This window comes from Athene noctua, chromosome 10, assembly GCF_965140245.1.
Source record: "Athene noctua chromosome 10, bAthNoc1.hap1.1, whole genome shotgun sequence".
NCBI classification, from domain to species: domain Eukaryota; kingdom Metazoa; phylum Chordata; class Aves; order Strigiformes; family Strigidae; genus Athene; species Athene noctua.
This window is the reverse complement of record NC_134046.1, coordinates 5761072-5983989: the sequence shown is the minus strand read 5'-3', so window position 1 is coordinate 5983989 and position 222918 is coordinate 5761072. Positions and strand designations below refer to the sequence as shown.

The 222918-nt window shown below is 45.2% G+C and overlaps 2 protein-coding genes across 3 annotated transcripts; both read right to left on the bottom strand.

Annotated features, from left to right (window-relative positions):
- Nucleotides 1-37028: 37028 nt before the first annotated feature.
- SNTN (sentan, cilia apical structure protein) lies at nucleotides 37029-40517 on the bottom strand. Its single transcript, XM_074914569.1, has 4 exons — nucleotides 40408-40517; nucleotides 39742-39776; nucleotides 38831-38970; nucleotides 37029-37324 (listed from the first exon to the last, which is right to left on the bottom strand). Exons 1-4 carry the CDS (start codon nucleotides 40515-40517, stop codon nucleotides 37166-37168), a joined length of 444 nt encoding a protein of 147 aa, XP_074770670.1. The 3' UTR covers nucleotides 37029-37165.
- A 6480-nt stretch (nucleotides 40518-46997) lies between these two features.
- On the bottom strand, nucleotides 46998-157829 carry SYNPR (synaptoporin). 2 transcript variants are annotated; one of them, XM_074913881.1, is made up of 6 exons: nucleotides 157696-157829; nucleotides 157533-157598; nucleotides 77368-77492; nucleotides 59511-59709; nucleotides 49622-49813; nucleotides 46998-48855 (listed from the first exon to the last, which is right to left on the bottom strand). In XM_074913881.1, the coding sequence occupies exons 1-6, from the start codon at nucleotides 157711-157713 to the stop codon at nucleotides 48589-48591; spliced, it is 867 nt and encodes a 288-aa protein (XP_074769982.1). In that variant the 5' UTR covers nucleotides 157714-157829; the 3' UTR covers nucleotides 46998-48588. The 2 variants fall into 2 exon arrangements, with proteins under 2 accessions (XP_074769982.1, XP_074769983.1); XM_074913882.1 differs by lacking the exons at nucleotides 157533-157598; nucleotides 157696-157829 and adding an exon at nucleotides 92588-92867.
- Between the last annotated feature and the right edge of the window lie 65089 nt (nucleotides 157830-222918).

The window sequence follows — 222918 nt, the reverse complement described above, 5'->3', positions numbered from 1 at the left end:
TCTGTGAGCTACCTGAACTGTATTTTGGTGCAGAGGTGGATGACATAGCTAAAAATGGTCCCTATAACAGCATTGTCATGAAAACCTCAATTTTTTCCATTCATTGTTTTACACAGTTCTTTGGAAATTACTTAAATCACTCAAGTATTTTATCTTGGAACTTGCACTGCTCCATGTAGAACCTGACCAGAAATGTGCCAGCACATGAGTCTGCCCCACTGATAAGGAATACATATGCAGAAACAAAAGTTGTACGGAAGAGAAGCAGTACAAATACACAGCAAAGTAAGGTGTGTATTGTAGTTTCAATTACAGTGATGCAATCTTGAAACTACTGCCCTAGAAAATCAAGTCACCCTAGCACAATGTGGCAGCAAGAGGGTGATGTCACCATACCGCCTTGGAGAGCAACCAAAACCACTGACATCAATTTATTGCAAATGCAGCCTCAGTGGGGCATCTGAAATCTCTGCTCCTAATTTTTTCTCAGTATTTATACCTGTAGCCTCTTGAACATAAGCTTTGTACCAAAAGAGAAACAAAACCGAACGAAACTAACGCTAGGCAACATTTAACCTGCTCTGTTACTAAGTTCCAGGTTCGAATCTGCTCTGCATGTGTTGAAAATGTGTCCCATTATTCTTCCATTGAAGTTTTCTTTGTGTCATATTTCCAAGGCACAGATGATAAAGTCACTGTTTCATCCCTGTCTGGAAAGCTGTCCTCTGTGATGCTACTTCCCTGCATTAATTCTAAATGGACACAGAGAAAAATCTATACATACATACACTCAGGATCTCAACCACATTAAATAAGAAATCTTTCCTGTTTTTAGTATTTGCCTTGTCCTTATGTGAGCTGAAAGATTATTACATGGCTAAATGCTCCCTCTTAATGCCATTGCCACGCAGATGCAAAAATACAAGCAGAAAGAGATGCCGAAGTGATAAGCTGATATTTTCTATGCCAGGACTTGTTTTTCTGTCCTCCAAATGAGAGCAGAAGAGTGGAACATTGGACAGAATTGGTAACTTGGGCAGAATTTTTTAAGAGAGATTTAGCGAGCTCCATGGAGGGATGGAAGAAGTAAGAGAAAGAAGGTCACGGTGACACATTGCCAAGTGATGGGATATCTCTGAAACCATGGTAATTTGAAGACAGCTGCTGCCAGCAAAGAAAATTGAAAAAAAAAAATCTATCCAAAGATTTCAGAGATAGAAATTATTAATTAAGTTAGATATTTGTCATGTACGTTTTCCAGCTGTCACAGCTGACTTGTACCATCCTTTCCCCCACTCCTTTACTCAATTCTCAGGTGGTTCTTTTTTTGTGAGTTAAAAAAGAAATAGAAATACGGGCAAGTACTGTTAGTTTTGCTCTGGGAACCTGTGTGATTTTCCAGAATACATTCATTAGGGAAATACTATACTACTGTACAAACCACTTAAAATATATATATATATATATATACACACACACCAGACCCCAGGGAAAGCAAGTTAGCATGAGAGAAGTGCTCTACCTTTCATGCTTCATCCTGATTGTCAAATGTGTTCTTGGGTTACCTCAGCCTTTATTTCCCAAGTCTATTTTAATAAACGTTATTATCTGTGCTGCAGAAGTCCCTAGAAGCACCACTCATAGCCCAGGGCCGCTGTGTTGCTAAGCACTGTGCAAAGGCAGAACAAAAAGGCTGCTCCTGCCCCCACATACCGGGCAGGGAAGCAAAGCCAGGCTTGGAGCAGAGCATCCCGAGCTGAGTACACACTGCAGCCCACCTGCAAACACCCTGATGTTCCCCCCGGCCTGGTGTGATTCACCTTCTCGCTGGCAGTGGGCGAGGAGCCAGCAGGAACTGTCAGGGCATCACGGTGTGAAGCTCCTCACTCACCTGCTGAAGGCACAGAGGGGAATGGGACACCAGGGCTGGGACACTGCCCATCCCCGCCAACAGGACTCGGCATCCTCATGTCAAGGAGCTTCCCAAGTATTCAAGAGCCACCCCAAAGGCAGGGACGCAGTACGCCGTGCTCTTTGTCCAGATTAGCGGAGCCCTGACGGGAAGGATGAGCGGCCCCTGTGCGGGGTGAAATGGCGGAGGGCTCACTCTGTCCTCACGAGGAGCAGAGCTGGTTGTGCAGGGCAGCTGCTGGGGGGTTGCTGGCCGAATGGCAGGAGCCGGTATTCATCAAGGAACCCATGAGGAGGTAACTCAGAACCAAACTCCCTTTTCTCCACTGTGTTTCCCGTGGCCTTTGCGTGGGGCCACACGTTTGGATTACATAAACTACCCCAGCTCCTGGGAGCCGGGCGAGCCGGAGCTGCGGGCAAGGCGATGCGCTGGCTCCCGCCACCCAAGGCTTAGGCCCCGTGGGTTTACCGACAGCTCCGAACCTCGCACCCGGCGGGACTCACCGCTGCGCCCACAAGCGCCCACAAGTGCCCACAAGCGCCCACAAGTGCGCTCCAGCAGCGCCGGGCTGAGGCGAGCACTACTCAGTTTCCACCCCACCGCCACGAATTCCGTATTCCCTCCTTTCCCTCAGCTCACAAGTAGGTGCCGGCACTCCACGCTCCCGCCCGTTTCCCCCCCGCCCCGTCCCGGGGCCCGCGCAGGCCGCGCTGAGCGGGCGCGGAGCCCCGCGGGGCCGGGCGCGGCCGGCAGGGGGCAGCAGAGGCCGGCCTGGGCGGCCGCGGCCCCGCGGTGCAGGCCCGGGCCTCCGGGGCGGGGGGCGTCGGGTCGGAGCCGCCTCACAGCCCTCGGTGTTCGGGTTTTCATCACCGCCCGGCTCTGAAAGCCCTTTTTTAAACTTTTTTTTTTTTTAATTATTATTATTATTATTATTATTTTTTAAGGTTTCGATTTTCCACGCGCGGACAGCCCCGCCGGTCTCTGGAGGGCAGAAAACCCCCAGAGGTGTTTCCCCGCTCGCCCCCTCCACACTTCGTTTTCAGCGTCTCACCTGAACCGCCCTGGTTCTCAAAGCCTCTCCCAAACGGCCCCAAAATACAGAAAAGCAGCAAAAGGGGCAATCCTGAAACCTTTGCTCTTTGTAACGCCCTGTGACGGGACAGACGATAACCAATACTTAAATTTTCCTGTGGATGTTACAGCAGTCAAGTACCAAACCCTCCCAGCCGCCTCTCCCACACACAGGTGAGAAGAACAGAGCCCGACAGCGCTGGCAGCAGGGGTGAAGCACCCTCCTGTCTCCTGCATACCAACCCCTGGCAGCCCAAGGCCAAGGTGAGTGACATTTTGGGATCATTCAATAGCGGGATGCTCAGAATTTGCAGCATCACGGTGAGAAACTTGGCAAAAGTTTGCTCAAGAAGTCTCTCTACTGCGTGAGAATTCCTAAACTAGTCAAAATCCCAGACACACACTTAAATTGCTCTCACATGAAGGAAAAATAAAAAGCAAACCAACTAAGCAACTTTTTTTATGCTTTGCCAGTTTGCTTGCAATGGGAAAGTCACCACTGAGAGAGTTCAAAATGATGGTTTATCTCCAAGGAGGAAAGCATCGTGCTCTTCTCAACAAAAAACGGTTTCATCATAAGTACATGCTGGAAATAACAGTGTGTACTGCATGTAACAAATAGGCCCCACTAGTAGCCCTTTTGGAACAAAAAAACAACATGTAATTTATGAGTTGGCAGGACAAGTTTTCCGCAACCACCTTTGCAATGACTCTTACATAAAATATTACTACACTTAAATCTCCTTGTATGAACCTAAGTGAAATTCATCTTTACATTGATCTCTGCACCAAAATCCCCATGCTTTAGCTCCTATTTCAAACAAAATATTTTCCCTGAAGCTTTGTATTGTTGCTGAAAAGACTCCCAAAGGACACTCAGCTTCAAAGCTGAAACCAAAAGCCTCTGGTTGCTTACCAAGCACAAGAGACAAGTTTAGACACAACACGTGGAAACAACCACCACTGTCCAGAGCAGCTTCTCCCAGTTACATTCAGGAAACTTTTACAACGCCGTGGAAATTTGAAGGGGTAGCTATTTAAATTAATTGACAGGAAACCTGGAAAAAAATAATATCTGGATTTCTTTCTTTCTCTTACTGCCTGTTAACATCGGTATCTTTTGATTTATTCTGCATGGATTCACAGACAGCTTTTGGATCAACTCTGCTTTGCTTTGTTATTGTGACTGCTGGAAGCAGAAGGCTGTGCAGCACTGGGGCCACCACCCCTGCCATCTGTGTCATTAGTGTCCCCAGTACCCAGCAAGGGCAAAATACAGCAGGAGCATCTCCCATGGTGGGAGCATCCACTACCTGCCTACAGGTACATGAATGTCCTGGTGTCAGGAGACAGGTTATACCAGAGATTTTCACTGGGCTGACTGATAAGTGCTCGTAATTTTTCAAAGCTTGTAGAGCTGTGTGAGATCTCTGCCCTTCTGACATACCAGTCTGACATTTTATTGAGGTGGATTGAGAAGTGATTGAAGGCAAACTGATGGTGCTGATGACAGAAACCTTCCCCGAGAGACCTGTGCCTCAGTCAAATAAAATGTGTGCATCAGAACTTTGTTGGTGTGTAACAGCAGTGTGATTCACTGACAGAATGAGACAACTGCTGCATCTCAGGACTCATCCTGTCAGGGGCACATAGTCACTCCGTTTCTCATATATAAAAGCAGGTTCTTCCGAGCACTCTTTGGCACGTTGATGGAGAGAGAAAAATCCCCAGGACCAACCTTTCCTGGCCCCCTAAACCCCACCAAATCTGAGGGAAGATCTGTTCCTGTACGTTGCACGGGCTCTGGGAATGCCTGTGGGTCCCTTTACTCGTGTATGCAGGGCAGAAGGTGGCAGCGAGGCAGGACAGGGAGCTGGGCTGGCCACACAGGCAGCACTCTCCAGGACCTGCCTGGGAGTAAAGACTGTACCAAGGAGCTGGGGCAGCCGAGCGGTGTATTTGGGGTGTGTTTGGGTTTGACTTTTCAGTACTGCTCATTCAGATGGATGCTGTAAGAGACAGCAAATCCCTCTTTGAATAGACAGATTATATTTGTATTTAACTTAAGTTCTCTCCCTTTCTCCTCCTTACTGCCTAACCCATCAAACCTGCCAGCTGCTTCGCTAAGTACACCAAGTGATGACAAAAGATCTCAAGGCACATGAGGAAAACCCCTCATGTAATCTCCTTGCTCCAACACAGTAAATAGCCGACATATTTACTGAATATAAAGAGATGTAAAAAGGGGATTTGTGTCCCACCGCAGCATCTCTCAAGATACAGACAGAGATGTTCTCTAAGCTTGATAGGACTAAACCCAGACCCCAATCCTACAGGTGCATCAGCTAACGCTGGTATGCCTACACCATCCTACACCAAATAATGAAATATGCAATAAAACAAAACAGTTCACCTGCGTATTACAGGCCTCTCACATGGTGCTGATTCACTAGACATCATGCAAAGGCTGCGTTTAGCATCCAGCAAGCACTTCACAGAGTGGTGGCAAGTCTTAAGAAGAAAACATCACTGCTGGCTAAGGGGCTGTGCTGAAAACGATGCAGGGAGGTTGCAAAACCACACAGATAAAAGAAAAAAATCAAGTAAGAACGAAAACATCATAGCACGGTTTGAGGGCAGAATCGTAAGGCAAGCAAAAGGGTTGTTTGGTAGCACAGCATTTCCATGGAGTTTCGACTGCAGGACCAGCAGAAAGGCTGCGCTGTGAAAGCCCAGCCTTGGCAACGCAGCCAGGGGCTGTGGGCTCTGCCTGGAGCTGCCGGCCCCCCGCTCCCCCAGGCCTGAGCTTCGCCAGTGTTTACTTGGCCTGTGGATGCTTTTTAATCCAATGTCATGGGTTTTTCAAGTGTGCCAATTCCCGCTGTAGCCTGCTGCCAACTGATAGATGGTTTATGCCATTAAGAGTGCCTGAGGACGAGAATTGCTAAAGAGCGGTGGGAATATTTACTTTCTCCTGCTAATGCAAGTAGCAAGCAGAGGACTTCAAAAACCTGGTAACCTGCATGCAACCAGCTGCAGACCAAGCCTGGCTGGGGGCGAAAAGAAACTGCAGGACACAGCTCCACAGGGAGAAACAGCTAAAACATAACAAATCCTCAGGGCGGAGTGCTCAAAGACAGGCTGTAGCATTAAACCACCGCATTGCCTGCTGGGGATGACCACATAAAAGATGCGAGCCAGTGGGCTTATTTTCTTGGAAGAGTAAAAAGAAGAAAAAAGGAGCAAAAAAGAAATGAAAAGCAAAGAAAATTAACTGTGAGCTGATCGCTCCTGCCTTATTCCCATTCTCCAGGACTAGACCTATAGCCTCTCTACGTGCACGTATACACACACACGCATGTGCACACACACCCCCACCCCTCCAACTGGAAACCTTGCAGACTGCCAGGTATGCTGTACAAAAACACTTCTGAAGCTAAGACTGATTAAATCAACACACACATCTCAGTGGATCCCGTTTTTCCCGACCATGGCTCAAAACCTCACACCCACTGCTACCATGCCTTCTGGATCAAGCCAGCCCAGAGCCCCCACCACTGCTTCCACCCCCTCGCCTCCACCAGCAGTACAAACACAGAACCACACTGGAGGAGTAAATACTCGTTATTTGCCTTGACACTTGGGGAAGTACTGGAAAGTTCGGCTACCTTGCTATTTCACATTGTCCTGTTATCACCCATTGTCAAACTTCCTCCGCTCGTTTGCTTTACAATTGCTCATCTCTTGGGGGAGCGGCGGGGGAAGAGACCGGGCACGAGCAGCAGAGAGCAGCAATTTCACTGAGAAATAATAGTAGCCGATCAAAATGAACTGATTATATGGATACATCAGTATAAATGGGACAAGAAAGATTCCCGGTTGTGTTATCTCCAAATTGCTACCTGCCTGTTGCTGTGCCTGCTATTAAGCCACATCAGCTGCAGCAGCCTGGGTTCAGCACCCGGTCCTTCTCCTGCTCATTAATTTCAGCAGCAATTCCCAGCGAGTACAATGGGAGCAGGTTGTGTCTGCTAAAATTCTGTAAATCTCCATGGACAGTGTGCTCAAGCCAGAGAGACACTGAATCGCTCTGAGGTGTCTGTTCCCGGGGCTCCATAGCAGAATAGTTCCTGGTGTGCGTGCGAGGGACCTGGCATGCCCCAGCACACTGCGTGGATGCTGCACGTCCCTCCTGTCCCCTCCTGCACACCAGGTGACCTGCTCATCTACGCCTTTTCTTAACTCGCAGGTAAAAGTAAGGTACCTGAACTGGCTATACAGGATCATTCAGTGATTTAGGCTACAAAGGATCTTTGGAGGTCTCTAGTCCAACCTCCTGCTCAGAATAGTGCCAGCTTCAGATTTAGGTGAGGTTGCTCAGAGCCTGGACCTGAGTATTTGAGTGTCCCCAGGGATGGAGTTCCCACAGCCTCTCTGGGTCCCAGTTCCAATGTTTGACCATTGGGAAATTTTTACCTCTTGCTGTCCAGCTGACATTCCCTTACTGGCCGTTGTGCCCTTGCCCCAGGTCCTTGTAGCCACAGGATGAGCTGGTCTCTGTCACACAGCCAAGCAGCTTTGCCTGGATGCGACCTCCTCTCAGCAGCCCCTCCCCAGCCCGGCCACGCTCTCCAGGTCTTCGTGCCCCCAAATCTGGCCACCAAAGTTAGCATGCAGTTCTGCTACGGCTCATTTAGACAAAGCATCAAAAAGGTTAAAAAAGCTCCTCTATTGATGGTGCTCCAATTTTTTTTCAGCAAAACAGGAGATGAAGAGGTAGGGTTTCACGTAAGATGGGAACCAAGCTCTCAGACAGTGTTATTACCTCCCTGCCATCAGCACTGCCACCCTGGCTTTCCAGCAGCCAAAGGGAGAGAGCAACCCCAGCATTTATCATGTCAGATCCTGCTCTGCCGTCAGCCTAGATGGCTGAAAACCTTCCCCCAAAACTTTTCTATCTCGAGGAGTTTTGCCTGCAGAGTCACCTGCTGAACACTCACGCTGGGCATGGCACCAGCACAGTACGTTCCTCCCACCGGCAGTCTGACGTGATGACCGTAGCCTTCCCAACAATATTTTATTTGAAGGTCCTGAAGAAAAATAATTACTCATGCTCCCCATCAGAAAGCCAAACAATTACAGTGGTGAATGATATTGTAGCAGTTCCTATAATTAAGGAACTGCCAGCATTTTAATTATAAACTAATATCTTCAGTGGCTGACAATCCAGCTGTACAGCAGGACCCATTAAAAGTGAGATTGCCAGTTCCAGAGTTATAGACCAGCAATTAAAGTTTTAGGGAGGTTTTTTGTGCTTCTTGCTTATTAAGATGTGTTTCTTGCCTATTAAAAGCTTTGGGGAAATTTCAGTGAAGTCCTTGTGTTAATGAGTACTGGGCCTTCCTTTAATTTTCAATGACTCCTCCATCATGGCATGGGGTGGGCATATCCCGAGTGTCTCACTAGGCTTTCTCCCATCACCCTGAAGCTGACATAGAGCTGCTTTAACATTTTCCACTGTCCACTGGGCCAATTATTGCTCAGTACCACCAAGGAGCTTTGCTGAACTCTGTTTAGAAGGTGCCCTAAGTACCAGTGGGGTTTTATTTAGTTATTACCTAAAATTTAAAAATACGTTTTAAACAATAAAACTTCATTAGGCATAAAGAGACTAAGAACTCACCAGTTTGCAATATTAAAAATATTAAAACCAAGATGAAGCTTGTCCCTTCTCCAGCTTCTGCGCCACTGTAGAACCAAACTGTGGTTCACTTTAGTTTTCCTTCATTCAGGAATTCAGACAAAGCCTGCAAACACTGGCCCCCTGCAGACTGCCTGTCCCTGCAAGGGCTCACACACGCCAAGGCAGTGCTCGACCCAGCAGCTGAGCAAGTCGAGGGGAGCAGAGCAGAGCAGCCAGCAGCACACAGCCAAGAGGCAACGAGTGATGGGCTCTGAGCGTACAGGTAACACACACCCCAGCAACACCTACTCGGTGAGTTTTTTACTGAAAACTTTCCTACCCTACAGCAGCCACTGCACATCCCAGAACTGCGATGGAAATACCCCCCAGTAAGTGGTGCTGTTAAGTCAAGCTCCTTCAAGCCGAGCCCAGGCTATAAAAAAGGATTAAAAAAGTGACAAACTCTGATCCAGGGAAGTCTGCACAGACCATGGCCGTTTGGCTGGCAGAGCTGTGATCATCCAGACATGGCTTTGCTGACTTGGATTTTACTGGTCCATCCTGGGACGGGTGGGCTGCAGCAGAAAATGCTCAGGGCAGCTGCTGTTACCTGCCTGCAAGGTAGAAGTGTGCAGCTACCTCTGATCTCCCAAGATCCAGGAGTTATAAACTGTGCTGCCTGGCTTACACAGCCAGCCTTGCCCCCTCCTCATCTCCCTGCCTTTTCCTCCAGTGAGGACCGGTGTACAGGCTTCTCCCTTCTCCCCTGCCAGGGGACACACAGGGATGCTCAGGCTTTGCACAGAGACATTCACTGCCTGGGAAATCGTCCGCACTGGCACGCATTTCTGAGAACATATTTCCACCCCTCAGGACTGGCTCAAGGGAAAGGTCCCCACAGAGCTCATCAGAAGCAACACGGGAATAAAAATCTGCTGAATGAGACATGCCGTGTCTTAATTACACAGAGCTGGTATTCCCAGCATCACTGACACTTGTGCTGGAAGATGAGATGTGAAGCCTGTCGGGTAGGGAGCTTACCCCAGTGCTGCCTGGTACAGGGGTCCCTCTGCCTGGTGAGCTCTGGACCCCCACTGTCACCCACAGCCTGCTGCCCTGGGAGCATCACACACACCACAACATCGGGCTGGGTGGCTAGAGAAGAGCCGTGATTTAGCAGGCAAGGGCAAGGCATCAATCCCAGCCATGAGAGCTGCCAGGGCAGCAAGTTCACTTGGCGAACTTGTTCCCACTCCTCCAGCCCCTCCATCTCAGCTTCCTCCACCTGCCGCTGCCTCCCTGACTGGGTTTCTCCTTCCCGCCCTGGGTACTGTGCCCCTTCCCCTCCAGGAGCACACTCATAAAACAGCACAAAGAAAACCTGTGCTGTTTGCAGCAGCCTCTCAGGCTCCAGGACAGGTGTTCAAAGCTTTCAGATGCTTACATGTAGAGGGAGCAGCACCTACCGGGACTTTTAGAAAAGTCTTGAGATAACTGTGATACCTTCCTCCCTCCTTGACCATGCTGAAGATCCCAGACAGGGACCTGCCTCTGCACTTAGGCACTAAAGGGCCTTTCAAAAATTTTTGCCTGTGAGCTGTCACAGGATGGAGGCAACATCCTTACACCAACATCCCCTGTGGCAGTACGGGAGGAGTGTACCTCCAGGAGGGGGATGACCCTTTGCAGCAGCAGATATTGCTGCCTGGCCTCATGTGATTTTAAGTGCCACAAATATACTTGTTTCCATTACTTACATGTTGCAAATATATTTTTCTAAACCTCAGATTATTAAGCACGATCCTCTATGCTGGAGACCTCAAGTACCTGAACATGTATGCCATAGCACTCATTACCACACAAATACCCCAGTTTAATCCAGACACAACCGAGTAACTGCTGTTAGTGTTGTGCCCTGCACAGGGACGACACATGCAGTTACCTGCTGTCTGCCAACAAAGCTGACCCCAGGGCTCAGAGCTGGGCTCCTCCAGGAGAGATGAGAGTCCATCTCCTTCCCACAGGAGGATGCAGGCACTAAATGCACTCGAATATGAGCTTCTAGCAGGCACTAGTGACATTTAAGCTATGACAAAATACTTTTATTTCCTGCTTAAACCTTATGAATCACGATTCAACACCTTTTCCATAAGCTTTTGAGGAGCTGTGCTGAAGAAAGGAGCATTAGCCTTGGGGCAGGGCCTGAGGAAGGACAGAAACAGGCTTGTTCATCACTCAGATGATCACTTCTCATTCCAGGGCTAGTTATGCGAGATGTTAATTTGAACTGGCAGCAGATTTTGCATAAAAAATTTCAGAACACCGATCAGCCCTAACATTTGCCATGGAATTTATTTTTCATATTATTATAAAACCTTATAATGAAGTTTTCCAGAGCAGATCTTACTTCAAGCTTTGCTGCAGTGACATTCAATGCTAACGGAGTATACACTCACTCCAAAGGGTAGAGGGTGGGATTTTATTACTGTTAAGTGTCCTATGCTTGGCCTTAACTTCACAGTATAGGACGCTAAGAAACATTGGGGTTATGTCCATAGGATTTGCAGCATTCTTCCTTTCTGTGTATGTGCAGGACTGCCTAAAGCTTTTATTTAGGAGCAAAGCATTTACTATTGATGATACTGGAACCATTTCTATGATGTCTTCTTTCAGTCTAGAATGTATTTATTTTATCCTCTCTTTATAAAGATAGTTCCACCAAAGTGGTTACCACTTCTTCCCTGGACAGGTTGTGTTTCCCTTCTGAAATCATAGGAAACTGTGGAAAACAGCTTCTTCCCATTTTTAACTAACTGGAAAAAACCCTCTTGAACCCTGAAGTTGAATCTTTAGAAGACTGATGACAAACCCTGAATTCTTTTTCTGCACAGGTGTCAGATGGTTCTTATCTACTTACTTTCAGCTCTTTGTTCAAGTCTCCTATTTCCTATTTAAAAAATAATCCAGAAAAAAACCTGTGAAAGGGCTTATTTTCCCCTCTGCTTGTGTCTCTGCTGTTTGCACAGGGATGCCTTGCAAACCTGTCCTTGGCCACTTTCCACTTAGATCTCAGCATTGTTTGGAGCAGAGTTCCTCTAGCATCCTTTCCCAGCCAGGAGAGGGGGATCCTCAGCTGACTCACCTGCTTCAGTCTAGCAAGTTCCTGTGCTTGCTGGGAAGTGACCCACAGCCCTCGGTGTAAAAGAGGAGGAAAAAACAGGAGAATGATTGCTGTTCTTTGCTCGCACTGTCTAATTATAGGCAGTACTTTTACACACAGGCACAAAATGTTAATGTCAGGGAAGCACATTTCTGTCCTGTATCTTCCCTTACTTATTCTGCATTCTTCTTAGGATACAGGAGACGGCAACTCCTACATATGATTTTTATATATATATATATATATATATATCTGTGGATATGTGTGAGAGATTTTTAATAAAAAGAGGATGACAGTTGCCACAGGAAATTATGAATATGTGCATATATACACACACTCAAACATGCACCCTGAGCCTTTGAGGCTTTTCAATTTCTTGAAGGAAATACTTTTAAAGAAGGGTGATGCCCCTCTGTTAGCTTTTGCTTGAATCTAAGAGTTCAGCAGCGAAGAAGGGGGTGAATATGCACCTGAGCCCTCCTCATGAGCTCTGACCTAAGAGAACGTGTCATTTTGTGATGTGGGCATGTGAATAAGTTGTCTTCGAGTAAGCCATGGCACAGCTACTCTAGCAAGTATACTTTTACCCTCCAGTTACTTCAAGATAGGACATACAGAGGGGTCACTACTTCAGGTGGTAATTGTGAGCATCAGCTTTCCTCTACAGGGGGGAAGAGTGGGGTTTCATTTTTGCTCCACCCTAAATGTATCTACCAAAGAAATGAGGCAGCTTCATGATATCCAGTCACTGATAAAATACATCAGGACCCTCGAGCTTTTTTTGTTTTCCTCTAAAACTCCTATAATGGCTACATAAATAATCAATTTAGTGTAGGATGGTTCAATCAATCTGGCCCTGGGAAAACGTTAAGTAATAACAGTTTTGTGCAAGCTGCGGACCAGTGTCTTTATTAAAAACCTACATCAAAGCCCATGGCTAGTCTGGTCTATTCATGCTACCATTCTCATTTTAAATGTGCTCATACACCAAAGAATCCTGACGGATTGGAGCCATAGGAGGTAAACCAGCAGATTGAAGAGGTTAAACGTATTTCTTTACTAATGGGACTGATGCCGTTCAAAGCTCCCATAAAAATTCAGCATGAAGAGCTTCCTAAACTCAGGGGTTTTATAGCCTTCATGATCATTCAACCTTTAAGCAGATACAAAGAAGATTTTTCTCTGCCTCTCTGAATATATCCATCTCCTCAGGAGGAAGTGAAAGACTTTTGTGGAGAACTTGATAAAATTGCTGAGACAACTCATTAATTCTAGTCACTTCAGCAGTGACTTACCCAACCACTTGTGGCACTCAAAGAGGTTATAGATTGCCTTGGTAAGAACGAATCTTATTCATTAGCCATTTCCCTGTACTTGCATATTAATATTGTCTGCCCTTGTTAAATATAGAAACCTATTCTCTTTTAATCCGTTTTTAACAGGCATTTTTTTCTTAAGACTAGCCATGAAATTATTGATAATGAGTTATCCCACCTACAAAAAGTTTGTGAAATTCCCCCAAAGTCCTCCTGTTGCTGATGGGGAGCTGGGGCAGGCCAGTCAGCTTTGTGGCTATTGTGCTTGTACCCTTGTTTTGATGGGAAATTTAGAAACTTTTGCACTGCACACCCTCTTCTCCAGTTTGTGGAGACATAATTTAATCAGCAGAACTTTTATCTCTGTTACGCATATGCTTAAAAACAGAATCCAGTGGTGAGAATAAGGAATAATAATCAAAACAATGCAAGTGATGGGTGTGAGGTACCTTGCAGCAACCCCTTATCCTCTCTACAGCTCAGCTTCATGCAGCACAACCCAACCAAACACCACTGATGCTCTCAAGTAACTCAAAACCAGAAAGACTTGACAGCAGCAGCAGGTAATTTGCTACAAAATAAATCTTTATTCTTCAGGGTAAAGAGAATTCTGTTAATTTATTTGACTAAAATGAGAGATGGTTGGAATCTCTCATCTGTGTTTTATTGAATAAGGTTTTTCATGTAAAGAGAATTTTTGAAGGACATCAGGAAGAGGAGTTGTACTGAAGAAAATGTTGCTTTCTTGGCAACAGAAAACTTAAAACTTTGGAGGTTTCTGTGAAAATGAGGCTTTTTGTGAGGTTAACTACATAAGGAACAGCATTATACCCTGAAATAGGAAATGGGATTTTCTATCTTTTTTATCAGCTTCCAAGATTAGTAGCTTCACAAGAATCTAATCCTTTCTGAAATCCAGCACAAATATTTCCCCCTTGCATCTTGCAATAGCAAACTATTCAGCCAAAGTGGATACATAAAAACCTAGCAACTAATTTAAGCTAATTTGGTCATTCTGACAAGGCTGTAGGAAAAGAATTGGAGACAGAAGATTTACAGGGGAAGCCTCAGCTACTAAGAGATAGCCAAAACCTCCCCCTGGTCCTGCCAACATAAACCAAAAGCAGTTCAAACCCATGGCTGCTCTAAGCTGCTGGTTGTTGGCGTGACAGTGTTTTCAATATTCATTATAAAGAGGATTTTCTGATGAGCTCTTGATGCTGTTTATAGCTCAAGCCCAGGTATAGCTCCTTCTCTGATAATAACCGACAAAAAAAATCAGTATCCGTTGCAGCTTTTTGACAACTTATAATTACGGTTGGAACTGCAGTCAAGCTATTTCAGACAGAAGAGCAAATAATTTCCCAGAGTTATCCATCGGGGCAGCACCTTCCCCATCTAAATACCCACGGAGAAGAGAGTGTTCCCACTGTTCAAGATCCCGCAGAGTATGCACGTGAGGGGAAAATGCACTTTTTATTTTCCTGTACGAAAAAAACCCTTCCATTTTTCTATCCTTTATAATCTCTAGTGATTTTCTGTACATTAAAAATACACCAAAAATCTCGACTCTCAAATAGTGTTCGTGCACAGCACTATTCTAACTGCGAAACCCGGGGTCCCCATATGCCCACTGCTGTGTGCTGGAGCCCTGATGGTGAGCATTGTGCTTCGGCATTTAATTCTGCACTGGGAGCAACTGCCACCTTTTTTATACTGACTCAACACACAATGCAACTATAACAAAAGTCCTTTTCCTGCTCTTTTAGGGAGTGACTTGCTTCCCATCCCCAGTACCTGTGCTGGATGCTTGATTCGCTCCAGAGGCAGTTGAAAAGCTATCAACAGTGTTCTCTGTGTTTTCAGGAGCTGGCCCTTGTGGGACTGCACAGGCAGCTCTGGGACAGCAGAGCTAGATTCAACATCCTTTACATCAACGCTGGTACAGCTGAACCTATCCCCTCAACAAATCTCACTGCTACGTTGATGCAAGGCTGACATAGATGAGATCAGAAATGTGATTCATCACTTTTAGAAGCCCCTTTGCTGTGTTTTTCAGGAATCATGACACTCTCTCATCTGAATTTTACCAAGAAATCAATTATCTACTAGCTATTTAATTTATCAAAACAGCTTTCCACTGGTGGAAAACATCATCACCTTGCTGAATCTGGTAGCCCCAAGCCCATCTGCACAAGCCAGGCAAGTAGCCTATCTCCTATTAGGATGGATGGTAATATATAAACCTTGTACAGCTGACAGACATTTATGTGGGATAATTATGGAGACTGCAAGAATGTTAGTTACTTTGACAGATTAATGGTTTCTTTTTAATTAGATATACAGGCACAGAAGTGACTGCAAATAATTCAGTTGTTGTTGAGCTAGCGTGTCGTTACCAGGGCAGTCCCCAGATGTACTTCATTCTGTACCAAAGAGCAGTCCATCAACCATGGGGAAGCTCTTCAGGCAAGACCAAAGCTGGGGACAACATCTGTGAAGTAAAACCGAGCCCAAGTGCCTCGTTTGCTACAAACTGCCCCATTTATGGTGGTGTCTAGCCTGATCCAGGCCCACCCTGAGCTGGAAGCAAGGGGGTTTTGGCACAAAGCAGCTGGTGCTACAGGGCTTGGATGTACCCAGGCTGCAGCAGGGAAGGGAGAGATACTGGGGAGGGGGGAGCCCCTGGCAGGTCATGCTGAGCCGATTAACCCCACACCCGCGGGAGGTACATTTGAGCACGTTGTGCTGCGGGTCTGGGAGTGGCAGTTGCGCCTTTAATTATTTAAACCAGAGAAAAACAGCAAAATGCTTTGATTTTGTGAAGCTGGAGAATACCTGTCAGCGTTCGGCGGGGTTGGAGCAGGCTGCCAGGCACAGCTGTTGGCGCAGAGCCTGCGGGCACAGCCTCGCCTCCTCCCAGGAGATGGGGTGGTGGGTCCCTGACCGGGGAGGGCACCCATGGGCCCCCTCGCCTCTGCGGAGGCAGCACTTGCCATGCCGTGGTGCCCGCGGGCCAGGTGGGCCTCCTGCCCTTGGACCTGCTGCTCCTGCCTTGGGACCGCCGAGGAGCAAGAGATTATTGCCTCTTCCCTACTGTTCTCTGAATGCAATTAGAAAAATGAATAGATAAATGCTCTTTGGCTTCTGAGGTCAGATATTAATATCTTGAAGATACCTTGTAATTAAAGGGAATATATGATTCCAGCCATGTATATTTTAATAACCACTTAACATTAGCAGTACAGCTTACTTTGTCAAACTTTCAGGGCTACTGAGGAATTATTTTATGAGGATCCAACTGAAGTTGCAAGTGTCGAAGTACATGAAAAAACAGTATCTGTATTTGGTGACACAAAGCCATTCCATACAGGAGTATTTTTCATGTTAATTCCTTATTTAAAGTCCTTTCTGCAGACCAACTTATTTTCATATCCTGTAAGTCATATTTCACAGAAAGTTCAACCCATTTCCTAGAAAATCAGCCAGTGAAGCAGCTTCCACTTCTCTCTCCAGACACTACAGCCATGATACTGTAAGTGACCGTCTCCCCATACTCCATTTCCCCAGGAATATCTTGTGGTCCGCAGTGACTGCCACTGTGTAAAAGAGAGCAGCGAGCTGTGAATTAGTATTTAATCCCTTGTTTCTAGGAGTAGGATGCGATGTTGTCCGGATTTCCAGAATTAACGCTGGCTCAATTAGTTTTTCCAGTGTCCTATAGCAATCCTGTTGGCATACACCATCCTCTACACAGACAGCATGAGTGTGCATGTATGTGTGAGTGCAAAACCTATACGTGTTTCAGCTCCTCTGTTTTAACCTGAATGAGGATAATGGAGCATGGCATGGAAGAGGCCAACTTCGCTGGGATTTAAGGAAAGACAAAACTGCCCTCATGCCCCTGCCTGCCTCTAACAGTCTCCACAAGAAGAGGAGCCACTTTGTTTAGCATCAAGCCATCCTTGCTTAGAAAGAAAATTTCCTTTTGTCAAGACATGCAATTACTACACGTGGCATTCATAAAAACAATGCCATGTTTAGCAATCTGTGGCATTAAACATTGAAATTAATTTTCTCTGATGGAGTTTGACAACTTTGTCCAAAAAAAAAAAAAAAATTAAATTTCTTTAAGCTGCAAATCATCTTTAATAGAAGCAGATTTAAATACAAACTAAAGTTTCCTCACACTGTGCTGTAAATCACAAGGGAAACATAATTCATTTGCAGCAGTTTTCAACAAGAAAACTTGGCAGTCTTTCAACAAGTTTCATAATTGCTCTATTTTAAACTTCAGCTTGAAAATGCTCAAGATAGCTTTTAGTTTTATTGAAAGGTTAATTTCACACCTACAGAAAAATATCAGCTTTCCATTAGATCCAACAGAGTGTTAAATGTGAAAATTACAGTCCCTTCATATAAATGTGCAAAAAAAATTGCATTTTTAACCCATTTTGGTTCCTATTCCTTCCCGGCAGAGCTGATGCAGAATAGGCAGGTGTGCTGCCTCCGCGAGCACGGCGCTGGCCTGCAGCCGACACCGATTGCACATACTTCTGTATTATTCCTGTGTGAGAGCTGCAAGACAACGCCAGCCGCAGTAGTTTGGGTGCTAGCTATGCGAGGTGGTGGGCCTTAGCAGCCTACGCTTGAAAAACATCGAGCGGGGAGGGTAAATGGGGACATATCCCTGGGATAAGTGTTGAACAAAAATAGTAATTCTTCACAGACTTATGCCAAGGTGTCTCAAAAATCACCGTTGCATCTCTGGGCTCATCTTATTGTTAAAACAGTGCAAACAAGGGATAGGCAAACAAAAAATTTGCTTGTCTCCCTTCCTGTCCCGTAAATTGAATTTTCTGTTGGGGCAAGATGTGCCACTGGGGGCCAGTCTGCTCCTGCGGCCCCTCCTCTCCCATGACCAGGCAAGCACAGCTCCTCTCCCACTGGAGGGGTCAAATTAAGGTGCAGAAATAGGAAAAAAAACCCAAGAAAATACTTCTGGTGACCTGTGCACTTAGTGCAATGTCCCGTCCCACCAAAGTGTACAGAGTGCATCAGTTATTCAGGGCAGAGGGATGTCCAACTGGAGCCACTCCTGAGGAGCCCCAGGAGGACACTTGTAAGCATCTAGGGCTAAGTATCTTGCTGTAATTATTTTGTGACAAAACCTGAACTTCAGCCTCCCATGCTCTAGACCAGGATTTGAGAAAGTCCCTGCAAACACGATACTTTCATGGGCTGTGTTTTGCAATTTCCACTTTCCCAAAACCAGCGCTTTCCCCCCCGCTTCTCAGCTCAGCGCTTCCCAGCAACTAAACACAGATAACACTTGTAGCAGTAGTTTTGGTTACCCCTGACCGATACAGACACTTCATGGCTCCTGAAACCATCATTCCTCCAAGGAACAAGTGCATGTGTGAGCGTACATGCTGCTGGAGGGGGTGGAGGAGAGGCAGATACAGAGGAGCAGCTTCGTGCAGCCATACGCACAGGGAATGCCACTAGGAAAAAACATCGCTTTTGCCTTTGAGAAAACTATGATTCAGTCCCTACTTTATGGGAAAAATAAATTAAAAAAAAAAAATCACACTGAATTTCATTTATGTATTTTAAGTTCAGTCTCACCAGGAACTATTTGTTGAGGAAAGAGAGAAAGGGAGGGGGTTAATTTATACCAATGAATCCCGACACCATGGCTCTGTGCAAGATGTATTTACTGTTGCTAGTGCTCCCTAAAAATGCAGCCCTGTCATTGCCAGGGGCTCCTGCATGAGGAAGGTGCTGCTGGGGGCAGAGGGATTGGCTCAGGGGATGTGCAGAGCTGCCATCTCCCCCCTCCCCGTCCAACCAAGCAAGACGTGGTGCACAGCCACTGGCACGCCGGGGTGCCAAACCGGAGCTCAGCTGGGATTACAGCACACGCTTGGGCTGACGCGTCCCAGGTTCCCCGGGAACAATTTAATCACTACTTGCAGACAAAGGATTAATGCAACAGAAGAAACAGGTTTATTGATTGCGAGTTACATCCCCTGCCATGCGCTTCTCTATGCCACAGCCCCGATGCGAGCCTAAAGCACCTTCTCCTCCAAAGCACAGAGTTTCCATCTCCTTCAGGAAGAGCTATCAGATTTGTGGCGGTTTTGGGAGTCAATTTGTGGCAATTTTTGTTACGAGCTTTAGATCCACAGCCCCCAAGAAATAACCGGGAGCATCTTATACTCCAGAGCACTGGCCTCAAAGGTAGTCAAATGCTCCTCCCTGCAACAGCAAAGCAGACGTTATCCAGGCCTGCAAATAACTTGATCTGGACTTCTTACCAGGCAGAGAGATTTGGAAATCAGCTTAGAGAAGCAGTCTTCAACTGGGTGTCAAGGCTGGGAGCAGCCAGTGCTGGAGCAGGGTTTCCTAAGCTGTGCTCCTGGCCAAGTGTCACCAATGCTTATTTAAGGTTGGCCTGTCTGAGAAGTGAGGCACAACCCTGATAAGGAACTGCCAGAGAAGATATCAGTAAAATAACTGGGTTTTCTTTAGCTGCTTGCTTTCTTTTAAAAATAGGTTTCTAGTTTTTCCCCACAATTATTAAAAAAAAAAAACAAACCAAAAAACAACCCAAACTTGGATGTCTCAGATTCTCTTGTCTAGAAACAGCAGGAAAAAATGTAGCTTATGAAAGAAGCTGCTGTCTTTTTAACAAATAAGCTTCCTTTTAACATTTGCAAGTTATCAGCATTGCAAGGATCCTGGCAGCGGGTGAGCCATCCTGCAGGAGATGGATGGGCAATTGCTGAACAAAGGCTTGTGAGATTTGGCTGAGTTAGTGGGAAGTTGAAAAAAAAAAGTTCAGTCATCAGTGAGAGCACCTCCAGGCATCCCTTTGAATGTCCCAGGTGAGCACCATCCCTCATCGGAAAGGCAGATAACCTTTATACTGTTCTCTGGCATTCAGTCTCTGGCCTTTAGAATCGCTGCTCTTCCGATCTTCCCCATGTAAATCATCACACTTCCCCTTTTTATGATATTCTAATTAAGAAAACTGTGATAACAGTAACTAATTATGTCCATAACACATTTTGAAGTGCTCTCTCCGCCTGTCAACACTCAGAACGGGAGTCTAAACTTTGGCAAGGGTCCCAGAGCCAAAAAAGGGTCTGGAGCAAGATGCCACTAACCTCCTGTCATTAATCTTAGATAAAGAAGTTCCTATGAACAACCAGCAATTCGTTTGCCATCAGTCTCTGGGATCCTTGTTCAGCTTTTCTGATACAGCTCAGTTACACTCTTCCAATCACTCACTCTCGAGCATACAGTCACTGTCATTTTACCATCCCATTTTCCTGAATAAATGATACCTGTTTGGAGGGATGGGGTATTAGGATGGACTACAAGCAGTATTTTCTCTTTCAGGAGACACTGAACTACACGTGTCCTTTAAAAGACTACTAGCAAATCAGTGCAATTGAAAAGTTTCCTCAAATACACACAAAACTGTCAAGTTTTGTCACTTTGATATTTCGGCTGCACTGTGTTTCTCCCAGCTCGTGGAGCGGCTCAGAGCAGCACACGTGCACCAGAGAAAGCACGCTCTGGGGGAGCCCTTCTTGTCTAGGTCTGAAGGGAGAGCTTCCCAGAGCTCCTGGAGGAGTCAACACATGGGCATTTCCAAGGTTGGGGAAATACAACTGCATTTTAGCATCATGAGACAGCAAAGCTCTGGCAGCCCTTTTCACAGGTTAGAGAAAACAAACACACACACATATCTAAGTTTCAGAAGTTCCAGAAATTAGCAGAGACTCTCACATCTACTTTGTTGGGACATAACCAGTAAGGTGGTGGCCAATACACCTGATGGGAGGTGCCTCAAACTACTGTCATTACCAAAAAGCCTCCTCCATCTCCAATTCCTCCATCTCATCCTCCAACAGCAACACACCCAGCCTGGAGCTGTAACTTCGGTCTCCCCCATCCCTAGTCCTAACTGGGATATCTGCCCCTGCTTCCCACTGCCTCACCTTCCCCACCATAAAGCCCTGCTGTCAGCTGGAGCCCTGCAGGCATCTCTCAATGCCTCCACAGGGGATCTTTGTATTTAAAATGATGGCAAACAGTCTCCTGACTGTCAATCAGTAGCAAATAAGGAGGTTCGAGTACCCCTATAGCATCTTTGGCCAGTGTGTTTATACCATTTCCCCCCCCCCGATTTAATTCCTGAGAAAATCGTCTAACACACTGGATTTCATATTGAAAAAAAGAGATGTAAAGCGTTTGAATGCCACAGCCCTGGGCTGTACCTGCAACGTCAAAGGAAACCCATCATCTTGATGAATAATGGGTGAAATCTGCAGGTATCTGGCTGTCTAGATGGTTGGGAGTGCCTCTCTAGGGAGTTTTAATATTTTAGCCATGTCAGACCTGCAAGTTACAGCTTTTTGCAGTGAGTAAATTGATTATGTAGATTCACGTGATCTACAGAATACGTGATATGCACAAAAGGTGACATAAGTATATCTTGCAGTGCCAACAGCTTGTTTTATTTCAATGCCTGACAGGTTACAACTGACACTGAAGAGAATAGTGATGAGCAGTCACTTTGCAAGCCCTCTCTGTAAAAAGCAATTGCATCTGACAGTGGTACTGGTGGGACAAAACTCCGCAGTTTTCAGCTAAACTGTTTTGATAGGGACTTGAGCTGCTCTGCAATGCGGTTTCAGATAGTATCTGGTAATGTGCTTTGTACTCTCCTGAGCTCGCTGCAATTAGAGATGAGTTATTGGTCATTTCTTCTGGATGAACTTGTACCACGTCTGTGTAACACGGTAGAGTCCTACTTGCCATTTAGAAAGCAAAATGTATGAAAAGGACTAGATAATAAGCCTATTACCAGTGCTAATTTCACTTATTGGGGTTAAAAAACCACACAGCTATTGCCAAGCCCACGGGTGCAATTCAGCATCTGAGAAACAGCGGGTGTGAAGCAGATCAAAGAGTAGCGGCTGATCAGAGCACCCCAGCCAGGTGAGGCAGGCGCTTCCCACATCTCTCATAACGCCTTCAGAAGAAATAAAACCCCGTCCTCCTTGACATACGATGAGCCACGAAGAGCTGCAAACTCAGACCCCAACCAGCCTGGTCGGATTTCAAGGGTGTCATAGCCAAACCATCAGCACGGTGCCTGGACCAGGCTAATCCAGGCATCTCAAGCAGCGTGTTGTGCTAAACACTGTTCTGCCCACTGCAGTCTCTGTTCATGGGTTGTAGTGTTTGCATGTAAAGTGGAGACAACACTGGGATGCAGACTGACCAACACAAGTTTGCAAAGCAGCAGTAAAAAAATATTAGCCAGCGCAAAAATGAGTAATTACTTCCTTTTGATGCTGCTTTGCACACACCATCATCTGTCATGGGAGCGTTTTTATTTTGTTTATGCCATTGCAAAATGAAAATAAAGTGTTGCCATGCTAGAACAGCAGCTGCTTGCTCCCACTATGACTGCAAACAAAGGAGGTTACACCTCTGCTCAGGATTTTACAACAGCAGCGGTGGTGTTGGACTTCCCTGGGGAAGAGGGCAGGTTTGAAGGTTAAACCATGACCTGGCTCACAGAGAACAGTTTGACATGGCCAGCAGGCTACAAAGATTGATCTGTTACTACATAACACACTTGGAGGTGTTTTGCCTTCTGATCCCAGGCAACAAGAACAGGAATGACCAGGTGGAGTCTCTCGCAGGGCAATTTTGCACTAAAATGCAGGTATCTCCTACAGTAATGTTGGTGGGGGGTTAGTGGCCTGGGTGGAATGGAAAAAGTGGAGGAAAAAAAAATAAAATACTTAAATTTCAACTGAAATGTATTTAATGATTAAAGGAAGCTAAAGAGAAAAATTGCTTTCCCCTGTAAAAAAAGATGTAAGAACATTTTAATTTTACAGCCAGAAAGTAGAATCTTACTTCTAATACTCTCTTCTTTTTCTGAGGAGCTAGAAACTTGCAGAATGAAAAAACTCTGGGAAGTATCATTTAGTGGAAAAGAAAAATTTTTACCGAGAAGCCATTTCTGGGAGTTTAACCATACAATGGGATGCAACACAGCATCTGCTCCTTTGGCAAACTATTGCCTCACATTTGTTTTGGGACATCAACAGCTTTATTCATTATTAAGGATTATTCATATGCCAAGGAAAGATTGGCATTTCTGAGAGATGCTCACAAAATTTGTATGAGTTTTAGCACATGCCTCCTTATTCAAAGTTTACACCAGAAATATGGCATCCACCATCCTCTTGTCCTTAAAAATATTTCTCTTATTCATTAGCGCATGTTTTAGATCAAAACCAGAAGGCAGGAACAATTCCAGTCTGATGGATACACATCCAGAAGTGATGAGTTGTTGATCACTTAGGGGGGAAAAAAAAAAAAAAAAAGAAAAAAAAAAAGAAAATGCTTTGTAAATGAACTGCTTATTGAGAAGGAGATCTAATTTGCAGCTCTTCACCTGACTGTGTCAGCTCCACATCGATTGCTGCTACCACCTTACTGATGGATGGTGCTTCTTGTGACCATGGTGCTGCTGTAATGATCCCAACTCCTTGCCAGAGGCCAAGGCATGCACACACTGGAGGTGCTCCCCCCAGCTTTGTGCATGCTAACAGATAGAAAGATTGTCAAATCATAGATAAAACCAGCCTGGCCCTGGTCTGTGATGAACTGCACACAAAGTTTGGGTGTTTCTTAGCACAGATGCCATTGAACTCTTCCATCACACCCAAAGGAAAGTCCAGCTCCTCTGTACAGGAGCGCCTGACTGACCACGGGGTTTCACCCACAGCAAAGCTGGGCAGGCATGGAGAGGTTTTGCCCAACCACCATCCCTGTGTGTGGCACAACTGGCAAGACAGCACCACTCTCCACAGGGAAACATGAAAAAAACCCCAGTGGAGTGGAAGATGTAACTCTTCCCAAGATGATAAGCAGCTGAGCTCCATAAAAAGCCAGAAACGATTCAGAAAAGGCAATGAGAGACCCTCCATGGCAAAGCACAGGGCTGACCCCTTCCACACAGGGTCCCAGAAGGTCCCATCTGCCATTAACCCCATCCCAGGAAACCCTTTTAAGTTGCAATTTCATGGATCTTTTAAAACCACATATTTGAATATTTTCATGCATATAAAGGTCTGCTTCACTATCCTGTCAGACTAAGCCAGCAAACTGATAACCTCCACCTATAAAATCTATCTTATCTTCTGGCTGCAGCAAGCACGAACAGAATCAAGGCAGCACGAGGGGATGTCTACAGCTTGAGCCAGAATCCTGTGTTTGTAACTCTAAACGCTTGTACACACACACCTAGCTCTGATTTACCCATGGAAACAGATTATTTGTGAACAAATACAGTGACCGTGGCTTGCTCCCCACACTCACGACTGCTGCAGTACATCTCAGGCATCAGTCAAGTAGCCACAGCTCCCAGCTCAGCAAATCGAGCCAACTTGCATTGGCTGGGCTTTAATGTGCTCATCTGCCCGCTGCAGCGGCTCAGCTGCTGCTTTACAGCTGATTGAGATGTCTCTGCCTCTGGCAGAGGGAAAAAGAAACCCTACAAAGCTACCGTTTTTGTGAGTTAGAGCCCAAGCACACACTTACGTCAGGCTCTAAGTTAATTCACTTCATCCACTCTGTAGGCAAGGGCAGTCTTCTCCCCCTGCACACATGTGGCCATGTTAAGTGTCTCCCTCTACTTACAAGGATGCTCCATTTGCATCCCTCACCCCCAGGATGTACCTTTTGCCGGGCGACACCATTTATCAAGCTTGGCACCCTCCCTCTTTCGCTGGGTCAGGCACAGGAGCTAGTATTTATAGGCTTTCAAGGGCCTTGAATACCTTAAATATCTTTCTGTTACTATATACAGAAGCAAAGTAATTTCCAGTTTGGAACAGAGCCAGCTGTAGCATAGCTTCTTCATCAGACAGGCTTAAAGCCTGTGTCCAACCCTGCAGACAGCACGGCCCAAAGCTGAGACCCAGCAGCAGTGCAGGAAAGATATATGTGTTATTAAGTCTTTAGAGGTGCTCTCTCTGGGTGATGACCCATCTAACGACTTTGCTTGCCAATTATTAAAGGTGTGTTTATCCAGGGAGTGCTCCTTTATGGAGCAGTGCTATGATATTTGCTTTATTTAGACAGTTACACCAGTAATGCAATACAGACAGAAGCTGCAAGATGCACCAGGGGTGTCATGTGTTTGAGGCTCCCAAGTAAAGATGTCCTATTGCAAATCCTGTCCCAGAGTAACTCCAATTTTAGCTTAGGGAGCCTGAGACCTTATAAACCAAGACATGTGTCTCCCATTACAGGGTGCTTTCTGCATTTTCTAGTAGATGCCTTAAAATGAGTTGTTTGAAGATACAAGGTTATTCATGTTTGTACTAGGAATATTTTACCCTTCAGAAGATGCTGTATTACAGAGACAGGGGAAAAAAACCCCTCATATGTAAAGTGTGAGTAGAATCAGTTGTGCACAAGACACAGATTTCTGCAATGATTTGTCTGGGTAAAGGTTATTTAATTTAGTGAGATATGTTATACTCAAGTGTTTAAATTAGAAACCTGCTCTGAGCTGAGGATCTTTGATTAGACAAAGAGGAGAACAGTAATCACTTGGAGCACTGCACACAAGGGGCGAGCAGCCACTCAGAATCCCTAATTTCGAACTTATTTATGCACTGCAAAGCCCACACACCTTAATGGTTTAGATATTCTGCTTTATGCCAAATGACTAAATGCTCCTTGTATGGGCAGACAGCCACTCGCAGTCAGGTCATTTATCTTTCAAAATAGCAAGAGAGCAATCTTGTCCTCTCTGGTTGGAGGTCTCTCTCTAGGCACAGGCATCTCAAGGTGGCTTCATTTCAATATGCATCATTTGAGAGCCTGCTGTGGGCAAGTTCAAGCAGACAGCAAAGTTGTAAAGTTGCTTCTCAATATGCAAACTGCGGTTGTTATAGTATGCTGTGAAAGTACCAACACATCACTGTGCAATGACCACAGGAGAGCTGCTTCTAGAAACACAGTAAGAGTTTCCTCTATCCCAGCAACAGACTATTTATGTAGGTTATACGTGGAAAGCCTGAGCCAATGAGCTACCCAGTCAAATACATCAGGACCAAGGTAGCATCTCCCCACCAGGCATTTTAACCTGTCCTCTTCCAAGCCCAGTAACAGGAGCATGGGGCTTCCTGACTCATCTTCAAATCTAGCTCTTTCCCTGGGGTTGAATTGCAGATGTAGGAGCTGGGAGCTTCTTTCCTCCAGCTCCAGCACTCACCGGGCAGTCACAGCTCCTTGGTGCAGGGCCAGAGCCCTCGCAGGAGGGAGGGTGCGCTTCTTGGGCAACCAGTGCAGGAGGATGATGCATGCAGCAGGCTCCAGGATGGGGTTCACCCTCCACATCTTTTAAAAATAACCCTCTGAAGGTGAATAGTCTCACCACTCAACGACTGATAATGGACTGGTAAAAAACAAACAGACTAGGAAAAGAAAATATAGTTGGAGCAAAATAGCTCTATGCCCGTCACCTCTGGCCTGACATCAGCTCTATGGTGGAGCCATAGATGGTCTGAGCCTTTTTCTTTTGCCACACTTTCAATAAAATGCACTGCAAAGCCTGTATTGCACTGAACTAGAGACACACAAAAGAATCCCCCATCCCTGTTCTCTTCAGGAATGAAAGACCCCCGCAAGGGGCCCACGCTGGAGCCGCGAGGTGTACGGGTTGGTAGGACACACCTCTGTCCTGTGTACTCGGGATCAGATTCCCACCAGCCTGTTCCCGTCCCACAAAGACAACTGCTCAAAATCCCATCACAGAGGGAGAAGAGAAATGAAAAGCCACAAGCATCTTCCTCTGAGGCAAGCACAGATACTGCTGTTATCTTTATGGCAATTTTTAGTGGCATCAGCACCACAGTTGAAATCTGTTGTGTCTGGGATCAGCAGACAGATCTTTGCCTGCTGTCTTTGCTGGTACATTAGCATGTCTTACAGTAATTCATCAAATTAAGAGCCCTGCAGTAAAAGGGAGAAAACTCGTTGGACAAAAAGCTTGTTAAATATTCCACACAATTTTGTTTTGAATACTTAGTCTGACAGCATCCCTTACCCTGTGCTGTAGCAGTCACACAACAGAGTGCCTGGGACAAAGTCTGGGCAGGGGCAGGCAGGAAGGCACAACAGTCACAAACAGGCAGGAGCTGAGCTTGTATGTCCTGAAGCGTATGGGAGGAGAGGGCTCACTGCAGCGGCTTCACGAGACACGATGATAATGTAGGATATTTGTCCCAAATGGCAGGTGTCAGGGCAGCTTTGTGCCACACTGTTAACACAGACAAGCACCTACAAGCAGGGCGCTGGGAGCTGGCTGGGCTAACACACATCTAAGGAGAGTGTGTGGCATTGTGCTATACATCTCAGTGTGTGAGTAACTCCAGTTACCCCAGTACAGGCACCATTCATCACCAGTCTGTCTCCTAGAGCTCCACCAGCAGCTCGGCAGCCCCAGGAAGGTCGCTTCCCAGGGACTCCCTGTTCACCCCTCCTCGCCCCATACCACAGGTTTGGGGGTTCAGCTGGCTGAGTTTTTTTGCTCCTTGAGTCAGTCCACTCACCACAGGGGAGGACTTAGGGTTGTGCCCCTTCTCAAAACCAGGTTCACACTGAGCATCTCCAGGACTTCTGTTACTGCAAATAATATAAACCCTTTGTGGTTTTGGTCTTGTCTTTCTAGACAGGCTCCCAATTCCCAGCCTTCCTTACATCCCCAAGGTACCATTAACTAATGAATAATTGAGACACCTGATTTTGGAGCAGTGTCTCAGAGCTCTCTTAAGCACACATCACATGGGACCCGGCATTTGGCTCCCACTGCATGCACCTGTGAAAGGGGGTCTCTCGAGAAAGAGCTGATGACTTTTCTGTGGTAATTACCTTCAGCGAGATGCAGTTAGAACCAGCAGTGTGTTACAGACAAAATGGAAAACCAGCAAGTCTCTGCTATCAACATGGCCCCCCCCTTCCTCTGTCATCTCCCTATAAACTAATGGGCTATATTAAAGTAGAGGAGTTTCTGAACAATCGGATTTAAAAGAAAAAAAAAAAAGTGGCCCCTCTCCAAGGCACTTAAAGCTGCTAGAATGTCACAGGGTAAGACAGAGGATCCTTTAATGCATTAATAACTAAAGGGATAAAAAAATCAAAACCCAGGAGGATAGGAATAAGCCTCAGTTTTTCCACAAAGGACGGATGTACCCAGGGATCTGACTGCTCACTTAGTTGTAAATGGCCTAGAAAGTCATTTGCAAGCAAGACAAAGCTTGTAGGTGAGACATGTCAGGACAGTAAAAACAAGAGATTTTTATATACGTATATGCATACAGAGATACATATTAATAGCTATATATTATAGTATAGCTTGTGTATATGTAAGCCAGAACATATACTATTTTTAATGTATATATTTTATATATGCATACACAAGTATACACAAGCTAATGGCCCCCCCTTTGCTACAGTCTTTCCCTGGGTACCAGGCTCCAGCCGCTCTCCCAGGGCAGATGTGTAGGGAGGCAGTTAGCAATACCAAATATAACACAGCAGCACGCAGGGCTCCGTGGAGCAATGACAGCAGAATCATTATAGCAGCAAGTTAAACGCATTCCTTCAGAGCAAACAAAGTGCCAAACCCTCAGCCTGGGCTCCACTACAGTCCCAGAAGCTGAACCCTCCTGGGCAGCACACACAGCCAGGCTGCATCAGCCACACTCCATCCCAGCCAGGACAGCCAGTCTCTGCCGAGAGCCACGCAACAGTTTCCAGAAGACCCCGAAAGGGCAGCTTGTAGGTTTGGTTTGGGTTTTTTTTTTTTTGTTTGTTTGTTTTTTTTTGAGTCCTACAGCTACCTGAGATGTTGCGGCAGTTGATACCATGGAGGTTAAAACCACAACAGTTTCAATTCAATTGTTTATTAGCTCATAAATCTGGCTCCAGTTTGTTATTTTAACAAACCGATTGGGTACTTCTATGGATCTCAAGTACCTATTGGCCCCTGTTAGCTCATAGGGTACATACATCTTGCCAGGAATATTGTTATGAAATAAATCAATAACAAACCACTCTCAGTTGCAGGAGCGCACGCAGATGGCTCACGTGGCTTCCAGCTCAAGGGGACAATGATGCCTTTTCTTGGTGCTTACAAAAGGAAGAAGCAAGGCCAGACTGGACCTTCCTAAAGCTTCTGGGCTACGAGCTTTGTGCTCAAGACAGCTTCACAACTGAGTTAAGTCAAGGAAACCAACAACCCTCCATTCTGATTAATACCAGCATTTGTTTTCTTGTATGTTAATAAATCTCTGACGCAAAGAGACACTTTACATACCTGTAAAGCAGTACAAGGCAGGTCTCCCGTCTGCTCACCCTGACCTTTCTCCCAAGAGCCTTACAAAAGGAATGTTTTCCCTTTATCAGAATTTCTGAGCTGATTTGAAACTCTCAACAGCTGAGAGCTCCCAGTTAAATGCCTAAGGAAGAGCTGCTAAATACTTTTCTGGTCTAGGAAAGAAAAAAAAAAAAAAAAAAAAAAAAAAGAGAGAGCCAGAGCATCCTTTTTTTTTAAGCTTTGGCTATAACAGCTCCGGGGGGCAGCAGGCATGTCCAGAGTGTAGCTGCTACCCAGTGAAGTTAAAAGCCAGTTTCCTTCGGAGACCTTTTTCACCGTGTTAGATGTATGCACCCAACATCACAACAAAACCAGACACTTCAGATTTCAAAAGTCCCCAGACTCAACCTTGAGCTTCCTTCAAGTCCAAAGCCCACTCTCCTGTTACATCAGCAATCTCTGTTTTCCCACTGAGGAGGTAAATCTCCCCCATCAGGCAGCAGAGATCCACCTCCTCCACCACATCTCGGAGGTGCTGCCAGTCTTTCCTGGGGCATCAGCATGTCACCCTCATCCCAGACTGACTCAAACACCCACCCCAGCTCCACCCCAGGCTGCGGGGCTGGGACAGCCTCTCCCTCCTCAGAGGGGGCAGTTCTATTGCTCCTCAACCAGAGCCCAGGCCCCCAAGCTCAACATAGCCTGAGATTTGCTCAATGAATTCAGGTGTATGTGGAAGAGCTTTCCTTTTAACCCACTTGTGCTACAGGGGCAGCTCTCACCATCCTCTAACAGGGGTAAAAAGTCTGCAGTTCTCAAATGGTCTCAAGGGCTAAAATTAATATTGGAGAAGAATTAAGCATTGCTCTTTTATTTGATATGCTCACCCACTCTTTCCCTCACAGATACTTGAGTACTCCCAGCATTACTTTGCCTCAGGATGCATTCAGCAGAAGGCTTTAGGTGCTCATTAATTAATGCCTAATTTGTGTGGGCCTCTGCTTACAATTCTTATGCAAATTGCTCTTCAGATTATGTTCTGTTTTCAGCTGAGCTGAATCCGCGCACTAAAAAGCCAGAAGAGGAAAGACAAATTGAGGGGTATATGTGCAGGTAATAAAGCTATTTTTTCCCTCAGAGGCTTTGCAGTAACCTTGGGTCATGTGTACTACAAGCATAAATTTAGAGAAGAGATGGAGTGCTGTAACGGCTGAGTCTTGCAGAACATGCAAGTTAAGCGCTGCCGTTGGAAAGAAACTACTGATAAACACTCACTGATGCGTTGGTTATTAATGTGATGTTTTTGTATAAACTCTTCTTCCTCTAGGAATATGATAGATTTTTACCAGAAGAGAAAAAAAGAGCATTTTTGGTATAATTTAATCATTGTGTATGTTGCCCAGTATTAACACAGCATTTGACAAAGCCACGTCTAGTATGTTCTGGTTTTAATTTGTGCTCTTTATTACAGTTTGTTGTAGCTGCCTAATTAAAGTTTGTCAGGGAAGTAATCAGCCTTATTTCCACAGTGAGATCAGTTTAATAAGAAGGTAATTTTGCAATTTGTTTTCATTAATTAATTAGGCAAAACCCTACAAAATCCACATAGTGGTGTATAAACCCAGGGAAGCTGTGACATCAGATACAGTGTCCAAGGAAAGAGGAATACTTACCTGTTGACATCCTCTCCCCAATATGGTTTTTGTCCCTGGCAGCTTTAGAGAAGAAAACTCCGTCATACAGGGCTTAACCTGGATGTCTCTATTGGTGCATGTTGCCTCCACACAGACCCCAGAAGAGCATCATGTGGGGATGGAGGCCAAACAACTAGATCAAGAGATGTGGGTTCTAGATCCCACAGCAGATGTGGGAAATGGGTCAACATCTGTAGACAGGTTTCCTCCAACAGCCCCAGGTGTCCAGATAAACCAATCTCATGCTCCTGGGAAAAGGAATCAAAGAGATAGCAGGAGGGCTCTCTGGGCCACTGCTGAAGGAGAAGAAAAGGTCTCAGGGTTGGGTTGTAGATCTTTCTGATTGTCCCACTGTAAGAATACTTCGACCATTTCCAGTACTAGCCAGATTTGGTTTTCAAACTCAAGCAGACACCTAACACACATCAATTTATCGAAAGAGTTGTCCTAGATGTAGCTGCCTTTCCAGAGAGCTTGTATTTAGTTTTTTAACACTGACTAATACTTGACAATCCATGCAATAATTGCATGCAGCTCGGCCAGACCTTCACCAAACATCATTTACCATGATGCTTGTTCTCCTTTGCTCTGGTGCTGCTAAGGTGCCAACTAGCTGCTGCGTGCGGGAGGTTGCAAGGGTGGAAGAGCTCCTGGTATCCTGTGTATCATTTATTGATCATTTCAGGAGAAACAGGGGCTTAATTTTGCCCAGTGATGAACTTCTGCATCTGTTTGGGCTGCCGGTTTTACTGGAGGGTTAGAAACATGCCCACTTGAGGAGCTGCTTCCCTCCACCCAAGAGGTCCATGCCTCTCAATAATTTCTGCAGCAGCTTCACAAGAACATGTGCTGTGGTTTGTGTTTCTCTAGACATCAAGGTCCAGCAGATAGTAACTGAGAAAGCTGGATCACGGCAAAGGGAGTAAAACAACAAAGAGGAAATCACAAATAGAAATTGGTCCCTTGGCTCCAGGGGTTGCACTGTGGGCGTCAGAAGTGTGAAGGTGCCACCCATGCCTACAAGGGCCTGCAGCTCATGCATGAGGAGTCATCACCTGGGGGACAGCTCGGGCTGCAGTGGCTGTCCTGGACTGCCCAGAGGCTCTTGACACTCCAGGTCCTGTTTGAGACTTACTGGCACTTTGGCAAGCCACTACACACTCATTTGCTGTAAAACCCAATTTTCATTTTGGTCCAGAGGAACCAAGAACCACCTATGATTCTCTGCACGGGAGATCCTTTCCAGGTCGGCCTTTTTGGGACCTTTGAATAAGAGGAAGGATGATCGAGGCACTCACCAGATATGCACAACCAGCCTCTACTGCAGACACACCGGGCTGGACTTGGGAAAATGCCATGAATTTCTTTATGTTCGGTTTGGGGGATTATGGTTTCAGCTCCTCTGTATGTGCTGGATGCTGGGACTGACTCTCGTTATGGTGATACATAGCATACACTCACTCCTACTATAGCAATGAATAAAAAGATAAGTCCCATGGCTCTGAATCCAAGTCTAATGGCTGTTTTGTGCACTTGGGGATTAGAGAGACAGCAAGGTATATCTGGCTGCTGAACATTACTTGGTGTTTACCTTTGCTGGAGGAGGACTCAGAACAAGGGCTATGAACACTAGCAGGGTGAGGGAACAGCGGATGAACAAAGTGAGGAGAGAAGACACAGCTTCACTGAAAACCTTGTAAACCACTGGCTACAGTAAAAGCCAATGCAGGAATTAAAAGCTGTCAGTTCAGAGAGCTATAAAAACACCACCCCTTCTTTATCCAGCTTCCCTGCCTGAGCTTGAAACAGCGAGATTTTCTTTTTTTCCAGGAGGTGTTTCAGAGTGCTTCGTTGTGGCTCACAGACTATCACACTCTGGAGAGAACGTAATTCTGGGACAAAGCTTTTCATCTGCTCTGTAGGGAACTCCTAAGGGGATAGCATCTTTCTGCATCATTCCAACGCTCCCGAAGGTTTTCCTACCCTGTAGCCAGAGTTTAACTGCTACCTTGGTGGGTTATGATGCAAACCTCTACCCCTCTCTGCAGAGTGACCTGCTGCAATAACCACTTGAGTGGACGCAGCTGCTGAGAAACTTTCATGGGCTATGACACGTGGAAGTACCGAGGTGGGAGTGTGCGCACACATACTTGCAAAGTGTGTGCAAGTTCTATTTTATGCGAAAAAGTAACAAAACACTTACTTTGAGGGAGGAGGAGACAGGCAAAATGTCTCTTAGACAGCAAGGTTTCCTCAGCATCCAGGCTTCCGTGCCCCAGACTGGAGGCCTTTACTGAAGGTGCAGTAACAGCGAGACAGCTGGGCAGCGTGTTTCTCTTTCCTGGAAGATTTATGCAAAATTGCACTCACAGTCCCTGTGGCCCTAGGCTCTCGGCAGAAAGCTCAACATGCAAAATTCTGCTGTGACTCACCCACTGAAAGTCGGTGGACTGGATTCAAGAGCTCCCCTGTGATCTGGGAGAGAACCTTAGAGATTAGACTAAAGCCAGATTTTCAAAATCTTCCAAGTCCAGCAGGCCATAGAGTTAAGGCCAGATATGAAGCAAGAAGTCATGGAGAGAAGCTATAGCTGTGCTAATTAAAGTATGAGAATGAAACTGCCTTCCGTAGCTGATATTTGGAAATGGAAGCTAAAGATCTGAGGCTGAAGCTCTCCCTGCCACCCATTTTTCCTCTGTCAGTCATTTGAAAGCTCATGTAACTGCAGAGATGACTCAGGCTTTTCAGAACAGAACTTCAAACTTAGCTCCAGAGTCTGCAGAGCCACCCAGGTGGCTACTCACACCTGGACAATGTAGCTGCACAAATCCCAACCTAACCCCAAGACCACAGAGGTCAGGTTTTGACTAGCTGGTCTTGATGCTGCCTTCACTTCTAGAGGCTATCAGATATTGATATGATGTTCACACTTGCTGAGGCAGAGGAACCTGCAGATTTGATCAATTTAGCTGCCTGCTCAAGTCCTTAACACTTGCGTGGGCTCCGTGATGAGAAATCGATGATGAACTCCCATTGCTTCCAATAGGAACGAGCTAGGAACAAAATAAAGCACAACAGTAGTTCTCTTAAGCAAGCTTTTAGCCAGGTCCCCAAGGACACGGCCAGACACGCTGTCTACACCAGATCAGCTTCAAAGCCGTTAGCTGAGAGTGCTCAGGGCAGCCACAAATAGTTTGAGCTAATAAAAGAGCATCTTCCACAGCCGAGCTGCAAACTTCTGCCTACTCCCAACTGTAAGAGGATGCTGGGGCTCTTCCAAGTGCGCCCTTCTGCTTTTGAGCATCAGGTGGGACTTTCAAGGACTGATGCAGATCAGGACTTGCACATCCCATTCGCTTTGTTCAGAAATTCTTGCAGAAAGCATCACAGTGCCTCTTGGAAAGCCATGCTCTTCTGTGCAAGAAGCCCAGTGCAGACTGGCATCCAGTTCCAGCTCTGCTACATGCACTGAGCAAGGCGCTTGGTTTTCCTGTGCCTCTGATTCCTTCCCTACCATTTGAATATTTTTGCTGCTCAGGAATTGCTTCTTACTTTGGACTTTCACTTTTGCTTAGCACAAGGGGCTTTTGATTGAAGCCAGGGACTGGGATGTTAGCTCACAACACGTTAGAATAAAAAGGGTTTTCATACAATGAGATGACAGAGTGAGTTGACCTGATAAAAGGCTCTTAAATCATTAATTCAAGTCATACAAGATTAAGAAACGTATCAGCAGTAACAGCAACTGTGTTAGGCCCTTAGCAATTTCAAATAACTCTTTAATTGGCTTCCCAATATTGTTCCTTTCAGCTTGTTGTTAGAGAGGGATATTAGGAAATTTATGCTTTTCAGGGCTGTGCCATGTTTTCTTTACTTTGGTAATGGAAAAGCCTTCTAAGGACTCTCACATTCAACCCATCTTTCTACCTCAGAAAAGGAGCATCAGCTGATTTTTTAAACTTTTGCAGATGTTCTACCTTGCCAAAAAACAAGGGGTTGGGGGAAGAGACTGAGCAACACCAGGGACACATTGTCAATAGGAAGCTGTGATACCCACATGGACGAGGCTACCAGATTAAGTCCTAGTTTTGATCCAGCATGCTTGGTCAAAGTCCGCTTCCTTGGAAGACACAAGCCCAGAAGGGATGGTCTCCAAGAGAATTTTGCCCTCCTCATCTATGGACTCCCATACCCCACCTTTGGGAGATTCGATGTGCACCCCATGGAGGCAGTCATCCTCGCAGCACGGGGCCACCAGTTCCTCAGTGGGAGGTGTACAGGAGGGACAGCTCATTCGATACTGTCCATTCTTGCAATCCACCATCAGAGCAAGGGACTTGGCTAATATGAGTTTTAACTTGTAGGAAGACCATTTGTGAATGTTTAGCCTCCAGGCCAGGCCATGTCCTCGCTGAGTTTCAAACCCCATGGAGCAGCACCTTACCAGCTGAGCTTCATTTCAAAACCCCCCTCATCCATTTGCGTTTCTTCTTTCCGCTCCATCCCGTACCTCACGAAGACACAGACCTTCCCTCTCAAAACAACTGTCTGCTGGCCATGTGTCTTTCCTTTGCACCTAAATCTGTTACAGAACATCCTCTTAGCTTCTGGAAACACTAAGAGCCTTTTTATGCCAAGGAGTTAAGTCTTGTTACTCAGCTGGCATTAATTTCCCTCTTTTAACACTAAAGGTTTTGATCCCTTTCTGTTTAAAAAGAATGATGTACCAAAGCTAAATAATTCCATTCCAGAAAAGGAAGATGAGAAAACAAAAAGTGTTGCAATGTTTGGCTGGCTTGCTCATCTTAACTGCCTTGGTAGATGCTTGTTAAATTCTCACAGAGGATATTCTGTTCCTGGGGTGCGTGGATGCTTTTTGTGACCCAAAGAGATGTCTCAGTGGGCTAAATTTTGGCTCTGAGTCAGGACCTTATAGGTAGGAATTGAAACAAAGATTAGGATGATGAGCATTTAATACTGAGGCTCTGGCTCTAACCAAGCCCGTGGTTGGGTAGCCAATAGCACTCAGCTCCAATACAAACACTTTAGTGGCCACACTCTTTCCCCACCATCCATAGTTTGTGCCTCCTCTTAGCTTATCTGGTTTCTCCTTTTCACAGTTTCATGAAACAACAGAGTCACCTGGTTGTCATGTTTAACTAAGTCATCCCTTTGGTCACACACGAGAACAGCACGGCCAAAGATGCATTGCAAATACTGGACTTGAAATTTCTTCCCATCGTGATCACTCCATTAAGAGATCAGCTGGAGGAGGAAATAAAAATAAATATATGCTCCTTTCAGAAGGATTAATTGTGGGTTGGAAACCACACAGACTAAAGTCAATGTTTACTGAAGGCTGCAACAGATTTTGCAGTCGCTGCCAATTGTGAAATCCATCACTGGTGTCACTGCTCGGGGCTGAAGCACACTGGGGTAACTGGGAGAGCCCTGGGGAGCTGACCAGCCCTGCCACGCATGCTGCTGCCCTGAAGAGATGGGGCCGCACATTTTTGCGGTGGTGTCCCCATCACACCCCTGCAGTGGTGAGGGAGATGATGGAGAAATCTGTGAGAGCCTGAGCTGCCTTCCCTGGGCATTAAGCTGCGCTGGGGGCTGCACCCATCCACTAACTGGTGTTGGGGCCTGGGGACGCACCCAGAGCCAGCCAGCACACCCTCCCAAAGCATGTATGTAGTGGACACGAAGCCCTGAGCATCAATATTTCACTCTACATACAGTTTCTACAGAGGAGTGAGTTCAGCCAGGTTTGCAGAAGTATTTATTCCATTTAAAAAGGACCAGCACAGGGTATCCAGGCACTTGGTGTTATCTCTGTGTGTGGTTCACTCCTGCTTTCCTTAGAAAGTGCCGAGCCATTTCTTCTTTAAAAGCACTGATCATTTTGTGGTTGTCACATTTTTGATCTCCTGCAGCAGGTCAGACATTAGAGTGAGACTGACTAACAAGATCATGAAATCTTCAAAATCAATTTTGTTCTCTGACTCCTCATCCAGGGCAGAAATTATTTCCTGGTATTTTGGTTTGTTTTCTTGGCCCTATGGAGAATTTTAAATGAAAAAAAAAAAAAAAAAAAGATTAAGCATGAAATTCCTTTTTTATTGCATCATATAAAAAAATATAAAGAAACATCTGTTTCTTTAAGAAACATCTAAAACATCTTAAAGAAACATCTAAAAATTCACGTATATTTCTATATTCCCATTCAGGTTTTTATGTCCACATTCATATTAGGTTTTCTAAAGGTATCCCAAGAAACTCAAACAGAAATGTTATTGCAATCATATTATTACTATCAGACAGGAGAACAACCAGTCCCCAAAGTTTCCACCTGAATCCAGAACACATCTTTTAAAAGAAGACACCTAATCATAACTGAAAATCTGACAGTGATGATAACTAGTAGCTGGTAACTGCTGGAAAATAATGCAGTCCTGTGTCTTGATAAAACCGAGAGAGCAACAAACCAACCAATCCACCCTTTTAACTTTAATATTCAAGACAGATCTTCACATACATATTGTGAAGGTCCCAGAAACTGTTGATTTTACAGACATAACTTCAGTAGCTACCATTCTCTGTACTCTTGGAATGGAAAGGATTATTAAAATTATGTATCATGTCTGTTATTCATATATCTTTATGAAAAAAAAAAAAAAAAAGACAGACTTCCAGGATATTTTTTTAGCTTATCAATCTTCGAAACATCTCATGATTCCAAATTTGATTGGCTATTGATATTTTCAAGTCCTTTTCCATAAGGTGCCTAGTTTCTAATTTGGTATAAATTCCCCCTCCCCAACCAGTCATGTGATTTTGTTATTCTTGGAAGCAGAGGTCTCATTAAAATGTCTTTACTCCTAAACATCTCTCTCATTTATTTAGTTGAACTCTGTTTACCAGTCCTACATAGCTTTTAGTACCACTTGATAAAACTCTTTTGTGGGGGTTTTGTTGGTTTGTTTGTTTTTAGGGAGGGGAAAAAAAAAACCCCAACCCTGTAAGAGGTTTATAGCCACAAGTGCCAATATATACTCACCATACCCAGCTGCCACTGACAGCCTGAGTGGGCGACCAGTGGAGAGGTGCTTTCTGACCCCTTTCTCCCAGTGGCCCCCCCAGTCTCTGCAGCACAGGGCTGGCTCTCCTGGCACTGGGTCGGTGCTGTGGCAAACTACCAAACGCCTCGTTAAATGCAGTGGGTTTCTCCTCTCCATAAATACAGTCTCTTGTCATTGTCTGAGGGGTTTTGTTTGTTTATTTGGTTCCCCCTCCTCCCTATTTTCTTTTAAAAAGTGCAAGCAGGCACATCAGCCATGGTGTATTGCTGTCGCTGCTCCTCCAGTCCTGCGTTACACACAGGCTCAACATAAAGCAACTAATTCACTGAAGATGTTTGTACCAAATCACTGAAGTCTCACTTGGGATTACCCCATGGACTGATGCCTGCCCAGATGCAGGACAGAGCCCAAAGTGTCACTCGTGCGCCCAAAGCGCCCCACCAGTGCCAGCCCAGTGCCACCCACTCACCCAAGCCCCCTCACCTGTATGAAACCCCAAAACTGGGTTTGCAGCAAGCTTTTGGTTTCAGCTTTGCTAAGCTTGCCCTCAGGATCAGCAGAGTTGTTATACACCAAAGCTGCTGTAGCAAAAGCTTTTTCAAGTTCTGAGCCTTTTCCTAGAGCTGAGGGGGGGGGGGGGGGGAAAGTTATCAGTCTATCAGAAAAAAAAAGTGGCATTTGAGATATAATTGAAAGGAGTCCGTCAGAACCACCCTGAGTGGGTGGAAATCTGTGTAGTTTCATTAAAGTTAATGAGACTGAAACTGTTTATACCCACAGAGGACCTGGCCCAGATTTTATTTGGAGTGGGCCAGCAACGTGCCTCACCTCCCATGGAAACACCCCCAAAGGAAGCTTCTGATCAGAGCTGTGGCAGTAATACAGGGTGATGTGTGAGGACCATCTGGTCTATCCCCACCCTGGGCATCCAGCCAGGACCTGCTACACCATGAGGCCAGGCCATGCTGGCCACCTCCTGGGTGCATTTGGACTCCCAGGATCCCATATCAGGGAAAACAGGGCCCATTTGGGAAGCCTGACAGAACAGAAATGCTTGTGTCTGAGCATCAGCATTGCACTTCAGCATTACTCTCTACTGGCTGGATTCATTCCCCCCACTCCTAAGCCACATCCCTAAGACTGTGCACTCAGTTGGCATCAGGTACCACAGATGATTTTGGGTTGTGATTTTTAACAGAAAAGCAAGCAGAAGAGAAGACATGGATCAACACAGGAGCACGTTGTACCTGTTGACCTATGGGACCCTCTCATCTTACACCAGCCAAGAGTCTGCATGCTCTCCACAGCTCTGCTAAATCACCAGGGTTTGCTGCACTTGGGCTATAGCCTTGGAAGACCAGAACCCCCAAGGGGCAAGAAATGGGTCTCCTTACCTTTTATTGATGCCAGCTGCTTGGCTATAGGTATGCTGGTAGTGAGAGAGAAGAGAGGCACAGTTATCACCTGGTGAATTGTGTGGGTATATATAGTTTCTCCACAAGAAAGTTTGCTCATTTCTGTTTCATTTAATCCCCCAGGAACTCAGGGCTTCCCAAGGGAGACTAACTTTCCTTCAGTGGGAAGGAAAATGACCTTTACAAGCAGCACACAACATCACACAGATCCGAATTCTTCACCGAAGCAAGTAGCCTGGAATTGTTATTAAAGGTGCTTGTTAAATAGTTTTAAGAAAGGGGCATTGCAACATCCTTCAGGTAATTTCTTCAGAACATGAAAAGAGCTCCAGAGGTTTCTCAGTTTTGAGCCCATCCCGAGGGAAGTGCAGAGGGGTCTGTCAACCCCCACTCACCAGTGCTCCCAGTTTGGAGCAGACACAGAGCTTTTATTTCCAGCAGGACTCACATCTGTGAGAAGCACCTCCCTATTTTCTATTAAAACTTAAAGCCTGCTTACTTTTGCTAAAGTGCTGCAAACTAATTACAGAGCAGCCAACACACAGCAGAAGAGTTTGCTTGTGATAGAGACAAATACATCCAGATAATGAATTTCAAGACAAATGGCAGATCACCAGAGATGCAAAGAACAAAGTGATGACTTACGGCTTGGGCATGCCTCCTGTAGCCAAAGGGCTTTTTTTGGTGGAAGCAGGAGCTGGTTGACTGATCGAGTATTGCTTCGTGCCGGGCACGCTTGCTCTGCAGCCACACATCTTGAGGCTGGGGTGTTTGTGATTTCTAAGCAACTCGAGTAATAGCAAACAGGTGAATTCAGGCTCTGCCCTCTGAAAGCAGCCTGCTCGCAGCCATGCCCTATCAATAATGTAAATGCTACCTGGTGATCGCGGAGCCAGCTAAATACACCCGTCTGAAGCAGCCCTTGTGAGGCAGCGCTGCCGGGTTGGCAAGTAGCGTGGCTTTTATTTTATGTGAAAATTTGACAGAAACAAACTAAACTAGTGGAGCCTGAATCCTCTTAGATTTGTAGGGACGTAACTTTGCATCAGGAATAACTAAGACACCGAATCCGTTCAGCTATACACATAATCATTTTAATGGGAAACCTTTCTAGCGTGGACTAACGTAACTTGCCCCAAGCTATAAAGTGAGTTGTTCTATAGACAGAGTCAGAAACCAAGTGTTTCCTAAATCCTGACCCAGCATTTATCCTAGGTGAGCAAGCTGCTGCTCTAATATTTATTCCCCCGGTGCAGTGCAAAGAGATCTGTTCTTCCTCCAAACTGCTTGCAAAGCAGCATCCAGCACGGAGCCTCCGCTTCGGATCCTACCCGAACGGATACTGCCTGCTTCAGAAGCAGCACGGAGCCATATGGCAGAGCAGTCGCACGTTAGAGGCACTGGAAGGGCTCCGATGAACTTTGTTATTTATTGGCATGGATATCGCTATTAGAAAACACACAGCTTGTCATGCTGCCTATCTCTGTGCACGGTCTCCTTTCTGCGGATCGTTTGCCTAGAGGTGTCTAGACAGGATAACTTCAGTTTAAAAGACCGAGTGGCCATTTCAATCCCAGGGTGGTCTGTTAATAGGTAGTGACTTCAACTACCTCGTGCAGCTCATCATTCCTGGTGAAAGGATACAATACTGATGTTAAAACTACCCAGGATGAGACTTTATGTAACAGGACACGCAAAGGAGACTGCAACAGATGGCCTAGAGAATTAAAATGTTTTCCTCATTTAGTAGAAGCTAAATTACTGAAGGCTAATGAATAAGGATGTTCACCACCTTACTGTTCCTGGATTTTAATTATCTTAAAAAGCATGGGAAAAGAGAACCTTTAATTTTCCATCTAAGAGTGTCATTACTCAAACAATTCAGAGCCTTTTTCTGAGAGGTTTAAGCTGTCTTAGATCTCTACTGCGTTCTTTAGGACTGGCTCATGAATAAAACAGAGCCTGTAATTGCAATGACGCAGCCAAAACACATATAATCAATGCTCATTATCCCATCAATTAACACACTAAAATTAAACAAGAATTCAGGCTTAGTAATCTGCCATCAGCTAAAAAAAAAAAAAAAAGAGTCTTGATATCATGTTGAAGTGATAATTCCCTTTCACATCTGTTGAACCATACAACCAGGCATGAAAAGCCTTACATCCCGGTTAATCCGCAAAATGGTGATGTTTGGTCTTAGTGTCCAAGGTAAAAATGAGAGTGAGAAACAGACTCTGTTGCATGTTTATCAGCTACAGGCAGTGCTGTGAGCTGGCTGGCAAACCCAGCCCTCTGTGTTTTGGGCTCTTTCCACCGTAGATCAGATTTCAGCTCGCAGTTTTTTTAATCTAACTGACTTTTGAGAGCCTGAGCTCTAGAACAGGTGATTTACTTTGCTGGGGTAGTAACAAGTTCGAGCAAGTCTGTAGTACATTATCCCTCTAGTAAATACATACTAGTTAGCATGTGCAGGAGCGTTAGTGCCTAACAGATAAAGGGTAGCATGAGGATAACCCTTGCCTTTGCAGGTGATCAGCTTTCAAGGCAGCAAGATTTTGGCTGTACGTGTTGCTTGAGTATTCTGGTCAGCAAGGTGTGCAGGGAGCCAGGCCATCTGCTCTGTATCTATTTTGATACACACTATTTATGTTTGAAATATCCAGGTGCTTTTATTGGTCAATTTTTAGCATGTTTCACACGTTAACAATATTGCCTGCATAAAATACACAAGCCAACACTTAAAACTGCAAAATCTTTACAGGCAGTTCACTTAAAATAATTGCTGCTGCAAAAAGCCAGAGTCTCCGCTTCACTTTGGGTATTTTCCCAGAGTTTTCCCATCCTTTTTAAAGTACTTTCTGCAATTCAAGAAGACCTATGTTGTGAAACGTTTGTGTGTGATGGAGCCGTGGCTCCCCTGGAGATGACCCTGTGACACTCAGCAGGGGCAGGTGTGGGCATGCCCGCACTGGGCAGGGACAAGGGAACACCTAAAACCAAAGGTGCCTTCACACCATTAGACACTCAGGTTTCATTTCTTCAGCGAACACTTCAGCAGCTGCAGACATGCTGCTAACCCAGGGATGCAATTGTTTGATTTCTTTGCATATGGTCATTTTGATCTTACATGACAGATGTGGTTTTTTCCAAAGAGCCAAGACCAAGAAGCCCCCCACTCCATCTTAACCCAAAGCAAGACTGGCTGCCATAGCCTAATATTCTATTTCTTCTTGCTCTATCCCTTTGAAATCAATTACTTACTGTGTGAAAAGCTAACAGAAGCAGCAGGTCTAACGTGCTCGCTGCAGTTGGTCTCTCAACACCAGTCACAACCTGTGGTGTGCCATGGGCAAGTGGGCCCAGCCCCACTGGAGAAGGACCTTCTCCTCCTCTTCTGCACGGTGGCATGCAAAGAGGAGACACAATCCAGCACAGGTTAATGGCGATTTAACCAGCTCAAGGGATTGGTAGCCCCGCTGCTGCAACAAGCAGTCTACTTCGCCTAAATGTCAGGTAATGGCCACTGTACCCCTCTGGTCACAGAGCCTAACTGGCTCCTGCTCACCAGTAGCTGGTTTACCCTTGCTAACATATGGCTAAACATCCTGAAACCTGAACCTCTGCATTTATTCCAAGAGGTAGGGAATGGAGAGGATAAATAAAATCACAGAGCGAGTGTTTCATTTGTTTCTCCATCACTGTGCTTTTTTGGGTGCATATTGCTGCTGCTTCAATCTGTGCCGGGATGGCCTAAGTGATGCTCTGTGTGTCCCAGGAACATTTGCCTCTTGGCCATCACCGTTTTTTGAAAACATCTCTTTATAGTCAATTTGATTTTACTCAAGTGTGAAATTTGCACCATTATTTATCAGCATCAGGTGGGCTGCGCACAGTTTGATGACCGGTGCCTGATAATTAAGCTGTGACTAGCACTTGGCCTGGGGGATGCAAAACTGCCCCACAGGGCATGCTTAGTGGGTTGGGGTGAGGGGGGACCCTGGCTGGGAGTCAGCCCATCTACCCTACTACTGCACACATGGGGGATAACTCAGCTCAGCCTGGAATTTAGCTCTGGGGTCACGCATGATTAAAATATTTATGAATTCCATTGCTGAGATGGAGCAGGTAAAATGTCATTTAAGAGAAGCTATTGGAACTGGTCTGTCTGCAGGGAAACATCATTTGTCGTCTCATGTCTAGGTATTTTTCAGATGAGGTACAGCACTTTGGCCAAAATGTGCCTCATCTGGGGCCTGTCAGGGAGCAGAGTGGCTGCAGGTATCCCCTGCATGCAGGCCCCCATCTCCCCCCATTTCTGTGACAATCTAATGGATGAGGAATGAGGCCAACGCTTTTGGTACGGTATTCATTTTCAGAGGGAAGCCTGAAAATACTATTACCAAATAATTTTTCCTCTGAGAAATGTTGTATTATAGGACATTTAGACTTTAAAAATGCAGCTATATTCATAAAAACCTAAAATCTTATTAAGGACACAACGATAAAGATGTAAGAAAAGAAACTGGTAGCTAAATGCAACAAATGGGATGCCTCCCCACTGAACTATTAAAATTTCATATCGAAATGCTAAGATCTTCATACTAAGGATGTATGGCATTGACAAATGATGGGATAATCAGCACCAGCTATTAATACTAAAATACAGATTATTGCTGCTCTTAGAAAATTCCAGGAGGAAAAGCTCTTAGGTTTAGTAGAAGGAGGGAAGAAAAAGAAATCCTGAAAAAGAATAGTTAAGGCAGGGGGAGCATAAGCTAAGTAGCCCATCCATTCACATATATAAAGATTTTGACCCAAACCTGGTTAAAACTAGTAGACAGAGGACTAAATGCTTATGACGTGATATGACATAATAGGAGAACAACTTTTTCAGAAAAGGATGAAACAATACGTGGCAGTTTTTAATCAGTAGTTCTTTATCTGTCTGTAATATTAACTGTGAAACTCTGGAGATACTGCCAAGATCAGACTATAGACAGGTGCAATGCATGTTGCATGAGGCTGCCTTTTTCATCAGTACATCAGAGTTTCAGCCAAGATTAATTCAGGGCTAGAGCCTGAATTGCTCATTCAAATGGAGAGCATATACAAATTGGAAATAATTAACCTAATCAGGTCATATTGCAATATGAATTCATGCGACAGGAGCACAAACTTTCTCCAAGTCCTGGCCATCCTCAGGGCTCTGTTACAGGCATCTCGACAGCCACGGTGAAGGAGATTTGCTCAGTCATTGGGAAAGTATTGCACAATAAAAAATACCCTGTCAGGTGAGGTCACAGCCCTGTGGGCTGGATTTGCACCTGAACTCATCCTTGTCTCCTTAATGCACTGGACAGGGAGCAAAGCAGGCTGCAGAGCCACTGGGTACCCAGAGCCGTGCTCCCTGCTCTCACCAGCACCTCCCCACGGAGGGTATGTTGCTGCAGCTTTGCAAAGTGCATCTCCCTCCCCAGTCAAGAGCAATGGGGAAACCCTAAAGAAGCACGTGAGCATGGCTCTTCCTTGGCCTCTGAGGCACCTGGAGAGAAAACCCTGTGCTCCCACCATCCTCATCACACTCGCCGAGGTACCTGGCTCTCCTTCACAGCTCTACACCTGATAATGCAAATATGTTTCTGTCTTGGGTAGCTGAGAAATGGGCTATAAAGAGAAAACACATGGGAAAACCGGAGGGACAGCACAGAAGATCAAGGAACCAGGCTGACCTAGTTATTTAACTGGCAGAGATACTCACTAATGATGAAGTAGGAAAGCGATCAGTCTGCCAGCAGCAGTTTCACAGAGGATGCTTGAGTTTACTTAAGTATTTGTCTTAAACCTAGGGAACATCAAATACTGTCTTTTCCATCTTGCTGCTCAATACTTCGCTATACAGTCGCTACTCCCAGATCAAATAAACTTCCAATTTCTCAACAATTGCCAGAGGATACGACTCGAATCCAGAGGAACACTGAGGAAAGAGTCAGATACATCTTCTTCTATAACGCAGACAAGTGCATGCATCATTTTTGTTTTCACTTTTGCTGCTGCCATACTATATTATTCTGAGAAGCTATAGATGAAGAGATTTTTCATCCCTCCTAATTCACAGTGAAGACTATAGTCCCCAAAGGATAACAACCAGCTCAACAGCTCTGCATGGCGGCAAGCAGCTAACGTACCCGTGAAGATCTGGCCAACTGGGTAAAGCAAAGGGCAAATCTTCCATGAAAACGTGTGCCTGCTTTTGTCAACTCTTCCACCAGCTCTGCCCTTCATGAGAATATCTTAGATTTGGAGTTATGCAAATAATACCCAAAATAAGTCATCATCTTAATTCTGTTCCCAATCTTGTATTAGAAACTGCCCTTTCTCCAGGGGTGTCAACTCCTGAGGGTTTGAAAGCTGCAGTTCCTGCTCTCACATGGCTACACAAGAATTTCAGCTTGTTTGAAATGCAGGAATAAACCTCAGCAGAACAAGTTTCTAACCCTTAGCATTGAATAGAAAAGCTTGGAAATGGGACCCTGCTGATCCGGGTGGAAAAGTTCATGAACAGAAAGCTAGCTGACACAAAACACTCTATTGTCAACTCTATAGTTGACACTCTATTTCTAGTGGAGAGGCTTAGATGAACCAACCTGGGTTATACCTGATCAACTAATACAAAGTGGATTTAAAAACAAAAAAAAAACAAAAAAAAAAAAAAAAAAGGGAGAAGTAGGACTCTGTGAGAGGGGGCATGAAGAGCATACATCCATCCCCATCCCTTGTCACACAGAGATTTCACTTTCTCCTGGCTTGCCTATATCTTTTTCCAAACTTAAAAAAACCCAAACCAACCCACAAACAACCAAAAACAAGGAAGAAAAGAACTGAGAGCCAAAATAAAATTTTTCATTGACCCAGAAGATTGTGTTTTTCTCTCATGTGGAATACCAGGACATTTAGATATTCTGTTTTGTCCTCTCCACAGCCCAAACTTGGCTTTTCAGCAATTCACAGAACTGGGCTAGTTAGCACAGTACTGGGCTAGTCCTACTGACAGGTGGAAAGAGAGGTAAAGAGGCAGGCATGTATTAAATTACACAGTTTTAATTTTTTTTTTTTTTTTAAACTGGTGATACTGACCTTTAATGACAAACGCCCCTAGAAGTGCCGAACTCCACAGTACATTAAAAACATCCTCAAAAAAGTGTTGGAAAACAGTAAAAATATGACCAGTAAGGTCAAGCACAAGAATATTTATCTTTAATAGTTATCTTAGTTATTCTGCAGTGACATTTTAATATTAACATACTCTGAAAACATGCATTGTATGCAATAACTTTATTAGGGTCAAATAGATATCACAATATAGATTCATCCACCGAGTAGCCATAAATTGGTTACAACAATCATAGAAGAGACTAAGCTGTTTTAAGCTAAGATGCTTTCAACATTACAGCTCATACAATAAGATTATATACTGATACACTTTGATTTAGAAATGCAGATGATCAGTTTTGATTAGTATATTGTGCTTCGGGCTTTTGTTTGTGTCAATGCATCCCATATGCTGTAGTGAGGAAGGGCTGAATTTCCCAGGGAGAAATCTGAACAGGCTACAAGTTTGGCTGTTTTAGGGTGAGTTCCTCTGAGCCTGGGTTATTTGGTCAATCCAGTTACATTCTCCAGTAGCACCAAGCTAGCGCTCAGAGCAGCGACAGAAAAGAGGGGTATCTAACAATCTTGAAACAACACGGATAGAAAGGTTTTCTTATAAGAAGGTATAAAGGAGTATTTATGCTTTGTAAGGTCACAACAATACATGCGGCTTTCATGTTTTGCTATATTAAGCTACAGGGCATTTTCACGTGGTTTTATATACTGATATCTGCACCTCTGTTATCTTAGTTAAATAAATACCTCTGTAAACATATAACACAGTTACTTGGTCCTTATTTTCCACAGCTCACGTTAAAAGATTCACAAAACATCCATAGAAATAGTGATTTATAGAATGAATACTTAGCTGAGTTAAATGGAATAAACATTAGTCAGGTACTATATATACTACTGAATGCCATTTCAAGGAAAAACATTTTAGTTACAAAGCATTCAGAACTTGGGTAAGCCATATATTCAACTCTGCAAAATATATAAAAGATGCATACTTCTTTTAAACATACATTTAACAAAACGTAGTGGCAGAAGTTGAGAAGTTCCATTTACACAGTCCAGACATTTGGTAGTATGAAACTGCTTATCCATGCACTAAGTTACGGATGACTCGGTTAACTGAAATAATAGTAAAATCTTCTGAAACAAAAAGGTATAACCAAAACAAATGTTTTGAAGAGTCACAGACAGGCAGTTTGGAAAATTTAGGTGCAATGTTACATGCATGGATATACAGATTAATCTGTAGAAATAATAGTAAAACACTTTTGTTTTTCACCAAAATGCAGAGGGAAATTCAATTATATTATGCATATTAAATACTACAGACTTGAGGCTACAAAATGCTTCTACCATCTTAACACATACAAAACTACCATAAAGTTATCTCTACAGTACGTACTACAACACTGACTCCAGGTCATCACCTGCGATGAACATATCCCCTGCATCTGGCTATTCAGGGAAAAAAAGGCCAACTCCAGCCCACCGGCCACCTCACATCTGCCTCAGGAAGTAGGCTTAGACCTTCAATCGACATTGAACACCATGTTGTAGTATTAATTTATGTAAAACCCTTAAAAATCTGACGCCACTGAAACTTGAGACCTGTTAAACTCTCTACATGGGAGGGATACAAGAGCTTGTGCTGTGTGAACCCTAAATTTGATTAGTGAAGGAGGTTGGCCCACTCTGGCCATAGCTCTGGGACTGGCCATATTCACCCACCTGGCCATAGGAGCCTGGCTGGTTGTAGCCACCAGCTGGCCCGTAGCTGTCTTGGTTGTAGCCACCTTGGTTGTAGCTGCTGGACTGCTTCTCCATGGTGTCTGGAGGATGCCGCTGGCCCGAGGAATGCCAGCCCGTCTCCTTAAACACAAACCAAATGTTGCCTGCCCAGAGGATAAAGTTCAAGAAGCCAAAGACCTGGTGGGGAGAAGAGGAGCTTGTCACCCGGCAGTCGCGGTCTCACAGCCCAGCCTAATGTTACAGACCCTGCACAGTCCTGGGAGGAGTCAAAGCTGCTCCCAGTCCATCCTTCTCCCAAAATCTCACGGAAAATTTTCTCAGCTTGGGAGCAAATTCCCAAATTCATCTCCCTTAGCCATAGCTCACAAGGTATCTGTTTTCCTTTTTGTTTCCAAAAACAAAGTTGAGTTTTTAGGTCAAAACAATTTTTTTGTTTGTTTGTTTGCAAACATAATCTAGTTTAAAGAGCTGTGGAAAGATAAAACTGAAAGAAAATAATTAAGAAGAGATATTAATGGGTCATCTGGCATAGAGGGTTTGCTTTAGGGTTTTTTTAAACACTCTGAAGACTAATTTTATGTTGTTTTCTTGAGGATTTTTAAAGGAATCTATAAGGCACAAAACCTTTTCTTCCTAAAGGGGCCTACAGACCCCTTTTCAAAAGCATTGCAGCAAACAATTTAAAAGCAGACAGGCCAACCAATGCACTTGGACAGACACTGCTTCCTCCCCATCCCAACCCTGCGTGCTCATCCCGCTGCTGCTCCCCGGCAAATAGCTGTCGTGAGTCACGCTCTGCCTTTCCCCGCAGCAAGACTCTACTTCCAATTAAATCATTTCAGCTAACTGGTTTGCACCAGCCAATTTAGGTCAATACACGGGTAAAAGAGACAAAAATACGTTTGCAAGGTAAGGGTGAAAAGTAGTAATCAAAGTCACTTACAACCGAAGTGTTGAGGCTTGACATAACAGGGCTGCGAACAGGCAAGCATTTGTTGGACTGCTGTTTGCAGGCAGACATCAGTAACAGCACTTCGTCTGGGTCAGTCGCAATCTTTACATCTGACAGTCCTTTAGCCCAAGCAGATGAGCCCACTAGCCACAAGAATGAGAAGACCACTGTCACAATGAAATCCTAAAAGACAAATTAGTTAGAAGCATTATACTGGTGTGTCCATTGGGAAGAAAAAATATTAAATATCACCAGAAAACTAAAAGCGTGCGTCAGAGGAGAGAAAAAACAAGAGCTTGTTATTTTATGGAAGGTTGCGATTGCTGACATCACCTCCAGAGCTAATTTTCAGAAGTGCTTGATGTGCCTAACAGGGCAGAGCCCTTCGGCTGCCATTTGCGTCTCCGACCTCAAGGCCAGCTTCCCACAAGCACGTGGCCAGTACCCAGGATGCTGAGCTGCCTTGGAAATGTGGCCGTTCACAGCACCCGGCTGATGAATTGGGATCATTTTAAAAATATAGATGCTTGGAAAGGAGCTGGGCCCTCCTGAGAGCTGGCTCTAGCCCCCTGTGCTCCTACAGACAGCCGGGGTGGGTTTCTGATAGGAAGTGTTTCCATCTGCGGCAGCATCTCAGGGAGAACCTGAAACTGGCTAATCCTCGGCTACCAGATGAGGAGTTTTCTCACCAGCTACAGGTAAGGCCAAATGTCCCTGCTGCACGAGCCGTGCAGCCACTAATTATCACAAGTGAACAAATAAACAGCAAGACTTGCCAAGCACAGAGACTCCTCAGCATTTCTGTCCCAGTAAAGAATTTGTTCCTAATTCCCATTCACGTGAAAAGAGGGGACAAGGGGTGGCAGTCCTTCCAGGATCCAGCACCTCTGAGCAGCTCTGCTCTGAACCACTCTGCTCACTTTTCCCTCGAAAGACTCTCAGGAGCACGCACAGGCATAAACTTCTCCTTGTCTTAGCCAGAACAAGTGGCCAAGTGACACTGTTGTTGTGTGGGTTTGGGGGGAAAGGAGGGAGGAGGTGTGATTTTTCAAGCTTTCTTGTGTCTTGCTAAAACAGAAGAGCCTTTCTGCTGTCATATTTCATCCCATCTGTCAGCCCACAACAGATGGTAGAGGTGCCAAAGTCTAACATACCACTAACTGCATTGCTGCGTCTTGATATCCCACCTCCCATGGGGGCTGCTTCCCCTTCCCCCTTAGAAAGTAAAGGTGTACATGGAAGGAAGAGAAAACGTTCATTAAGAACACAGCATTTTGGGTTGCTATCCAAAGAAATAAGTGATCCCCAGGAAACACCATTCTTGTCTTCTACAAGCACACCTGGCATTTGGGGAAGGAGCTCTCCATGGCACCGCAGGGACAGAGGACACGAGCCTCTGTCACGATGGAAAAGGCACCAGTCAATAAACCAGCCACACAAGTGAGCCATGAACAAAGGATTTCTCTGCTCACGCAGATGGGATTAAATTAACTGTGCTTGGATGCTTTCCCAAAGGATACATCCTTCTCTTTTAACAGTGCCACAATTTGTTTTCTGCAGGCCTGTGTCTGCCACTGAGCTTTGAGTCCCTCTGACCTCCCTTCATGCTGCCCAAATGGGCTCTCTTGAAGAGTGTGAAGCCCAGGAGCTGACAACTATCTTAACACCCAAAGAGACTCCGGGTAGGCAGAGGCATATAGCCCAGAGTAAAATTTCTTCTGAGGGAGGCTTCCAGCAAAAGAAATTATTGTATCTTATATGTCCTAGCAGTAACTGAATGAGAAATGGCCTCCTAGAGGCAACAAGTTCAACTGCAAACATTTCCTAAGAATTCCAACTAGTAGAAACAGCAGATATTCACTGATCTGTGGACTGTGATAGGATACGCTCTTTATTTGCTGTGAGGCTTGACATGTTATCTACCTGGACGCCAAGCACCTATATAGGCTCCGATTGATGCTATAGATGGGGACACACGGAAGTTTGAGGGAATACATTTTTTATATAACAAGAATTCTCTCTCAGTGACACCATAGCTTTAGACTTTGCAAGCTGGATCAGGCTCTGCAATCAGTGCATTGGCAATAACAATAAGTGTATAACAGCAGGTAAAAATTTGAAGCAAACTGACCAAAACTAACACAATGTAGGAGCTTGAACTTGCTAAGAGGGAATTTTGGAAAGTGAGAAAAGTTCTTCAAGCAGGTGACAGCAGCAGGAGTTCAGACCTGCTATCAAGCTTGCAGATCCTGACCCCATGTTGCTGAGGCATTTGCACAACTCGTGGCACAAATGTCTGCAGTCTGCAAGAGTCCCTTACTCTGACTGTTTTGTAGCTACAAAGTACCGCTAAGAACATCCGATAGCACTGTGCAGTTGAGAAGATGGTCCTAAAGGGACTACTAAGTATTTTATGTTATTTCTCAGGTCGGGTCTTCTCCATCTCACCCCATCCTCCAGCCTCCTGCTGACTTCCTCTTCTCCCCCGTACCAGGGCATCCACACAAGCCTAACCCTGCCCAATCCTGCCCTCTCTGCCACAAATTCCCCTACCTGAGAGCAGATCAGAGCCTTGTGGAAAGGCTCCCTACTCCTGGGATCAGCCCTTTTATACACGAACTCCCCAAAACCTGTCAAGTGTGTCTGGGTGCCAGAAACACACCAAGTCAAAAGGGAAAGATCACACGGTGGGACTCAGAGAAGAAACCACGCAGCCTGTCCACCAGCCAGCCAACAGCTTGTCAAGAAGATAGGACAGAAAGACTAATGAAATAGCAGGATTTTTTCAGCAGGTGCTCTCACCAAGGGTACACATCTTGGAAGATTTGTTCCATCTCCTCTGTGCTGCGCAAGGAGAAAAATATACGATTAGAGCAAACTTGTGTCTCCCTATTTATTTTGAATCTTTGCTAACCTTCAGCTTTGGCTGGAACTTGAACCTCTCTCGTTTTCAAGTGGGTTTGGATTTCTGGCTGAACATTTTCACAGCTCTGTGTGGAACAGAGTTACAAGATAATGACATGCTGAAAATAAAAGTGAATTTCAAGCTAAGCTGTTCTGTGGCTTAATGTCTATCTGGGGAATTTCTCCTTGGTAATTAAAGCCGGAGTGTCTGCATACTAAAACAAAGCTTGCATTTGAATGTTTAATATCCTCATAGCATGGGTGGTTGTTTTTTGGTTTGTTGTTTTTTTTTTTTTCCTTTGGAACAAAGTAATTTTTGTAGTTGCTCTCTTGAAATGGTGTCTACAGATCTCTTCTATGTGTATTGTTGTACGGTTACACTATACTCCTAATTGCAAAGTTTCTTTCTCAGATCTCAACTGAGATACTTTGGTCTGCCTACAGGTGCCTTTGGGAAGGAGGCAAAATAGGAACGTGTAGGAGAAAGCAGAAAACAAGATTTAAAATATGCTGAATATCCAAGGAGGGAGTTTTTAAGAGCCTGAAGTATGTGTAACAAAAAAAAAAAAAAAAATTCTTGCTGTCTTTTTCAAGTTGAAACTTGCTATTACTGAGTTTGCCAAAAATGCCTACTTGGAACAATTTTATATATTTTATGGTTTAGAATAGAACTGTGAATGCCTTTTCTTTTCATGGTAACTGAAACGTTTCTCACTGCTATCAAGCTACTGGCTTTTGCAAAATGCCCATCTTTGGAGGGGCAGTCACTTACAGTCACTTAAGTCTCCTGAGCACAGTTTTGGATCCCCCAGTGTTCAGCGCAATCTCTCACAGCTGAAAGCATCTGCAGAAGCTGCTTGTTTGCTCGGGAAAGGGGACATGTTTCATCTGCTCTGAGGTGGTCGGTGGCTTCAGCAACCCCCAGAACTCTGTAACACGTGTCACTGCGTGCACTCGGTCCCCTGTTCTCCCTCCCAGCCACTGTGGTCCAAGTTTGGCACAACAGTCTGTCATGGTTTAGGCCCAGCCAGCAACTAAGCACCATGCAGCCACTTGCTCACTTCCCCCCACAGTGGGATGGGGAGGACGATCAAAAAAAAAAAAAAAAGTAAAACTCATGGGTTGAGATAAGAAGTTTAATAACTAAAGTAACTATAATAATGATAATAAAAACCACAATAATAATTGTAATGAAAACAGATACAAAAAAATGAAGAAAAAAAAAGAACAAAAACAAGTGATGCACAACACAATTGCTCACCACCTGCTGACTGATGCTCTGACAGTCCCCAGGCAGCGATCCACGCCCCAGCCAACTCTCTCCAGTTTATATACTGGTCATGACATTCTATGGTATGGAATAGCCCTTTGTCTAGCTTGGGTCAGCTGTCCTAGCCACACTCCTTCCCAGTTTATTGTGAACCTGCTCACTGGCAGAGCACGGGAAACTGAAAAATCTTTAATTTAGGATAAGCACTACTTAACAACTAAAACATCAGCGTATATTCAGTGTTGTTCCCACACTAAATCCAAAATACACTGTTCTAGCTTCTAAATGAGAATTAACTCTATCCCAGAAGAAACCAGGACATGGCCCTGGGCTGTTAAGTTTGAAGCCATGCAAAACCTCAGCTCTGGCCGGAGGGTGCCTGGCATCCCTTCGATGCTTGCGCTCCCCTCCCTCCTCCCTCGCTGAACCACAGCTGCTGGCCCCATATCTGGCTTCCACACCAGGCTTTCAGTGCCTCTCTGTAAGCGTTTCCATCCTCAGACGCTCATGCTATGAAACCTTTTCATTTGGCAACACCCTCTCATACACTTGCAGCATACAAGAGAGCAGCTCCTCAGACACGGAAGGCTATAAACCCTCCCAGCCAGAGCCTCTCTAGCCCAGTAACACTGACGACAGGTTCCACAGACAACCATGCAGGAGCAGAGGGAGATTTCTTTACCCAAGAAGGGGCAAATTGCTCTGAGGATTTGCTTTCACCATCACAACTGACCTAAAAATTTAAGAGCCACCCCAACAAAAGCCATAGTCCCGGCCCTAGCCCAGGAAGGTAGCCAACAGCAGGCTGCTGCAGGCAGCAAACACCTTCCTACAGTGGCATTTTAGCTCTTTTTTGGTTTGAACAAGGTCCCAGTCCAGATTTTCTGCTGAATGAAGCTTTGAAAGAATTACACGCTTCTTGCAATGGTGTATGGCCTTGCAAGCCTGCTTCTGGCCGGGACGTGCAGAGCCCTTTGGGAGGCACCAGCGTGTACAGCAAGATCACCTTGGCTTGTGTTTCAAAAAGGAAATGACCACAGCAGGCTGAAACAGCTCTTTGAAATGCAAAGAATTATTCAGGTTATTCATAATTTCATTTTTTAACTGCAAAGGATTCAGTCTTTGTTTTTATATGTGGCTCTTTATTCTTTTCCTATCTATTTTCTAGAAAGCTCAACAAAGGGGAGGAAATAAAACATGTTTAATCAAAGACATGACCAAAGAGCAGATCGGGAGTGCACTTAACTCACTTGGTCCACAACATATGTAAAGAACCAAATGCCTTTCTGCTTAGCGTGATTATTCGCGGGACCCCAGATGTGAAGGTATGATCTCATCTTACACGTAAGCATCTTTATACACTGTAAGAACAAGATTATAAAATTATTATAAAAATGAAATATCTCTTTTCAGGGCTATGTCAGTCACTTGGCTAAATAATTTTATACTTTTATATTAATTGATTGGAATACTGTGATTTATATTTATACATGAATGCATGTGTTTTTTCATGGCCAATCCATAACCTCCCAAAGACAAACCTGAAGGCACAGAGAGTTGTCAGAGTGTGGGTTTTAAATGGAGTACATACGGGATGCAGAAACTATGGAAAAAGTAAGAAGTCTGAGTGTTGGATACTGACACACATTGACCATGACTATTTTTTCATTTATTTTTCTACGCCAGAGATATATGGAAGCATCTACCCCTGATCCTCTAAAACTTCACGTCAGGACTGTTACTCTCTGCTTGCAAGCAGCTGCAAACGTACAGATCTGAAGCAGGGCACTGAGACAGAGGTGCTAGGCAGTCCCAGGGTGCAGCTCATCTCTGCTCTCACTGCAATCAGCAATGCCTCCCCAGGGTGTGTGTGGTGTTACGTGAGTGGAAACCAGCTTAGGTTGGTCTGAGAGAGGCAGATATGCTGAAAATTGGTGAGATTTTGTATGTTGCATTCATTAAAATCTAAGTCACCAGCTCCAATTATTTTCTTTAAAATATTTCAGGCTCTTAAGCACTAATCAGTCATCTGAGAAACCTGCTTGCACTTGTAACCACCAAGGCGAGCCCCCAGCTCCTCGCTGTATGTGTGCATGGGGCAGGAGTCTGCAACGAAATTAAAATCACAGCTGCGGTTTGCAGAGCTCAGAAACACACAGCACATATCTATTAGGTATATAATCCCAGGTAAATTGCTCCTTGTTCCTTTAGGAATTGGGAACCCAAGGTCATCTCTGAGGTTAATCTATTTAGTATGAAACACACCCCCCCCAACAATCTCTCCGTGGAGCCAGTGAGACGAGCAGAGGGCACACATGGCAAGGGCTCAGGGCTGCCAGGCCTGTGGGAAGGGGAGACTCCCACCTCCACCACAGACGAGTAACACAGCCGGGGCCCTGTGTGACCAAAAGGAAGATTTTTATCCTCAAAACCTGACAGGCGACGTTAGCAACAGACATGGCTCACTGCACAGTGAATAAAACATGCCGGTGCCGTTCAAACAGCTGTGGAAGGAGTTAAAGAAGCTTCTCCTACTGGAAATATTTCCTTTCCATGATGTCTCACTTCACACTGAACGTTAAAATATTTTTCCACAGCTAAAGTGATGGTTCGCTGAGTTCTCAGCACATGCAGTCGGGTTTCCCTATATCTGTATAAACAAGGTAAACGTGAAATATCTGCGACCGAAATTTTCTCCGCAAGTTTCACCTGACTTAGCAGTCATTAAATTCTTTATAATCGTATATTCTGCATCCAGTCAGGCTGCTGCAAGTTGGTAATGCATTCGTAGTGCTCTGACTGTCTGTGCAAGGGTTTTTTGAAAAAAAAATATTTTAAAATTTCAAGTGAAAGGTTTTTTTTTCCTCCTCTCTCCACTTCTCCTGTCACACTCATTTTTCAAATCCTGAAAATTTGTCAGGAGGAAAGGCAGCCAGCTCTGAGAGCGTGCCACTTAAAGGCAGATGTCACCCCAGACTGAGCAAGTATCAAGCCAAGAGGAAGTACAAGGCTTAAGATGGGAAGGGTTTTAAATATGAAATTGTGATCAGGCACTGCAGCAGAAGAGAGGACAGATGAAACTATCATCTTCTAACTCTTCGCTAAGAGGTAAAAAACTGGTAGTCTGGAAACGGTGCCCGACACATGGATCCCGCCTGGTGACAAAGGAGCAGCGAGGGCTGCCCTGTCTCCTGCACCGACACGTGCTGGGGCTGCTGGCTGGACTCAGGCCTGCACAAAGCACCTCAAGATTTCTGCAGCACTTTTCTTCGGGATGAACAATCTCAGGGATGACACATACTCACACATCTGATCTGATCTATGTGTGATCTTGCTGGGTACGTCAGTTCAGTGCAGCATCTGCCTGGAGCTGGAGGATGCATCGCCCGCCTCCTTTGCACAAGGTGTTATATCCCTTAGGTGAGCCCTGCAGCTGTGGGAAGCTGCTTTTCACTCTGAATTTCCCTTGACCCTTGAATTCCTCCTGGCTACAGCTGCTTGCTTTTCCTCTGCCTGGGGCTCTGCCTTTTCTCTACATCTCCATGGCACAGTAGGACTTGCCCTGACCCAGTCAGGCTGTGGTGCTGCAATCATTGCACTGGGCAGCCTCAGGGGAGACCAGTAAGGATGTGGGCCAGGTGAAAAAGGGTCTTTTTTCTAAAAATACTCAATACAACAGAGCTGGCAGTGAAGAGGAGATGCTGAAGCATGTGGCTGGGGCAGATGGGGACCCCCCTTCCTGACAGGCATAAGCTGAGCATAACCCTCAGCCACATTCAACACCACTCACCAGCAGGAGCTGCTTCTGCTGTAGGACAAACTCAGAAGCATCTTTATATTCTGAACAAATAAGGTCATTTAGGCTTGGTTTAAAGACTGGGAAATTACAGAGGCTTTGGTAACAGACACCGGTTAAATTTAACATGTAGATTCAATTACAACCCATTACATAGAACAAATTAAATCAGTGGCACATTAATGCTGTAGCGGATTGTGCCGTGCATCCTGTGACAAACAGGACTGCAGCAGCTTTATGGGGAAAGTCCTGGACAATGGCAAACAGCTACATCATAATCTGACAGATTAGTATTTTTTCCTCTTTCCTTTTTCTACTGCTACACAGGATAATGTGGATGGTCAGAAGAAATAATTATTTTCCACAAGAAAGTTAAAATGGCAGATCTCTGCAACTAATTCTTTGATGAGACAGTTTGAAATGAGATATTACTTGATATCAACTGAATCAAGCAGAAGCAAGGCACTTTATTTATTTACTGTTTCTGTAGGGACCCCTTTATCTTGCCTGTTCTACCTCCCCTCTGTGAAGATTTCCCCTCCTTTCCTCACCATTTTCTAGGGAGAGAGGAAAGGTCTCAACAACCCCCAAAGGAAGAGGATTCATTTCCTTTGATGTGGAATGAGAATTTTTCCTTCTGTAACAATTCATCAGTTTTGAATGATGCAAACTTAAATAAAACAACTCACATCTGCTTGCAGCAGGAAAATCTTTCCCTCAAAACCCTGTGATGCTAAGACTACCTTCCTACAGTTTAATCTTTTGGTGACTGCTACTGTAGTTATTTCCTTTAACAGGTACTACCTTTCTGTGCCTGTGATTTATTTTCCTTTCTGTTATATTTTTCTGATGCTATTTATTGGTGGTTTTCAGTCACTTAAGGCACAAGTCTCAGCCAAATATCTGGTTTCTGTCAGCCGTAAACTTCAGATTTTTCTGAAATCCAGAATTAACTCTTTCCTTACATCTGTCTTCACTAAACTCCCCCCACTTTCCCTTTGAATTGCTCTCTTCAGGATTTCAGAGAAATATTTCCTCTACCTTAGTGCAACCTTACCCTTTCAGAGGAGAGGGTTGCCCATGGGAGGAAGAGTGTGAGACAACCTTACAGCCTGCAAATGCAGAGACCTGACCCAACTTCAGCACAGGTGAGGATGACACACAGCTGCCTAGCAAGACCAAGGGGTGTATCACTAACAGGTAATGGATACCTAGAACAAAATAGCTCTCCCTGGCTTTACAGTCTTGATTTATAAGAAAAGAAATGCACAGCAACACTTGATTTTTATCACAAACCTGTGGGAATCAGTAAAAACAAAAATCAAGGCACGAATGGCCACAGCTTGATGGGTGCATTGAATGATACCTGGAAGGTGAGGAGCCTTATAGAGACACAAATGTGCTGGGAGCTGAGGGGAATACCAGAAAACCAGCCACATAATTCTCCAAAGCAAAATAATTTGGCTGAACCATGCAATAATTAGCAATAAGAAATCTTCCTGGCTAGTCTTTGGTCAGGAACATGGTTCCATTTATCTGTTAGGATGATGCCTAAGATCTCCTCTTCCCTTTTTTCCACCACCAATGAAGCTTTGCTGCCACAGATGTATGACTTGGACCCCAATCCTGCAACATGTTCATTGTTGTGTGAACATCATCACTGCAGGCAGCGGGAGAGAAGTGGGGAATCCCACAAGTACATACAAGATTAGGACTAAGCTCTACTTACATATAGTATCTGTTACCCTTGATGTTAAATCTTTAAGACCAAAAAAACCCAGGTGAATGCAGAGATGCTTTGGGTATTGGGCCACTTAGATCTCCCAGACCAGATCACACCACAGCCTCAGCCACCAAAAAAAGTAAGAGGTTAAGACCTATGTCTGAAAATGCTGCAAATATACACTTACAATTAGAGGCCCTCTGTTGTTTTCACGGTACTTGTTCTGGAAGAAGATATAAACCACGGTGGCAGCCAGTGAGTAGAGGAAGGCGAAGACTGCAATGGTGACGAAGAACTCTGCTGAAGAGGAGAAGTCTCCTATCAAGGAGAGCTTTTCTCGGCGCTTGCCTTCACAAGTGGGAGCATCGAAATTCACTTGATGCAACCTGGAAAACATCCCAAAGAACAGCAGGTGAAGCATAGAAAAAGGAAACTGTTACCTGAATAAAGATATAAATACGTTTGTTCTGTCTCCCTATCTCATTCCTGTTGCGCTTGATCTCCTGATTGAATAACTGACCCTATAAGTAGTCTTGCAGCCTGTGCTCTTCAGAGCTGCTCGTACATGTGAGGTTACTTCCACGTGCGTGTCTAGGTGAGACTGAAGACCTGAACGCATCTTTTAATCAATCAGAGAAAAGTTGATGTTCCAATGGTTTGGTACAAACCCCCTTCCTCTCTAGGGCTTTGCCATGGCAACAACTGAAAGATGATATGAGATACAATTTGATTCTCGAATTCTTACAATCAAGGTGGCAGAAAACAGATCTTACGCCCTATACTAAGACCACAAGATGCCTGTGCTTGGTTCACGACTTTGTTGTGTAAAATTTCCTAGCGCATAGCTACCTGGGGCTGTTAGCCACATAGCGCTTCTACATCGAAAGCTTTTAAAACCAAGCTGCAGCAGAAATACACAACCTGGGTCAAAGAAAGGGTCTGCATGCCCTGATTTAAGCAATCAAAGCCCTAACCTTGTACTCATGCACTGTTTGCATCCAGTGACTGAGCTAATGGATTTGTGATTCTGTCTGGCAGCTCCTGTCAGACCCTTTTTTTCTACAATAACTTTAATTTCTGATTCAGAAAGGGGATCCTTGGCAGGGGTGTTTTGGCAGGTCCTGTTGCATGGTCCAATTAGCATCAGTGGGGACGTGGGGCCCAACGAGGGATCACGCTGTTCTGCTCTGCACGGGGCGAGTGGAGGGGACAAAGCCAGCAGCAAGTTAACAGCAGCAATTAAAGAAGTTATGATCTGGTGCGGAGAAAAGATGAGGCCTTCTGGGAGACATTCCTCAGCTGAAGGGCAATTAATGTGTGCAACAGCAAGCCAACGGCAGCAGCAGCCATGAATATATGACTAAATAAAAAGTTAGGTCCCCAGAGGAAAACAAAGTGCCCACAGTAGAAATCACAGAAGATGGATTAATGGACATCGGAGGATTGCATGACTTCTTGCTTTTTCTGGTCCAGACTAAATGTACCCAAACGTGTAGGCAGAACCTTTTCATCAGCAGTTGATGAATAACACCGGTTATTTGCCTCAGGCATTTTCTTTTCAGGCTATAGTAGTGGTGGGATGAAAACAAGGAAGGCATCTGCCTAGATTGCAGAGATGAGCTGCGGATGACTCGCCTCCCCTACGCGAACCCAGCAAAGTCTGACGAAAACTGAACACATGAGACTGTAACGCTCATGATCAGACAGTTTCCTGACTTGGTTTCAAAGCTTCCTGGCATCAGTGCACACACACTTTTCGTCAGGGCTTATTGTCCTTTCTTAAAGGGAGGGGAAAAAGGGGGAAGGAAGATTTTCTAGTGCCTCACGCCAATTTTGCAGCCTGGAGAGAAAGCGGTTTTGTTTTAACCCACCACCAGGATTATGGAAAGATTTGAAATGTATGATTTGCATGGTCTGAAAAGAAAGCTCTCTCTGCTTTCCTCATGCTCAGCTGCTTGGGTGCTATATTGACACAGAATGAAACTGGGAACCTGGCTCAAAACCCCTTGGAAAGAGCAGCAGCACCTGTGGGGCTTTGGATCAGTAGGAAGCTTGGCCCTGTCCCTCCTTCCCCAGGGGAACGCAATGCTGTGCAGCCAGAGCTGGTCCTCTTCAGGTCTCCTCTCCAGAACCCGAGGCTGGGTTCAAGCCAGGTTTCACCTTCCACCCGGCCCACGGGACACATGTGACAGTGCACAGAGCCAGGGCTGGGGACCACCCTGGGCTCCCGCCCACCCGGAGACCCAGGGTCTCCCTATCAGCCCACACTTTGCAGCTCAACACAAAGGCGTTCAAGGTGTGGGGGGGTATTGCTTATTTCTTTTTTCCCCCCTCTCAAGCCACCAAATGCTTAAGTAGCATTTTCTGGTTCTTACATATTTAACCACATTTGCTGCATCTGAATGGCCATGCTCAGGTACCACGCTGACTTTGACGGCCCCGCTGCGGGGTGAGGTATTTGCTTTTCCAGCTGAGCACAGCACGAAGGCTCCAGCCCCTCTCACGGCAAAGCCAGGCTTTGCTGCGATGACGGGAGCTCCATGGTTTTGTGTTACCACCTCACACTGCAAACAGGCTTTAGAGAATTGCTCTGACCCTCACATTGCTTTCACAAGCACTGTGGAACTGAGCTGAGCTACATTAAATACAATCCAATTGTGCTGGGGAAAAAAAAAAAAAAAAAGAACAAGGCAACTCTACATGCATTTTATTGTGTAAAACACACCTTTAGGGTGGTTAGGTTTTTCTCCCCTCGAGTCCTGAAATAGCACACCAGGCAACGCATGGTGTTGCAGGTAGCAGTTCAAACTCCTGCACATACCAAAGATGAAATAACTTAACGAATGTTTTTATCAAGATTTAGACCAGGAGATGCTGCCCACCCCCTGCATCACTGTCTGGCCTCAGACCCCACAGCCCCATCCAGTCTAATCACCAACCGCCCTCCAGCCTTTCAGAAACATGGCAAAGTAACTGACACCACTTTCTTTTTATTCCCTGTTTTCCTGACTGTACTTTAGTTCCGAATCGTGATAAGCCAGAGAAAATGTTCATATATTATATTAACATCTAGTATCTTCCCAGCAGGGCTTTTGTGGCCAAGCATCTGTCAGGGATTCCAGATCGCAGAAGCCTTCTTCCATCAAGTTATTTTTATTCACTTGCTTTTCTTTTTAGATTTCCCTAGCCTCTAAGAGGATGTGCAGTAATTAGTGCCTCTTGTGGCCATTTCACCTCTGCCCAAACAACGGAGATCTCAGTTGTGCAAAGGGCCCCAAAATAGACCATGAGTCAGACCTGGGAAGAGGAGACAGACAGGGAAGCGAGGTGAGTGAGCCAAGCCCTGCGGTGGTTAGGGTGGATGCTGATTTCACAAGAGGCATTTGAAAGGTTTCTTTAAAGCAGGGGAAGATCAGTGACAGAAAATCCAGTTTTACTAATCAAAACCTCTTTGATCTGGAATGGCATCTCAGAGGGAAAGCTCTGATTTTTCCACAGGTGTTGCTGAGTCAGCCTTTCTGGGGGCAGGATGGCTTGGTGATGACTCACAAAAAATTGCTTCTACCTCTGCCTCCCACTTTTGATGCAATTCTACCTGTTCCACCTTCTACTTCCTTGTGACTTATTCTTTCATTTTCTCTTATCTCTTTTTCTTTACACCTCACCTTTTCTTTCAAGTCATCCTTGGCCAGTGTCTTCCTTCTGCTGCTTTGCTTATCTCCAGCACCACCCCTGCCTTTCACCTTTGCCTCTCCATTTCCTAAACAAAATCAGGAGCCCCAAGAGTGGCTCTTTGCAACCACAGCCTATGTGCTTTGTTAACATCTGAGTAATACTGTTGGGCTGCATTAGCAGAAGTGATTTTCACTGATTGACGGACAGTGCAAATAAGGAATAGTTTGGTAATAAGTTTACCTAATTAGGGAAAAAAGTAATGAAAAATCTCTTCTCCCTAATTTCCTCCAAAAATGAGCTGGACAGTGCTTTTTGCCTTGTATTGCAGAGTATTGTTATTAATTCAGAAATAAAGCTGATGACTCAGGAATGTGACCTTGCACCCCACACTCAGCAGAGCAGCACTAAGGTCAGCCTCGCTGCTCATCGCTATGACACCATCCCCTTCGCCTGCTGGGTCTGTTTGCTAACAACAGCCATGGTTGTTGAGCCATCCAGGGTCTGAATTCCCTCAAACTCACCAGAATCTGAAGCAAGTCCACCAAAGGCAGTCAAGTTTCACTGATGAAGTCACAGTAATTAATTACTCAGAAGCTTCTGAGGTTTCTTCTACCATTTGGCAAACTTTCTGTTGCCGTGGGAAATATGATGACAAGACAGCTATATTGTCTAACTTGACAAGATCTGAAGAGGGCAAGAATGTTTTACAGTGGAAAAAAAGGATTTTTACATTGTTCCACAATAGCGAAGAGCAGTTACATTTTCAGACACTAATTACCCCTGCTCTGAAAACAATACATGAAGCCAGACACGCTGAACAAAGCTACAGCTGTTACATGTGCGTGGGGGAGCAGAAGCTGTGCTCTCTCCATGTAAATGTGAAGTTGCCTTTTCTTCCTGAACTTCCTTAGTACAGTATTCAAGCCATGGTTTGCTTTTAATTACAGCCCCTCTTTTCTTTCAAGGAGCCTAATCCACCTGATGATCCTTGAGCCAACTACCTCCAAGACCCATCCTGTCCCATGTCCCACTCTACCAGCAGACACAGCAGAGCCCAAGCAGGAGAGTCTGCGCCAAGTGATCTAATCTTGTCTGACTCAAAAAACCTCCCCCTTTAGCAGGGCTTAGATTTGAAACCAACAGAACATGCAATTAAAGGCAAGTATGTGCTCAAGTATTATTGATGAACCGGCACAGATTTCCTCTCCTGCGCTTTGATCAGTGCCTGGATTAATAAATAACAGATAAAGTTCCGCCTCCAAAAATTCTCAATGGGGTTTTACTGTTTCTTCATTCCGCTACTAGGACATGGGAGAAAACAGGCAAAAAAAAAAGCTGTTTTGGCAGATTGTCCTATTTTCTGAAAATAGCATCTTGTAATCCACCCCCCCACCTGTCTACATGCTTGAGCAAAATCTGCAACACCCACACACGTGCTTGCAAGAATCCAAAGATCCATTATCCTTTCATTGGGCTTTATTTCCCCCTCACTTGTTTCTGGTAGTCAAACTGTCAACTGTATTTACTGTCTGCAAAGCAGTGACAGAAATACACCACAGGAAATTAGTTACCGCAGGTAGTGCTCACGGAGGAATCTGTTGTGAAATGTTTATCTTCGCTGATAATCTCCAAAATGAGGGAAAAATGACATTTCAAACCACAGCAGTGAAATGCTGAAATGCACAGGGCCCCTTAGCAAGTCAAACTGCTCTGGTGAGGCACAAGAAGGTGACAAGGAGTTCATCTTCCTTTCTCTGGGATGTGAAGTAAAGGCATTTCTTTTAGCTAGCCCTGGAAACTGCATCTTACTCCTTTCAGAGGTCTGTGCTGATGTGCTTTCACACTGGTGCCTCCAGTCAGTCAGTCCCTGTGCAAGTGCCCCTTCTCAAGGTGCTGAATATGGATTTTTTCATAGGTTTAGTGGAAGAACACTAATAAATGGGAGCCTTCCCTCCCACAGCAGAACTCATCATTCCCATAAGACTTCCCTAGAGATATTACCTGCACAAAAAAAGATAACTTTAAAAGTAACCTTTAATACTCAGGTGAAAGTAGAAATCTGCCTGAGAAAGGTCTTTTCTTTAATGAAACTGAGGTCCACTGACTCTTCCAAGCCTGTTCTCAAGAAGAAAGCAATACACCTCACTGCAAAGAGTATTTCCCTCAGTGCTGGGCATCCCTGTGTGCTTGGTGCTAAATCCTGGCTATCCGAAAGGCTGCCCACACAGCAAGGAACAGGCTCCCTTCCAGCCTTTGTGAGGGTGGACAGAGCTGAGCTCTGCAGCTTGCTTCCCTCCTTCACCCCAGATGTGCTCTCCAAGGACAGACCCCTAAGGGGGGAGACCCTGCAGCAATGAAGCCACTCTACAAGCTCTCATGAACTCTTGCAGAGGGAGTCATTGCTAAGCAGTTGCCCTCAGCCCATATTTTTTGCTAATTATAACCATTATCCAGGAGTTCCCATAGGATCTGGATCTTTGCACCCAGGCATCCTTGAGCTGTTGAAGTCAGGCTCTTTTTGAGGCAGCCAGCCTGTTAATACCACATTTGATCTGCTTGAAGTCATTAATGCTGAAGTTCTCTCCAGCCCTTCAAAGTCCAACAGCTAAAATGCTAACAGAGCCCTGGACAGCTGTGGGGATGTGATGGGCTTAGCCCAGCAGGTACCACAGAGACAACTGCTTTCTGGCTCTTTTACACCTCTGATGTTCTGGCAAAACCGGAGTTTTCTACCCTTTTGCTCACAGCAACAACTCTTTCCCACCCCAAGCCTGCTCCCTAACAGCTCTTTTTCCAGGATGAAGAAATTACCATTTACTTGAGCATTCCCATTCTCCACCTGTCCCATGATGCACATCCCAGCTGCCTGCCTATGCCACAGCCATTCGAAACTGTGAGGTGCCTATTGATATCTCTCATCCCAGCAATTTCCCATACCTCACGCTACCAGCCCCCCAAAAGAAACACCCTGTCCCCATACCTACCACATACCCATTCCCCACAAAATCTGTTAATTTTTCTCTGGAGATAAGAAACAAAAATAAAATTCTCCATCTGACTCATCAAATCAAGCTTGGTCTTTTGTTTCTTTGTTTTCTAGAGGAAGAAAGGACACAGTTTGCTGATCAAAGAGTATTTGAAAGTATTTCACTTTGAACTTCTGTCCTCTCAGTTTCTTCCAAAATATACCCCAAAGCCCATATATCTCTAGAATTATTCAACACCCCCAGTAGTTTTACACAATTACACACTTCAACTTGCAAACACTTATTTCTAACTCCTGTCCTGGACATTTGAACACCCCAAAGATCTCCTCTTTGTCACAACTGCCTTCAGTGGTTTATAACCATGCAAACACATGTCCAGGGCAGCATCACCAAAAAAACCCAAGAAGATGCTGCTGGGAAGCTCACCAGGAAAACTGTAGCAACCTATATTCTCTTCTGGTTCATGTCCAGTCAAATTAATGGAAAATATTACCCCCCATTTTCAATTTCTTAACTTGTCAGGTTCCCAGCCCTCATTGCATGTAACTGTTGTGCCAACATTTGGCCAGTACTATTTTCCTACAGTACCGTTTGTAACGGCACAAGCTGCCAGCCACAGTTCCGTCTCAACACACCACACTGCATGTGCCACGCTGGGAGAGGTGGTAATTTCCCCCGTGCAAGCAGCTCGGAGCAGGCACATCGCAATGCTTCCCAGAGCATCACAACATGCGTGCCCTCTGCTCCACCCTTCTCCACCTCACATCTCTTCTCCTGTTAACACAGCAAGTCAGAGACCCTCCAAACTGCTCAGGTTTCCAGGACGGGAAGCTACAAAACCCTCTGAGGACGGAGTCTAAAGACACTAGAATAAGGACAACCCCAGCGGTGGTGGGGAGAGGGCACCAGTGCCGTGTCCGCAGTTGGGATCCCTCTTGCAGGACCCAGTCCCATTGATTGCCTTCACAAAGCTCTTGGAAAACAGCCCATGCAACAGCTTCATCACACTGAGGAAGAAATGTCCCGGATGCGTGCCAGCCATAGCAGTGAACCTCCCCAGACTGTGCACGTAGCAGTAATGCAAACCCTAGTACTCCATCGTAGCACCAAAAAAGAAATAAAACGGCTCATTATAGAACACACACTGCCAGGAGCGCTCAGAAAGCTGAGTGGGTGATCCCAACCCCACTTCCAAGCCTACATCCAGACCCAGATTTATCTCCTGAGATATTTTCACAGCTCTTCTCAGAAACACATGCTTTTCCTTGCTGCGTAAGCAGAGCACAGCACTCAAAGACATGCTCCACCGGTCTCTACAAACCCAAATACCTTCTCGGATTGGGCACGTACATTCCTTGTGGCACAGACTGGCAGCATTGCTCTCCAGTTCCCCTTCACTGAGCTATTTTCTTGGGGTGAGCTGCTTCTCGGGCACTGGAAAGCTTAGCTACTATCTCTGAAGGAAGGTAACTCTTTATTATCTTAAAAAAGTCATAGTGTCCATGGAACAACACAAATTAGGAGGCCTGGAAATGCCACAGGCATGTATTTGCATTGTCACACAGACAACTGTCCAATGCTACCTGGTCCCACCATGAGATCCTGACTGATCCATGGCTCTGGTGTCCCTCCTGCTGCCCTCTCCTCTGGAGAGACACGGGAATCAGCTTCCAAGCTATCAAACCTCTGTCAGAGCAGGACAAAAGCATCTATTTGAAGAACAATCTACAAAGATCTAAACATCTAGAGATACATCATAAGCAATAAAAAGCATAGGCCCAAAACCCAGTCACTGAATCTAATAAGACCATTTTTGGAAAGTGAGTATCACAAATCCTCGTTTGCATGGAGCAATATGGGACCGCTGAGCCCCCCTTCCTGCACCCCAACACATTCTGCTGCTGCTCACACTCCTTCATGGCATTCAGACACCTCCAACTCACCTTGCTTTCTGCAATCAAACAAATAGGCCACGAACTCCACGTAAAATCAATTCAAATTCTTGGGTGTCACCTGATGTTCACATGGAACTACCTGAAAGCATAAACCCTTTGCCCTGTTAGAAGCAGCGTCCACATACAGTTTAATCTAGGTTTATAAACCCTGAAATCAGCAGTTTCATCTCCAGGACCAGCTGAGATAAATGAAACACCAATTACAGAAGATGCAGCAACTTCCATTCTTTTGTATTGTATTTACATTAACTTCGTATTTTAACTATAATGGCCCCAAGTATATTGTCCTAAGGCACTTAATCAAATTAAGTCCTCTGTAGAGTTTTACGGCATGACTCCAATAAAGCTTCCAGTTAAAATATTTTCATTTGAAGTACACATCAAATCCTTTTCTCAGGGAGCCTGTGGGCTCGATCGCAGACTGAGCAGCACACGGGGCAGGAGCCAAGGCAGACTTGCTGACAGACCTGTGGACAAACTGCCAGCACCTTCACACCAAATAACCCATGAAGTGTTGTTTCTGGGAATCCAGGCAGGACAGCGAGAGGCACCTCACTGAGTGGGGCTCTGCTGGGTGGGGTTGGACACCCACCCTCTCCGGAGTCTATTAAATAAGAAATATTGCATTAAACTCTTTGGTAAATCAATTCCTGTAGAAGCCAGGTGCGGGAGGAGACTGAAGACATCCCAGTTATCCAGGAAAGGGAAGGGGAAACCTTCAGGGCTGCAGCACAGAGAATGCACATTTGGGAGCAGAGGAAAGGGGAAGGATGTGTGTTTGATTGTCCCTTAGCTGGGTCGCCACACTTCATCTGGGGTGTGGGATCAAGTGCTAAACAAAGCAAAGCCAAAGGTTTCTGCTTTGGTTGCTTTGGTACTGGCAGCATGAAAATGTGCAGAAAGAAATTTGTAAGGGAAGTTGTAAAAAGCCTGACTTTTAGAAAAAGCCTTTGTGGCAGGCACAGATAAAACACCATCGCTGCACAATACCGCAGAGGCTATTCATGAATATATATTAAAAGTTCAAATTGTGAAAAAGCTGCCTATATTAACAAATCCAAAAGTGACTTCCACCTTAACAACAAATTCTAGCTAAAGTATTAATGAAAAATTTTTCTGGCAGCAAAATAGCGTTAAGCATAAAATACAGCCTTTATGAAGCGAAATAAGCCAGTCTGGATCAATACCATCTAAAGTCATCAAGAATCCAATTACTCTGAGTGCCAAAAGAATAGTTTCTAGAAACGAACAAAGATTTAAGCAGCAGTGTTCTCCCTCCTCCGTAGGAGACACCATCTTCAGAAAGTTGCTACCACTTTCCTTCCTCACTTACTTCCCAGCCAGCTGTGTGCCCATGAACTCTGTCATGCAATGTTTGTGCATGGATTATTTGTAAGAGAAGACAACAGCTGACCAGTCTGAAGAGTTGCAAAGCAACACAAGCCTCCTCTGTGGTCCTTGTTCAGTCCTCAAGGATGTGTTTGCTTCAAGTTTTATGGGATTAAAAACTACAAAGTAGAAGCTGGAGGATAACGGCAACTAAGACAACCTCAACATCTGGAAAAATCTTGTCTGCAGAACTGCTGCCCTGTGACAAACTCACTGGCTGGAGTAGTCAGCCTCTCCCTGGTTGTGCAACGGACCAGGGACTTTAGTTTTACACATACTGGTAGCCAGACCTCCTTCTCTGACCTACTCAAGCAGCATATTGTGCAGAGCCCAACACAGCAACAGCACGAATGAGCAAAGACTTTGCCACTTATGCAGCCACCCTTAGGCCGTGGCTTCTTGGCTGTGTACAAAATAGTTTGGCACAGAAGCTAAGCCACTCAGATCAGCTAGCAAATTGTGTGGGCAGGGGATGACCTCTGCCTTCATACAGTGCATCGGTTCTGCTAAGGACCACGTGCAGAGGGTCAACCTCAAAGAGAAGGTAAAGATGTGGCTGTATCATATTTCTAGTGGTTTTCTATAGATCTCATGCAGGAGCAAAGTGTCAAGGGACTGGAAGCATCTTCCAGCCCCTGACTGCACTTATCCACAGTTCAAACAAAAGTGCGAACTGGCAGTAAAAACCATTCTTTAGCCAAGTTGTCAGCCTTGAAGGTGTCTACAAAGTGGGTTTTGAAGGTTGTAACTGGGGGCAGGAAGAGGCACTCAAAACTAGAAAAGTCAAAGTCATCCTTATTGTTGTCTGTTTTAATCAGACCAGCAATGATTTCAAACTCCCTGACAACAGGAATTAAACTGTACGTTGTGCTCACTGACGGCCACTTCTGCAGACCAGGGCTGTCCAAGTACAAAAGCACAGACATTTCCTCCCATTCTACTATCCTCTTGGTCTGAAGACAGTATTCCCAGAGACAGTGTGGTCATTGAAGACTCATGGACACTGGAAAACACTGATTTGCTGATTTTTAATTACTTCAGTAGTCTGTAGTCATGCACAATATAAATCAAATCATGTTTCCAATAATAACTGGAGCTGATTACAAAAATGTGAAATATTCTTTCCTATTAAAAACTATGTTCATGCAAAGCTGGAAAGAAATCTATTTTTTCTGCAGACCCTGCTCACCTTTTCCCTAGCCCAGGAGAGAATGTAAGAGCTAATGGCTCTAAACCAATAGCTCATTGATTAGAGTTCTCAGCTTGGCTACGAGAGCTCCACGTTCAGGTTGCTTACAGACTTGCTTCAGTACAGAGACTTGACCGAGGTCTCTGATGACTTCACCTCCAGGGAAGACATGTGCTGGGGCCATGTTTTTAAATAGTTCAGAAAGTGCTTGTGTCCATGTCATTATGGAATAAAATCTTTTTACTGGATTTCCATTGACAAAAATACTTTGAAAAAAATGGAGCTGCAATTTTCTGGACAGCCCTATAAATTACCAGAATGTACAAATCAACTAAAAAAACCTCCAAAATGTCTGTATTTCCTAGTTAAAAATACATCTTACTGCTTCAGCCTGCTTTGCATCATTAGGTCACATTGATTATGACAAGACTTTTGTGAAGGTGTCATAATTTGAGATGTCTGTATCTTGAAGGATTTTATTTGCTGAATTTTTCTCTGCAGGATGCAACATTATGCTCCTCACTTGCATCATTTCCAGTTTCCACTAACAGTAGTTAAAACCTAGAACTCCTTGTTAGGCAAATCTATTCAGCAAGAGGCCAAAATTAGGTATAAAAAAGCACTGATGAGATCAGGGTTTAAAACTGTTGTGGAAGAAGATAATTAATGCCACGACCAAACCCTTAGTGCCCATCCTAAAGAGCCAGTTTATAGAACTGGGGGTACTGATGAAAGTCTCCAGCTTCGCTGATGCATTATTGAACACCTTTCCTTGTCAGTTCGGATGTTAACCCCAGATCTGCAGTGCTTGAGCACTGGGGTGGTCACGGTTTACCAAGGAAAAGGACTAGATTAATGCAGGTTTCATGGACCAACCCATTGCAGAGCCAGAAGGGACCACTGTGACCAGGCAGCTCGTGCTCTTCGCCACTGACCTTCACCCGACCATCCCTGCAACTCCTGTTTGTGCAGACACACAGCTATTCAAAAGGCACCAAGTTTTGATCTAAGAAGTGCCAGGATGGAGATTGCTCTCTTCATTAAGCTGGAACGGGTCATGCAGAGTTTAACCAGCGCCTCTCACCTTCCCGGGAGCTCTGCCAAATCCGCCTGGGAACTAGGGCATCTACATTCTGGCACAGAGCACACCTGAAGCTCCTGCAACTTCTGCTGGCTGCCTTCTGCTTCCGTCTACCCACAGAACTGTTACGAGGCCACGATTTGCTTTTGCAGAAGGGGGAAATCTTCTGTGCAACGAACACAGGGATTTTAACCGTCTAGATGACTTTATTCCTTCCTATCTCCCATCCTCAAGTGGTATGGCAGACCAAGACAGCTGGCAGGGGAGCCTGCCATAGTTGCTGAAAGTCAGCATAGCAGCCAATTACTTCGTTTAAAGACTTCCTATTTATCAGCAGCTCCTGGACTCCCAGACATAATAGACATTTATAATCTTTTGGCCAAAATGTTTTCTACTGAATTCTGTCACAAGATTTACTACAAATGGATAATAAAAAAGAAGGCTAGCACGCTCTGGCACGGAAATGTGCTAATATTAACGGAGGCTTTTTCCAAAGAAAGATAGTTGCAAAGCATAAAGAGTTAGCTACTTTCTCCTTAATTATCATCTGTAGCTTCTAAGTAGGCAATTTAGATCTGGTTGTCATATTTCAAATGAAAGACTAGCCTACCCATCGCATGCAGACGAAGCGTACGCTTTAAAGGGGGCTCAATCGAAATGTCTTTATTCAAATGAGGTGCTTAGAGCGAATTAAAAGCTCCCATAAAATACAATTTCCTTCCCCTTCAGAAGCAAGGATTAGTTCAAGAGACAGTTTTACTATCACACTGGAAAGATACTAATAGTTGATTTAAAATAAAATGGAAAACAACATTTGTTTTGCTCACTGCTCTGATCCAAAGATGTGCACAGCCATATTCTTCCATCAGGAGCTCACATCACCAGGAACTTTCTATTCTGTTCCACTAGTAACTATGGCTCATCCTCCTAACACCTATGCACATACTTACCTTAACCATTGGCTTAGGTGAGACTGTTTTTAAAATTTAATCATAGAATCCTCTGGGCCAATATTTTCCAAGTAGCTTGTGGGATGAATGCCGTAGGAAAAGGCAAGATACACTCCAAATGAATTCCCATGCAGCATTTAACTTGGGAATACCCTCCATAGGTAGGCTGGGCTACAGCACCTCCAAAAGCTAAAGGCAAGAAGATTTTAGTTTGGGATCTGTCTCAAGACTTAACGGATTCGTATTGGAACGCTGCCCCCTCGCCATCGCACTGCAGCCCAACCTCTCCGCTCCGGTTCTCACCCTGCCACAGGTCCTGTGCAGCATCACAGGAGGCATTCCTCCCTCTGTCCAGAGAGGATTTGCCAGTGAGATAACCACAAAGCAGCAGGTGATATTATCATCTCTGGCTGGCAGCGTGCTGCCCGCCTGCACAGCACCGCGTCATGAGAGCGCTTCTGCTATGCAAAGTTTCATTTAAATCAGTAGCTGAAGAAGCCCAAACATTTCAGTGCAACTCTGCCAATTACAAGAAAAACATTAAGTTTCTGACATGAACAATTAAGTAGCAAAAATCTTCAGCACAGACTTGATAAGTCTGAAAACTGAACTGGCAACCAAACCAATTTGCTTTTACAAGGATTGTTAAAAAGCACCTTAAAACAATAAATACCAGCAACAAAAACGTGCACAGTAGGTATACTAGTCAACCACTTGCTATCAAAGTTAAAAACAATGAATAGCAAAGTACATGATAAAAATGTTGCTGGGATCAGAAGAAAATAATAAAAATAAACAAATAGGACCTTCACCAGGACCCTTACTGCAGAAAAAAATGTTGCCTCGGGCACTTGGATGAGTGACAAATCCAATCTGAAAGGGTGATGGACTGCGAAAGTAACAAATAATTCCAAGATGCTGATTTTCCCCCCCCCCCACTTGAATCATTACTGGGGTGAGGGTCAAGCTGATGAACAACCTAATGCGTGCCAAATTTGCAATAGATACTGTACCAAGCACATATCCTAATGCTGAGAAAAACTGCTAGTGCGGGGCCAGAGAGATTTTTCCATATTTGAACTTGTAAAACTTTTGAAATGCATACACAGGTATCCAGAAGAAAGACTGATTTGTGTTTTAAAGCATGAAGAGGTAAAGAAATCCTTTGTGATAAAACTAGAATCAGACAGAAGAAATGAAAGGAAACTTCGGGTGACTATTTGAAATGGCCTTACGAATATCAGCTTGGACATGGAGGAGTCTGTCAGGATACCCAGAAAAGTGTGGCAGAGCTCCAGGAGGCACTGCTGGGGGGTATTAGGGTTTGGACTACAGGTTTCTTTGCGTATTACAGCGTGACTACAGGGTCATGGATGTGGGTTGCAGGAAGCTTAAATGAATTGTAGTTGCAGATAGAAAAGCATCCACCTCCCCTTGTATTCCAGGAGAGATGGAGCCAGATTCAGGTTTAAGTACTCAGCAGTGATGCTGGAGAGACTTCTCTGTGGTTAGTGCACCACAGTAGCATGAACCCTGGCACAGGGTACCCCTAAAACAGGGAATGACTCTGCCTCTGCACGCTCCTGCCACACAACAGCCCCGCAGAGGTACCCACCACACGGGCTTTTCTCTGAAGGGATTGCTTCTCCCAGCTATGCATAAGCATCACTTCAGATCACTAGAGGAGACCATTAGAGTAACTAATGTACTTATCTGTACTTCCTCACGTCTCCACTTTCAAAGGGCAAATGAAGCCAGGTCCAGAATTAAACTGGAAAGAGAATGTGATTCTGGCAGAAATAAGCAGCAATCACCTTATGCCGGGGGTTTCCTTGGTGCTCCACAAGTCCCTGCTCCCAGTTACAATGGCAATAAGATAATGCAGGAGCCAAGCACAACTATCATCTTAGCGTAATTTTAAACTAATATTAATTATTTCTTGATCTTTTTTAACTCTACCCTTCAAAACTCCCTGTTTGCTGGAACTAACCATTTCTCTTGAATTTATTTACATTGTTTGCCGGAGACTCTTGCAACTTCTAGGTTGAAGTTGAGAAAAAGAGGGTCTGGAGACAGCCCTTGGTTTGCAGAAGCATCTGGAGCTACCTGCTGGGGCATGCAATGCTTCAGTACATTCAGGACTGGCCTGGGGCTACATGAATCACTGGTTTGAAGTCAGCTTGGCAATTAGTATGTTGTAATCACACATCCCCCAACCCCATCAGCACTGGTTTTGCCCTCCTGCATCCTCCCTTTCTTTTTCTAAGGTGATGGACCTCAGAAGCACATGGTTACAAGTGAAATGCCTCCCCTTTCAGTCTGGAAAACTCCCTTCCCCTGTCTGATCTTGCTTTAATGGGAACACTTTTAGGCTCCTTCAATTTCGTTTCCAAAGCATCCAAGTCTCCTTGCTTTGCCAAGATGTCCTGTTGAGGCTTAGAATTTTGTTTACTTGCTTAAAGCTCTTGACACTTAGTCATCTACTAGCCAAGGTCTAGCAGTTCGACTTCTAGAAATGAAAAGCTCAAGCTCACAGTAACAGGAATGAAAGCAGGCAGTACCACAGCTTTCTTCATTTCAAGTCATGCTGGAAGGCACAGCTCAAAAAGCAGCGCACAGGTATTCGGCTGCTTCAGTGTCACTGCTGACAGCCACAACAGCACCACGGTGTCAGCAGCATCTCTCCTTCCACCTACACCTCCCCCAGCTGTCAGCCAATAATCAGAACACTGAAGGCATTCGAAAGGAAACTGCCATGTGAATATGGACTTGTTCGGTCCTGGATGCTAGAGAGCTGGTGGCAAATTCATCCTACCTACACAAAGCCTACATGCCCATGCAGGCAGAGGAGCTTCAGGATCACAGTCTTGGTGAGGGAGCTTGAATTTAAAATGTGTCTGCTTTGTCCAAGGGTATCAACTGCTCTAATATGAGATGTTACCCTTCCTAATTAACCTCACTCTTTTTAGAGCATCCCCTCTCCACTCTGTGGGAGAAGCACAGGAGAAATGCAGAAAGAGCAAATTCCAGAGGAAGTCAAAAGAATATTTAGATAAAACAGTAAAGTGACACCAAGTTCCACAGGTAGCACCAGGCCAGATTTTCCAGTCACACATCTGCTACCCCACATAGTCTGTGCATCTTTGCACACTTTTTGCATGTGCCTCAGGTTTGCATGGAAAGTTCCAAATGGCACAAAACCTGAGTATATTCACTCTGCTCCCCAAAATACCAGCTGGTTACGTGTCATTTCCCTTCTCACCTGAGAATTACAGGTACATTCACACCATGTGGTCATCCACCCCACTGTACACGCCACACACCCCACCTGAGCACACCCAGCCACAGCTGGGAGCCACACAGACAGTTCACAGGCCAGCCACAGCCTCAGCTGGATCCCTTCTGCAAATAAACTCAGTTTCGCATCATCTTTCCAACATGATGGAATGCTACAATTATCCAGCAATTATTTCCAGTTTTCTAATAAGCAAGACTGTTGGAAACTGCAGATCCAGCCACTTCCTTCTTAGAAGCAATGGTCGACCAGGAGATACTTGCTGGCGACTTCATTTTATTAACTTTTTACATAAAGTACTATTTTATAATCACGCAAACTAAAAGCACTTTACTGTAGGGTGTATTCTGTAATGAATGCTGGAGAAATGACCTATTTGGAAGTGAATCACATTACAAATTCACATAACTCAATTTTCAGGATCTCTCATGCATACTAAGCAGAAATGAAAGAAAAAGCAGACAAATTCAAGACAAAAAAATAAACATTTGTAATACCAGGAAATGTGCCTCTTTAGACTAATAAATGTGTGTCAAGGAAGAACAACAGTTCAAGGAATCAAATTCAGTTTCCAATATTTGGAAGTTGCCGTATTTGAGAACATGTTAAGAAGTAGATGCTATTACATCTGGTCTGTGCATAGCAATCATAAGCAAACCAGTGTGATTTCCCAAGGAAGCAAAATAATTTTAGAGTCACAGTGTACTAGACTTGAGATTGGATTATGCTTTCTTTTCTTAATCATCTCAATTCCTTAAAGAAATCACTTATACAGAAGTGAAAGGTTTTTAGAGTGGACTTGACATCTTTAAAAACAGAAGACTCTAGCTATTCTTTTGAAGCAGGATCCTAAATGATGTGAACATTTTATATATATATATATATATATTTAACCTCACTACAGCTTTCAGACATACTTAAAACATGAAATCTGTTTTCCTAAGTCACTAGGTTCCAAGCTTTAAAGTATGCAGGCACCAAGAGATGCACGACAGGCAATTAGTAGAATTTCCAAAAGCATTTCAAAATTATGGTTCAAACTTTTATCTTTTGCTTTCCCTTCCTCATGGAGTAGCTCTTCCAGACTCTTGCTACTCCAGTGGCTGGAAATCCTCCATCGTTCCCTGCCTAGTTAACAGCTACACAACAGTTAATGGATACTTCATCCCCATTTTCTTCTTGGGCCAATGGGTTTTTGCTCTTTCTTCTTGACTGCTTTTTTCCACTCCCTGAGCTGTCCTGGCCTTTATGGGGCTCTGTATGCTCACAACTGCTCTCTTCTTCACTGAGCTCCCATTTCCCAGCAGTTCCCCCAGCCCCAGCCACACCAGGTCTAGATAAAGCCATTCCACCTGCACACCCGGAGCCTAAACAACACTGTGAGGAGAATTCAGGAGCCCCAGACTGGTGCTTAATCAAAAGCTGCTGTAAGTGATGGGAAGCCCCATTGGAAATGGGCTTTGCACCAGCCCCCAAATGCCTGCCTCCCTGCAAACGAACCGCCACGAACCAAACCGGGTTACCTGAAGGGGTAGGCAAAGGCTATGTCAATGTTGAGGTCACTCTCTGACTTGTTTGCACAGTCCACACTGAGGCGCAGTCCTCCAGAGTACCCACCGCATGTTGCAAATGCAAAGATTGCAAAAAGCTGTCAAAAACAAACAACATTATTTTATTTCCTTTCAACAACCACCGCAAGCAGATCCATGCAGCAGCTCTCGCTGCAGCACCGGCCCCCTCGGGTCAGGTTATCCATCACTCCGTGCATTCAAAGCATTGCCATACGTTACTCCTGAACCCTTCCCAAAAGCAAATGCAGAGAACCACAAAACGTGAAGCTCTAGTGCCACTCGTAGACAGAAACATCACCATTTGTCTGTGACGGGCATTTCAGCCATCCCCTCCTGTCCTGAACCCCATTTGGGATTCACAACCCAAACAGCTATTTAAACCATCCCACTGATGGGCAAGCTCGGACAAGAGAGAAGGATGAACATTGACTGAGCATAACGAGTCAGTCTTAACCCAGATAAAACACTGGCAGAAGTATTTATATTATAAGAAGCAACCAGGAGTAGTAACAGTAGACCAAGACAGTTCATGTGGCCACCATCCCATTACATGGCAAAACACAGAATCATGCTGCCCCTCTTCCATTTCATGTATGTCTTGGAAAAAACACCATTTTTTATTATTTTTCCTAAATTGCTATCATACCCCCAGATGGATATAGAGGTGCAGTGAACTGACACCCAGCAAAACAGAAAAAATAAATCAAGACTTAGGATAAGCTCAGGCAAACTAGACAGGAACAATGAGCTTGGGTGGTTCTGAGGCAAACCTGTATCACATCTTAATGCTTCAGGAGAAGGTGAACAAGGGAGTGCACAGGCCAGAAACACATCAGCATTTATATTCCTATCAAGGGTTCAAACAGAGGAATTGGAAGCAGGCAGATGTCTAAAAGCATCACTGTTTTCCTTGGAAGACACTGAGCAGAAGTGGGGACAGTTTATTTATGCAGTTGTAATTTAATTTAAAGGACAGAACAATTTAATTTGTTAATTGTAGCACTATAGCTCTGAAGTAACTCCATCAGCTTTAATAGAGTTAAACTGAGATCTGCAGTAGGGCAGGTATGGGAAACAAGCAAACACCTGATCCCAGTTACAGTTAAGCAAGCTAAAAGTCAGCAACCCAGAGGAAACAAACAGTGTGCACATCTGGAGAAGAAAACACATCCTTGGACACTGAAAAATTATACAGCAAGCAGATGTAATGGCAAAATAAAGGACTGAATGATTCAGTAAAAGCAATATGGAAATGTAATAAACAGAAAAAATATACCTATCTATCCTTGCCGTGCAAGGCTCTGCAAAACACACCATTAATCTTAGCTCTCCCAATCCACAGTACAAGCAAAGCCAGGCGCTGCAGCAGCCTCCTTGGACTTCAGCTTTGCATGTGCATCTTTTCCCCAGACACTGCCAGGTTACAGGGGTGACTCCTGGCCCCGGGGTAGGGAGACTCTCCTCGGCTGCAAGGTGATGTGCCAAGCACAATGGAGCACAGAGTAACAGGAGAATAATGGAAGTTCCCACCTGGTTACTTAATTCCAGTGTGACCAGGGCAGATCACCAAGGACAGATTTGCAAAGGTGCCCAATGATAAGGAAAGTTGATAAAAAACTTTGGTTGAATCAACTCTTCTGTTGAGCTCACTAGAAAAAGAAAAGCTGAACTTTACTGTGAATTGATGTTTTAAATATGTGCCATGGAATAAGTGTTTCTACTATAACATTGTACACTGTTCCTTCATCCTAAATGAGACGCTTCCTCTGTAAATACAAGAAGTTTGACCTTACACGTAGTGCAGCACTGAAAATCAGTATTAATCATCTCAGTTTAATTTGTGAGGCGACATCAGAAAACAATAGATTAAGGAGAACAGGAGAGATTAGTACTGACCTGCTTTCTGCCCTAATTAATGGAGTTGCAAATGCAAGTGTTTTGCAGATACATAGGGAGGCACAAAGATTAATGCAGCCATATATAAAGAAGGAACTGAAGGGCTGCAGTGTGAGATAGACCTGCCACAAGGGAAGAGCCATCACCTCTCAGCATGGGCACAAGCAGAGGAAAGATAGACAATGGAAATGCATCTCCCTTAATCAAGTATTGGAAATCAGTATAAACGTGTGCCACCATGATTATTCACCAAGGCCATGGAGCCATGCCCCAAAACACAGCTCAGGCTATTCCTTCGCAGAAAGGATCTCCTCCAGAGTTCCCAGCTGCTCCTCTCCCCTACTGAGAGCATCTTTGACAGCAGACTCAAGCACCCAAAGTCTCAGTCCTTCAGATAACCCACACCCAGCCTTTACTCACCCTTCAGCCCCACATTCAGCTCTTCAGATGCTTCCACTCATTCAGCAAACCCTTCAGCCTCCTTCCTCTCCAGCCACAACCCACCAAGGCTGCCCACCCACTTCCATCCTTGCTCAGCACACACTCTACACCCAGGCAGAATCCAGAAGGCAGGTGGAAGAAGAAAAAGGACCCAGCTGGTGATTTTTATACCAAACTTCAGCAAGGTCTCAGCCAACCCGAGCTTGGCTCTCTGCCGAGGCTGGATCAGGTGCTGCTAACGGCTGGGACAGCCCAGCTGCCATAAATGCCCAGCCAGTCCCCACAGCTGTGTGCTGGGGCCATGCAGCACCTTTTGGAAGCATATTTATGTTTTGCATTGAAGGAGAGCAGGGTGAGGGCTGTAAATCAATGTAAATCCCTTGGGGTATCTCAGCCAAGCAGCAGGCATAATTCTCCCCTGACACAAGCAACCTTCTCCTTCTTACCTCTGCATTTTTCCTTTTTTTCCCCCCAAATTTTGCTGCTTTATGTTGTCAGTGGAGTGCCTGGTGCAATAAGCCAAGATTTACTTGTCAGGTTTTGTGCACACTGTAATTCCATGGCAGTTGCAGGAATGCTGTAAACACCACTGTATTTTATTATATCAGGATTTGTGTAAATGGCAGTTGTAAACCCCATAATGGGAGCTTTATGGGCCAGATTCAATAAAACCTCCATCTGCGAGATAATTTTATTGTATCTGGCCTCTCTGAAATTGAAAAGTTTATGGAGAAAGGGAAAGCATTTCCCTATGTTCCTATTTACTCTTTGCCTATAAATCCACACTCAGTACTAGTCCCATCTGCAGTGTGCATGCATATTGCTCTTCCCCTTTACATTAGATAAATCTCCCCAGCACACGGTTACCTCTGCTTAGCACATGGCTCCTGCCTCTCAAGGCTCAGCCTCGATGGCCAGTGCTGCGCTCGCCTTCCCCGGGAAAGTGCCAGCCAGCAGAAACAGTCCCCTCAAGGCAACAAATCTTCGCTGCGGTGTCTGTGCCAGGCTGCTCCTGCCCACTGGCATGGGAGCTGGGCAAAACCCAGCCACCCCCTGGCACCCCGTCCCTCCTGTGGCAGCGATGCAATGGGAAGGTCGGTGCCTTTGCTCCCGCCTGGGCCCTCGGGGGAAATGGAAAATGTCTGTCCCCAGCCTGGATCAATGCTCCCCCCTCGATGTGGGATAACACCCCAGGCAAGCATCCTGCTGGCTCAGTGTGCACTCTGGAAGCAGTTACCAACCCACCCAACGAGGCCCCAGGCCAAAGGGAGGGGGAGGAAGGGATGTTATTTGGGATGTTATCCCTGGCACAGACTGGAGCAATGTGCATCTCCCGTGTCCAGTCCAACCTGGCCGAAAGATCGTCCTTCTTCCACACGGTTTCAAACATGCCTCTAAAAAGGCAGCACACCTCTGAAGCTTGCAATGCGTTTCTGTATGGTGGTTAGCACCCCGTCCCCTGCTCCTGTTATGGGATATTCCCTCCATGACCCTGCAGCCTTGGCCTGTGCTATTGGTATATTTTTGTAAGGAAGTCAAGTAAATCCTATAGTCTAACTTATCCAACAGAAATTATATTTATTACGGTACTGTGCAATAATAAACGGCCTTCCCTGTCAAATCAGATTAGCATGTTTTAAAGATCAGTTGGCTTCTTAGCACTTTGAGAAAAAACAGCCATATAACTGCCAGCACAGAGAGCACATGCTTCTTACACCAGCTCAGGGCAGGCAAAGGTTCATCAGCTTGATCTACAGGATCAGCTGGAAACTTGCCTTCTTCTGATGCCAGGATTCAACACCACGGCAATGGATCCTCTAATTCAGTATTCAGGAGCTGTTGTTTATCCAGACTCCAGATTCCAGGCTGGTCCCCTCGTTTCCCAGCCCAGCCGTCCTCGGTGGCCGGGGGCTCAGGGCGTGCGATGCCCTGGGGGAGCTGAAGTCCCAGCTGTGCGTTAGACAGTTGGCAATGCCTCAGCACGCGACCCCAGACATCACTCATCCCATCATGGAAGGGAAAAACGGGATGGTTTCCCATCACTTCTCTGCGTTTGGCTCTCCGACAATTCCCCTCAATGCCTGCTGAGCGACAGGCTTGCTGTGCGCACCAGAAGAAGGCAGAATGGTTCCTGACAAGGCGAGTTAAAAGGCTTATGTAGAGCATGTTACACCTAAAACATCCTGTTAAGAAGATAACACTGTCATTTAAAATTGATGAAACTTTTATATAAGCCACTTGCTTTTCCCAGGAGCACGTCTTCCCCTTGCAGCCGCCTTTGGCAGCTTGCTGGCAGATGAGATGGAGCCACTTTGGGCATGCACCTCTAATCCCCCTCATGCAAAGGAGAGATCCCCCCTCTGCCAGAGGGCTCTTTGGCGACTCCTCCAAGATAGTGAGACCTTAAAAAGAAACCACGTCAGGCTTGCGTGGAGCTGTGGTGGCCAAAGACAGGCTGCGAAGGACACATAACTCACTCTGTGGGTTCATCTTCAACATTTTCACTTGGGGTTGAGGGAGGAAAATGGGAACGAGCCTGCTGGACACTTTCCCAGAGAGGTCCCCTCCAGCCCCCCACTCCTGCCCTAGCACTGAAAAGCTGAGGGGAACTCCTGACACTGCTAAAGAGCAACCTGAAATATTTGAAAACGCCTCCTCTTTTATTAGTCAATTTTACACATTCAAAGTGTTTTACAAAGACATATTTTTTCTGGCATCATTTCTGGATATAAGACTTCCCTTTCCCCAGATCGCCATAATAAAGAGACTGCAAAGCATTTGCCAAATGCTATATTGCTTTACACTTTCTGCCACTCACCACGGCCAACGGCTCACGTGAGACCAGGGAGGGAGTGGGCAGCTCCAAGGGCCCTGGAGACGTCCCCCCGCAGCCAGCATCACTCACCCAGCAGAGTGACTCGTTAAACTGGGATTATTTATTTATAGAGCAGAACCAGTAATTGAACATTATTATTAAGACCATAAAGGGAAGGTTCAAAGGCACTAAATGACTGTACGGGAAAACATTTACTGCAGAGATGATGGCCCAAAATATGTCACCAGTGAAAGATTAGGAAGCACTCTCTCCTCCAGGTCTCTGCCTGTTTCTTTTTTAAAATCTGGCATTTTTCCTGCACAGATCTAAACTGCAGACTTCCTGGAATCACTTCTCCTACATACAAGGCTTTGTGCACTGGAGATTATCAGATTATTGACTTTGGGATTCCTAATTATATCAACTTGACTGGTTGATGAATTGGAGGTGGATAGCATCGCAGCCAACGCAGTGCTGGGGGGTAGGCGATGACTAGCAGGAGTCATTTTCCTCCAACAGCTATACAGGGAGAAAGCTGAAATATATTCTGCTCCCGCTGAGAAATAAACCCTAAAGCAATAGTTCACTAATTGCTAGGATTTAGCGTGCCCCCTTACAAGTAAACAGCAGCATTGCAAAGAACGATCCCGTGTCTGCCCAGACCTTGTCTGCACGGAGGGGAAAGCCCAGGGATGAGGGAACGTCTTGGAGTTTGGGGCTTGAAGAACCACATATGCCCCATCTGGGGAACGTTGTATGTCTACCCAAACATCGACCCCAGCGGTGCCTCAGGTTTAGCACACTGCTTGAAGGACCACTCAAGCAGCTGTCCCGCATCAGGAGGCACTTGCAGACCACAGGCACCTCCTGGGTGTGGTGGCATCTGGGAAAGGGCTTTTGGTGTCACCGTGCTGGAGTTGGGGATACACAACCTGTCCAGATCTCACACAAAGCACCTCATAGCTTTCACTCGGCTATCAGACTTAACGTTTCCAGCATCTTCTGAAAGGGGAGTGGAAATGCAACTACAGTTGTGTTGGAGAAAAATTCTTGCATTAACAATTTTGTATGGCTTTACACTGAGCTAAATGAATGAGGCCCTTTCTTATGCATCCATGTGGCAAGGACAGATATTGCTGGAAAACACGAGGTCGGTGGGATCCACACGGTGTGAGCTGCCATGTCCCCAGCCACTGACACCCATCTGGAGGAGACCAACCTGCTGCAAGACCTCCGCGCTGGGCTGGGGTCTTCACCGGGGCATATGCAGCAACAAACCTCTGTTTGGCATTTTAGGGCACCCCGCAGAGAGCAGCCCTGGATGCTGGTGGCTGGACGGAAACACCTGACCCCATGGTGGGCAGGAACCCTGCAGCATCCTCTGTGTAAAGCTCAGCATTTCATTTAAAGCTTTGCATTTTTAAAATTAAAAAAAAAAAATTAATTTGATTCTTAATGGAAAGATTTATGGAAATGAAATTGGGGTATTTTTAGTGAGTAAAGATCATGTTATAATAATTTGGTTCTACAATACTTTAATCCCAAGGAGACAATTTTCTCTCTTTTTCTTTGAAGGAAACCTTTATCTTTTTTATTCATCTTCCATTGATTATTCTAAAAATCCCATTTAGTGCCACCACCTAATGGTATGGTAGTCTTTTCTCATTATATTTTAATAGAATAAAACCCAGCTGTATATGAGAGGATTAGATAGCCATTCGTTGAGGTAAAGAACATTGTTCCTCCAGATGGCCAGACGGAATCTGTGTAATGCTTTTCCTATTTATTAAGATCAAAATGTAATACAAGTTGATGAGTTGTGTTTCATCCAGTATTTAATGGGTCAGCCATAAAGTTGAAAGTTAATGCTAAGGTTGGCATCATGCATGGAAGAGTTAACAGGCAGAAAATAAAGATATCTCTTAGGGCAAAGCTACTTACACAAGTGGGGCAGAAATGGTAAGCTCTTCCAGGCCCTCTTAACCATTTGACAAAGGTTTGAGATAATCGAAGACATTTACAAAGACCTGAGGGTTGGGTTGTTTTTTTTTTTTTTTTCATTGTATAAATTATTTTCTGCACGTGGACATTGACAGATTGGCAACGAGTCTTCCATGAAATAAAACCCATCGATACTTGCTGCAGACAGATTTAGGAGTACCTGGGGTAATTACTGGGTGTACACCGCTTCGTTTGGGATGTATCACAGAGCCGTAGTTTCGTTGCATTTACAGCCTGCAGCTCTTTTCCTGCCCCAGCTGGAGAGCAGTCTGGAAGCTACAGCTCTTCCTCTGCAGTCTCTACAACTCCACATTTGTACCCTCTTCTTTTAAGGAGGTGGGAGCACAAGTTGGACAGATTTGTTTAGTTTGGTACATATGATCCCTGAATAACTCATGTTGTGACATATATCACTTCATCAGAGACATGTGATCCTTTTTTGGGCCTGAAAACTTTTCCAGTCCTCAGACTGCTGGTATAAAAGACAGCCGTAGTGGTCTCTACCAGGATCCACATTGTGACAGTGCCCAGATCATCGCAACTGCCAGCCCAGGAGAGCGGCCACCCCCAGGCTGGGTCCCCTTCCTCTTGCCCATGCCAGCTGTCCCCCCGTGTGCCCATATTGTCTCATAGGCTGCTTTGGCATCAATCACCTGTGACCACCACAGGCAAAAAGCAAGGAAAGCCATGGTCAGGTAAAGGAGAGGTTTGCTAACAGCTGATGTTCTTCTTTTATTAACAAGTGAGGTTCAGCAACCCAGCCAACACTCAGGTTCATGCATAAATGTAATTCTGTTCCTGCTCCCCCTTGAAAACATGGGGTTTGTGCAGGCTTTACAGGCTGATTATATGGGATTTACTGTGTAACAAGTGTAAACATTTAATTATAAAATAAAAAAGGTTGGATGGCTGCTCGTTTCCTTGCTCACTTGGTGAATTTAAAAGCATCTGGTTTAAAATGGCCCACAATATAACATAAATGCAAACGGAGTGTGATCCAAGTTATTACTAAGCAGGATTTACTCCCTCTAATAAACACATGGATTTACATTATGGCTGAGTGACATCCGCACATGGGAAGCACTCTGCAAAGGGAAAGTGCCCCTGAACTTAATGTTGCTAAAACCCTGATGGTCGATAGAGCCTCAGAGGCTCAGCGACAACCAAGACTACACCATAGCTGCTCCGCCACTGCGTTGGATGGCAGGTGACTGCAAATCCAGCTTGCGCAAACAGTGTTGTATGCAGTGCACACACCGTCTGTCCCAGGCTGGGGCTGAGACAAGGCACCTCTCCCAGCCGGAGAGCCCATCCCCATCCCCAGCTCTCCCAGCATCACCACCAGGCCCCGCTGCAGGGGTTGAGGCCCCTGGCAGCCCCATCTGATGCTGCTGTAACCATTCCCTTATTTAATTTGTGTCTTTGTTCTTTCCCTTAGCTCCAGCTCCTCTTTCCCAGCACTACCTGGTAGACCTCGGCTCCACTGGAGCATTTTCCTGATATGATGACAGATGCACACAGCAGAAACAAGAGGCAGGAGTGCTCCTCTGACCAGAAAATGCTCTGACAGTTCAGTCCCCGTAGCATGGCACAGCATGGGGACTGTGACTGCAACAAAACCCTCCCCTGGTCAGCACTGACTGAAAATTATTATTACAGGAAAGGCTTCTGTCCTTCAATCACACTGTATTATTTATGACCTAATGATTGCCCATTGACTAGCTGGGATTATACGTTTTCTAAGATGTTTATGGGTGAATGAAAGAGCATTAACCTCATTATTGTCATGTCCGTGCTCATCAGAGGCCATTAGTAGCTTCCTCTTGGCTCCCTGTGTTGCTGTGTAGCTATTTGGTGTCATCTGCTGCCTCTCCACCCACCCGCCCCACACGCACCCATGCCTGCATTTGGCTTTGTCTCCTTTCTCAAGCAGATTTAAGGAAATGGGTGAAAATTATTTAGCTCGGGAAGGAATCCAGAAAACCCTTGGGATTAATAATCTGGCGCAATAGCTTTTTTAGCGTGAGGATTTGAGAGTGCTTTCAAATTGCTAAGCAATGGGGCCTCCAAACCTTCTTGCACACCCAGCAGCGCTCCGTCAGATGATGTCTGGCCATTTTCAATTTTTTTCAGCCCCACAACACTCATACGAGCAGGACCACGGGGAACCAAGGGAAAAGCACATCTGGGTTTCTAGGCAGTATGTCTGCAAAGGTGACATGGACCACCCAGCCCTGGCCACTGAGGCGTTAGGGGTGTCCTGCATTAACGCGACCATCGCAGATGTCCCCTTCCTGCTCCAGACCCAGCCTCAACAGGCACCTTTTAGTAGGGAGGATGGCTCAAGCTCTCCATATCAGAGCTCTGTCTGGCATCCTGTGCAGGTGGGACCCAAACGTGGGACACAGCAGCTCATCTCAAACCAGTTTTGGATGGAAAATTCCACTGGAGCTGACTCCAACCTCAGCACCCGCCTCTGCGCAAAAGGCCGGAAGAAGATTTTGCTCCTGGCTAACTATCAGCCCACATGGTAAAAATAATTTCTTTTCTAATAATTAAAATGATGGGCTATAAATGAACGTTTGCTTTGCTGAGCTCTGGGAATTCACAGGGAACATTTTGAGCAAGAAATATTTTTAAAATTAAAAACTCCCTTTCCTCTTCGTTTTCGCCACTGCTCTTATACTCTGTCCCCAGAGATGGCATTGCTCTCTTTCTCCACACTTAATCATAAAAAACAACACCTAAACACAAATATTTTTAGCAAATGCTAATAGCAGTGTCCTTAAATTGAAATTAAAAAAATACTCTTTATCTCACTAGCTCTTGACACACTTCATCTGCTTAAGTTGTTCTGTTTCCTCTACATCCTCCCCCTTACTGTGCTCCTCCACACCTCTTGCCTATCTCTTTCTTTTCACACCCTTTCATTCACATTCCCTGAAATCTGCAGCCATACCTGTTTCTAAACACAAGAAAAGAGAACAAAAAAAAACTTGGCAAAAACCTTGCCCGAATGTTCTCCATTTCCTTTGTGGTTCAAAATACTTAATTCTGAAATAACCAGGCGTCCTTTCCTTTCTCTCAACTGTTAGCAGCTGCTGTACATCTTCTGTGCCACTTCCCAATGTACTTCAAATCCTCCCAGACCCCAGAAGAAAGCAGGCACTTGTACAAAACCAATAATGCATCAATATGTTTTTGGCTGTTGCAGTCTTTATATCTGCACTGCTGGAGATGATTATCTAGCTTTTTTTATCTGTAGATTCAGACCTGTGGAACAAAACCAGGTCCAATAAAATAAGGAAGCAAAGAAAACACAAGCAGACTGGAAAAAGCAATTGAACATGCTATAAATTCAGAATCAGGTGAAAGCTAATTATGGCCACACTCACTAAAAAGATGAGGACACAGGGAGGGAGATAGACTTATTAATTATTTGTGTTATGGTAGCACTTAGAAGCCCCAATCCTTTATCTGGGACTAGCTGTGCTATACATGGCAAACACTTAACGATATCTTTGGGTAATTGCACACAGTTATAAGGAAAATGTGCAAATGCTCTGTTCTTCCACCTTCAGCAGTTTCTGGCCTCTTAATGCTGTTAAAGGAGTCCGAGCTCACCATCAATCTCATTCTGACCAGCTCGTGGGATGGCCTCATGGGTCAAAGAACAAATAATTCAGCATGAGAGCACCCTCTACCCATAACTGGATTGAGCAAACCCCAGCAAACCCCCCAAAGTGGGCATGAGGTACAGCCATCGCCATCCCCATCCCCTGGCGTGGGGGACACAGCTCTCACTATTGCCAACAAGGACGTTTCATCCTCATTGACTCCGTGCAAGTTTGATTGCTTTTCTAATTAAGATACATTTTATGGTAATCTACCAAGCCCCTTAGACTAAATCACTCACTTAATCTGTTGTTAGTGCCCATATGTTTACAGCTTTCCAGCCTGCTGCAGCATATTTGCTTTGCCACGGCGCCGGGGAAGTTTAGTGAGAGATGAGGTGCTGCGCAGGCATTCAGGTGGCGCAGAGCCCTTCCACCCAGCCAGCCTCTGCACGGACGGACAGACAGACAGACAGACAGCCCCGGCACCCGCCGGTTTGGAGAGGAAAGGCACAGCACTGCAGATATGGCACCCCATGCTGATCACCTGCCTCTTCCCCTGTCTCTACAGGAGGGCTCAGCACATCTTTCTCATTTTCCTTTCTTTCCTTCTCACTTTTTTTTCCCCCCTTCAAAATAAGACATTGTACATGACAGGAGAGGAAGGCTGAAGAGTGTCACAGTATCGTTGTGTCTCTGGCCCCACAGCTCACTTACCCAGGAGTTTCGCTGCAGGTTCAAGGGCTCTGAGCAGCCCTTTGGGTGAAGGGTAACAATCACATTTGCAAACTAAGAATCGGCACAGTAAGACCCTCCATCCGCGCTGAATGCTGAATTAAATAAAAACCGAGTAAGCGCTCCACAGTTCTGCTCCTGCTGAACCCACGAGCCTGGGCAGGAGTGTGTCCCCCCAGCCCCAACCTCGCCTGCAGCCCAGAAACACCGAGGGGCCCCTTCCAACATCTTCAGGGCTGGCACTATGCCACCGCACGCCCAGGCGAGGAGCTAAATCTCTCCTTTGGGCCTGCCTAGGCTCTAGCAACCCTGCATCCTGCGTATGGACACACGTGTGCTGTGCTGGCAGGCAGCAGCTTCTCTTCATCTTACATCAGGCTGCCTGCACCAGCTCTAGATGAAGGAGCAGGGACATACTCAATGGGGAGGTAGCTCTTGCCTGTCCCTAATCCACAGCTCTCCTCATGCCCTCCGACATGCCTGCATCCCACTGTGGTGTCTGCACAGGCAGGGCTTAGGCAGGGACCCAGGGACCCCAGTTCTGCTCAGACTAACTGGGCTGAGTCCCCCAGCCCACCACACACAAGCGTGTTGTATTTGCGAGGGTGTACCATGCTACTATTTGAACTGATTTGTGCTCAGTTTGCTGAGGAAAAGAGAACCCAAAGGCAAAATCAGGAACGACCAAACTCTAGGTCAAGTTGCCATTTGCTATCCTACATAGAGGGAAATATTCCCTGAAAAAAATGGTCATACAATTGTACAGGAACTCCTAATCAAGAGTGACATGAAGAATAAAACACCACCTGCCATCACCAGCAGTGACAGGCAGCTGCTATCCAATACCAACACAAATACCTTCCCTTCTGTAGAGCCCCTATTGATCTGAACAGGATTAACAGAAGATTAACTCATTAAGTCTTCCAAGGAGTTGGCTAAAAAAAAGAATATCTGGAATTCAGAAGGAACCAGATATTTAAGAAATCAATTTTTTAAGAGTTTAAAGAATTTCTCTGGGAACTGTTTGAGCCGCTAGAGGAGCAGCCAAAGAGACAGGTCTCAAAGGAAAAAAAAGCTTCCCAGGATCCAGGCACCCCTAAAATAATTTTTCAAACTCCTTTCAAACCCTGATGCACCTGCTAGAAAGGGACAGCGACTCCTCCATCCCACTGGCACAAATCTCACATTTTCAGCCCTGGAGCCTGTGGAACACCATGCTGTGAACCTGTCCCGGCAGCTGCACCGAGCCCTGGTTTGCACATCAACCTGAGGTCATCTTGCAGAGAGGCTGTCACGCTCCCAGGGAGGTGACGGAGGCTGCTCCAAGGTCCAAGAGGCGAGTGGTGGTTGGGGGTACTGGACTGGGGACAAGCTGCCTCCAGACCTGCTACCACCAAGTAGCTGGAGATGAAGGAGCACTACACATTGGAACACTAGGATGGGCAAAAGGCAACAGATGGAAAACCATAATAGTTGAAGACTTTTGTATGTACAAGATGAGGAGCAGGGCAAGTTCTCCTGTCCCCCGAGTTTGTCTCGGCTGTATCCTGCAGAGACAGCATGTAGGGCTCAAGGGATCATTTCTGCTCAGCCACAAGCTGCTCTGCCAAGGGAAAGTCTTGCAGTGATGGACTTAACCACATTATTCACTTTGTGCCTTGCACTCCCTTGGCCGCTGGCGACCTGCCTTGGGGGGCAGGGGTGAGACCTCCCCCTGTGTGCAGTCAAACCAACTATCCCTGGCCACTCTTCCTGCTTCAAAGCTATTAAGATGAGCTCAACTGGCTTCCTTAATAAACCACAGCCCAGCTTTCAGGGCAGTCTGGCACCCCTGCTACGATGAGTTATGTGGCACAGAAAACCCAGGCCTTTAGTTTTGTGGTGTAGGAAGCTGGAATCGTGCTCCTTGGCTCACACTACCCTTCCCCTCCAGATTTACCCAAATCTGCTCTTTTGACCATTGTCCTTCTGCTCACCTGGAGGACACTGCACTGAGCCAGACAACAAGGCTCAGCAAAGTTAGAAATGCTTAACGCTGTCCTCAGACAAGCAGAATTATGCTTAGAAAGTGTGTGTGATGTGCACATGCCCTCCACCCTTAAGGAGAAGAAGACAGTTATTGTCATGTACCACGTTCTCCAACACTGTGCCGAGCACATACCTTCAAGTTATGTAGCTGGTATAAATATGTACGGTCCTTATGAAACAGCAGTCATGTAAAAACCAAAAAGCCACTGAACTGGGTGCCTATTAACTACATTTTCAGGAAGTGAGTGCGTGGGCTTGCCTGTACAATGCCCTGTGCCTGGCTGGCTGCCCGTGGGATGCTGCGCCCCGGCACCAGGGCTTGGGCAGCCACAGCACAGAGCCCAGCAGAGCTCACGAGCCCTCTGCAGAGGGGCACGCCACAAAATACTCCCATCGGCTGCTCTTCAAGCAAGTGCAACTATTCCGTTTTAGGAAAAAAAAAAACAAAACCAAACCAACAAAAAAGGAACAATTAAACTGGTCCAAATGACTAAGCAGTTACTGGCAATCTGAAATTTCTCTCTGGAAGAGTTTAGCTTGGACTGGCAGGCACAACACCCTTACCTTCTCCAGTTACAGTCCTCTAACATCTTATTAAAGTACACTTCATCTATCTATTAGCATACCCTGGAATCATTAGACCCAAATTATTCTGGGTTTAATACTTTGAGTTTCTGAGCAGATATACACTCAAGCATGTTCTCACAGCAGCTCCAGCTTGTGCTACAGCTGGAGTTTTTAAAGACTTTGAAACATCAAAGCAATCGACTCCCATGGATATGATTCAAGTATGAAAGAATCAAAGTGCCAATAAATTAATCAATATAATGCTGCAAATTTAAGTATTTATTAGGTAGTCTGAAAGTATTTCAGCTATACATCTTGTTTTCCTTAGCCATGCTATTACAATCACTGTCTTGTACCGCCTGGAAAGCACACCAGGAGCTATGATGGGGAGAGATAAATAACTGCACCTTGCTGTTATTTACAGGTAACAAAGAGGTCTCCAAGTTAGCTGAGAGCGCTGAGGAATGAGGCTGCTGAGCTGTACAAGGCAGAGGCAGGGAGCAGAAAGTCAGAGCAACAGTCTATTGACCTGTATTAATGATGTTACACTCTGAAAAGCAAGCTATTTTCTTAATTACTTTAAAGGTTTTCTTTATTTCATTAGTACATTTTGATGAGGAGCATGTTGCTGCCAATCTGCCATACTTCAGATTGATCTTTCTAAGGTAATATGCAGTCAGATATTCATACTTCAGCTTGATCAATATTAAATAGCTCTAACTGATTTCTTTTCTATCAAATATTGCTGCATTATTTTGAGGCACCTTTGACTTAAAATGCCAGAAGGAACATGATAAATCAGAATTCCTTTTCCCTTTAATCCTCACTCTCCACGTTTCTGCTGTAAAATGAAGTGCAAAACAAGTTTTCAAAGCAGGCACCCCCCTCTGCAAAGCAAAATACAAACCAAAATTATTTCGACGTATCTAAAACCCATGGAACAGTTGGGCTCAGCACGAGAGTACAAAGAAATCAAACCTCAAACCAATTTTGTAGGCTTCGTGATTCCTGTAAAACCCCACTTCTCCCCCAAACAGTACAGTTACACAAATAAATAGAGATGCATATAACTTACCGGAGCAAATATCACCATACACATTTACAAAAGGATTTATAATCCAACTTGCGTCTCCTGAAATAAAGCAAGGTTTGTCTCATACTAAAAATAAAGGCTCCCAAAAGCTTCTCACAGGAGGGAGAGAGAGAGAGAGGGAGGGAGAGAGGGAGGGAGGGAGGGAAAGGGAGCGAGCGAGCACCAGCTCCTTGCCTCGCTTTTTATGAAGCAAATAAGGAGAGCAAGAAAATCAATGCTGAGAGAAAGTGAGATGATATACCAATCAGGCAGCAGCCTCAGCCTTATTTGCAGAGGGATGGCAAAATGCTCATATTATTAGACAATGACTACACACAGCCTAAGTAGAGAAAGCGAATACTTTCCCCTCGGTGAGAGGCTGATTGCTTTGTTGTGGTGCAGGTACCACCACAGCGGGCTGGGAGATGCAACCCCTTCCTCCCCCACCGCTGATGCAGCATCACTTCAGCCCTTGTGTGTGCTCTATAGGAAAGAAACAGTTCACAATTCTGGGCTAAAGTTGTACTAAGCTTAAAGATGCTCCAAAGCTCTGACGCTTACAGACGGTCAGCAGAGCAGTGCTTCTTCATTGCTGGGTTTGGGGGCTTTTTGGACTCTGTTATATTTTGAGATGCCTTTCACTGCATCTTAGCAAGCTGCCCTGCAGCTACAGCAAGGACCCCATCCAGAAAGGAGAAAAGACCTCGCAGGTCTCCCATACTTTCGTGTGCGCTGAGCTTCTCCTGTGCTCGCACAGGACCAGACCTCTAAAGCGTCTTCCTGGAACTCAAGCTTTTGTCCCTATCTGTGTGTCAGAGAAAACTTATGGGAAACCCACGGGTCCCTCACACCAAAAGGGAAAATTTCTGTGCTATTAATCCACCCAAACAAAATCACTGTGCCCTTGTGTGTGTCGGAAGGAGGAGGAGGAGGTAAGCTCATTGCCTCCAACATACAGGAACCTGCCTGTGAACAGGACACATCGGTGGCAAACGCGTGCCACTTCTCGGGAAAGATGCCACATTTGCTTCCCCCTGGCAGCTGTACAAAGACACAAACCACATGCCCTCTCACTGCAAACCTCCTCACGAGAGGGGTTTCAGGCTGGTCCCGTGTCTCCGCTCAGCACTCAGGACTTCAGCACATTAAGAGCACGAAATGGATCCGCAGATCCCTCTGCGAGGCTCCCGGCTCTGCGCTTACCCTGGGAGCCTCTGGCATCACCAGCCCATCGCCCCAGCACTGTTTGGTGGAACTGAGACTGTGAATCACGCTTTGTGCTATTTATTTATCAGCCCCGGGTTTATCACTGTTTTGCCCTCTTTTCTACATATTTTCAAATACATGTGACTTAATGAATGAGACACAAGGTGAACTTTCTTTTATTTGGAGACAGAAGTTACATGCTGGTACACAGAAACACCTGCTGGGTGACAACAGTTCCCTGAGCAGCAAAACCGGCGCACAATCACTTTTCCCCAGTGGCTTGGGATTTACATTGTGCAAGAAGAGCTGGAATTCACAGGGAAAATCCTGAAGATAAAACCAAGGGAACTGAATTCATCTGATAATTCAATTTATCTGTTCGGGGCTGGCACTTCTAGCACGATCCAGGCACAGAGGTGACTCCAACAGCCCTCCAGGCCCCTTTCCCACGAGCAGGAGCTGCGTTGCCACGCTGGCAGATGTCACCGCTGATGATGTGGTCCTGTGTTTCCAACAGATACAGCCTGATGCTGGCTGATGCTGTAATGAGAAGACATCGTGGTGCTGAGAGAGTTCTCCAGGCTGAAGCACTGCTCTGCTGCTCGCTGTTTTTTAACGTACATGGAAGCATTTGCCAGCTACCGTGCACACTGCCTGAGTCCCAGCCACAAAGATTAAACAACTGGTCTGCAGAGCTGGCTAGCATTTGCCTCCCACTGCACCGTGAGCAGCCCTTTGATGCCTTTATCCATGCAGGAACTGCACTCTGCAGCCACGCTCACACCACAAGGCTGCAATAGTGTCTCGGCATTCACCTGGTTAGTGTTGGCCAACACACCTTCCTCCCCAAGGACAGGGCTCACACATCTCACTCCTCCTTCCTTGCCATCTCTAGAAAAGCCTGAGCAGCCCAGAGAAGGTGTGGAGGAGGTTTTGTAGAAATAACACAGACCCGAAGAGGAACATGAACCAAAAGCCAGTGATGGGCAAAAGCGACCAAGGGCCACACCAAACTTACTACCTACTGCATCAGCACAAGGGGTGATGCTGGTTCTCCCACACCCCTGGGAGAGCTCTTCTCCAGCCTGTGGGTGCCTGGGTTGCTCCCACACATTGGCGGAGGATGGCAGGAGGATGCTCAGCCTGCCTGAGCTCCCCAGCTGATACATCTCATTGCTCCTGGCCTTTTTCATTGCGTTCAGCTCTCCAGCTGGCACTGAAACTCGCTGTATCTCATGGTGACCAGCCTCTTGCTGCAAGGTGTGACAGTAAGTGAAATGCAAACACCTCTCATTTTCATTTTCCAGTGAGATAATTTTATTTTCCCTTCCCACAGCTAACAACTGCTGTTACTTAAACTCACTAAAGTCTTCTGAAAACTTTGAAAAACCTCCATTAAAACAGTTCTGCAGAAGCACCCCTGGGAGCTGCTGTGTCTCAGCTGTCTAAAATATGTGCCCACTTGGGCACCTGTGCAGGGCATGGGGATGCAGGATGCCATTTTAGCCAGAGCACGATGGGCTGCAGCAGGTGATGACCCATCCTGTCGCACAGCTCCTCTGAACACTGCAACACTGACTCCATGGCATAAGGAGATCAAAGCCTGCTTTTTTTTTTTTTCCAAACCAGCAACACATCATGAACGCTGTGGATCAGGTCTAACATTGCTGAAAGTGGCTGTGTTGGTGTTTGCTGACAAGGCAAAACACTTGTCAGGCTGCGGAGGACCCTGCAGCACTGCAGGCTGCTGCTTTTTTCAGCTTTATTAGATTCCTTTCAAAAATTCAACCAAACTACTGGACGGGCACTCAGCATCACCAAGCATAAAACCAGCTGCTGCCAATGCCAGTGCTGTTATGCCATGTTTCTCTCTGGGCTGTATCAGAGCTTTCCACTTTTGATTTTCAGGTCGGGAGTTTCAAAGCAAACTAAAAAGCTTCAGGGGATTTAAGCCCCAAACTCCTTTAGATACTACTGAAAAGCTGTACAGATTTTGTGGCAGATTTCCGCCAGCTTTGCCACATCACTCAGGGTCTGAAGAGATTTAATCCCTGCCTGTGGGAGGTTTCATGGCCAACACAGCTGAAAGGGATGCAGCGACACCAGTAACGGTGAGGGCTGCAGCCTGGGGAGAGACTTCTCCTCCCCGGGTACAGAAGCATCAGGGCAGCACGAGAGGGGATGTTCTTCTGGCTCCCCACCACACTTTGCCATCTCTTCTCCCAGCTCCCAGTCCACCACAGAGTACCTAAAGCCCACATAGTGGGAGCCCAAAAGCACTGGTTACACTCAGACCCTCTCACTGCTGTGTTGCTTCACTCTTAACATACGTGCTTGTGTTACCCTGGGAGCTCTGCTTATGCTCGCATGTGTGCCTGCAGATTTACAGGTGCCTGTAAAATCCCACGCTGCGCATTGGAGATGAAGTTTTATTGGTCTTGCCACAGAGGACCTGAGCTGAAGTTTTCTCAGCATCACAGTCCTCAGTTCTGCCCGAGGCTGCATCGCACCCACACTCTGGGCAAGCTAAAGCAGGAGCAGGCAGCACCACCGCGGGCCCTTTGGAACACGCTACTAAATCTGTGCCCACCCCACATTTGGAGGAGCTAATTAATATCATCAGAGCCTCCATCCCACCTGTGCTGTAGAGGAAACATCAATCAGGGCAGCAGTGGCTGTGCGAGCAGGCTGGAGCCTAGCAGAGGGGCTGCAGCCCCGGCCGGCGAGAGGAGAATCAGCCAGCCTGGAGCTGCTGCTGCAAACAACCCATCAGCCCAGGAAATATTAAGATTTGCCTGTTTGCCAACGGAGATTTTCACATTTCCCTCTCAATCTTTATTTACATTTGGGAAGACAGAAAATTAACGAAGTCTGAGATATATAACTGGAAACCATTTGTTTTTCTTGTGGAAATGGAACGTTTCCTAATGAACCTCCCCTCCCCCTGTGCCATTCGGCTCTGGATGCAAATATTGCTGTGAGTTTATCAATCTGCGGCTTGTTTCACGCAGTTTGCAATGCTAATGAGTAAACCAATTTTGACATATTATGTAAGCCAGTTTCTGAAACAGAGATTCTTGGCAGGCCAAATGTAAACACAGACACCCTCTTGCATCCAATTTAAATGAGCATGTTGCTGAAAGCACTAAGGGCTTGATTCTGTTGACTTATTCCTGATTTACTCCAGTAAAAAAAAAACCCACAAAAAAAACCCCCAACAAAAAGCTACCTTTCAATTCAATTACTAGTGCAGCAGCAATTTGCAAAATGGATCTAATTTTGTACCAGGGAAATGTGCTGGACTAAGCTAATGCAGGGTGGTGACTCGGGCGCTGTACGAGCGTCAGCACAGCACACGGTTGGGAGCATGCGTGCTCTTCCAGATGGAGCTAACGGGGCAGATGACATTCCTCATCCTCCCAAGCCAAATTTAGGTCCAGGTAGTGCCCCGTGGGTTGGATCTCTCCCAGAGGGTGACTCCTTTCAGCCTCCTGGCTCTTCCACCATGATTCTGCAGGAGGACATCGTCTACCTGGGCAGCAGGCAAAGCCCAAGAGATGCACTGGGTGTTTCGAGCCATATCCTGCCTCTGCTGCAGTTATGTGGGGGGTGGTTGGAACCAAGGGCATGAGGGAATATTTGTCTCGGCCTGTGCTGAAGGTCTGCACCACACCAGTGCACGGCCAGATGCCGAGACCCCATGAACCGCTCACTGCCTTGTCCACCTGGCAACTGGTCCCACCACAGACAGTTGGACACCCTGATTAATGGATTATATCCAGGTTTTACAGACTGTGATCTCAGCACCAGAATGACGTGCTGGATGGCACGGGCATTGGCTAGCAGACTGCAATGATGAGCAGCGCACCTTCCAATGACATGGGGACAAGCTGAAGGACGCAAGCTCAGAGTTAGAGGTACGAGAAAGGAGGAGAGATGCATTTTTAAAAGCCTCTGGAAAAAAAAAAAAGGGGCTACCAGAGAGATGAACAGGATTTTATTACAGTGAAGAAGGGCTGGAATCAAATCTTTCATTTGCACTTTCCCCAGTACCATCTGGAGCATTTGCATCTGCCAAAAGCACATCGTGTTTCTGTTGAGCAGCGGTAACAAAGGGGGTAGCAGCATACCTGGAGGTGGCCTTTGCCCTGCTAATGGCTCTGGGCATCTCCAGAGTGGCTTAAAACTAAAGCACAAGTGTGGCGTTGAACTGTGATGTTCCTGCCATGGCAGAGGAAAAGAAAATAAGAGACGTGCTCTGCTGTGAGGTCAGGTGTGCTGCTGTAGAGCATATTTCTTGCACGTGTCAGAGATCCCATCAGGCACTGGAGCTGCAAAACACAACCTCACCCTCAGACCTCTTCACATCATCAGGACCAGGAGATATCATTTATCATACCTGGCTCTTTTACATTATAAAGTTAAAGAGAGGAAGAGGAAGAATACTTTCAGTCTCCAAGCAAAATATCCCATCCTGAGCTTTCAATTATGAGAGCAAGCCTGAGAGCTCTTTCCTTTGTGCTATGTAGCACTTTCAAGCTAGGATCACAAGCAGCCGAAATGCCACACATTTGCTGGCTCATCAAGTTTTACCCTGCAAGTTTGGAAATACACAGCTGCTGAAGTAATTCAAGTTTTTATGGCATAAGAGAAAACTTACTGCTGTCTAGACACAAAAAAGAAAAGGACAGTGCTTGAAAGGAGGGCAGCTGACAAGTAAGCGTCACTTGGGATGCAATGGCAGGGAGCTGAGATGCCTGCACAGCCCCAGCCTGCCGGCCCACACCGCAGCACCACCAAGGAGCTGCAGAGATTGGGAAGATGCTCCACAGACCTGAGGGAACACGCAGGTTCTTGATTGAATGAGTACAAGCCCAGCTCTTTGCTGCTGACAAATACCCCCCACCGCTCACGCTGCCATCCCAGCACAGAGCCTGAGGTGGGAGCAAAGCCCAAAACCAGATCACCACATCAACTCTCACCCCATCCCACGAGGGAGGCGAGGGCAGCGAGTGACCAGCGTACAGACTGCTGCACCCCAGCACCTCCCTCCCTTCCCACAGTTTATCTATGCATGGCACATTACAGTAACAGGCAGGCAAAAGAGTGCTTCATTTCTAACATCTCATTTTTACTGTAATTTTAAATGATTTGGAGTAACTCCTGTGGTTAGAAGTCCAGCTGTTATTGAGGGTGAGTCAAATTGGAAAGCCCTCACAGTCTATCCAAGCATCCCCTGGATTTCTGATGCTCCGAAGAGCGTTACTGCACCCCTTATTCTTAGTGAATGTTTCAACATTAAGTCCTGTTTCTGTATGTCTTAAATACCAGACACCAAAAACATATAAAATAATAATCTGAAGGCCAAATGGGCACAGACTGGATGATGAAAACAGCATGGAATAAAAGAGAATCAGATTAATTTCTATTGTAATTTTTATAGCTATTAACATGAAGAATGAAAAAACCTAATTACTGTCAACTCTAAGTTTTTAGCTACCCAGCCAGCACAGCACTGTTATTAAACTACTGTATAATTGCCTCTTTTACTCTGCTTCCCACAGAAGTTGTGTTATTTCACTCATAGTTGAACTCATAATATTGGCTTCATAACTAATCCTGTCAATCGAAATCCCCGGGGGCTGGTGCAAGGATAAAAATAGCAATGAGTTGTTTCTTCCCTCAGCTCTCTTTCAAAGCCCATTTCTGCAAGCACCGGGGCTGTGGCTCAGCAGCACCACGGACTGTTGCACCCACCGCTGACACATGAACGCTGTTCCTCCAGCTCAAGCAAAGCACAGAGAAGAGGGACGGGTCCTTCCAGCAGGCAATTTGGTCACTCTGCATTGTGTGTCTGTCCCAGACAAGATAAAACCTGTCCATCTGTCCCTCCTGACACAGGCAGCTCAAGACAGACGTTGCATAGCTGAGCCCCACTTCCAAGCCCAGATGCAACTGCTTACCCTGGGACTTTGTGCCAGCACTGAAGCTCAGCTGATACTTGCAAAGCCTGTGGAAGCATGGGGAAAAAAAAAAACCAACAAAACACACGCACAGGTTTCTTCCTTCCCCAAACACCAAGCGCTGGGATAGCATCTTGCACACAAAACCACACCGAGACACCCAACTTCATGTTCAAGCACCAAAGATATCCACTGAGATATCTGTTGGACTCTACGATCTTAAGGGTCTTTTCCAGCCTAAACGATTCTATGAGATGAGCAGTTTGCCTGTGTACTTACTCAGGAGACCGCATAAAGCACCAGATTTTTACCCACCTACATTTTGTAAGCTGCCTGAACCCCTCCTTGCTCCCTGTGTGTTGGATTGATGCTCCTTGCTAACAGCTGGCATGGTCATTCCCTGGAGGAGGCAATGGATTTTCTGCAGAAGACCCAGGCCAGGGCTTCACATGGCAGCACCTCGTCCCTGCCCAGCAGGATGCTCCTCTTGCCCAGGACGTGGCGGGACTAAACTCACTGTTCAGCTCGGGTTTGTGACGAGATGATAGAGCTGAGGGGTGAGGGATGATGGATTTGGCTCACACCCAGACCTACCATCCCTGTCTCTGGAGACAAGAACCCTGTGCCGGGGTTGCTCTCTGGTGGGCACACACAGAAACTGCTGAGAGCTGGTGAGGAACAGAGGAGGAACAACACGCTTCCCAAAGTGGCTTCCCAGAGAGAGGGCCGGGGTGCTCATGCCAGGAGGGAGCCAGCACCAGCGTTCTGCACGGACCTGAGCCAGCTCTGGCGTCATCATGCTTGCCCCTGCCCTGCTCAGCACCGCTGGAGGAGCCCCTCGCTTGGCTGTGACTGATGCCCGACAGCACAAAGCACGCTGGCACACTCGCTGCCCCACTGGGTGCATGGGGACAATCAGGACACTGCTTCAGTTGAGGTGTTCTTCCTCCTGGAAGAGCCACCACACTGCCTATTACAGCCACAGGCAGGTGGTACCACGTGGAGATGTGGTGCTACAACCTTCACCCGTGGTCTGCAGCTGGAGCCATCCTCAGGAGGGACGGCAGCAGTGCCCATCAACCCACGAGTAAGAAAAGCAAAGAAGCCGTTTAAAAATCTGCGCAGAAAAATTGCTCACCCTCTTCTCCACCCCATAGCAAGGAGACACCAGCCGCAGCGCAACACTTTGCAGCCACACAGAAGCCATTGCTTCCCACACAACCCTCACCAGCACTCAAGAGGGATCCCAGGGTTAAAAAAAACCCTCTGTGTGCACTGCGAGAGCAAAAGTGTGCTCAGTGCAACCCTCTGTGGGAACACAGCTCTTCCCTGAGCTGTGGTACTCCTCCCTCCCTCCATCACTTTATTTGCTTTACTGTTTGAGACAAAAGGATAAAAAAACAAATCATGACATTGCCTAGGCTGCCAAGGGGCACCACAAAACCAGGAAAGCTTCCAGCAATCTCACCAGGGATCTCCACATTGGTCTTGCTGGCAAACCAGGAGAGCTCCCAGCAAGGCCAGTCTGGAGAGCCCTGGTGTCCCCAGTGGCTGAGACTCAGCTGCCTCCCAGGAGGTGGTCCTCACAGTGTGCAGCACCAAGACTAGAGGAGGACACCCCTGGAGCCAGCAGGACCTGACAGGCTGCCTTGGCTGACAGCTCTCAGCAGCCCCTCAGATTTAAAATCATCACGGCCTGACGCAGAGCTCGTTTTCTCACCCATGGTGTTTGTGCAAATGAACCTGCAGGCTGATGGATCTCCTCACTCAGAAAGCTCCAGAGAAATGTGTTATAGCCAAAGTGTCCCCTGGTGATGGCTCTGTCCCTGAATTGCCAGGCCCTGGTCAGCAAGCGGAGCCCACAGCCTCCACATCTGTGGCAGACATCGAAAGGATAAAGGAAGGAAGTACCAGGGCTGAGGCATTAGCGTGACTGAGAACTATCCCTGTGTCCAAGTACAGGATGAAAGGAGAAAAGTAAAAGGGCAGACAAGGAAAACTGAAGCTGCCAGACACAGGCGCACCAAAAACTCCTATGGGAACAAGTGTGCTTGGTAGCACAGCATGCAGAGAAGCTCAGAGCACCAGAACAGATAGGGTGGCATGAGCCAGCCTGCCTTTGCTGGAGGTAACAGCATATACCCCCTCTTTGGATGTTCATCCAGGTCCTCAGGGAGAGCATGGCAAAGCAATCACTCTCAAACACAGGCCTTAATATCTAGATGAACGTCCTTTAGGACTGATTCTTCAAAGTCTCAAAACACTGCTGGGGGCTCCTGATCTTCCTCCATCTTCTCCAGACTCTACTTCTCGTGGTGTGTCCATTTGGACTTGTCAACTCTTCATCCTCAAAGAGGGACGAGAGCCCCAGGCTATCCCATGCTCCTCCTGATGTGGCACAACGTGTTTCGATGACTTCCCATCAACCAGCAGCGGATCCTTCTGGAGGAATCTGGAAGAAGAGAGCACAAGCTCATAAGCACTGGGTAAATCAAGGTCAGCCAAAATTTCAAATTTTCACCGTGGTCTATGCATGTAAGAAAATGTGTGCAGGGTCTCACTATTCCCCAAATTTAAGTACTAGAAATGGAAGGGTGAACATATATTTCAACTGACTGATTGGCCAGAGAAAAAAAGGAAAAAAGTGCACTCCTGCTTCAATAACATTGAATCAGCAGTGGAATTTTAGAGGCAAAAACAAAGCAATCATTTTGACACCTACTTTTAATTTAACATAGTTGAATCACTATCAAAAACTTTCCTAGATGGAAGTAATTAAGGAATACAAGGGCTGTTGTGTTTGCAGTTGAGAGGAGCGTTTCCTTTGGCAAATCTTGTTGCCCTGGATGCATCCACCCACCAAAAATTTTCAGCCAGCTGTTAGCCCAAGGCTTGTTCCCAGATGTGGGGCACCCCACTGCTCCAGCAATCAGTCCTCCACTGCTCCATCTCCCTCAGATCTGCAGTCTTTCCCCTGCCACACAATTACATCCGTTATTGGAGCAAAACGCATGCGACAGACATGCCCACGTGCCTGGGTGCAGGGGACAGGAGTTGACTGCATGCACCCATCTCATGATGCAGGACACATTCATCCTATGATGGATGCACTTCTAGTTACACACAAAGAAGTACACGGTCCCATGTGACAAGACCAGGGACCACTGAAGAACCTCCACCTGGAGAAAGAAGCTGGAGGAAGGTAAAAGGTTGGCCATTTGATGAAAAATTGCACCTCTCCAATCAATGCCCAGGTAGATAGTGCAGTGCAAGACCAAGAGGTGGCTATGCCACTGCGCTGGTTATCTGTTTAGTTCTGTCTGAGACACACCAGCCACTGAACGCCGTGATGGTATCTCGTATGGTTCCAACGCTCAGAAAAATCAGTCATGCCCCTGACAGCAAGTAACACAGCTGATGCAAAAAAACCAGGTAACATCTTACCTGAATCATCATCAGCAGGGGTCTTCCAAACATCAGCTTCAGGAAGGTCAGATGGTGAGGTACTGTGTTTCCCCTGTGAACGAAGGGGAATGATGCATCTTCACTGAAAGGGTTATCAAGCACTGGAACAGGCTGCCCAGGGAAGTGGTTGAGTCACCATCCCTGGAGGTATTTAGAAGATGTGTAGCTGTGGTGCTTAGGGACATGGCTTAGGGGTACACATGGCAGCGTTAGGTTAACGGTTGGACTCGATGATCTTAAGGATCTTTTCTAACCTGAATGATTCTACGATTCTATTTTTTAAGTTTTGTGTTAGGCAGCCGCACAAGTGCTTCAGGTGGACCTTCCCTGTGGATCACAGAAGACTGTCCTTGTTCAACCACCAGCGGGTTTCTGTGCAAATCAGCTCATTGTCCTTGGGCTTTTGCACATTTTTGTCTGTGTAAGATTCAAGTGTTTGTTATTATTTCTTGAAAAGAAGAACCCCCATGAGCACTTAGTGGGTTTGCAAGGAAGACATCACTCTTGTACAGTGCATGCAAGCTCTCACCTACTGGGTCTGAATCAGTCATTTCCAGTAAAATATCACACAAAAGTCTGGGTGTCCAGTACATGTTTGTTGAGAATTTATGCAAATTTATTCTTCAAATAATCTTAATAGATAATGCTAAGAGTGAATTTGAGCTGAGACTGTTTGAGATCGAAGGTGTTAGTTAGGTTATCAGACACAGTGGGTGGCATGTTAATGAGTTCATTTCTTAACTAGTGGGTATGAGTGAGAGGTTTGATCTACAACTGAAAGAAAAAACTGAAAGAAAAATGGAACTGAGAGCACAACAGCTATTTCTGAATAGATTTGCATGTGGGCACTTGTTTTATCACAATGCCTACATAAATATGTTTGGAGCAACTGTTTCGGAGTAGTCCTGTGTATGGACAAGGCTGTAAAATTGTTTATGGTCTAAATATTAAAATTGACTGTCTGCAAATAATATAAGGTAGTAGTCTCTTACAAAATCACTGTTTCCATTAATTTTACTGGCATCATCATTGTTTATCTGTGTTAAGGGGGGTGGGGTGGGTAGAATCAGACAGGCCTGAAAAATCAGCAAAATAAATTTAGAGTTATTTTCAGGAGGACTGCTTGTCTCACAGTTGAGCAAATGCACCAGGAGATGGATGAACAGGTGTAGGTCCTATCTCTGTCACAGTCTATTTCTCTATGTAGAAAAGCAGGATGTATTTTTTGCACCAGAGACAAAGCACTTTCTCTTACTTCAGCCGATATTCATTTTTCCTGAGCAGTTACATCAAACCATTTACAGTTCTCTGCATCTTACTGTAGCTTTGTTTTACTGTAATTGTCCTTGGGTTTGGGGTTTTTTTTTTGCCTTTTTTTTTTAAAAAAACCCCTGCCTTAAAGCGATTAGAAATGTCATTCACGTTACCCTCTGGATGTGAATTGAGCTATTCCCAACAGCCACTCAAAAAATACATAATCACCATAATTACTGGTGGCATCTAATTAACATTCAACTTCCTCTCTACAGCAGCTACAGCTGGACAACCCATTTATTTCAACCTAAAACTAATGCTCTCCTAATTATTTTCCGTCACACTAAGCAGCCCACCTGTGTCTGTCTTCGCCGACGTCTCCGTCTGGCACAGCGGTCCGAGGGCAGAGCGAGCCAAGCGAGCACCTCCGCACGCACCGCGTGCGCTCAGCCCCTGACAGGCTCGCTAACAAATGGGGACCCGCTCCCACTACTTACACAGCTGCTGGCTCTATTAGCTTCCTTGACCAGGATTCACAAAGAACAAAAAAAAGGAAAAAAAAGAAAAAAAAAGAAAGGCAAAGGAGCTGCCTCCATCAAATGCCATATCTGGCAGTATATAAGACATCCCCTGCTTGGCACCCTGGCTGGGGCAAAACGCTGCAGCTACCCCAAGGCACTCAGTGCTCCGGGTTTGCCCTCCTGGGAGAGGGCAGAGGATAAACAAGTCTCTTCTCACAGGGAATTAGCGATAGAACAAGAGGGAATGGCTTTAAACTCCAACAGGGGAGGTTCAGACTGGACATTAGGAAAAAAATTTTCTCAGCAAGAGTGGTCAGAGAGTGGAACAGGCTGCCCAGGGAGGGGGTGGAGTCCCCATCCCTGGGTGTGTTTAAGGGCCGTTTGGATGAGCTGTGGGGGGATGTGGGGTAGGGGAGAACTTTGTGGAGTAGGGCTGAGGGTTGGACTCGATGATCCCAAGGGGCTTTTCCAACCTGAATGATTCTGTGATTCAAGACACATGCCTCTTGTTCTTGAGGGTGCTGGGGGCTATTTGCCTTTTTTTCTCTCCGTGTCTCTTGTCCATCCTGACTGTCTGGGGTACCACAGCCAAGAAGGGCTCTGCCTGTGCAGCTGAGGCATACCCTGCACTGACACCAAGGCCACTGCTAAATCTAACCAGCTGCCAAAATTTACTCCCAGCAGCCATGAGGCGGCAGTGGGGCCAGGGTGGGCTTGCTGATGGCCCCCAAACCCTGTCATGTCCTGGTGCTGGACTCCAGGCTGGAGCAAACCTTCTGCAGACACCTTCATTCTCCTTCCTTGGCCACTCTGTAGCAGCAACAGGACCAAAACTGCTGAACCCAAGGATTATTTTAAAAATAAAGACAGAAAGGGATTAGACAGATAAAGCAGCCTCTTTTTATGAGCTGCCCAGCACCAGGCACTCATCCTGAATAAACAGAAGTACATATAAATCCATGATACCTCAGTTGTTTGTCAACTCCTAGTCTTTTTCTGTAGCTCCTTCTACTTCCATGCACTAATCACGCAACTTTTAAATTCTCTTTTATTTTCTAGACATGCATCACCTCTCCTGGTAGGAAAAGCAATGCCTACTGCTGCCACCTAGATGAGCTCCAACTCATTAGCTCTCCGTTACTTTCCAAAATCAGACTGAAAACTTGTTTTCTCTTTTGCTCACACCTTTCCATTTTCTTCTCCCTTTGCTATTATCTCTCTACTTACATTATTTTAGCCTGTAATGATTGTAGCACTCGTAGGAATGATGTTCTGGAAAATTACCTCCTATTTGAGGTAACTCCTATTTGAGCTTTCATCATTACACCAACTATATATATAAAGGGGGATGAGAAGGGAACTGACAGGGGGAAGCTCTGGCTGAACTTCTCCAAAATTCAGGAATTATTAATGCCTCTTTCTTTCCCTTCTCCCCCACTTCCACTGTCATCTTTGGCGTGAACCTCTGCAGGCACTAAGAGGTCTCCGCTCAGCCCAGTCACCTAGGGTCACAAAACCCACAGCAATACAGTATTTACCCCATATCAAATTTGGTTGAGACAGGCTAGCGGAGTTCAAAATCTGTGAGAAGGAAGGAGCTCAGAGAGCATGATCTTGTAGGCTTCACTTGTTTCAGAGATCAATGAGAAAAATACAGCAGATCAGGAGTTGTCATAGATGGCCTGAGTTTCAACAGGGGGAAAAAAAAAAAAAAAAAAGAGTAAAATCAATCTGTGTATGTAGACTGGTGGGCCATTTATGCAACAGTCATGTAGTCATGGTTTTGATGCCAACATAAGAACTGCAAGCCCCAGTTAAACTCAAGAAATTCAGTATGTTTAAACTGCATGAATTTTCTCCCCATCACCACCTACTGAGTAGCAAAGTGCCTCAAAATTGAATTGTCCAGCACTCCACAAACAAATTCCCAGGTCCATAAAATCTAACATCATCTTGGGAGCTGACCTGTGAAACATTTTAGACAAGGCTATAAAGCAGATGATCAAACTTTACAAAAATGTCCTAGCTCTTATCAGGGCAAATCAAGCTAAAATGGATCAGAGAACTGAAGTCTCAGGGTTTCATAAATCAAAGAGCTGCCTGTGTGCTCTGCTGGCTGTCCAGGTTCACTTGTGTTTGAAGGACTAATCACCAACCAGTATAATTTCCCTTGTTATTTTTCCAGGAAAGAACTTCAGAGTTATCACAAAGATTCTATTCTCCAGCTAGCAAAACATTGCTGAGGTTGTCCAGATGAACCACTTGCATCTCATTTACCTTTTCCCAGCACAGCCCTGGTTTGCAGACACCTGGTTTTTGGGCAGCCCTGCAGGCACCTGCAGCTCCCCCCACACTCTGCCCTGCCCAGCATCCCCCCCAGCAGCTCCCAGCACCGGCTGGGCTCAAACCTCCCACTGCACAGCAGTTTTCCTGGGAAAGGCACCCATGAGCATCAGCAGGGAAAGAGCCCTTGCAAACCCCAGATGTCCACAACTGGTCCCGGAGAGGAGGAAGAGGAGAAGGGATGAAGGTGTCTGGCACAGTGCAGCTGCTTTGCAGCTCCAGCGCTGCCGTAAGGGCTTGGTAGCAGTGACAACCAGGCTGCCCCTCTCCCATTCGGCACACTTGGCTCCTTCACACACACTCCCACGGCCAAAGAGGAGACACAGCCTCTGACAGAGGCTCTCGCTGTCAAGCCACACGCAATCTGTTGATCAAAAGAACAGGCGGGTGCTTTTTTTGAAGGCAGGAGCTGGCGGTGCTAAAAAATTGGGGAATATAGATCAGAGCAAAGAAAAACATGAAGCATGAAATCCCAACAGTCTGCCCAGCCCCTGGCTAGCACTGGCAGCTCTGCATTTCAGCCGATTAGACTTGGGTCTGCGGGGCTCCGCTGACACACTCTGCCAGCACACACCAGACCTCGCCCCGCTGCGTCTGCCTGTTTTAATCGCCAGCGAAGCAGAAGAAAGCAGCTCGTCCTTTACCCACGCATTACCCCTGGAAGCAGCACGCCCCGCGATGCGACGCCTCGCCACGCAACCCTCACTCCTCCAGCCACCGCGACTTGCTTGTGAGCACTGGGGCTGAGGAAGCTCCGTGGAGCTGCCTTTCCAGTCCTCTCCAGTGTGGATTCTCTGGCGTCTATAAAAAGTTGCACACGCGATGTGTCTGCAAGTACCCTCAGCAGGGGCAGTGTGGGAACTGTAGGGTTTCATTTATTTACTGTTACAAAACTTCCAGAAACGCAGACTCTTTGAAAACACACCACCCTGAGTTGAAGGGGGCCAGCAAGTTCAATATTTGTACCCCCTGTTGGGCTGCAGGGAGCCAGTCACCACACAAGCTGAGTCACGACCGAATCATTTCAGCTGATGCTTAAAGACAGAATTTACAGACAAACCCCTTCAAACTAATGGCCCTCTCCAAAAGCCAAGCAGGTAGCAACCTATCACTTCAAACCTCAGCGCTAGTACTTGCCTGCATTCCTAATTGCTTTCTGTCTCCTCTTGAGGCAATTAACTCCATACCCACCCTCTGATACTTTCTCACTCCAAAAAGCAGTTCCCATTTTACTGGCACGGGGCTCTGCATTTGGATCTCAAGCTTCCGTGCTTATTCCCTTTCCTCTGCAAGGCTCTGCATGTGTTTGTGTCTGGGCATGTGTTTTCTCACCCCGATGAATTCATTATTTATGGGGCTGAAAGAGCAAAGCTGCTGAAATGGTTGTTCATCATTTAGCTCTTCTACACGTCTCTCAAAGGCATAATAAACATTATGGGAAAGCAAATATCAGACTCGACAGGGTTGCTCAAGTGAAAATACAGAGATGAACTCGCGGATGCTGCACAGAGGGTACGCCAACACGTGCCACGCTCCCCTGCCTGGCGTGGGGCTACCTGGAAGCTGCCAGGTTTCAGCCGTTCCCGGCCCCCCGGCACGATGCCCAGAGCAGCCCCGGACTGGCACAGGTCAGCGGGCTCCAAGGGATGCTCCGAGTGAGGCATGTTCCCAGCATCACCCATGTGTTAGGTTTTAACAGATTTGGCAAACGGCACTAGAGGGCAGAGCTGTTTACCCTCAGCATATCCTAGACAAGGGAAAAAAAAAAAACCCATGATTTTCAGGCAGCTACTGAATTCTCCACAATCCTGTCCAATATCAAAAGCCTGTTAATATGCAAAAAGCCACCCAGCATATTTCCACTTCGAAGCGACAAGCACAGGCATCAGCGAGCCAACTGAGAGCCTGCGTTTCCTTTCTTTGACAGTCTTTACTAAAATTGGAAGACCTCCAGGTGTGGGACGTTGCCTCTTGCCAACGCAGCAGCAGCACTGCCAGCCAGGGCCAGCCCCGGCTCCTTGCAATCCAGGGTGCACAGGGCAATACGAATAACCTCTGCAGCAGGGAGATAACAAAGCCTGTTTTCTTCCCATCACTGATCTTGATAAAAAGCCTTTACTCATCAGGAAGCTTTGATCACAGAGACCTGAAATTATGGGTCACACTGATACTCCACTGCCCAGGCTTGCTGCTAAACACCTCAACAGATGAAAAAAAACCCCAAACCCAAGCATGCTTCCAAACAGAGAAAACCTTCCAGGTTTTTGTTCAGCTTTGTTTTTGAGCAGAAGACCACAGCTCACGGGAAGCAGGCAGCACTGCTGGAGGGCACATCCACCCCACCTACAGCAGCATCTACGATCCAGAGAGCAACTCCACTGGCACCGCTAAGGCAGCCGGACATCAGCTGGCTGCACCATGCTCAGGAGGGCTGGGAGGGACCGTAACTCCCAAACCCGACATACTTGTGCTGTTATCTGCAAAGGTTTTTGGATGACATACACTTGCTAACTTTTCTATTACACTTTGCCGCAGAGCTCCCTTGGACAAAGATGTCAGCCTCAAGAATCCTACTCCAAACCACTCACAAATCCTTTTCTCCTTATTTCCCCAGTGCACACAGTGTGCTTTTCTTTATTATTATCAAAATCAGTCATCCTGCAGGGCTGCCTACTTTTAAGTAGGGAAACAAAGGAGCCTCGCATCAGAAAGTCACTGTTTGTTCCAGAACCCGAGGAACTCATTCATAAAGTACCACACGGCATTGTACCCGAGCACCCAGCTCTGCTGCCGACAATGGCACTTCATAGGAAAATCTCTCCTGAGAGGGGAAGGAAAAGGCCTGCAAAATCTAACTCAGAGCACAGTGCATTAATGGCTTAGGCAAGAGCATAGAATAATGCTGGCTATCTTGACAGCATAAAAAAAAAAGTCTATTAATATTTAAAGAGGAGGAAGGAAATAATAGTTATATTGGTTTCAGGTCTCAGTCACATTTTGCCCCTTGCCCCAGCTCCTTTATTCCACATCTCTTCCCCCTGGGCACACCCTGCATCTCCTTCCTTGGAGAGGAAATCAACACACCAACTTATTTTTGTGCAGAATTTGCTTTCCACGTCACCACAGCAAAGGGGGTTGGAAGGAGCCTCAGAGCAGAGGCCAGGCAGCCCATTATCCTGCCTGGGGCGGGGTCACCTCTGTTTTCTAGCAGACGTTTATCTAATTTCTGGCCCCCAGTGACTGCAACGCCACAACTTCCCAGAGCAAGCCTATCCCAGCGCTTCTCCATCCTCATCTTAAAATTATATATCCCTTAGTATCAATTCTTTGCATCCCACAGACATAGAGAACTGCATATTCCCTTCTTTTCTGCAGCAGCCCAGGAGCACTCAACCACAGCAACCTCATCACCTTGATGTTTTCTCTTCTTGCCAGTAAACAGCCTTAGTCCCACAGCTTTCCTCCCCACAGCCTCTAGTCTCAGCTCATTTTTACTGTACTTTTCTGGGCTCTGGTTCCATCATTGCTTCCTTTGAGGATGAAGCCTCAAGTGGGATGCTCCCCCAAGGTCTAACCAGCACAGAATAAAGCAGGAAGGACTGTCTCACCTCCCCATGAGGCAGCCCTCCCAGTTTGCTGTAGCCCCATACTTATTTAGCTGCTTTGCAGAGGATACTCCCAGTCTATGGAGCATCATGTTGTGACGAAACCCTTTCCTCAAAACTCTCCTCTCCGCAGAGCCCCACCCCAGGCTGTACTTGTGAAGCTGTTCCTGCACCTCCCCAAAGGACACTTACACAAAATCAGATTGCTCCAGATATTTTCTCTGCACCAAAGTCATCCCTTAAATTATCTTAAGGAGCAGCCTATCTCTTTCCACTGTCTACATAAAAATCCCAGTCAGACTGGGCAGCACAACTTAATTATCCCAAACCCTCTTGATCCCCTTGCTCACTAATCACTTTAGCTTGTCTTGTGCATGTTTTCAGTCCTACCCCATATATCCCTGCATCAGAACTGTACTGCAGAAAAAAGCAGCAGCAAGGACCAGGCAGGTCTGACTTACACAAGCATATCACCTCTTCATCTTGCACAGGCACCAGCCACTTCATCAAAATTACTCCTTCCTTTCTCTTCCTCCCTTAAAAGCAATGGCTGAATGAGACTCTGCAGATGTGATTAATGATGGTCTCTTAAACCCCCAGTCCAGCTGATCTGAGCTCACCTGCACTGACTTAGGCATTCAGGGTTAGGTGATTTAATTTCATGCTCACAAAGGCCAAGCTCACTGCAGGTGTGGCTGGGCTCCTCCTCTGCTCATCGACCACTGCTCCCTCCCTTGATACCTGGCTCAGCCTCCCCGAGAGGCTGTGCACGCTACAGGCAACTTTGGGGTTGTGCAAAGCTTAAGCAACGTTTAGATTTGCAGATAAAGTTTCTTCACTCCTTTCTAGGTACTGAACGATTTACAGTTATCTCCTTTGAACAGAGTTGGACAGAGCACTAAAATGAATACTGTCCCTATTCCCCAAATAATTATTAACAAATAACTCCTGGAAAGCAGCAGTAGTACACTAATTATTAGATAAATTTCTTTCACTAGCTGCATGGTTATCCCCCTAACTGCAACGGTATTTATCACGTACAGTGGTGTCAGAGCTCTGTGCTAGGCTCATTTAACTTACAGTTTTATCTCCAGGTCTGCTGCAAAGTCTCATGACCACTCTGAAAAAAACCCACCATTTTTCCATAGAAGCTGACACTGGATTACAGATCACCCAAGGGGGGAAAAAAAGCTTATGAACATCAAAAGTGATAAACTGTATATGCATATGAGTAATAAATTTAAAAACAATACAAAAGGACTAGCTCCCTACCAAGGACAACACAAAATACTGGCACCCCTGCATAAAATGAAATTCAGCCAGGCCAGGTTTAAGCAGCATTACAAAGATAACATTCCTCTAATGCTAATGACCACGACAGAGCCTGGTTCCAGCCACCCTCCAGTTTTTTAGCATATAACAGTTCTTGACTCTAGCCCAAACATACCAGCCAAACCTGCTCGTATGCATTTGCAGTAACTCATATGGTGGTTGTGCAACAAAATATCTGATTTGCACATTCAAATTCTCATGAAAATCATAAATACATAATTAGCTTAGAAAATTTTTCAGTGCGTGCTCAGAAGCTGTTTGACAATTTAATCATTTTAAGTGTAAAACACCCTTTTTGTTACTGCAAAACCATGGCCTGTCATGAGGCCATAAATAAAACACACACAAATTGCTGTCTGAGGAGTATGAACCATCAAAGCCAAAGAACAGCGAGGCCTGGATGGATTTAAAATCGGAGGAGAGCTGGCATGAATCAATAGTGGTAAACAAGAGTCTTCAAACAATTTAATGCATGAATCTCTATGTGCGCGTATGGCTATATGTATTATCATATTAAACTCGACACGTTGAATACAACCATGTACTATTTAGGCATAGCTGGCCATCCAGGAGGAGCTTGTGGAGGGAACGTGCAGGTGCCATTGCATACAGCAGTTTTGGAGCAGCCTGTGCCCAAACTCACCTACGTGATGCTTCCCCTGCCCCTAAAAGCTGCCCCAGCGCTGCATCCCGAGGCGGGGAGGAAAGGGGCCGAGCTCCTGGTCTCTGATGCAGAGCACCCGGGGCTGTAGGCTGGGGAACGTGCCCTTCCTCAGCAGTTTCATGAGGGAGAGTGGCTGAGCGGGCAGGAGATGGGTGTGAGCAGCGGTGCCATGGGGTTGGGGTGGGAGAGCGGTGGGCAACCTCCGGGCGATGGCCTGGGGCAGCAGGCACGGGCGGGGGGACCTGCAGTCACCACGGTGGCTCAGCAGACGTTGGGCTGCTCTCCCCACAGCCCTGGGTCACTCCTGCTATCGCCCCTCTTCCCTGAACCTGCAGCCCGCTTCTTCTGTCTCATACAGCTGCCAAGGATTTTTGAAGAGTTATCTCATCAGGGAAAAAAAAAAAAAGGATTAAAGAATATCGGATGTGACATTTAAAAACTGAGAACCACCTTGTAGCTGCAGACCCACATCATTAACAAACCATTTTCTCCTCTCCTATTGTGCAAGTATTTTTAAATTCAGGAATACCAGCTTTAATAAAAACATGTTCCATATGAAAGAAAAAAAAAAAAAGTCACTTTATTTGTATTATAACTATTTGATTCTCTTCTCAAATATTTTGTTTAATTTCGTAGAAACCCAAAATGGAGACTGAGATCAAAGAGACTGATGTCACTAGAGACAATAGGTTTTATAGAGCTCTGAAAAGTTCTACCATTGCCTGAAGACGTTTTAATGCAGAAAAGATCTTTACATTTCCAGCCTGCCAGTTTCAGTTAAGACTAATAATTACAGTCACAAATGGGCTGCTGGTTCTTACCTGAACTGTGATTTTTTGCACCCAGTTTGAAGATGGTATCTTACTGTTCGTACTGGGCAATTTGAAGCAGGGTTAGAAATGTTTGTATCAGCCAGGTCACTTACAGCAGGTGACAGCAGGGCTCATGTTTTGGATTAACTCAAACTGCAACTGTACCTTGAGAAGGAAAGAATGGGAAATAAGTAAAAAAGTCTCTAATCCTACGTTTATTTTAGCCAGTCATGTAGTATTATAATATTTTATTAAATTTTCTTTTCATTGTTTCTGACTAGAGTTCACTGGCTCCTCCATATAAGGATTATCAGTGACAAGATTCAGCAATATTCTGCAGTACATGACTCAATCATACACAGGCTTAAATGAGGCTTTGCAGACAGCGATGCTAAGGGGTGTCAAGACAAGTGCATTCACTCAGCTTTGGGGGAATCGACACTGTTTGTGACTGAAACTAGCTGCATCAAAACCAAACAGAAGTCAGACTCTGCCCTCACTTTCACATCCATTAAGTGCTGGGAGGTGATGGGAGAAACAGGCCATTATTCATATGGCATATGTCGTGGTTTAACCCCAGGCGGCAACTAAGCCCCACACAGCTGCTCGCTCACTCCCCCGCAGTGGGACGGGGGAGAGGTTCGGAAGAGTAAAAGTGAGAAAAGTTGTGGGTTGAGATAAAGACAGTTTAACAAGTAAAGCAAAAGCTGCGCACGCAAGCCAAGCAAAACAAGGAATTCCTTCCCCCCTTCCCACGGGCAGGCAGGGCTCAGCCATCCCCAGGACAGCCGGGCTCCGTCACACGTAGCGGTGACTTGGGCAGACAAACGCCATCACCCCCAATGTCCCCCCCTTTCCTTCTTCTTCCCCCAGCTCTATAAGCTGAGCACAATGTCATATGGTCTGGGATGTGATTTCAGCCAGCCCTCTGAAATAACCACGGCACCACAAAATTAATTACAGCTATTTCTTTTTAAACTATCACAAAAAAACCCAAAAAACTGAGCACTACATTTTCCAAGCCCATGGCTAAAGCTCTCTGCTGCCAGTACGTTCCCAAATTAACGCTGGGGAGTGAAATGCAGCTCCCATGGGGGATGCTGTACATGGTTCAACCTGGGGCCACGTATCCATTTGCTGGAAGAAATATCTGGCTGCTTCTGCAATTCCTTGTTTCTCTGGAGCTTGATTAACCTGGAAGGGCAGAGTTCAGTCACTATCCACTCCAAGCCAGGGCAGTGGTACTGAATCTTCAAAATTTTAACTAATTAAAGAAATCAAGTGCAGCAACTTTGCTCTTCCCCCCCACCATGAGGTTTGGACACAGGAAAAGCAAAGAAGCTTTGAAACTGCCGCATGCAGTGTGGGCCATGTGCTCAGGCTGGCTTTGCTGCAGGGACTCCCTAAACCCAGACTGGAGCGGGCCAAGTGCAGAGCAGTTTATCACAAGGAGGTCCAGCTCCACCAACAGAGATGATGCTGACCCAGTGGTGAATAATGGTCCAGAGCCTGGATTCCTCATTCAGTCTTATCTTCTGCAGATCTGTCTCATTCTCCCCAGGTTTCATCTCAGTTCCTGGTGCCATTATGGTAAAATGCTGCTTCATTAACCCTCGACCCAGTTTGGGGTTTACAGAGATAATGTCAGACCAGAGCTTCCCACGGAAAGGTCAGGGTGGGTGTGTCAGCTGGTGCACAGGTCAGCATGTTTTGGAGGAGGAGATATACAAAAAAAAAAAAAAAAAAAAAAAAAAAGAAAAAAAGAGTAAAGGCTGTCTCTTCCACAGAGCTTACAGCAAGTAATAACACAATGCAGGTATTTAGCGATCTTGTCATTGCTATAATCCAGGCAAAGTCACAGCTGAGTCCTTATGGTGCTTTGATTTTAAAGCTCAATCCTTGTAAACAAGTTGGCTGAACTAATGATAAAGGCAGTGGGAGGCTTTTCCTCTGCAAAGAGCAGAAAACAGTTTGTCTTGCAAAAATAAATCACAAAACCAGGCCTCTATTTAAACAATTTATTTCCAAAATGTTGGAAGGGATTTCATTTCCCCTTGAACTTGACATGAAAGCAGACACTACATTTGGGTTAACAAGCACCAGAAGTAAAACCAATTAAAATTTTACTGTCACTGAATACAGAACTGACTGGGTATAACAGCCTTCCAGATTTTCATTGATGCGATGATGAAACACAAATATTTATGAGCTGAACACTGCCTCCAACATAATTCAGGAGTCATTTTTGTGCTCCAACCAATGTGTCAGGATTACAAGATAGGAGCTTTGTAACAGATAAGCTCTTCACCTTAGTCCTCCCTGCAAGGCAAGCACCAGCAGCTGTACTTTATCACTGTGTGTATCTCTTCTTCATCAGTATTAGGCAAAGGCAAATGGAAGTGTGAGACAGGGTAATACCACTCAATAAAGAAAGAATGAAAAATCTGGAGATAACTTTGAAGTGATGAATCAAACTACTGCACAGAAATATGCAAAAGAAAGCCTTGTTTGTATCACGGCAATGAGGCTGGGGCATTATTAAAAGGAACAGGCTAGAGCTCCTGTTAGAGGAAAAGATCTCCTCATTTACAGCTGAGGCACAGGGAACCCTTTGCCAGCATCTCACAACGTCTGTGACCCAGCCAAGAACTGAGTTCAGATTTCTCGGTGGCAGCCCAGCACCATGAACACATCCGTCCTATCAAAGGAAGGCTGGAAGAAACATCCTGATAGTGCTAATCCATACAAGAAAATTAAACCTACCCAATTAAGAAAATAATCCTCTGTGAAATCTATTACTACAGGTCAAGAGGAGTTTGTCTTGTTCTCTCATAAATGTCACACTTGCTTCATGCTGCTCTGCACTAGCTCAGCCATGTGTTGGTAGGGGTCCAAAGGGATGTGGAGAGAAATATGGCAATCGTAGCACAGCGCCAAGCAGTCACCCCACGGCACCTTCCACAGGGCGACACAAAAAGCCATCGGAGGCCAGCCTGCAGGCTCAATGTCCTCTTTTCACATTGCACAGCTCAGAAATGACTCAAGCCAGCTAACACTTAGGAAAAGGGGAAGAGAGGGGGAGAAGCAGGGCATGCACAGACTGATTCTCACTTGCCCCACTTCTATCAATGAGTGGGTCAAAGACTTGCTGAGCTGGAAACCCTATTCTTAAAAAGCCTCTTCTCTTCTCTTCTCTTCTCTTCTCTTCTCTTCTCTTCTCTTCTCTTCTCTTCTCTTCTCTTCTCTTCTCTTCTCTTCTCTTCTCTTCTCTTCTCTTCTCTTCTCCTCTCCTCTCCTCTCCTCTCCTCTCTCCTCTCCCCCCTCTCCCCCCCTCTCCTTCCCTTCCCTTCCCTTCCCTTCCCTTCCCTTCCCTTCCCTTCCCTTCCCTTCCCTTCCCTTCCCTTCCCTTCCCTTCCCTTCCCTTCCCTTCCCTTCCCTTCCCTTCCCTTCCCTTCCCTTCCCTTCCCCTTCCCCTTCCCCTTCCCCTTCCCCTTCCCCTTCCATCTCTCTGCTCCTTGTTGCTTTTCACTTTCACGCCATTATCAGGCAAGGACTCCTACAACTCACTCAAGTTCCCTCAAATAAAAAGCTATTCATTTATTTAGGACTCAGTTTTTTAAAGGACTGTTCACCATTGCCTGCTCTTATATATCCAGTTACACCCAAGTCACACATTTGAGTTTAGAAACCAAAGTGTTTGTTTTCTGTGTCACTTGAAATCCTGCAGCAACGGGTGCAGCAGTACTGTCATGTGGTTATGGCTGTAACTCAATAGGGCTGGGTTTGGGTTTTTTTTTACATACTCTATTGAGCACTTTTTACATACAATACAAAAAGTTACTCTATTTATGTCAAAGCACACTATCCTGATCGTCACCTGCTTCAAACTTCTATCTGCTTCATAGCATGTTACTCCCATGAAATAAATGGAAATAAGTAGTTGGGGGTACCGAAGCACTGTTTTCCTTTTAGGAGACAATGGGTCTCCAATCATGGGATATACTGGGAACAGGTAGGTTAGATAAATCCCTGTCAGGAACAGTTTAGGCTGATCCTGTCTTGGGGCATCAACAGATGAAATGAACTCTTGAGATCAAAAAGGATGTAAAACAGCTGAATTAAATGGAAAAGTTATTACTCATTGGATGGACAAAATTGAGCAATTACTTGATTATCTTTGTATTTCTCCAAATGAGAAGAGATCCTGTAAAGCCAACTGTGCTCACACTACTGTGGAAAGAACTGCTCATATCAAGCATCCTATTTCCAAATTCACTCTCTGTGTCACATACCTGCTCTTACAGATGAAGAGTAGTTACAAACCTGTTAGGAAAATAATTCACTTCTATCAGGACATGATCTACAGTGTGTCCTCAGAAGGCTGTTGAAGAATATAGCAGCCAGAAACCAGAACTGGGCCAGTTATTAAGTTCAAGCACCATGTTAATTACAAAAAAACCTCCAAAACTTTAGGAGGGATGGAGGAAAACTACTCTCCCCATGTGCCAGGTCGGTTCAATATCTAACTGCAGAAAATACTTTGAAATAGGAACAAGTGCTGCATTCTTGCCTGGGATGGTGCAGGACATAGTTTTTGTTTCCTGCCCAGGTCATTCCCTTCTCCATGTGGAAGAAAAAGGTACGGCTACAACCTTTAGAAAATACAAGCAAGAAACCTCACCTTAAACTAATGGAGGGAGATTCCAGCTTGACCTAAAGGGAAGAACTGAAGGTTAGTTGAGATGCTGAGTGAAAAATCCTTTACAATCACCATACAGCTTTTGCCCATTTATCAGTTTGCAGTTTTGTTCTACTTTCATAAATAAGAATTTGCTATCAGACATGTTATTTTATGCAGCTATCTGGGTGAAGTGTGTTGCAGAGCCATACCTCACCTGTGGGGTGGCTGCTCAGCTTTGTAACTGCCCAGGCCATACCCCCCATAGGTGCCAGACAGCGGCAGCATCAGTCTCCCTGCAAGATTCACGGGTGAGGTAAGGAGTGCAGCGCTTGGGAGAGGAGCAGGAATTTTCTGACGGTTGGCAACAAGAAGGAAACTCGTTTGATGTACCACAGGAAAGCAGGGAGTGTGCCTGTAAAGCTGGGGAGTTTGTCACAGTTGCTTAAACAAACACAGAACAGAAAACCAGATGCTTTGCTTTAAATTCTACTGTAAGGGAACACCATTGTGCACTCATTGAAAAAACACTAAAATGCCTGTAATAACTAGGGACACTACCGAAATGAAACTATGCAGTACAATGTCAAAACATAGCTAACCAGGAAAAAATATTTTCCATTATCATTCCCTTAAACTGAATGAATATATAATATCCAGAGGCAAGCTTCCCAAGGTGTGAGTGTTTGATTACCCACAGGACTTCCGCAGTGCCAACCTGACTTCAGGGAGCATCTCCCTGGGTACTACTTTGACAGTTGAGCCATGAAAAGCCGGCAGTGCAGAGAGGCACTTAAAGCAAAAAGCCCGTGGAGATGAGGAAGCAAGGGCAGAGAGTTTTGCTGGGCAAACTTGCGGTGGTTGGGGTGAGGGTGGTGCTGTTGGAGGGGTGGCTGTGCCACACACCGGGCCCTGAGCATCCTGAGATGCGCTCCCCGTGCTGCCGGCCGGGGCTGGAGCTGGCCCTGCCTGCACCCCACTTTTACCTGCTGGGAGCAAGGAACAGCTGGGGAATGATGTCTCCCTTGTGATGGACTTCAGACAAGGCTTTTTAAGTAGCTTCTTAAACGGCTGACTTTTCTGACTCTCCGGATGCGCCTGGAGTGAGGTGCTTTGGGCACACACCGAGCGCTCGGTGTGGGATAACTTGCTGTACTCGCAAATGCCAGTGTTCACCTCTCGACAGCCTTTTTTGCATCGTCCCTCTGGTGCTGCAGACAACTGGGTAAATTAGTAGCTCAGAGCACCAAGAAGCACAGAAAGTCTGTTAAAAGCAAGGGAAAACTCCCAAGTGAGTTACAGTGTCACCACTCTGGGGGAGAGCTGCAGTCACCACAGACCCCACGAAGGACAGACACTGCAGCTCATTAAAGAGCTCTCAGCAAACATTTCTTGTGCCAGTCCTACTCCAGAGTTATCCTCCAGCCTCCATCTATGCTGGCTGTATACCCGGTTCCTCTGGGGTATTTCAGAGATGAGCAGCTCTCGGGACAAGGCATTGCCTCCCTGCTCTTCCCAGGAGAAGGGCCAGGCCCAGGACATCAGCACCCTCAAAGCACTGAATCATGCTGGGGTAGAGCCCATTTAGAAGAGTCTGATTTTCCCTAACCCATCCCTGCTTCACAAGCAGCAGCAGCCGAGCCCAGCACGATAGCATCTGTCTGAGAAAACAGCATTGGACCTGGGCTGCATCAGGGAAAGACACGTTCATTCTTTTTGTCTTCTCCACCACAAAGATGGAGCCAGACTTCTGACTATACGCACACATCTGTTGAGAAACAGCTGGATGTGATCCTGCCTTTTACACACAGTCGCTTATTTGTCACCAGTCCTCGCTGCTAGAGAAGGTCAGGCTGCCTCCTGTCTCTCCTCCGAGCTTTTGCGTTGAGCCCCATCCAAAGAGCATCCTTGTACCTGCCCTTAATATCAGGGTGGTTGTAGTTCCTCAGATAAACACAGATTCTGCTCGTATGGACTTATCTCCCATGGCACAGGTTCAGTTGTGACAGGAGCAAGAGGATTTAAATGCAGCTGAGAGCTGTGTACATTCAATATAAGCCTGAGCCTTCAAACTGCCCCACATTCCTTTTCTGGTTTTTGGTTTGTTTTTTGTTGGTTAGGATTTTTTTTTTCCCCCCATATTCTTACGCCACAGACAGCATGTGTTTTAGGGCTGGGGAGATAACTGTGGCAGTAGGCGAAGAGGCAGGGGAGTGGGGATTGAGGCATTTACATTTTGAATGTTACAGGAGAACATGGGAAACTGTGGGTTTCTCAAATCTTTACAACTCTAGGCCTGCTGCCAAGCGCAGGAGCTTAATCACAGCATGGGGAAGGGGAGCTCACCCCAGAGAGTGCAAACCTTCACCCTCAGCATCTCACTGTCTCACTGCAGCAACACAGGCTCCTTCCACACTATTTTAAATACCATTAAATTCCCAGTCTTACCATACAATACACATAAATATGCACTAATCCATGTGCAGCAATACGTTTTTGGCTGTGTCTGATACCAAAGTTACAGCTGACGGTGCTCTTCATACCAAAAAGCTTTTCCCTGTATTCAACCTCATCACAAGCAGGTTTTTATATGCTAAATTTATGCAAACAAATGCTATTTTGGCAAATTCTTTTGTCAGCATTTTTATGACAACGGATACATACATAATGCAATGCAATCTATGCTGCTGAAGAAAAAGGCAAGCATATCTGAGAAAATTAGAAAGATTTAGGGAAAAAATATTCTGGTCTGGAATGACTGTCAGTATCTTCATCAAATTATTCATCGGTTCCTTCAGTGGTGAAAATTATTGCAAATGAAGGAAAAGAATGCACAATTAAGGAGAAGCTGACAAGTCTCTTACTGACCACCCTCTGCAAACCACCCCTGGGAGCTTGCTTGCCACTTGCACCACCCTAAAGTGCACGAGGATGACAGGGCTGGTTTCCCACACAAGCTCATGTAACACACGACCGTCATCAGCAAAGCCTCCCTCTTTGGAATTTTTCCCAAGGCCCTGATTCACCATCACACACATCTGTAGCACATTAAGCTGTGCATTTGTTATCTCTGAGCTTGGAGAATAACGTCCCCAATCTGACTACACAAAATCACATCACTGCTTCAAGAGACATCACCACAAGAGCTCAACACCCAGGTAGATCATGTTAGTGGAGCTCCTCAATCCAGCACCTTGCAGGAGCAGCGTAATCCCTTTTAGTCAAGCTTTGAAAGACCAGGTTGCCAGTTCAACTTATTGCACCTGGGATCTGCTGAGGGCAGAGATGTTTGGATGCTCAGGGAGCAGGACATCCTTTCCCTACAGTGCCATTTCCCAGCACCAGCCACAACTGGTGGCTTTCTAAAGTGGTTTCTAAACCCTAACTGCAGGCAGACCTGCAGCCTTCAGGATGGCTCCATCCTTAGTCCTTATGAGAGTGCAAAGCAGTTTGTTGCATAGATAAGGCCAGATATCTGGTCTGGTGGATCTTTTTTTTTTGTTTTGTTTCAAACATGCCATGATCTAGTGATGTATGTAATGCAGATTACAAACTCTGTGTACATGTAAATATGGCTACTTGCTTGGTCAAAAGGTCAGAATCACAAGGTAGTCCCAGGTCGTGAACAAAAAGGCAACATCTTTCCTTAAAATTTTTAAAAAAATAATTAAAATTAGTGACTTTCATCAAGTGATGGTGATGCTGTATTAGCTGTTCAAGCTGAGAGATGTTTTATCAAAAATAATCCACATGACATAACCCCAGTCACAGCATTTTTGACCTGGAAAAGTCTCTGCCATTATGATCCTGTCACTGTTCCCCCTAATACATAAGAAAAAACGAAATAACTTTTTGGTTTACTGTTAGCACCATTTTATGGGATTCGGTGTAAATATAGCCACCTGTGCAAAACCAGGAAACTCCCATTCAGAATAAGCTTGATTGCCAAGATGACCCAGCTGCAATAAAGCACAACGAAACACAAACCCCCAGCCAGTGAAGGAAACATTGATTTGCCCTCTGCTCCACTCCCCTGACACATGTGCATGAAAGGCCATCTTCCAAACCGAAAGAGGGACAAACTGCCAGTTAAACATGGGCTTTTATATCTTCATATTCCATCTGAATAATACAGTATAGAAGTGAGTTTCAATGCTTAATATTTTCACTTTTACTGAGATGGAGCATTAAAAAAAATAATAATACAGTGATTCCAACAAACACCCAATGGATCACAATAGATACACTTGGCTGGTATATTATTAAAGTAGGCACTTAGAGTAGACAATGTTATTGTCCTTGTCAATCACAGAAGCCAGATGAGCTCAAAAAGACATGTCTGAGTATTTTAGACCATGAAAGCTCTTTATTGACTGCTTCTGGGAGGTATAACAGACTTGACCTTGACTGGAAACAGTTGTCATCTTCATCCGTGCACAGGCTGAGCTGCTCACACACTATTATAAATGCGTATATATGTAAAAAAAATAGTGTATACTATAGTGTATTTATATATATATATATATATATATATATGAATAATACCCTGGACTTCATAAAATAAGCTTACACCAGTACGTGCCTCCCCACTGGTCTCTGCACCTATAAAGCTACACAATTAAAATGCTGTACACTTAATACACAAAAAAGGACACAAATCTATTTTCAGCCCATCAGGATAAACTAAAAGATCTACTAAGAACACAGATACAGTGATTTTGATATTACCGTGCCTCGGAAAGCAGGGAGATAATGAGCTGTCACTGCAAGTAACAGTTCAGCACCAGTGATGCGGCTCTGAACGGTCGCAGCTACCAAATAATAATGTTTACTTCAGCATTTCTGTCGAGGTCAACTTGACGCCTTAGGCAGTCTGGGGAAGAATCACTTAGTCAACATTCAAAATCCAAATTCAGCTGGAGGAAATTAATTAAACTGAGAGCATAAAAGACTTTCAAAACATTAAATAATGTCTGAAAAGGCACCTTAGTACAACTGAACTGACTGGATTTTGGAGAAGTCTCTATTTCTCTGTTCTTAAAACACTGGGGGTTTTAGCTTATCCAAGAAATACGTTTCATAATTAATCTCTTACAATAAAACCATAACTGGAGAAGGACATCAGCAGCAATACCTTCCGAATAATGTTTTCATGTCACTCCTCTGATATAATGATGCTACACTTCTGTTGACCACAAGATGCAATTGTGAAGGATGGAAAGTCACTTTCAAGAAGTCTTCATAAATATTTTAATTGGTTTTCATTTTACAGGGTTTTTTGGGACTGGAACCATTTTACTCTTTGAGATGCAGAAGAATCCTGGCTGTAACATTGCTGAGGCTCTCCCTTTGGCTCTGCACCCTGAGCTGTTGCTCATCCCAAAGCACTGCTCGATATGTGCACCAGCCCCATGGGTTACAGCTGTACACAGGAAGGATGCTTGAACCAAAAAGGGTCAGTGACTCCAAACCTCCCTCAACCAGGCAAAAGTATTCTTCCAAGTTAGACACTGGCAAGTATAGCAGGCATGGATGAATGCAAGCACGCTATTATCTTCTTTTTAACTGACTCCCTATGTCTCTAGGAGATAAGTCAGACTACAAAACTTACACATCCTGGTAAGAAGAAACGGCATTTAGTTACTCCAAAATATACTGGGTAAGAAGCGAGTTGAGCTTAACCTCTGCTATAGTCTGTTCTTCCCTGAATTTCTCATCCTTTACAGAAAACATGCTTCAGGTGATCCAAGAGGAGGGGATGAGCTGAATTCAAGCAGCTCGAAAAAAGCATGGACAGTCTCAGGGACATCATCCTGCCTGCGTAGCTCGGAACCACGTCGGGGTCAGAGTGTTCCCACCGCTGCACGCAATTACCCACCAGGTTTTTACCGCTGCAAAACCCTGGAAAAAACGGTAAACTCTAATGTGGAGGGTTTTCCCCTCGTCAAAAACCAGCAGCAAATTCTGCAGAAGCATATTTAAAGGGCAATTGTTGAATCTGGGTCAGGCAGAAAAGCGCATGTTTTCCAGAGGGTTTCTGCAGCCGGCCAGAGCTTGCCACCAGGTGTCACTAACTTCTTGATTAACGCAGATCAGATCTCAAAACGCTCCTTTATCAGGCAATTTATTACTCAAGAGGACAATTTTTACATGTCGCACCAATATAACCAGAAAAAAAACGGCCACTGTCTCCTCCAAAATTGGGTGCTGTTTGTTCTTGTACAGAAGTTTTCAGCGCAGTTGCCTCTGGATAATTATCTGATGTTTGCAGACATTCCTACAGCCTGCCATCTTAAAGGAAAACCTAACCTGACCCTTGAGTTTAATTCTCGTCCCCATAAAGGATGTGGGGACTTGGGGGGGGTCATGGGCTGCCTCTGAACAAGGCAGGCTGAAGCCTGCCCTAACCTCCAGGGAAACCCAGTGTTGCAGCCTTTGCTGTCAAAAACCAACCCACAGAGCAGTGATGGTCCAGATTTCCAGAGAGGAACAGGTCTGGGTCATTCCCACAACAGCTGAGGGGGAGTTAGCTCCAGATGTGTAAAGCAACGTATAAGACATGAGAGTTAAAGAGTACCTTGGGAAAAGGTAAGTGATTATTGCAAAAAGTAGTTACTTATCCTGGTGTCTGGAGCAAACAGTGCTGAGACAGACACTTCCTATGTCAATCCAAAATAACACAAGTGTGAGCAACGGAAAGAAAAACAGCTCAGATGGAGGAAATCATCTTCCCAAACAGTCTTGTATCTTCATGTATATATGCATGACATTTCTACAAGCAGCACAACGTAAGAAGTAGAGAGAAAAATGTAAGCTACTAATACAAAAACTACCGGGAAAAAAAAAAAAAAAGTTATCACAGGAGATAACATACCCCAGGCCCCCAGTGCAATGCCATGTGTGGAGGCAGGGACACGCAAAAGCAGCACCCAGCACTAACTCTGGGAATGCTGCCACCATACTCGCTGCCTACAGACATTGCCACTCTGTGAAGATCATCAGTGAGGAAATATCCTTGCAGCATCTTGACACTGCCTCATCATGTGAAAGACACTCCCGGAGGGACTCAGAACTCTTTTTATTCTGATTTGAGCTGCCATGGATACAAATGTCTTTAACTGGGAACAGACCTTCCTTACTGGTTGATAAGCCCCAGGTCCTTTGGTTGAAGCAAGCAAACCCTTGCAGAGTGACAAAACTTAACAGCAGCCCTGAAACTTTCAGAATCATGTGAAAATTAGGGCTTTCTGCTCTTCCTCTCTCTCTGTCTGATTATCCATCCCAATGCCAGGGCCTTATCGAACACCCCAGAGCTTTTAGCATCCATCTCACAGGCCTTCATTTCACCATTTTCTTTGAGATTGTGGCTATAACGGCCACTGAAGGCACCAGCACTGTGGACACTATCCATTAGGTTCAGGGAGGATGTTGCCCATATCTTCATACACAACAATCCCTGGAATCTGAATTTGTTGCAGATATGTCATTAGGCCCTGCAGATGCTGAATTCAAGACACAGACACACGACCAGAAATGTTTTACTTCGTTTTCAAGGCACCACTTTACATGTCACCCATTTCAGTAATATTTTCACTTCGGATGGACAAAGCCCGACATCAAGCTTAAGCTAAGATCTTCATATGAAAGCTGCCAGAAACCCTTCAGGATTTTCAATCCTATTTAAAAATCTGAAAGTTTTCAATTCAATGCAAAGCCAGAAGTAAAAATGCCACCAATTTGTCTTGATTTCAAAGATGCCATGTAAAACTTGCAGCCCAGCCTTACCTGACAGCAATGCAACATCTCAAGGGTATTGTACAAGGTGTCAACATAAAACTTGTAATCTGGATCAGCAGAGATTTTGACAGTCTGAAAAGCAAGAGAGGTGCTAGCTGCGATTTTAGAAGAGGCATATTAGCTGAGTTGTTCTGGTAAGATCTTCAGTAGGGAGCGGCCTCAGCCTGTTTAGTTCATTTATCACCAGGAGTCACAAATCTTGCATCTCTCTCTGGTTCTGTGCAGAGCCACAAGTCTGCTGTATTCTGCACAAGGAAATGCACGGTGTACCTTTGAACCCACGGCACATTCCACACCGCATATTCTGCTGCGAAAAACAATGCACCACAGAGATGTGCAGTGAGGGAGGCAGAAATGTCCCAGGTTTGGCCCTGCTCGTGCAGCGGATCAGGGCAGCATCTTCCTCGCGAGCCCAAGATCGAGTCCTTTACATAAACAGCACTCAGAAATGGCTGAGTAATTTTCTCAGTGAAGGTACCTTCTCCTCTGACAGCGCCTGGCTCAAACAAGCAAAGAGGGCTTGTGTTCTGCTTTGATTTTGCATCTCGTTATCCCACTCTTCACAGCGAGCAGATGTGAGGAGGCTTTTCACTTTTTTGAGCATTGCTGTATCCAGACTGGGTAGAAAATACTGCATGACATCAGACAACGGCCCAAATACATCGAAGGGCTATACCCTCTTACCTCTTAACCTACTGGTCAATGTTGAAGCAGTTCAAGACCTCCTCCTCTTTTGAGTTTTTTATTTTCTTGCTGTACGATGAAATCCAGCTTTGTTAGCAGCATCAGTAGGGGAAGAAGTTGGTCGCATCATTAAATCAGTGATTAAATCAGGGTCTGGGAACCCTGGGTTAAATTCCCAGATCAGACACCCATTCCCTGCATAAGCAAACACCAGCCTTTCCTGCCCCTTGCTTTTCCACACATTTAACAGAGGTGGTGACTGTTTCTCCAGCCTATAAAAGCAGGGAGGATGTTTGGCAGAGCTTACAAGAAGCCACGTTTCAATACAGCAAAGGGTGAAGTGAATGCCTAACCCATACTGAAGGGTTTTAATTGTGTTTTTATCAATGGTGAGGCATTGCAAGTCAAGAGCTGTGACAATATACCCTAAATCATACAGGATTACCACATTGTGTCAAACAAACATATAATTAAGCAGCTTTAATATGTTAACAGTTTGGAATCAGATTAGTGTTGTATTAGGCTAATAGAGTTGGTCCCCATTAATCCAGATCAATTGCTCAACTCTGTTAGTTTATTTAGATTTTTTTTTTTTCTCCCAGAAATTTAAAAACATAAATCTAATTCTCAGCAGAATGTGCACATGCTGTAGGGCAGGATGAATTCATCAAGATATCTAGACACATGGATAAATCGAGTGCAGCTTAACTGGTTCAGCCACACAATGCAGAACTAAACCCTCTAATCTCCTGTGATGAGATTCTGGTGCTGTACGAATACAGAGGGTACCACAAGAAGAGGTGATGCATCTGGGCTGCAAGGTCCTGAGGCACCTCTCCATGTGTGCAAATGGTGCTGAGCCCCACGTAGCTTAACACACCCCCAGCACCACTATTAGAGCCCAGCACCACCTTACATCACAGATACAGGTAAAGCAGCAGAGGGAATGGTGCTTTTGGAGACAAAAATGCAAGCGTGCAAGGCACAGATGCACGCAAAACCCACTGCCCAGCCTCCCCATGCTATCCAAGCTTTAAATATGGGGCTTTAGGGATCACACTCACCAGGAGAGCAATGCTGGTTTGTTCGCAGATGTTCATGATGAATGATCCCAAGCGCAGGGTTTGCACTACAGCAGTCTTCGCGAGCCAGCTCAGAAAGGGTCTTTATTTTCCATCCATAGACTACTCTTAAGGATGACTACATGGAAACATCCAGCTGAAAGAAACTGTGAGTACTGGGGCAAGGACCTGTACAGCACTGACGAGATTTAATCCAGCCTCATTTCACGCAGCCTGCTCTTGGCACATCCACATACAAAACGCAGCAGAGTGACATCTTGCCCTGTTAAAGTTTGGTTCAGACTTCAAACTCAGAGGTGATGCTTCAAATTCAGATTCCTACAGCCATCCACACAGGCGCTCTCTACTTAATTTCTAAATATATGTGTGCGCATGTGCATTTGTGTAAATATATATATATGTTCTCTCTACATATACATATTTTCTACAATCTATACGTAGATTATATACTATACTGCAGCAGGGCAATGGCAAGATTTTACTTCTTCAGTTAATCTGGATAAGGCAAAATCACATGTTATACATGCAATCTCTTTTAAGCCAATTCTATATTGCTTTATACTCACAAAACTTGGAATAAATTTAGACAAAATCAATGTATACTTGTCTTAAACCAGATCAATTGTCTGCATTATTCTATATCACCGCAAATAATTCATTTTAACAGTTAATTTAAGCTGATAAACAATGCAGTTTCTAAAAGACAATTTCTGAAGTTACTGTCTACATTCAAGGTAGCATTCAGCCAGCGATAGAGATTTGATTTACATTGTGTGAGTACTAGTGAGTCACCCAAGCACCCATAAAACAGACTACATATGTAGAAGTGCCAAAAACCTAGTTCATCATACCCTTTCTGAGACAAATCCTGCGGTGCAGAAGGTAGGATGCTGTAGTCACCTGACATGTGGACACCAAGCTTTTATTCACGGCGAGATGTTATTCTCAGTACAGAGTGCCAGGCCTTGAGTTACAAAGCATAAATCCCGGTCCACAGTGTTTATGTTACTGGGGACAAAAAGACTGCTTAGAAATATTGCTGGGAAAATGTCAAGCAATGACCTATCTGTGGTGGAATGACGTGGAGACGATGAGTTTTGTGTTGAGAGTAAAACTGCAAAATACAGAATGTAAATAGGTTTGGACGGCACTGTTTTTTCCAAATCCTGAAGCTCAGAACACAACACTAAAAAGAAAAAACACTTGCATCTGTTTTGTTTATGATGGAGTCATAAAGAGCAGTAAGAAATTCTGCGTTTCCTATCAAGCACTTACTAATGTGTAGCTCACCAAGACGAAAATATTATATGGCAAAGACATCGGCAAGCATCCTTGCACCAGCAGAACACAATACTGTGCCGAAGTAATACGGTATAAACACTTCACATATATTGGTATTTACAACACGCAGCAGTAAATGACAAATGAAAAACCACGGCCACAGACACCTTCAAGGGCAGCTTCAGCACCATGTCATTAACATCTAATTGTTGACCATTTTGAAAGAAAACAGGAAAGCCTGGACTGCAGCTCTGCTGGTAGACAGGTCACCGGTGCAGCTCTCCTTTGCTCTCACCACTTTCTGATGGCCAAGAATGTTTTCTCATTAATATTAGCTACAACACTAGTACCAGACACAGTGCTGCACATGGGTAGTTCCCCCTGAGGGACAGGAGGCTCCTCTTGATTTGGGACTGCACCTTTGGTGGGGTGCACTCGCTCCCAACCGCTCTGTCCCCACAGCCAATACAGAGGTGCCTGATGCTTTTGGAGGGGGAAAGATAAGCCCATGAGGAGGAACTGTGGGAGCCCATTCCCTCCTGAAAACCCTGGCATTTTCTCCCAAAATGATGCTGTGAATCATATTTCTTGCCAACAGGTGCCACCCCAGCCTTTTCTGCTCCTTACCTTCCATTTGCAGTCAGTCATGCACACTGAGCCAAGGTTGCCCAGCTTCTAACTCCTCAGTTTTGTCTTTCCATTTCCAAATACCTCAACATTTCCTTTCTCTTCCGAAGATAAAGCCATGTGTCTCACTGGGACTGTGACAGTGCCATCAGCTACGTCCTTCTGAAACCTCCTGGTTTCTGCTAACAGGGGGAACAGCGATGGGAGATGATTTCCTGAGAGCTCCCCCAACTGCTGTTGGGACAGCAGAAGATCAATCTCGCCTTCCCATCAACAAGAGACCAGCTGACTGAGCCTCAAGAGGAATTGCCATTTACTCTCACAATATGCTACAGGTCTATACTAGCCATTTCCTTATCCATTAAAATTGAGATATCTATTAAGCGATGAAGCTGGAAAGGAATTTCCAATTATTATTGTGCACGTGCGTTTTCCCCTTAAAACTTTGATTTGTCACAAATAATTGTAGACAGGAAGGATAACATGCTCTGTACAGGAATTTTTTACATTGTCAAAATTCTCATCCTGCAGTTTTCAAAATGAACAGTTTTGGTTGAAAAATACTGTGTTATAAAATTTTAGCACACATAAAAAAGAAAGTATAATGTATCAAAATACTTCAGTTGACCAGATCTGAGTTTTGGGGTGTTGGTATCTTTTTCAAGGCAAACAGACTTTCAAGATTTCAACATTTCTTCCTAACTCAAAACAGACAAAATTTTGGCAGTCTTGCCTTTTTTCAGTGAGACGTGAAGGCTGTTTCACACGTGGCTTTGCCAAGCATCATTGAGGAAGAAATTACCCTCACGTGTAGGCAGAGGGCAGATTTTTCTCCCCCCATACCCCGCACTCTGCAACAACCCCCTGAGCACGTGGCGGCCACGGCAGAAGGAAATGCCCAGCTGCAGCCGGCAGGGCCACCCTCTGCCCTGTCCTGTCCCAAGGGCATCGCAACCACTGTGCTCTCCTGGCTCTCACAGGGCTGGAAGCAACCACAAGGGTCACCAAGTCTCCTGCAGCTGAGGAAGCACCACATCATCACTCTCATAAATTTCTTAGTTTTCTCCCAAAACTAGCTTTGCTTCCTTCCCTCCCACCATGGTGGCAGAGGAACCTCGTCCTCCCAAGGGCTGCAGTGTTCCTCTTATCTACGGTGTGCCTACAGCCACGCAAAGTTGGTTTATTAGCTCAAACAGCTGTTCTCCCCTTCATGTGTTCAAAGAGCAAAGTTATTTTTGTGTCTGCCCATTACACCAGAAAAAATAAAAAAAGCCAAGCCCTCTTCTGCCTCCCTCTTGCACAACAGTCTGCGTTTCTCATCACACCAGCACTTTTTCACACCTTTCCCTGCTATCAGAAAACAATTTAAAATCAAACACCAGGCAGAAAAGCTCTCCTTGGCCACCTCTTTTGCAGGATATGGCCCAAGCTTAAACATTTATCTTCAACAAATAATGCTTAACCTCCACAAACACAGAATATTTCAGCCTTTTTGGTGTGATTGGTAACAGATTTATCACCTCCATCCATTACTTGGCCTTATGGCACCATTAAGATTAATTTGGTTTCTAGTATACTGAGAATCAGACCATGCCGAGGATGAGGTTTTTGCAGAAATCAGACCTCCAGCAGCATGCAGAAGAAAGGAAGGTACAGGGACCCCCAATAAGCACCCCACTATCTGCTCCAGAAAGCCAGCCACGGGCATCCACCACACCCCAGCATCCAAACGGCTTGATGACCAAGGGGAGACCAAAAGCTTGTTGCTCCCGTACAAAAGCACCGCAAACCTCACGTGCTTCACGCTCAGCTTGGCAAACACAGGTTTGTTTTCCTCGTGAGCTTCTCCTTCTGCACTTGAAACACGTAGGAAATGCAGTTGTGCCACTACAGCCAGGAGGCTCATTACACTGGGACCATGAAAACCACAGACAAACTTTTTATCCCACACCAAGGTAGAGGTAGTGGCCCTCATCCCCAGCCCAACCTCCTCCCTTTGCACTTATGTGTATTGTTAGAAGATACTGAGCCTTCAAATCATTGCTTTTAAGACTCTGCCACTTTCAACAAATCAGATGGGGTCTTGGTTTGCTTTTATATTTTGGAAAGGAGAAGGAGCAGGGCTCTGATATTGCCAAAACACACAAAAAAATCCAACAAAGTCAAAAAACCATTTGCTTATCAATAGTAGAAGCTTGAACTAGTATTTTATTTGTGTTTATATACAGTATCGACATTCAGATGAGGCTAATAATAAAGTACAAAGTGTCACAGACTCAAAAATAATATTTCCTAGGTATAAAGCATTTATGAAGGCAAATCTGCATCACAATTTCATTCATGCTGAAATCCGAGGGAACGAGTTGGCATAATTGACAACTTCATCTTTTTGACATATTTGTAATTTGCTTTAAAAAATTAATGCAAACACAAAGTAAAAACGTTCAACACAGAGCATAAAGAAACACATGATCACTGTCTCCCACTCCCCTCAGCTGGAGGCGACACATTGCCTCAAACACAGTATTTATCTTCGCGTTTCTAAATTATTCACTGTTATTACTATTATTTTTCCTAAAGACACTCCAAGGCATTACTTTCCAAATTATTGGCTTCTATTCTTAGTTACCTGCAATTTCCATCTCTAGTGAAAGTCAGGGCAGTCACGTGGCGCTGGAGGCTGGACCCGCGTGGGACTGTTTGCCCATGGACCCCACGGCCTTCAGAACTCCAAAAACACACTGTGACAGCTGCTGCCCACGGCGAAGGGGTCAAGATCAGAGGGAGGGGATGAGAAACTGAGTCACGGAGCAGTCACTTCCCAGGGATCACCCAGGAGAAGACGGGCAAGGCATTCTGGCCATCAACCTGACCGACGCCTGCCTCCTCCCTCGTGAGCAGGTTGCACGATGAACACACCACCTTGCACATGGCTACGGCCTCTGCAGAACATATTGCTTAAAGAAGTACCAACTGTTTGGCACTTGTGAGAAATTTGGCCAAGCCCCATTAGGAGATGCCGTTTGGAATTATGTTGATGCGTCATCCTCTTGCCGCGGTAATTTTAGAGATATCTATGATTTCTAGCCCTGTCCAGGCTAGATAAATATATCCTGCTTTGGCCACGATAAGCACATGTCAAGGAAAAGCAGGCATGTAAGCACCACTGTACTATGAACACGTAGCAAGTGCTGGTACCCTTTTGCTGTAAAACAGAGGGAGCAGACAACCGGAGCATGTGGATCCAGATCTTCCTCCTTCAGGTACTGACTTTAAACACTTTGCAACAGCTAAAGCAGCACAAGGATTCCACATTCAGTTCTGAACTTCTCCCTAACCTTTGTGGTGGCATTAGCATAAGGCAAGGAGACATATTTTGACTCCCATCTGTGCAAATCCTCCCCGTGCTGCAGAATCAACATTCTGTCAACCAATTATTTTATGCTGTATCACAGCACTGGCACGGGGGGGGGGGGGGGGGGATGAGGGGGAATCATCACACCTACAATCAAAAGAGCAAGGTTTTGCAACATAGCATGTACTAAAGATGTCTGTCTTAAGTCAAACTAGCAGCCATATTTTATTCAAGAAGCATGTAAACAAATCTGGCACATTCATTATAAAAAAAATTGTGTACCTAGCATGTTCATCACATTTCAGATATTCCATTCCTCCCTCCCCACTGAGCTCCATGGAGACAAGTCAATCACAGTTAACCATCTGGTAATCCTTAGCCCAGGCTGTGCAGCTGCTACCTACCATTTTTAATCAGGGCTATGTCTTCCATTCATGCTAAATAGGAGGCACGAACAGCTGCTTGGCCAACACTTTCAAGCAAGCTCTCTCTCTCTCTCTTTAGTATTCCTGGCTTCTCTTCCTTTCAGCTTTACATTTTGCCCATGTTTTACAATCTTTCACTTAAAAAAAAAAAGTAATAGTGAAATAAGAAGAAAACGGTTCTGATAGTTAAATTTTTAGAGGGTATATCTGCTCTAAGCAAGGTCCTGGGGGACACAGACTGCAATCACTGTCTGTCTTCGCCTTTAGAAAGTAAAAAAATCAGTGTGTCCATGGAAATACGTTTTTTTTTTTCACCTACAGAGCCCTGCAGAATGGCTCTCCACTGCACATCGCAGGTAGTGAAGTTTCAAGCATGTCAGAGGTAAGGTAAATTTAAATTGTGATTAAATATAGGGATTCATCTTTAAAACGGGCACAGTAATTTCTCTCGCTTGCAGGGAAGGTTTCTTGCAGGCTTTTCTGTGGCTCACCACCCAAAGCAGAAGCCTCTCTGCCTCCAGGAGGTGCAGGGGAAGGGCACATGCCAAAGGCTTGTGATCCAACACCACCACCAAACCGGGCTGTCTCGCCTGCTTTGATTGGATCCAGAGGAGCTGCTCCCCTGTGAACCCCGTCTTAAGCTCTGCCCATCACCCAAAAACTTTGGGTTTATTTCTGTAGGAGGTCCAACTTTTATAGTAACCAACCATCTTTTCCAGAGATCTTAATATTACAGCATCGGCATGGTAGTATCCCAGCTGTGACTGCCCCAGGAAGCAGCCCAGGTAACAGACACCAGCCCAGCTCCACGCTGAGCACACACACAGAGTCCCTCATTCTCTCTCTCACGTGCATCCAGAGCAGCGACTGTAAGCGGCTTACCACAATAACCTGAAGAAAATCAACTTTTATCCATTTGCTGCAAAGTCAAGAAGATGGTCATGGCAATCCATGGTGATGCCACCTAGTAGAAATGGCTCAGGGAGAATCAGTACCCAACCCAGCACGATTTCCACCTGGATTTTGCAGGTGCAGACACAGTTGGGCCTGTTTGTTTAGGCCAATTCCTCCAGAAGAGGCTGGCTTTGGAAAACACTGCTTTGTGTTTTTTTCCTGAAATCCTCCTTCAGCCAAGAGATGTGTTACTTACATCAGCCTTTCTCAGAAGAGCGGTATCTTGGAGTATGGAAATCACCCATCACCTCCACACACCATGTAACAACAATAGTCACAATTCATACCCCAACACCATTGCTAGAGATGGTGGTGTAACACGGCAGAACACTGTTACTTGCTCAACCTAATAACAGATAAAACCAGCATGAAGGTCACACTGAAAATAATAATAATCAAAAAAAGACACAATGCTATAGCTATTAGAAAACACCATCTTTATTAATGACATGTCATTGGGGAGGTAAAATCTTGCATGAGCAAATCAGTTTGCCTTAACAGAAAATAAACAGAGGACATTTTCAGTATAGAACAATGCATAAAGGTCAATGTAATCATGTATTCCTCCTAGTCCCCCACGATTTCAGATTTAACTTCTTTGTCACATGTAAAAAAATAAAGGAATAAAATAGATGACAGGATGGTGTTTCATCTTGTGGAGGGAAAATTCCTCTAAAACACAAAAACATGTCAGAGAAAATTCTAAGAGGAAAAAAAAAAAAGAGTCTAGAAATGTGGTAGGACTCCGTGGAAAAAATAGCTCTAGGATACCAAGTGCCATCAAACTGCTAAGGTTCACTTCTCTTTATGGTCTTTATGCATACACACACATAAAATTACTACAAACATTCTGCTTTAATGGCATTCTAGTATTTCACAGGGGATAAAAAAAGCCTTCACTGCTGTATCTAAATGTGCAGATTCCCTTCAACTCTTACATCAGTCAGAGTGGATTGGAAAATCTTTACGTTTCTGTTACAGATTGAATAATAAAATACAAACCCTGTGTTAGTCCTTTTAGGAAGTTGTGTTTCAACCAAAAAAAAAAAATCCTCGTCGTGAGTGATAGACCAACGGATGTACATTTCTAGGCAATTATCAGGCTGACATCAGTGAAAATGGGGCAAGAGATGAGTGCAAGGAAAATAAATGGCCAGTGAAAAGCACAAGTAGGGATGATTCCTTGGTGGGATAAGCACTGCATAATACAGTGGAACAGTTTTCTGCCACCAACTAACTAAACTGGAACTACGTGCTGAAACTATTAAACTGGCCCTTGCTGAACGCTGTCTTCTGCTTGTAGGTCAATATTCCCAGTCTGTAAATTCTGTGTATGTTCTCCAACAAACTCTGATGCACCTTCCCCATTGTGCATCCCTCCATGTTATGGAAGCGAGTAAAATTTAAATTTAGGATCGAAAACACAGTAAAAGCCAATCAAAAATTTACTTACACTAACAACGGGCAGCACCAAATTAGATGAGTATTTGGAAACCATGAGAGCCAACAGATTTTATGGTACTTGCTCTGATTGTGCCAGCTGCTCTACAGACAACGCTGAGAACACCAATGCTTTTCCAGAGGTGAGGATGTGGCAGAAACTCAGGCTCAGCAGCACCACCTGAACAATTTTTACACAAACTACCACATGCCAAAGAAGTGCAGAAAACACCTTCTGTGACTGAAATGAAGAGCAGATTTCCTCAGTCACTGTAAGGCTACAAAGTTGTAAAAGGCTAAGCTTCGCAGCTAAAATACTCTTACATATTATCCTAAGCAGCAATGCCCATGCTGTAACCAGTGGTTGCTATTTCTGGCTGAAAAGCTGATTTTCTGATGACACTACTGCTACACCAAAAGGGACCATCTTTTCTGATAGAGAAATGTTTCCCTGAGCCTTTGATCACAGTTACAAGATGAGGCAAGTGATGTTACCCCTTCCCCAAGCCAGGGACATCTCCTATAGTTAGGAAAAGCTTATGGCACTTAAACCCCTTGATAAGGGAAGAGAAATCAGTGAAGCACCATTAATTCTCACAGCAATTAATTGTGTGGAGCAAGCCCTGGGCAGACACACATCCACCACTGCAAAGACTCACAACAGCTACGTGCTTCCACACTGGCATAAAACGTGCAGATCTACTTTAGGTTTTAAAAAGTTCAGTGTGCAAATACTGGATGTCTGGGATACTAAGCACAAAACCCACACAATGAAGGGTTTGCATTTAATAATCTAATCTTGGGGTGGGGAGGGGGGTGTGCGTCATAAAATAGCTCTTTGGGAAAAATCTCGATTTTACAAAATGTAGTCCCAATAAAAGAATGCATTCTGCCTTAGAGATAGTCCTCAATAAAAAAAATAACTCGACATCTTTGTTGTTTGGGACAAAAACAAATCACAGCCTGCCAGATGTGAGCTATAATTGTGGTGGTGATGATGATTTTGAGTTTGGTTCCCCCCCCCCCCAGTATACTAGTTATGAAACAGAGACTGGAAGGACTGAAAGAGAACTTCAACATCTTTAATTAAGAAAACAGAATGAACTAGAAATCTGAAAAAATAACTTGTGACTAATATGCAGATTTTATCAGCTTGTGGATCGGAAGCCACAGTTTGCTGGAAGTTGCCTCCTTTTTGCTGATTTTCCTCAGATGAAAAAGGCACTTGTGCTCTCTAACTGAATGCTTTGCCTCCATGCCTTTTGCAGCATATGCTCAAGTTTGCAGTTACTATTGATAGAATGGGAAAGAATTACAATTCTTAAGATTTTATAAAAATTCTTTTTAAGCCTGAATGCTGGAGAGTTTAAATTATATTTCAGATATTCACATTCAAACATCAGTCCTGGAAGCTTCCTTGCAAAATTCCTACCACAGATGGAATTTAATTTAAATTAAGGCTGCAATGGCACGTGTGTTTAGACTGTGGCCTCACTGGAGCCTGTGTGCATGCAGGAAAGCCAACGATGACAATAAAACAGTAGAAATGTTCAGACTATTTTAGGCAAAATGTCCAGTGGGACATTTGAAAACTGCTAATTTGGAAGAGGACAGACACGTGACTTAAGAGTAAGAAGAGAAGTCTTCTCTGTGATCACTAGCTGAGACCCTGGGAGCATCCACACGATTAGCAGAGGGAGCCAGCGCAGCACGGGAGCGCAGGCTGGGAGAGGAAAGCCCCACGAGTGAGGGATGCCCATGCTCTGTGTATGCCTCCAAGCACTTCTTGAACCCACCAGCCCCGCTGCTAAGGTACAGGAAGCTGAAGCCATCAATCGTAATCTGCAAAAGGGACAAAACCTGTATCACACACAAGATGACTCCTGCAGGATTGGGGTGTATAATGACTCTCTCAAACGACAGTTTTCTGCAGGGGTCAAACCCTTGGTTCTCTCCCCCTTAAAAAAGGAAAGAAGGAGGGGAACCCACACACATACACATCTGCTGAAGTGCCAAGGCACTACTGCTGATAAACTGTAGAGAGCATCTCTGTGAGAGCAGCAGCAGGTTTGGTCACCCTGCGGCAGGGACAACCATTGCCAGAGCATTACCCCTACCCCAGGTACTGGTGCAAGACTGGGAGTTTGGGGGAGAAAGTGCACAAGACTGTGCATATGGGCCCAGCAGATAGAGCAGCTCTGTTTCTGCCATTTCCCACCTCTGACTCTGCAGCCATGCCACAGGAGAGGAGATGTACAGTGACGAAAGTGCAGATGGGGCATTCCACTGCCCACCTCTGCGTTTCTTTCCTCTGCTCTGATTTGAGAATTCTGCAAGGCGTTTCAATCAGAAAATGCTAACTATGCCAAACTTCAATCACATCAGTGTACCACAGCATACAACTCTGAATAGGAAAACTGATTTCCATGTTATTAGGCATGCAACAAACTAAAGGCACCACAAATAGGAAGTAGACGCATCTAGCCATAGAAATGCCTTTGTTACACTTGAGGACTAAAACTGAGTTAGACTTGGAAATAAAAATTCCATTTCCTACTCTTTTTTTTTTTTTTTTTTTTCTAAAGCACCGTCATATGGATATAGATATACAAGCTTATGCAATCTCTTAAAAGAAGTGACTAAAGCTATCATAATATGTATGACCGGGTAAGAAACATGATACTGTCACTCAGTTAACAACACGATAAATGAGAATGTAACACAGAAAATATATCCCTAAGGAGTGTGAAAACACATTAACTCCTTGATGCTCTTCACAATCCATTATCAGCTACAGAAGGCACGCTATAATATCCAAATCCCAAGTGTCAAAGATTAAAGACATGATACACAGTCATAATCAATTTTAATTACATTGGTTCATCCACAATCACCCTGTAAACAGGTCGGCAGCTAATTGGATCAATAAGTGAATTCCCATCAAGTGCAATGAGCTGCACGTTCAGCACGATAAATTATTCCTGCGTATGGCTACGGAAAAAGAGTTCGTTCTCAGAATTATTGGGACAAGATCACTTGTAAATTGGCTCAAGCTGCAGATCAGAGCATTGCCAGCCCACTGCTTCCCAAAGGCTCGCTGCAAAGGGCAAGGCTTTCAGAGCGGCTGCAGATAGCTCGTACCCACCGCAGTGGTCTTCATTATATTCGGTATTTGAAGCATAAAACACTCAACAACAGGATATTTTAACTCCTAAAACCAGTCAATTATGTTTGCTGAATTAGACTGTGTGACTGAGTTGGTAAGTGCAATGAAGGAATAAGAGTGAAACAAAAGCCCTGTTTAAAATAGGTCTCTCCTTTAGAAAATTTTGTAATTGCACACTGCAAATGCATCTGCATGTCCAATGAGTAATACATGTTTCTTGCGATGAGAGATCTTAGAAAAGCTTAATCAAAGCCTAGCTTATCAGCAAATGCTAATTGGCTTCCATAGTGCATCATCCAGCAGATTCTAGCATTAGTGCAAGCTTCACCAACCATTAGTTGGCAGAAAATCCCAATTTATTTTGATAACAGAGGTCTTACCTCCGGGGGTTTCCATGACCACATAATCAGGTGGTGCATCAGTGGCCCATCCCATGCCCTCCAGTCAGCATCACCCAGTTAATCAACTTGACAGCCAGGAAAGATGGGAACTGACCATGATGCAAAGAGTAATTTGGGAAGGAAGAAAGGTACAAGGGTGCTACATAAGGAGTTGAAATATTTTTCTTTTAAGAAAGAGTGCAAAATAGTAACTAATTAATAAACTGCCACAAGTAATACAAGCCAAAAACGAAAAATAATGATGGACTGAAGTTCTCCCTACAGCAAGCTGTCATCTCAGTTTGTGAGCTGTAAGGCTGATTTCCCCAGCGTTGTGCAAAGAAATGGCCCTTTTTTTCTTTTATTTAGACTTCATATTTTAGCTGCTGAGTCTTCTTTACACTGAGGTGGGTTTGCAGGCAAGGAGCAAACCTAACCCTTCTCTTCCTGGGCACAATCTGTCTGTGCAAAAATGTGGCAATTTTCTGGGGAAGCACATCTTAGTACTTTGAGACTTGGACTTCTCACCAGGACGACACATGACAACAAATGACAAAATCTAAAGAAAGTCAGACATTAGGGGTGGGGGTTCAACACATTTTATATAAAGATGTAATTATTCATTTAATACTTCATCCGAAATCATCTTACATCTGTGTCACAGCTTGAAAGTCTTATAATCAACCTAGTAGAAAGTATCACGAGATATCATTGACTTGGTGCAAGTCAACAGCAAGAAGCTAGAACCAGAATTTATCACCATACTAAACCTAGTATGCAGGAAATATTTTTCTCATTTCAGTTCTGTGACTAATTCAAGGGTGAAGAACCAAGTTCCACCAGGATCACCTGTAAGCATCTCATGACTATTTGCTACCAGGCCACAGCAAAATGATATCTTCTTGGAGTCTCAGACAGCTATCAGAAAAGCAGATATTGCAGAGTGCAAAGGTAAAGGAGATATCTCTGTAAGCAGTACAGACTCATCAATAGAGCACTTCATCGCTGAGAAGCTAATTAGCTCTGCCCCGTTGACAGATTTGTATTAGGATCCAACCCATCCCCTCCACATGGCACTGTCTGGTGTTGAGTAGGTCCACCAGCTCATCCAGAACTGGCCAAGGCATATCTGGATGATGTTTGGTGCATGCCTCGCTCCATTTGTCATTCAAATCACCCAGCTACAAAACTCCAAATACAACAGTTAAACACAAGCAAAAACAATCTAATTTTGTGCTTCAGAAGACCAACTAAGATCCCCTCACCATCTGCAAATCCAAGTGCCAGACCTGGGCGATTAGGACCGCGTGTTTCCTAGGTGATAAGCCTTTCATTTTTCTTGAAGACATTTGAAATAGAGCATAGGAAGATTAATCCTCCCCAGAGAAGGGAGAGTTCACTGGCTAATTTCTCTTGCATTTAGATGTAATAATTAGGCGTATTGATTCTTCTGCTTTGTTCCTTACCATTATAATTAAATAATTAAGACAACTTCAAGGAAATATTTGAAAGCTCATTTCACATTGTCTCTTCAAACATGGGCCACCTAACACTTATGTGCACACTCAAAGGGAAAAGCAAAAGCAGACTCTCGCCTTATTTATCTCTGTAATTCATCAGGCACCGACGTGCTGCCTCAGGCTCCACTCCATTTGCTGCCTATCATGACTATGAACAGCAACACAAATGAGATCCATCTGGTGTGACCAGGACACACATTGCTCTGCTAAGCTCTCACAGCAGCTTGCTATCAAGGGGGACTGCAGAGAGGCTGACCCCCTCCAAGAGTTACGAAGAAAAAAAAAAAAAATAAAAAATTTATAATTCCCCTTGCAGAGCCTCATGGTAGGTTCCTTGCAAAATATTATGCAAATGTTATTTCTAGTTCAAAGTTTTAAGATTCTTGGCAGATAATGCTGAAGGGTCTACACTGAAGAGCACTCGTGATCTCCATTCTCTCAGACAGCAGCACAACCAGGTTTTTCAAACACAAGCATGAAATTACCCATGAAGGGCTCAATCTTCTCACTGTAACCACAGGAGGAAAAAGTACCCCCGAGACAAGTGCTTTTGGGGCTCCCTGATGGTCCTCAGTGATGTGCATCTTGGCTGAATGGATCAGGGCCTGAACTGTATGTACTGTGCACATCTGCACGAAAACCCAGGGAGAGCCAAAACTGGAACAATTATTAGAAGGATGAATGAAGATATTAAACATGTAAAAAGTTCTGAGAAAAGCCACTCAAATTGAAAAGGATTTTCTCATGTCTAATTCAACATTACTAATTTAACAGTTGATAAGAGTTCTCTGATCTCCCCAGCATGCCTCAGATTTAAATAATTTTCAGCAATTTTGTATTAAATACCCTTTCAAATATTAATCTTGTAAAAAAAAAAAAACGGGAAATGCATATGAATTTTAACGCGTGCTGGCTTCAGAAATACCACTAAGCCCAGCTGATACAAAATTATAGTCTGCCAGCTGCTGAGGGGCAAAGGGGACAACTGAAAAGCAAGAGCTCACTCCCCCAAAAGCATGCAGATATGCTGTCCTGGAATACACCACCAGATGTGTTAGATGTGGGTGAGCATTTTGGTCCAAAGCAAACACCAAACTTTCCAGAAGTGAGGCATTTACTGCAGACTGATCACTGGAGTATCTCTACACAAGAAGGGAAGTTGCAGCCTTCTCCATCTTTTCCCGTTGTGCAAAGCCTACTCAGACCCTTGTGACTGATGCAGCTCTGGCACAGTATTAGCTATTAACATTTAACAGGCGTCCCCTGTATCAGTGGCCATTCTGACAGCAGGGGACCAATGTTTGTGACTGAACACTTCAAACAGAAATCTTACATGTGGCTACTTCTCAGGAGGAGGAAACATCTGAAGAATGTGTTTTTCTGATATTTATATTCCCTTAGAAATGAAGGGTGTTTTCTGTATGACTCACATCCATGTTTTTCACTTGTGATATTTTTAAACTGCAAGATCCAGCACTGATTGGAATGCAAAAAGTGTGACTTTACTCCTGTCCTACCCCAAAGGGCCTTTCAGCCAGGTAAAGGTGACAGTAGGAACTGGGAATGGCTCATCTCCAGGTTTACTACGGGGACACAAAGCCTAAAAGGAATAGCCTTGGGATTTATGAACATCAGTCATACATGAAAGCTAAAACATGGCAGGCTTAATGAAAAAGAAGGGCATAGACCCATTTCCTAGGAGAACACCATGAATATTTGAAAACAGAAAAACCCACCCAGAATATGGGCTCCTTTATCTCCCCCCTCCACCCAAGAGTATCTTTACAGTCTAGATCAAAGCTAAATTTAAAAAAATGCAATTAATTAATTAAACATTTCAAGGAGATATTCTCATGACAAGTGATCTAAAATGCAATGTTTACAGGAATTTCCTCCTGCTGCCCATCCCTTCTCAAATTCAGCGTGCTCATCAGAGGGCATCACGGAGAAACCTGTCATAGCTACATGGTAAGGGCTGCACCCAGAGTCTCGAGGTCTGAAGTGTCCGGGCCTCAAAGAGCCAGAATGTGCAGAAAAGAAATATAACAAATAATGATAAAAGAGTTTTCAATGCTTTGAAACTGCTCCCCAGAGTCCAGCTTCTCTTCTAGCTTAGAGAAGGCTGAAGGGTTCCTTGCTGGAGCAAGGCTCACCATGAAATCTTGTCAGCTGGGCTAAAACGTCTTTAACATCAGGTGAATGTAAATGCTGCCTTTCTTTAAACACAGTTTAGTTCCTTTATAGCATCATTCAAGAGATATAAATGCCAGCCTCAAGCTCAGACAGACACAACTAGCTGTTCAAAGGAAAATCATGGGGAAGATTTTGCTCTGGGCAGAAGAATTTTGCTAATGGTTTTGCAAAACATTTTTTTCTGCAGGAGACAGAAAGAAGAGGAAGGTTGAGGCAGAAGAACGACACAAGCAGTCAGAACAAGAATAAAACCTGAAAGCTTGAGAAAAGGCAAGAAAGGGGTTTCTGCCCAGCCAGGGGGGAAGGAGGCTGCGGATGAAGTATCCCTCACTGGACACAGCACACCAGGCTCCTCCGTACTGCCAGTGTGGATAAACACGAGTGCATCACTGGAACCTCTGAAGCAACTTCTTTTTAAAAGAAATACCCTGCAGAGGCCTGAAAATCTGATTCAGATCAAAAGGGGTAACATTATCACAGAAACTCATTCAGTCTATAGAAAAATTTCTCCAGCTCTCCAAGTGACAGCGAATACACAGTTTCCTTTGCAGTAACCCAGAACTGTACAAGATACAGAGTTTAAATATATTTCCATTCAGATAAGTTATCTCTTCCCCTTCCCACCAGCAGCTTTTAAAAGACACATCTTGAACTTATAGCACCGGAGGGTTTTTTTCTTCTCAGATTTTTAATTCGCTGGCATCATAAAGACCTTTAGCAGTTTACAGTGTGAAGAGCACTTTCTCTTCGGATTGCCCTGCTTTGAGCCAGTTTGTACGTTACGGTTCCTTCGTTACTTACATCGCACTGCACAGGGGCAAATGAAGCAGCCGTGCTCCTCTCTGCAGCAGATGTGCCCCCGGGCTGGCACGAGCCAGATGTTTCTCAGGGCCCCACATCAGGCGCAGAGGCTGGGCAGTGCTGAGCCAAACACCACGCTTCTTACCCTCACACCAGCCTGAAATCCGGGTAAATCAGAGAAATACTGCTGAGGAGGAAGCCACATCATCAGGCTACGCTAATCAAGCTGTTGCAATCAGCAAAACCAAAAAACCCACCCCCAAACCAACACAGCAAAACCTAAAAACCCTTCAGGAGACATCCAAATTCTATTGAACTATAGAAGAAACATCTGAGGGACCAGAATATATTTCTTCCTGCCTCTTGCCATATAGCCTTGGTTATTTGTCCTCCTGCAAATCAGTGGAGTGCAAGCCAGACACCTCAAATCCTGAAGCCACGCTCCCCAAGGATGGTTTTAGTGACTGTTTCATCAGGGGTTAAGAGTCACAAATTTCAGCTTTAGCAACCGTGACCAACCAATGTGCAAAGCTTTCACTCTGTTACTTAGTTACTGTCAAACAAAATGGCATCCCATGGATGCTCAAAGCAGAGTTCTCCCGCAGCTCCTTGCCGAATTCCTGACCGCTGTTTCCGAGAGATGTCTTTTCCCCGAGACCTTCCCACGCGTACATGCTACACGTTGGCTTTAAACCGCCAACAATACAGGTGGTAAAAATCAGAACAGACTGCAAGAAGCTCACTTCCCTCTCTGAAGGCACCTGCGCTTTCTTGGTAACGCGGTGAGGTGATGAAATGCCAGGAGGGCAGTCTATAGGGAATACGTGAGCGCTATACGTGGCACGTTGAATCCGATTTCGCTGCGTACCACCATATGGAACAGAATCTCAGCGGCATCAAACGTTTACCTAAACTCCATTAATGTCTTCTCCAAGCCAATATTTATAGCATACACACCAGTAGCTGCTGTCAGAGTGTGTATAAATGTTAAACTGAACTGTTAAAGAAACATAATGACAGATGTAGAGATGCTGAAGAGTGCAATCTATTCTAATTTATGATAATTTATTTCCATCATCTGGAGCCCTATTCAGAAGAGAAAGCTGAATGCATCCCAAAGCGCATCACGGGGTGGAGTGTAAAAATCCCCAGAAAAAAATAATCTCTTTTAAACCAAGCAAGAGTACTCTTGTCCTAACACCCAGGACATGCTTAGCAATCTCTCTGCGCAGAAGTAATACAGATGTGGGGTACTCGAGTCCTGCCTCCTGACAGCCCAGTGACACACAGGTTTTATTGCAAGTTGGGAATAGCTGGGAACTGTTTGTCCCATGAGATGTTTGATCATTGCTGAGTCACTACTTTTGGAGGACTAAGCTGCACAAAAAACATTTATTAGCTCTGTCAGAGCCTCTTCAGCTGCATTAACAACCAAAGCTGCACCCATGGGTGGCCAGCGTTAATGAGCACATAAACAAAAAGATGGAAAACTATTTTTAAAAATGAGTGAACTATGCCATGGTGAGCTATATGGCAGGAAGAGCTTTTCTATTAACTCCTCAACAACACAAGCCCTGCTGGATCGGTTCTGCCATGAAACCCGAGCCTCGGTCTCCCGTTGCTGTCATTCTGCTGTGAAAACCATGACGAAGAGGATGAAAAAAAAGAAAAAGGAAAAATGAAGCAGTGACCGCAGGCAAGGAGCTCATTTTCACAGCATCGTCCCTCCCTGGGAAGCGCCGTAACGCGGGCGGCGGTGGCAGGAGGCTTTCTGCCGTGGCACACCCAGGTCCTCTGCATATGTCGGCCCGCCGCGAAGCCAGCTCCTGCCGCCTGCCAGGGCCTCGCAATCTGGACAGGCACAGATTCTGTGCTGGAACGGGCGCCCTCTCCGCAGAGCTGCCTGCCACGAGCGACAGGCTGCAGCGACAGCAGCGGGAGCGCGCGCAGCCCACGGAGCCAAGGCAGCACCGCGAGGAGGGCTACGAATGCGGCTCACCGCTTCTCTAAGTGGACTGTGCTGCCTCTGTGCAGCTCTGAAAAACTCCATGTTTGACCAAAAAAAAGGCTAGGCACACAATATAAACACAGACTACAACACCAATGTGCACACACTGTCTTCAAAGTCAGATGAAAATCTTCCACCAAAACCATTCCCTGCGTTTTAGACTCATCATCCTCTTCCAAGAAAAGTTGTAGTCTCTCAAAAAATGTTGACTTTTTTTCTCAAGTCCCAGTGCGAAGGGCTTGCAATATCTACTGTGGGAACACTACTGTGCCTCCAAGGAGTTGGCATTGGCCCCTCATGGTGCCCCCCCTCTGTAAATCAGGCTCCACAGCCAGACTACACCGCCCCGACGCACAGGAGGGTCACACTTGATGTGCTCCATCACCCACTCCTCCAGGAGGAGCGAGCCTGGGGCATCGCAGTGGGCTGTGGAGAGGAGAAGGGGAATACGACCCGACCACTGTTTCTTTACAGAAATATTTTGTGCTGAAATATTGTGCTTTCTGGCACAAATATATCTTCATTCGTGATCTTACCAGAACGCCAGTTTCCAATGGAAATTTACATTAAAAATGATTTTTCCAACAAGGAAAGCAAATTCCTTTTCGCAAATCAGCTCTACCAATGACTCTTTGATGCAGCAATAACAGATGCTTCCCTGACATCTAGGTACAGCCCAAATCACAAAGAATAAATACTCCACACGCTCCTCAGTCACCTGCCCCAGGCTATAAAACATGAGGAAAATCACACTAATACCTTTCCTTACCATAAAAATACCGCATGCTCCCAGCTCGCTTACCTCCTCCTGTCATCATCAAAGCCAAGCCATCAACAACACAGCGGAAAAAAAGTGTAATCGTGTTTTTATTTGAAGACTTTTCCCACACGTTTAGAAATCGTCTGTGGTGGGACTGCCTGGCACCCACATTTTTCACAGTGGTATAGAAAGCCAGCAGCCTGCCAAGCACTCTCAAACTGGCCACTTGGTTGGGACTAATCAACAGATGTGCCTAGTCAACGCCCTACAGCGCTGCTTCTGCTCTCTGACTGAGGGATCAAACTTTATTAATCATCCCACTTGAAAGTGATTCTGGTTTGCAATAAAATCTCAGCTCCTGGCCTCAACCCTCTCAAGGAGTAATTCCATCAAGGAAACTCTTCTTGCAGCACCATTCACAGAAACAGATTAAAAATGAGGAGAAAATACATTCAGAAAGAAGCTCTATTGAGCCGTATTCGTGAATAATCTCTCTGTCCGCGTGCCTTTGGTTACCGGTTGGAAAAGTCAGTTTGCAATGCACTTGGTACTTGGCAGCATGCACCTTTTGCACTTTTATCCATACTCCAATGCATCCTTGTGTCTGTGTGCAAAATTAGAACAAAACGCTGCTACGACACAACAGCAGACACCATGTATTATCAACTCGCTGAGATCAAAGGCACACAGCAGCAAAGAATTTAATTAAAATGTTAAAATTAAACAGGAAGGCATCCATTGTTTAATTTTTTGGCAGGCACGTTCTTTCAAACTGGGACCTCCAGCACGCTGAGTGCCCTTGGAGATGGCAATCAAGAGAGCTCTGATGGATCTATCGGCCGCTGCATTTGGCAGTGGGGGAATCCCACACTTGCTTTGGTTTACAAGCACAGTCTCCAAAAAAGTACTTGGGGAAACCGCTCAACTCCAAAGGGTAATTATTGCAGTATACATATTCTGCAGTAATAAGCCAATTTCCAGTATCAAACCTAACCCCACTGGGCTGGGCATGGTATACACCCACGAGCATCATTCCCCCTTACAGTCCCAACAGGGAGCTCTGACCTTGCCATGTTCAACTGCTCCCAGCCACCACTCTCTACATACAAAGGCTGGTTTAAATGAGTAAAAAACTGATGCAGATCAGGGCTTTATTGTGTGCAACATAGCTTCTGCGTGAGGAGCAGCAGGGGTAAGCAACTATGTGGTTTTAAATTTGCACACAGATGGGGGATTTGTTTTGTTTTGCTTCAAGCATACCTCCAGGACACAGCCAGGGAGAAGATTATTCCGAAAACAGTGCAAGCAAAGCTCAAGTTTGCTTGTTAAATAACTGTAAGATATTTTCTGGCACCCTGGGCTATTTTGGTTTGGATGTTGAAGGCAGCCACAGGCCATAATACGGCCCATATCAGGGACGCTGAACCAAGCAGTCAGTTGTCTCCCTGGTTTTTGGGAAACTGGCAGGGAAGATTTTCCTAATTCTGTAGAATTATTTGGAGTTCCACATAGGCTTTTCACCTAATATTAGCAAGAGTGGCAAATGCAGTGTCAAACAATACAAGCACCCAACATGCAAGTGCTGAAGGATTTGAGCTGAGGCTTATCATTTCAAGCCGAAGATACTTCGGATTTGTATCACCTGAGAAGCAACACAGGAGGGCAGAGCATTAAGATCACAAAAAGTGAAGACTGAGGACAGCTACAATAAACTTTTGGAAATTCAAACAGCTACTGAAGAGCTATTACCATAAATTACTTCCTGATGTATCAATAACCTTACCGATGTTAGGTAGCATTTCTCTCCAAGGTCTTCTGGGCAGAATTTTGGCCTCAGTACCTCAGGTTCTTGGGCACTTCTAGTGATCATTCAGTCAGGCTGTTTGCAGCAGGCTCTGCTGTTTCTTATGAAATAAAGATCAAGTTGACTGGTCGAGAGTTTTGCAAGACAGTCAAATGAGATTTATTTCTGACAGTGGGTCTGGGACCGTTTACCTCTCATCTGAAAATGTATAACACTTTACTGAAATCTTCCTGCTCCTCAGTTTTTCTGCTTCTTTAACACAGAGAAACGAGACTACCTCCCCCCCCCCCCGCATATCTCAGGACCTAGGATGCTTTTTGGGGTCGTCTTAGCAAAGAAACATCCCCAATCCCCCTGTGCAGGGTAACATTGATCTCTGACCACTTTGAAAATACCCTCGCTAACTTCTGCCTTGCGATGGCACTGCCAAACTGGAGCTGGGACACCTGCACCAGCATTCATCTGGGAACAGGGGCCCACAGAGCTCCCCCTGACTTTTATCCCAGGCTCCAGCACTTTCTGCTCCCCACAGCATTAGCTCAGCATCTCCCACAGGCTCTGCCTCTAAGGCAGCCTTCTCCCCAGATGCTAAGGCATTTTAGAAAAGGCACAGACAGAACATCTTGTTCAGAGAAACACATTAACTATCAATTAGAACATCACAAAGAAAGGAAAGGTAAAACAATAAAGGGCAATGAGCACATCAGCCTTTTCTGGCCGTTATTCTTGGATTGTGCACGTACCCCACTGCTTTAAGGGCCAAAGTTGACATTCAGCTTGTGAGACCTTTCTGCTTTCCTCTCCACACTGAGGACCATAACATTGCTTCATGCCACAGATGGCTGCTCATCTGGAAAACCCCTCTCTTGAGGGGCCATGTCAGTCTAATCCTCTGCTGATCCTCCTCCCCTGGCAGCATTACGAAAATACTCAACCATGGCAGTCACTGAGCTGTTCGAATCAAGACTCCCTGCCTGGACTTTGCGCCCTCTCACCACAAGCAACCTCTGACCCTGACCAACAGGAGTCCTCTCCTCACCGTGCATTGCAGCTTAGGTTTGAGCAGTTTGCAAATGCTTGCAAATACTACATGCAAAAATCTTCCAGGCTGTGCGCTCACGGATGCGCCCATATCCACAGGCTGCTAATGAGGCAACACCTAGTATTTTTTGTTTATATAAAAGGTTCTTAGACAACACTTCCTTACTTGACTGAATGCCATTACCAACCCCTTTCAAGGGCGGAATTTGTATCTACAATTATAATCACTGAAACCCCCATCACTTTATGCGATTTGAGCATTGCCTTATGAATGGGGAGCAGTATTAGCTTTTCCAACCGAGCGAAGTATTCTGAATGGGAAAACACTGCTTCCAAAGACAAATCCAAGAAGTCTCTACAATGGCCAGAAGATAAAACTGTGCAAATTAAACAAAGCAAAAGCTTGCAGTTTGGCTATATTCAGTATTCTTTTGCTTTTGCCAAAAAGCAAGCAAGCTGTCACCTTAGCAACTATGTCACACTTTGCAGTACATATGCCACTTTGAACAAACACCTTAAAAGCAGCACCTCCACGCTGTATGTTCCTTCCCATAATGTTTTTTACAGCACTTTGCAGATCCCTGCTGAGAGAAGCCATTAAGACCCCTTTGGCCAGTTGCCGGGCTGGATAGCCAGCCAGCCAGCCAAGTGCTGTTTTCCACACTGCACCGCAGGACCACAACACTACTTAACCACTTTTATTCGGTGCCAAAGGAGAAACTGCGCTTGCAGAGGTGAGCCATGAGCACTTTGCCTTCCATCACCAGCCCTGTGCAGCGCCCAGCGTTACCTGCCTTCTGCCTCTCCCCTTCTCCGGCCTCGGGAGGAGGTTCTCTCTCCTGGAGCAGAGCAGAGCGGCCAGGATGTCTCCTGCACCTTGGGATCATCACACATAGTGCCACAAATCCAGGTTAACTCAGGGACCACAGGATCCAAATGATGGAAGGTTTTTATCACAAGCATCTTCAAGCCTGTCCGCCCCCAAGTGCAACGTTTGAATCCAGAGATGTCAACATGCAGGGCTTTTACCCAGGGCTCCAATTATGCAGATGCTGATTTACAGGAGTGATGACTGAAACATCTCCCTCATAAAAATTGGCAAGGAGATTTAACCATGTATGTCTAATGGCAAAACCCTCTATCTCCATGCATCTTCTTGCTAGTTTGAAAGTCAGATCATTTTTGTTCTTCCTTTCATAGAAACCTGGTTTGCATATATAATCAAATTTAGCATTAATGAGTCTCTCTCCTCATCTTCTATTCCTAATGCCTCAAACAGCCACATTCAGATAATGCCAGCAGATTCTGCCATCAAGAATGTGGCTTGCCATAAGGAGATTTTACCAGTTTCACCCAGGGATTTCCACAGAAGCAGTACATAACTCCAAAACCTGCCTCCTGGAGCACTGTATCTCAATCCTATGTGCTAATCCTACACAACTCATTTATACCAGGTCCCACTCTGGGCTGCTTGAGAATCATCAGGATTTAAATGAATTGTTAGGTGACCTTTTAAAATTAACTCTTCCACGCTCACAACTTGAGCCTAAGTGGAAAATGGTAGGCACTTTTCAGATGAAAGATGTCATTTATTTGCAGTGTGGTCAGGCACTGCTGACCTTTTCTCCTTCCTTCCTTGCCTGTACCAGCATTTGTGCCATTTGAGCAGCAACTTTTCAATGGGACAGCACAGTTCTCAGTTTCCCACAAGATATGCACACAGATAAACATCCACGTGAACAGTGTGCAGAGCAACCATTGCTCTGCAGTCTCTGTAAAACCATGGGATCACAAGACAGATTTTCACAGTGCTCTTTCACTTGTGCTCTAGGTTTTCAGTTTTTAGGGCTTCCATCCTTCTTCTGCTACCCTGATCTAAAAGCATATGGCTCATCAAAGCCAAAGGTTTCAGAGTCACACGTCTCCCACAAGTTGAGACTTGCAGACCGCAAGGTAAAACACCACGTGGGCACTGTTATTGCTTCTGCTGCTGTTATCCCAGTCCCACTGACAGAGTGACATATGGCTATCACATCTGTCTTCAGTGAGACTACAAAAACTTTTCAGATCTTTCCTACCGCACACAAAGGAGCCTGATGTCTAATGGCAAAATCCACCTCCCAGTTCTTCCTATTAAAAATAACTTGTCCAACAGAGTGCCCCGCCTGCACGTTACCCATGCCCTGATATGCGTTCAGAAGTTGTATGTCCAGTGACAAGGACCGATAAAGCCTGCCTGTTTCACAGGGCTCTGGTCCCTTGGACGCTCACATCCCATCATTTCACTCTGGCAATTTTTGTCTGTACAGAGCTGCAGTGTATTCTGCATGCATTATGCTAAACTGCCTATAAGAAATCATCCAATTAATGACAGCTTACACAGAAGGGTTAGTTACACAGTAATTACCTTTCTAATATTAAATATCACAGAAATGGATTTACATTTTTTGATTAAGTGGCACATGTCTTATTGACCTGACACTACACGTACAAGACCTTTGAGGTAGTAACGGGACCAGGTTTTCAAGAACAGCTAGGCACCTACACACCAAGGCAGACATCAAAAAAAAATTACAATACATTTTTTACACGTGCTTGTGTATCTTAGACATCAAGATGGATGGACTGAATGCTGTCACTACATAAACAACATCAGCAGGCAGAAAGAAATATTCTTATTATTAAGCCTTTTCTTTCAATATGAGGGTAGAGAGGATCAAACCCTCAACGCTTCCAGCCCTGCATCCATGAAGAGCATTGAGCTTCAGCAAGGTTATCCTGCTCCATCACCTAAAGTCTCTGCCCATGCCAGAGTAGACAGCAGCCTTCTGGTTAAGCAAACACACACAAGCAAACGTGATGGAGAGTCCCAAGCAACTACAACATATCTCAGGCCCATAATACACTATACAGAGTAAACTACTAATCACACATGCCTCATGCAAGCATTATCTTCTTAATATTTTTTCATTTATTTTCAGCATTTCAAGATATCTGGGCTTTTCTAGGACACACTTGAAAGCATGCAGATACTTATGTCCATTCATATGTATGCAAATATAATCCAACAAAAGCACTCCGTGGCCAGATGAGCAATCAGCATTCAGACAAAAAGACAAGACAACTTATCAGTCTTTCAAGATTCAGATTCCCTTTGCCTTCCAAATACACATCTGTGTGCAAGGCAAGGGGTGCTAACCCTTTCAGAATCTATGTAATCAAAGCAAGCTTGACTCTTGCCTGGCCTTTTTCCTGTCTCACCAGTCAAATGATCACATCATGAAGGCAAGGAAGCAAAGCAAGCTTAGCTTGGTCCATGTAACACAGATTTTTCCAACCGCCTTGCGATTCCCTTGTCCCACTCGAGATGAATGGGGATTTGCTGTCCAAATGCCCTGCACTGCTTTGGAAATCTTTGGCACATCCCGTGAACTTGCTCATGAGCAGTGACGATCTGCAGTCATGCAAGGCCTGGAATGTTTTTTTTTTTTGCACAAAGGCAAGAATTCAAAAACTCCTTAGACACATTTGGGTTCACTGAATAACATCGTGTTCATTTCCAAGCTGTCCTATCAAGAAAAGCCCCAGTGTCCTCAAGATCAGTCCTGCAACATAAATGACTTGCATCTGCCCTGATACAAGCAGCACTGGCTTAGCCAAAGCTACTTGTATGGTCTTTGTGCCCAAAATACCCCTTCTGCTGCACCCATACCAGCCCAGACTGGGCAACAAGCTGGCAGAGAAGGGAGTTTGTTTCACGGTATTTTAAAACAAAAACCTGCAGATACAGCAAGGCAATCACAGCACCTCCCAGCTTGCAAAAAGGTGGAGTTTCTGCATCTCCACTATTTATCAAGGGTTATAGTGAAAGTCGTTACAGACAACACCGCAGCTCCTGTTTTTATTTTACATGGAATCTGGCCAAATGTCAGGTTGCTTTGGGTCTGCGGGAGGAAAGTTGTTTGGGTCAAATCACTGCGAGGAAGCAACAGAAGTAATTACAAACCTCAGCCTTGAGATACAAACTTTCCCTCTTTACAAAAATATTTTTGCAGGTAAAACCACCTCATTATACATGAGATAGTTCAAATACACCACACTACCATACCCAGGGCTCTGCTTTTCATTTAATTTGCCTTTGCAGGGCTCCAGAGACACACAACGACTGCAAAACAAATAGACCACAACTGACAAACTTGTCTTGCTTGTCTTGCTCACTTTTTGCAGACCCCAATAAAAGCAGTCTAAACACATCCAGAGATTCACAGGACTGAAATTAATTCATGGAGATGAATGAATATATTTCTTCTCTTTCATCCTTCCTTATTCATTACTGTCAGGTGCGTGTATAGGTGAGTCATCTCACAAGTGAAGTTGTAACAGCGTTTGTGACATTGCAACTGGTTGTAGTGCCACAGTAGATTATCACCAGGAATAAGCTTCAGAAGGACACCCTCTTCTCATGCAAAGATTTGTGGAGTAACAGCCAGGGGAATGAAAAAGAGGAAGGACAAACACAGCTTTTAAACAGCTTTTCCCTGCCCCCAGCACATGCCATGAAGCAAGACTTGACTCAAAGCTGGAAACACCCAGGGCCTGTCTTGGTACAGCTGTGTGCAGTTTTCCAAGCCCTGATTTGCGATCCAAAAACTCTAAGTACACAATCTGTTACCAAGGTAGAGTCAAAAAAAAAAAAAAAAAATTCAACTCTTGCTTAACTGCTAGAAGTCACTTTTTTTTTTTTTCCACTTTCTCTTAACCTTTCCTGGGCCTGAGCCAATGTTGTCTCTTAATGGCTTCCTAAATGCAATTTCTTGGCTGACAATAAGATTACAAAGTACATGGGAAATACAAACAAAAACGTATTACAGTGCTGTGAATATTCAGAATCATCAGTCTTATCTTGGCATCTTCGCTCTGGGTGCTAGGTGATAGTCAAAGAGAAGACTGAGGGTCAGATAAAGTCCTACTCCTCGAGGCAGAGGCCCATGTCTGAGCCAGACTACAGGTAAACTGGAATTTGCACACCTGTAGATTTATTCTGCAACAGTTACAGTTTCACACCCGAGAAACCTACAGCTTGTCTCCAGACTTCCAAAACCTTGCACTCATTAATACACAAACTTCAGCAGCAACGTTGTACAAGAGGTTTATTAATAAAAATGTGCTGACCCCTAAGCCATGGTGGGCCTTCACAAACTGCCCAAAAGATGAGAGTACAAATTCAAAGCTGGACCGCCCAGAACAGTTGTGGACATTTTTGGTCTACGTCACCCTCACCCTACCAACCCTTCTGAGGAACCCCCATACCTCTGCCGCCATCTGTGCTGCAGCACCACAAAGCCTCCCCCCAGCACGAGAGCCACCCAACGCCCAGAATCGCTGCGTCACCAGCTGGGCTTTGAACTTTATTTCTTTTCAGATGCAATCTAGGACTCGAGTGGGAGGCGTTAAGAGGTGCCATGAGTAGCATATGGGCTATAGTACACAAACAACAGGGCAGAAATGCCAGTTTTCCCCTTCTTAGATTGCAGAAAGGGCTTTCCCCACTTTTGTGTCCTACCTGCTTGCTTTTCACACTAGAAATCCAAAACTTGGCTTTCTGGGAAATATGCATTAAAAAAAGCGTAAGTTTTCCAAAAGCAGAAGTTAACACCTCCCTTTTAGATGACGAATAAGTCAAAAGAAGACAACATTAAAATTACTTGTGCTTGCCTTCCCAAATCCTAAAACACTGTAAAACTGGGTGTTATGATTCAGCCACCACGTCACTCACATGACACCGGTCACACCCTCTGACAGGTGATTACTGTAAAGCTCTGAAAATCTCATCAGCGTTAACAAGAGCAGGTTTAATAAATTCCACTGTCACCAGCACTTTCTGCATAAAAAACCCCCACTCACACATCATTTAACACCTGAAATGAAACAGCTGTAAATCCAGCAATTAGTGGTATAATTTGACTGTTCTGATCAAGCGCACTGAGGGCTGTGAGCCTGCCAGAGAATGTGGAAGCAGCCACGGGATCGGCTGGAGCCTTTAGTGTTTTGGGGTTTTTTTAAGTTTAAAATTATAATTAGGCTGATAAAAGGAGCCTGAGGGAGAAATGGACACTTAGTTGAGACCAGAGATGGTAGAGAGAGGTGGATAGCAGTTGACAGGCATGGTGAAGGGAGAAGGAAGATGGGAGCAACAACATGAACAGAGCTGGAACTGGGGTAATCCAAAAAGCCTTTCCAGTATATTAAAAACAAAACAAGTCTTCCACACTCTGAGATACCATATGCTAAAACCTGCTTAATTCTACTTACACTTACATGTCAGAGGGGCAAAAAATAATATCTTGGACCATCTTAAATTTAACACACTCTGTACCCTTCTCCCACGTTCCCCCCTGGCCAAGGACTGGCACACCTCGGCTCTGTTTACATCCAGCCACATGTGCGTTGAGATACATACACCCAGGCAGCGCGCAGACGGAGCAGCCAGCAGAGTTCTGCATGTGGCTTTCAAACATGACAAAGGCAGCTTTTATATTCGATGCTGGAAGAAGTTACAGACCTAGGAAACTGCCAAGAGAATAAGAGTTCCCACTTGCTGTCCCGAGGATGTCAATGCACTGTGGGGGAAGAGTTTTCTCCAAGGGCACAAGCCAAACCCGCCGGCCCAAAGCCCTTCCCGAAGGAGGTCGCTTCCCGACCACCACCAGACGTAGCTTCACCGGGCAGGCAGTTGAAAGCCCACGCTCCCAACAGAAATAGCTTTGCTCCCCGTTCCTCTGCTCCACGGCAGAGCGGTTGAAGCACCCCCAGAGCGATGTCTGGGGCTCAACCCCTGAACATCCCAACTTCTCCTCGAGGCATGAGCAGCAGCACCGGGTGGCTTTGCAGGAGCTTTGGGTGAGGAACACAAGGCACCTCGTCCATCCTCCGCACGCAGAGCCACCTCGTCCCGAGCCCATGGCACCGCCACGTCCCCATCGCCACGTCCCCATCGCCCACCTCCACGGGACGCGGTGCTTCGAGGCTCCCAGCGGAGGAGAAGAGCTGCTGGTGGTGTGGCCAGGGACCAGGTCTGGGGTGAGCAGCTGCCCCCAGCACCCCAAAACACCCCACGCAACACCCCGCGGCTGGGCTGCGCGCGGCGGGGGCGAACATGTGGCTATAAACGCACCCGCGTGGGGACGCGGCCCCCAAAATATGCGGCTTACATAATTCCCCAGCCAGCCGGCGTTAGGGGAACGTGATTAATCCTCCATGACATGTTCTGAACTTTCCGTTCAGAGAGGCTCTCTGCTCCCGCAGACCTACCGGCGATGAATGTCATTTGACCTGCAGACTTCGCTACGAATGAGCATCAGAGCAACAAACGGTGACATTGCTCCGCAAACCAATTATCCGCCTCCTTCCCCGCTCGGCCCAGAGACAAGTTTGCTAAATGCATAATGAGGATTTTTATTCTCCCCACACCCCCCCTCCCCGTTTAAAAAAAAAAAAAAAAAAATTGTTTACATCCAGCACGGGGTGAGGGGGGGGACGGACACCCCCAAACCCAGCCCCCAGCCCGCCCCGCCGGCCACATCGCTGTGGGATGAGGGTCCCCAGCCTCAGCCCCTCGCCCCCCCGCCCCGTGTCCCCTGTCCCCAGCCCTCGCCGCCGTCCCAGCCCGGCTCCCACCTGTTCCGCGGGGCGCGGCGCCGTGCGCGCACTTTGGGGACAGCCCCCCCCTACCCCTTCTCCATCCCACCCGCGGCCGAGGCGCTGCCCCACAGCCCCCCCGGACTCACCCACTCGAGCACCCTGAGGAAGGCCAGCGGCTCCTTCACCACGCGGAAAGTGCCCGCGGAGGCGAGCTGCGGGCAGAGACAAGGAGTCAGCACCGCGCCGCGCCGCTCCGCGCTCCCCCCCCCCCTCCCCTCCGCCGCATCCCGCCCGCGGGGCTCCGCGTACCTGGTCCACCGCCTCCATGGCGCCGCAGCCCCGCGGAGCCGAGCGGAGCGGAGCGGAGCCGCCCGGCAGCCGGGGATGCGCGGCGCTGCCCCCGCGCACGCCGGGCGGAGCAGCCGGGCGGGGCCCCGCGCCCTCCGCGCCGCCCCGCGGAGCCGCCCCGCGCCCGGGCACCGCTCCGGCCTCCGCCCGTCCGTCTCAGCGCTGCTTCTCCGCCACTTTTTAAATTAGGGTTTGTTTTTTGGTTTCTTTTTTTTTTTTTTTTGGTAATAATTTTTTATTTCGGGGCAGGAAGGGAAAGGAAGAAGTCGGGGAAAGATGAATTAAAAAAAAAAAAAAAAAGAAAAAAACCTGCTTTCCCCACCGCCTGCAAAGAAACTATTAATATTTCCGTGGAAGCAACAGGGACAGGGAGGGGATGGCCCCACGCTGCACCGTGTCCTTCTTTCCCCTCTCAGGGCAAACTTGCCCGCCGGCCTCCCGCGCAGCAGGGCTGCAGCTCTGCTCGCAGCCGCTCGCTCCCTCCTGCTTTTGTAGCATTTCCTTGACAGCAGAACAGCATTTTCTGTCTTGCCGTGGTTCTGGCCTCGTTTCCCAACATAACCTTAATAATTATAGTACATCCTGGGTGGCACAGCCTGGCGGGAGCAGCAGCTCGCTGTGCCCAACCATGCGGGTGCTGCTCCTGCTTGCTGACAGTTTCCAGTTCTTGGGGCATTAAATCACCGTGAGGGTTTTGCCACAGAGCCAAATGCCCCAGCAAAGGCTCGGGAAAATGTTAAGGGCACAAACCCATCACCCTATTTAACAGCGCATAGCCAGAACTCGACTGAGGCCCCGATTCTGTAAATATTTGCATATTCGACTTCACTGCCACCCTGACAACCAGTTGTGCCACCAGAAGGACACCAGTGCTCAAATAGGATTTAGGGCCTAAGTAGGTCAGAGACTGCAATATCTACCTAAAAAATACCTGAAGCTTTTATACCCTGTGAGGAATCAGCCATCTGCAAAAGTTTAATAAGTCAATTACTTTTGCTGAATAGCTAAAGCTCTATTTAAAAAAAAAAAAATTCTCAATGTATTCTCAGAGTAAGCAAGATGGGGGGGCTGGAAATTAATTCCTGAAGGTTTCCTTGGAATTTGAAGCAGAGGATTTTGTGTCAGTCATGGATCTGCAACAAACACAGCTGAAGTCTGTGGTAGCAATGGGACTGGGTCCGGTTCTATTTTTAAATAAATAATCTTTTCTTACCCTATCAAAACCACCTTTGAGGTCAGAATTACATTTCTTTTTTTTCAAGGAAAAAAACAAACACACATTTGTTGTATTTTGTACCCTCCCTTCTTTTCTGCCCTAGGAGAAAAAGAAAAATGGAGAACCTTGCCTTACAAAATGTTGTCCAGTAAGGTTTTTTTAAATTTATTTAAATAACCTCTAGGAAATACAAAACACTTTTCAGCAATTCTAGTAACTGCCTTCTGGTGGCCTAGTGGCATAGGAGGCAGAGCCTCTTCACAGAGGTATATAGGGACAGAGCATCCCTAAATCTCCAAAAGGCACAAGCAGCAGGGACACACAATTAATTACCCCTCTGACTTTCAGCCAGAACTTCTCCCACTGGTGCAGAGCTTCAGGGCCAGGTCACTACAAGCCACCTGCCTTTGGCTCTCACACCTGAAAAAGAAATTAGTTCAGTCCCCAAGAAGAGCACAGTAACTGTGCTTCTTCCTGGAGAGATTTCCCGCACTGGTATCTGATACCAGGCAGAGTTAATCTGCACCAGTACAAGTAACCACAAAAGTTCTTGGCTGTGGGAAGTTCCACTGCTTGCAGTTTACCATGACTTTCATGTGCTGTTTCCTTTAATAGGTTTCTTTCATGGAGAGACTTACAGCTGTGGATGTATTGAAGCAGTTCAAAAACCTCCTGAGAGATTTAAAAAAAAGTACTGAAACATTTAGTAAAGGAATAACTGAGCAGAAGACTGGGAAGATGGGATGAATCTTTCTTCCTTAATTTTACCAGTACTATATTCTGGAAAAAACATATGCCCAACCTCCATTGACTGCCATGGAGAGCTGGAACCCTAATTAACTCACTCTTTATTTATTATCTGCTATTATAATCCTGAGATTTTTTAGTAGCACTTAAACGTCAGTTTTCAAAAATTGTCAAAGAAAAACAACAGCAAATATTCTTAAGACCTTCACCACTGGAAGGTTGGGCCCTCTTGAAGACTGGGTTGGTTTCCCACTGCTCTCTAGCTCAGCACACTTGGGCTTCAGACAGCTACAGGAGCTCCCTCACGCTCTGTTTTCCATTCCCTTTCTACCATCCCAGCTGTGTTTTGGTTTGGTGCTCTTCAGCGCTCGTCCATCCCCACCTCAGCTCCCCCTTTGGCTAGAAATCCTTGCAGAACCATGGCAGCAGCTTGATTTTATAGTCAGTGCTCGGTGCCTCCTCTAGTCGTTATCAAGTCTTCCAGATGGCTATTAGCATTTGTACATACTTCAACATGGCAGTGTCTCTTTGGCTTTCACAGCTGCTTTCTTTATAGCTCAGAAGTAAGAGCAGCTCCTTCCCAGTTCTCAAGCCTTCTAGTACAAACCTTGTCCTGCAAATGACATTAGAGATCCACACTTTTTTGATACTACATAATAAAACACACTCTGAAACGTATGTTCAAACTAAGAGATGATGTGTCTGCAATTACTGGAGATACAGCAAGAAGCTATACACCAAGATACTAAATTACATTCACTGTTCTCACACCTGGATGACTGTGCTTGACATGCATTGATCAAAAGTGCCATTAGAGGTGCAGTTACAAATCTTCAAGGTGAATGAAAAATATTCTGGGGAGATTAGAAGCATTTCACAGGGACAGGACCTCACACCATAAGTGTGTTCCCTAAGACAGGAGCCTCCCAACTTTTTCTTTCCTTGGAGAGGGTCCACCGGTGCCATAGTGGTGCCAATCCTGCATCACTACTGGGGTCCAAAGTCCCCCACAGGACTCTACTGCTTTAGTGAAAAATAGCACAGAATATCATAGGATGGTTTGGGTTGGAAAGGACCTTAAAGATCATCCTGCTCCAACCCCCCTGCCACGGTCAGGGCCACCTTCCACTAGCCCAGGTTGCCCAAAGCCCCGTCCAACCTGGCCTTGAACTCTTCCAGGGAGGGGGCAGCCACAGCTTCTCTGGGCAACCTGTGCCAGGGCCTCACCCTCCTCACAGGGAAGAATTTCTTCCTTGTATCTAGTCTAAATGTACCTTCTTTAGTGTAAAACCATTGCCCCTCATCCTATCCCTGCATCCCTTGATCAAGAGTCTCCACTTTCCTGCAGCCCCTTTCAGCCCTTGGGGGGCCGCTCTAAGGTCTCCCCGGAGCCTTCTCTTCTCCAGCTGAACCCCCCAACTCTCTCAGCCTGTCCTCACAGGGGGTGCTCCAGCCCCCTGAGCATCTTCATGACCCTCCTCTGTGTCTGTGTCACCAACAAAGATGTTAAACAGCTCCAGTCCCAATGCCAACTGCTGAGGAACGTGCCTTGTCACTGCTCTCCACTTGGACATCGAGCCATTGACCACAACCTTTTGAGTGTGACCATTCAGTCAATTCCTCATCCATCGAATCCACATGTCTCCAGTTTGGAGACAAGGACAGTGTCAAATGCTCCACACAAATCCAGATAGATGACATCAGTTGTTCTTCCCTTATCCACCAAGAGATAATTCCCTTATCTCTTCCCTCTTCACTTTGGAAAAATAAATTTAAGTGGCACAAATCCTGATATATCAAGTTTAAAAGCTTAAGTCCCCATTTCAGGATTAGCATCTTGTCCAGTTACAAGCAGTGAATTCTTTCCTGTTTCTAGGAAGACATACCCTGATTTTTCATTTGGGTACAGAGTGGGAAGTTTCTCTGATTAATGGCAAGTGTAAAAACTACATCTGTTAGACGTTATATATCAGTAAGCAAAGCATGAAGATGTGCCTACTTCTCACTCTTACCTTGGAAAGGTTTTCTTCTCAGGGCTTTACCTGAAGATCCATGTTAGACTTCGACCTGCCTGAACCTGTATTCCGGCAAATAATTGCCTACTGTGTCCTGCAAGCAACAAGTCAACTAAATTCAGCCTTTTGCTCCACACCCATGGGCTGCAGACCACACTGCGCTGGAAAGCAGCGGATCAATGCAAGCAGCAGATCAACGGAAGCACGGCTGTGCAAGCACCACTCCTGAGCGTGTGGCTCAGGATCGAATTGTCCCCGTGGAAATGAAGAAACAGCCTTTGCAAGAAGAGGACGCTAACTTTGGGGACAGTAGTGATGCTGGCCCTGCCCAGGGCTGCGGCAGGCAGAGCTGTGCCAGCCTTGAGAGGCTGAAAGAGGACAGCGGGGATTTGTCTTTGCTTGGGACATCTTTGGTTTAAATCTTACTTCCATCTGCTAATGGGGAAATTGTAGGAAACAATCCCTTGTTCTGCTGAACTGGACGTTAAAATGTAAGCCAGATCTACTTACATACAGATATATATGTGCATGCACCTATAAAAATTAAACAGTTGAAAATGCTTTTCTCCTTGCATGTGGCAGAGCACAAAGCCCACGACCTGTGGGTCATCCAGGCTGCAGCAGCAAGGACCAGACGGTGGGGTCACTCAATCTGAAGTGAGTTTAAGGCAACTGGTGATAGCACCAGTGCTATTTTTTTGTGAGCAGTTGGGTGTGGAAATGAGGTCTCGCACACGCGCTAGGAGGACCATATGGCGCTTAGCACACCAGATTTCCCAGCTCCAGCCAGGCCTCAGTCTCACACTCTACCTGTCACTCTTCTCAAGATCCACACTGTCGAGGGTCATTTCATCCTCTCGGGGTCTCCATCAAATTTGTTCGCAATACATTATCCCCAGAAAAGGAGAGCTTGGTGCCATCTCTTGGATCTTTCTGTTGTTTTTAAAGCTACCAGTCATTTTGATTAGGGTACAATATTTTCCCCTGGGGCTGTATTCTGCACCAGGGAGCTTTTAACCTTTTCCTGGCACAGGGGAGTTCACTTTCCCAACCCAATGCCAATTGCCAGCCATTTCATGGCTTGGCTTCATTCATTTGATGTCTTCACTCTAAAATTTAATAACAGATAGGAAATTATATATAAGGCCTTGAGAGAGCCAAGAATTGCCTTCTTTGTGACAAGGAACCCCATGTGGGCATCCATGGGAGAGAACAGTCTCTGCCCCTTAGGTCTCAGACAGCTCCTGTACCACATTTTCCAGCACTCATGAGCCTCCTTCCTCGTTCTGTGTTCAAATTCTAGGTTTGCACTCCTGCCTATAAATAATCCTTAATAAACCTAATTTCCCAAGGAACATCAGTTCCCAATTTTCCTTGTGTCCAAAGCATAAGGCCAAGCAGGGACATCAATCCAGCTGATCGTATGTTAAGGTCAATACACTAAAATGCCACAGCATTGCAGAATATTCCACCCTCAGAAACTGAAAACAGTCTGCATACAGAAACCCACATGTGCTTGTTTCAGAGAAAAACAGCTTGGAAAAAATGCATGTCTCAATATTTTGCCAGATAGACAATAAAAAGTCTTCAGGATTCAAATTAGTAGAGCAATGAGGCCATTGCTCATTATTAAGCTAAAGGTACAAAAGTATTTTTAAAAGGAGCTTTGTTGAATCAGCAGTTGTTTTTCTAGCAACATGCACAATTTCTTTAAGCAGGGTTATTTTCAGAGTATGATATGAAAATAATTATGGAGCACTTTCTAAAGGTTCAGTGATTAAGGCAAGCAGCCAGCTGTTTGGCTGCACAGCTGATGTTGACCAAAAAGTATCATGACTACAAGTCAAACTATCTTAAGATTTCTAGATCTCACACAAAACTTACAATTATTTCTCTCCTGATCTCTAAGAATAGCTGCAGAAATCATCTTTGGTGTTTCTTCTTGGATTTCGGTTATGTGCCGATGAAATGAAATTAAAAGTCGTATTATTGAAAATCGAGTGTTCCTGAGTCCAAAAGGTTTGCCTGATTTCACTGCAACCTTTGTTCCATGTACAAAGAGCAATCCTGATTTGATTTTAAAAATTAATCAGTCATTTTTCTTTTCCTTCTTAATCCTTCACTGACATCAAGTCTTGTCATTTTTGATCCTAGCTTCCAGAGCACATTGTCTGGCTTTAATCAAAAGCATTCTGTAATTAGGTTCCAGCTAATTTAGCTTAGACTATTTAAAAGCAAAAAATAACCTTGCTTCCTGGTAAAACCCAGCTAAGTTTCAAAGGAGCTGAACAGGGGTAGTTTCATTTCATAAATATATTGCTGGCACCCAAATCCTTCCCTTAAAAGCATGGGGATATAATTTATCCTGGGCATTTTGAGAATGATTTTGAACACAGGAACACAAAGAGCACAAACGAACATGAGAAGCACCTCTGCAGTTATATTCTCTCTCACTCCAAAAACCTGGGTCTGGAGCTCTAGAAGGGATGCTGTCAGGGCTCGATCCTTCAAATCCGACCTACTTTTCCATTTCATCCTTTACCAAAGCAAATGTTTAAATGCTAGATATTTTTTTCTTCTTAAAGAGGGAAAATGTCAGTGTGCCAGCTCCGAGGTACAGCTGCAGAAGTCAGAGCTGCTTTGGGGTGACCGCAGAGGGAGGTGCTTGCACCACATCCCCCATGGAGATGTTGCCCTCAGCTGTCCCAGCCCCAGGAAGGACATGACCGCACACCCGAGCTGTGCCCAGGCCCAATGCCCGTTCAGGGCATCAGAGCAATAACCACCCAAACCCACTTTGCTGCTGTTTTGCATGAGAAAAGCTCTGTTCAGGGTCAGGGCTAGCCAGTGGAGGGGAGGATTCACCTTGCCAGCTCCAGGATTGAAGGAGAAATACCACAAACCCAAACTTTGCCCCTCAATACTGATGTAAAGGACATGCACACCACTTATATCCTTAGAAAGGATGAGGTAGGCATACTGCATGCACATCTCTATCCCAGGAGGAATTTCCACTGTCCTTTCCTTGCCAGGGGAGCATCCATCTATTTGCCTCCCTCAGCCTGGATTAAAGCTCTGCAATTTGGCAGCACAGCAGGTGCAAATCTCCCAAAACACAAATTGGAAAAAAACCAAACACTGAAATCCCCGAACTCACACCAGCACAGCCCCGCATGTTGTAAGGTATTTTTCACAGCTAGCTGTGTAAGACAGTCAATAAAAATACAAAGGACAGGAAACATCCCAAAGACCGTCGCTCTCCAAGACATACCCACGTAACTCCACCTGCACCCACAGCCTGGAGGAGCTGGCGCCCCAGCGCTTCAGAGAGCAACAACAGCTCCTTCTCTTTAAAACTGCTACTTGCCATTTGCCCTGCTGCCTGCTGGTCTGAGCTCTCACACAAAGCATGGGAGGAAAATTCAGTCTCTTCTCCAGCCAGGGAAAGTTCAAACTCCCAGCATCCTTTCCAGAGGGTGCCCCAAGCACAGGGCTGCAGATGAGGCCAGGCTGAGAGGCAAAGCATCATGTGCTGTGCAGCCCAGGCAAGGGCTGCTCCAAATAAGATCCAAATACTCAGCAGGTTTTACTGGTGAAACGCTAGGCTTTAGAGACAGGGACCTGCTCGGTTGTTCTTGTAAGACATCTAATGAGTACTTGATGGGTGGGTAAAAGAATTAAGCATGGCACCAGTTTCCGCAATCTGCAACAGGATTTCAAGAAACTTTCAGGAAATGAGTAACTCTCTACATCCCACTTTCAGGGATCGGAAACATAAGACGGACTAGCCAAGTGTAAATTATGGGAAAGCAAGATCCTACAGATCTCAAAAAGCAACTTGCCTGTAACATCCCTGAACATCAGCCCCCACTCCTCTTATTCTCGTTGCAGGCAATTCACACATTTTCTCTGCTTTCCTTGCACTGACTACAGTTTTCCCAACTGATTTCTCAAGCTTTGGGGTTGAAAAGGAAGCAGTGCTGTAAACCCTCAGGTTTTAATAAGGAACTTTGCTGGATTTAATTGGAAATTTTTATTAGCAATATGACTAGTTTGCCAGCATGTGCTGAAGTGGGATCATCAGTGGCACCTCAAAACAGAAGATTTATTACCTGTCATAAAGAAACCTATTTAAAACAGTCGATAATCACCAAAAAATAACTGGGCACATTCCTTTTCATGACAATTAACATACCATCTCTTTCTCATGCTAAACTTTATCTATGAATTTCCTTCAGATCTGCAATCTGGCTAAAGCTGTTGCAACAGTCATGCTGTTTGCTGACATGCTATTTATAGCACTGTTCAGAACACTGAAATCCATTCCCTCCTCCCAGGACTATGGTTTTAAATTTGTGGTGGTTTAAATTTGTGTTTCATCAAATTGAAACCAGTAAAAATACTTCAAGGGGTTTTTTTGAGGTTTGGTGGAAGGATTAAAATGAGAAAAAAACCCAAAGGGCAACTTGTACTACCCATTCCAACAGCCTGTTGAGTTCATTTTTCCTCGTAAGACGCTTGCAGACAGAGGTGCAGCTCTCCCAGCACAGCACCAGCTCTCCCCAGCCCAAGATGGGCAGCACTGAAGCATCCCCTCCCCACCGAGGACTTCCAGGCCCTGCCACATCCTCATTTCAGAGGAGGACTTGGGTACTCACAGGTGAAGGTGGTTGTGCCCACAGAGGTGGAGCGGAGCCTGGATTCTCACAACTAGTCAAACCCCCACCAGACTCTCTTCTGCCCCAGGGACAGTGTGTAAGGGGAAAACTCCTCAATTAATTTCTGAGGGAATCTAGTCAATACTGTCAAGCACAGAGAATCAGCTAGTGTATTATTGCTACTTAGCAAACAACACCCAGTTTTCATAAATTAGCCTTTGCATCTGGTTAGAAATACCCTCTTAGTGTTGTCCAACCACCCCTAGTCCCTGAAGCTGCAGAGAAGGTGACTGCCTTTTGTATTAAATAACTTAAACTCTGCTTCTTTGCTGGAAAGAGAAACACAGGGAGAACCTTCAGGACAGAGAGCAGGTAGAAACCATTAACACAAAAACCAGGGTGAAAGGGTGTTGTTACCAAACACAAGAAACAGCGTGAAAACTGAAGTGGAAAAATATGACGGAAAAATAATAAAAAGGAATTCAAAAACTACAAACATAACTAAAAGAGCAATTAAAAAGATAGCAGACACAGCCCAGCACAAAAATCTCAAATAGCTGCAGTGGAGCAGAAGATAGAAAGAGCTTTGCTGGAGGGAGGGATTATATTGAGTTAGCTCCTCCCAGAGACATCGTTAAGTCAACTAGCAAGGGGTAGGGAAGGAGGGAATGCTATGTATAGTGCCTGAGGGATAGTGCCTTTTTTTTTTTCTTTTTTTTTGGGGGGGAGAAGGACGAGTGGGCAGGGGCAAATGAGAGAAGCAGGAAAGGCTTTGCATGAGGCAGCAGTAGGTTATGCACTGAGCTATTCCAAACTCTGGCTAGATCTATTGAGCATTTCCTAGTTTAGTCTTCCGTACAACTATGTGCTTCCTAAGAGAAATAAATTTTCTTTTCTTGCTAAATGTCTTTTTTCTTAGAAATTAGAAATATCCTGAGTTTTGAGACCTTGAAATAAAAAGGAGGGGGGAGTAGCAGACGGGAATTCTGCAGCATCTTCTTTCTTTCTGTTCTCCTCCTTGTATTTTATCACCTCTTGCCTCTCTTCCTCAGACTTTGGCTTTTGACTATATTTCCTGCTGCAGTTTTCAGCAACATTTGAAGTCCTGCAAGGACAGCTCTTCAGGTGCAGAAGCAGCTGGGGGCTATGGCAGCTCTCACAGAATCCGTCTGGGAGAAGGAAAAAAAAGAAAAAAAAAAGTCTTAAGTCTCTGAAATAACTTATCTGAGAGAAATGATAAGCTCAGGCTGTCTGAGAGCATTTGGTAGGCCTGAGGAAGAATGGGACACTGGAGAAGAAAATAAAGAAGGTTCCTTTCCCCCCGGGCTGTTGTCAACAAAAGGCGGTGCAGTGACATTGCACTGCTTTTCTCCAAATCTGCCTTGGCAGAAGCAACTTCTAGAGCAGCCTGATCTTTGTGACGGCCATATACTTTGTGTATACACCAGAACTTCCTGGAGATCTGTAGATAAGTCCAATGTGTGTGTATACATATGTATTCATACACATACCTTAGTGGGTGACAGTCCTAGCACTTAAAAGGAACAGTGACTTTGTTGGCAATGTCTCCCCATGGGAGAGAAAGCTATAGGGGACACACGTGTGACTAAAGAACCAAATCCAGCTGTTCTGGCCTTAAGCAGGGAGCTCAGCAAGTGTGACTAGAAGGGCAGGGTCTGGCTATTCATGTGTCAGAGGACAGCTATGAGCCAGCGATGTGATATGGACATGAAAAGACAGACATGGTTCTGGACCCTCTCAGGGCAGGTATTTTCAGTGGAGATAAAGGAGTGTTTGTACCCCTGTACGATTTGGGATGCTGTGTGATGTTATGGTAATCCAAGAACAAGAAAGATGTAATCACATGGAAAGGTGTGGAGAGAAGAGTGAAAGAGTTTAGCTGCTTATCTGAGCAAAACAAGACCTGCAAGGGAGCATACAAAGAGTATCCTGAGCATGCAGATACACTGAAGGCTTAAGCCTCAAGCTCAGTCTCTGTGGCCATAAACAGCAGTTCCCACCCACCTACTGCTGGCCCCTTGGCCAAGAGTCTCAAAAGCAGCCCTTGACCGTGGAAGCACAGCCCTGCACCTCCCTGGATAGGTACCATAGGTGGGAGCTGTCAGTCTAGAAAAAAATGGGCAAATCAAGGCTTCAGTGAGCCAATTTTAGTACTTCTACCCGGGGACTCACCATGTGGTTCTTCTCTGCCTCCTTTTTTCCCTCAGTGAGCCATCACCAATGCGGGAGCAACCCTCGTGAAACAGCGATTGTGGGCTGAGAGTCTGGCGCTGGGGTTTCGGTTCAAACCTGAAACTGGGCCTGGATAAATCGGCTCCTGACAGAGGAGTGCCCTGGGAGTATGTTAAGATCATCTACTGAAATTTAGGCTGTTTCATGGTTTCTCTCTGAGGATGGATCTGACAGTGCCGGTGGTGTTTAGACTGAAAGCTCAATTGTGTTTTGACAACTGCTTTTCCTGGTGTGATGGAGAGGAGCATATCCTAAAATCTGTTTTGCCCAGGCTTGTGTCTCAGCAGTATTTAATAATCTGTGTTTGAATACTCTATAAATAAAGCAAAAGGCTCATGAGTCTCCTCGAGACAGTCTCCTTCCTCTCCTCCTGAGTTTAATGTAGACTACCTGCAAATCTGAAATCCAAATACATGCGTAAGAAAACAGGACTGTTGTGTCCCGTGCTCTGTCACTAGTCCTGTTGCTGCCCTGGAGGGACAGCAGTGACTGATGTGGCCAGGCTCTTTTTGTCTCTGTCACATGAGTGAAGTGAGGGAAAAGGAGAAATATGCATAAAACCTGAAGAATACTTTGATAAATCAATGAATTTTTTAATCCTAAAATAGTACAGAGGTCTTAGGTAAAGTGGATGAGTATATGTGTGTGTATAAGTACCTGATCCAGACCTGTTGTGCTGGAGGAAAGATTTAAGAAAATCCATCATGGGCAGGTAACAGATTGAAGGAACAACAGAAAGGACTTCTCCAACTGAAGAGCTGATCTCCCCCACATTCCTTACTCACGGTCTGAGCATGCAGGCCCAGGACCCGCAGGAGCTGCTGTATTTTAGAAGTAAAAATCACGGTAATTGATGTGAAAATGTTGATATTAAATGCCTTCCTATTGGGACTTATTGATTTAAAAGCAAGGCCATGTCTTTACAGAGCCGTATTAAACACCCTAGCAATTTTGTTAATTGAATTAATTTTAAAAGATACAGCTCAGGCAATTAAAATGCTTTTCAAAAAATATTTCATCACACGTTCCGTGCCTTTGATGTGAAAATTGGGGACAGCTTCTTTTGTTTTACAATAAAATCTCTGTTTCTACAAACCACCACGCCACTAAATGAGGAAAACAATTAAGTCATCAAATGAGCGTAAACAGAACAACATTCTTTGAGTTTTGAAAGGATATTATTTTTCCTTTGTACAAACCTTACCAGTAATTAAAATTATGTGCATAATATGACAGGAGGACATAGATTCTTAGGAAGATTTTCAGGGCTCTCAAGCAGGACACCTAGTGCAAAATCTGCTCCGTGCTGTTCAGTGCAAATATGAAAGCAGCAGGATTTGGGGTTGTTTAGTTGTCTTTCATCTAATTCTTTCAGAGGAACTCAGTTCATTATGAGGAAATCCATGATCGCACTTTTTTTATAAAAGCAAAGCATTTAGATCATGGGGAAAAGCGTAAATTGAGGACTATTGATAAGCTATAAACATCTCAGCAATACATGATAAAGATTATGAGTTTTGTATTTTAATGTGTTACTTTCCAATATTAGAGCTATTGAGTATAACCGTTTCACAAATCAACTGTTCATCACCAGTCCTCATTTGTACCAAAGCCTTTTTATACCTTTTTGGTGAAACAAACAGGACCTAAAAATAAGAATAATTTGCTGGCAGAGCACAAAGAATGCAGCATGAGTAAGAATCAGACCCCTTACCTAAAATGCATCAAAAAGAAAAACCTGATGACCGGAATAATTTTTGAAAATAATAGCCTGATTATATGTATATTTACATGTTAATTTGAGCTTGAAAAAAAAAAAAAAAAGTAATGTTCAAAGTGAAAATCAGGGAAGCCTAAATATTTTATAAATATTAATTTTTTTTGGTTTGTTTTATTGTGCGATTTGCTACGGTGGATATTTTTAGTCAGGCTTCCTCTGCGTTGCCATCATACTGCCTTGACACGCCTGGCAACACGCACTAGTTGTCATCTCCATTTCTCTGCTGCGCGGCCATACCCAGCAGGGCAGAGGGGGGGCTTTATTCCACCTCTGGTTTTGAAATCCTTAGTGGGTTTGGGTGGAGAAGAGCAAATAAAAAGACCAGTGTCCAGATGAAAGGATCAGGGGGAGAAAGCTGTCACTCAAACACTTGAAATCAGTGATTTGAACTCCGGAGAGAATGATTTTCAATCCACTGGTTTGAGATGGAACGCCGGCACCAAGCAGTGAGCTCAGCACCCTTCCACAGGCCGTTTCCAGCACGATTTGCTACTGTGGGGCTGGGATGTGGGTCAAGAAGTTGGGGCGACCCAAATTTCTGCCTGGAGATAGTTCATTTAACCAACAGAAAGTCCTTTCCTGGCCACATCCATCCCAGTGCAGTGTAGGGCACTGAAGCTGCCCCACTCCCACGGTACCCGGAGCCTCCCGGGCTCTCCCAGGGGACCGCGGGCCCGGAGGATGCTCAGTCCTTGGGGGCTGGCAGCCCGGAGCAGGTGCAGCCACTCCTGGTCTGATCCCACACAGAGCTAAATCTGGAACAAGTCCTGTGAGATCAGTGGTGTTCCCCTCACATAAAGCCACCACACGGGAAGGCAGATTATCCCAGACCAGATGTCACTTTCTGCAGGCGCTGCCGGCTCCTGCACAGTGTGGCTGTGACTGTCGGCACCTTTTCAGCTTTTACTGGGCTCTTGCACCTACCTTAGCTTCAGCAGGAAGATCCAGGAGAGCTTGCTGTCATTTCTTGTTTGTCTGCCTTATTTTTCAGGAGCTCTGTTTCGTTATTCATAACCACAGGCCTGGCATCTTACAACATGTTTTGGTAAAATAAAATTAGGATTCTTTGCAGTCAAACTTAGGATACACAGGGATCAACATTTTTCACAGTCTTGAGGGGTGAAATTGTTCACTTCATCAAACAAAAGCCTGAAATTGTTCCTCAAGCCACCACAACTCTAGGAAAATCCCTAAGCATTGTGAGGCTTGTGATTAAATCATGAGATCTGGCAGCACCGGAGTGTGCAGTACAGTTCCTTTTAGTCTCTTGGCCAAAAACGATCATTGCATTTAATCTACCATCCCTAGGTCTGGTGCTGGCCACAATCTAGTCACGCACAAAACTATTTTTTTCCATTGAACAGACCCTCCAGCAGCAGCAAACCACCCTGAGGTCCTGGGCTCCTTCCGGGAGCATCGTTCTGCCTCTCCCAGAGGGTGTGAGCAAACGAGGCTCGTACCGCCCAAAGCCACTATCTGGGCGATTCATCTTTTCTTCCTGAATAAGGGAAAACTCTTCCTGGCTCTGCATGAGTATATGAGTTTCAAAGCTGGCTGTGTTTAACTCTGGGTGAAACAGAGATGGGATTTATTACTTGTATTAGAGAGTAATTTACAGTCTTGATCATATGCTAGGAGCTGTAGGAATGGAGAAGAGAAATGCTTTGTTTGAAGGCTTTGTGAGGAAAACCAAGTATGTACTGGATGTTTAGCAGATTTGATATTTGATTTTCTTCAGTTGCATGTGCCACAGGTAACTGTGTAGTTGCTGAGGGAGAGAAGATGGTTCCGTAAGAACTTCTGGCACAGATCACAATGCACTCACTCATGAATGAGCCCGTGAATTCGCGCAAGTAAAAGCTTCTTCGTAAACATCTGTGCAGTCCGACCCTGTCACACATATTATTTTTAGAAAAACAAAAGAGAAGGTAATCCAAACATGACTAGATATCATCAAGATTTAGAGCTTACAAATATATTTGCATGTTATTTGCACACTCTTGGTCCCGCTCTAATCAACAGTGTAGCATCTGGGCTTGTATTCTTGGAGGCTTTGAAGAGCAAAGCACTTGTATGTCAAATGAACTTCCCTTTTGCTTCAGTTTCAGACGTAGAAAGACATCAAAATAACACCAGAGATAATAGGTGGCTAAAGTATACATAATATTTCAGACCCCCTAATCACTCTATGCATATGCTTTCCTTAATACATTATATAGCCACAGCATGAAAAGCTCCCTTTGGAGCTATTTTGTGCAGGTAGACTTTAATCTGGGGGAAAGAGAAGTGGAGCAGACATTTGTGCTCCATTACATAGCTTGAGTTTAATTTTGAACAGAGAGAAATGGAGCAGAGGTCTGTGCTCCACTATATAGCTAGAGTTTAATTTTGGGGAGAGAGAACAGAGGTCTAAGCAATCATTTTTCCCTGAAAGTTCATGCCTATTGTACCAGCTGAGAGAGGCAACCTTTGCCCATGTTCCTCCAATCCCTGCTGTACCTTGACCATGTATAACCTCAGAGGGAAAGGAGCAGGAATATCTGATATTCTCCTCTGGTATATGTCATATTTCACAGCAGGAGTTTAATGCCTGGCCATAATATTTTTCTATAACCCAGCATGCAAGTCACAATTCCCAGTGCTTTTAATTACTGGACATTTATTTGAGTGAAGAAACTGCTGCTGATAGGATTAAACAGTGGTGCAGGGTAAGTGGCAGGCGGTGACCCATGGGCACCTTGGAGAGGTTCCAGGAGCTGATTTCTGCAGCCCGAGCAGGGCTGTGCAGTCAGGGCTGGGCGGCCGCGTCCTGCTCGTCATGCCAGGGTGAGCTGGGCAGTTGTAGCTGCTGATTTTGGCAGGGATGGAGTGTGAGAGTGAGCCCAGGTACTATCACTGGTGGCAATAGAAGTCCCACGAATTTCCTGGGAGCAGGGTTGGGTCTCTGATCCCCTGCAGTATTTCAGATACTTCATCTTCAAGCTGCCACTGAAGGAGACAACCTAAGTTGTCTCTTGTGCTTATAGATAGAGCAGTATGAGCCCCAGAAATCTCGTCTGGTGTGATAATATACTGCTGGTTCTGGGAACCGTAGCAGGTCTCCATACGGGAACGAGCAGCTCAGTCGCCCAATGTAAATGTCAGGCTACCAGTCATGGTGCTCCTTTGGAATTATTTTGAATGTAATGATATAGATCTATGAAAAACAACCCAGTTATCACTCACCCAAGGTAAATGGCAGCATTACAGTGATCACATATAACATACGAGAGCTATCCAAAGGCAGAGCACAGTATGGAACACACAGTTAAGGCTCTCTGGCTTCGTTTGGGTGGGAGCTACCTGTATTGTTTGTGCTTCCTAGTGCACAGAGCGTGGTTTCAAGCACAGAGGGAAAAGGAACCTTTAGATGGGCTGATGCCTTTGTATGTAAGAATGAGGACAGATAGTGCAACTGAATAAACTTGAAAACATTTGCATTGCAAGGAAAAATTGGTTGGACTAGATGATCCTCAAGGTCTTTTCCAACCTAGATGATTCTGTGGTTCTGTGAAAAGCAGCATCACCTGAGGCAGGAAGGGCAGAGGCCTCTGCCTGCCACTTCTTGCTGTCCAAGACTACAGAGAATTTATCAAGTGTCAGCCCCAAGTATGGTTTGAATATTTGGGTTTGTCTTTCATGCAAGATTTATATGATCCTTGGTGCAACGGGTTCCCAAGGGGGTGCACTGAGGGCTCCGGAGTGGGGTATGTGGGGGGAGCAGCAGAAAGCTGCAGCCCACCTACTTCATCTTCCCTGGTGTGTGACTGGCAGAGGAAAGGTCAGTAGAGGTGAAAATCCTCTGCAGCCCTCAGTCCCTTATCTTCAGCCAAAGAACTTTTAGTTTTAGAGAAAAAGAATCAAAAAAGATGACAGAGAACCAAAGAAAAAATTATCTCGGTGGATGACCCACAGTCAATAATTGGAATCCAACCAGTAATCTCACCTGTTACAATGGTCACCACCAAACAGCACAACTCCTTGAGTGAAAAATGCTTTTTGAAAATCGTTTTCGCTGGGGGGATGCACAGAACCAGCAGCCTGGCAGCTGAGGGGCAGCAGAGCTGCCATGCATCAGCATCTTCATCCTAAAACTCCCTGGTGCCAAAAAGCTGCTTGGTACCCTCAGGTAGTTGGATGTCATAGGGGATTAACTGTAATTACTGGTCTAAACGCTGTGTTTAGGAAGGCTGTGATTATAAGAAGTCTGTAAACTTTTCTAATTCCTTAGTCCTGTATTAGGCTGTGGCAGGTAGCTTGGGCTGTACATTAGATTTACAGGCATTCCCAGGCTGCTTTTCAAGGCTCCTTTTGCACCTCTTTCTTCATTTTATCTCTTACGAACTGCAAACTTTTAATGAGTAACAGTCTGAGGCAGAATAACTCACCCCTGTTTCATCACTGAATAGCCTGAGCTCGTAACCTCACAACAGAGAGAGTTATGCCCCTGTGTTTAATATCTGGGGCACTTCTTGTTACCACTCTGTGCGTAAGAAATACCCTTTCAGAAGCAAAATCTGTATTCCCTTGCAACAATATTCAGCAATCAAGAGTTTGACTAGCTCTTAGTGTTTCCAAAATGGATGGCATAATTAAATGATTTAAAGCCTGCTGTAATCAGGGATGCACAGTCAATGAATATTCAAGCTGTTCTCATTGTTAGGGATGATAAAGAAATGTCTTCTCTTTAGGTGGGTTATTTTTTTATTGTCTAAAGAGTCATCCAGAAGATGGTGCCACAGTTCTGCCGGTAAAATGAATGCCAGCCCAGAAGAGAGTCCTTGCATGAAAAATAATACTTCATAGACATATAAGAGCAAACTTATTTTCAAGGGCAGTTCAGAGCTCAAAACCTGACATTTAGTCTGTGTCAAGGCTGTTATTGAAAACTAGGGCAATGTATCTTCATTGCTTTTGCTCTGTGTCACTCCAGGCAAGGTCAGCCAGCACGACAAGGAAGAGAAAACCCATCCCATCTCCCCATTCCCTCATGAAAAGGGGACAAATCTTTGGGTATTTGTTAAACTGCTTTTTCCGGTTAGCAACAAGCCATCTAAAGCAATAAATAAGATGGGGACAAAATAAACCTCTCTCTGGATGCTTTATGAGGCTTCAGTGGAAGTAGGAAGTGCAGCATAAATAGAGTACATAGCTGTTTGTTTCGGTTAAGGAAGGGAGGCATTTCTGAGGCTTTGTGTCACTGAAAAAAATGATAATGTCGAGCCTCTAGATCCTTGTAATCAGATTAAATAATCTGATTCCCATTTCACAAAGCTTTGCACTCACACAGAAGGGAAAAATGAAAACTGAGATTGGTACGAAGCAAAATCTTTGCTCCTACCAAAAGCGGGCATTTAATTTTTTCTTCCATTACGATTTTCTGTTGTCTGAGGTCTCTTCTCTGTAGCTCAAGCAATTTGTCATCCGATTAGTCTGATGAAGCATAGAGAAGTCATTTGAACTGTAAATTTTCTGCAGGCAAAATAAAATGCAAACAAGAAGAGCTTCCTGTGCCTGCCAAAGTGATGATACTCAGAATACAAATAAGAAAAAGCCATGCTGACAGCATAAGCTATTTTTATATTCTGTCATTGGCTCCCGGGCATGGCAGTTTGAACAGGACCGCATCTGTATTCCCAAATCCAAATAAACCATGTAGTCTTAAGTGAAGTTCGTGTCTTACAGAATAGCTGTTTAATCACAGTGAAAGGATACATTGCGGGAAGGATGAATCATGATGTTGATTCACACTCAAGCTGTACGTTTACTGTTTGGATCAACCCGGACAGAACAGCTAAATAGGGGAGGGTTTCCTGCTGCTGACATGAGAAGAGCTGTGCCGTGCAGGAGGAGACAGCAGGGACCTTTGTGCTGGCAGCAGGAGCTGAGGGCACTTCACGTCGAGGTTCAGTTCTGGAATTTTTAGAAGTCCACATCGAGCCTCGGCTTGTTCTGGTGGCTGGGCACGGCCACATGGATGTGTTCAGGACGTGGGTCCTCTGCCACCCTCCCATGGGGACTTCCCAACTTCCCTAGGGGGGGCTGGTTCATCCCCTAAAGGTTACCTCCAGGGCAAAACCTCACCATAGGACAGCCTTCACGTGGATGGCCTGAATGTAAAGGGTGTTAAACGATGGGGATGAAGAGGGATGCTAGCCTAGGTCTGTCCTTTCCCACAGCCTTAGCATCTCTCAACCTCACCCTCACGTGGCTCCTCTGTGAAAAGCAGCTGTGGCCTCATTCTCTCCTTTAAAACCTCCTAAGGCATTTAGAAAACACAAATGCTTTTTCAACACTCTTAAGCTGATGAATTATTGTATGGACGTATGTCATGTACTCATTACCTGCCAGGATGCGCTTAACAACTCTGACTAATTGCAGTAACATCTTGCTCTTATACACTGTTTGCCATCGCTGGACCTCAAAGCCTTTTGGGAGGTCAGTAGCATTAGCAACAGGCAAAGTTTCCCACAGAAAGCAGAGCTGAAAGGAGCACTAATAGGGCTGTAGCTAGCAAATGGGCCGTGCAGTCACACAGGGGCCTTGATCCTGAAAGTTGTTCCAAAATAATCCTCTGGAAAATGTTATCGGAGCAATAGGAGACTTTTGCGATGCAAAGGAACTGCTGCTTATGAATTTCTGGAAAGTAATCTTTCTTTCTCTAGATGAGCATCAGAGGGGGACTTCTGCCAAGCCAGCGAGTGTTTTACTATCCAGGCACTATTAACTCGCCACTATGCAATATTATTTAAGTAATGCCATTAATTCTCACCTCCTGAACTAGAAGATGACTCTGACGTCTACAACAAATCACTCTGCAAAGCCGGGACCTTGCCTGGGTTTGCACAGACCGTCCCACAGCACTTTGCACTTCAGGAAAACATCCTTCTCTGCCTCAGCAGAGCTCCGGGCAGCTTCCCGCTGGGGTTTAATTCAGCAGCCATCCAACCCAGACAAAACCCCCTGGGCACTTAAACCGGGGGGTAATAACAAAGCCTATCATCAAATTTAAATTTAGTCCTTCTCTTAATCAGGAAACATGGCTGAAGGCTTTGCTTCTCCCCTCGCCGTCCCCGGCATTTGCTTGGCTGACTGCTCAGCAGCTGCTTGGGCCATGTGGTTTTCTGGCAACTGCGGGACGCTCAGTCAAGCAGCGACTTGAGTGGCACCAACGGCCACGTCGCGAAGGGATGATTGATAACCTGATCGGAGCCACGACTGTGCTTCCACCCACGCTCGCTGCCAGTCCCTTTCAAGAGTGAGATGCCTCTCTGCCATGCTTTGCTTTTGATGAGCGAGTACAGCAAAACACGCAGCGAGATGAGTCCATCAGGCTTTTTACAACTTTGGACAAGCCTGACTACAACTTTATCCCAACTTTGCTTCTCAGCAGCTGAATACGTTTAGGGGTTCTCCCAGAGCATCCCAAAGCCAGGGGCTCTCTGGCAAACTGCTCCCAGCCTAGATGCCCTGGGGAGATATCAGCATGGATACAAAAGCCTATAAAAAGCCTTGCCTGGTGAGGATGTGAAAGTGGCAGGAGATGTGTCCTGTGTCCTGGGTGAGTGACCCAAACCTAGGGCCTTTAATGTTGAGAAATTTCTCTAATTTTGAGAAAACAGGGCTTCTTGGTAGGAAAGAAGTTGATCAATGGAAATTTTTTTTTTTTTTTTAATTATTATTTTTTTATCAGCCATTTCTCTGCAGGAGGGGGTGAGAAGTTGGGAGTTAGGCAGATCCTTGCTGGTGCTGGGGACTGGGAAGATCCTGCAGCTAGGAGATGCTAATGTTGCAGTGACTTAGCCAGCAGTGGGGTGAGGGCTTGTTCGAGAGCTCTGAACTGTAAATCAATTTTTGCTGAAATCCACCTTACTCAGGTTTGAAAGAAAGCAAGGGAAAAATAATACCCAAATTATTAGCATTGACTTTTGCCTTTTTCATTAGGCCTTCACCCTGCAGGAGAAAAAAAGGAAGGCAGAGCTAACGTCATGGATGAAATTGAAGCCCAAACCTGATTTTCATGCTCTATTTATTACAGTAGATCAGAGGTTTTGTCTGAGATCCCTGGGAATGTAAAGAACAGTGAGTTTGTTAGAACAAAACAGCAGTTGCATATTTTCTCCCTGCCTCGGTACAGAACTCAGCTGTTTTCTCAGACTGAACTGGGTCCTTGTTCAAAAACTGACCTCGGGAATGAAGGTCCTTGATGCTGGCTGAGAATCTGACCCCAGATTCCTTACACACACACGCCAGTCAGCTGAGGCTGAGCTGGAGAGCAACCGCTTTCCTCGGCGCTGGAGGATGCATCACCCCGGGGTGCTGCGAGAAGCAGTATCTGGTACCCAGGCAGTGCTGGTGCCAGCACCAGGCCCTCCAGCAGCGAGGACACTTGGGGACAGCTGGGGTCACCTGGAGACCCCCTGGCTGGGTGAGTGTGCCATGAGCACCAAGGCACCGCTGGAGCCACGATTGGGTGCCGGAGCAGCCCGCGGGCACTTTGCAGAGCTGCGGGCTGTGGGCAGGCACTGTGGCAGTGCAGCAGGGAGGCACCCGGACACAGCACCCGCTGAGCACCTTCCCTCTTTGCCCCAAAACACCCCGAAATAGGGGCTTTGCTTTCTCCCTCCAGACAAGTTCTTTCCCCAGCGATGCTATTGTTTTTTGGCTGCTATTTCAGACACGGTAACTTACTGGCGCAGCAGTTAGGAGTATGCATCCACTTGTTTTCTCTTTCCAGGATCCAGCTGGGTGCCTTGGGGGCGTTAGAAATCCTCTAACATGAAATTAAACTGAAAGTCCCAGCTCCCAGTGAGAGGGCTGTGTTTCTAGCCCGAGCTTTGTCTTTCAGGGAAAATGGCCTCACTTAGCAAGCTATCTGTGAGCGTAGGCTGTGTGCCAGTAATGCTATCATCTTGCTATCAGCTGCGTGCTGAATTACTCACTATTTAGTGACCTTTTAGCAGATTATTGGAATTATATTGAATTTCAATGGAGGTTGCTGGAGCCTGCATCACTTTCAGGCCTGATCTCCCTGCCCCTCTGTTAAAATCTCCAAGCTGGCCAGGACACGCTGCTGGAGCCAAGGCACTGGGAAGAGTCCTTCTAGCTGGGTGGCTGGCATAATGGCTCTCCATGCACATGATCCATCTGAAAAGTCATGCTCTGAATCTAAAACCAGCAAGACTGTCATGATCAACATTCAACAAAAGTGAGATTTTAAATTTTTGGTAGCAGAGGTGCAGGTTTTTTCTTGAGGGATACTTCATGCTGAGGTTGATGCAAATCAGATGATCTTTTCTTTAGGTGTCTGCATTCATTTGCACAGAAGAAGCAGGTTTTAGATTGATATTTCCTTAAATGAGCATAACAGAAGGTGAGGAGGAGAGAAAATAATTAACAGATTCAATCACAGAATTGCTTTCAAAGCTCTTCACAGGTACTTCAGAAAGAAAGTACCTAATGGATGGGAAGATTTTGAGTATGCTGGTGGTAATCACAAATGGTCTCAGGTTGGTTGAGTTTAAACTGGGGATCTCTAGATGGAGCTGGAGCTGCTCTCCCAGTTGGACAGGCCCCTTGTAGTGGTGCCAAGGAGACATTTCATTGCTGACAGCTTGGCATGTGGAGGAGGAAACATGGCTCATGATCCACAGCAAGGGCTGCTGGAAACTTTTCTCCTGTGCAAGAGTCTCGTAGACTTTCTCATGACTTTGTGTCCTACGAAGATTTCTTCAGTGTAGTTGAAATGGAGCTGAGCTGAGGTTGCAGGGACTTGCTAACAGCAGATCCTGTTCTCTACTCTTCCCTACCTGTGTAGGCAGCATTAGAAATCAGGCCATCAAGCCTTTCAACTGTTTGTTGATTCATTACAGGCCCTAGGATTCGTAACCCTGGACAACACTTCAGTGCCAGGAACAGCATCATTTCACATCCATTTACTGCTGTGACAATGTTCAAGTGCTGAAATATGCACTTGAGGTTTCTAAGCCTGCAGTTCGTGCAGTGGGTAATACATCTAATAATCCAAAATTCATTTGGTACTAAGCTTCCAATAGTGGGAAACTGTATTTGCAAGGTTGCACTTGTGCCCCTACCTGGGTTGTGCTGGGGTAAGGGAATGGGGTGGTTTGCAGCCTCGGCTGGAGCTAAAACCAACCACGTTGCCTTTCAACAAAACTTTACCATTTATAACTCATTTATGCAGCACATAGGGTAGTCGTACACTCTTATGTGTGAGGCACAGACACATACTGTAATCTCAGCTCTATTTCTAAGCATTACACTAAATAATTGCAGGTATGTTATACTAGAACCTCACAAACCTGACAACACTTTCAGTGAAGAACAGCTATTATAAATAGTGGTACTTGGAAAAAAAGAAATGAGTGCTTCTTAAATTAACTGACCTTCTTTTTGCAAAGGAAGACACTATTTCTAAGCTTCCCCTTTAGCAAGTGTAACCATTTAAATCGGTGCTGCTAAAAACAGCCAGCACCCTTTGTATTTGCAAAAGAGTTCTAACATTGGTAAGTCTGATTGTGTCAGGGCAGTAGGAAAACGAAATATGTAAATATTTAATCCTCAAGTACAACTCATTTAGCTGCGTTTTCCTGCAGTTTGCCGAGCCGCCACTTGATGGGGCCGAACGTCTCCTTTTGCGGGAGGCGCGTCCCGGCTTTCCCACGCGTGGCCAGGCAGCGCCGGGGCGATCGCTCACCCACCCCCGGCGCTGCTGAGCCCATCCCCGCACTCAGACTCTGTCCTTCCTTTCCAAATCTCAGTGAGCTTGCTTCTCCTCCTCCCGCGCTAGTTCATGATCACGCATGGAATTGCTTTCTAAAACCCTCTGCTTCGTCCAGGGAAAAAGGCAGTGGTACCAATCCGGCAGCTATCAGCACAGGGCTGGTGTGGAGCATCTGGCTCTTTTGAAGAGGTCAAACAGGCTTACCAAATGCACATGCATGGAGCTGACTTCCCCGAAGAAGCCAGTGGAATTTGTTTTCCTAACTTTCCTTGCTAAGTATGTCTAAAAGCTTCCATGAAAGCCTTGCCTGCAGACCAAGGGAAGTTATTTTCCCACTCCCCTCCATGTGTAAATATCCAGTTTGGGGTTCCCCAGTTGAAAAGGGATGTGGAAAAAGAGGAGAAAGACTCTTGGAGAGCTGCTGAGATGACAAGGGACTGAGGTACATGGTGAGGGGCAAGGTATCGGAAAATCGTAGCTTGTAAACACACGCACTGGGGAGGAGCTCTTGTGCTCTGATCCCTTCTCGCTGGATCAAACAGCTGTGGAGTCGCAGGGTATCAGCTGAGCTGACCACAAGCCATCCATTTTTATGGCTTTATGCTTGCCAGAACTAATGTGAAGAAAGAAGTGAGTGTCAAGGATGGATGAGGAGAGCATCCAAGCCCAGACCTTCTACAGCTGTACCTGGGAGGCCCAGGAAAGCCACACGCTCTGGGAACGGGCGTCCACTTCTGCCCTTGTTATTCCCAGCAGAGCCACAGTTTTCCCACTTTGAGTTGAGGTTTGAGATGACTCCCTTTGGGCTGATTTCCTGCCATTCCAATACCAACTCACAAGTATCAGGAGGGTTGCTGGGGGTATTTTCTCAATTCAGAAACAGTGTGAGTTCTTTCAAGCCTTTGTTTTCTGCTGAAGGAGAAACAGGCTGCAGAAAAGGTACAAGTGCACTTGGAAGTTCCTCTGGCTGAGCTGGTGGCTGAGGCTTGGGCATAAACGATAAAAAGCCAATATTTCCTTACATGTGCTCTAACCTAGAATCTCCTTGGCTGAACTGGCAAGTATATGAAAGTCATATGATATGTTAATGAAGAATAACCATCTGAGAACTTGGAGGAAAAAAGAAATCAGACCAGTGTCTGCACACAAGTGGGGTGTGTAGGCTTTGGGACAGGGACTGATTTTGCCGCTATTTTAGCATTTCCGTGCTCCTGAGTCACCATGCTGGGCAGCATTCATGGTCTCTTTGAGGGTGAGGGCTTCAAACTTCTCACTCAATACTTGGCATGGCTTTTGGAGAGCACCACCCAGCTGGGCCAGTGTCGCTATCTTAATATTGAGTTGTCTGTAAAGAAATTCCCTTATATTGTACAAACATGCCGTCTGCCGGCATGGTGCTAAATTGCATCAACTCTGGATATGAACTTAAACACAGAGCTCTTTTTATAATTCCAGAACCATCTTCGTGTGATGAACATGGAGAATATAGCTCATTACCAGCCCATGGGAGGAAAGAGGCAACATGGCAACAACACCACTGGACCAAGAGACCACAACTTGCTAGGGCTGGGCTAAAGGTAGGCTTTTTCTCCCTTACACGATCACAGCTACTTGCAGCCAAGTATTTCTAATTGCTTCCATCAAAGTTACCTTGAATTACTCAGCAGTGAATTGTGCTGAAGCCTCCGAGGATCTGGGGAAAAGAAGCATTAAAGAGGTTGTCATCTCTGTCAGTCAAATACAATAGCTGATTTGTAAATCAAGAGAAGTGTGGCAGGTTTAACAAGGCTTGGACATCCACAGATTGCTTGCTGATGGTGACCCCACAGTGAGATTATTGGTTGTGATAATTAAGAAAGGACTTGTGTGAAAACTGGGTGATGATTTCAAAAAGTTGGATAAATGTGAGAAGTCAGCATCTTTTTAGCACAACATCAGGTTTAAAGAGATGGTTAAGGGGCTGTTCCTCAAACAGCAGCCCAGGCTTGAGCTTGTTTCATGTATTAACAGCCTTTGCAAAGAGTGTGTGTTAATGAAGTTTTGCAAGGAAAGAAAGCTGGAGGCATTTTCACCACAGAGAAGATCTGACCACTGGGGAATAAATATGGGATGTAATTTAGTAGAATCAAAGCACCAGGTAATGCACTTAACGAGCACTTCTGCTGTAAGTCAAGGGCTTATTATTTGGAAATGATTGCTCTCCATGTATCTGTTGCTAACAGACAACAGACTGAGAGACATGGAGTATGGATCAGGGAAATAGGATCCAAGGATGTAGCAGCAGAGACCTTCTTCTGATGTTAACATGGATCTAACCAACGCTGGTGAGCCCTCATCTCAAACAAAGAAGTCCTGAATGAGAGTGTTAGGTTGCTGGGGGTACATGAGAGACATCTGTGGGAGCTTGGCTGCCTTAGCTAAGCCAAACCACGGCTGTGTATGGTGCTCGAGGGAAGAACATCACCCAGCAGGCCCAGCCACAAGTGACACAGCGCCTGTGGGGCCTGCTGAGCTCAGAGCACTGCTCCTTGCCTCAGCAGGTGATGTAGGTGGTGGCACAGCACAGCACAGCACGGCATGTCTCCTTGCTTTGACCCACCGAGCATGTCTCTGAGGGATGCTGAGACCTGAGGGCTTCGCTGGCTACGGGGCTGCGCATCCAACAGGGAGGCTCCTGGCAGTTTGCCAGCGCTGGGAGGCAGGGGGGAGTGGGAAATTAGGATAATTGGCAAAAAATAAGCAGTTGTAGTTTAAGTACAAAAGAACAATATTTGGTTGATTAACTTTCTGGGACAGTGAGATTGCTGCAGCTGAAGGGGCAGAGCGTGTGCCTCTTCCAGACCCTCAGCTCCATCCCCAGGTGACGAGGACACTGTCGGGCCCGCAGATGTCTATTGTGTTTGCAGCTGAGACCACTGCTTTGTTCTGGCGGCCTCCCCTCTGTGCCTCCCCTCTGTGCCTCCCCTCCCTTCAAACCGTGGGGCTGAGCAGGGAAAGCCTCCGCAGAGGGCTGGGCACCGCGGCACGTCTGCATCCAGCTACAAGAGCAGCACCTGAGGGGCTCCGAACACCAAAGCCTCTGTGGTGGTGCTGCTGGCTCTGCTCCTTCCTCCTTGCACTTCTTCTTCTCCTCCTCCTCATCATCATCCCCACTGTGCAGGCAGCTCCCATTGGCTGGGCGCTGCCTTGGGGAGCCGGAGGGATGCAGGGAGCCCGAGGCCAGCAGAACTGGAGAGGCTCTTATCAGTGCGACACAGCACCCAGACATCCATATTCATTTCATCCCCAGTCATTTCGATTTTCTCTGGGTTTGAGAGAGCTCGTGAAGGTCTCTGCTTTTGAAAGAAAGTCTTAACAATTTTTTTTTTTTCCCATTTCCTCTTTCCAAATTGCTTCAGAAACAAAGGATTTTCCTAGATATTTTATATACACAGTGATTTGCTTGGTACCTGAGGCTGACCTGGTAATTAAGATATTTTGAAAGGTAAATGTTCTTGACCACATTATTCCAGGGAAGTGCTGCTGGGTGCCTGATTACTGAATGGTCCTAGGTCCCTGACGGGCTTATAATGCTTTGGAGGAAGCACACCCAGACTGAGGGGGTGTCTGTAGGGGGAAAACTTTAATGAGAGTAAATCCCAACCACCTTCCATCAAGGGGAACTTATAAAGCTTCCAGAGTGTCTAATGACAAAGGCTTAAGATATTATCCCTATCTTAATTAAATATATATATAAACCTCCAAAAACCATATCAAGTTCATAGAAGATCCTGTGTGCCTTTCTGCACCCCTGTCATCAACTCTGCCACTGCTGGTGCGCTCCCTTAGTGCCTGCAAACACTTTTTCTCATTCAAAATGTTCCTAAAATGCCCATCAGATCCTATGGCACAGAAAACTCAAGAAATTCCAGAGAGAAGCACTCAACAGCAATATTGGAAAGCAAAAGAGAAGAGCACTGGCTGTTTCTCCAAGTGCCTTGGTAGGGTACAGCTCTCAGGGCAGTCTCTGCCCTCCTCACGGAAAGCCAGCACACAGCTGGAGAAGAACCTTTCTTACCAACAAGGACACAACATTTTGTTGAGCGCCCTGTGCTGGTGAAAAATAGCAGCACAAGAGAGCACATCCCCAAGTGCCTGGCGTGGTGTGCAACTTGGCTTTGAAAGACTTGGCATCGTGCTGAAGGAGATATTAATTATGGCCAGTGCCACTAGAGCCCATGCTTGCCTGTGCCAAGCCATGGGCAGGGCGTAATGCCAACCATCGCAGAGCAGCCCTGCATGACCGATGCCAATCAGGGGTTTATTGTCAGCTTGACATGGGGCTCTTCTTTTGATGTGCCCGTGTTGGTTATTTGAATATCGAAGCTTCTATTTTGAGGCACACTTACCATAATATAACTATTGGATATTAGTTAAGTACCTTGTTACCTACAGAACTACCCTGTTGGTTTCAACAGCAGCTGAGCACAAAATAACCACAGAATATTTTTCGAACTTTATCTACAAATATCTGCATATTGTCCAACTATTTGTAGTCATGTGCTGAGTTTAACAGCATGAGGTTCATGCACTAATGCACTGATAGTTTGCACAAACGTTCCTGCCCCTAACCTATGAGCTGGGGCCCAGAGAACTTGCTTCAGCTCAGCCATGCTTTCAGGGCTTTGAGAGTTTCACATGGGAATGTAATTTTTTTTTGAGGAAGCATCGCTAAAAAGTCAAGGGAACATGAGCACATACCTAGTTTAAAGCACCGCTTGAGTCTGTTGGTTAATCAATAGTACGCTTACAGAAATAGCAACAGCATGACCTATTTCCCCACTCCTTTTTGATTTGTGTTTCCTCCTGCTCCCTCATCTGTCAGGAACCACCTCTTGACACTTGTCAGCTCTTTGGAGTAGGTCCCTTTTTGCTCTCTGTGATTTAGAGCATAATGCAGTGACATCTTACTTGAAAAAAAAAAAAAAAAAAAAAAAAAAGCAGCGCAGCAGCACCCTTTTTGCATGGAAACCTGCCAAAATATCCAAGAAAACTCTCTTATCCAGGGCAGGTTCATGCCTCAGTTCAGCGAAGGCAGTTGGTTTCAAGATGATGTGTTTAATTTGCCCCGGCTGGGTGAGGGCATTCTCCTGTGCCTCCAGCCAGGGATGCTGCCTGAGACGAGGGTGCAGGAATGGCTCCACGTCGGAGCACTGCAGAGGTTTGCCCTGGCCATGTACCTGGGAAAGCCAGTTCTCTACCTCTTCTGAGCTTGTAGGAGATTGCTGTCTTCATGGAAAGTGTTGCTGTAGAACAGCTTCTTGTCTCTTCTTCACACAACACACAGGCTAAAATCCTTTTAAAAACCCCTCCTTCGTAGCTGTTATAGAGAAATGAGGAACAGGGGACTTCTGAAGCCTTGACGTGGTTTCTCTCTCTGAAGCAGAGCAAAAAGTTGAGACAAAGGGAAGTCTTTGACCATAAGGAGCCTGCACTGATTTTAAACACACTGATTTGGTAGTGGAAAGTAGGAAGAGTCTGAAGCTGGGAGGTAAGAGGGTCTCTTTGTCTTATGTCTGCACACAAATATATTTTTTTTCTTAGCAGAAAAAAAATGCAATAGGAAGAAACAGGAAATTTAGATTTGGTTCAGTTATGCCCTCTGCTGCTACAGGGCTGAAACAGGGTCCGGCATAATTCTGAGTAACAGCATGTAGCATGTGATTTGAAAGCTCTTCTTTGGCTAAGAGGCTTGGAGAACTAATTAAAACCCTTTTTTGCTTAGAAGACTTTTCTGGCTCTCTTCCGCTCTCTTCCCTCCGTCTAGTAAGTGATGATCCTTCATTAGATCAGAATTATGCAAGAGGTATCACTTGACTACTTCGCACAGCCTGAGAGCAACTGCTGCTGCCATCTATATTGGCAAAGAGACTAATCGAAGCCTTGAGGTATTAGTGAGGGTCCATCAGAGAAATCCTTGCATAATTTATTTGAAGAAGTGCAGGAGAGCTGCTGGGGAGGAGAGGGGAAAGAAGAACTGCCAAGGCCTGATCAGGGAGATGTCTTCATCTGAAAGGGATCCTCTGCTCAGACAGTGCTTACAAACTTTCAGCCAAAACAAAAATGCTTTGGACTTTTTTTACCTGAGAAACGTGATCTGAGAGGACAACTTATTTGTGGAATTTTCATTTGTTTTATTTTTCCTGTATTTATTGATGTGTACAGGTGTTCAACAAGCACCAGTGGGGAGTTTCAGAGGGAAAGAGCTGTTACCCTATATCCCACATTGAGGCATGTTTGGGCTCTGCAACACTGCAGAGCGATATATAGTGTTGCAAAAGCCCACATGGCAAGGGAAGGAGGGACTCCATTTTTGACCTGTGATTTCTATGCTTCTTTGGCTTTTCATATCCCAAGGCTCTCTGAACACTTGGTTCTTCATATGCTGTCGTCGCTCTCCCAAGTACATGAAGCTGTTTGACTCGGCGCTGTCTCTCTCTTGACAGGTCTCAACACCAGCAAGTTTTCTTATGAAACGTTACATCACAAAAAGAAGATAACTCAGAAATACTGAAATACCACCCCTAAAACCTGCAGGGATTTAGGAAGAGAAATGGATAGACATACATGACTTTACAACGAGCCCCAGCCATCTGAGCTGTGACATGTGAAAGACAGCTGAAGGGAAAATTGGGAAGATGCATTCAAAATACTCTGAAAAATGTCGGGGATGTCTGAGATAGCGAGTCTCCTGGAAAGGAAAAAAAAAAAAAAAAAAGAAAGGAACTATATGATAATAAAAGATGGAAGAGAGAAGCAGTTTGCCCATTGCTGCTGGCACTGCTGGGCCGTGTGAGACGATCGAGACGTGTTTCCCCAGCCCGTGTGGTGCTCGGGCACACGGCGCTTTCACAAGCTGACGACAAAGGGTGCAGATCAGGGCAGAAGTTTATGTAACTCAGGAACACACAGCACTGATTTTCAAACCTAAGGGGACTTTGGCGCCTGTCATTGGTGTCTAGGAGAAACGTTCCCCCTTAACTGGATGATTGCATTTGATGTGACGTGGATGTGACAGCTGCATGTGTGAAATAGCACGGGCTTGGCTGGATCCTTGAAAGGCTGATACAATGGGTGTAGCTCGGATTGTATCTGAGCAGAAAAGGAGAAAAGATAATTGTGTCATTAAGTCATCTCAGTATTTTACGCTTAACAAACATCTTAGAAGGTTCCTGCTCTTACATGCTTTCTGTTCATCTCAAGGAAATGCCTTTAGGAGAAGGACAGATTAAATATGACAATAGGTGGAAAGCAATTTTTCTTGCAATGATTTAGCAGTGTAGGATGCCCAGGATGTGTTAAGAGTTGCAGGGGAGGGATTTAGCTCATGAAAATTGTGGGTTTAATGAGAGAGAGCAGTTACGGATGGATGTGAAAGAAGCCAGGAGCAGTCTGGCATTCGGCAGGATCCAGGCTGAGCCCTCCCCTGTCCCTGCACACACAGAGACACAGACACATGGACACATACAGACGCGCAGACACACACAGCCGCTGCCAGCACATCTGTGCGAATAGCTCCTGCTCCCTCGCCTCGCTCCCGAAGGGTCTTTGGGAGGAGACAGCCCAGCTCTGCAAACCTCATATGGAATCAGGGTGGGAACGGGTGGTGTTTCTCATAGAAGAAGCAGAGAAGAGGGGGAAAAAAATAATGAAAAGCTATAGTAAATTGCTCCTCTGTCTTCCAGGTTTGCTGGTTAGACACAGCCTCGGTGCCAGTGACACGCTTCCCATGGCCAGCAGACAGGCCTGGGTGACAGGAGCTGCAGAGGCATCGGCTGTGTTGCTGCTGCTGCTAGGAAGTATCAGATGCTGCTGGAATCCGGGAAACTGAAAACACAGGCAGAAGTGAGAGCACAGCAAGAGTGGGCAGGAGATGCTCTGGGCGAGCAAAGGCTTCTTGTAAAAGGATGCTGGCAACTGTGGGCTTTAATGGCCTTTGCATGGCGTGTACTGAGTGCTGAGCTGAGGAGTAATGGCCACGGTGGTGGGGAGCGGAGCCCTGGCACATCCCTGCAGCAGGCGATGCTCAGCTGAGGCCATGAGTCTCTTGTTTGACTCCAGGTAACATCTTCCCACACAAAGCTGAATCCTCCTCACCTTCCCAGGGCAGGGGAAGTTTCTCTCAGCCAACATTAGGCACAGGAGCCGTATCTGGGGTCTCCTTGGGGTCTCCCGTGGAGAGATGCAGTCTCTGTAGGGATGTTTTATGCATGACCCTGTGCAAACATCAGCTTAGACACAGTCCAGGCTCCAGGCGCTGTGTTCCCCTGTCCTGCTCAGGGAGGCAGGATTGGGCCGGGAGGGTTGTTCCCTTGCATGAGCTGTTTCTAAAGTCTGTGAACTGGAGTGGGCCATGATGATACTGCAGGTTGCTGGAGCACTGTGCTTGTGAGGATGCCCCCAAGAAACACTGCGCACAGAAATGTGCTGCACGGTCACCTTCTGCATCACCCTGGAGCCTACACAGGGCCAAACAGGCCATGATGTGTGTGACTGCTTGTCAGCTTCGTGAGCAGCCATCATCAGATGTTCATGATGAACTGAGCTGCAGTGTATTATAAAAAGCAGTCTAATTTATTTCGGTGTTTTTTTTCTTGAATCTCTTTGGGTTTTTTTCTTCAAAATGCATTTTTTTCACAGTTCACATTCCTAGAAATTACAATGGAAGGATAGCTGCTGTTTTATGAATGGACAGTGCTGTTGAATTGGTTTTTAAAAATCACCATTAGGTTCGTGGTGGTCTAAGAATTCTGCAGTTATATCAGGTGTTTAAAATGCACAGGCCTCTCCCTGGATTTGCTCTGTGCTCCCATTTTCCCCCAAGCTGTGAAAGAGCCAAGACTGTCTGTGATGTCTATAGAAAGCTTACGCAGTCCCCTCACAAGTGTGAAGGTGAAAATGAGCCGATTTCATCTGAGAGCCTGGGAACCACCTCAGCCCTGGCTAAGGCTCATGCTAATGGATGGCCCACCCTCATTTGCACCCTGAGACAGCCAACATTAGCAGCATTTCCGAAAACCAGAATACAGCAGATGCCTTGCGATCTGCAGGAGAAGGCGGAATGTCTTCCAGAGGCTGATTTTCACCACCCAGCTCTGTCCAAGTTTGCATCTTCCTGTGAGACAGAATTAGGGTCCCTGAAGGGGATGGGCATGAGGCCGCAGCTCTGGTGATGTGCTCGGCTTTGCACAGTCTGCCTCTCCCCAAAAGCAGCGATTCTGGCTGCTTATTGTCTCTGCCTTAATCACCCTGCGACATTAGAGGCATTATTAATATCCACGCACCCAGATGGCTCCCAGCCGCCATCCTCGGCTTCCCATCAAAGCCGCTTGCTCAGACCAACTGGCTGCACTGGGTATTATCTCAGAGACATGAGAGAACCAGGGAGAAGCAGCAGATGCTTTCCAGTAGCAAACACCCAGGCTGTATGCTGCTGAAGTCCAGGCAAGCACTGCCTTTACTGCCAATAATCTTTGGATGGGGCTTTAAGTATGATAATTACTGAAAAACAGGGATTTTTATTCCAGAACCACATTTTGCGTGTGATTCAGACTCTCTCTGATTGTCTGATTCATATTTTATTTCTTTATCTGACAGAGAGAAGCGAGGGAGGAGGGGGTGTGAGGGTGGGTAGTGTGGCACGAGGGCCAGGCTGCGGGCCGCCGCGCCGTGCCCTTGCCCTGGTCTAGCAGGCAGCCTGTGCCCCAGACAAGGTGCCCGTCTGATGGACCACGTCCCTCTCCGTCTATTCAAGGCAATACAGCGTGTCTCACAGCAGGGCAAATCTGAGCAGATGGGGAATCTTACATCATCTGAATTTCGGGAGAAATATAAGGTTAGCTGTGCCTTATAACATGCAAACTTCATTCCCTTTAATCTTCTAGATAGCACTTGTGAACAAGAGATGCTTTGGCAGCACTCTGGATTCAAATGAAAACCTCTTTGTTCTCACACTTAGCTTTGGGAAACGGTTGGCCTTAATTTCTGTTTAGATGTACAGTTTGCAAACAATGTTATCACTAGATGTGGTTTGTTGTTTTAGTGGGGTTTTTTGAATTGTTTTTTTTTTTTTTTTCCAGAGCAACTTCTGTTGTGATTTTCAAGTCTCTTGTAAAAATTGGGAAGCAGAGCTCTGCACTCCAAAGATGCGACCCACCTGTTTAGGTCTTTTTATTAGGCACTTCTGTTTCTGAATCATTAAGTCCTCCTAGCTTTCAGAAGTATCTTTACATTTTACTTTATGGATTACAGGACTTCATAGTAAAAGCATCTGATCTCATATTTTAAGTTCTACTGCTCACACAGCTATTAATGCTGCAGTTAACATCTGAACCACCTTAATGTTTCTCTGGTGGTTTCCTGTCTCTTTTTGCCATGCTTCGAAAACGGCAGCGGCTGCACTGCTGCAAGCCTGCAGATAACAGGATATTTTCCTAATTGACAGTTGACATCTCCCCTCTCTGTCTTTTTGCTTTGGATCAATTTGTTTGCTGGTTTTATCTGTACAGTTAATTATCTTATGAGCTCTTATGATAATTGAGGTCCCCGTTCTGATGGTATTTCTTGGCAATGCTGAAGATAAGGACACAAGTGCACGTGATGCTCTGCCGATAAAGCCCATCTTCCTGCCATCTCTGTCACTGCTGTTCCCACCGCAGCTGCCAGCACTGGCAGCTCAGCAGGAGCTGGTACACACAGGTAGGTGGATTTACTGATCTAACCACAACAGAATCGAGCGCTTCATGGCTGAACATGCTCCACATCATTTTCTTGGGCTTGGAAATACAAAGGATCTTCAAGGCAGGGAGTTTTAAGGAGAAGGAAAAAGCCATCATTGCAGAAGATGTTAACATGGCTGAAAATGATAACATCCTTCAAAAATTACAGTTTTTTAAAGTGATCTTTAGTTTTAAAATATATTCGAGGAGGAGGAGGGACCATATATTTTGGAAACGGCCATGATTTCCATCCCAAAAACCATGTGCATCAGAAAAAAACCCCCTAACATCTTTTTAAATACTTGCATTTAGAGACTATACTCCTGTAAATTACTTGCCTTCAGATTTTCATTTCTATAACATGTGCACAAAACCTACTGTGAAAAAGGGCAACATTAGAGACTTTAGGTAAAGGATCTTTGTACTTTTTTTCCTGCAGATCAAACCACTCTGACCTGGACCTGCACATTCAGTGTAGCAAGTCCATCGGGGAGGAGGCTCCTGCCCCATTTGGGACCAGCAGATGCTTAGAGGAGAAGCCAGGCAGCTCCGCAGTGCTGCCGGTGGATGAGGTGTGTGTGCAGCTCAGGCCTCCCTCCTCTCCACAACCAGCACGCAGCTGGGGCAGGACTTCCAGGATATTTCAGTACTGCTGAGGAGCGTGCAAAATATTGCCCAGGCTTGTTCAGCCTTGTGCACAGATAGCACAATTACAAGCACTTGTCTCCCAAACTTTCTTAAGAAGTTTCTTAAAACCTGTCAGCAGCATCCCATCATTAGATAAAATTAATGAGTGTGCTGTGGACAGGGGTAACCGCTCAGATCAAAGCTGTAGCAATTTATTTTTTCTGTTGCAAACAGCAACAATCTCCAGAGCTCCCTTGAGTCGTTCCATCTTTATTAAATAGGCAGAGCCTTAGCTGCTGAGATTTGATAAATCAGGGGCCAAGGTGTGGGCCGAGGTGCAAGTGTGTATCTCCAAACATTCAATCAACCACAAATATAATGAAAGGAGGGTTGATAATTATAGAAACCTAGTACATTAACTGGCAGAACATTAATGGCAAAGAACAACATACAAGCTTATATTCCCTCTGGCTGAGAAGGTAAATTACATTTTCAAGTTATGACAAACTTGACATTTGTTATTATCCATTATTATATTATTTATCTGCTTTAAAGTATCGTTTAGAGGCCTCAGCTGTGGTCAGAGTCTGACCGTGCTCTGAAAAGGTTATATTTTAAGTCCCTGACATTCAAGATAATATTTCCTGCTGTCTTGGTTCTGCCAGCTTTAGCAGAAGTTAAGCTAATTGGGAAAATGTCCATCTGAGTGTATGGAGGCGTGTGAAATGCAAATGTGAAAGACTCTCCAGGTATATATTAGGCAGCATCCTGCCCAATACCCATCTCAAGTACTTGCAGAGGCCTCCCTCTAAGGTCCCCAGGGTGTGCTCTGCATCAGGGCCTCTCCCCCACACCAGGGGTAGGAGCAGGGGCACAGCCACCGTCTCCTCCGATCGCCCGCGTGCGTGTCAGCCTGCACGTGGGAAAGGCTGGTTGAGAAAAATGAGGTCCCACCTGCACACTGCGTGTGCACCCGTGTCACCCCAACGGCAGGTGGGTAGGAATGAAGCAGCCCACACAGGCTGCCTGTGCGTGGGGGGCCGCACACCCCTGTTCTGCCTGTGCGCCAGCCCTGGGAGGAAAGGTTACCTCTCCCTGCCTCTGCCGGGCCCTCCCCTCGCGTTCCAGCATCTCCCTGCCTCCAAGTGCCTTTCTGACTGCTGGACCAGCGGTCTCCAGCGGCTTACTCCTCATCAGCGTGTCCCACCATAATTAACAAATGTGATGACGAAGTGCAGATGTGCTGGTGTTGCGCCTTGTCACTATGGCAGCATTTTCTTTTCTCACTTGGTGTTATGAGCTAATAATTAAAGCTTTATATTTTTAGCAGCTTCATGTAATTTAGGGCCAATTTGTTGTGGTAATGCCTAACATTTGCTTCATCTTCATGGTACCTAGCCCATGCTGCTGCCACACCAGTCAGTAGTGATTTTGTTCTTAATTACTGCATCTTAAAATGACAATTAGACTTAAAATTATATTGTATAAAACCAAACTTATGTTGCACATACCTTTCAGGCTAACAGGAATGGGTGAACTAGAAATCCATCCTCTTTATTTCTGGTTTTACAAGGTTTTTGTAAGTTGTTTTCATAGAACCCCAGAAAAGCCCAGGTTGGAGGGCACCTCAAAAGATCGTCTGGTCCAACATTTATTCCTTAATGCCTGTCATAACCTGTCACGATATTTTGGTTTGCAGACAGTACGTGGATATAGGAATTAAAATGGTTTAAATAATTATTTATGGAAATAAATAATTTGAGGTCCTACTTGACTGGGTAGCTGTAAATAAGAACTCCGAAGAGGAATTGATGAGAGTTTGGGGGCTCTCATTTAAGACATAAATTGGGGGACGGTGAACTGAAGTGAATAAATATAAGAGTGGGTACCAAGGAGCTCCAGAAAGGTGCTTCAACTCAACTTAAAAAAAATAAAAATACAGTGATTATTGAACTGCCAGGAAATTCTGGGCTACAGAAAACGTTTATCTCACTGGTGACAAAGAAATCAGTTGACTCAGGTGTAGTATAATATTTCAGCTTTATTTATTTACAGGTAGGTACAGTCATAGGCAAGTATTATAAGGCCAAAGTGAATCAGGTAAGGAAGGCTTCCAAACTCCAGAAATCAACTTTTTTTTCCCAGTTGCAAAAATGATACACCTAGACTCACGTCTTAGCTGAGGAATGACCTCGCACCTGAACTCCCCTGCCCACTTTTCAATGCACACACCCAACCAGGCCGGTCCAGTGCTGCTGGGCCAATGCACCCATCCTCCTCCCCATCCCGTGCTCAGCAGTCTCACCGCTGCCTTGCACAGGGATATTTGATCCAGACACTCAAGTGTCAGCCGTTACTTAGATTTAATTTAATGAGTTGTTAGCAACATCTTTGAGTTTCGCTTCAGATCTTTAGAAGGAAATAATCATTGATTACCTACCCAGCTCTACTGAGTTTGCAGGGATCTCCATGGGCGAAGCTATAGGAGCCAAAAGTGCAAATGGGGTCAAGTGGGATCAGCTGCATCTGTGGAGGATAACTTCAACCGTGGCTGTTGAACATCACGCCTGGGTACAGCTTCCAGCTGGGATGTCCTCCCAGTGATGGTATCCCAGGAATAGACAAACTCCTGGCATGCACTCCTTTTTGTAAGTTTTCCAGGTACACCCAGGACTGGGTGTCCATTTTTGTGCTTTTCAGGACAAAAATGTTGCAGCAATAACCATCTTTGAGGAAAAAAGCAAGCATCCCTGGTGGTACAAGGGGGCTGCTGTGGATCAGTCACTTCGCATTAGCCTGTACTTTGTCTTTTTGTCAGATACGAGTCCCCTCTCCCCTCAGGTTGCACTCCAGACAAGGGGGTTTATTATCTCCTGCAGTCTGATTAAGGCAGATGACAGAGAAATGCACAGCACCTTGTGGTCCTTAACCTGTATTTAATTAGGGATCACCCCAGAGAGCAGTTCAGCCTCCCTCCTGGCAAACATTTGCAATCAAACACCACAACTGGCCACTCTCCAGCCACGTCTGCACATTGCAGCTGTGTTTTTGTCCTACACCAGCAGCTCATCCAGCACCAGCCTTCCCCCTGGCTGCCCTGGTCTAGTCCCATTTAGTTAAAAGCTAAGCCCAGGTTGCCTGTGAGATGTCCTGTAGCTGCATGGTCCCTCTCCTGCAAGTGTGTCCTTTTGAAAACCGGGAATGAACTGAAATGTTCTTTGCAGAAGGGGTTGTTGGGTGTTGGAATGGGCTGCCCAGGGAAGTGGTGGAGTCCCCATCCCTGGAGGGGTTTAAGAGTTGGGTTGACCCAGCCCTGAGGGATCTGGTGGAGTTGGGAACTATCAGTGTTGTGTTAATGGCTGGACTGAATGATCTTCAAGGTCTTTTTCAACCTAGATGATTCTGTGATTCTGTGATACTTTCCCCAGTTTTAAATCATACTATCAGCATGTGGCTCATTTTATGGAAGGGCAAGGGCTTGTTGCACCATGCAGATTGGTGAAAGCTTCCATTTATTATCATTACATCAGCAGTGTACCTCATCCACGCTCTTTGCTAGTAACTCCAGCAATCATCCCAGGATGACCTGCTTGCTTGGGACTTCTTGGTGTACAAACCCTTTGGGACTCTGTGACACCCAGGAGATCCACAGTCTGTGGGGTGGGGAGGGAGATTTCATCAACAAAGCTAATCATGGCTTGTTGACATACAAAGTAACTTGTGTATGAGCACATACTATGCAATCTCGTGTAAAATCCAGTACAAGTTTGTGGATAGCATAGCTGCAACTGCAGTGTGAACTTAGCTAGTAAATTTTAGGAGGGTGGTTTTGGTTTGGTTGGTTCCCCCCTCCCCGCCTTGCCCCGTACACATTTCTAGTTTATTTTGTCATTAAGGTGGATTTAGGTTATGGGCTGGTTTTGTCATGCCTCATGGTCATGGTGGTGCTGGGCTCACATCGAGGGGGCTGATCTTCATTGCTGCTCTCCCACCATTGCTGACCAAGTCTCTCCCACTCGAGAAAAACACGTAGACAAAAAGAGAACACCCTGTGTGTCTTAACTAGCACATTTAACACACCAGATTTTAGACAAAAGCAAGCTGGCTTAACCTTCATCCCCATCTGTCAGGACTCCAGTTCTTCAATGTGAAAAAATAATGATATATGGGTCAGGTGAGGTGCCCGGGCTGCACGGCTCTGGGGCCAGGAAGCTGGTGCTTGCGAACCTGTGGGGTCACTTGGCTTGAGACACCTATGCTCCTCTCTCCAGGGACCAGCGATGACAATCCTCAGGAAGCATCTGAGCAGTTGTCCAAACCACCTTGCACAGGGAAGGGAGCAAATCCAGGCTCCATCTGGCTGTGGTGGAACTGCCAAGCCCCGCTCTGTGACAGCACCGTAACTAAGGACTCAATCCTACATAAAACTTTTAAAATGCAACCAGACCCCTTTCCCCACTTCATTTTGTGCAGGCCCAGAAACCACACAGTGCATCATCCTGGGCTTCCCAGGTTTTCTCTCCTCCCTAGAAGGGCACAGAGCCAAAAAGTCAATGAAATCCTTCACGGCCCTTGGGATGCGCTCAGATATGCTGAGTTTTGGAGGGGCGATTGGGACTGGGAGGGGAGTGGGACAGGGCAGGGCTCTGGTGGGTGCTGGCTCTAACACCCAGGCTGTGGTAGGTGCTGCACAGTGCCCTTTAAAAGACACTGTCTAATTCTTGGTCTACTTCTTTCATTTGAGACTGTTAGTCCTTTGTTCTCAGCTAACATTGTTTTAAATACTGTGTTTGGCGGGGGCTTTTTATGAAACTTCTTCAGTGACCTACTTGGAGTTTAAAATAACCTTATTAGTAACACAGTAATGATAGTTAGCCTTCCTACATACGACTTGTCTTCAAGGCATTGCTCCAACTTCAGGTAATCTTCACAGTGGTTGTGAGAGGCAGGTGCTCACTGCAGTATTTTGAGACAATTCTGGTAAAAATAGAGATGATGCAACAAAAATTGGTTGAATCTTAAGCCTTTTTTCTACCTGATTTTTTGAAAGTCTAATACTAAATTCTGTTGGAAAAATGAGGTCATTAAAGGACAAGGAGGTAATGGCTGTCCAACATTTACCCAGGAGAAACTTTTATGTATGAGCAGCTAGAGCAAGCATAAAGCATCTGCTCAGTCTTTACTGGCATCAAGACCATTTTCTGCATTTCAATCCATCAGAGGCTCTTTTGGGTTATTTGACATAATGAAGCAGGCAAGAACAAGCTGAAAGCACAGGAGATCCCACTGGCTCAAAATTATTTGAGAATGTGGCTGAGTCCTAAATAGGTGAAAAAACTGAGTGTTGTCCTTTGGCTACTCATTCTTTTCAAGGTCCCTTGCTAAGTCCTAACCTAAACTACATACCTTGTTTCTGGGACATACTCAAATCCCTTGCACACAAACTTTCCCGGACACCTCTGAGCTGAATGCAGGGTCTTGCCAGCCTTTGTGCTCTTTTGGAAAAAAATTAGAAAACATCCAGAGAAAGCAACTGCTATATTTTGCTGCTGTGCCATCACTGCCATTAGGTCTGAGTAATTCCCTGAGCAGCTAAAAATCCCTTTGCTGATCAGTTTTTGGACAATGGTAAAGCAATTGATATGCTAACATAAATTTTAGCCTAGAGATGGGATTGAATGTCAAGCCGAATGGGATTCTATATGTAATTAATGATTCATATGAATACACATTGTATTGGCACATTTTAAAGAGTCTTAAGATCTGAGCCTCATGGAGGAGTACTTGAATGGGAAAGAAGTGAGAGAAAGAGTTCCCCTGAGCTTGGTGTTGGTTGATTTGGCTCTCCAGTTTGAAGCAACAGGTCATCTATTAACCTAAAAGAGGCTGTTTTATGCCTCTATTGCAAAGAAAGAAATCTTCATTTTGTGTATTTTCTGTATACCCTGCCTCAGGGCACAGGCTGATTTTAGGAAAGATTTAAAACTGGGGGAGCTTATCTTCCCAAACTGAAGTTAAGGTATTGACATACTCCCACAGCAGTGAGCCGGCTTTCCTCCGCGCCTGTATTTCATTTGAATTCCCTGGAGGTGAAACTTAGATAAGAAATAATATGCTTTGTGATTCATTGCTGCTTGCATGTAGAGGAGAAAATACCGATGTGAAGAGCCCTGCACAGCACCATGTAGCTTCTCCCGGCGCCAGCAAGTACATGGAGCTCCTGGGACCATCTACCTGAACCAGCTGCAACAGGAAGGCCAGACCAATCTTATTCCATTTTCTCAGCAGAGACTCTGTAACGACTCCTTACCAACAGAAAATCCTTAGTGCATCTTTAAATACTTCTCAGGAAGGTCGCCATAACATGGAAGCAGCCAGTACTTTCTGCAAATGCAGAAGCATTTAGGATTTTCCTACCTTTTACTTGATCAATTCATATCCATTTTAATTCTTCTAATCTCTTCCTGGTCCTTTGCCACCAGGCACTGTGGGAAGTGGAACTCAATATGACTTACCCTACACTTATGGGGAAGGACATCAATGGATGAAACAATTCCCATTTTGGAGAGCCAGGAAGTTGTTCTCCAACTCACGACATTTTCTAAGTTCCCATACAAATGAAAACATTTCTGTCTTGTCAAACTGAAAGCAGAAGTCAGCTCAGGGCAACTGAGTTAATTCATTTTCACTAAAAAGAAATCCTTTTGAAAAGATGTTTGCATGGAGAAGACTGAGGTGAAAAATTACATGGACTTGAAGAATGTAAGTTGTTTCAAAATGAAAATCAGCGTTGCACTTTGTTCAAACACGATATTGCAGCATCTACAAACCTATCTTTTCATTACTTCTGTTGGAAGAGTTTTTTACTGCAGGCTTCAGGTTTGATTAATCAGTTGAAAAAGAATCCCAAGATGATTTAGCCGGCCTTTGTCTCATCAAGTTTAACAAGAGATTGAATAAGTGAACAAGTCAGGAGGGGACATATGTGAAGGCGCCTTGCCCGGGCCTCTGGGAACTTGGCCCACACACACTTCCAAAACTGACTGCTTCACTCTGTGGTGTTTGTTATCTCAATCGTGGTATTTATTATCTCAGAAGAAGGGAACCTGATGCTTTGCAATTCAGCTGCATGAAGACATCCATCACTGCAGGATTCCCACTCGTGTCCACATTTACTGGCACTGCTCATCGCGTGGGCATGTGATTTACTGCAGCCCTCGTCATGGCAGAGACACACCCTCTGCCAACTGCTCCAGGCTTGGAGGGAGGAGGTAGGCTCTGCAAGCCATAGGTGACCAACCTGCTAATATATGGCCTGGTTTCTTCAGGCAGGTCCTGTGCTATACCTTCAGAAAGGCTTATGCTGGATGCATCACTGTGCTTAGAACCAGGATATGGCACCATGACTCATTCCATATAAACCTGCTAGTCCTAAACACCAATAAATTCTTAAAAGTGTTCACTGGAAAGTTTATTTCTCTGCTCACAGAGCCGAAGCAAATGCCATGGCACTGCATAACCCTTCTACGGTTCTGTGCATTGAGTTCTTCCTCACTTTGCTCTGCCAGGAACTTAAAATGGAAAATACCTGCAGGAGACCTGGTATTTTTAGTTGTGCCATGGAGTATCGAGTGCATTGGAAGGCTGACCCCCGAGACTTCCAGTAATATCAATAAATTGTTCCTCTTTGAAAGCCCTATTAGCACTGCATTCTCATCCTTAAATGTTTGTTTGAGTGGTTTCTACATAATGAAAATTACAGCACCCCATAGGGCTTAATGAAAACACCTGGCGCCTTCATGGAGCTGCTTTTATTGTAGACAAACATCTCAAAGTATATTTACAAAGACGGGTTAACACTGAGATTTTCCTTGACAGAGAAATCATCAGGGAGTGAAGACAAGATGTGTGAAGTCAGGCTCTCCTCTCTGCTCGGTAAAAAACGGCTGTTGTTTGTTTAAGAAAGGAAAGGTAGGGTACAGCCATGCACCTTGAGGCATTCACCCACAGAACAGCTTATACCAAAATGAATCGTCAACCGTCTGTCCACCGTCTCTCTGGGTGGCACCTGGGATCTTTGGGAAATGTACCCAAGGGGTATCTGTAGGACGGCCTTGGTTTCAGGACAAGAAACCCACACACACTTGCAGGAAGAGAACCAAATTCCTGCTGTGTGGGAGGGCTGGGGCCTTTCTGCTCCCAAAAGCAGTGTTTGCAGAACCAAAACAGCAAAGCAGAGTTGCTATCCTCTCAAAGCATGAGACGGACATGCTGGGAAGGAGTGTGTACCTCTGGTGTTCAGCAGGAGTTAAGTGTGCCCGAGGTCTATATCAGAGCCTCCCTCCCCTGCATGGTGAAACCCAAGTGCCTGATGCCCCAACCCTCCAGGTCCAATAAGAAGGAGGGATGGAAGCATCCATCACCTCCGCACCCTCCTGCTGGCAGCATCTCCCAGGGCTCTGGTGTCCAAGGACACCAAAAGCTGCAGAGCCACCTTCAGCCTTCTCAAGGCAGAAATCCCAGAGAGCCTCTGTGGGAGAGAGATCACTTTGAGACAGGCACAGAGGAAACAACAACATTAATTTAAACAGAGAATGAAATTAAACAGAAGATTTGAAATGAGGGAGATTGTTGACTGTCTCACCAGGAAATTACTGTCCCTTAACGTAGTTAAGCAGCCAGGCCTCAGGGCAGCTGGGCAGATTGCCTTAGATGCCCAGAGAACCAGTTGGTTTGCAAAGATGGATGCTCAGGATGAGTCCAAGCACTGGAAGGGACAACATAAGCAGCCACCGTTGGACAGTGAACTGGGAGGGGGCTGATGTTCCAGCATCAGCAGGTGACAGCCCCTGCACAGCCCCAGGAGGCCCTGGGCCCCTGCATGGTCCCATGATGCCCAGAGTTGGCATCTCCCTGCAACCCTTCTCAAAGCCTGGATGCAGGCAGAGTTGTTTCTGAGCCTCAAGGACAGGCTTCAGATACATCTAAAATCGGGATGACTTCCCCTCTGCAACCATGTCTCAGTAGTGCCCATCCTCACCTTCTTTGCAGTCAGGTCCCCTCCCTGGGGCTTGCTCAGACTGGCACTTTCAGGGTGATCAATATGTTCACTTTCTCCTGTGCCATCTCTCCAGGGAAGGGACTGCAGAATGAGCTTTTTTCAAGCCGAGGAACTGGCACAAGGCATCACTTCGCACTACCGCTTTGCCAGGTTTATCCTCCTTCATCTCCCCATGGGCTGCAAGCATCATCTAACCTGAACCTCATACTGACCCCTCTGCGGGTGAGAGTCCCTCCAACCCTTCAGCTCTCCAGCAGTTTTAGCTTTGAAATCACCCAATGGAGTATGGCTGCTGAAAGAAAAGGGCTTCCCTCACTCTTTCCTTGGAAGGCTGAAAATGCTGAAGACAATAGAGAGAGGGCATGAAAAGGCCCCTGGGTAGAACTAACATAAAGAGAAAAAAATGAGTATAAAAAAAGAGCTAGCTTTGTCATCCAAACTTGCAGCACAGCCCAAGCCCAGAAAATCTCCAAGGACAGAGTGGATTAGTGATAACCCTCAGGAACATGGAATAAAGTGTATAATTGAAAACTGCATCATCTTCATCGCAGTTAGAGAACAGAGCAGAGATAACTCAGCTGGTAAAAATGTCAGCTAAACTATATCCTCCTTTTCAACCATAGATCAATGTTTAATAAATGTTTCCTATTAGAAACGGCAGGTAAGTTGGAATCTGGCAGATCTTCTGGCAGGTTCTAAGCTTTCTGTAATGCTTGAACATATTTCACCAGTTTAGAGCTATGTTCATATTTATGCAAATAATCCCTCTTAAAAACCAATTTAAACACAAATTCCTGAAGCTGAAATCAATTAGACATTTCTGCAGATGAGTGCTGAAGATCTGAGAACTTGCATATCACATATTGTAGTATGAGAAATAGCAGCAACCTAATAATACTAACTGCTTAGCAAACATAATGGAAATGAGCAGAGAGCATTGTATACTTAATACAGCTCCTCTGGAAGTGTTAAAAACTGTGTATAAGGAGGTGAGGGCTTGGCAGCTTCTTTTAAACGAGGTGAAGCATAAAATGTTAAATTATGCATTTCAAGATCCAGAGAAATCAGTGAAAACATCTTCAAAAGAAAGACTTAAGTGTCAAGATTCCCTGCTTGCTGCCTTCTGCCTATACACAGGCAAAATATATCTTCATCCCAGCCTTATGTTTGGTGAAAATTTGGATTTATCATACCTTTAGCTGAGTTCATGTTGGAAGGCAATTAGTGAAAGAGCTTGAGCAGAGGCCATCAATATTGCTCTGCTTGATTAAAAAACCCATCTGGAGCTGGCAGCGAACTCGCCTGCTATTGGCAGGGGTTATTTAGTGCATCACTGTTCCTCTGCAGAACTCTGCGTTTCCTCCATTATCACAGGGTGAGATCCCTGTGGGTGGAAACTTGGGAGATGGTTTAAAAAGTGAATATGAAATGGTGTGAGACTGTGACACTACTTGAACAGATTGGTCCTAAAGCCTGCTGGCTCCTTGGACTTTGGTACAACAAATCCAACCGAGGGGCTTCAAGCATCCATTGGGGTTTAGTTCATCATTTGCTCCTTTATCTGCTTATCATGGTACTCAAGGGTGAAGTACCTGTGATTCCTGTGTTGTAACCCCAGTAGTCTAAGGATGTAAACAGGACAAGACCTCTAAGGAGAGGTAACATCTTGGTTTATATCCTCTCTAACAGCTGGAAAAGAGGCAGCATGGGCTCTTTTTCAGCTCTGAAATCTTACCGATGTAGGGCTGTGTGGGCTGAGCACCGCGAAGAGAACAAAGAAAGGTAAAAACAAAAACCTGCCTTAAATGAGCCTTTATTCCCACGTTGTTCCTTTGCTGGGTCCAGTTTGTCTTTGGAGGTGAATCTCCAGCCCAAAAGAAGAGTTTGCAGATCTGAAAGCATGCCTGCTTGTTCCAGCTGGACCAGCTGCTCCAGTAAAGCTATTGCCTCTCCTTACGGGCTTTCTCCTGATCACAGTTTTGCATGTATGGAGAAATCAGTCTAAAAATCTCTTTCCCCATTCCTCTCAATGAGAATTTCATACCTGGCGAAAGAGAAAGTGAATCACTCATAAGGCACGTGGGAAACCTCCTGGGAGTGGAGAACAGAGGCGCAGGCTAGCCAGCAGTTTTGCTCAGCCATTATGCACCGGGCCTAGAGCAAAGAGAAGAATTTAATGTATTTTCCCAGAGACTGCCACAGGGATTTACACATGCCATCCTCATGTGGATCATAGCTCTCGCCAGTAATCTGGCATCTCGCATGTTCACTCCCTCTGGTGCCTCTTGTTCCTGTTGTAGCTGTGGAAGAAAAGCCACAGTGAAACTTCCCTGGCTGAAATTTGTAACACCAGTTTATTAGCATGACTTGAGACTGGGAATCACCTAAACTCTACATCTCTCAGCCAAAGCAGGTAGTGTAGAGTGGTGGTGGTCAGCATTTCAAAAGCTCAGACAATAGCAAAAGGTCTATTTCCCCTGGGAAAGGGCTATTAGTGACTGAGCAGGTCTACAGTTGAGGAGGAGGAGGAGAAAAAGGGGAAAATAAAGTGAAGAAAAGAATTAAGACACAGTGGATACAGTCTCATCAGTCCTGGGTTTAGATACGTTTCCCATTTTCATTCAAAACAATGGATTCCAAAGAAAGCTACTCCCAGGAGTGGAGCCCTTCAAAGCTGAAATGCGTTATCTTGGGTGAATCACTGAGTCATTAACAAAGGAAACCAGCTTGATTGCTTATTTTTAAACCTGCTTTTCTCAGAGTCCTCTGGAAGTGGAATTTCACAGCTCCCGCAGCTCAGCCTTTTCTCGCTGCCTGCAGCCACCTGCCTAGCCGAGCTGTGGAGCAGCACCTCCATCCCCGCTCTGTGCTCAGACGCACAGAATGGGCCCCATTACCATTCACAGTAGTATATGGGCTATTTTTCACCAGTGCTAGGGCATTATTAAGTCCTTTCCAGCTCAAGGCTTGTGCACTTCCTTTCAAGGTTCAGAATGTGAAGATAAAGAACTCTGGAAAAATATCTCCTTCAATCACTGCTGGGACTAAACTCTTGGGTTTGTTCAAATACTTGGACACAGATTTAGCTTCAGCATGACAGGGCATGGCTACTGTTCAAGGTTGGATGCAGGATGCTATCAGCGCTGGGCACTTCAGGCTCAGCTCTGCTTCTTTAGCCATTGGGGTGGGATTGCAAGGACAGATGTGTCTCCTGCGTGTTATTAGTTGCCACGATGCTTCCCTGCATTATTACCTGTATATTAATATGATTTTTAATGGGTAGTACTTTAATATGGATAATACTTGGCTGTAGAGTTTAGACTGTCCTGTAAACCTGTGTGAGACTGCAAGAGCTGAGAGAGTGCAGCAAATTAGAAAGGGACTATTTTCTTCCCAGGGCATCTCTAACTGACCATGAGCCAGTTCCTTCTCATTTTCAATGTCCCTTGGCCATTTTGAGGTCAAATATCTTAATAAAGGCTTGGGATTTCAGGGGATTCTTGTGTAGAGCACAAGTAAGAGTCCTTGAGGTGTCCTGGCACAGACACCGGTCCCCTTGCCAAGTGCCAGGAGGGTTTCTCTCCCCAGCTATCTCTTGCTTGTGAAGGTGATGGACATGGTGTTGCGCCATTACAAGAATGCTCTTTTCAAACACAGAATTTCAGGTTTTTTCATCTCCCAGTCTGTAACGCGCAGAGCCATAAAGGGTCACACCACACCTTGGAGCTTGTGCCCAGGGGAAGAGTATCACTGTTGTCCCTCTGTTATCACCCTTCTCCTTCATGTTTGTTTTCACTAAATGCTGACAAAGAGAAGAGAATCCCAGTGCCACAGGACAACTGACTTTACAGAGCAGCCTGGTCTTGTAAAGAAGCAGAAGAAGCAGATGCAGAGCCTGATACGCCCCAGCTACACCTCTGTGTTCCTGAATGTGCTGGTTTGGATTGGACCTTTGGCTGTGTTGGGAGAGGAGTTAAATGTTTCCACCTTGTGAACCCCACAGAGGTGGGATGGATCAGCCAGACGCGCCGGCGTGGAAATCAAAGCCTGATCCCAGAAAACCATCTCCCGAGGAAGGGAGTGGAGCTCATGCACTGTGAGGGCCGTTTAATAATAGATCTGAGGCGACAAGCGCAGGATGTCATGTGGAGGGATCTTCTGCACTGAAGAATGATGGAAAGAGAACTGGCTAAGCCTTTTCCCCACCATCTGTTATTAAAGCATCTCAGTTTTGCCAAGATCCTTCAGTTATCCGCAGAAGCCTCCCCACGATGCTGCTTTTTTTCTCCTTGAGGGTGCCGAGGATCCTGCAGGGCTTAAAATCTGTCTGACCCTTCCACTTTTGCTCAAGATCATTCAAAAAAATGCTATAATAGGAGCTTTTTACCAAGCCAGGGTGTTGGTCCTGCTGCCCAAGGACACAGAAACACAGCGTATCTTGTGTCACAGGTGAGGGCACGCAGATCTTGAAGGAATGCAAAATATTATTTAGAAAAATGAGATCTGAGTTAACATTTTAACTGGAAAAATGACCTGTTTTTCACCTTTAAACAATTTAAAAAGGAATAAAAGGATCCCCGGGCCATTGGGTCCTGTATATCCCATGTTGGTTTCTGAACTCAGGTGTCAAATCATTTCCCTGGGTCAGAGGTCACCTTGCCAAGCTGTGGTGAAATAAAACAGCTGAAGAAAAGACATTATTGTTAGACCATATTCAAATGATTTTTAACCCTACATAGAAATAAGTTTGTCTTTATTGTTTACCTTTGTGGGTCAGGTCAAGTTCATTCCATGTAGGAAGACCATGACAGAAAGACCTGTTAAAAATTAATTTCATCTGAAGATTAGCACTTTAAGACACTGTTAATCTGTATATTAGAATTTGAGAGAATTAGGGAACATACTGTTAATAGAAATTGTCTCTTTCTTCAGACTACCAGAAGGGAAGTACCTGGGTAATTTCTCCCCAAAATTTCCTATGCTCCCATCAGCTCCTACTTTCAGTTTTCTTTAGTTTTTATTGACTCTCTCCATGCTTTTCATTAATGACAGGTGATGCTGTTTCCATCTTTCAAAGATCCCACCAGAATTTATTAACAGACACTGAGATACAAACATGCAGAAATGCAGCACGTGGAAAGTTCATCACGAAACCTCTCTGGATCAGACTCTCACCAGGGGTTTCAGTGGAGTGATGCCACCTCCTACCAGACAAGAATATGACCCTGCGTAACTTTTTCTCCTCATAAGAAAATACATCTGAAAAACACTGTAATAGGGTAAGGTTGAACAGCAGAATATGAAAAAAAAAAAAAAGGGGGAAATTACTGAAACTCAGTTGAACTGGTTGCCAGGATGGTATTACAGAGTTGGCAATGGAAACAGCTTCACTGAGTGTACTTACAGTCAAAATCAACTGAAAAGCATTGGTCACACTGGATTTTAATTAGTCTAATGGCCATGCCTAAAATCTAGTCAGATTTTTCTGTTAGAAATCCCTTTAGCTGTCATTTTGTGAAGCACTAATGCTGGAAGACCATTTCAAAACAAAAAAGACATTACTCATCCAGTATATGTCATTTAAATATAGAAATTGCTTCAGGTCTTAACTACACAGAAATTAGCAAGATAATTTCAGAAGTACCATTTGACCAATTTTTTTTTTAATTAAAATATCAACAAGCTGCTTAGGCCATATTGCACTTGCAGCAGGGAGGGCATCATTTTGAAAACGCCTGGGATCATTCCTAGGACTATTTGCAGGGACACTAGACCTGACTTTTCCTTTTAGGGATCATTGACTTTGTCTGATTTTCATTATTTGTTTATTTTAAGGGGCACAGTTCCTCCCTTTACCTTTATTGATCTTTATTTTTTTCAAATCAATGGGGTATCTATACATACTACCTGTACTGGTAACAACATTTTTCTTCCTTAATGCAGTAAGGTTTTTCTCTAGTAGCCTACCTTTTTTCTTGTGTTATATGTCAATCGCATAGTCAAGGAGCTGTGATAAAGAGCTGTGATAAATTAATGAAGAGCACTGACCAGATTCAATTCGGCGTGAAGGCCCCCAAAGGCCACCTTAAGCCTAGAGGTTGGTGCTGGGTCTTGGCAAGATGCTCTCCATGTGAAAACCAACTAGCATGTCTTCAGCAGTTGAACCTGTGCACATGGCAATCACTGGGGACACTGGTCAGGTTTTCAGCTCTAGATAAAATCCTGAGGTTTGTTTTCAATCTAAATGGATAAAACAAACAAACAACAGAATTTTCCTGTAAAGATTTTTTGGGGTTTTATTTGGTTTGTGAACATGGGAGTGTTTCTTTTTACTAATACTGGATCATGTAGTTCTGATACAGCACTAACTTTTGTTTCAATAAGATAAAAATAGTTATAGTCTAGTACTCACCCTATTATTACAGTTAATACTCTACTATATCAACGTCCAGGTGAAACAATTTCAAGCTATTATGAAATGAAGTATTTTGACACAATAGACAAACGAGTAAGTCAAAATGATTCATTTCAGATTTCAAAAACTTCATCCAAAGCCACTCTTCTTTAAAAGAGCATTTCTAAGGCAGCAACCTGCTACTTTGGAAATGTGTTCGCTTGTTATTTATTAGCATAAAATCAGTCTTCTTTTGCAAGTACAGCCTAGAGGAAGGGAGCCACATCTCCCAAACTCTTTCTTCTCCTACTTCTGCTGTGGAGAAAACCAGCCCTGAGCTGAGGAAATCAATAAACCGTGGTTTGGTGCTTCAGTAGCTGTGACGTGGCTGCTGGCCTGAGGGACCGGGCAAACGCTGCGTGCCACCGCCTGTGCTCTCAGACTAAACGACACCATCCCACACTGTTTCCAGAAGTCGGCTGGGTAATGGAGGTGAGATGACTTGGAAAATAATAATGAGGTTTAATCTAATTGAAAAGATTTTCTTTACCTTTGGATAGGTTCAGGTCCCAGCTCAGACGATGACCTTCAAGATCTATGGTGGAAAGTCCAACAGCACTGATGATCATTACATAAATTACCCTCCCCAAATGCAGAATAATCACTGTAGTTAATACGGTTCACTAGTTAAATTTACTTTATTGTATTTCACACAGCCCTATTTACACTTTAAGACCCAGTTTGTTCCTGTCTATTAGAATACATATTGATTTTTTCAGTTTTAGTGTGCTGCAGAGTCTCTTGCATCAGTATTTACATCTGAGAGCAAGCCCAACCGCCTGTATGGCATGCTCTGTATGGCTGGACCCGAAGGACTGAATTTTCTAATAGTTAATAAAAGCCAGAACAATATGAAAAACGGCATGTAAAGAGCCAGCAGTCAGCCTGTGCTCTGTGGGTGCATTAAAAGACAGTGACTTTCAAGCTGTAATTTGGGGGAATGCCTTCATACACTGTGCTTGTTCACTGTCATTAATTATTAACATTGCCTTCAAACGGGAGATTTTGGAAGTGAAACACTAAAAAATTCAAGGTTTTTAACCGCAACATCAATTCAAAACAGAAGTAATTTTTCAGAAATAAGTGAACTTAGACCAAATCTTATCCAAATTCTTAAAGACAAGACTACACGTTCTCCAATAGACAGCATATAATTTACTTCTATCCTCATTTTGTTCCCAGCTGACTTGATGATTAAATGTTTGGAAATACCATTATGATCATCCAGGAGCAGCATCTACCTATGGCAGAGTCTTTTGATGTAATAAAGATTGGGAAGCAAAAACCGTTGAGATACTGTCCCTGCCTACAGAAAGTTTGTTGATTGTGAGTGAAACTTGGAAACCACTGTCATGCTTCCTTCTGGGTTTTGCTACCATTTTGCATGCAGCAGAGGTTCTTTGTTGGATAATGATCTTACTCGCTGAAATGACTTAAAATCTCTCCGCAGGGTGCATTTCAGAGGGAAAAAAAAACTATGAATGTGAAACTTCCAGCTGAAAAGAACTGGGGAGAAGAGAATAAAACAGGGGAAATATGGCATTTTGTCAATTTTAAAAATGCAGAGTTTTTGTAAATGTAAAGCATTTTGTCTCAACACTTTCAAACTGCTATCAGACTCTTCATTTGAAAGAATAGCTTTTATTCTTTTAAAATCTGACCTGAATTTTTAATGAAAGAAGATCATTAAACTGTGTACAGTAAATCAGAGCTTTTCATTCTAAGCCAAACAAAAAGTTTCAAGTGTACTCAAACAAATTTTTTCTTAAATTGTTTCATCTAATGGTTATTACTCCATTTTAGTTAAACCTGAATTACTTTGCCCCTGAGAAGAAGAATGCATTAGCCTCCCATTTCTACCTGCAGGGTTGCAGAGAGGACAACAAAGAGGATACTTGCTCTGTGAGGGAAAAGATAAGATGTGATGATGTTTTAAAATTAAAGATCTGCCTGGGAATAACGGAGACAACAGACTGCATTACAGCAGACCTTACTAGTCCCTCTATTTTTCTCATATTAGCTGCTTAATCCTGTGACTATTAGTGGCTGTGGAATAACATTTCTTTTTAAATCTTTAATTTTAAGCAACCCCGGTTCCTTGAGGCGCCCACGGGACTGGGTCTGTGTTAGACCTGTGCCCCTTCCCTGGCAGTCCTTTAGTTTGTGTCCTGGTGTCTGGCCAGCCCCACACCCTGGCTGTTCACTACGTCACGTTGTGTAGAAGTCATCATGCACCGTGCAAAGGTAGAACTCACAGGTGAAATACAGATATGGGGATGTATGTAACTGATTAGCATTTATGTATCAGCATATGGCACCAAATTCTTCTTTAGAATATAGTAACAGCCTCACTTGGCTATACTAGAAGAGATATTTGCATACTTAAGGGCAGTATTCAGCAACACATTACAGTTTCTATGGAAATACATGTTTTTATTTGCTTGGTATCTGAAATATAATGGCAGACATTGCCAAATCCACACCAGAGGCTCGGTACTATATATGGCACTGTGACTGTGTAATCTCATGCCCCGTGGAAAGCTTTGTGGGGCTCACTGGTGTTCACCATTTAATTTGACTCCAGGGAAGCACAGAAGACTAATGAACCCCTGGACAGCTGAATGCTTACAATTGCTATTACACAGCTATTCCTTTCCCTAAAATATAAAGATTTGTATTTATACATAAATTCTACTCAGAACTGGCTTGCAATATTGCTAATAAAACATGATGAACCTCGCTACAAGTTATCTGAAATCTCAACATAAGATATGGAAAATGAGAAGAAAAAAAAAAAAAAAAGAGAGAAAGAAAGATGACCAGAAAGAAGACACATTTCTATTTTATCTGATAAACACATTTCATGGTCAAGTAATCCACAGATATCACACCTCAGAAAAAAAACTCATTGTTGTGTGTGACTCGGACCTTTGTACAGCCTGACATTGGCAATGACCAAGGCAAAATTCCTATTGAAATCTGCAACACTAATATGGATTTAAAATAATCCTGTTGCAATGCACAGAAGATGTCAATTCATTCCCAGAAGCAGCAAAGCAGCTCAGCTTTCTAGAGTGTATAAAAATGTCTCTGTGAGGACAGCCCACAGAAGCTACTTTGCTAAATGAAAATGGAATTGAAAAAAAAGAAATATTCTGAAGGATCCTGGCTGTAAAAAAAAAAAAGATCCCATGTAGGAAGCTGCACTGACAGAAAAAACAAAATCGTCACAGATGACTCTTCCACACTATCAACACTAAAAACCACTTGAAAAAAAGGAAACCCAGCTGAGCTCCCAACTCTTCTCTGGAAATAGCAGCAACAGTAAATTTTAATCTCAGCACTGATTGCATGGGAGAAAGCAAAAATAAGGACCATTCCCAAAGCTGTTACAAAGCTTGGAAAAGCAACAAGGTTTCGTCATGAATTCTAGACTTTCTATCAGTGTGTGGGTCAGACCCTGAGAGCTGCTGCCTTTGCTGAGCTGCCTATTCCTGGAGATAAACCAGGAGATAAACACCATGATAACCACGGTGACGTGCCCCAAGCAGGACCGAATGTCCCATCTGAGCTGGAAAAGTGAACTCGACATTGAAAAATTGGCCAGTTTTCATTCAAAGACATTACAAGCAAAATTATTAGGTGACTTTGATCCTCAAAATTAGCACTCTGTATTTTTTTTACTGTTTGGGGGGGGTGGAATTGATCATTTTGCACAAATTCCCTGATGCTGCCAGCAGACTCGTTACCTTGTTCAAAACACTGTTGGTTGTGGGGAGGCAGGTTGTTCCAGGGCTTTGCCATGGCCTCCTTCCCAAAGAAGACAGTTTCACAACTATCATGCCAAATATTTTTAGGGCTTCCCTTGCTACCACCCGTCAGTTACATCACACCGTGGTGTGCTACAATCCCAAGCAAGAGTGGCCCATGCATCACCCTCCATCCCACACATGTAAAGCAGCCCCCTGCGGCACTGCCTAAAATACAGCAACATGCTGCAAAAAAAAATTCTGAATATTAAGTAACTCTGAGAATAATCCCTTCCCAGACCACTCCAGATGAGGGAAAAAAAAAAAAAAAAAAAAGGCAGAAAAGAGGAGGAAGGGATTGGGTAACCTTGGAAAGTGCTGGCTTTCTCACGCCCATCACTGCAATGGAGAGCGTTCCCGTACCAGTCTTGATCCTGCAAATTTCTGCTACAGTTCTGGGGATGAACTACTCACATCATTGAGAACTTGAGAAAGATTTAAAAATAAATCCCTGCGTACGTGTGCTGGTAACACTTAAAATACGTCCCCAGAGCTTTATCTGGAGAAAGTCTGAACAAGCCATCAAGTGGTGACAAGGTAATGACCACTCTGGTCTTCATTTCTGCATCCTTAGTCTGTGTGACCAGCCGTGTCCAGAATACAGCAGCATGCATCAGACCTCAATACAACAAAGCTTCTGAGAACATTTCACTCTAAGCAGACACTTAAATCTTATATTAGTATCAGTGGGACATAGGCAGCTGCTTAAACACTTTATTGAACAGGAATAGACTTAAGCAGGCACTTACATGCTTTGCTCCATCAAGACATAAACTAGTTCTGAAGCAAATCAATGAATTTTCCCTTTCTATATGCACATGCATAAAACATGCACCCAAGCTGAACGCTAAATCAGAGCGTACTTTCTCCCCTAGTCTAAGCAAATTCTTGTTTCCTCCAGACTCAGTTCCTGCCAGATATTTTTCATTTCGTCCCTACTAACAGGCACAGCCTCTTTGGTATTTTTAACAAAGCTACTCAGATGGGCACGATGGAGCACATTCTGGATGTGGGGCGTAGAGAAATAGGTATGCAGGACCAATAACAATGGCAATACCAGTATGCCATAGCAAGTGTAATAAAATAACACAGGTGGAGAAATTAAAATCATTAACCTGTCTCCAGATCCAGACTTTTACCCATCTGAAATGGAAGGTCTCTGAATTATGAAACTTTCAGAAGTTTCTAGCTAATAACAATGAATTTGCTCTCCCTTACCCGTTTTTCAGCCCAGCTGTCTGGTGAGTATACACAGAGGCACCTACTAGCTTTGCTGCAGCTGAGGCTTTGTCAGCATTACCATTATTAAATCCTGTTTTCAGAGTTTTATAACTTGACTGTGAAAATTTACTCCAGGCTCAGAGTTGACATTTAAAGTGTCAGCTAAGAAGAGATTAATTCTTGAAGTGTATTTTTGAATGTGTATGGCTGGGGTTTTTTTAAAGTTGCATGAAAATAAAGGGAATTGGAAGTTGACAGGTTGGGATGCTTTTCTTAGTAATAAATATTTCCAGCCCCCCCAGGAACCTTCTAGTTTTGTTTTTATTTAAGGGATAGACTTTGTTCTCACCCCTCAAGGGCTTGACCAAAACGAGCTCATTCACTTCAGATGAGCCATTCGGGGGGGTGAGTAGAAGCTGGCTCGACATGCCAGATTTCAAGAGGGAGTCACTCCACAGGCACTCTTAGCTCAATCTGCTTACCCAACAAAGCCCGTGCAGAGATGCTTCATGCAACTAGCAGGGATCGGATGGCTCCAGTACATACTGCCCACCTCTGTCCACGGCAGGAGGGCTACGGGAGCCCTACGGGCAGCAGACTGCAGGTAAAAGCCACCCAGGAGGTTTGTGTCAGGCGTCTGTGCTCTCACAAGGGCAGAGGAGCAAAGAGCACCTACATGCAAACCAGTCTCCTTGCACCGGCAGTGTGAGCAGCCTCTGCTCCTAACCTGAGACCTAACCCATGGGAATACTTCTAACCATGGGTCTCAGGTCCCTGCCTGCACTTTAACTCTCCTAAAAGTATAAACCCAAGGATCTCAAATACAATTGCTTGTGAGGAGCAAGCAATTAACATTTCTGATGTGTGCAGGAAGGTCCTTTATGCATCCAGTTGACCCTACGTGCTCTAAGAGTAGCATTCCATTCTCCGGTACAACGTTACTAAAGCCTAGGGGGTCAGACGCTGCTCCTGCTCCCACGAGGGGTTTATATGCTGGTGCCCTTCAATCAAGGAGAAGGTTGCTCTGCAGGCTGTGCAGCTTCACAAGACCCTGATGCTGCTGCAGCACCTCGGTGAGATGCTGTGACACTGCTCCTGGTGACGGCAGCAAGACCAAGTCCCTGCCTTGTTCCCTGACACCATCCTCTGTCTTTCGCTGTCCTTGCGATGCAGCCTGGACTCTCACGATATGCTTACTGGGTATAGATCTGCTTTACAACATTACCTTCCTGCCCCAAATTCTTCTCTAATGGTTTTCCTTGATGTGAATTTAAATCCACCCCGTAGCTGCTCTTTATGAGAAGCCCCCTTGCCTCCCAGACTCTGTACTCATTTTGTATCTTACACTTGCTCAGAAGTGAACTAATTTAGCCAAGGCCAATCTAAATGACAAACTAAGTCTTTCTCTAGTGGGCATTTAAACTTTTAAAAAAGCAGAATGATTGTAAAGACAGTTTAGAGCCAAGCGTCTGGCAGGCATTGCATTTGTCACTAGGGAGACAAGGGCTATCAATCTAACTAAATTGCTGTGTCTATATGAAATACTTGGCAATAATCAGGCAGTGGAAAAAAACAGAAAACAAGCACAAATTGTAGGCTTTGCACCCTCAGCCTCGCAGGAGCAAAAATGAGAAATTTCTTGTTGTGCCTTTCCCTCTGCCAGTTGGGGCTGTGCACTGCGGGTCCAGGCTGACATTTGCCAGCCACCCAGGCAGCACCGCGAGCCTGCACGGAGGCAAGGAGCATCACTCCCGGCTGCGAGAGGGAGCAACCTTCCCAGAGCCCTTCGGGGATGTCATCGGTTCATGGCAGCTCAGTAGCCACAAGGGCCAGGAGTCCACTTGCAAAACTGCTGCACAACCCCTCAGAATGGCAGCCCTGTGCCGGAGAGTTTCCTGCCCTAACAGACGAGGGAGGCAAGAGTGGGGAGATGATCCACGTTTCCTGAGCTGCAGCCACAAATAACTCCCCAGCTGTGTCTTGGGGGTCCTAAGAAATCAGCAGCTCTCTGCCTTTCTCTTCCAAGTGATCTTTCTTTGTAAAACATGGACCAAACTGCCAGCCAGCTCCAGCCAAAACAACTGTGGTGCTGCTCACGATGGTGAGCACGGCAATGATTATGAGGGTTAGGTGTTTAAATACCCCTGCCTGATAACAAAAACATCTCTCTTGCCCAAACAGTGCTATCAGTAGCCTGATTAAATCCCACTGGTTTATATTTGCCCAGTACCTCCCTCTGCTGTGATGGACTTTGTGAGTGGACCAGCTCACAGTGGATATTTTTTTTTTCAAAAAGCCCCTGTGCCAGGGCACGGGCACCCAGGGCACCCAGGCACCCTTCAACCAAAATGGCCATGCCAGAGAGTCAGATACTTTGGCAAAGCCTATTTGTGACAAGGTTTTCACACGTACCTTCCAGTAATCCAGTGCTAGGTAATTTTGCAATAGCAGTGAACTCACTCTGTTCATACTGACTGTCCAGTCTGCTCCCAGCGGGGTCAGAGCAGTCCTGTCTCTGATGTGGAGTGGCTGCAAAGTCTGGTGGGAGTCTGCTATGCTGAGTCGCCCTCCAAATTAGGTTTTCTTGATGGCTTATGGAGTATGGTTCCTGACTGCTTTTGCCTCCTATTCCCTTGCCTTGCTGAATATTGGAATGCAATTTCATTTCAGGCAAGCTTGCTCACCTTCTACACATTTGCTTTCTCTTTTCTCCTTGTCCCAAGTACTCAGCGTGATTAGATTAGGGTTACTTTGAACATTATTCAGAGAAATCCAGCCTTTGTCCAGCCTTCTGCTTCTGTTGTATGTCTCATCCCTATTCTCTCCCTCAAACTGCCAATCTGATCTGTAAGTGATATCAATAGTTTCCTTATACCATTTTTGTCTTACTTTGTAAATCATATTCCCTTTGTGGCACACTGTCAAACGCTTCCCTGAAATCATGATAGATGATGTCCTCTATTACATACTTATCTAGCAATGCCCCAATGTACTCACAGAATTCAAACACATTTGTCAGGCAGAAGCCTTCCCGCATGAATGCAGCAGTCACTCAGAAAGTCCTGGTGATATCTGCTCCAAGCTTGGAGGGCATCAATTCTGCTGCAGATTTGCTCTGATTTTGGTGTCTGTTAGGTATCATTTCATGGGGCTCCATTTTTTAGATGATGAGAAAAACAAACCAGGAGAGGTACTTGGAGGGCCAGAATTATTTTAAAAAGAAAATAAGGGCAAAGCCCCAGGTGGCAAATGCTGCTTTTCCTATTCCCAGCAGAAACAAATTACCGTTTCTGTGACCCAAACTGTCCTTTTCATCTCAAAGATTTGTGCGTGAACATCTGACCAGCACTAGTGTCAGCGTGTTCCCCACAAAGTGTGCGCACCTGCAACCAGGAAACATCAGCAATATGGTGTGGAAAGGCACATCTCTGGGTGGACAAGGCCCCTGCAGTTCTCTGGGCTGGACCTCAGCCCCTTCAAGGAGATCCTGATGCCAAGGAGCTCCATGGAAGACCAGCAGGGAAGTGGTTAAGAAAAATCATCTCCAAGATGACAAACAGCAGAGCTGGAAAACCTCAAAAGCCCTGCAATATGTAGGCTGGCATATGTTGGCTCCTCATATGGTTGGTTAGGTTACACTGTGAGTGATGATGCGTTCGCATGTAGAAGTCACTGTAGACATTAGAATTGCCATCTGTATCCTCGTGTGACAACTGTCCCTTGTCAGAGCCTGTCCCACATGTACTTCCTGAAACTACCCATGTCACTTATGGAGTTGTTGCTCCCTGGAAACGCTTACCCTAAGCGTTCTGGAAATTTGAGCAGAAATTCAGTCTTGCAGTGTTTTTCTGCTCCTTTTCCCTCTTAGAGGAAGGAGATTTGACCCACTTGCAGATATCATAATTTGGATCCAGTATATCACAAATCTTGAAGTATATTAAAAAATAATGTTCAGTGCCCCATTTCCTATCTGCCAGGCCCACTTTCATTTCATCAGCAGGTTGGTTTAGCTGATTAGGTAGAATGAGGTCAAAAAAACCCCAAAGCAGCATATTCAGTGTAGCTTCCTGGGAGACCTCTGCTGATGCTCAGTAGGAGAAAGAATTGCACCTATTTCTCCAGAGAGTTGAATTTCAGCCATTTCCCTCCCAGCTGTGGGAAGAGGGTGCAGCGGAGATGTCTTGACTCAGAGATGTGTCCTCCAGGATGGCTTTTGGTGGCAAACAGTTTGCACAGCACCTCTCAGTGCAGGCTGTGCCTGCAGACAGATTGAGCTCCTGGATGTTCCTGGGGGACAAAAGATGGAGGGATTGGTGCTTCACCTGTCTGATGAGTCCCATTGCCTGCTGCAAACACAAGGTAGAAGAGACATATGGTGCAGACCACACCAACTGCCTCTCACAACCCATATTATTTTTATCTGAAACAAATAAATACACACCAGGGCTCACTACCCTGCTGGAGAAGGTTCCTGGTGTTTACAGAAGCTTCCCAAAGAAGCTCTTAGCATGCAGCTCAGCATGCCCAGAAGAGATTCAGATGGATAGATCAGGCATACATGGGACACGATTGACCTGCAAACTCCCTATTATTTTTTATGTGTCTTTTGCCTGGAAGTCACTGTCCAAAAAAACGAAGACAAAACCTAAGATGTGGCTACACTAAACCTAAAGGGACTTCCAGAGCAAACCTGCGCTTGGTGTTGGTATAGATAACTGCTCCAAGGGCAGGCTGGCAGGGTTTGGTGGCACCCTGCTGAGGCTGGCATGTGAGTTCAAAACCATCTGATGTCCACTGCTCTGAACTGAGTTATCCTTAGTGAGAGCTATAAGGAGCAAAAAAAGGGAAATGCTTTCTCAGAACGCTCCTCTGTGATCCCCTGTATAAGGCTCGTGTGGGGACCAGCGCAAGGACAGCATCCCACCAGTGGGACATGGACAGATGCTCTGGTTCTTCTCCCTGCCAGCTCTCTCGGGGAGGCAGCTGAGCCCCCGCAGCTCAGACACTGCTGCCTGCTTGCTGCCCCCAGTGTACTGCCTTCTCCGTATGCTTCACAGACATCCAAGGTGGGCGCAAATTGATGTATGGAAAGGGTAGTTTCACATAGCTTCTGGGAGCAGTTGGTTTGGGAACAGAAAAGTGTTTTAATGACAGATTACAAATTGAATTTTAATGGCAAACAAATGGTGAGCATTGTCGCTGCATCAGCGGTCTCACAAACAGGCTCTTGACCCTACAAATAAATGCCGGTTGATCCTCTTCATTAAACCAGCTAATCGCCAAGAAGCAACTCTGCTATTTATACCCCCTCCCCACAGATACACCTTTTTGGCGCCCCGTGTCCATGGCACGTCTGGATGGATGTCACACTCCTCTGATGGACAGGGTATCCTTGGATCAGTGCACGTATCACTTAAGCTTTCATCAAGTGACAGAAGCAATAAGAGCAATTAAACAAAGAAGTCTAACGGGAATTTTCATCTTCTCTCTTCTAAATGATGATGGATGTCAGCGAAAGGAAGAGAATGTGGAAGAGAATATTTGAGTGAGCTCCCTATGCTGTGTCTATCGTTATGAACAGTTTTGAGTTCATGGAAAGTTTATCTGTTGTAAACAAAGCACAGTACTTAGTGGGACCAACCAACAAGACCAAACATGTCTCCAACTTATCACTAGTTGTAGTGACAAGATTTCATCTTCTCATCTTTCTGTGTCCAATTGATTTCCTTTCCTCTGGTATCTGTCTCTGGTGTTTACAACCCAGGGAAAAGCAATATTAGAGAACAGTTTCATTACCTCTGTCCAGTGCAATACTGAGACTGAATTTTCAAAAGCACTTGTTGGCTCAGGGTGGGTGTAGTTTACTGAAATCATTTGGGTGTAGGATTTTTAAAATTGGACATTTAACTTTCTACGTAGGAAGTTATTTACTTCCTCCTTGCCAAAAGAAAATTACCTCCACAAATTTGTTAAAGCTTACAAAACACTCTTTTATTTTAAGTCAGCATACAAAATGATATCATCCTGCTTATGGATCAAAGGCCTGAATAGACATTTTGGTGACAACCCAGTTACTGACATCTCATTCTAGTGACCTTGTGAAAATCAAATGCAAAACTCCCTGTTTCCTCTAAGGAAATCCCAGCTGGTCATTCTCTGATGGCAGAGTAACAACTGAGGAAGGCCATGGTAAGGAGGACACTGAGATTATGGTTGAGGCAGAAGGACTGAGCTAAGCAAGGCACTGGAATAAAAACAATGTTCAGGTACAAAATTAATGGCAAAGCTGATTCGTTACAGAAGAAATCTGTGCAGGAACTTATAAGTTGTGAAAATAAATTCAGAATGTGAAAAGTAGAGAGTTTCTGTCTAATATTTTCCCAAAAATATTACCTCCAAAGTGAGTAAAGGCAACACAGTCCCACACCAAGACAGAAACCTCAATAGCAGAAATGGCTCAAGTTCAAAGAAAAGCGAAGACGAGAACAAAAAAACATGGAGTCTAACAGAAGAAGACAATTCAAAGTGTCGGAAAAAGTGTTCAGCAGAACTGCAGTACACACCAGAAGGCTCCTTACATGAGGAATTAGCCCACTTAAAGTCAATCAGATTGAAGAATCCCAAATTGCTGGGGCTGGGCTTGGGTGTAGGGTAGCTTAAATGAGTCTGTGAGGCTGCATATCATCTTAACGACTGTATTTGTTCAGCAGAAACCTCAGACTCGCAAAGGAAAGCCAAGCTGTATATAACTCAGCCATGTTGGTGCCAGATCAAAACAAAATGCAGCTTGTTGTTTATTGGCCCTGATCTTACACATGGAAGATCATCACTTCAGTGATTCATCACAAACTCTCTAGACAGCTACAAAATATGAAACTTTAAACTATTTTCACTGTCACTGCTGCTATTAGCATAGAAAATTTATAGCAAAGGTTAGTCGTTCATTCAGATGTGGTCAATAGCCTGCCTGGTAAATGGTGTAGTGCAGGGACCACCATATGCTGAGGTTCCCCGAGACAAGGTGTTTCACTGGGACTTTTTTCAGTTTCAGAAAAATCCAACAAAAGTGAATCATGTACAGGATTTGGGAGAGCAAGGGTGGGTCTATCTGCCCAAGCTTAGGTGCCTAAAATACCTCTCACATCTGGGGCTGTGGCCTGGGATGCCGGAGTGAGATTCAGCATGCATGAAAGAACGATTTATTCCAAGTGAAAAAACTGGAACAATAATGCTAACAAAAAATAAATCCTGGATGAAGTGAACATTTTGGAAATAGATTTCTCTCGGCAAGGGCAATATCCTTTTTCATTCTTCTTCTTGGAACAATTGCCATTCAACACAAAAACCCCTCCAAACCACAAAGCCATCATCCTTATCTCCCAGGTCGCTGTCTCCAGGTGTTCACCTCAGCACGCTGCCCTGTCCTTCTTTCCATGTGGCTCCAAGCCATCAACAAGTTTTCAACCAACTTCAGTGGTTTTCCATCACTTCCTTCACTGCTTATTTAACTCCAAAGCCTTCCCTGCCCTCTGGCAATTTTTCATTCTGGGAAACAATTGCTTCTGGTATGACTCACTCTGCAAATAACTCACCTGATTTCTGCCATCCTGACTCAGCCGTGCCACTGCAGTATGGCCACCACAGCTCCCAGCAGGCAGTGATGGAGGGGCTGGTGCCACCTTCCCTGTGGTCCTTGAGATGGCTCTGGACCTGCAACATGAAGGGTGCTGCAGTGAGCCCGGGGAGCTCATCCCTCTCGCACGTCGCCAGAGTCTATTCTTCCCCAAGTACTCCCTCCTTGTGACATATTATGACAATTTTGTGCTGAATAGCAAGTGCACCAAGTTTAATAACTATTGAGCAGCTCATAAAAATTTAAACAAAGTCATGAGCTGGCAGTGGGGCAGCTGTGGCTGGATTAATACCTCAGCCCAAGAAAGCTAATTTGTAATTATCTGTCTAAAACACCCATATGGCTGGGTTTTCTACAGCAGCAGAACGTGCCGCTATTTCCGATGTCTGCTCAGAGCACCTCTGCACCCTGGTTTTGGGCTGACAGCCCCATTTTATGAAAGCTGCTTCCAGCCCAGCCTGCTGATGCCGAGAAAACCTCCTTGAGCCAATTTAAATCACTGACTGATACTAATGGGAAGCCAGCACTGCCAGCGGAGAGCTGCAGGGAGATGCTGCTCAGTGGCAGGGCCATTTCTGTGCTCAGGACCGGGAAGCTGGGGCACAGCCAGGGTGCCAGAGGCAACAGCCAGGGCTGCGGCGGGTGCACAGAGGTTGCCCCCAGCCCATGGCCCTTCTGCAGCTCTCTGAGGCCAATGCAGGTCTGGTTGTTCATCTGCTCTCCAACAGAGACCAGATCCAGTCCCTAAGGAAAGGGAACTTGCACCCAGGCAAGGCTCTCGCTGCCTTACGAGAGCAACACCCGGTCTCAGAGATTTAAGGGCAGCAAAACACCTTCTGAATCCATTTCCATAAATAATACTATTTGTATAGAAGGGTATATTTTTAAACTTTCTTGGATTTTCATGCATGGTCATGCTGTAGGTGTATGCATGGTGTGCTATATGTATGTGCATTGTGTGCTACAGATGTGTGCACGTTTATCTTCTTTCAAACCATCTCCTTGTAATCCCCTGGTAATTCCTGGTGTCAAGAGGAGCCTGATCTTGGGGAAAGGCTCTTCCCAAGCTGTGTCAGAGAAGGGACAGCATGTGGGAGAGCTTCCCTCGAGGCATAGACCTGTAGAACAGTGTTGGTCTTGCTGGCTCTGCAACTGTTTGTGTTGATTAGACACTATGCCTAGAAGATTGGAAAGGTAGAGAGACACATATCCGCTCAAAAGGTCTCTTATCTGTCAAAATCTGAGATGTACTACTAATGTGATATAAGAAGAGGAAGGTGTTGAGGGCTGAAGGGGAAGGCAAGTTGGCCAGAGAAAATGTCATCTCCTTCTCCTCCTTGACTGTGAGCAACTCACTTGCTCTTTTGGCCCCCTCATCTGTTCTTTGGGGATGACCATTATTTACCAGTGTTACCTTTAGCACCAGAGGGAATGGAAGATGTCCTGCAAGCCCTGTTTGTATTCTAGTGACTGGGAGAAAATGTTGGGGTTTTAGCTCTCCAGTTCTTGGAGAGATCTAAGAAGGAAAAAGTTGAGAGTCTGAAGAGAAACTCCTCTCAGCTTCCAGCGCTCTAAGGAAGAGCTATGAGGAGGTGAGTCTTGAAGGACTCCAACCACAAATGCAGTGTGTTTTCTTTCATTTTTAAGGGGCGGTGCAATGATGCTGTCTCTCCTGGATACCATAGAGAGAGGCACTATATGGACAAACAGAAAAGCAGAACATACCCGGAAAGACCCCTCTGACAAAATACTCTCTCTGAAGCTGTTTGGAAATAACCTAGGTTTCTCAACTTCATTTACTTCACTACCTGGGCCAACGGGCTGTGAGGGGCTGTGCCTGCAGTGGGGAAAGCCAAAGCACAGAGCAGTGCTGGGCAGGGTTTGCTCTGCTCCCACACCTCTGCTCTCCCATCAGTACAGCTCGGAGGGAAGGTGTTATGGAATCCAGGAAATTTCTATTCATTCCCCACTTCCGTTTTTCATTTGCTCATGAGAAACACCCCAAGGTCATACCCAAAATCTCAAAGGACATAGCTAACAAACTGTTTTTTTGACAGAGTAATAGGCTGGTCTTTAAGGTCTTAGCAATTTTAAATGTGTTAACAATATTTATAAAAGTCTTTAATCCCCCTTTATCTTGTGACATAAATCATAAGCACCTTTTTGGTAG

What these genes read in the sequence shown, in the direction of transcription:
- SYNPR (XM_074913881.1), bottom strand. An exon ending in TCCTCAGGGTGCTCGAGTGG is followed by an intron (nt 77,493 to 157,532) that starts GTGAGTCCGGGG and finishes TGTTTTTGACAG; the next exon opens with CTTTTTGCAATCTTTGCATT. An exon ending in ACAACAGAGGGCCTCTAATT is followed by an intron (nt 49,814 to 59,510) that starts GTAAGTGTATAT and finishes TTTGTCTTTTAG; the next exon opens with GATTTCATTGTGACAGTGGT.
- SNTN (XM_074914569.1), bottom strand. Translation starts at nt 40,517, where the DNA reads ATGTGTGGCTGCAGAGCAAGCGTGCCCGGCACGAAGCAATACTCGATC. An exon ending in ACAGGAGGCATGCCCAAGCC is followed by an intron (nt 39,777 to 40,407) that starts GTAAGTCATCAC and finishes TCTCACTACCAG; the next exon opens with CATACCTATAGCCAAGCAGC. An exon ending in AGTTTTGGGGTTTCATACAG is followed by an intron (nt 37,325 to 38,830) that starts GTGAGGGGGCTT and finishes AATTCTCCATAG; the next exon opens with GGCCAAGAAAACAAACCAAA.